This window comes from Pongo abelii, chromosome 16, assembly GCF_028885655.2.
Source record: "Pongo abelii isolate AG06213 chromosome 16, NHGRI_mPonAbe1-v2.0_pri, whole genome shotgun sequence".
NCBI lineage: Eukaryota > Metazoa > Chordata > Mammalia > Primates > Hominidae > Pongo > Pongo abelii.
The window spans coordinates 58,534,607-58,822,964 of NC_072001.2; the positions used below are offsets into that span (position 1 = coordinate 58,534,607).

General features: G+C 40.1%; 2 protein-coding genes and 1 long non-coding RNA gene across 10 annotated transcripts; 1 reads left to right on the forward strand and 2 right to left on the reverse strand.

Moving 5' to 3' along the window:
• Positions 1–32,161: 32,161 nt before the first annotated feature.
• On the reverse strand, positions 32,162–76,731 carry PYGO1 (pygopus family PHD finger 1). 4 transcript variants are annotated; one of them, XM_054531530.2, is made up of 4 exons: positions 76,230–76,731; positions 36,831–36,916; positions 33,967–35,109; positions 32,162–33,179 (listed from the first exon to the last, which is right to left on the reverse strand). In XM_054531530.2, the coding sequence occupies exons 1-3, from the start codon at positions 76,276–76,278 to the stop codon at positions 33,985–33,987; spliced, it is 1,260 nt and encodes a 419-aa protein (XP_054387505.2). In that variant the 5' UTR covers positions 76,279–76,731; the 3' UTR covers positions 32,162–33,179; positions 33,967–33,984. The 4 variants fall into 4 exon arrangements, with proteins under 4 accessions (XP_054387505.2, XP_009248135.1, XP_054387506.1 ...); XM_009249860.4 differs by lacking the exon at positions 76,230–76,731 and adding an exon at positions 75,272–75,947; XM_054531531.2 differs by having other exon boundaries at positions 32,162–35,109.
• Positions 76,029–79,589, forward strand: LOC129050119 (uncharacterized). The gene is made up of 2 exons (XR_008513603.2): positions 76,029–76,245; positions 76,710–79,589. It is a non-coding gene; the product is annotated as an uncharacterized LOC129050119 (long non-coding RNA).
• Positions 79,590–83,494: 3,905 nt separating this feature from the next.
• On the reverse strand, positions 83,495–230,300 carry PRTG (protogenin). Of its 5 annotated transcripts, XM_002825480.6 has the most exons (22): positions 230,065–230,253; positions 227,613–227,915; positions 170,680–170,824; positions 169,272–169,405; positions 167,386–167,523; positions 166,942–167,100; positions 166,170–166,329; positions 164,684–164,931; positions 162,406–162,570; positions 160,230–160,535; positions 159,298–159,486; positions 128,611–128,706; positions 127,119–127,305; positions 126,032–126,159; positions 124,654–124,824; positions 116,306–116,488; positions 114,509–114,629; positions 111,831–111,996; positions 108,171–108,275; positions 98,534–107,775; positions 92,874–92,984; positions 83,495–91,784 (listed from the first exon to the last, which is right to left on the reverse strand). In XM_002825480.6, the coding sequence occupies exons 1-20, from the start codon at positions 230,156–230,158 to the stop codon at positions 107,521–107,523; spliced, it is 3,453 nt and encodes a 1,150-aa protein (XP_002825526.4). In that variant the 5' UTR covers positions 230,159–230,253; the 3' UTR covers positions 83,495–91,784; positions 92,874–92,984; positions 98,534–107,520. The 5 variants fall into 5 exon arrangements, with proteins under 5 accessions (XP_002825526.4, XP_063572732.1, XP_063572731.1 ...); XM_063716662.1 differs by having other exon boundaries at positions 83,495–91,749; positions 92,874–107,775; XM_063716661.1 differs by having other exon boundaries at positions 92,874–107,775.
• Between the last annotated feature and the right edge of the window lie 58,058 nt (positions 230,301–288,358).

Here is a 288,358-nt window from a genome sequence, read left to right on the forward strand (position 1 = left end):
ATCCCATCACAGTTCCCCCACATACATAACATGAAGTGACATTGAGAAACTGGGCTACATGCTTGGCTAATTGCAGAAACAAACTTCTTGTTTTTCCTGGAATTTCTGGTACTGGCACATTTAGTCCATCTTAGAAAGTTTGAAACACTGGCTGAGCAGAGCGTTTGTAAACTTCTCCTCGAACTAAGATATTTACTCAAGGATCCAGTCCTGCCCCATCAATTCCTAAGGTCACATGCTCCCCTCTTTTCCAGCGAGGATCAAGGGGATTGGTTATTACTAGCTCTAAGGGGTTACATTGTCCCTTAGTACAGGAAGGGCCACTTTTTCCTTTCTGAAGGTGGACTGGATCCTTTTCATTTTTTTATCCAAGTGGCCCAAATGACACAAGACCAGTATCCACATTCATTTCCACACAGTCCTAATTCATGACAAATGTACTTATTTTCAGTCATATCGCCTTTTTCCCAAAAGAGCCACATCCCCTTCCTAATTTATTGCCACTAATGACAGCACAGGCATCAAATTTCGAAATTATGTGTTTGGGCACCCCTTTTTCTTCTGTTCTCGCTAATACTTTACTTGTATCATTTACGCGTCCCCACCAGTCTTCAGCCCTTAATCTTATTTCAAAAACTGTCAGCGACAAACGCCAGCCTATTATCTAAGCCAATTCATAAGGGCAGTCCAAACCTAGGAATAAGGTCTCAGGGAAGCACACGGGTTACTTCGCAGGCCTCTTCAGTTCGTGTTGGATAAGCTCAGAGGGGTCATAACACACATCTGGCCAGTCGTTTCCTAGGCTACATACCTTGTACTGAGTGTCAGTATATAAACATGTTCCTTTTAAAGTTCCTAGGCATTCACAGTAACTATAGAACAGAAAGATTGTTTTAAATTGTTGCCTTACCTCAGTAACCTGATGTATACACTGAGAGCAGTCCTCCATGTGGGGAAGCTCAGTGGAAGTTTTTACTATACAAGTCCAAATTATAAGGAAAATGAGTCCCACGATGATTCTCCTCATGCTTCGACCGTGCGTAGACCAGTCAGCTTCCGGGTGTGACTGGAGCAGGGTTTGTCGTCCTCCTCAGAGTCACTTTGCAGGTGTTGTCCGGGCTCGGTTTTGCCTCCCAGGTTTCAGCGGCTGCCGGTTTCACATGGCTGTGGTGGATCCAGGCTGGGATTTCTTCTACCTTTACAGCTGTGGGGGTGGTCAGGATGACGGTCTGAGGTCCTTTCCACCGTGGCTGCAAAGGGGCTACGTTCCAGTCCTTGATCCACACACGATCAACTGGAGAGAAAGGATGAACTGGGGAGAACAAGCTGACGGGACACCTCTCGTTTACCCAAGTTGAGATTGTCTGTGTAATTTTTCCCAAAGCCTGTAGCTGTCGCTGTAACTCAATTTCACTTAACTCTCGGGGAGTGCCTGGAAGTCCCTGTAGTATAGGAGGAGGCCTATGATACAGTATTTCATAAGGGGAGTATCCTGTTTTCTTAGAAGGGGTGCATCTAATTTTAAACAATACCATAGGAAGGGCCTGTATCCATTTTAATCCTGTTTCCCGACGTGCTTTCCCTAAACTATTTTTGGATAGTCCAATTCATTCGCTCCACCTTTCCGAAACTCTGAGGTCGGTAGGCGGCATGTAGCTTCCAAGTGATTCCTAATGCCTTTGCTGTCTACTGTACCAAGTCAGCCACAAACGCCGGCCCATTATCTGAGCTGATTCATAAGGGCAGTCCAAACCTAGGAATAAGGTCTCGGAGAAGCACACGGGTTACTTCATAGGCCTTTTCGGTTCATGTTGGAGAAGCCTCCACCCACCCAGAGTAAGTACACACAAGAACCAGCAAATACTTGTTACCTCCACATTTTGGCATTTCTGTGAAATCCACCTGAAGATCCTCAAAAGGAGCTACTCCATAAGCTTGTATGCCAGGCAGAACAATGGGGCCTTGCCTTGCGTTGTGCTGTCGGCAAGTAATGCACCGTTGTGCTACTGCTTTGGCAAGCAATGGCAAGTGTAGAAGTACCGGCCTAACAACTTTTCAAGTGACTCTTGACCTAGATGAGTGGTTTCATGCATGGCCAGTATGATTGTCGCTCCCAGCAACTGCGGTACAGCTTCCCTCCCATCTGGCAGTCTGATCCATCCTTCTTTTATTACTTGCCCCCTTCTGTGTTGAAAAATTCTTTTTCTTCCTTAGAATAGGTAGGTACCAGGTCAGGTGTTTGAGGGAGTAAGGGGGCTGCTACCGATGCCCAGTAAGGGGTAGATGCTGCTTTTCGAGCTTCTGAGTCAGCTCGGGAGTTTCCTAAGGCCACTGAGGTGGAGGTTCACTGGTGTCCCCTGCAGTGCAGCATGACTGCCACTTTCTGAGTTTTCCACACTGCCTCTAATAATTGTAGAATTTCTTGTTGATATTTCATGTCCTTTCCCCCAGAGTTTAACAGGCCCTTTTCCTTATATAATGCTCCACGCACTTGGAGGGTTAGAAAGGCATATCGAGAGTCAGTGTAGATGTTTACAGTCTTACCTTCACTGAGTTCTAGAGTCCAAACTAAAGCAATGAGCTCAGCCTTCTGGGCTGAAGTGCCCTGTGGCAACAGTTTAGCTTCAATGACAGCATCCAAAGTTACCACCACATATCCTGCATGTCTTTCTCCTTGTGGGTTGATGAAGCTGCCCCCATCCACGTGTAACTCCCAGTCTACTGATGCCCATGGCTGGTCCTGAAGGTCAGGTCTGCTAGAATAAACTGAGTCCAGCACTTCTACACAGTTATGCTCAACCAGGCTTTCATACTGGGAGCAGGGTGGCAGGATTTAGGATGTTACAGACTTCAATGGTTATGCGGGGATTTTCACATAGCAAGTTTGGTACTTGGTTAATCTAGCATTTGTTAGCCAATGATGTCCTTTGGTGTTCATCAAAGTTACCACAGATTGGGGGGCTTTTGTATTCAGGTTTTGCCCAAGAGTTAGTTTATCTCCTTCTTGTGCTAACAGGGATGTTGCTGCCAGGGCCCTTAGACATGGGGCCCAGGCTTTAGAAACCCCATCTAGTTGTTTTGAGAGATAGGCTACTGGCCTTGGCTAGGGTCCCACAGTCTGGGTTAAAACTCCAACTGCCATTTCATCTCTTTCTGACACATAGAGTGTAAAGGGCTTTGTCAAATCTGGTAGTCCTAGGGCTGGGGCCAACATAAGGTTTTCCTTTAACTCACGAAAGGCTTGCTGTTGTAGAGGTCCCCATTCAAAACGCTCCCGGCCGCCCCCCTTTGTAACCCTATACAAAGACTTGACTAGTACAGCAAAGTTTGGAATCCATAATCTGCAAAACCCCACAGCTCCCAGGAATTCCCTTACTTGCCTTCTGGTTTCAGATTCCGGTAGGCTGCAGATGACCTGCTTTCTTTCTGACCCCAGGCTGCGCTCTCCTTTCGGAATAGTGAATCCCAGGTAATGTACCTGCTGTCTGCAGATCTGAGCTTTCTTCTTGGACACCTTATACCCACAGTTCTCCAGGTGCTGAAGCAGGGCATCCGTCCCTTTCACACACCCGACTGCCGTGGCATGTTCCAGCAGAAGGTTGTCCATGTGCAGGAGCAAGACGCAGCCTAGGGCATAAGACAATATGAGGGGTGGTCTCCTCCCTTATACATATGAATAAAATGTTACACGGTAGTTATAAATTAAGCTAAGAAAGTATTTAATAAAATATACTCTATTTCCTTACATAGTCTGAATATACATTCATAATGACCTGGAAGGCCAAATTTACATTTGGAATTCTCAGTCCAAATGTAATTGGGGTTTCATGCAGGAACATAGCAGAGGTAACAGCCTGTCATTGGACATAGAGATGTACACTCAAGACTCACAGGCCACCCTCAGAAGGACTAGCCAGAGAAAAGTCTCCTGGGAAGTAGCCTGGGGCTGTTGGGCAGGGATTCGAGGTAGCCAAACCATGATGTAGAAGGGTGAGCAGGTTCCAGGTGAACAGCTTCCTTACACTTGGAGAAAGTGCAACTGGAAGCAGTTCAGAGAGGGGGCCTTTAAACCAGGAGGCTCAAGATCTAAGGTAAGGAATGTTGGGAATGTTAACATCTTTCCAGGGTAAAATCCTATTTTTTTTAAATTCCTTGGCATCAAAATTTGGTCCTCTAACCAAGTGTTTGTAACTGGACAAATTGGGTTAGTATGCCTAGTCTACTTTTCTTTTCTTTTTTTTTTAAATTATCTTTTTTTTTTTTTTTTTTTTTTAGAGACAGGGTCCCACTCTGTCACCCAGGCAGGAATCCAGTGGCACTGTCATCATAGCTCACTGCAACCTCGAACTCCTGGGCAGAAGTCTTCCTCCCACCTCAGCCTCCCAAAGTGCTGGAATTTCAGGCATGCACCACTACACTCAGCCAACGCTACTTTTATTAGCTGTACGACCCTGAGTAAGGTTCCCCCCCCGAGCCTCAGTTTCTTTATCTGTAAAATGCAAGCAATAATATCTAGATGTAGGGTATTGAAAGGATTAATTATGATTTTGTGTAAAGCCCTCATATTATCAATACTTTATTCAGACATTTGAGCAGATCCTTCGTTTTCTTCTTGGACTTTACCAGAAGAGTTTTTTTTTTTTTAACTTTTCTGTAGAGACAGGGTCTTTATATTTTGCCCAGGCTGGTTTTGAACTCTTGGCCTCAGGCAATCTTCCCACTTCAGCCTCTCAAATTGTCAGAATTACAATCATGAGCCACCATGCTCAGCCACAATCATTTTTCTGATTCACATCCTGACAGACATGAAATGGTATTTTCTATCTGAGTGAGAACAAAACTGAAGCTTTTAATATTCACAAACTGAATGCTTTTGAATTTGATAATTATACCTATGATAGTGTGTTCGGTCATTTTTGCATGCTAAAAATACAAATGGATAATTTATAAAGAAAACATGTTTAATTGGCTAACGGTTCTGCAGGCTTTATAAGAAGCATAGTGTTGCCATCTGCTTCTGGTGAGGCCTCAGAAAGCTTACAATCACGGTGGAAGGCAACAGAAAGCTAGCATGTCCCATAGTGAGAGTGGGAGCAAGACAGACAGAAGGAGGTGCCACAAACTTTTAAACAACCAGATCTTGGGTGAACTCAGAGCAAGAACTCGCTCATCAACAAAGGGATGGTGCTAAGCTATTCACAAGGGATCCTCCCCCCATGATCCAAACACTTCCCACCAGGCCCTAATTCCAACACTAAGGATTACATTTCAACATGAGATTTGGAGGGGACAACACCCAAATCATATCAGATAGGTGCCACAAATCCAATCAACCTCAGAGTCCTAAATATCTCTCAGATCCATCCACTTTTCACTGCTTCTGTCTTAATTTCTTGACGTATCAATAGCTGAGGATACCAATTCTATAATCTTCTGCAATGCCCTAAGTGTTTCCTCCTTAGATTAAGAAGCAATCTTTCTTTCTTTGTTTTTTTCTTTTCCTTCCTCTTCTTTCTTTCTTTGTTTTTTTCTTTTCCTTTCTCTTCTTTCTTTCTTTTTCTTTCTTTCTTTCTTTTCTTTCTTTTTCTTTCTCTTTCTTTCTTTCTTTCCTTCCTTCCTTCTTTCTTTCTTTTCCTTCCTTCCTTCCTTTCTTTCTTTCTTCTTTCTTTTTTTCTTTCTGAGAGATGGGATCTCGCTATGTTGACCAGGCTGGTCCTGAACTCCTGGCCTCAAGTGATCCTCTCATCTTGGCCTCCCAAAGTGCTGGGAGCCACTGTGCCCAGCCAAGACCCTTTCTAACCTACAGCTTATAGCAAAGGTTTCAGGTGAGCATGAGGGAAAAGCAGAAATAACCTGCCGATGATAATACTGAATGGATGACGCTAAATGAAAATGGAGAAGAGAAAAACTCTCTACTGGTATACAATATATCACTGTTTAATAAGGATTTGGTCAATATTTTCCCCAAAGGAAAGAACATACTATGGATAGTGAAGGCACTGAAAAATTATGCTAAGTGTATAATCTCTGAAACACGTTTATATTGGTACTATTTACCTAAAAATTGAACTAGAAATGGTTGAACTTTACTTTAAATTTCACAGCTCTTCCCATGAAATATATCAGGCAATTTCAATTATTTTTACCATTCCTTTTTTAGTAAAGAATAAATCTAGTGGCGAGATCACGCCATTGCACTCTGGCCTGGCAATGGAGCGAGGCTCTATCTCAAAAAAAAAAAAAAAAAAAAAAAAAAAAAAAGAATAAGTCTTCATGATTTTTAGGGGCCTCTTGGGAAAACTCAAACACGGTTAGGTCTAAAAGACATCTTGAATTTTTGAAAATATAATTTAGGGTTTGATCTTGGAAAAGCATAATCAAAAAGTTATCATAGGAGAATTTGTCACTTGGTTAAGAAAAAATCATAGAAATCTGAGAACAATGAATTATTTTAACTTGACTACCTATAAATCAAGGTTGCCACAGGAGGTGACACTGGATCTCATGGTGCCTAGAGAAAAGAAAAATATAGGGTGAAAAAAATCCTAAAAGATAACACAATTGTAAGGAACTTCAGCTTTTTCAGCATGAGTACTTTGTTTTTTGTTTTTGTTTTTAAGTACTGTAATCAAGGCCATGACAAAATCAGAAAACTTTTCTGGTGAGATATAAAATTTCAGGCTGGGCACAGTGGCTCACACCTATAACCCTAGCACTTTGGGAAACTGAGGTGGGCAGAGCACTTGATGCTTGAGCTCAGTAGTTTGAAACCAGCCTGAGCAACATAGTGAGATAATGTCTCTAAAAAAAAAAAAATTACTCAGGCATCGTGGCTCACACCTGTAGTCCCAGCTACTCAGGAGGCTTAGGTGGGAGGATTGCTTGAGTACAGGAATTGAAGGCTGCAATGATCCATGTTGGCATCACTGCACTCCAGCCTGGGTGACAGAGCAAGACCCTGTCTCAAAAAAATAAAATTTCATTATCTGAGTAGATTAAATTGAAGGTAAAAAAAATAACCTGCCTGTGGTTAACAACAGACTGAAGGCTCTGAAACCAATTTATCATTTTAACATAAGAGAAAAAGTAAATTATAATTTTGTATTAACCTAAACTTTAGGCAGTTAAAAACTTTACATTTTTACTTTATCTTAAATTTCTACTCGTAAAACTCATAAAAACTGGGCAAAACTTACTAACAGTTGTAATAAATTTTATTGCTTCTTTTCAGGCTCATTATCTGTAGTTATGATAAATCAAGGCAAATAAAGTTCACTATTTGCATGACTTTAATTTTCCTCACCATCCAAGTTTCATCCTTTACTATCTTCTTTAACATTCTACATGGAACACTTTGCTTTAAATAATACTGTTCTCTTCACACTTCTCTGTCACACTGCACCTGCAATAATCTCTAACACTTGTATTATTTAGAACTGTAATCAAAAAAGCTACTTTTACTTCATGGAAACTACTAGGAAGTGGCAATTGAGAACTATTTGTTATACATAACAAGCATTTAGTAGTCCAGAAAAGCTCGTAAGTTCACATAATGCAACCTCATATGTCCACACACATCCCTTTCACACATTAAAGTGGAAAAAATTTAACACGTTCATTAATAAGACCCAAAGAACCACTCTATAACTTATAAAAATAAAACCCAAAAGCATGTGTATGAAATAACAACTGAGATTGGTCTGGGGATTCTATATTACTTAGAAATTATCAAAGCAGGCCGGGCACGGTGGCTCACACCTGTAATCCCAGAACTTTGGGAGGCCGAGGCAGGCGGATCACGAGGTCAGAAGATTGAGACCATCCTGGCTAACACGGTGAAACCCCATCTCTACTAAAAATACAAAAAAATTGGCCGGGCGTGGTGGCGGGTGCCTGTAGTCCCAGCTACTCGGGAGGCTGAGGCAGGAGAATGGCATGAACCCGGGAGGCAGAGCTTGCAGTGAGCCGAGATTGTGCCACTGCACTCCAGCCTGGGGGACAGAGCGACACTCTGTCTCAAAAAAAAAAAAAAGAAAGAAAGAAAGAAATTATCAAAGCATTCAAAGATTATTCATGACTTAATTGAATATAGTTCAGAATCTTAAAGTGAATGTTTGGCTCCCACTTATCAGTAAGAACATGTGGTATTTGGTTTTCTGTACCTGTGTTAACTCGCTTAGGACAATGGCTTCCAACTCCACCCATGTTGCTAAAAAGGACATGATCTTGTCCTTTTTTATGGCTGCATAGTATTCCATGGTATATATGGATCACTTTTTCTTTATCCAGTCTACCATTGATGGGCATTTAGGTTGATTCCATGTCTTTGCTATTGTGAATAGTTCTGCAATGAACATATGCATGCATGTGTCTTTATGGCAGAATAATTTATATTCCTCTGAGTATATACCCAGTAATGGGATTGCTGGGTCAAATGGTAGTTCTATTTTAAGTTCCTTAAGACATCTCCAGACTGCTTTCCACAGTGGCTGAACTAATTTACATTCCCACCAACAGTGTATAAGCATTTGCTTTTCTCCACAACCTCACCAGCATCCGTTATTTTTTGACTTTTTATTAGTAGCCATTCTGACTGGTGTGAGATGGTTATCTCATTGTGGTTTTGATTTGCATTTCTCTAATCATTAGTGATATTGAGCATTTATTCATATGCTTATTGGTGTGTATGTCTTCCTTTGAGAAGTATCTGTTCATGTCCTTTGCCTGTTTTTTACTAGGGTCATTTGATTTTTGCTTGTTGATCTAAGTTCTTTATAGATGCTGAATATTAGACTTTTGTCAGATGCACAGTTTGCAAAGATCTTCTTCCATTCTGTAGGTTGCCTGTTAACTCTGTTGATAGTTTCTTTTGCTGTGTAGAAGCTCTTTAGTTTAATTAGGTCCCTCTTGTCAGTCTTTGTTTTTGTTGCAATTGCTTTTGGAATCTTCATCATGAAGTCTTTGTCAGGGCTGATGCCCAGAATAGGATTGACAGTTTCTTTTGCTGTGCAGAAGCTCTTTAGTTTAATCAGGTCCCACTTGTCAGTTTTTGGGTTTTGTTGCAATTGCTTTTGGAATTCTCATCATGAAGTCTTTGTCAGGGCTGATGTCCAGAATAGTATTTCCTAGGTTTTCTTCTAGGGTTTTTATAGTTTTAGGTTTTACAATTCAGTCTTTAATCCCTCTTGAGTTCATTTTTGTACATGATGAAACATAGGGTTCCAGTTTCAACATTCTGTGTATGGCTAGCCAGTTATCCTAGCACCATTTATTGACTAATGAGTTCTTTTCCCACTGCTTGTTAGCATCAGCGTTGCTGAAGATCATATGGTTGCAGATGTGTGACTTTATTTCTGGGTCCTCTAACTTGTTCTGTTGCTCTATATGTCTGTTTTTGTACTAGTACCATGCTGTTTTTGTTACGGAAGCCTTGTAGTATAGTTTGAAGTCAGGTAGTGTGATGTCTCTGGCTTTGTTCTTTTTGCTTAGGATTGCTTTGGCTATTCAGGCTCTTTTTTGGTTCCAAATGAATCTTAAAATAGTTTTTTTCTAATTCTGTGGAAAATTTCAGGAGTTTGATAGGAACAGCATCAAATCTGTAAATTGCTTTGATCAGTATGACCATTTTAACAATATTGATTCTTCCTATTCATGAGCATGGGATGTTTTTCCGTTTGTTTGTTTTGTCTCTGATTTCTTTCAGCACTGTTTTGTAATTGCCATTATAGAAATCTTTCACTTCCCTGGTTAGATGTATTGATATGGTTTGGCTGTGTCCCTGCTCAAATCTCATCTTGAATTCCCACGTGTTATGGGAGGGACCCAGAGGGAGGTAATTGAATCATGGGGGCAGGTATTTCCCATGCTGTTCTCATGATAGTGAATAAGTCTCAAGAGATCTGATGGTTATAAAAACAGGAATTTCCTGCACAAGTGTCCTCTCTTTGCCTGCCACCATCCATGTAAGATGTGACTTGCTTCTCCTTGCCGTCTACCATGATTGTGAGGTTTCCCTCGCCACATGGAACTCTAAGTCCAATTAAACCTCTTTCTTTTGCAAATTGCCCAGTCTCAGGTATGTCTTTGTCAGCAGCATGAAAATGGACAAATACATGTATTCCTAAGTGTTTTATTCTTTTTGTGGCTATTGTGAATGAGATTTTTTTTTTTAATTTGGCTCTCAGCTTGGACATTATTGGTGCGTAGAAATGCTACTGAATTTTGTACATTGACTTTTGTATCCTGAAACTTTGCTGAAGTTGTTTATCAGATGTAGGCGACCTTGAGGTTGTTTATCAGATTAGGAGACTTTAGGCAGAGACTATAGGGTTTTCTAGGTATAGAATCATATTGTCGTGAAGAGAGATAATTTAACTTCCTCTCTTCTTATTTTGATGTCTTTTATTTCTTTCTCTTGAGTGATTGCTCTGGCTAGGAGCTCCAGTACTGTACTGAATAGGAGTGATAAGAGTAGGCATCCTTGTCTTGTTCCAGTTCTCAAGGGGAATACTTACAGCTTTTGCCCATTCAATATGATGTTGACTGTGGGTTTGTGATAGATGGCTCTTATTATTTTGAGGTATGTACCTTCAACGCCTGGTTTGTTGAAGGTTTTTAACATGAAGGAGTGTTGAGTTTTACTGAATGCCTTTTCTTCTTTATTGAGGTGGTCATTTAGTTTTGTTTTTAGTTCTGTTTATGTGATAAATCACATTTATTAATTTACCTACGTTGAACCAACCTTGCATCCCAGGGAAAAAGCCTACTTGGTTGTGGTGGATTCGCTTTTTGATATGCTACCAGACTTGATTTGTTAGTATTTTGTAGAGGATTTTCACACCTATCTTTACCAGAGATATTGACCTGAAGTTTTCTTTTTTTGTTGTGTCTCTGCCAGGTTTTTGTATCAGAATGATGCTGGCCTCATAGAATGAGTTAGGAAGGAGTCCCACCTCCTCAATTTTTTGGAATAGTTTCAGTAGGATTGGTACCAGCTCTGCTTTATACATTTGGTAGAATGCAGTTGTGAATCCATGTGGTCTAGGGATTTTTCGGTGGGTAAGATTTTCATTACTGATTCAATTTCAGAACTCATTATTGATCTGTTTGGGGTTTCAATTTCTTTCTGGTTTAATCTTTGGAGGTTGTATGTTTCCTGGAATTTACCCATTTGTTGTAGGTTTTCCAGCTTGTGTGCATAGAGATGTTCATAATAGTCTCTGATGGTTTTTGTATTTCTATGGGGTCGGTGTTCATACCCTCTTTGTCATTTCTGATTGTGTTTATTTGGATCTTCTCTCTTTTTTTATTAGTCTAGCTAACAGTCTATCAATCTTATTCTTTCAAAAAACCAGCTTTTGGTTTTGTTGATCTTTTGTATGGCTTTTCTCATCTCCTTTTTGTTTGGTTCAGCTCTGATTTTGGTTATTTATTTTCTTCTGCTAGCTTTGGGGCTGGCTTTATGTTTTTCTTCTAGTTTCTCTAGGAGTAAAGTTAGGTTGTTAATTTGAGATCTTTCTCACTTATTTAATTTTTATTTTTATTTTTATTTTTTTTGAGATGGAGTCTCACTCTGTCACCCAGGCTGGAGTGCAGTGGCACACTCTTGGCTCACTGCAACCTCTGCCTCCTGGATTCATGCCATTCTCCAGCCTCAGCCTCCTGAGCAGCTGGGACTACAGATGAGCAGCACCACGCCTGGCTAATTTTTTTTTTTTTTTCTTGAGACAGAGTCTCACTCTGTCACCAGGCTGGAGTGCAGTGGCGCAATTTCGGCTCACTGCAACCTCCACCTCCCAGGTTCAAGTGATTCTCCTGCCTCAGCCTCCCAAGTAGCTGGGATTACAGGCGCCTGCCACCATGCCCAGCTAATTTTTGTATTTTTAGTAGAGATGGGGTTTCACCATGTTGGCCAGGATGGTCTTGATCTCCTGACCTCGTGGTCTGCCAACCTTGGCCTCCCAACGTGCTGGGATTACAGGCGTGAGCCACCACACCTGGCCTGAGATCTTTCTAATTTTCGATATGGGTGTTTAGTGCTATAATCTTTCCTTTTTTTTTTTTTTCCCTACTGTCTCTGTCTGTCACCAGGCTGGAGTGCAGTGGCACGATCTCGGCTCACTGCAAGCTCCGCCTCCTGGGTTCAAGTGATTCTCCTGCCTCAGCCTCCCTAGTAGTTGGGACTACAGGTGTGCACTACCATGCCCAGCTAATTTTTGTATTTTTAGTAGAGATGGGTTTCACGTTGTTGGCCAGGATGGTCTCAATCTCTTGACCTTGTGATTCGCCTGCTTTGGCCTCCCAAAGTGCTGGGATCACAGGTGTGAGCCACTGCGCCTAGCCTAAACTTTCCTCTTAACATTGCTTTAGCTATGTCCTGGAGATTCTGGTATTTTGTATCTTCATTTTCATTCATTTAAAATAATTTCTTAGTTTCTGCCTTAATTTTATTGTTTACCCAAAAGTCATTCCAGAGCAGATTATTTAATTTCCATTTAATTGTATGGTTTTGAGAGATCTTCTTGGTAATAAATAATAACAGAAATAAAATAATAGAAATTAAAATTTCTATTTTTATTGCACGGTGGTCTGAGAATGTGCTTGGTATGGTTTTTTTTTAATTTAATTGAGAATTGCTTCATAGCTGAGAATGTGGTCAATTTCAGAGTATATGCCATGTGCAGATGAGAATAAAGTATATTCTGCTTTTGTTGGGTGAAGTGTTCTGTAGATGTCTGTTAGGTCTATTTGGTCAAGTGTCAAGTTTAGATCCCAAATATCTTTGTTAGTTATTCTGCCTCAATGATCTGTCCAATACTGTCAGTGGGGCATTGAAGTCTCTCACCATTATTGTGTGGTTATCTAAGTCTGTTTGTAAGTCTGTAAGAAATTGTCTTATGAGTCTAGTGCTCCAGTGTTTGGTTAACATATATTTAGTCTAGTTAAATCTTCTTGTTGAACTGAGCTCTTTATCATTGTGTAATGCCTTCTTTGTCCTTTTTGATCATTCTTCATTTAAAGTCTGTTTTGCCTGAAATAAGAATTGCAACTCCTACTCTTTTGTTTTGTTTTCTGTTTACTTGATAGATCTTTCCCCATCCCTAACTTTGAGCCTGTGGGTGTCTTTGCATGTGAGATGGGTCTCCTAATGATAGCGTACCATTGGGTCTTGCTTCTTTATCCAGCTTGCCACTCCATGCCCTTTAAGTGGGATTTTTATCCCCATTACATTCAAAGTTAGTATTGATGTGTGCTGATTTGATCACATCATTGTATTGTTAGCTGGTTGTTAAGTAGACTTGAAGACTTGATTGCATATTTGCTTTAGTTTCAATGGTCAATATGCTTGAGTGTCTTTTTGTGGTGGTCAATAATGGCCTTTCATTTCCCTGTTTACCACTCCCTTAAAAACCTCTCCTAAGGCAAGTCTGGTGGTAATGAATTCCCTTAGTATTTGCTTGTCTGAAAAGGACTTTATTTCTCCTTCACTTATGAAGCTTCTTTTGGCTGGATATGAAATTCTTTGTTGGAATTTCTTTTCTTTAAGGATGCTGACTATTAGCCCCAAGTTTTTCTGGCTTGTAGATTTTCTGTTGAAAGGTCCATTGTTAGCCTGATGGGGTTCCCTTTGTAGGTGACTTGCCCCTTCTCTCTAGCTGCCTTTAATATTTTTTCTTTCATGTTGACCTAATGCCTTCAGGATGATAGCCTTGAATAGTATCTTGCAGAGCTTCTCTAAATTTCCTGAATTTGAATGTCAACCTTTCTAGTAAGGTTGGGGAAATTTTCATGGTCAATATTCCCAAATACATTTTCCAACCTGCTTTCTCTCTCTCCTTCTCTTTCAGGGATGTCAGTGGGTCATTTATTTGGTCTCTTTACATAATCCCATATTACTCAGAGGTTTTGCTTATTCAAAAAAATTCTTTATTTTTGTCTGATTGAATAATTTGAAAAACTGATTGTCAAGCTCTGAGATTGTTTCTTCAGCTTGGTTTATTATACTGTTAATACTTCTGATTGTATTATAAGATTCTTGTAGTGAGTTTTTCAGCTCTATCAGCTCAGTTTGGTTCTTTATATGGCTATTTCATCTTCATCTCTTGAATCATTTTACTGGATTTCTTAGATTCCTTGGAATGGATTTCAACTCTCTACTGAATCTCAATGATCTTCATTGCCATCCAGATTCTGAATTCTATGTCTGTCATTTCAGCCATTTCATTCTGGTTAAGAACCATTGCTGGGGAGCTAGTGCAGTCATTTGGAGGTAAGGAAACACTACGGCTTTTAGAGTTGCCTGAGTTCTTGTACTGGTTCTTTCTCATCTGTGTGCTGATGTTCCTTTAATTGTGGTGTAATTTCAGTATAGCCAGTTGGATTTGTTTCTGGATGTTTTCAGAGGGCAGAGGCTTGGTGCAGGGTGTTTATGTGGGGCTGGATTTTTGTCCTTGGTTTCATGGGTATACTGACAAAGTATTTTTGATGTTGAAGTTTGGGCTGCGATCCAGTAGATGGCGCTAACCATAGAGCCGGTAGCTCTTAGCCACATGGCTCCTCTTTCATTTCCTCACATATGCAGCCATGCTCCCTGTCAGTGCTCTCTGAATGTGGGCTCCTCTCCCACTTGAGTGCTGGCCACAGATCTCAGCTTGGCACTCCCGGCCTGCACAACACAGCTTTGTGGCAAGCTCAGGCTTTTTGTTCCCTCCCCAGCTTGGGGGTAGCAGGGGCAGGGACCTTGGCAGTGGCAATGGCAGAGGGCCTTTCACTCGTCTCTTGGGGCTCTGCCCCAGAGAAACGCAGGGCTACTGCCAATCAGAACAATCAGCCCAAGGTGGGGAGGCTGCACTGTGGGCTCAAGTCTGGCATCGCTGCTTGGTGAAGAGCAGGGGGATGGAGGGCCCATGGGGAAGAGTCTGACTTCTTCTCTGCAGGGCGGCTATGGCGTGCTGGAGGTGTCAGTAAAGCACTCAGGCTATTTTTTCCTTCCCGAGCCTGATGGCAGCCAGGGCAGCTACTGCTACAGTGACAGAGGGGCTGTCAGTTGCCTGCAGAAGCTCCACCCTAGAGAAACACAAACCTACTGCAGGCTGTGCTACAGGCCCAAGCTGGGGGCCCTACCTGGTGAAAAGCAGTGGGTTGAGGGATTATAGGAAAGAGAGACTGGGCTCCTCCACATATGGGAGCTGCCAGCAAAGCAATTAGGCTCTTTGTTCCTTCCCCAGCCAGAGGGCAGCAAAGGTGGGTACCACTGCAGTGGCAATGGCAGACAGACTGTGGATGGTCTCTGGGATTTCCTCCTCAGAGAAATGCAGAGCTGCAACCGATTGAAGTGATCAGGCAGGGTCAGGGAAGGTGTGCTGGGGGCCCAGGTCTGGAGGCCCCTAATGTACTGTTGATATTAAAAACTTTGTCAGAGGCCAGGAGCAGTGGCTCATGCCTGTAATTCCAGCACTTTGGGAGGGTAAGGCCAGATAATTGCTTGGGGTCAGGAGTTTGAGACCAGCATGGGCATCAAAGTGAGACCCCCGTCTTTACAAAAAATAAAAAATAAATTAGCCAGACATGGTGGCATGGACCTATAGTCCTAGCTGCTCAGGAGGCTGAGGTAGGATGATCACTTACACCCAGGAGTTTGAGGTTACGGCGAGCTATGATAGCACCACTGCGCTCCAGCCTGGGCAACAGAGCGAGACCTGTCTCTAAGAAGAAAACAAACCAAAACAAACAAATAACAAAAAAAAGTTTGTCAGAATTATAAACCAATCCACTTAAACAAAATTATTCACTGTTCCTCATCCTAAATATTATGTAGGAATAATATTAGCTTATCAGATTAAATCTATATAAGAAATGTCAGAAATTCAAAGTAGCAATTCTCTTCGAAGTGCAAATCAAACCCACAATGAGATAACATCTCACACCAGTAAGAATGGCTATTATTAAAAAGTCAAAAAATAATAGATGCTGGCAAGGTTGCAGAGAAAAGGGAACACTTATACACTGTCGGTGGGAATGTAACTTATTTCAGCCACTGTGGAAAGCAGTTTGGTGATTTCTCAAAGAACACAAAGCAGAATCACCATTCAACCCAGCAATACCATTAATGTGTATATACCCAAAGGAATATAAATCATTCTACCATAATGACACATGGACACGTATGTTCATCACAGCACTATTCACAATAGCAAAGACATGGAATCAACCTAGATGCTCATGAATGGTGAACTGGATAAAGAAAATGTAGCACATATACACCATGGATTACTATGCAGCCATAAAAAAGAACAAGATCACGTTTTTTGCAGCAACATGGATGGAGCTGAAGGCCATTATTCTAAGTGAACTAACACAGGAACAGAAAACCAAATACTGCATGTTCTCACTTACAAGTGGGAGCTAAACATTGAGTACATATAGACACAATGAAGGAAACAACAGACACTAGGGCCTGCTTAAGAGTGAAGGGCGGAAGGAGGGTGAGGATCAACAAACTACCCACCTGGCACTATGCTTATTACCTGAGTGATAAAATAATCTGTATACCAAATCTCCATGACACACAATTTACCTATATAGCAAACCTGCCCATGTATTCCTGAACCTGAAATAAAAGTTAAAAGAAACAAAAACAAAATTACCTTTATGAATAAATAATCTGTATTTTTAAAAAGAATAAAATTAGTATACTTGTATTTTTTCTTCACACTGATATAATCAGAAAAATATACGACTTTTTTGGTGTTTTTTTTGTTTGTTTTTGTTTTTTTTTCTGGAAACAGTCTCACTCTGTCTCTCAGGCTGGAGTGCAGTGGCGCAATCTTGGCTCACTGCAAACTCTGTCTCCTGGGTTCAATCATTTCTCATGCTTCAGCCTCCCTAGTAGTAGCTGGAATTAAAGGCATGTGCCACTACACCCAGCTAATTTTTTTTTTAGTAGAGACAGGGTTTCACCATGCTGGCCAGGCTGGTCTTGAACTCCTGGCCTCAAGAGACCCACCCAACTCAGTCCCCGAAACGCTGAGATCACAGGCATGAGGCACTACACACGGCCTGATACAGTTATTTTTTAAGCCCAAATTATCAAATAAGTCTATTTTAATTGCATGAACTTGATTTCTTGTTTGTTTGTTTTTTAAGTGCTTTTTTTTAAGTGCTTTTGAGCTAGCAGCTTCTGTGAGAAGGACTTTTTTTTTTAAGCAGGCTATCACATTTAAAGCATTAGACATTCAATTTATGTTGAGGAAATGTTGAGAATATTAGATTTATATAAGGGCTTTTCAGTTTCTCTAAAACGATTGTCATTTTAAGCCAGATAATTGTTTTGTCATGCAGGGCAGTCCTGAGCATTGTGAGCTGTTTGACAGCACACCAAACCTCCACCCATTAGATGCCAAAAGCACTCCCAAATTGTAACAGCCAAAAATGTCTCCAGACATTGCCAAACATCCCTGAGGGGAGAGTGGTGACACTGCTCCAAAACAATCATAATGGTACTCTTTAAAGAGTCTTCTAATTTATTTTACTTATACCCTCCCCCTCCACCCCCCCCCCCAACCGAGGTAGGAACATATCTCAAACTCACACAACCAGAGGGAAAGACTTCTCACTAGATACTAAAAAACACAAAGCTCTTGCAGCTTCAGCTTAGCAAGTTAGCAACAGATCCTAAGCAATCAAAGGACACAGACTCACCTGTCTGTTATCCTTTTCAGTGGACCCAAGATTGGTTTGTGAACAGAGTTAAACCTGTGAAACTGTAAGTCCAATTAAACCTCTTTTTCTTCCCAGTCTCGGGTATGTCTTTATCAGCAGCGTGAAAATGGACTAATACAGTTATCAAGTCTCTTCAGTTTTCTCCAATCTCAAAAAGCTCCTTAGTCTTTGAAAGAGTACAGGCCTTACCTTTTGTAGGATGATCCTTGAGCTGGATGTTTCCTTATGATCACACTCAGGTCATGCATTCATGGCAGGAATATCATGGAAATGAAACTATGCCCTTGTAAGAGTATCAGCCATAGTACGGACATATGCTGTTGACTGTTCCCACCTCTGGTAACATTGGTCATCACCTGTCATATTGGTGTCTGCCAAGTTTCTTCACTGTAAAGTCATAATTTTCCTCTTTGTAATTGATTAGTGTTTTGTGGGAGACAGATAATCTGCAATCACACCAACATCCTATTTCTTAATCTTCCTGCAACTAGTCTTAGCCTCCATTGACATAAAGCTACTTATAGCATTTTCTACTTTATCTAAGATAATCATGTTTTTATTCCTAATATTGCTTGCTTGTATAATCTCTTTCTGTCCCATCTCTCTTATTACATGTTTATTAGTTTTTTGAAAGACTAGTAAAAATAACCTATTTTTGTTGATCTTCTCCCATTTTTCTTTTATTTCATTAACTTCTGCTCTTACATTTGTTTCCATTCTTCTACTTGTTATTCTTCAAACTCTTGAGTTAAATCATAATTCATTTTTTTAAAAGCTCCTTGGTTTTTATAGGTTCATTTAAGACTGTAAATTGGCCTTCCAAATATTGTGAGAGCAGTATCTTAGAATTTTAAAGTTAGGTTTACTGAGGTACAATTTACATGCAGTAAAATCCACTCGTTTGAGATATATTGTTCTATGAGTTTTGATCAATATATACAGCTATGTAACCTCAACCACAACCAAGATATAAAATATTTCCATCTCACCAAAGTTTTCTCGTATTTCTTTGCAGTCAATTTCCTCCTCCTGTAACTTGACTCTAGTTCAACTGCTCACTGTTAGAAGTCAAAGTATGAGAAATGAGGTGTGACAAAAGGGAAACAGCTTTTATTCAAACGCTAGCAGATGGGGAATGTCCAGGCTCATGCCCTTAACAGACTATTTCAAACTTTAGGCTGTGGACAGGGGTTTAAAGAGGGGAACTTGGAATGGAAGGCATGCAGGAATGGTGCTGGGTACGAGGTCTGTGTGTCTTGTTCCACTGGTTATCCTGAGTCATGGTCCACTTGGAGTGCAGGCTGGCATCATCTCAACAATGGTGAGGCTGTTGACTAACTGCTCTGAGGTAATCTCTGGAATTTCACACCTGGGTTTCCATGCCTGGTTTGTCTCAAGATTAGCCCCTGCAACTTCTAGGCACATAATTAGATAAACTACCAGTGCACAAGAGTATCTGGTGGGAAGGCAGGGAAACAGAGTATTAAGGTATGTTTCAAGGCTAAAAGGAAGAAAAGGAAAAAGAAAAGTCTCAAAATGCGTTTTGAACCTAAGCTACTCAGTTACATCCTGCCAGCCCCCATCCCTGGCAACCACTGAACTGAATTCTTTTCTTATTGTTTTGTCTTTTTCAGAATGTTATATAAAGAAATCATGTAGTATGAACCCTTTTGTTTTCTTCTTATTTAGCTCAATGCTTTGGAGATCCGTCTGTGCTGTTGTGTTTCATGCATTCTTTTTTCACTAAGTATTATACATGTACAAAGACTTGTTTGTCCATTCTATAGTTGGCAGACATTTTGGTTGTTTCCAGTTTTTGGTAATTGTAAATAAAACTGCTATAAGCATTCAGGAGTAAATACTTAAAAATATAATTGCTGGGCCATATGATAGGTTTAAGTTTACTAATTTTATAAGAAACTTCTAAACTACTTCAAAAGTACAAATTTTGCACTTCTACCAGCAATGTATAAAAGTTTCCATTACTCTGCCTATTCACCAGCACTGGGTATCAATAGTTTTGTGGGCTTTTAAAACATTTTATCAAATCTAATAGTTGTCTATTTGTACTTCACTACAGTTTTAATTTGCATTTCTCTGGTGACTAGTGATGTTATCATCTTTTCATGTGCTTATTTGTTTCACTCTTCGGTGATATGTATGTTACAAGTGTTTTATGTATTCTGGATACAAGAATCCTTTATGAGATATACGCTTTTCAATTATTTTATTTCATTGTATGGTTTGTCTTTTCATCCTCCACAATGTCTTAAATAATAGAAGTTTTGTGATAAAGCTTAATTTAACAACTTTTAAAATATTTGTTCAAGTCTTAACTAAGAAATAGTTTTCTAACCCAATACACAAAGTTGTTTTGATTTTCTTCTAGAAATGTTATAGTTTTAGGACTTAAAGGTAGATCTGTGTTTCATTTTGAGTTAAATTTTTATATGATACCATGTATAGGTCCAGTCTCATTTTTTCACATATGGTTGTCCAATTGTCTCATATCATGTGTTTAAAAAGAGTACCCTTTCTCCATTGAATTATCTTGGCAATGTTTTCAGAAATCAATAGACTATACATATATATAATATATGTATACTATACACCTATATATATGTATACTATACCTATATATGTATATATGTATACTATATACATATATACTATATACATATACATATATGTATACTATACATATATATGTATAGTCTATTGACTATATATAGTCTATTGACATATATATATAGTCTATTGACATATATATAACATATATATGACATATATTATATATAGGTCAAAACAATTACAAACAAGAAGAAATACTTTTTATATTTACCTTCATTTTTACTTCTTCCAACACTATTCATATTTTGGTGTGGATACAAGTTTCTCTGCAATATAATCCTTCTGCCTGAAGAACATCCTTTTATTTCAGACTTCTCAAAAGAAGAATTATTTATTATTTTTTTCCTCTGTGTGTGTGTGTGTGTGTGTGTATTTTATTTCCATAGGTTTTTGGGGAACAGGTGGTATTTGGTTACATGAGTAAGTTCTTTAGTGGTGATTTGTGAGATTTTGGTGCGCCCATCACCCAAGCAGTATACACTGAATCCAATTTGTAGTCTTTTATCCCTCGCCACCCCCCACCCTTTCCCCGAGTCCCCAAAGTCCATGTGTCATTATTATGCCTTCGCATCCTCATAGCTTAGCTCCCACTTATGAGAACATACGACGTGAAGAACATCCTTTAATCTTTCTGGTAGCACAGGTCTGCTTGCAACAAATTCTCAGCTTTTGTTTGCCTTGGCTGAGCTGGGTTTGGGTTTTGTTTTTGGTAGAGCTGTCTTTACTGCAACACAAACTTCAGATTCCTCTACGGGTGTGCTACTAAGGTTTTGTGCTTAGGGAAGAGGCACAGGACCAGTGTCTCGGTAGTGGGACTTCCTCATTATTATTTCCCTTCGTCTCATGGCCACCAACTCTGCCTTATCTTTGTGATTGGTCTTGGGACACAGTTTCCTACCCCTTTCCAGGACTTTCTCTCATGATCTGCTTGATATCAATGAAGCATCCCTTGCCCAAGAAATTCCCTGTCCCTCCTACAGTGGCAGAGAGTTTTTTCTTTTACCCTTCCTCCAGTAGCAATGGATCTTCGCCTTTGTTCTGGTATTGGGATAGTTTCCTATCTGTTACCAAGAAGCAAACAAGCTTTTCTTCTGGCCCTCCTCTAAAAACAATAATTCTTTGCCTGTGTTCAGGGATAAAAGAGTTCGATGATCCTCCCCAATGTTTTAAGACTTTTGATTTGTAGGAGAGAAGAGGTTAGAAAATTGCGCTTTATGCCTGTCACCAAGAATCTACTAATCACATGAACACTTGAACCACTGCTGTGGGTGGTGGGTGAGGGGGATTTCTTCAGTCTTCTCTCCTGCCCCCAGTCATTTTCTTGAGCATCCAGTGAAAGCCTACAAGTGAGTGCAAATTCACTTGGTGTCTGAGGCCCCCACCTATGACAAATTGACACACTAACCCATATATGGCCTTTAAAAAATTTAGTTGATATCTTCTTTCCCGTTGATATGATGGTCACCTTTCTCTTCCACTTTGCTAAATGTGAAATAGTTAATGTGCTTTCTCTCCTTGGAGAATCTTGTTTCTCTCTGCTATTCAGATTACTTGATTGCCTTTAAAATTAGCTCTATGATGGTTTTAGAAAAAGTCATGGTTTTGTAGATTATCCAGCTTTTTCTCATGGTTAAAGTGGAAATGAGTTTTCTATATCCTAAACCTACCCCTTTAGTTTTGATGTGTAGTATTTAAGTTGTCTTTAAGGTATAAATGTTACATAACTTTCCTTCTGATGAATTAATTACTAAACAGTTTACTTTTTTTTTTTTTTTGATGGAGTCTCGCTCTGTCACCAGGCTGGAGTGCAATGGCATGATCTTGGCTCACTGCAACCTCTGCCTCCTAGATTCAAGTGGTTCTCCTGCCTCAGCCTCCCGGGTAGCTGGGACTATAGGCGCCCACCACCACACCCGGCTAACTTTTATATTTTTAGTAGAGACGGGGTTTCACCATGTTTGCCAGGATGGTCTCAATCCGAGGTGGGCGGAACACGAGGTCAAGAGTTTACTTTCATTTTCTAAACATACATAGTTTTTTTCATTATCTTTTGGTCGGACAACATAGTCTGCATACTACCCAGTCAATAGTATTCTGTTATAGCAGCCTAACTGGACAAAAATATATATTAAAAATAATTTTTAAAAATTTGATGCTTGGACTATCATTTTCTGAAAGAAATTTGTTTTAAAATCTTAAGCAATTGCTGCTTATTTCTCCCTATAATTCTCTGTGATTGTATCTTCTGCTTTACATATATCGAGGCTCTGTTGCAATCATACATGTCCATGATTGTTTTATCATTTTGGCGGGGTTTTAAAAATATTTATAAAATGTTCTCTTGGGTGAAAATGGGGGCAAGATGGCCAACTAGATGCAACCAGATGGAACAGCTGCCACTGAGGGACTGAGATGACTGTTATACTCCTAACAGATCTTCAGACGGAAAGCACCAGAATGAACAAAGGGAAGACACAGAAGCTAGGCCGAAGCGGGAGGAAGCTGGGAGCCCTGCATGGGGCTACTATGCACCAGGACTCATTCCTGGCCCTCAGAGACTCTGAGGGAACAGGTAAGTTGAACTGGTAAGGAGCAACCCACTCTCGCTGCGTGCCTCTGGAATCCTGGCAGGAGACCCCCTGACCACCAAGGACCCTTGAGTTGGCAGGGATAGCTGCTCAGAGAAGTGGTAGGGGCAGCACGTCTGCTGAAGAGGAGCCCAGAGGGTTTGGTGTGGGAGCATCTGTAGCAAAGCATGGCCAGGAGAGCCCATCTCTCTAGGCTCAACTTGCTCCCATAGGAGACTTTAGCCCTAGAGGAAGTGTTGGACCTGAACTCTGCTAGGTGGTCTTGCCCATCAGACAGGCCGGTCTGACATGAGCATCCCTTGGTCTGCTGGCCCCTCCTGGGGCCCAGGCCTGATTGAGCCTGCTTGCCAGACAGCCTTCAGTGTCCTGGGGGCCCACATCATAGTTGCTGTGCTGGTGGACCATGCCTGACCATCAAGAGAACTACAGCAGGACAGCCCCTACAGCCACACACCAGGCCACCCACTCCCTCCCTACACGCTGCTTTGCCTGGCCCACAGCAACCCCCACATTGCTTTGCTGGCATGCCCTTGCATCAACACTGCCATGGGAATGAAATTAGGCACAGAGAACAGCAGAACCTCCCCCGATTTGAGTGACCACCCCTGTCTGCGGTGCACAGAGAACACATACAGACTGCGCCTGCCTGCACCCCATTCTAACATTACCACCAGCCAATCGCACACATAGTCACCAGCAGGGGCCCCTGGAAGCTGTACTCCTTCGCCACTGTGGTGAATGCCTGCACCTGCTACACCCTGCTGCAGCCGATGGGTGTGCCCCCACCATGCTGCCACTATGCCACTACTGCTGCTGCTGCTGGCTCATGTGAACAAGGTGCCTGGCCTGCTATATTTCTTTGATTAGTATTTTTCTGGTATACTTTTTCCTGTCTTTTTTTTTTTTTTTTTTTTTTGAGATGGAGTCTTGCTCTGTTGCCCAGGCTGGAGTGCAGTAGCAAGATCTCGGCTCACGGCAACCTCTGCATCCCGGGTTCAAGCGATTCTCCTGCCTCAGCCTCCCAAGTAGTTACGATTACAGGCGCATGCCACCACGCCCAGCTAATTTTTGTATTTTTAGTAGAGACGGGGTTTCACCATGTTGTTCAGGCTGGTCTCAAACCCTTGACCTCAGGTGATCCGTCCACCTTGGCCTCCCAAAGTGCTAGGATTACAGGCGTGAGCCACCGCACCCGGCCTACTATATTTCTTTGATTAGTATTTTTCTTTTTCCTATCATTTTCCTATTACAGGTGTGAGCCAGTGCACCTAGCCCCTTCATTTCTTAATTGCACTTACCCTTTTACTGTCTGTCATTAGAATAAAAACCTCATGAATAGTGATTTTTGTCTGATTTACTGCTATAGTTCTAGCATCTAGAAGAGCGCCTGAACATATTAGACAGTAAAATATTGAATGGATTAATGTCTACTTATTTGGGTTTCATCATTTCTATTTTAATGTTTAGCTTACTTTTCAGAGTCCTAAGCAATCTTAAAGTTTCAGTTTATTCCATTATTTTCATCTTGAGAGGACTGAAATTTCAAAAGGTATCGATTAGCTGGTTTTCCTGTCTTCAGATCTCATGTGTTCAGAAATTTTGATTCACAGTGTCTTTTTTGTTCCCTTCATTTATCTTTCTTTCCTCTGGGTTCATCCTTTTCTTTCTAGCAATTTTGGGTTGCCTCCAACTTGTGTCTTAGGGACCCCAATTCAGCGAGGTGTTATATGCTAATTCACTGCTTCAATCTTTCCTTCATATTGTAAACCAGTTACCAACTCTGTACATTTTTAAAACTGCGTATTTCTACCCCCTTAGCCCTGCATCTTCCTATAAATTAGAGCCCCAGGTATCAGTTGAAGGTAGGTTTCGGTTTTTAGCTTCCTTTCACAAGTGGTACAGCAGCGGAGAGAAATCCCAGCTCAGCCCCGGCTTAAAGCAGTGCTATGCTTGCCTCCATTTCCATTCCTGATATTTCTGCCTACTATTTAAAAAAAAAAAAATCAGTTTTGGCTGGGCACAGTGGCTCATGCCTGTAATCCCAGCACTTTGGGAGGCTGAGACAGGCAGATCACTTGAGGTCAGGAGTTCAAGACCAGCCTAGCCAACATGGTGAAACCCCGTCTTTACTAAAAATACAAAAATTAGCCAGGTATGGTGGCATGCGCCTGTAATCCCAGCTACTCCGGAGGCTGAGGCACGAGAATTGCTTGACCCTGGGAGGTGGAGGTTGCAATGAGCCAAGATCGTGCCACTGCACTCTAGCCTGGGTGACAGAGCAAGTTTCCATCTCAAAAAAAAAAAAAAAAAAATCAGTCTTGTCAGAGGCTCAGTTTTTTTTTTTTTAAAGAAGGTCTTGTTCTCTTGCTCGGACTGAAGTGCAGCAGCATGATCAAGGCCCACTGCAGCCTCAACTCCTGGGCTCAAGCAATACTCTCACCTCAGCCTCCTGAGTAGCTGAGACCACAGGTGTGTACCACCACACTTAGCTAATTAAAAAAAATTTTTGTATAGACAGAGTCTCCCTATGTTGCCCAGGTTGATCTTGAACTCCCGGGCTTAAGTGATCCTCCCACCTTGGCCTCCCAAAGTGTGAAATTACAGGCATGAGCCACCGCTCTGGGCCTCATCTTTATTGTTTAAATAACCTATTTATTGTCTTATTATTCCTTCTAGTGTTTTCCTATTTTATTATTTCCTTCCTTCTTCTTTCAAGTTTTTTGTTGTTGTTCTTATTCTCTTGAGATCAATACTTAGCTCATCATACTTTGGGCTTAAAAATAATCTAAAGCTATATATTTCCCTTTTAGCACTGTTATTGCATCTCATGTTTTAAGATGTTTAGACCTCATTACCTTGTCATATTAGAATTTCTGACTGCAAGTTTCTGCTTGTGAACTCAGACTCAGGCAGGCTACTGCTTCACCATGACTCATGCTTTCTTTCTGTACAATATTACTTGTCCTTGGATTTAGCATGGTTTTGAGTTCAATTTTATCTTTTCATATTTATCACTGCTATATGTTTAAAACAGGAGTCACTTAGAGCATCAATTAATGTTATTTGATAAAAATTCTCTCTATATATCTTTCTTCTCTCTCCTCCAGCAAGATACACATTTTTATTTTTTCCTATTAAATTTGAAATGTCACGCATTCAAATTTTATCTTGAGATAATTTCATCTTATCACTTCTTACCTATAATGTCAAGCTTTCATCAGTTGACACATTATTTTATTCAGCCTCTTTTTATGTAACAGACTCAAGGCAACTGATGATTGTTTCAAGCAAACTTTAGAGGTCTTATCATTCAAGAAACTTTGTTCTTTTTTTTTTTTTTTTTTTTGAGACAGAGTCTCGCGAGTCTTGCTCTGTCGCCCAGGCTGAAGTGCAGTGGCACAATCTCAGCTCACTGTCACTGCAACCTCTGCGCCTCCTGGATTCAAGTGATTCTCGTGCCGCAGCCTCCCGAGTAGCTGGAATTACAGGCGTGAGCCACTGCGCCCAGCCACAAGTTTGTTCTTAATATTTGCTACAATGGTGTCTCTGCCCCAGGGGTCATTAAGCTGCTGAAGTTGTAAAACTCTTCTCCAAATAATTTTTACTAACAGAACTGAAGTCCCAAACTGTTAAAATCAAAGTAGATATGTCATGCTCACAATTTCTTAAGGAAATCCAGGACTCAGTTTTCTGAATAGAATTCACATAAAAAATATATATACAGCAAGGCCTGACTAAAAATACTGGTTCTCTCCTCAGTATAAAATTACACTGATAAATTGTAGGCTATTCCCTGCTTGATGTTATGCTGGACATCTCCCACCCAAAGCCAAGATTCTCACACCTACTTGTCCTGATGAAAGTCAAACGCTTTAAAAAGTTATTTTTCTCTTTAAAAACTAGCTTTATTTAAAAGAATCTGAAGCATAATAACACTATAGGAAACAAACTTACAATACATATTACTCAAGAAAGCCTGCCATACATCATTTCTACTAATGGTAGGTCTATATACTGATAAACAACATTCCTTATACAATGCACAAATGACATTAAGCATTATCCCTGAAAAGAATGGCCAACAATAACATGGACTGTCTTGACAGCAGAACGTCTACTTGTCTTATTACTTATCTACAGAATAAAAAAACTAAAATGTAGATGACAAATTAAACTCTTCCAATTTTAAATTCTAGCATGGTTTTTGGGGAAGAAGGGAATGGGATCAGAAGACGCAAATTGTGTTAAATACGTCAAAAAGAAAAAGGAGAATTGGCTTACCATTATTTAAGTAGTTACTATGAAGTAATTCAGAATTGAGAATGTATTTGTCTAACACTTGGAAGCCCTTAAAGAGTCAAACTTTCCATTATCTACTATATTCAATCAGTTTTTAAGCCAATTTTATTTGTCTGAAAATTGTAACCTGGTCATTAACCAAAAAAAAAAAATTAACAATTTGGGGTAATCTAGTCATTTCATACTTTATTTAAATTTTTCCCCAAAGCAGTTCATGAATTAATAATACTTCCTTAGACTTCTATGATCTAAATAGAAACAGACTCAGTTCTAAAAGAACGTATGTGAAAATAGCAGACAAAAATAAATCCCTAACATGTAATACTAAATTTTTAACATAAAATATAGAACTACCAAAATTTTGGGCATTCACGTCAAATATAATAGGATTATGATACAGTATGGTATCTAGCATTTTAAAAAATATTAAGACTGAATCAGATTTATTGCTATATCAATCCTATCAATAGTCCACAATCGAAAGTACAAAATATACCATAACCATGCTGAATATGATGCAGTATAGAGATATCGTTAACATAACATAGGTAGACATTTTGTAATATACATCACTGGCATAGTAAAACCTTATTCAGCATAATTTAAACTGATATGTCTAAAATTTGAATTTTTAAAAAGATATGCAGTTCAAGCACTCACAAGCATTCATTTTTTTCTTTCAAGTGTATAATTTCAAATATAGAAATTTGCATTGGCCAAGTATTACTTATTACAATTCTTTTGGGTACTTGTCTTAATGACAAAATAAGAATGCTTTTAAATTACTATTCTTAAGTAAACACCTCTAAATAAAAAGCTTAAAAATTTGCCTTCAAGATGAAACATTTTTCTTTAAAATCTTGATTATAACCTTTATTACCAAATCCTTTCATCAGGTAGTACAAAGTAAACAGCATTCAAGTCCTTGAATCAATGGTTAAAAATTCCAGGTAAATTAGAGGAGTCTTACGGTATCTTAATCATGTCTAAATAAATGAAGATAAATATTACAGTACTACTTATTTTGGTTATGATGAAGTGAATGATGTCTTTTTTGGTTGGGAAATGTCAGCATAAGTTCAAAGTTACTATATAATTTTAGTAGTATGGGCTAAAAAATCCTAATATGCACTGCCATTTAAGGTAATTATTTAGTAAATTATACCTGTTAGTGGAAAATAAAAATTTTAAGATTTATTGTATTACAAGTGTCATGAGTTGGTAACACTAAAATTTACTCCTCTCCCATTTGAAAGACATCAGGCCATCTATTAATCCATAAATATTGATGTTTCACATACTTCATAGAGTAGCTTAAAACATACCAGCATAAGAAATAATTAGTATTACATAGTAATTTCCTTTGCCATAGGAATAAATGTTGGACAAAGTCTGGAAACTTTTTTTTTTCCAATTTGAATTACAGTAATTTTGCCACAGACCACAGCACTAGTGCATGTGTTACTTTAGACATGCTCTAAGAACAAAACAAAAAGTTACTGCAAAAATACATGTCACCAATGTGGAACACACTCAGATTTGTATAAAAGTACTGAACTAATATCCCAAAAAGAGGTATATGTAAACAGTACATAAGGAAGAAATAGTTTTAATATGAAACAATCATTTAAGTCACATACATCATGATAAGAAGCAGGACTTTCTTTTATAAAAGATAATATTTTGACAAACAAGCAACATCATCTACACATCTACAGAACAAGAAAGGTACAGGTATTTAGAATAAGTTTTAATATAATTGCAAGTAATGTATTATTGACAAAATATGACAAAGATGCTTATCCATTGAGTTTCATCAAAAGTTTTAAATTAAATACAGGCAGCCTCTGATGTATTAATGCCTGGCATATACATGGCCACAGTCTTTCCTTCATTTCCCCTACACCACATGTCTTGGGAGACGTTAATGCTATCCCTAGCCTCTTTGCTCCAGGGGTGCTTCCAAATTCCCATCACTGTACCACAAGTTGGAAGATGCAGATGTGACTTTTATAATGGTCTACTGGATAGAGCAATAAGTTACTAAAAATTAGAAATGAGAAGAAAATCTCTAAGTTCAGAATTAGAGGAGAGGAAGCTGTGAAAAGTCACAACAACCTAAAGGAAACTGGAAGTACCCTCAGACAGTACCAGCTAATTCACTAAACGTACTGCTTCCCATGGTATCTGAAATACGGTCATATTGTTTGAAATGTTAGATATTAAAGATTCATTCTTAATAAACATCCTTTTTTAAAAAAGAAATTTAATGACACTTTTCCCACTATCTTCATTCATACCTTAGTAGAAAATGCTTTTCTCTTAAAGTCTAGCCAACTACTACTGCCACACAAAGACACAGGACTTCTGATGGGAGGAAAGATATAAAATGTTGAAGCACAGAGCATCCAGGAGAGGAAAAGCCAAGGCTGCTTATACATTCCACCAGAGTTTAGCATGGTAAGGGGGCAAATGCAAAGAAACCCACACCAAAGAACTTAACCTCCTAATCACATCAGGAAAAAGACAAGACCTCTGCTTCTTTCTCCCTCCTACATTGATTGATTGGTTTCCTAAAGAAAACTGAGAGCTCAGCATGATACTATTAACTAGATTATGGTCTAAATGAGCCTTTAGGAGCTTCCCTATTGTGTAGAGTTCCAAGCCACTATTTACAAATGAACTTTGGGAGCCTGGATGCTTTAAAATTTTTTTTTAATTGAAAAAGATATAAAACAGCACAAATGTCCATGCATAAGAAAACTCTATACACGGCAGAAAGAAATCCAAAACTCTTGAGAACTCCCTTTTAAAAAATCATTGCTTATATATTTTCTTACTATTAAATACAATTACTATAGTACATTGAACAATAAGTGCTAAAACTCTAATTTGTTCAAGACAAACAAGTTTGAAAGAATATTGAATAAAGACTCTTGATACTTATTTGGATTAAAGTTGGCAGATTTTATGATGATCCATACTATTAAGAGGTTTTTCTGCCACTAGGCAGAGTTGGGAGTCTAAAATCACCAAAAAACTAGATTTCTTTACACTGTGTTTATGAAGAATAAGCACTAGTAGAAGAAAATCTTTAGTTTTATGTATATAACCTTTTAATTTGAATAACAATAATAGCAGTACTCTAAAGTATTTCACACAAAAGGAGAACACTGATCACAAATCTAATTCTAAGCACTCTGTCTGAAGAACAATTTATCTTTCACAAGCTAAGCTGTTTCAGTATTAGTGAGTCGAGTAACACCTAGAAGCAGGTGGACCAGAAATTCTCTAGTGCATGAGCAAGTCAAGTTCTGAGAAAGGAACTGATGCTTTTTAAAATTTTCTCTCTGGCCGGGCGTGGTGGCTTACGCCTGTAATCCCAGCACTTTGGGAGGCTGAGGCGGGCAGATCACTTGAGGTCAGGAGTTTGACACCAGCCTGACCAACATGGTGAACCCATCTCTACTAAAAATACAAAAATTAGCCGGGTGTGATGGTGGGCAACTGTAATCCCAGCTACTCAGGAGGCTGAGGCAGGAGAATCACTTGAACCAGGGAGGCAGACATTGCAGTGAGCTGAGATCTCATCACTGCACTCCAGCCTGGGCGACAGAGCAAGACTGGCAAAAAAAACAAAAAACAAAACAAACAAAACAAACAAAAAAACCCCACCTTTCTGTCAATAACCTAGCTTTGGTGAGTAAACCTAGATGCTCATAGTTAGCCAGGTTGAATTTAAGCAGAACTCAAGGATGTTGAAGGAACTGTGTGTGTGTGTGTGTGCGTGTGTGCGTGCGTGCGTGCGTGTAAGATGAGGACTTTCAGTGAAGGAAAGGGATTATACCAAAAAGGGTACAATTCCACCTGTGTTTTTTTCCATCACTGCATATTTTTAAAGTTGAAGGCAGCTTATCATTTATCCTAAGAAGCCATTTCAGTTTGTAAAATAGCCTTCTTCAGACAAATTATCATCTGGCTATTCTTACAGTTCATCACTTTTTCCATCCAAAAGCATCTATATAACTTTTGACTTAGCATTATGTAGAGACAAATGTAGAACTAGTAAGAAAATTAATTCAAACATATGAACACTATTCATCAGCTATGATTATAGTTTGGCTATGATTCACTATCAGAATGAACCATGAGTTTTTCTTTTGAATATTTACAGATTCTTATTTAAGTAAGGTGCTTTGAAGACCTAAACACCTGAATAAAAATTCACCTGTTTGTAGGTTTTTAAAAACAACTATGTGGAAATAGAAAATGAATTATATTGCATAACACATACCTTTAGACTAGCTTGGGAGAGGTTATTTCATTTTCACAAAAACAGCTAACTACTGAAACTTAAAGAGATAAAGAGTTTAAGAAACTGCATAATTGATTTTAGTAATGATCACAACTCAAGTACTACCATGTAAGGTGTTAACTCCTGAGAACACTGGAAAGTTCTACTCAAAATATCTATCATCTAGCTCTATTCAGGGTAATAATAAATCATGATCTGATATTACAACTAGGCATATAGCATACAGTGCATCATTTATTAAAAATCAGCACTCATTAAACTTTCAGGAGCAACATAACTAGGTCCTTAAACATTTAGAGAAATACGTATAACAAAAACTCCAAGTAAAATGAGATCTTCAAGTACACTACTGAACACCATCAAATATCTGTCAGCCCAAAATACTGCGTTTTAACCTGCTTCAACTGGTAAAGTTTTCACACAAAGGAGTACCTAGAAGTATAGTTTATATCATTTTGTTTCCTAAAATTGTAAAGATAAATATTTTACAACTACTGAAAATATTTTGTACTCACCTCTAACTAGTCAAGGGTAAATGGAGAAAACCTTATATTACCTTGTACCATATGAAATTGCTGTTTTTGTAGGTCAAAATTAAAACACTGTATTTAAAAAAATAAGTTTTATTCAATCAAAATATGCATCAGGAGCATGAATAGTTTTCTTCCAACAGAATATTAAAGGTCTAACTTTTATAAAATTCATCATTTGTTAGGCTGTATAAATTGTTCACATCTTCCAGTTACTTCATCTCCATTGGGGAATGCATTGTTTCTTAGAAAAAGCTCCAAATGATAGACAGTAGTCCATGGAATAAAGGTCCAGTGACTAAAATGGACATGACAAAATTTCATAGCCCAAATCACTTAACTTTGCTTTAGTAGCTTGTGACATGTGAGGTCAAGTCCTTGTCTGTAAAAGTGTAGGTTCTTGTGTGTTACCCAAAGGACATTGTTTTTAAATCACATTTTCATGCATAATTTAAATTTCTTGATAATATGCTGCTGCCATCATTGTTTCACTTGGGTTTAAATAACAGTAATTGTTTATCTCCTTCGTAGATCACCACACAATCTTCAGAATTTTTTTGGTTGCAATGATAATGGTGGCAACATATTAGGGAGCTTTACCAGCCTCCAACGATTGTATAAATTGCCATTAGTTGTCAAACAGTACACATTTTTTTTTTTTTTTGGCCACAGGTTATAATCTGCTCCAAAAATGGATTTCTGCTGTTTTGAATCTTAATGAGCACACCTCCAACTGTCTCCATTCTTGATCATCCTTCAAGAGGGTACTCTCAGGTCCATTTTTATACTTTTCCCCAGTCAGAGCGGGAACTCCTTAAGTCTGCTGCAAGGCTTCAAACTGTTGTTTGCAAGTTAGATTTCACTTTGGCTCTTAATTGATCTTTGTTTAAAATGGATTTTGATCTCCCCTAGGGTTCATTTTTGAAATTCAGATCCCCAGAACAAGATTTTTCAAACCACCACTGAGTAGTTCTTTTACTAGCAGAGCCCTCTAAGGCCAAATGGATGTTTCTACCTTCCTCATCTGCAATATGTCCCAGTTCAAAATTATACAAAAAGTATTCACAATTCTTCTGTGGATACTACAGTATTTCTCTGGAAAACAATAAACAATAACAAAACAACTCAATATCAAAGAAAAGTAGGAGCATAATACTATCATAATTCTAAATAGCACAACTGGGAAGATACGTTACACCAACTTTACTAATTGCAGTCAATTTTCAACTGATCTAATATTAGCAATTTCATGTGGTACCATCCACAAGTTAATCAACAATACTTACTGAGAATTTACTATATGCTAAGATCTGTCTTGTATCTGTACAAACAGATATCCTGAAAACTCACTTGAAATATGAAATTCATTAATTCCAAAGACCCTAGTGGAGGAGGAATCTGGTGTCATACTATTATTTTTTTAATCCATAAAAATGTATGCTTTCCCCCATGTTACAGTTACATATATTATGTTGTGAAGACGTGTTAAGTGGATCCTTGATAAACTTTTTGAGCTAAATCTTTAATATGGTACAACCAAAGTTCAGCACTGAAATACACGTTTTACAATGATTCTAACTTTTAAAAGTTAAAACTTGCCTATATTTGTTATATATTATTTTGAAGTTTCAAGAGGCTTTTATGTTTGTGATAAATAACAACAACTAACATTTATTTATAAATGTTTCTAAAGCACCCCCATATACATTATTCTCATTTAAGACAGCAAGCAAAGACAATAAAAAATTTGCTCTAGTGATGAAGTGAATTATTAATAAAAACTAAGTAAATAATGTTTTTGTGTACGCATTTAAAAAAATAATGTAAAACATTAAAATCCAGTGTCAATGAACTTCTGCAATGCACAGGAAAATAAACCCACTTTAGTTAATGCCTTTGATTAGGCATCACTGCCTACTGCAGATGGACCAAAAGTTTCTCTAGTACGCATTAACTGGACATCTTTGTCAGCCATACAGGTATCACAGCCCCATACTGCAGATGCTTCTGCAGTTAAGAGGCCATAAGCTGTTTCAGTCATTCCAGTACAGATCCGATGAAACCATTTCTGACAAGAGGCCTCACATAAGATGGCATCCTGATCATCGTTCACCTCGTTTGTACAAATTCCACAAGGATACACTGGGTCAGAAGATGAATGGCCATGACGGTTTGGGTGAAGAGAAGATTTATTGCTTTTTTCAGTGGTGCAGGCATCTGCTGCACCTCTTGGTTGTCGTGGCTTATTCTGCGTCCCATTTGCATGGTTATTGTTTGTGGCTTCAGTGCTACTTGAACGGCTGTTCTCCTGATTTACTGCATTATTTCGATTAACATTTTTTAATTCAATATTACTCTGATTCACTGTGTCATCCATATTCAAGTGAGGTGGATGAGCAGAGGAATTTTGATTAGTGTTTTTGGTTGCTCCTTGAGTAAAGTCTTGTTTTGGGGGTGGTGCTTTTGCTTGACCAAAAGTGTTTGGGGGAGGAATAAAAGAATGATTAGATTCTAATGGAGAAGTAAAATTTGAATTATTTCCAGGAACAAAATTAGATGCCAAATCGGGGTTAGAAACTTGGCTAGCATTCTGTGGAGGAATTTGACTGAAATTTTCAGCAGGATTTTGTCTAAAATGTTGATTAGGCATGTTGACATTCTGACTTAGTGCATTATTATAAGATGGATTACCGAAACTTGAATTATCATGTGGCCCAAAGTTAAAAGCATGAGGTCGATTAAAACCTATGCCCAGAGGATTCTGAGGAAATGGGTGTGGCTGGTTCCTGAGTGAGTAAGGACCGCAGTATGGGGAAGACATTCTTGGGGGAACGTGAGGGGGCATTCTGAATGTACTATAGCCTCCAAAGCCAGGATAACCAGGGCCAAGATATGGATTTGATGAAGGTAGTGGTTTATAGGAAATAGTATTATAGTTGTCATCAAATGGATTAGCAGCCACTAGATGGTCAGAGTTTGGATTCGGTGGTGGAGCATACTCAGACAATGGTGGAAAAGAAGGTCCCTGAAATGAGAATGTAAAGTAAAATACATGTTTTTGATCAAATACATTATTAAAATTGTCCTGTTACCTTAATACCTGTGAACCTAGTATTAGTCAAATTTCTCTTGCAGTGTTACAAACATTTATTATCTTCACTTGACCTTTCAATTTTGACTGTTTATATTTAATTATACTTGCTGATAAAAATATTTAGGTTTATTTCATTTACAAAAGAAAATAAGGTATGATTTTCTGATCTCAAATCCATTGTAACTTCAAACCCTAAAAGTATTTAACTTTCAAAAGAAGCTTCATTATCCTAATTTTCATTTAGTATGCTTACCTATAACTCTAGAATCTTTCACTTAAATACTAAAGCAGTCTAACCTAAAATACCTTTCATACACCAAACAGTCATAAAGTTAAATAACAACAATCAGAATCTAAGTTCTTCCCCTAGCTTAACTTCAGGGAGATACAATTAAAGTATTCCCAAAACATTAAGTTCTAGGCCTCAGACTGAAAAAATAAACTGCCAGTTTTAGTCACACTGCAAGTTTAACAGATGGTGGTCAAAATGATAAAAAGATCAGTAATCTGTACACATATACTTACTAGTAGCCTTTATTATAAAAAGAGTGCTTCAGATTTATAAAGAATAAAACAATGAGAGCCTGTTTGTATAATTGCTTGTTATAACCACAAGTTATAACAAAAAAAGGCCTCCATCATGATTGCTTCGTGATATGCACATAATACTAAATCACTATTATAGGTGAACAATTATTTCAGGTTAAAATTGTTATTATACATCTTTAAATCTTTTAATAGAACTGCAGGCATTCATGCCCTTTAAAAACCTTTAAATTAGATTTAAGAATAAGCATTTTAACTTTAATTTTTTTTTGAGACAGAGTCTCGCGCTGTCACCAAGGCTGGAGTGCAGTGGCGTGATCTCAGCTCGTTGCAACCTCTACCTTCCAGGTTCAAGCAATTCTCATGCCTCAGCCTCCCGAATAGCTGGGATTACAGGAGTGTGCCACCATACCCGGCTAATTTTTATATTTTTAGTAGAGAGGGGCTTTCCCCATGTTGGCCAGTCTGGTCTTGAACTCCTGGCCTCAAGTAATCCACCCACCTTGGCTTCCCAAAGGGCTGGGATTATAGGCGTGAGCCACCATGCCCAGCCTAAGAACAAGCATTTTAATTTGCCCACACTTCCTTTTCGCAGTATCTACTCTATGCCTATAGTCCGACAATAGCCACTAGTTACAGACTTAAACAAAAAAAAATACAGCCAGGCATGGTGGCTCACACCCGTAATCCTAGCACTTTGGGAGGCCGAGGCGGGCGGATCACGAGGTCAAGAGATTGAGACCATCCTGCCAACATGGTGAAAGCCCGTCTCTACTAAAAATACAAAAATTAGCTGGGCATGGTGGTACATGCCTGTAATCCCAGCTACTTGGGAGGCTGAGGCAGGAGAATCGCTTCAACCTGGGAGGTGGAGGTTGCAGTGAGCCGAGATCACCCCACTGCACTCCAGCCTGGCAACAGAGCAAGAATCCACCTAAAAAAAAAAGAAAGTACCATCACTTGAACGATTGATTGAAAGTACAATGAATGATTGAAAGTACAATCACTTGAACAGAAAACAGAACTTATGACCAAGTTTAAATTTACCTCATCAGCCTGATCATACTAGCAAAGAAAAACTGTTATTAAAGAAAACGTCAGTTTACCTGTGTATTTGCCTTGCGTTTTTTCTTATCTGGGCTTCCTAGTTGTACACCTGGTCCTCCTAACCCATCCAGTCCACTATCACCGCCTAAAAAAAAAAAATTCAGATAATATTTCCCACTTGTAAGTGAAGTTATTTTATATCTTATAGTAATATCTATTATATTTACCTGTTAATGTTTTCTATTTTTGTTAGACAAGAGCAATACCTTTATTATCATTATTTTTCAAAAAAGTCTTCCCCATAGTTTCAGCCAGAAATAGCCATTCATCCCTGCTCCCATTTTTATTATTCTTTCAGTGAAAAAGCAAGTCTCTCTCTCTCACTCTAAAACCTTTAGTAACTGGTTCCCTGTCTCAGAGGCCACCACTATTACTAGTTTCTGGTCTACCTTTCCAAAGATAATCTAGATATATTAAAGTATATTATTTTTTTTTTTTGGCGGGAAGGACACAAATGAGACAAGGCACACACAGTACATACAGTGTACCTTGCTTTCTTACTTGGAGATCATTCCGTATCACTCTATTTAGAACTTCTTTATTCTCTAATAGCTGAGTAGTATTCTACAATGTGACTACATCATGATTCATTAAACTAGTCCCCTCCATATTGATGAATGTTTAAGTTGTTTCCAAGCCTCTGCTGTTGCTGCAATAAAAATCCATGTATAAATGCCTTTAAAGAGATTTACAAGTAGTTCCTAGAACCAGAATTATGGCATCAAAGGTATGTACCTTTTAATTCTTAAAGATATTGTTAAAAATGCAACAATGTTTCCAAATATTGCTTTCTCAACAGTATATGATCAAGGAAAGCAAAAGCTTGACTATCAATCTAAGAGGTTAAAAAGAGTTTATGAAAGGAATTTTTCCAGCTAACAAACATTTTATTATGGAGAATTCTGAACATATACAACATACAGAGAAGAATAAAATTAATCCCACATGCCTATCACCCAGCCCTAATAACCATCATGTCCCATCTTGTGCTTTCAACACCACCTTCACCTCTCTCCATCCAGGACATCATTTTATTGATAAGTATTTCAGAATGTATTTCTAAAAACTAGGAACTTAAAAAAAATACAATGCCATTCTAGCCACTACAGAAATTAACAATAATCCTTCATATAATTTCATACCCAATTCAATTATCTCATAATATCTGTATGGTTTGTTTAGATTGGGATCCAAATATGTTCCATAGATTACAATTGGTTTGACATGTCTTTTAATTGATACACTTCCCTCCATCCTGTTTTTTCCTTGCAGTGTATTAACTGAAAGAACCAGGTTGATTATTGTTCCAATTATTAGGCTACCATCTTTTAGCTCCAACCCCTCTTAGTGACACTGGGACTGGGACTTTGCAAACTACATTTTTCTTTTGCTAGGGTCTTCCAACGGGAGCTCTAGAGGGATACTTGAAGGCCAAGGGAGGTGATTGGGAATTTCTGCTCCTCCTGTCTGCTTACTCTTCTTATCTCTATCATCCCAACAGGCCTTCTCTCTGGCACTGGTAGTCCATCCCACTCCCTAAAACAGCTTCAACATGTTTTCTCAGAGGTATTAATACCAGCTGGGCAGCACCTCAATCTCCAAGTCTGAATCCAAGCTCTATGGCGTCTCTCTTCCAATCCTCTAGGTTCTCATAACCCCAACTTCTTTTCTTTGTTCACTAAGTCCCAGATGTGGAAGTTCCTTCCTGCAGTTACTGTCCATGCTACCTCACTTTTTGCTTTTTTGGTTTTTTAACACCTTTTTAATTCCTTACATAAAATTATATTACAAATTATATTACAGTAAATTGCAAGTGTGATTTATATTTTCTAGCCTGGAATGTTTGATATATCTTGATTTTGCTGATTATATTTGCTGATTGACATAGTTTAACATGTTCCTTATTTCCTATAAATTGATATTGAGTCTAGACCCGTGATCCCCAACCTTTTTGACACCAGGGACCAGTGGTGGGGGATGGGAGGTGGCGATGGTTGTTGAATGAAACTGTTCCACCTCAGATCATCAAGCATTAGATTCCCATAAGAAATGCACAACCTAGATCCCTCACATGCACAGTTCACAATAGGGTTCACCCTCCTATGAGAATCTAATGCTGCTGCTGCTGATCTGTCAGGAGGCGGAGCTCAGGCAGTAATGCTCGCTCACCCGCCGCTCACCTCCTGCTGTGTGGCCTGGCTCCTAACAGGGCATGGACTAGTACCAGTCCGTGGCCCAGGGGTTGGGGATCCCTATTCTAGACTATAGGCTTGATCAGATTCAGATTTCTGTTTTTTTGCAAGGCTGCTCCGTAAGTGATGGTCTGTTCTTCCATTAGAAGGCACCTAATTTCTGGTTTTCTTTAGCAGTTGTATTAATTTTCTATTGTTGTATAACAAATTACCACATACCTGGTTTGCCACTTAAAACAATGTCCACTTAAATAGAAGCAGAGAGAACGCTTCCTAACTCATTCTATTGGGCCAATATTACCTTGATACCAAAGCCAGACAATGACATCACAAGGGGAAAAAACCAAAAAACTACAGACCAACACCTCTTAAGAATACAGATGTGGCCGAGTGTGGTGGCCCATGTCTACAATCTCAACACTTTAAGAGGCTGAGGAGGGGGATTGCTCTAGCCCAAGAGTTTGAGACCAGCCTGAAAAACACAGTGAGATCCCACCTCTACATTAAAATTAAAATAAAAAAAATTAGCCAGGTATGGTGGCACACGCCTGTGGTCCCAGCTACTCAGGAGGCTGAGGTATGAGGATCTCTTGAGCTCAGGAGTTGGAGGCTGCAGTGAGCTGTGAAGATGCCAGTGCACTCCAGCCTGGGCAACAGAGCAAGACCCCATATAAAAAAAGAACACAGATGCAAAAATTCTCAACGAAATACTAGCAAAACAAATGCAGCAGAATATTCAAAGGATAATACATCATGACAAAGTGGGATTTTTCCCAGAAATGGAAGGTTGATTCAGCATATTAAAATAAATCAATTTAATATGCCGTATTAATAGAATAAAGAGAAATATACATGATCATTTCAATAGATGCATAAAAGCATTTGACAAAAATCTAATACTAAGGAGGGGTCAAGATGGCTGATTAGAAGCAGCTGTGGGCCAGGCACAGTGGCTCACACAGGTAATCCCAACACTTTGGGAGGCCGAGGCGGGCAGATCACTTGAGGTCAGGAGTTTAAGACCAGCCTGGCAAACATGGCAAAACCCTGTCTCTACTAAAAATATAAAAATTAGCCAGGTATAATGGCAGGCACCTGTAATCCCAGCTACTTGGTAGGCTAAGGCAGGGAGAATTGCTTGAGTCTGGGATGCAGAGGTTCCAGTGAGCTGAGATCGCGCCACTGCACTCCAGCCTGGGCAACAGAGCGAGACTCTGTCTCAAAAGAAAAAAAAAAGGTAGGGGGAGCTGTGGTCCATGGCTCTCAGGAAGAAGAATGAAAATGGTGTGTGAATTAAGCACCTTCAACTGAAATACCCAGATTCTCATACTGGGACTGACCAAGTGAACAACTTGACCCACGGAGAATGAAGAAAAATGGGGTAGGGCAATCGCCCAACCAGGAGCGGCACTTGCCAAGGGAAGCAGTGAGTGATTGTGTGACCCCATCCAGGAAACCACGCTTCTCCCACGGATCTTTGCAACCCATGGATCAGGGGATCCCCTCGTGAGCCCATGCCACCAGGGCCTTGGGTCCGATATACAGAGCTGTGTATGCAGAGTCTCAGCAGAGCAGCCACTCAGGCACACACACAGACCCAGGAGTTTTACATACTCCGGCCCCAGAAATCTCTGCAAAGATGAAAAAGAATCCTGCAAGGCAAGAGATCCACCCATACATTCCCTAGGAAGGGGGCTGAATCCAGGGAGCCAAGCAGCATTGTTCTGTGGGCCCCACTTCCACGGCACCTCCCAAGTTAAGATCCACTGACTTGGAATCCCAGCCAGCCAGCATCAACAGACTGGAGACTGGCTGAGACACAGCAAGTTCCTGGGGGAGGGGTGGCCGCCATCTCTGCAGTTGACTCAGCTGTTCTAGCCTGCTGGCTCTGGAGAGTCCAGGCAGTCTGGACGAAGGGGAGTCCTCTACAATGAAGCACAGCTGCTGTGCCAGATCATGGCCAGACTACTTCCTTAAGTGGGATCCTGATCCATCACTTCTCACAGAGCAGGGCCTCCCTGTGGGAATTTCCAGGCAGGGTTATACAAGCAGAACTCTGATCTCTCCCCAGGATGGAGCCCCTGAGGAAAGGGGCAGCCACCGTCTCTGCAGTTCAGTAGACTCAGTCTTTCCTGCCTGCTGGCTCTGAAGAGTCTAGGCAGTCTGGACAAAGAAGGACTCCCCCTGGTGCAGTACAACTGCTCTATCAAAAAGCAGCCAGACTGCTTCCTTTTTTTTTTTTTTTTTTTTTTTTTTTTTTTTTTTTAGGAAGGAGTTTTGCTCTGTTGCCAGGCTGGAGTGCAGTGGCGTAGACTTGGCTCACTGCAACCTCTGCCTCCTGGGCTCAAGCGATCCTCCTGCCTCAGCCTCTTGATTGGCTGGAATTACAGGCACTTGCCACCACCACCACTTGCCACCACCACTAACTTTTTTTGTATTTTTAGTACAGATGGGGTTTCACCATGTTGGCCAGGCTGGTCTCAAACTCCTGACCTCAAGTGATCCACCCACCTCAGCCTCCCAAAGTGCTGGGATTACAGGTGTGAGCCAATGCGCCCAGCCTCTAGACAGTGGTGAAACCTCTGAACAGGGGTCTCCAGATACCTCCTATAAGAGCACTCAAGCCAGCAATAGGTCAGGACCGCCCTGGGATGGAGCTCACAGAGGAAGGAGCAGGCTGCCACCTTTGCTGTTACACAGCCTTCACTGGTAATATCTCCAGGTACAGGAAAAACTGAGGCAACTAGGGTCAGGAACAGACCCCCAGCAAACTGCAGCAGCCCTACAGAAGAGTGGCCTGAATGTTAAAAGAAAAACAAACAAACAGAAGCAATGTCAACAACAATATCAACAAAAAAGACCCCACAAAAACCCCATCCAAAGGTCAGCAACCTCAAAGATCAAAGGTAGATAAGCCCAAAAAGATGAGAAAGAATCAACACAAAAATGCTTAAAACTCAAAAAAACAGAGTGCCTCTTCTCCTCCTAATGATCACAACACTTCTCCAGCAAGGGCACTGAACTGGGCTGAGGCAGCCAGGCACAGTGGTTCACGCCTGTAATCCCAGCACTTTGGGAGGCCAAGGTGGGCAGATCATGAGGTCAGGAGATCGAGACCATCCTGGCTAACATGGTGAAACCCCATCTCTACTAAAAACATATTTTAAAAAATTATTCAGCGTGGTGGTGGGCACCTGTAGTCCCAGCTACTCGGGAGGCTGAGGTGGGAGAATGGTGTGAACATGGGAGGTGGAGCTTGCAGCAAGCTGATATTGAACCACTGCACTCCAGTCTGGGTGACAGAGCAAGACTCTGTCTCCAAAAAAAAAAAAAAAAGAAAGAACTGGGCTGAGGCTGAGATTAGCTGAATTGACAGAAGTAGGCACCAGAAGGTCAGTAATAATGAATTTCACTTAGCTAAAGGAGCATGCTGTAACCCAATGCAAAGAAGCTAAGAATCATGATAAAACAATACAGGTGCTGATAACCAGAATAGCCAGTTTAAAGAGGAATATAGCTGACCTGATGGAGTTGAAAAACACAACATGAGAACCTCATGATGTAATCACAAGTGTCAACAGCAGAACAGACCAAGCAAAGGAAAGAATCTCAGAACTTGAAGATAATCATTCTGAAATAAGAAAGGCAGACAAGAATAGAGAAAAAGGAATGAACTAAACCTCCAAGGAATACGGAATTATGTAGAGAATAAATCTACAACTCATTGGTGTCCCTGAAAAAGGGGGAGAATGGAACCAAGTTGGAAAACATACTTCAGGATATCATCCAGGAGAACATCCCCAACCTAGCAAGACAGGCCAATATTCAAATTCAGGAAACCCAGAGAACCCCAGTAAAATAATGGACAAGAGATCAACCCCAAGATACATAATCATCAGATTCTCTGAGGTCAAAATGAAAAAAAAAATGTTATGGGCTGCCAGAGAGAAAGGCCAGGTCACCTACAAAGGGAAACCAATCAGACTAACAGTAGACCTCTCAGCAGAAACCCTACAAGCCACAAGGGATTGGGAGCCAATGTTCAATATTTTTAAAGAAAAAATTTCCAAACAAGAATTTCATATCTGACCAAACTAAGCTTTATAAGCAAAGGAGGAATAAGATCGTTTTCAGATAAGCAAACCCTGAGGGAATTCGTCACCACTGAGCCTGCCTTGCAAGAGCTCCTGAAGGAAGCACTAAATATGGAAAGGAAAAACTGTTACCAGCCAGTACAAAAACACTGAGGTACACGACCAAGGACACTATGAAGCAACCACATAAACAAGCCTGCAAATTAACCAGCTAACATCATGATGACAGGATCAAATTCACATATAACAATATTAACCTTAAATGTAAATGGAGTAAATGCCCCAATTAAAAGACACAGAATGGCAAGCTGGATAAAGAGTTAAGTCTCATTGTTATGCTGTCTCTGAGAGACGCATCTCACGTGCAAAGACACACATAGGCTCAAAATAAAAGGAGGGAGGAAAATTTATCAAGCAAATGAAAAACAGAAAAAAGCAGGGGTTGCAATACTAGTTTGTGACAAAACAGAGATCAAAAAAGGGCATTACATAATGGTAAAAAGTTCAATTCAACAAGAAGAGCTAACTATCCTAAATATATTTGCATCCAAAACAGGAGCACCCAGATTCATACAGCAAGTTCTTAGAGACCTACAAAGAGACTCAGACTCCCACAAAATAATACTGGGAGACTTTAACACCCCACTGACAATATTAGACAGATTATCGAGACAGAAAATTAACAAAAATATTCAGGACCTGCACTCAGCTCTGGGTCAAGAGGACCTGACAGATATATACACAATTTTCCACCCAAAAACAACAGAATTTACATTCTTTTCATCACCACATGGCACTTCCTCTAAAATTGATCACAATCGGAAGTAAAACACTCCTTAGCAAATGCAAAAGAACTGAAATCATAACAGTCTCTCAGACCACAGCGCAATCAAATTAGAACTCAAAACTAAGAAATTCACTGAAAACCACACAACTACATGAAAACTGAACAACCTGCTCCTGAATGACTCCAGTGTAAATAATGAAATTAACACAGAAATCAAGAAGTTCTTTGAAACTAATGAGAACAAAGAGACAATGTACCAGAATCTCTGGGACACAGCTAACACAGTGTTAAGAGGGACATTTATAGCACTAAATGCCCACATCAAAAAGCTAGAAAGATCTCAAATTAACAAGCTAACATCACAACTAAAAGAACTAGAGAACCAAGGGCAAACAAACCCCAAAGCTAGCAGAAGAAAAGAAATAAGCAAAATCAGAGCAGAACTGAAGGAGACAGAGACACAAAAAACCCTTCAAAAAAATCAATAAATCCAGGTTGGTATTTTGAAAAAATTAATAAAAGAGACTGCTAGCTAGACTAATAAAGAAAAAAGAATCAAATAGACACAATCGGAAATGAAAAGGGGGATATCACCACTGACCTCACAGAAATACAATACAGAAATACAATCACCAGAGAATATTATAAGCACCTCTATGCACATACACTAAAAAAACTGGAATAAATAAATTCCTAGGCACATACATCCTCCCAAGACTGAACCAGGAAGAAATTGAATTAATGAATAGTAACGAGTTCTGAAATTGAGGCAGTAATAAATAGCCTACCAACCCAAAGAAGCCCAGGACCAGATAGATTTACAGCCGAATTCTACCAGAGGTACAACTGAAACTGTTCCAAAGAAATGAAAAGGAGGATGACTAATAAAGAAGGGAGAAAAATCAAATAGATGCAATAAAAAATGATAAAGGGGATATCACCACTGATCCCACAGAAATATAAACTACCATCAGAGAATACTATAAACACCTCTATGCAAATAAACTAGAAAACCTAGAAGAAATGGATAAATTCTTGGACACATACACCCTCCCAAGACTAAACCAGGAAGAAGTTGAATCCCTGAATAGACCAATAACAGGCTCTGAAATTGAGGCAATCATTAATAGCCTACCAACCAAAAAAAGTCCAGGACCAGACGGATTCACAGCCAAATTCTACCAGAGGTACAAGGAGGAGCTGGTACTATTCCTTCTGAAACTATTCCAATCAATAGAAAAACAGGGAATCCTCCCCAACTCATTTTATGAGGCCAGCATCATCCTGATACCAAAGCCTGGCAGAGACACAACAAAAAAAGAGAATTTTAGACCAATATCCCTGATGAACACTGATGCAAAAATCCTCAATAAAATACTGGCAAACCGAATCCAGCAGCACATCAAAAAGCTTATCCACCATGATCAAGTGGGCTTCATCCTTGGGATGCAAGGCTGGTTCAACATACGCAAATCAATAAACGTAATCCATCATATAAACAGAACCAAAGACAAAAACTGCATAATTATCTCAACAGATGCAGAAAAGGCCTTTGACAAAATTCAACAGCCCTTCATGCTAAAAACTCTCAATAAATTAGGTATTGATGGGACATATCTCAAAATAATAAGAGCTACTTATGACGAACCCATAGCCAATATCATACTGAATGGGCAAAAACTGGAAGCATTCCCTTTGAAAACTGGCACAAGACAGGGATGCCCTCTCTCACCACTCCTATTCAACACAGCATAGTGTTGGAAGTTCTGGCTAGGGCCATCAGGCAGGAGAAAGAAATAAAGGGTATTCAATTAGGAAAAGAGGAAGTCAAATTGTCCCTGTTTGCAGAAGACATGATTGTATATTTAGAAAACTCCATCATCTCAGCCAAAAATCTCCTTAAGCTGATAAGCAACTTCAGCAAAGTCTCAGGATACAAAATCAATGTGCAAAAATCACAAGCATTCTTATACACCAATAACAGACAGAGAGCTAAATCATGAGTGAACTCTCACTCACAATTGCTTCAAAGAGAATAAAATACCTAGGAATCCAACTTATAAGGGATGTGAAGGACCTCTTCAAGGAGAACTACAAACCACTGCTCAACGAAATAAAAGAGGACACAAACATATGGAAGAACATTCCATGCTCATGGATAGGAAGAATCAATATCGTGAAAATGGCCATACTGCCCAAGGTCATTTATAGATTCAATGCCATCCCCATCAAGCTACCAATGACTTTCTTCACAGAATTGGAAAAAAACTACTTTAAAGTTCATATGGAACCAAAAAAGAACCCACATTGCCAAGACAATCCTAAGCCAAAAGAACAAAGCTGGAGGCATCACACTACCTGACTTCAAACTATACTACAAGGCTACAGTAACCAAAACAGCATGGTACTGGTACCAAAACAGAGATATAGACCAATGGAACAGAACAGAGCCCACACATCTACAACCATCTGATCTTTGACAAACCTGACAAAAGCAAGCAATGGGGAAAGGATTCCCTATTTCATAAATGGTGTTGGGAAAACTGGCTAGCCATATGTAGAAAGCTGAAACTGGATCCCCTCCTTGCACCTTATACAAAAATTAATTCAAGATGGACTAAACACTTACATGTTAGACCTAAAACCATAAAAACCCTAGAACAAAACCTAGGCAATACCATTCAGGACATAGGCATGGGCAAGGACTTCATGTCTAGAACACCAAAAGCAATGGCAACAAAAGCCAAAATTGACAAATGGGATCTAATTAAACTAAAGAGCTTCTGCACAGCAAAAGAAACTACCATCAGAGTGAACAGGAACCTACAGAATGGGAGAAAATTTTTGCAATCTACTCATCTGACAAAGGGCTAATATCCAGAATCTACAAAGAAATCAAACAAACTTACAAGAAAAAAACAAACAACCCCATCGAAACGTGGGTGAAGGATATGAACAGACACTTCTCAAAAGAAGACACTTATGTGGCCAACAGACACATGAAAAAATGCTCATCATCACTGGCCATCAGAGAAATGCAAATCAAAACCACAGTGAGATACCATCTCACACCAGTTAGAATGGCAATCATTAAAAAGTCAGGAAACAACAGGTGCTGGAGAGGATGTGGAGAAACAGGAACACTTTTACACTGTCGGTGGGACTGTAAACTGGTTCAACCATTGTGGAAGACAGTGTGGCGATTCCTCAAGGATCTAGACCTAGAAATAGCATTTGACCCAGCCATCCCATTACTGGGTATATACCCAAAGGATTATAAATCATGCTGCTAAAAAGACACATGCACACGTATGTTTATTGCAGCACTATTCACAATAGCAAAGACTTGGGACCAACCCAAATGTCCATCAATGATAGACTGGATTAAGAAAATGTGGCACATATACACGACGGAATACTATGCAGCCAGAAATGAAAAGGAGGGACTCCTCCCAAACTCGTTTTATGAGGCTAGCATCATCCTGGTAACAAAACCTGGCAGAGATACAACAAAAAGAGAAAACTTCAGGCCAATATTCCTGATGAACATTGATGCAAAAACCCTCAATAAAATACTGGTAAACCAAATCCAGCAGCACATCAAAAAGTTTACGCACCATGATCAATTTGGTTTAATCTCTGAGAATGCAAGCTTGATTCAACAGATGAAAATCAATAAATATAATTCATAAACAGAACTAAGACAAAAAACACATGATTATCTCAGTAGATGCAGAACAGGCCTTCGATAAAATTTAACACCCTTCGCGTTGAAAACTCAATAAACTAGGTATTGAACATACTTCAAAATAATAATAACCATATATGACAAGCCCACAGCTGATTATCATACTGAATGGGCAAAAGCTGGAAGCATTCCCCTTGAAAACTGGCAAAAGACAAGGATGCTCTCTCTCACCACTCCTATTAAATATAGTATTGAAAGTTCTGGTCAGGGCAATCAGGCAAGAGAAAGAAATAAAGTGTATTCAAATAGGATGAGAATAAGTCAAATTATCTTTGTAGATGACATGATATATCTAGAAAACCCCATTGTCTCAGCTCAAAAGCTTCTTAAGCTGATAAGCAACTTCAGCAAAGTCTCAGGATATAAAAGCAGTGTACAAAAATTGCAAGCATTACTATACACCAACAACAACCAAGCAGAGAACAAATCATGAATGAACTCCCATTCACAATTGCTACAGAAAGAATATATTACCTAGGAATACAGCTAACGAGGGACGTAAAGGACCTCTTCAAGGAGAACTACAAACTACTGCTCAAGGAAATAAGAGAGGACACAAACAAATGGAAAAACATTCCATCCTCATGGATAGGAAGAATCAATATTGTGAAAATGGCCAAATTACTGCCCAAAGTAATTTATAGACTTGATGCTATTCTCATCAAACTACCATTGACATTCTTCACAGAATTAGAAAACTCTACTAGCTGGGCACGGTGGCTCACACCTATAATCCTAGCACTTTGGGAGGCTGAGGTGGGCAGATCACAAGGTCAGGAGTTTGAGACCAGCCTGGCCAACACGGTGAAACCCTGTCTCTACTAAAAAATACAAAAATTAGCCAGGCATGGTGGCACACACCTGCAGTCTCAGCTACTCGGGAGGCTGAGGCAGGAGAATTGCTTTAACCTGTGTTGCAGTGAGCCAAGATCATGCCACTGCACTCCAGCCTGGGTGACAGAGCAAGACTCTATCTCAAAAACAAACAAACAAACAAACAATTAAACCCCACTACTTTAAAGTTCATATGGAACCAGAAAAGAGCCCAAATAGCCAAGACAATCCCAAGCAAAAAGAGAAAAAGGTGGAGGCATCACACTACCTAGCTTCAAACTATACTACAAGGCTACAGTAACCAAAACAGCATGGTACTTATACAAAAACAGACACACAGAACAATGAAACAGAAGAGAGAACTCAGAAATAAGACCACACACCTACAACCATCTGATCTTTGACAAACCTGACAAAAATTTGCAATGGGGAATAGATTCTCTATTTAATAAATGGTGATGGTAGAACTGGCTAGCCATATGCAGAAAACTGAAACTGGACCCCTTCTGTATTAGTCCCTTCTCACAGTGCTATAAAGAATTTCCCTGAGATGGTAATTTATAAAGGAAACAGGTTTAATTGACTCACATTTCCACATGGCCATGGAGGCCTCAGGAAACTTACAATTATGGCAGAAGGGGAAGCAGGCACCTTCTTCACAAAGTGGCAGGAGAAAGAAGAGTGAGAGCAAAGGAGGAACTTGCCAAACACTTATAAAACCATCAGATCTCCTGAGAACTCACTCGTATCACAAGAATAGCATGGGGGAAACCACCCCCATAATCCAATCGCTTCCCACCAGGTTCCTCCCTTAATACCTGGGGCTTACAATTCAAGATGAGATTTGCATAGGGACACAAAGCTAAACCATATCACCTTCCTTACACCTTGTACAAAAATTAACTCAGGATGGATTAAGACTTAAATGTAAAACCCAAAACAATAAAAACCCTAAAAGAAAATCTAGGCAATACCATTCAGGATATAGGCACGGGGAAAGATTTCACGGTGAAAACTCCAAAAGCAATTGCAACAAATGCAAAAACTGACAAATGGGATCTAAACTAAAGAGCTTCTGCACAGCAAAAGAAACTATCATCAGAGTGAACAGACAACCTACAGAATAAGAGAAAATTTTTGCCTTCTGACAAAGGTCTAATATCCAGAGTCTACAACGAACTTAAACAAATTTACAAGAAACAACCAACCAACCCCATTAAAAAGTGGGCAAAGGACATGAACAGACACTTCTCAAAAAAAGACATTTATGCAGCCAACAAACATGAAAAAAAGCTCAACATCACTGATCATTAGAGAAATGCAAATCAAAACCACAACGAGATACCATCTCACATCAGTCAGAATGGCGATTATAAAAGTCAAGAAACAACAGACGCTGGCAAGGTTGCAGAGAAAAAGGAACACTTTTACACTGTTGGTGGGAGAATAAACTAGTTCAACCACTGTGGAAGAAAGTGTGGTGATTCCTCAAAGATCTAGAGGCAGAAATACCACTGGACCCAGCAATCCCTTTTTCTGGATATAGACCCAAAGGTTTATAAATCATTCTGCTATAAAAATACATGCACAACGGCTGAGCGTGGTGGCTCATGCCTGTAATCCCAGCACTTTGGGAGGCTGAGGTGGGCGGATCACCTGAGGTGGGGAGTTCAAGACCAACCTGGCCAACATGGTGAAACCCTGTCTTTACAAAAATACAAAAATTAACTGGGCACGATGGTGGGTGCCTGTAATCCCAGCTACTCAGGAGGCTGAGGCAGAAGAATCACTTGAACCTGGGAGGCGGAGGTTGCAGTAAGCTGAGATCGTGCTATGACACTCCAGCCTGGGTGACAGAGCAAGACTCCATCTCAAAAAAAAAAAAAATCCACACATATGTTCAGTGCAGCACTATTCACAACAACAAAGACATGGAATCAATCCAAATGCTCATCAATGATAAAGAAAATGTGGTACATATACACCATGGAATACTATACAGCCAAAAGAAAGGAATGAGAACATGTCCTTGGCAGAGACATGGATGGAGCTAGAAGCTGTTACCCTCAGCAAACTAATGCAAGAAAAGAAAACCAAAAACAAAACACCACATGTTCTCACTTACAAGTGGGAGCTGAACATTGAGAACACATGGACACATTGCAGGGAACAACACACACTGGGGCCTGTCAGAGGGGGAGCGGGATGGAGAGCATCATGACCTTGGATTAGCCAAGTTTCTTAATTATAACACCAAAGCACAAGAAACAAAAGAAAAAAACATAAATTGCACTTCATCAAAATTAATAACTTTTGATGAAAGTTTTTCATCAAAGAACACTATCACAAAAGTGAAAAGACAACCCACACAATGGGAGAAAATATTTGCAAATAATAAGACTCTGATAAGAATCTAGTATCCAGAATATATAAATAATTCTTACAACTCAAAGAAAACAACCTAACTGAAAAACAGCCAAAGGTTTATTTTTCTTCCCCCCCGCAAATGTATCTTTTATTTCAATGTGTTTTTAGGGAGGAGGTGGTGTTTGGTTACATGAACAAATTCTTTTTTTTTTTTTTGAGACGGAGTCTCGCTCTGTCGCCCAGGCCAGAGTGCAGTGGCGCAATCTCGGCTCACTGCAACCTCCGCCTCCTGCGTTCACGTGATTCTCCTGCCTTAGCCTCGTGAATAGCGCGCCACCAAGCCCAGCTAATTTTTATATTTTTAGTAGAAATGGGGTTTCACCACATGGGTCAGGCTGGTCTCGAACTCCTGACCTCGTGATCCGCCTGCCTTGGCCTCCCAAAGTGTTGCGATTACAGGCGTGAGCCACTGTGTCCAGCCACGAATAAATTCTTTAGTGGAGGTTTCTGAGATTTTGGTGCACCTATCACCCGAGCAGTGTGCACTGTACCCAACGTGTAGTCTTTTATATCTCACCCAGCCAAAGGTTTTGAACACACATTTCTCTAAATGAAATACACAAATGGCCAAGAAACACATGAAAAGACGCTCAGCACCAGTAGTCATTATAAAAAGTGCAAATTAAAACCGCAATGAAATAACACTGGGATGGCTGTAATCAAAAAGACAAATAATAACAAGCATTGGCAAAGATATGGAGAAACTGGAACCCTCATACTTTGCAGGTAGGAACGTAAAATGGTACAGTCACCGTGGAAAACAGTTTGGCAGTTCCTCAAAAAGTAAAACATAAAGTTATCATATGATCCAGCAATTCCTCTCCTAGGTATTTATCCAAGACAACTGAAAATTTCTTTGCACAAAAACTTGTACAACGTTTTTAGCAGTATTATTTGTAATAGCCAAAAAAGTAGAAACAACCCAAATGTCCATCAACGAGTGAATGGATATACAAAACGGTATATCTATACAATGAAACATTACTCAGCCATAAAAAAGAATGAAGTATTGATACATGCTACAACATTGATGAACCTTGAAAATGTTATACGTAAAAGAAGCCAGACACAAAAAGCCACATGTTGCATGATTCCATTTACAGGAAATGTCCACAATGGGAAAATCTTTAGAGACAAAAAACAGATTAGTAGTTGCCAGACCACTAGGAAAGGGAGGAAATTGGGAGTTATATGGTATCTTTTTGAGGTAATGGAAAGTAATATAGAATTAGAAAGTAGAGGGTAAAGTCCTCTAAAGCTTTGCCTGATCAGAGGTCCTCTGCTCCTAGCGGCCAGAACAGAGAGGTGGAGCAGATCTGCAGCCCAGGGGTTCTGGTGGCCATGCCTGTCCCAGGGCCATGCAAGGCACAGGTGTCGCAAAAGAGAGAAAGAAAGTAGTGACTTTTTAGCACAGTACTAAAAACCACTGAAATGTATACTCTAAGATAGTTTAAATGGTGAATTTTACATCATGTAAATTTTATCTGAATTAAAAATAAATTTTAAAACCATTGATAATCTCTCAGTCTGTAGTTCAAAAATCAGAAATTGGGCTGGGTTCTCTGCTCAGGATATCAAGGTATCAGTAGGGTGAGTTCTTGTCTTGAGGCTCTGAGGGAAATCTGCTTCCAAGCTCATCATTCTTGTCTGTAGCCAAATTCAGTTCCCTGTGGTTGCAGGATTAACATCCTACTTTCTTTGCTGGCTGTCAGCTCTTATCTCCTAGAGACCACCCACATTCCTTGATTCATGACTCTTTCTGCTTTCAATGTGTATCAAATCCTTGTGCTTCAAGTCTCTGATTTCTTCTTCTTGAACCAGCCATAAAGAAGCCTTTGCTCTTAGAAGGTTCATGTAATTAGATCAGGTCCACCCAGTTAATCTCCCTATCTCAAGGTGAACTGTGCCATATGATATAGCCCAATCAAGGGATTAACATCCATGAAATTCACAGTACTGAGCATTACACAGGGAGGTACACTAGCAGGGTGGGACATCTTGGTGGTCATCTTAGAATTCTGCCCCTACATAAACCACCACTGATAATCAAAGCCTAGGCCCACTGATTCACCAGAGGATGCAAAATGGTCATATTTTCATCCGTTTTCATTTATATTACCATGTATAAACTTTCATTTCTCTATAATGTATACTTAAAAATCATATGTATTTTGGCCAGGCGCGGTGGCTCATGCCTGTAATCCTAGCACTTTGGGAGGCAGAGGTGGGCAGATCACCTAAGGTCAGGAGTTCAAGACCAGCCTGACCAATATGGTGAAACCCCGTCTCTACTAAAAATAAAAATTAAAAAAAAAAAAATTAGCCAGGCTGGTGGTGGGCACCTGTAGTCTCAGCTACTCAGGAGGGTGAGGCATGAGAATAGCTTGAACCCAGGAGGCGGTGCTTGCAGTGAGCCGAGATTGCACCACTGCGCCCCAGCCTGGTGACAGAGTGAGACTCCGTCTCCCAAAAAAAAAACAAAAACAAACAAACAAACAAAGTATTTATTTCCTTTTCCATGTATGTCTTTTGCCATTTTTTCTTTTCTTTTCTTGAGACAGTCTCGCTCTGTCGCCAGGCTGGAGTGCAGTGGCACCTCTTGGCTCACTGCAACCTCCAACTTCTTAGTTCAAGAGATTCTCCTGCCTCAGCCTACCGAGTAGCTGGGATTATAGGCACGTGCCACCACACTCAGCTAATTTTTGTATTTTTAGTAGAGACGGGGTTCTACCATGTTGGCCAAGCTGGTCTCGAACTCCTGACCTCGTGATCAGCCTGCCTCGGCCTCCCAAAGTGCTGGGATTACAGGCGTGAGCCACCGTGTCTGGCTTTTATTTTCAACTTTTATTTTAGATTTGGGGAGTACATGGGCAGGTATGTTACCTGGGTATATTGTATGACGCTGAGGTTTGGGGTGTGAAATGATCCTGTCGCCCAGGTGCTGAGCATAGTTTTTCAAACCCTGCCCCTAATTGCACTGCCCCTCAGTAGTCCCCAGGGTCTATTGTTGCCATCTTTATGTCCATGAGTAACCAATGTCTAGCTCCCACTTACAAGTGAGAACATGCAGCATTTGATTTTCTCTTTCTATGTTAATTTGCTTAGGATAACGGCCTCCAGTTGCATTCATATTGCTACAAAAAAAGATTTCATTCTTTTTTTATGGTTGTTTATATTCCATGGTGTATATGTACCACATAGTCTTTATCCAATCCACCAATGATGGGCACCTAGGTTGATTCCACGTTGTTGTGATTGTGAATAGTGGTGCCATGTACATGCGATTATGTGCCTTTTTAGTAGAACAATTTGTTTTCTTTGGGGTATATATCCAGTAATGGGATAGCTGGGTTGAACAGTAGTTCTGTTTTAATTTATTTGAGAAATCTCCAAACTGCTTTCCACAGTGACTAATTTATATTCTCATCAACAGTCTATGTGCATTCCCTTTTCTCCACGGGCCTTATCAACACCTGGTTTTGAGACAAGGTCTCACTCTATTGCCCAGGCTGGAGTGCAGTGGCATGATCACAGCTCACTACAGCCTTGCCCTCCTGGGGTAAGGTGATCCTCCCACCTCATCCTACCAGGTAGCTGAGACTACAGGTGTGAGCTGCCATGTCCAGCTAATATTTTGTATTTTGAGTAGAGACAGGGTTTTGCCATGCTGTCCAGACTGATCTCGAACTCCTGGGCTCAAGCAATCCACCTACCTCAGCCTCCCAAAGTGCTGGGATTACAGGCATGAGCTACCCATGCTAAGCCGTTTTTTGACTTTTTAAAAATAGCCATTCTGACTGATGTGAGATGGTATCTTATTGTGGTTTTGATTTGCGTTTCTGTGATGATTAGTGATGATAAACATTGCTTCATGTTTCTCGGCCACTTGTATGGCTTCTTTTGAGAAATATCTGTTCCTGTCTTTTGCCCACCTTTTTTCTTTTTCTTTTTTTCTTTTTTTTTTTTTTTTGAGAGAGGGTCTGGCTCTATCACTCAGGCTGGGCGCAGTGGTGTGAAGACAGCTAACTGCAGCCTCAAACTCCCGGGCTCAAGAGATTCTCCTACCTCAGCTGCCCACATATCTGGGACCACAAGCATCTGCCACCATACCTGGCTAATTTCTTTATTTTTTGTATAGACAGGGTCTCTCTTTGTTGCCCAAACTGGTCTCAAACTCCTTTTGCCCATTTCTAATGGGGTTATTTGTTTTTGGCTTGTTCAATGGTTTAAATTCCTTATAAATTCTGGATATTAGACCTTTGTCAAATGCACAGTTTGCGAATATATTCTCCCATTCCGTAGGTTGTCTGTTTACTCTGTTGTTTCTTTTGCTATGCAGACGCTCTCTAGTTTAATTAGATCCTACTTGTCAATTTTTGTTTTTGTTGCAATTACTTTCAAGACTTAGTCATATATTCTTTTTCAAGACTGTCGTCCAGAATGATGTTTCCTAGGTCGTCCAGAATAATGTTTCCTAGGTATTCTAGGATTCTTATAGTTTGAGGCCTTAGATTTAAATCTATAATCCATCTCAACTTTTGTACATGGTGATACGTATGGGTCCATTTTCATTCTTCTACATATGGCTAGCCAGCTATCCCAGCGCCATTTACTGGGCCTTTCACCATTGCTTGTTTTTTTCAATTTTGTCAAAGATCAGATGGCTACAAGTATGTGGCTTTATTTCTAGGTTCTCTATTCTGTTCTATTGGTCTAAATTGTTTTCATACCAGTACCATGCTGTTTTTGATACTGCTGCCTTATATTTGAAGTAAAGTAATGTGATGCCTCCAACTTTGTTCTTTTTGCTTAGGATTGATTTGGTTATTTGGGCTCTTTTTCAGTTCCATATGAATTTTAACACAGTTTTTTCCAATTCTGTGAAAAATTCCATTGTAGTTTGATAGAAATAGTGTTGAATGTGCAGACTTCTTTGAGCAGTGTGGCTATTTTAATGATATTGATTCCTTCAATTCATGAGCATAGAATGTTTTTCCATTTCTTTGTGTCATCTATGATTTATTTTATCAGTGTTTTTTAGTTCTCCTTGTAGAGATGTTTCACCTCAATGGTTAGATGTATTTCCTAGGTATTGTGTGTGTGTGTGTGTGTCTGTAAATGGGATTGCTTTCTTGATGTGGCTCTCAGCTTGTATATTACTGGTATATTGAAATGGTACCAGTTTTTGAACGTTGATTTTGTATCCTGAAACCTTGCTAAAATTTTTAATAAATTCTAATAGCCTTTTGGTGGAGTCCTTAGGGTGTTGTTAAGTATAGAATCATATTGTCAGCAAAGAGAAATAGTTTGTCTTCTTTTCTTATTTGGATGCCTTTTATTTCTTTCTCTCGCCTGAATGCTCTAACACTTCCGGTACTGTGTTGAATAGGAGTCATGAGAGTAGGTATGCTTGTCTTGTTCCAGTTCTCAGGGGAATGCATCCAGTTTCTGCCTATTCAGTATGATGCTGGCTGTGGGTTTGTCATAGAGGGCTCTTATTATTTGGAGGTATGTTCATTCGATGCCTAGTTTGCTGAGGGTTTTTATCGTGATAGGATGTTGGGTTTTATCAAAAGCTTTTTTCATGTTTATTAAGAAGATTATATGATTTTTATGTTTAGTTCTCTTTATGTGGTGAATCACACTTATTGATTTGCTTATGTTGAACCAACCTTGCAGCCCAGGACTGAAACCTACTTAATCATGGTGACTTAACTTTTTGATGTGCTGTTGAATTTGGTTTGCTAGTATTTTGTTAAGTATGTTTGCATCTATGTTCATCAGGGATACTGGTCTATAGTTTTCTTTTTTTCATTGTGTCCTTGCCAGGTTTTGGTATTGGGATGATGGGACTCATTCTGCTTTATAGAATGAGTAAGGAAGCAGTTCCTCCTCCTCAATTTTTTAGAATAGTAGAATTGGTACCAGCTCTTCTCTTTTTGAATTTCTGGTAGAATTCAGCTATAAATTCATTTGATCCTAGGGTGCTTGTTTGTTTCATTGATACTTTGTATGGATTTTGGTGTCTCAATTTGTTATATTCAGCTCTGATTTAGTTATTTCATTTCTTCTGCTAGCCTTGAGGTTAGTTTGTTCTTGTTTTTCTAGTTCTTCTAGGTGTGATGTTAGATCATTAATTTGAGATCTTTCTAACTTTTTGAGGTGGTGTTCAGTGCTACATATGTTCCTTTTAATACTGTTGCCACTGCATCCCAGATATTTTGGTATGTTGTGCCTCTGTTTCCATTTATTTCAAAGAATTTTTTAAATTTCTGCCTTGATTTCATTACCCAAATGTCATTTCATTACCCAAAAGTCATTCAAGAGCAAGTTGTTTAATTTCCATGCAATCGTGTGATTTTTGAGAGATCTTCTTGGTACTTCTATGTTTATTCCACCATGGTCCAAGAGTATGGTTGGTATGATTTCGATTTTTTTGAATTTATTGAGACTTGCTTTATAGCCAAGCATGTGGTCAATCTTAGAGTATGTTCATGTGCAGATGAGAAGAATGTACATTCTGTGGTTGACAGATGGTGGCTGTGCCTGCCATTGGGGTCCTGTAGACATACCTACCACTCCACAGCAGGCACTCCAATCTCTAGCCTGAGACTAAAATGCCTATATAGCCGCATTGCCAGGTCACCAAGGAATTCCTGATTTTGTACACAACCAGATTTAAAATGGCATCCTGCTCTCAGGGTCTTGGAAAATATCTGCAGCTTTTCCCAGTGTCTTTCCCTCACAGTGTCTCCAAGATTTTCCCCAAGTTAGCTCCAGGGCTTGGGAGAAACAAAGTGCTTTCCCTCTACCTGGGTTGCTCAGATCCCCAACGGAAAGGTGAGTCAGAGAGAGGGGCTGTCTACCTCTTTCACATACTTAGGCCTCACTCACTTTTATCAACCGGATACCATCATGGGGGCTGTCTGCCAGTGTTCTCCTCTCTGGGATTGAGGGTGTCCTTCACAATTCCATTGAATACTCATTTTCCTTTTTGAATTAAAGCTCACAGAGTTGATCTTTATGTACTATCTTGCTATTTCCAGGTGGCCGAGACATGCCAAAAGCCTCTAATCTGCCATCTTGGGGAAAAAGAAGCCTGCTTTTGTTTTTAAGAAAAATTTTTTTCAAATTTTACTCTGATTTATCAAAAATATCTAAACTATTTTTGATAAACTATAGCCAATCTTGGCTGCATGTTGGAATCACTTGGGAGCTAATATTCCTTGCCATTTTTCTACTGAGTGTTTCATCCTTTTCTTAGTGATTTATAGAAGCTTTTCATATACTAAAAAAAAAAAAACAACATATTTAAACTGTAAATACTTTCGTCAGGTTATCATGTTTTGATTTCTTGTTATAAAATTTTAAATACATTTTAAATTTTAGATTTTTACATTTATAAAAATGTGAAGATAGTAAAGAGAATTTGCACATAGCCTGTACCCAGTTTCCTCTATAATGCTATCCAGAATTTTAAAAAATAATTTTATGTAATAAAATGCATCAATATTTTATTTTTTAATTCTGGGCTTTGTCTTATGCTTAGAAGAGCAATCCCCATTTTTAGAAAATAAAACATAATTCTCTCAGGTTTTTTCCCTAATATTTTTATAGCTTAATTTTTTAATTTTAATTTTTAATTGTAGTAAAACACATATATAATTTACCATCTTAAAGTATACAGTTCAGTGGTATTAAGTATATTCACATTACTGCACAACCAACCTCCAGAATGTTTTCATCTTGTAAAACTGAAACTATATCCATCGAGCAACAACTCCTCATTTTCCCCTTCTCCATCCCCTATGATTCCCATCAACTTCCCCATCCCCTGGGATCCCCATCTACTTTTAGCTTTTATGAATTTGACTACTCTAGATATTTTACACAAGTGGAATCATCCAGTACTTGTCTTTCTGTGACTGACTTATTTCATTAAGCATAATGTCTTCAAGGTTCTATAGCATGTGTCAGAATTTCCTTCCTTTTTGTGGCTGAAAAATATTCCATGTATACTATATACATACTACATTCTGTTTATTCATTTATCTGTAGGTGGATACCTCGGTTGTTTCTACCTTTTAGCTACTGTGACTAATGCTGCTAAGAACATACATGTTATAATACCTCTTTGAGACTATTCTCAACTCTTTCGGATTTATACACAGAAGTGAAATTGTTGGAGAGTTTATCATATGATATTGTGTGGTTGTGTCCCTACCCAAATCTCATCTTGAATTCCCATGTGTTGTGGGAGGGATCTGGTAGAAGGTAACTGAATCATGGGGGCAGGTCCTTCCTATGCTGGTTTTATGACAGTGAATAAGTCTCACGAGATCTGATGGTTTTAAAAACAGGGGTTTCCCTGCACACGCTCTCTTTGCCTGCCACCATCCACGTAAGATATGACTTGCTCCTCCTTGCTTTCCACCATGATTGTGAGGCCTCTCCAGCCACGTGGAACTGTATAAGTCCATTAAACCTCTTTTTATTTATAAATCATCCAGTCTTGGGTATGTCTTTATCAGCAGCATGAAAATCATCCAGTATTTGTCTTTCTGTGATTGGACTAATACATCCTATTTTCGATTTTCTGAGGAACCATCAAGCTATTTTTTCGTAATATGGCCACATTTTTATGTTATATCTTTACTCCATTTGGAATTTGTTTTGGGACAATGTGAGGTAAAAAACAATGTTATTTTGTTCCAGATGGCTAGCCACAACAGGGAATACTATTCCATTTATTAGAAGTCCTCCTCTGTGTCCCTCAATAGGGTTTTTAGAGAGTTTTTATCTATAGATTCAATATAATCTCCATCAAAATTCCAAGGGCATCTTCCACAGAAAAAGAAAAAAAATCCTAAAATTCATATGTAACCACAAAAGATTCTGAATAGCCTAAGCAATCTTGAGAAACAAGTGAACAAAAAATCACTTCCTGATTTCATACTATATGACAAAGCTACAGTAATACTGGCATAAAAACACACATTCACCATGGAACACAATCAAGAGCCCAGAAATAAACCAACAAATACATGATTAATATTTGGCAAGGGTACCAAGAGTACAAAATGGGGAAAGGATAGTCTAGTCTCTCCAACAAATGGTGCTGGAAAAACTGAATAGCCACATGCAGATGAATGAAACTGGACACCTATAACTACTCACAAAAATTAACTGGAAATGGACTAAAGATTTAAATGTAAGACCTGAAATTGTAAAACTCCTGGAAGAAAACAGAGGAAAAAACTTCCTTGACATTGGTCTTGGCAATGATTTTTGGGATATGACCAAAAGCACAAGCAACAAAAGCAGAAATAAACAAGTGGAAATACCTCAAACTAAAAAGCTTCTGCACAGAAAAGGAAACAAAATGAAAAGACAGCCTACAAAAATGGGAGAAAATATTTGCAAATCATATATCTCCTAAGAAGTTAATACCCAAAATATATAGGTACTCATCCAAAAGCAAAAACAATGCTTAATCAATGGAGAAAGGACCTAAGTATACATTTTTCCAAAGAATACATAAAAATGGCCAATAGGTACCTGAAAAAGTGCTCAACATCACTACTCATCAGGGAAATCAAATCAAAACCACAATGAGAAATAACCTTACATTTGTTAGGATGTATTATCAAAAAGACAACAACAAAAAAAAAGCCAGGTGTGGTAGCTAATGTCTGTAATCCCAGCACGTTGGGAGGCCAAGGTAGGAGGATCACTTGAGGTCAGGAGTTCAAGATCAGCCAAGGTCAACACAGTGAGACCCTGTCTTTAAAAAAAAAAAAAAAAAAAAAAAAGGCTGGGCACAGTGGCTCATGTCTGTAATCCCGGCACTTTGGGAGGCCGAGGCGGGTGGATCACGAGGTCAGGAGTTCGAGACCAGCCTGGCCAACATGGTGAAACCCTGTCTCTACTAAAAATACAAAAAATTAGCCAGGCATGGTGGCAGGCACCTGTAATCCCAGCTACTCAGGAGGCTGGGGCAGGAGAATCGCTTAAGCCTGGGAGGCAGAGGTTGCAAGGAGCCAAGACTGTGCCACTGCACTCTAGCCTGGGCAACAGAACAAGACTCCATCTCAAAAAAGAAAAAGAAAAAAAAGAGACAAGAGATAGTAAATCTTGGTGAGGATGTGGAGGAAAGGGAAGCCTCATCCACTGCTGGTGGGAATGTAAGTTGGTACAGCCATTAAAGAGAAGCTTGGAAGTTCCTCAAGAAATTAAAAATAGAACTACTTTATGATCCAGTAATCCAACTTCTGGATATACATCCAAAGGAAATGAAATCAGTATCTCAGAGAGTTATGTGCACTCCCATGTTTGTTACATTATTCACAAGAGCCAAGACATGGAAACAACATAAGCATTTGTCAACAATGGATGGATATAGTTGATCCTTGAACTATATACATTGTGATATAGTTGATTCTTGAACAATGCAGGTGTTAGAAGCTCTGATCCTCTGTACAGTCAAAAGTCCATGCATAACTTTTGATTACCCTAAAACTTAACTACTAAAATAGGCTACTGTTGACTGGAAGCCTTAACAGATAACATAAAGAGTTGATTAACAAATACATTTTATGTTATATGTTGTATTACATACTGTGTTCTTAGAATAAAGTAGGCTAGAGAAAAGAAGATATAATTAAGAAATCATAAGAAAGAGAAAATACATTTATAGTACTATATTTATCATACTATATGTTTTCATTGTCTATTTACAAGATGAATCATCTGTCTGAAATGGCGGGCAACCAAGGTTGAAGACCTCAATCTACGGTACATATCAAGCAATTCAGCTTTTTCTGGTAATGTCATGGCTTTTCTGTTTCTTGGGAGCACTTCTAGCATCACTAGTGGCACTTTGTATGGGTCCCATGATGTTATTTAAGGTTTATGGTCCAGCACTAAAGATGATGAAAAATATGTGAGAACCAAAAGATACTATTTTTTACTGTGATGTGCAATTTACTGGAGAAATGAACTGCTTTCATAGAGATGATTAGCACCATGTGGTATTTTAAGCAGATACTTGCAACATTTGACCACACCACAATAGCAACAGGAGGTGGCTATGAAATTACAGTAGTACAGTAAGTATAGTTAATTTTATGCAGTTATGATTTAATACTGCATCATTGTTTACATTTCTCTCTACTGCAAATGGTGCCCCGTAGGGTCTGCAAATGCTTGTGTGTGTAAGTTTTGACAAATTTTAACTTTTTATAATAGATTTGTGTACGTTTTACAGTAGTAAATGATAAAGTAGACTAGTGTCTACATATATTTTATGCACTCATGACAGACTTAACTTTTTCTTAATTTGTTGGTATTTCTAGGTTACAGGGTTCATCTGTTGAGTTTTTTCAATTTGTTGCAATTCTTCAAAAAATTTCAGGTTCAAACCCATGTTGTTCAAAGGTATACTGTATATATGTGTGTGTGTCTGTGTGTATATGATACGTAAAGATATCTTCAAAGATATATGATATATAAAGATATCTTTATGAGGACAGCTAATGTCATTTATTTTTTATCTACCCACAGTATATGGCCATATCCATAGGCAATAAATGTTTGCTGAATTAAATTGAGTCCAAGTGTCTTTGTTTTTGTTCGTTCCTTCATTTGCTATAGTATATTTCAACAGTTAATTAACAATTAAAAGACAAAAACTAAGACAATTTCCACAATACCAGATTGTTACAAAATTGAAGGGAAGAGGATTACCATTTGATAATACTAATTCAGTGAATGTTTACTGTGTCAGATACTGGGATAAACACTTTATATACATTATTTCATCTGATCCTCAAAGAATTCTATGGCTATACCCATTTTATAGATGAGAAAACAGAGGCTCAGATTTAACTAACTTGCCCAAGGTCACAGAGTTGTGTCTTTCTGACTCGAAAGCCTATATATGAAGTTTTAAACTATGTATCAGCGGTTCTCAAACTTCAGTATGCATAAAGATTACCCCAAAAGTGTGTTGAAATGTAGATTCCTGAGTCCTACTCCCAAAGATTCTGACTGAGTAGTTCTGGGATAAAGCCCATGAACTTGGATTTCTAACAATCCCCCTCAGGTAATATAGATACTGGTGGTCCATCAACCACACACTGAGTAGCAATGTACAATTCTCTCCCCTAGGCTACACTACTTTGCTTTTCAAGCTTTATGACAAATACTGTAGTCAGTACTTTTAAAAAAATCACTATGTTTTTGCAGGAAATAGACATGCTCATTATAAAGAAGTATAAGCAATGCATACAAATACAAAGAAAAAAATCAATCACCCTGTTCACATCATTCTATACTCTCTGCTTGATCTCTATTAGGCTATGCCAATAAGGTGTGCCAGAGGGAGACTGGAAGGCTGGAGGAGAAAAATGAATACGCTCCTTCTGTTCCTCTCCATGGCACCCCTGGCCTGATGTCTACTCTCCTGCATTGGCAGTTTGTTTCAGTCATAGCAGTTGCGGTAAATCTAGTTTGCAGTATTTCCAACACTTGCAGAAACAGATTTCTGCGCTCCTCAGAGACAGCTGCACCAGGTGTCTGGGTCCCAGGCCTACAGGGCTGCTCTTCCAAGCCCAGAGGTATTAATACCAGCTTAAACAGTATTCCTTTCTCCGAGATCTGAGTTTACACTCCACAGGGCCCCTCCTCTGAGTTTGTACAATTTAATAATTTCAGCCTCATTCCTTTGTTTCACAGCCTTAGGAATGGCAGCTAGTTCTCACAGTTGCTATCTCTGTGAAAACTTTAGCATCTTATTTTTGTTACTTAAATCTCTGTTAACAATACTTTATATTAAATTCTTTGTTAAAAATAACTGATGTGGTTTCTGTTTCCTGACCAAATCCTAGTTGATTTACATTTCAAGTCCCATCAGCCAGAAACTATCATTACTATTAACATCAATAAAGCTGTTGAAGTTTGTTAATTTAAAAAAGAGAGAGGCCGGGCATGGTGGCTCATGCCTGTAATCCCAGAACTTTGGGAGGCCAAGGCGGGCAGATCACCTGAGGTCAGGAGTTTGAGACCAGCCTGGCCTACATGGTGAAACCCTGTCTCTACTAAAAATACAAAAATTAGCTGGGCGTGGTGGTGGGTGCCTGTAATCTCAGCTACTTGGGAGGCTGAGACAGGAGAATTGCTTGAACCCGGGAGGCGGAGGTTGCAGTGAGCCGCCGAGATTGTGCCACTGCACTCCAGCCTGGGCGACAGAGCAAGACTCCTTCTCAAAAAAAAAAAAAAAAAAAAAAAGAGAAGTGGGGGAAAAGATTCTGTAAAGTAGCCTTGTTCCATCATCTTAACTTAGAAGTCTGTTGGATACAACATCCATGTTCTTTTCCTTAATCTTCATAAACCTATGAGGTAGGTGTGAAAGTAAAATAAATCTTGGAACTCCAAAATCACTAAGCCAAGGGAAAGGTCAAGCTGAGAACTACGTAGCTAGGCAAACCTGCCTCCCATTCTATTCCTAAATAAGATAGCAACAAAGATTTAAAAAAACTACATACCTCCCTCACGATTTGCTCACAAGGAAGAGTTCTGTTGAATTTCACCCTGCCAATGTAAACTGATAGCTTATCTTCAAAGATGTGGGACAGAAAGTCATCCCTCTGCTCATCTGAGACAAATGCATATCTGATCGGTTTCTCTGCCCTGTTGTTTATGTAAAAATGGAGATTCACTGAGCCAGACTAAATTATGTATTCAGTGAAAGGCTGATCAAGGATTCAAAAGAATGCAAACTTTTGTCTCTTATCTGCCTATGACCTGGATGCCTGCCTACCTCTCACCCCGCCGCTTCTTTTGGACCAAGCCAATGTTCAATATTAGTTGATGTCTCATGTCTACCTAAAATGTATAAAAGCAAGCTGTATCCCCACCACCTTGGGCTCGGGAACCCCTGAGGCTGTGTCATGGGTGCATCCTTAACCTTGGCAAAATAAACTTTCTAAATTGATTGAAATCTGTCTCAGATACTTTTGAGTTCACAAAGCAAGTCATTCCCAATTTTTTAAAAGTTAAGAAAAATAAATGTAAAGCAGTCACACCATTGGTCAAAAGAAGCAATGAAATCTAAAACTAGGTTTTTGTTTTAAGTGTATAGTCGGTGATTTTTATTCACCTGGTTATATAACCATCATTACCATCTAATTCCTGAACATTATCATCATCCCCAAAAGAAACCCTATCCCATCAACAGTCACTCCTCATTCCCCCACCCCCTACTACTAATCTACTTTTTTTTTTTTTAAACAGTCTCGCTCCATCACCCAGGCAGGAGTGCAGTGGCACAATCTTGGCTCACTACAACCTCCTCTAACTCCCAGGTTCAGGTTCAAGCAATTTCCCTGCCTCAGCCTCCCCAGCAGCTGGGATTACAGGTGGCTGCCACCACGCTTGGCGAATTTTTGTATTTGTAGTAGAGACCTGGTTTCACCATGTTGGCCAGGCTGGTCTCCAACACCTGACTTCAAGTGATCCACCCACTTCAACCTTAATCTACTTTCTATGATATGCCTATTCTGGACATTTCATATAAATGGAATCATACAATATGTAGCTTTTTGTATATGGCTTCTTTCATTTAACATAACATTTTCAAGGTTCATCCATGTTGTAGCATGTATCAGTATTTCACTTCATTTTACGGCTGATTAACATTCCAATATATAAATATACCACATTTTGTTTATTCATTCACTAGCTGATGGACATTTCGGTTACTTCCACTTTTAGGGCTATTATGAATAACACTTCTATAAATATTCTTGTACAAGCTTTTTTTGTTTTTCAAGTTTTTGTATGAGCATGTTTTCAATCCTCTTGAGTATCTATCTAGAGGTGGAATCACTGGGTCATATAGCAATTTTATGTTTAACTCTGAGAAACTGCCAAACTGTTTTCCACAGCGGCTGCATCATTTTATATTTTCATCTGCAAGGTATGAGGGTTACAATCCACATCCTCACCAACATTTTTCTGTTTTTGTTTTAATATAGCCTCCTAGTGAATGAATATAAAGTGATATCTCATTGTGGTTTTGATTTGCATTTCCATAATGACTAATGATGCCAAGCATCTTTTTATGTACTTATGGACCATTTATATCTTTTCTTTGGAGAAATGTCTATTCAATCCTTTGGCCATTCATTTCTTAGGTTGTATTTTGTTGTGAATTATAAAAATTCTTTATATATTCTGGATACTAAACTTTTAGCTACAAGATTTGCAAACATTTTCTTCTATCGTGCAGGTTGTCTATTTTTACTGACAGTATCCCTTGACACTCACAATTTTAAAATTTTGATGAAATCCAATTTATCTATTTCTTCTTTGGTTAATTGAGTAAAACTAAGCTTATCTACCTCTAAGATACTAGTTGCCTCCCTAAAATCTTATCCATACACTAAGTCTTCCTCAGTGACTCAGAGAAGGCAGAAATGGAAACTTCTGGTTCAAATTAAAAGAACTTCTATATTTTAATTTTAATTTGCTGTTATAATCCCACTTGGGAAGATGGTAAATAAAGAATTGACAGTAAGAGCCAGTGCTCTCCTCAAGGTCATTTTTTTTTCAAATTTGATGGTTTAAATAAACCTATTATCAATTTATAATTATTCAGTAGTCCATATAAAATGAACTGATGATTGCAGATTAATAATTTGCATGCAGTTTTTCTGTAACACCATATACCCACATATTGAACAGAGAAATGTGATGTCCTTGAATGTGAATACCTTGAGATGGTGATGAGTCTGACATGGAAAAAGAATTAGCAATGGTCTTAGAAGTCAAATAATAAAGTGGTTATATAAATAAACGAAGGCGCCAAACTTCAAAGTCCTATCTTCCCTAACATGTCATGAGTATTTCATTTTAACAAAAGTATAAATAGAAAAAGGTAATTCTTAAAAATAAAACAACTATTAATAAATTAATCTCCAATCTCTAATCTAGGACATCTAAATTATTACTCATAGCATTCTTTTTTATTTTATAAGCAACTGGGTCTTGCTCTGTCACCCAGGCTGGAGTGCAGTGGCACCATCACAACTCATTGCAGCCTTGAATTCCTGGGTTCAAGCAATCTTACTACTTCAGCCTCTCAAAGCGCTGAGATTACAGGCATAAACCACCACATCCAGCCCACAGCATTCTTAAGACTACTGAAGAACCATAATTTTACAATTAAAATGCTGTAATTTATAAATGGAAAAAATGTACTCTTAACGGTATCTATCATCTTTGCTCACTTTTCAAGAATCAAATAATTGCTTATACTTACTATACAGCAAAATTCTGATGCTTGAAATCATTGAAATAACTTTTTCATTTTCAAGCAATCTGTGAGCAAAACCACCTAAAATTCTTTTTTGAACATTGAGTTTTATGGTATTAATTTTATATTTAAGAATCTAACATTTCCCTCTGTAAAACAAATCTTCACATTTCCACTGGTCTCCCACTTATCTCTTTGTGTTACTGAGGTCCATGGGGTTTAAGGTTGCTTAGAAAGGTAAAGCTTAGGAGAGTAGGTGGATGGTATTCACATGTGAAGATAACTATACAATAATACCTCTGATAATGAACTTCTTTCATGAACGAAGTCAGGCAAATTTTTAGCCAAAAAAACTCAGAAATCATGGGGAATAAAATTGCAGATATTCATAAATATTATTCAATAAACAGCTTCTATTTGTCTTCCAACAAAACGGTGAAACCTCAGAGTTTCCTGCTTAAAATTTTTTTTGTGTTCATTGTTTTCTTTCTGTAGGAAGAAAACCATTTCTGTTCTCTTCACACCCACTCCTAATCAAAATAAGAATCTGCTGTAGGTTATTTACATTTATTGATTGATTAAATATACCTAAAAGGGAATGTTGATCACATTACTTAAACGGAATATGTATTTTAGACCTATTTCTGATGTTAATAGCAAACAGATAACTTAGAAGGCAGAAGACAATGTTCTAAGTGGTTTATACATATTAACCAATTTAATCCTTCAAACAACTCCATGAGATAAGTACCATTATTATTCTCATTTTGCAGCTGAGGAAACTGACGCAGAGATGTTAAGTAACTTGCCAAGGACCATACAGCTAATAAATGGCAGAGCTGGGATAAAAACCTTGGCAGTCAGGCTCACAGTTACAATGCTGTACTGTTTCTCATTATTGCAGTTAACACATCTACAGAGATTAGGAATAAAAAAGGAGATCTGAAATCATTCTTGACCATACTTTAAGGCTAATTTTGATGTTAAAGATGACTTAGACCTCTCGGGTTGCCTAAAACAAGAATGTCAGAAGACAGAACTGTACATCTTCCCAGGAGGTAACTTCTCTACACATCTGGGAAAAGCAAACCAGGAAGACTAATACCTTGAAGTTACTGAAACCTCTTCATTAATGTTCATCAAATTGGATTTCAGAAACATTTGTTGAGCTTGTGGAAGTATAAAATAAATAAAAGTAATAATTCCTCCCTGTAAGGATCTTATAACCTATAGGAAACAATATTTTTCTTTTGAAACTCTTAAGTTTAATGTGATAAACACTATGATAGAGATGAGCACAGGATACTGAGGGAATAAGGAACTCCCACCTAATCTTTGCTGAGTGGGGAGCTCAGGAAAACATCCTGGGAGATTTCAACTGAGATGAAACTTTGAGGATGAGTATCGCCCAAAGGTGGGAGAAAAAGAGGGCATGTTTAGCAGAAGGGATAGAATATGCAAAGGAAGTTTTAAAGGCAGGAGAGACCACGACAACATTTAGAGAGGAAGTGTGAATACTGTAGGACTGGAGCATAAGAAATAGGGAAAGCACTTCATGGAGTGTGAAGAATAGAGGACTAAGTGGTAGACCTGGGCCAAATCAAAAAGAGCCAACATAAGAAAGTTTGATTTTTACTCTAAATAGGAAACCACTGAATAATTTTACAAAACAGAGTAACGTGACTCAATTGTGTTTGGGGACCACTATGGCAATGCAGCATAGTAGCTAAGATCTTGGGCCCTAGATTTTGAGTTCTGGCTTTGCTGCTTACTCACTGGGTAAACTTATATATGTTACTTAAGCACATACTACTTAACCTCTCTGAACATCAATTCCTCAACTGTAAACCAACAATAATAATATCTAATTCACAGATTTACTGAGAGGATTAAGCAAGAAGATCCATTTAAAACACTCAGCAAAGTACTTGGTAAGCTATTCATCACTATCGGTAGCAATGTGGAAATGGATTAAGAGGGACTAAGGGGGAAGCCATGAAACCAATGAGAGGGTTACTGAAATAATCAAACGGATAAGCAAAACCTAAAATAAAGAAGCAGCTATGGAAAGGTCAAGAAAGTCAATGGGTTCAAAACATTAAGGGAGGCCAGGCGCAGTGGCTCACGCCTGTAATCCCAGCACTTTGGGAGGCCAAAGTGGGCGGATCACCTGAGGTCAGGAGTTCGAGACCAGCCTGGCCAACATGGTGAAATTCCCCCTCTACTAAAAATACAAAAATTAGCCAGGCGTGGTGGCATGTGCCTATAATCCCAGCTACTCTGGAGGCTGAGGCAGGAGAATCGCTTGAACCTGGGAACCTGGGAGGCAGAGGTTGCAGTGAGCCAAGATCATGCCACTGCACTCCAGCCTGGGAGACAGAGCAAGGCTCCATCTACAAAAAAAAAAAAAAAAAAAAAAAAAAAAAAAAAAAAATTAAGGAGAGAGAAATTCTAGGACTTTGGGACAGTGTTGCATAGGAGTAGGGGATGGATAAAGATGGCCATGTTCCCCAAGAGAGGGAAAATGGGAGAGAAAGCATCACGAACATCTCATGGATAGAAACATTTTATTCCACACATTAAAAATAAAATTCATTTATCTACCCCTCATAAGTCCATTCTTCCTTCATTAGCTATAACACCACTCTCTCATGGGTTTTCTCCTACCTCTCTAACTACTCCTTCACATTCTGCTTTTCAGCGTCTTTTCCCCCCCTTGTCTCCCAAATGTTAGTGTTTCCAAAGTTGGTATTCTCAATGCTTTTCTTTCTTTACTTCTCTCTCTCTCTTGCGTGACCTCATACACTCCCAAGGCATTAATTAGTATTCACCTGTTTACTGATGACTTCCAGATCTCTACTTCTGGGTGTGACTACTTAACCCAGTTCCAAACCATATACATCCATTGTATACACTGGAATATCCCAGGAGGATACTCATTCAATGTGTCTAAAACCAAACTCACTTTCCTGATAATCTGCCTAGCTCTTACATGGACCAATTTTAAAAACAAAAACAAAAAATCCTTTCCTTCAGACTTTCGCTCACAGGCTCTTCCCCAACCCCCAATTTGTGACTGCATAAATTATGCTCCTTCTCCAATCTTAATCCAAATCCTCTATATTCATCCCATCGAGACAGTCTATATTTTCTTGTAAAGTCCATTTTTAGTAACTTTTATGACATTTCTGTACTACTCCATTCTAAAATACATCCTTATCCCTTCCATGTTATTTCTAACTCTGGTTAAAAGCACTGAAATAAATGCCCTCTACTTCCTTCTTCATCTCTAAATTTCTTTCTTTCTCCATTCTCTTTTTCTCCAAGACTAAACTTCCATGTGTATACCTGATGCTAACCTTGTTCCCTTCGCTGCAAAGACCTGATTTATGAGAACAGAAACCTTGTCTGTCTCATCTTCAGCTACTGGAATGATTGTATAGCACATGGTCTATATTTTTTAAACATGTATTGAATGCTTTATTAATTAATGAATTATCCTCTCTTTCTGGTGTCTTTCCAGTTTTTCCCCTCTCCTTCTACATTGGGTTCTTCTGTAAATCTACAAATATGTTTAAGTCTTTTTCCAATGAAGAAAAAAAAGGACTCATATTTTCTCTTGACTCTCTTTTTAAGATATTTGCTATGTCTTTCTGTCTACCATCAAGCTTCTTTTAAGTTTTAAGCCACATCTTCATCACTTAATCTTTCACCACATTTTTGTTTGTTTGTTTTTGTTTTGTTTTGTTTTGAGACAGGGTCTTGCTCTGTTACCTAGGCTGGAGTGCATTGGTGTGAACATGGCCCATTGCAGCCTCGACCTCCTGGACTCAAGGGATCCTCCTACCTCAGCCTCCTGAGTAGCTGGGACTACAGATGCACACCACCACTAATTTTTACACTTTGTAGAGATGGGTTCTCCGTATGTTGCCCAGGCTGGTGTCAAACTCCTGGGCTGAAGCGATGCTCTCGCCTGAGCCTCCCAAAGTGGTGGGATTACAGGCATGAACCACCACACCTGGTCCCACGTTAATGTTCAACACTTTGAAATGTGGTTTCCTCCTAAAACTGCCTTCTCAAAATCACAAGAGACCTCCTAGACCCTTTCTCACATTTTTATCTCCTCTGATGCTTTCTGTACATCACTTAAGACAAAATAACTCACTGCTTCTTAGAAATCTTCTCCTTCCTTGATTCCCAAAAACATGTGTTCCTTTATTTCCTATAATCACAGCCCTTACCATGCTATTTGTAGCTATTTATTTGTCACTGTCCTGTACTAGACTTAAGAATTTCTTGAAGACAGGTGTCGTACCTTTTTTTTTTTTTTCGTGATAGGGTCTCACTCCAATTGCCCAGGTGGGAGTGGAATGGGGTGATCTCAGCTCACTGCAGCCTCAACCTCCCTGGGCTCAGGTGATTCTCCCACCTCAGCCTCCCAAGTAGCTAAGACCACAGGCACATGCCACCATGCCCAGCTAATTTTTTGTGCTTTTAGTAGAGACAGGTTGTTGACCAGGCTGTTCTTGAACTCCTGGAGTCAAGTAATCCACCTGCCTCAGCCTTCCAAGGTGCTGGGATTACAAGCGTGAGCCACCGCACCCAGCCAGGTGTCATATCTTAATCAGTGTATTCCCACTATATGGCACTGTGATTGCCCAATAAATATTTGTTGAATAAATGAATGAATATTGCCATCAGATCAATGCCTAAAAGAGTTCTAGGAAAACTGGAGAATGGGAGTGTTGGTTAAAATAACGATGACAGTTGACATTCTAAGGGAAAAGGGCAAGTAAAAGTAGTATGAGGGGCAATGGACTATCAGAAAGCAGCATAATTCATATAGTCACTCATTCATTCATTTGACATTTACTATGGGCAAGGCAAATAAGATAATCAAGACATAGTACCTGTCCTCACAGATCTGTCTTATAATCAAAAGCTGAAGGTTTGGGGGTGGAGTGTTAAGAACTGGTAGAAAATAGGAGTAAGATACTGTGTCACTGAAGATTAATTCTAAATCTAATGTTAAAATATAAGGACAGTTTGGAAGACCACAGCCAGCCCAGCTGCTTCTGGTCTACTCACACCTTTGTAATCTAGGTCTATTAGTAGCATTTCTCAAACTTCAGTATGCATAAGGAGCACCTGGGGATCTTGTTAAAGATGCAGAAGTCCTGACTCTCTGGATCCCAGAAGTCCTGATTCCGTAGATCCATGAATCTATATTTTAATAAGCATCACAAGTGATTATGATGCTTTTGATCTGCAGAGCATGCTACTGTAAAGTCCTCAGTCATTCATGTTTTAATTTTGCCATATCTGAGTTCTACCTATATTACTTTCTTAATAATTCATGTAATTGCTATATGTGTGTTAATAATTCATTTAAATTGCTATATGTGTGTATTTATACACATATGTATCTTAGCCTTATTCTAAGCAACGTATTTGGTGACTTTTTTAATACATATAAAATAAATACACAACCATTAAAAAGGTCTGTCTCTACTACATCAGCAGATGGGAAACAGTTTGAAAAGCAGTGCTCCAGAGTTTATGCCCTATAAACACCACATCCTGCATGCAGTCTGATGATATAAATTATATTAAATAACAAAAAGTTCCAGGGCAATAAAGTTCAGCAGAATTGTGCTTCAGAAGAGCTAATCATAAAATAATCCAAAAAAATTTTTAATGAATGTTCTAATTATTACAAAATGACATTAAGAAAATTCTCCCCATAACATAAAAATATTGACTTTTTATTTTAAAAAGTGTTTTGTCTTTTATTCTGGTACTTAACTCTCAGAATATTCTTGAGCTGACACCGGAGCCAACCCCAATAGCTAAGCCATAGAACTTAACAGCAGTTGGAACAAAATGAAGATATATCTGTGTTCTTGACCCACAATAAAACACTCATCCATTTTATTTAGAATTAAATTTGATTAGGACTGATAATTCAGTTCAAAGGTATAAACTTCATAGCTCTTTCTTTTCCTTTAACCCCAAAACAATTTATAATAGTAGGCAAAATTACACAGCAAAAATATCAGGGGAATAACTGTATCTCAGGAAGGTCTATTCCTTAAAGGCTTTGGCAACTCACAACCACAAACAGAAAAAGACAATTAAAATATTTCACCAAATTAAAGGTTGTGCTGATATTAAGCCTTTAAAAACAATATTCTCTAAATTATGTTTTCTCTTAAATGGCTAAGAAAATCATTTTCTACCAAAATACTCGAGTGGATGTCTTTTGGATTGTGTGTCACAAGCCAGTTCTATACATGTTTAATTTCTAGTCACACTGAACAAAAACAAAAATGAACGACTGTGGTCCTTCATCTCTACATCACTTAAGTCAGCAGGAAATTTACCTTCCTACTTACTGATTTATAAAGCACTTTACCCTGTTTACCCTGTTTGGATGACTACTGCAATCGTCTCCCTACTAGTCTCCCCTGCTTCAGCCTTTTCTCCACAGTCTATTCTCCGCACAGCAGCTTAAGATGCCCTGTTTAAAACGTCAGATCACTCACTCTTATGCTCAAAACTCTGCAGACCTTTTCTCAGAGTAAAAGCCAAAGTCTTTTAAATGGCACACCAGGCCCTCTAATACACAATCATCCTATAGTCGACAGCATTAAGACTACTGAACGACTGTAATTTTACAATTAAAATGCTATAATTTAAAAATGGACAAAATGTACTCTTAATGGTATCTATCATCTTTGCTCACTTTTCAAGAATCAAATAATTCTTGATCCTACCCCTTAGCCCCTGTCACAGGACTCTTTCCTTGTTCACTTTGCTGCAGTTACAATAGCTTCTTTGCTGTTGATTGCATACACTGGGCATATTCCAGACACAGGGGCTTTGCATTTGCTGTTGCTTTTCAGAGACTGCTCTTCCCACGTGAATTCATATGGCCCTGACTCTATCATTTCCTTTAGGTCTTTGCTCAAACATTATCTCCCAGGTGAGCCCTTTCATGATCACCTTACATACAATCCATACTTCCCACCCCCACACATACTTCCTCTCCTCTATTCCTGTTTTGTTGTCCACCATACCACCTACGATTTGACATTCTGTATCTACTGTTTATCATTTGTTTATCCGACAAGAGGGTGAACTCCTGCCAGATGAAGATCGTCTATCTGCTTTGTTCACTGCTGTATCCCAGTAACAAGAACAGTGACTAGCACATAGTAGATGTTCAATAAATATTTGCTTAATAAACAGTGAGTATTACTCCAACTCTAGAACTTTCAGTCTTAACCTTATTAAGAGCTAAAAGCCATCCCCCAATTTCCGGGTGGCATTTGACTTTTGTGAACTTATATGCAGTATCTTTTGTTTGACACATGGTTCCCTCTGGTTTTTCTTAGATGGTAGTAAGACGACCGGAAAATTCCTAACCAGGGTGCAAGAAAGAAGAAAATCAATCATGCATAACACTGATTTTAGATAATATCTTATCCATAAACCAACAGAGAAAATGCCTTCTGAATTTGTAGCTTCTCCTCTTAAACCTAAGGAAAATAAACTGAATATCTGTTGCCTTTGCCGGGGTAGGGGGGCGAGAAGGGGGCCAGGAGAGCCGTGAAAGCCCAGGAGCCCTTCTTCAACAGCATCAACTCTTGTGTACTCCAACTTACTTTTTTTGAGGGGGTGGGCATCGTTCGAGGTCTCTGCCAGGAGGTGTCTGTTTTTCACCCTTTGAGGTGCCTATTGTGCTGTGTTTTGAGAACGAGGAGAGGTGGGCGAGGAGGGGGTAAGAAGGGATGCTGCTTGCGGCTCCAACTGCCTCCAAACACAAAGTCGGGAGGCGAGGGATCCGCGCGGATGTCTCGGGGGCCAGCGGGCGCCCGGGCCGCGCGCTCGGATCGCAGCCTCGGCCCCGAGGCGCGGGCGGGACGCGGGCTGCGCGGAGTTAGGCCCGGACAGAACCCCATGGCCTCCCGGCGGCCGGGCACGGGGCCCCGCGCACCTCACTCACCCCGGTTCCCCCAATCCGGCACCCTTCTCGGTTACCTCGAACTCTCTTCAGCGAAATGGGATCCTTCTCCTGTTCTGCTGACATTACAGACCGCAAAGCATGACTCCCCCCCAGGCCGCGGGAATTCGGTCTCTTTGATGCTGCGGCGGCGGCTCCTCCTCCTCGCGGGGCCGCTGCGGCTGCGAGGCGAGCCTCGGAGCCGAGGCACGGCCGAGGGCAGTGGGGACGCGGGCCGACTTTGCAAAGTTTGGGAGGAGGACGAGGCCTCGGGGCGGCGGGGCGGCGTGCGGGCACTGGCGGGGCTCAGCGGCGGTGGCCGGGAGCGCGGCCTGGGGGCGACCCCCCACCCGGGGCCGGCATGTGCTGAGGGCGAGTGCGCCGCCGCCGCCGCCTCCTCCCACTCCTTCTTCTTCGCCGCCGCCTCAGGAGCCGCTGACAGGGGAGGCAGGAGGCTGGCGGCCCGGCCCTGGCGGCACACTCACAGCGCCCTCTGAGGAGGAGGTCTGCTCTCTCGCCGCTCCCGAGTCGCAGACACAAAAGCCCCCAGACTGGAGCCGCCTGTAAAACCCGCTCTGGGGCGGGCGAGGGACGTGGCGCGGCAACGCGGCTTCCCCGCCCTGAGCTCCCCAGCCCCGCGCGGGGAAGGGCTTCGGGGGGCGGGGGCCGCTGCCTCGTCCCGCGGCGCCTCCCGCCACCGCCGCCGCCTCGCGCTCCGCCTCGGCCCAGCCCCCACGGCCCGCGCGCGCCTCTTGCTCCGCGCCGGGGCTCGCGGGCCCGCGGCTCTTGCAGCCCGGGTGGGCAGCGCGCGCCTAGGAGCCGCCCCGCCCCGCGCCCGGCGCTCCCTCGCCGACCGCCAGGCCCGAGGACGCCCGACCCCGCGGCCGACGCTACCGGGCCCAGCTTTCGCAAGGAAAGGGCATCTCCGAACTTCGTCGGAGGCCACAGCAGCAGGCATCTCGGCCTCGCAGCTAGGGATCGGAAAGATGAACGTACCATGCGAGGAAACTTTGTAAGCGGGAGCTGGAGAGTTCTCGGCGGGCATGTGGGGATCCAGCTTCCCCGACTCCGTGTCCGCGTGGCCGTGGTGTGGACACCTGTTTGTGGAATGCCTCCACTTGGTATTTTAACGACTTGACTCTTCAAGAAAGAGCGACGTAGAATAAATGCCAGAAAGGACGGTGGGGGGGGGGGCGTGGGTAGAAGCGGTGACGCGGCTGGATCTCATTTAGACGTTAAATTTTAGGAGGAACATCCCCAGTGTGATGGTAAATTAGATGTGATCACCGGTCCATATTCTTCAGTTGGGCTGTGTGACCGGAGGCGACTTAGGTAACCTCTCTGGGTCTCAGTTTTCTTGTCTATAAAAGGCAGTGGGGCTACATCTCGAAGGTCTCTTCTAGCTCTGACATTGTTTAACGTACTTCTACGAAATTGTTTTCCGTGTTTTTTTTTTTTTTTTTTTTTTTCTGCTAGGTTTTCTGGTTATCCACTGGGCTTATTTTGATGTAAGAATCACCGAAAAGCACTCATGAAGCGGGGGAGGACACAGAACTAGTTACAGACAGGAGTCTCGTCCTTCCGGAGACAGACACCCAACTCATTCAGCTGCAAAGTGTCACAGAGAACAGATGTAAACATGAAGCCAATGTACAGCCTCAACAGCTGCATACCAGACAATCGCCACAGCGGCTGATCGTCGTTAAGACATAGCGTGGCCCGAGGCAAATGTTACCCTTTATCTAATAAGGGTGGTCTGGAATGATGGAATTCCTGATTAGAAGAGTGAGATTAGGACAGGCTAAGGAAAATATTCTTACAGGAAGCACTCTGAGGAGAAGGTTCCTTCTAACTAGAATGTAAGCGCCGTGCAGGCAGGAATTTTGACTGGTTCACTGCTGTATCCTCTGGTACCTAATAATGACTAACACATAGTAAGTGTTCGAGAAAATATTCATTGATGTATGAATAAACAGACTTGAAGTGGCCCTGGGACGACTGGGGTGGCAAGGCTTTGGTAAGGGTAATAAAGCCGAAGCAAATGGTAATATAATAAAGCAGATTGGGGGCCGGGCGCAGTGGCTCACGCCTGTAATCCCATTGCTTTGGGAGGCCGAGGCGGGCGGATCATGAAGTCAGGAGATAAAGACCATCCTGGCTAACACGGTGAAACCCCGTCTCTACTAAAAATACAAAAAAAAATTAGCCGGGCGTGGTGGCGGGCTCCTGCAGTCCCAGCTACTCCGGAGGCTGAGGCAGGAGAATGGCGTGAACCCGAGAGGTGGAACTTGCAGTGAGCCGAGATCGCGCCAATGCACTCCAGTCTGGGTGACAGAGCGAGACAGTGTCTCAAAAAAAAAAATTAAAATAAAGCAGATTGAATCTAATAGTCTATCTTATAGGGTGGCTGGAGGAAAATTTGAAAGCACTTTGGTAAGTCAACAAAGAAATGAAGGCCAGGTGTGGTGGCTCACGCCTGTAAATCCCAACACTTTGGGAGGTTGAGGCGGGAGGATCACTTTAGCCCAGGAATTTGAGACCAGCCTGGGCAACAAAGCTAGACCCTTCTCTACAAAATAATTTTTAAAAATTAGCCAGGCGTGGTGACACGGGCCTATAGTCCCAACTACTCAGGAAGCTGAGGCAAGAAGATCCCTTAAGCCCAGGAGTTCAAGGTTGCAGTGAGCGATGATTACACCACTACACTTCATCCTGGGTAACAGCAAGCAAGACCCTGTCCCCCCTCCAAAAAAATATGGAAATGACATGTTTTCATTTTATAACTCTTAGTGGAAGGAGAATGGTTCAGAAAAATCATTGCTAAGATATTTTGAGTTCTTTGTTGTAATTCCCTAAAGCTAGAGACTCAGAAATAGTATGAAAATCAAGAGAAATGAATTGGCTTCTTTTTAATGATTCATCAAGAATAAAAAGACCATCTTACTTGGGCATAGTCTTTTAGATCTATTTTACTTCCAAATCTTGATGGCTTGCTTGCACATAATCAGAATTAGCTGGAGAGCATTCCAAAATTTCAGATTCCTAAGTCCCTCCCCAGATTTACTAGAGTCAGAATCCCTAGACGTCTGTTTTTAAAGCCTCTCTAGGTGATTCAAAAGCAATGAGCAGATTTGATACTTGCATTTATCAGCCATTTGGTATAAAACATTGTCACCCAAAGATATACAGAGATTGAGACAATGGTTCCTGTCCTTAAGAAGTTCACAGTTTAGGGGAGGAAGTAGAGGTTTAAGGTAACATGAACAATGCAAAATGCCAAGCACTGCAATAGACTACCGTGTCAGCAGAGGAGAGAAACCCTCAACTCAGCTTGGGAGGCAGGTAGCTGATGATGTTTTTAGGAGAGCCCTAAAAAGAACATATAGGAGGCCAGGCACAGTACCTCACGCCTGTAATCCCAGCACTTTGGGAGGCCGAGGTGAGTGGATCACGAGGTCAGGAGTTCAAGACCAGCCTGGCCAAGACGGTGAAACCCCGTCTCTACTAAAAACACACCAAAAAGCCAGGCATGGTGGCGGGTGCCTGTAATCCTAGCTACTCGGGAGGCTGAGGCAGAGAATTGCTTGAACCCAGGAGGCAGAGGTTGCAGTGAGCCAAGATTGTGCCACTGCATTCCAGCCTGGACGACAGGGAGAGACTCTGTCTCAAAAAAAAAAAAAAAAAAGAACATATAGGAGTTGTTACCAGGGGTTGAGGGTAAAGGTTAGGTAATGAGGAGTTACTGTTTAATGAGTACAGTATTTCAGTTTGGGATATTGAAAATTTTCTGAAGATGGACAGTGGTAATAGTTACACAACAATGTGAATGTAATTAATGCCACTAAATTGTACTTGATGGCTAAAATGGTAAATTTTATGTTATATGTATTTTACCATGAAATGGTTGAGGTGAGAACATGTAGAAAATAAAACAGATTGCAAGGGCAAATGGAGTCTTGTAATCAGAGGGAACAGAGTTTCCAAAGGACAAGAAGGGTGAAAACGTATGAATCTTTTGGAGACTGTAAGTAGTTAGGACTGGCTGGAGCATAAGGTACCTTTTGAGAAGTGGCAGGAGCTGATTTTGAGGAAGTAGACAAGAGGCCAGACCTCTGAAGGGCATTGCATGCCACACCAAGAATTTTTTATTTTATCCTGAAAGCAATGGAGAAACACTGAAGAGTTTAAGCAGGTGAGTGGCATGTTTAGGTCTGAATTTTAGAAAGATCATTCTGGCTACTAGGTGAAAGATGGATTAGAAAGGCACAAAACATTAGTATCTTAGTCTATTTGTGCTGCTATAACAGAACACCACAGACTGGGTAATTTTTAAAGAACAGAAATGTATTCCTCACAGTTCTGGAGGGTAAGAACTCTTAAGATTAAGGTGCTGGCATCTGGTGAGGGCTGCTCTCTGCTTCCAAGATGGTGCTTTGAACACTATGTCCTCCGGAAGGAAGGAACACTGTGTCCTTACAAGGCAGAAGCTAGAAGGGCAAAAAAGAGCACATTCCCTTTATCAAGCCCCTTTAGAAGGGCACCTAATCCCATTCATGAGGGAGGAATCCACATGGTCTAACCACCTCTTAAAAGCAACACCTCCCGGCCAGGCGCGGTGGCTCACGCATGTAATCGCAGCACTTTGGGAGGCCAAGGCCGGCAAATCACGAGGTCAGGAGATCGAGACCATCCTGGCTACCACGGTGAAACCCCGTCTCTACTAAAAATACAAAAAATTAGCCAGGCGTGGTGGCGGGTGCCTGTAGTCCCAGCTACTCAGGAGGCTGAGGCAGGAGAATGGCATGAACCTGGGAGGCGGAGCTTGCAGTGAGCCGAGATTGCACAACTGCACTTCAGCCTGGGTGACAAAGCAAGACTCCGTCTCAAAAAGAAAAAACAAAAAAAAAAAGCAACACCTCCTAACACTATCATATTGTCAACACCTGAATTTTGGAGCAGATACATTCAAATCAGACCAATTAGAAATTATAATATAGCCAACAAGCATATGAAAAAAAGCTCAACATCACTGATCACTAGAGAAATGAAAACCAAAACCACAATGAGATACCATCTCATACCAGTCAGAACAGCTATTATTAAAAAGTCAAATTTATATTCCCACCAACAGTGTATAAGCATTCCTTTTTCTCTGCAACCCCAGAACTACCATTTGACCCAGCAATCTCTTTACTGGGTATATACCCAAAGGAATATAAATCATTCTGTCATACAGACATATGCGCACATATGTTCATTGCAGCACTATTCACAATAGCAAAGACATGGAATCGACCTAAATGCCCATCAATGATAGACCAGATAAAGAAAATGTGGTACATATACACCATGGAATACTACGCAGCCATAAAAAGAACGAGATCATGTCCTTTGCAGGAACATAGACGGAGCGTAGGCCATTATCCTTAGCAAACTAACACAGGAACAGAAAACCAGACACCACATGTTCTCATTAATGAGTGGGAGCTAAATGATGAGAACACATAGATACATAGAGGGGAATAAGAGACACTGGGGCCTACCAGATGGTGGAGGGTGGGAGGAGGGAGAGGATCAGAAATAATAACTGTTGGGTACTAGGCTTAATACCTGGGTGATGAAATAATCTGTACAACAAACCCCCATGACACAGGTTTACCTAAATAACAAAACTGCACATGTACCCCTGAACTTAAAAGTTAAAAAAATTTAAAAAGGAAATTATACAGAAAATGAGGTAAGAGATGGATGAGGGCCTTATACATTGAAGTGGGGTAGTGGAGAGGAAGCATAAGGAATGGTGGTAAAAACTGGCAACATGGTAATTGTTTAGATGTGAAAGGTGAAGGACAAATCAGGAATTTGCTCCCAGGCTTGTTTTAGGTGACACGGAATACAGGGAGACATTTGATGGTGGTAATAGTTGGTGAAGTGGGATGATGATGAGCTTAGTTTTGGACACCAGGGTCTCTGATGTCTCTACTAAAAATACAAAAAATTAGCCGGGCATGATGGCGGGCACCTGTAGTCCCAGCTACTCGGGAGGCTGAGGCAGGAGAAGGGTGTGAATCCTGTAGGCGGAGCTTGCAGTGAGCCAAGATCGCGCCACTGCACTCCAGCCTAGGCGACAGAGCAAGATTCCAAAAAAAAAACAAAAAACAAAAAAAAAAACCGAACAGGCAATGAGCTGGATTTGGCCCACACATGGTAGTTAGCTCACCCCTGTGCTAGAACATGGACTATATAAAGGACTCTGGAGCTCAGATGACAGGCCTAGGCTGCAGATACATATGAAGGAGACATTACCTAAGAATGGATAAACTCATCAAGGACCAAAGAGAAATAAGAGCCAAGAACAGAATGCAAGGAAATGGTGACAGTTTAAAAGGTTAACAAAGATAGAGGAGGCTGTAAAGGAAATCATGAAAGAATGACAAAGAAAACAGGAATGTTAGGGCAATCAAGAAAAGGAAGAAACAGTATCACATGCTGCGGAAAGAAGTACTCATTTCTATCATCAGTCATCCTTGGCCTGGCATCTACTGAACTTTTTTTTTTTTTATATTTTAAAGTATTGATTTTATAGTCTGCTTTTAATATTTTTCATCTCAAATTTTGCATGTTTTTATTGTGGATGGTTGCGTGATGGAATGTTTAAGCACTCAGCCTCTAATCTAAGTTGGTTTCGATTAACATGTACACTTTTTTTAAAAAGAAAATATTTCTGTAAGTTCTATTTTAAAACATTTGAAATCACAGATTTGTATTACATTGAATGGAAATAAAAATCAAATCCAATCTAGATGTTTGGAAGTTTTGCAAATTGGTTTGAATCCTTTCATGTTGTAATTGAAACTGCAGGCAGTTTAGCAACCTCTAGCCATCGGCCAATCATATCCGGGAGCCTTTCGTTGACAAATATAGTGCTATCAAAAGCTCAAAGTTGAGGGCAATAACAACAGCAAACTTTGGAAGATGGTTTGTATGAATCAGGATTCAATCAGGACACAAGGGGCACACAGTTTGAATGGAGAAAGTTTAATATAAAGGATTATTAACTATAGCAAGGGACTGAAGTAGTAAGGGATTAGTATGAAGTGAAGTGAGGGACAGTATGAAGTAAAGAGAATGCTAAAGTATTTGAGAAAAACAGATATAAGGAGCAGGCACTATCCTTAAAACTAAGATAAAGCACCTAAAGAAGAGGTCCCCTTCCTCTCCAGGCTAAGATCCTGACCTTACTGGAGAGCGCACAGCTGCAGCTCACTGGATGCCAGAGAAGCTGCTGTGGTGCTACCTTCTGAGGGGAGTGCCAAAGGAAGATGCTCTGGGTGCTGCCGGCATTGCAGAGCCTGGCACTAATGTTGCCAGCACTGCAGGACCTGGAAGGAGGCTATGAATGCTGCAGAAACCCGTTCAGAGGAACAACTGAAACAGGAAGGAAAGCAAAAGCCCCTTACTCTTATAATGTCTCTCCAGCACCCTCTACTGACAAAGTTTAACATCATGCCAGCTGGCAAAGGCAAAATATTAATATTTAGAGTCCAGCTCCATTTTTGCAGAGCAGGTAAGGAAGGATAAATTTGGAGTTGAGAGGCAATAAATTTACTATTGACATAATGATGGTGTGTACTTTAGCCTAGCAAAGCTCTGTAAGGGACCTCATATCAATAAGCACCTTTGGTTCTGGAATATACTACGTCATAAAATGGTGCCTCCCAAATATTTGCTGTCATGCCCTAAATACATGTTTATTTTCTATATTATGAAATATGGGACAAAGTTTTACTTCAAAATACTTTTGATCTTATTCTCTTTAGCTTTTCTTTTTTTGAAACTAGAGTTTCACTCTTGTCGCCCAGGTTGGAATGCAATGGCATGATCTTGGCTCACTGCAACCTCCGCCTCCCAGGTTCAATTGGTTCTCCTGCCTCAGCATCCCGAGTAGCTGGGATTACAGGTGCCCACCACCACACCCAGCTAATTTTTGTATTTTTAGTAGAGATGGGATTTCGCCATAATGGCCAGGCTGGTCTTGAACTCCTGACCTCATGTGATCCAACCGCCTTGGCCTGCTGGGATTACAAGTGTGAGCCACCAAGCCTTGCCCTCTTTAGCCTTTTATATCCCATCCATCATCAGATTCCGCAAATGTTACCACCTATATATTCTCAGATGTGTCCATTCTTCTCTATCCCCACTACCACCATCCAAATCTAGTCAAAATCATTTATTTCTTTTCTGGACTTATGCAATAATCACCCAAGTTTTTTCCACATTTTTTGTCCTCTGTTCAATTCATTTTCCACTTAGTAGCCAGACTGCTGTTTTTTTTTTTAACTTTTTATTTTGAAATAATTATGGCTTCAAAGGAGGTTATAAAGAAATGTACAGGGAAGCCCTGTGCATCCTTCCCCCAGTTTACCCCAATTTTTTTTTTCTGGAGACAGAATCTTGCTCTGTCACCCAGACTGGAGTGCACTGGCATGATCTTGGCTCACTGAAACCTCCACCTCCTGAGTTCCAGCAATTCTCCTGCCCCAGCCTCCTGAGTAGCTGAGACTACAGGCACACACTGCCACGCCTGGGCAATTTTTCATATTTTAGTAAAGATCGGGTTTCACCGTGTTGCCCCAGCTGCTCTCAAACTCCTGAGCTCAGGGAATCCACCCACCTTGGCCTCCCAAAGTGCTAGGATTATAGGCATGAGCCACTGCCCCCAGCCACCTGATTTTAACATCATACAAAACTATAGCACAGTATCAAAACCAAGAAATGCACATTGGTGCAATTCATAGAGCCTATTCAAATTTCACTAGTTTTACACGCACTTGTGTGTGTCTATGTAGCACATAATCAAGATACTTAGCTGTATCAGCACCACAAGACTCTAATGGCAAGACTACCTTGTTAGCCCTTTATAGCCACACTCATCCACTCCCCCATCCTTAATTCCTAGCAACCCCTAATCAGTTCTGCATTTTTATAATTATTTTATTTCATGAATGTTATACAAATGAAATCAGGAATATGTATTTTTGAGATTGGCTTTTTTTACACACAATGCAATTTCCTTGAGTTTCATCAAGGTTGTATGTGTCAAAATTTTATTCCTTTTTACTACTTCATAATATTCCATGTATGGAGGTATCACAGTTTAACACTTCTCTCGTTGAAGGACATTTGGGTAGTTTGTACTTTTTGGCTATTATAAACAGAGTTGTTATAAACATTCACATACAAGTTCTTGTGTGAAAATAAGTCTGCATATTTCTTTCTTTCCCTTTCTTTCTTTTTCTTTCTTTTTTTTTTTTTTTTGAGACAGGGCCTCCTTGTTGCTTAGGCCAGAGTGCAGGGGCACCCAGGCTGGACTGCAGTGGTGTGAACACAGTTCACTGCAGCCCTGACCTCCTTGGCTCAAGGGCTCCTCTCACCCTAGCTTCCTGAGTAGCTGGGACTACAGGTGTGCACCACCATGCCCTGCTGATTAAAAAAAAAAAATTCGTAGAGACAGAGTCTCACCATGTTTCCCAGGGGGGTCTCAAACTCCTGGGCTCAACCAATCTTCCTGCCTTGGCCTCCCAAAGTTGGGATTACAGGTGTGAGCCACTGCGCCCAGCCCAAGTCTTCATTTTTCTAGGATAAATGACCAATAATACAATTGCTGGCTCATATGATAAGTCCATTTTTAGTTTTGAAAGGAACTTCCAAACTATTTTCTGGAGTGGAGAGTGCTTTTTTTAAATACACAAATCTCATCATGTCATTATTTTACATAAAACTCTTCAATGCCTTTCCACTGTGGTATAATTAAGGCTTGATTTTTATTATTTCATTTTATTTTATTTCATTTTTTGAGACAGAGTTTCGCTCTTGTTGCTCAGGCTGGAGTGTAATGGCACGATCTCGGCTCACTGCCACCTCTGCCTCCCGGGTTCAAGTGATTCTCCTGCCTCCCGAGTAGCTGGGATTACAGGCATGCGCCCCATGCCCAGCTAATTTGTTTTTTTTTTTTTTTGTATTTTTATTAGAGGCAGGGCTTCTCCATGTTGGTCAGGCTGGTCTCGAACTCCTGACCTCAGGTGATCCACCCGCCTCGGCCTCCCAAAGTGTTGGGATTACATGCGCGAGCCACCGCGCCCGGCCAAGGCTTGATTTTTAAAAATACATACTGCAAGACTTTAATATAATTTCCACTGATTTCTCCAACCTCATTCTGTACCATTTCCCTTGCTCTTTATGCTCTCTGGCCTTTTAAACTTGTCCTCAATTCATCATTAGTCTCCTGCCACGGCGGCTTTGCTAATGCTGTTTCGTTTTCCTGGGATGCTCTTCTCCCTGCTCTTAGTCTAATTGACTCAAACTCTACCTTTCATTCTTAACTCAAGCATTATTTCCTCAGGGAAACCTCTCTAGTCTAAGTCAGGTTCCTTTTTTCATCTTTCTTTCATCACATCTCTCAGTTTGAAATTATATAGTAATTTCTGTGAATATCTGATTAAATCCTGTCTTCATCTCCAGATTAAAATTCATGTAAACAAGAATTGTGTTAATTTTTGCTCGTTAATGCCTGGCATGTAGCAGGTGCTCAAAAATATTTTTTGAGTGAATGAATGAATGAATTGTACACTGGCAAATATTTCAGTGCCAAAGCATTCACATTCTATAATTTTATTTATCCATTATTCATTTAATATATATTAACCAGTAATCATGTTCCTGGTAGTTTGCTAAGCAATAGGTTACTATAGACAAATTTCAGATTCACACAAAATTTATATTAATGCATCCTGAAATACATGTTATTTCAGACAAAGACTTTCCAAATAGTTCTATTGGATAAATATTGAAAAATAAAAAAATTAATAGGATATTTGTAATTCTCTTAAAATATTAAGGAAGTTTCGCCTGGGCAACATGGTGAGACCCTGTCACTACAAAAAACAAAAATTTATTTTATTTATTTATTTTTGGAGGCAGAGCCTCACTCTGTCACTCAGGCTGGAGAGAAGTGGTGCCATCTCGCCTCACTGCAACCTCCGCCTCCCGGGTTCAAGCAATTCTCCTGCCTCAACATCCCCAGCAGCTGGGACTACAGGTGCCCGCCACCACGCCCGGCTAATTTTTTGTAGTTTTAGTAGATACGGGGTTTCGCCATGTTCCCCAGGCTGGTCTCGAATTCCTGAGCTCAGGCAATCTGCCCAACTTGGCCTCCCAAAGTGCCGGGATTACAGGCATGAGCCGCTGAACCCGGCCTAAAAAAATTTTTTAAAAATTAGCCGCACGTGGCGGTGTGCACCTTTAGTCCCAGCTGCTTGGGAGACTGGGGTGGAAGGACTGCTTGAACTCAGGAAGTCAAGTCTGCAGTGAGCTATGATTGTGCCTCTGCACTCCAGCCTGGGTAACAGAGTGAGAGACCTTGTCTCAGTAAAATAAAATATAAATCAATAAAAATAAAATAAAAATTGAGAAAGTTTACAAGTCAAGAAAGGGACAAACTTAGCTCTCCATCTTGATCACTGTTTGTCACATGGACTTGACATAACCCTCTGCAACCAATAACCAAAGACTTGAGTTTAATATTACCATCATAAGAAGGTCCCTGGTATTTTTTCCTGGGCAGCATGGTTTAAAATATTCATGGTTGCAACATCATATTATAAGGGACATACCTCTAGTGATGCATCTGTCTGTAATCTTTGATCCTAAAGGCTTAGTGAGTCATGTACTTCTTATGTGATAGCTGATGAAGCCAATATGGCAAAGTCATGTGGGATTTTTGCCTTGTTTTGCTCTGTTTTTTACAGCAATGCGAAAAAAAGGCAGATTTTTTTCGGGATATGAATACTGCCAACATAGGCAGACTGCAACACTGTGGGTTGCCTGAGAAATTTTTTAAGAACGTGGGAATGAGCAAGATGTGTGCATATTTGTGAATGAAACACAGCAAGGCAGGACTACCTAAGAAACATGACAAGTCTTGGTGTTAAAACAACAAACTGTAAATATAGAACAACTGGCATTTTATAAAATCTCTATTTTTTTTTCTTTTTTTTTGAGACAGAGTCTCGCTCTTGTCGCCTAGGCTGGAGTGCAGTGGTGCAATCTCAGCTCACTGCAACCCCCGCCTCCCGGGTTTAAGCGATTCTCCTGCTTCAGCCTCCTGAGTAGCTGGGATTACAGGTGTCCGCCACCACGCCTGGCTATTTTTGTACTTTTAGTAGAGAGCGGTTTCGCCATGTTGGTCAGGCTGGTCTCGAACTTCTGACCTCAGGTGATGCGTCCACCTCAGCCTCCCAAAGTGCTGGGATTACAAGCATGAGCCACCGTGCCCAGCCTATAAAATCTCTTTTGAGAGACAGAAAATGTGCCAATTTTAAGCCTTTTTGGTTTGTATGTGTGTTTGGAGGGAAAGAGTGGGAACAAGAAGGCAAAACGATGACAACTTTGTACTGTAATATTCCTTTAAGTCTTTCATTTTTTTGTACACTTGTGTATTTTATAAAGATATTTTCATACCACAAAATTCACCATTTTAATGTGTATCATTTTATATCTAGTATTTTCACTTTTTAGTATATTTTTGTATATTCACAGAGTTGTATAAACATTACCATTAGCTAATTCCAAACCATCTTAATCACCCCAGAAAGAAACCCTATACTAGTTAGCAGTCACTCCCTCTCTTTATTTCCTAGGCCCTGACAACTACTACTCTCCGTCTCTATGAATTTGCCTATTTTGGACTTTTCATTTAATAATAAATGAAATCACATATAGCCTTTTGCGACTGGCTACTTTCACTTAGAATAATGTTTTCAAGATTCCTCCATGTTCTTTTTTTTTTGAGATGGAGTCTCGCTGTGTCACCCAGGTTGGAGTGCAGTGGCGCGATCTCGGCTCACTGCAAGCTCTGCCTCCTGGGTTCACGCCATTCTCCTGCCTCAGCCTCCCAAGTAACTGGGACTACAGGTGCCTGCCACCACGCCTGGCTAATTTTTTGTATTTTTAGTAGAGACGGGGTTTCACCGTGCTAGCCAGGATGGTCTCGATCTCCTGACCTTGTGATCCGCCCGCCTCGGCCTCCCAAAGTGCTGGGATTACAGGCGTGAGCTACCGCGCCCGGCCTCCATGTTCTATATGTATTAGTACTTCATTTCTTTTACGGGTCAATAATATTCCGTTGGATAGATATACCAGTACATTAACTTCTTAAATTTTTAAATTTTATTTTCAAACTGACAGAAGAGGTACAAGAAAAATAAAAAGAACTTAAGTATATTCTTCACTTGGATAAATAAATAAACATTTTGCTTCAATTACTTATTTGTTTGCCTTCTTTGTTTTCCTCCCTGTTTACACACTCACACTTTATTATTATTATTGCCATTGTTATTATAATTTTTCTGAACCTTCATGCCTACTTCTAATAATTCAGTGTATATTTCCTAAGAACAAAATAGTGTCTTACACAGTCATAGAACAATAATCAAATTAAGGAAATTTAACACAAGTTAAAATATTTTTGTCTAACGTGCTGACCATATCTAAATTCATCAATAGTTTGAGTAATGTCCTTGGATGTCAGTTTTTTTCTCCCCGATCAAAGATCCACATTGTATTTAACTGTCATGTTCTTTCTTTCATCTGGAATAGTCCCTCCATCTTCTCTTGTCATTCATGACACTGACATTTTTAGAATACAGGCCTATCGTTATTATAGGGTGACACTCAGCTTGGATTTTTCTGATGTTTTCTCATGATTAGATTAAGGTTGATGCGTTCTAGGCAGGAATAATGCATAATAATGAAGCTTTGTCCTACTCAGCGCACCACATCAGGAGGCACATGATATCCATGTGTTTTATTATTGGTGATGTTAACTTTGATCACTTGGTTAATGTGATGTCCTCTATGTTTCTCTACTGTAAAGTTATCATCACTACAAAATTAATAAGTGCTCTCTGGGAAAAGACTTTGAAACTATGATATATCCCATTCTGCATTAAACTTTCATCCACTATTTTCTTGCATCCTTTGATGATTCCTACCTGAATTAGTTATCAATATTATAGCTGCAAAATGGTCATTTCTAACTCTAGCATTCCTTTTACGTTTCTTATTTGGCATTCTACTTTCTCTTTTTCTCTCTCTATCAGAATGGACGTATGCATTCATTATTTTATTCAGTGGGTTATAATTTATTACTTGTTATTCATTCTGATAATCAGCTTGTTCCAGAATTGGCTAGAAGGAGCCCCTTCAGCTGACGTTGGTGATCTTTTGAACATGTACCATAGTTTCTTGAGCTCTTCCTTACTTTCTGACACAACAAAATGTTCCAGGTTCCAATACTTTTCTCTGTTCCAGCCCTGGAATTAGCAATTTCCCCTAAGGAGTCCTGAGGACTAATATTTAGAACACAAATTCTGGGTGCTTAGTGGGCTCATTACCACTGCAGCGTCACTAATTATAGGCTTTTTCTGGGAAAAATGATAATTTCATATGGTTCAACTATATATATATTTATTTATTTACATGTATTTACATGCATATATAATGAATTCATATTATTCAATACATATGAATGCCTCTAATTCCAAATCAGTTTCACATGGTTCTTCCTTACCTTTCAGCCTTCCACATTTTTATCTTTCTCCTCCCACAGGGAGAACTCTGGTTCCCAGAGTTCTCATTTTTAGTATGGCTTTTGTTATAAACAAAATGTGAAAGGATGTGTTTCATTTCTAATTTCAAAATTATATTAACATTATATGTAAATTATAAGCATGTGTATACATGCACAGACAATTTGAGAGTATACGGTTATCCATTTAAATGAATTCTGATATTTTTAGAATATCAGAATATCAATATGCTTACACAACTCTGTGAATATACTAGTTAGGCGCCTTACACAAAAATATCATCCTCATCCCCTGTCATTCCACAATTGTGGCCTCATTCTTTTGGATTGTAAAATTGCTTTGGTGTTTAACAGTTATCTATTAAAATATAAATTACCTAGCTCTAACAGCTTAATAATCAGTTAATATTGAAAGGAATTAGTAGATAGCTTTGTGAGACTGAGCTGGAGGGTACTGAAGGTGAAGAAGGTTGACACAGAGAGAGGTGAGGATTGAAGGAAGTTAGGGAGGGTTGACTAGTACAAATGTTAACTTTTCATAGTTATAAATTTTCTTTTATGCATAAATTGATCATAATACAGGTTGAACATCCCTAATCCAAAAATCTGAAATCCAAAATGCTCAAAAATCTGATACTTGTTGGGTGCTGACACCACAAGTGGAAAATTTCACACCTCAACTCATGTGATGGGTTGTAGTCAAAATTCAGGTACATAACGCAGTTTATTTCTGTAGATAATGTGTTGGCCAGACCAGCCTGGCCAACATGGTGAAACCTCATCTCTACTAAAATACAAAAATTAGCTGGGCATGGTGGTGCGCACCTGTAATCCCAGCTACTCAGGAGACTGAGTCAGGAGAATCACTTGAACCCAGGAGGCGGAGGTTGCAGTGAGCAGAGATTGTGCCACTGCCCTCCAGCCTGGAGGACAGAGCAAGACTCCATCTCAAAACAAAACAAAAAACTCTATACAATTATTGTAGGTCCCATCTCTAAGATCTCTCATTATGTATATGCAAACATTCTAAAAATAAAAAAAAAAAATCCCAAATTTGAAACACTTCTGGTCCCAAGCATTTTGGATAGCAGATACTTAACCTGTACGAATAGATATGTCAACACGGGCTATCTCCCTCTTTAAATAGTTCTTCAAATATATCCTTTGATAAAATTTTATATTTTCTCCATAAAAGCCTTGCATATTTGGTGTGATATATTCTTAATTGTTGTTGGTATGGTAAATTATATATATTTGATTGTTTGTTGCTGATATATAGTAACTCTGTTACACTTTGTATTTTGATCTTATACCCAACTATCTTTCTTAACTCCTCTATTTGGAATGATAGTTTATCTATTCCTTGGATTTCTGATGTAGACAATCACACTATATGCATGTAATGACAATTTTGTTTCTTCCCTTGTAATTATACCCACAGACCCATATGATGCCGTCTAGCTTATCCAGTATATTGTTGAATAGGAGCGCAACAGCAAGCATCTTAGACTTTACCCTAACTTAAGTATGTTTGCTATAGGTATCTGGTGGATATTGTATCAGGTTAAAATATGTGCTTAGTTTGCCCAGAGATTTTTCTTTTTTAAAATAACGAATACTGGCCAGGTGCAGTGATTCAAGACTATAATCCCAGTATTTTGGGAGGCCACGGTGGGGTGATGGCTTGAGCCCAGAGACCAGACTGGGCAACAAAGTGAGACCCCGTCCCTACAAAAAAATTTAAAAATTACCTGGACATGGTGGTGTGGGCCTGTAGCCCCAACTATCTGGGAGGCTGACGTGAGAGGATCACTTGAGTCTGGGAGGCAGAGGTTGCAGTGAGCCATCGTTGTGCCATTGTACTCCAGTCTGGGCAACAAAGCGAGGTCTTGTTGCACTCCAGTCTGGGCAACAAAGAAAGACTTTGTCTAATAATAATAATAATAGATACTAGTACAATTTTATCAAATTATTTCCTATTTCTATTTATTTATTTGAGACAGAGTCTTGTGTTACCCAGGCTGGAGTGCAATGGCACAATTTCGGCTCACTGCAACCTCTGTCTCCCAGGTTCAAGCCATTCTCCTGCCTCAGCCTCCCAAGTAGCTGGGATTACAGGGTTCCGTCTCCATGCTCAGCTAATTTTTTGTATTTTTAGTAGACACGGCATTTCGCCATGTTGGTCAGGCTGGTCTCGAACTCCTGACCTCAAGTGATCCAGCCTCCCAAAGTGCTGGGATTATAGGCATGAGTCACCGTGCCCAGCCCCTACTTCTTTTTAAACATTCATATTCTTTTTATTTATTGGATTACATTAATGAAATTTCTGATGTCAAAACACCCTTTTATTTCCTGGGATAAATAATACTTTCCTTGGGATAAGTAATACTTTATTTCCACATGCTAATATTATATTTAGGACTAATATTGTATTTATGATCATAAGTGAAATTAGTCTATAATTTATCTTTACTGTTTTTTGTCCATTGTTGGTATTAACTGTACCATCTTAAAACAATTTGTTGAGATTTTCTTTTTTCTATTTTTTGTAACAGTTTATATAAAAGAAAGAATATTTGTGTTTTAAAGATTTGTGATTTGTTAGAAATTGCTGTTAAATGGCCAGGTGCTGTGGCTCATGCTTATAATCCCAGCACTCAGGGAGGCTGAGGTGGGAGGATCGCTTGAGGCCAGGAGCTCAAGACTAGCCTGGGCTAGTCTCTTCTTAAAAGAATAAGATCTTAACAATAACAAGTTTTGAAATTGAGACAGTAATAAATAGCCTACCAACCAAAAAAAGCCCAAGACCAGGTGGCTTCACAGCCGAATTCTACCAGAGGTACAAAGAGGAGCTGGTACCATTCCTTCTTAAACTATTCCAAACTATTGAAAAGGAGGGACTCCTCCCTAACTCATTTTATGAAGCCAGTTTCATCCTGAAGCCAAAACCTGGCAGAGACACAACAAAAAAAGAAAACTTCAGGCCAATATACCTGATGAACATCGATGAAAATCCTCAATAAAATACTGGCAAACCAAATTCAGCAGCACATCAAAAAGTTTATCCACCATGATCAAGTCGGCTTCATTCCTGGGATGCAAGTCTGGTTGAACATACGCAAATCAAAAAACGTAATCCATCACATAAACAGAACCAACGACAAAAAACACATGATTATCTCAATAGATGCAGAAAAGGCCTTCGATAAAATTCAACATCACTTCATGTTAAAAACTCTCAATAAAACTAGGTATTGATGGAACGTATCTCAAAATAAGAAGAGCTATTTATGACAAACCCACAGCCAATACCGACTGCAATACCTATTGACTTTTTTTTTTTTTTGAGACCACTCTGTCGCCCAGGCTGGAGTGCAGTGGCATGATCTCGGCTCACTGCAAGCTCCGCCTCCTGGGCTCATGCCATTCTCCTGCCTCAGCCTCTGGAGTAGCTGGGACTACAGGTGCCCACCACCACATCCGGCTAATGTTTTGTATTTTTAATAGGTAGTTTTTGTATTTTTAGTAGATAGTTTTGTATTTTTAGTAGATAGTTTCACCATCTTGGCCAGGCTGGTCTTGATCTCCTGACCTTGTGATCCACTTGCATCAGCCTCCCAAAGTGCTGGGATTACAGGCATAAGCCACCACACCTGGCCTCAATTAGGATAATATTTTTGAGGTCATACATGTTGCAGCATGTATCAGAACTTCATTTCTTTTTATGGCTGAATAATATTCCATTGTATGGGTATACCACATTTTGTTTATCCATTAATCTATTGATAAATACCCGAGTTGCTTCTGCCTTTTGGTTATTTGTGTATATACCCAAGAGTTGAATTGCTGGGTCATATGGTAAGTATTTATTTACATTTTTGATGAACCCAAACTGTTTTCCACTGTGGTACACCATCTTACATTTCCATAAGCAATGTACATTGGCATATTCTTACCAACACACTTATTTTTCTTTTCTTTTTTTTTTGTTGAGACGGAGTCTTGCTGTCACCCAGGTTGGAGTGCAGTGACGCGATCTCTGCTCACTGCAGGCTCCACCCCCCAGGGTTCACGCCATTCTCCTGCCTCTGCCTCCCAAGTAGCTGGGACTACAGGCGCCCGCCACCTTGCCCGGCTAATTTTTTTGTATTTTTAGTAGAGACGGGGTTTCACCGTGTTAGCCAGGATAGCCTTTATCTCCTGACCTCGTGACCCGCCCACCTCGGCCTCCCAAAGTGCTGCGATTACAGCTGTGAGCCACTGTGCCCGGCCTTTCTTTTCTTTTTTAAAAATTATAGCCCTCCTAGTGAATGTGAAGTGGTATTTCATTATAGTTTTGTATTTCCCTAATAATTAAGCATGTTGAGCATCTTTTCATGTGTTTATTGGCCATTTGTATATCTTCTTTGAAAAAACTTTAATTCATCTTCTTTGCCCTTTTTTCAGTTGTGTTGTTGGTGTTTTTGTTGTTGAGTTTTAGAAGTTCTTTATATACTTAAGATATTAAACGATTATCCTATATGATTTGCTATTTCTCCCATTTTGTAGATTGTCTTCTTATTTTCTTGATGGTATCATTTGATGCGTGTAAGTTTTTAATTTTGATTAAGTCCAATTTATCTTTCTTACTTTGGTTGCTTGTCCTTTTGGTGTCAGATCTTAGAAACCATTGCCACATCTAAGATCATGAAGATTTATCCCTATATTTTCTTCTAAGAGTTTTATGGTTTTAGCTTTTACATTTAGGTGTTGATCCATTTGAGTTAATTTTAGTACATGGTGTGAGGTAGTGGGTCTAACTTCATTCTTTTTTATTTTTTTGATAGAGACAGGGTCTCACTCTGTTGCCCAGGCTGGAGTGCAGTTGTGCAATCATAGCATATTGTAACCTCAAACTCCTGGGCTCAAACAATCCTCCCACCTCAGCCTTCCAAGTAGCTAGGACTACAGGTATGTGTCAGCACATCTGGTCAGTTTTGTAAAATGTTTTTGTAGAGAAAGGGGTCTTGCTATGTTGCCCAGGCTAGTCTTGAACTCCTGGCCTCAAGTGATCCTCCCACCTCAATTAATTTTATTCTTTTGCATGTGAAAATCCAGTTGTCTGGCACCATTTATTGAAGAAACTGTTATTTCCCCTTTGAATAGACTTTACACTCTTGTCAAAAATCAATTGACCATAGATATATGGGTTCATTTCTGGTCTCTGAATTCTATTCCATTGGTCTATAGGTCTATCCTGATGCCACTACCACACTGTTTTGATCACTTTAGCTCTACAGTAAGTTTTCAAGTTGGGAAGCGTGAGTTCTCTGACTTTGTTCTTTTTCAAGATTGTTTAGGCTATTTGGGGTCCCTTCCAATTCCATATCAATTTGAGGATTGGCTTTTCTATCCCCATTAAAAAAAAAAAAAGCTGTCGGAATTTTGATAGAGATTGAAATGAAATCTCTTTTTTTTGAGATGCAGTCTCACTCTGTTACCCAGGCTGGAGTGCAGTGGCTCAATCTCGGCTCACTGCAAGCTCCACCTTCTGGGTTCATGTTATTCTCCTGCCTCAGCCTCCCAAGTAGCTGGGACTACGGGCGCCCGCCACCACGCCTGGCTAAATTTTTATATTTTTAGTAGAGTCGGGGTTTCACCATGTTAGCCAGGATGGTCTTGATCTCCTGGCCTTGTGATCCGCCTGCCTCGGCCTCCCAAAGTGCTGGGATTACAGGCGTGAGCCACCGTGTCCGGCAATGAAATCTCAATACTCTTATGTTTTCCTATACATTAACATAGTATATCTTTCCATTTATTTAAGTCTTTAATTTCTGCCAGCAATGTTTTGTAGTCTATAGCGTGCAATTTAACCAAGTCACTTCCTTGGTTAAATTTATGCTTAGGTATTTAATTCTCTTAGATGCTATTGTAAATGAGATTGCTTTCTTAATTTCCTGTTCAGATTGTTCATTCCAAGTTTATAGAAATGGGACTGAGTTTTGTGTGTTGATCTTGTTCCCTGCAACTTTGTTCAATTCCTGGTCATTATGTTTTAAGTGTATGTATTGTAAACAACCTATAGCGAGATTTTTTTTAATCCAATCTTTAAAGTGGCAGTATTTTACTTTTTTGTAACTACAGATATTAATTGTACTTTTCCTACCATATTACTCTTTCCTTTTTTGTCGGGATTATTTTTGCTTCTTTAACTTCTTTCCTGTCTTCTAATTTTTTTTTTTCCACTTTTGAGGCAGAGTCTCACCCTATCATCACCCAGGCTGGAGTGCCATGGTGCAATCTTGGCTCACTGCAACCTCCACCTCTCAGGTTTAAGCAATTCTCCTGCCTCAGCCTCCCAAGTAACTGGAATTACAGGTGCTCACCATTATGCCTGGCTAATTTTTGTATTTTTAGTAGAAACGGGGTTTCACCATGTTGGCCAGGCTGATCTCGAACTCCTGAGCTCAAGTGATGTGCCTGCCTCAGCCTCTCAAAGTGCTGGGATTACAGGCATGAGCCACCATGCCCGTCCCTGCCTTCTTTTTTTTTTTTTCTTTTGATACACAGTCCCACTCTGTCGCCCAGGCTGGCGAGCAGTGGCGCAATCTCGGCTCACTGCAACCTCAGCCTCCTGAGTTTAAGTGATTCTCCTGCCTCAGCCTCCCGAGTAGCTGGGACTATAGGTGCGCATCACCACACCCTGCTAATTTCTGTATTTTTAGCAGAGATGCAGTTTTGCCATGTTGGCCAGGCTGGTCTTGAACTCCTGACCTCAGGTGATAAGCCCACCTTAGCCTCCCAAAGTGCTGGGATTACAGGTGTGAGCCACCTCGCCCAACCTGGACATTTCTTTTAAATGAAATAATACAATGTGTGGTCTTTATTGACTGAGTTCTTTCACTTAGCATAATGTTTTGAAGATTTATCCATGTCATAGCATATATCGGTACTTTATTCATTTTTATGGCTGAATAATATTTCATTGAATGGATATACCACACATCATTTGTCCATTTATCAGTCAGTAAGTATTTGGATTGTTCTCATTATTTCAATACTATGCATAATGCTTCTGTGAACTTATGGACAAGTTTTTGTGTGAATATGTTTTCATTTTGCTTGAGTATATATCTAGGAGTGGGACTGCTGGGTCAAATGTTAACTTTGTTTTTGAGAAACTGTTATTTTCCACAGTGGCTTCCCGATTTTTACATTCTACCAGCTATGTATTAGGGTTGTAATTTCTCTACATTCTCACCAGCAGTTACTATCTTTGCTTTTTTGTTTTGTTTTGTTTTCAAGCAAAAGTCTTGCTCTATTGCCCAGCCTGGAGTGCAGTGGTGCAATCTCAGCTCACTGCAGCCTCTGCCTCCTGAATTTAAGCAATTCTTGTGCCTCAGCCTCTCGAGTAGCTGGGATTACAGGTATATACTACCACGCCCAGCTAATTTTTGTATTTTCAGTAGACACAGAGTTTTGCTATGTTTGCCAGGCTTGTCTTAAACTCCTGTCCTCAAGTGATCCGCCCACCTAAGCCTCCCAAAATGCTGGGATTACAGGCGTGAGCCACTGCACCTGGCCTATCTTTTTGATACAGCCATCCTACTGGGTGTGGAGTAGTTATCTCATTGTTTTGTATTTTTGGCTCATCATTGCTTCTTCCTTCTCATATCTTCCTTGTGGATTCTATTTCATTCTTCCTAATGTGCATCTTTAATCGTTCACGTACAAGGATGTATTATAGTGGTAAATTCTCTTGATCTTTATCCAGAATTATTTTTTTAACACTAACACTTAAATAATAATTTATGTTGATACAGAATTCCATATAGCAGCTTTTTTCCCTTGTGATGTTTTTAAGATATTATCACACCATTTTCTTGTTTTTTTTTTTGTTTTTTTTTTTGAGACAGAGTCTTGCTCTGTTGCCCAGGCTGGAGTGCAGTGGCTTGACCTCGGCTCATTGCAAGCTCTGCCTCCCAAATTCAAGCAATTCTCCTGCCTCAGCCTCCCAAGTAGCTGGGACTACAGGAGTATGCCACCATGCCCAGCTAATTTTTGTGTTTTCAGTAGAGATGGGGTTTCACCGTGTTGGCCAGGTTGGTCTTGAACTCCTGACTTCATGATCTGCCCGCCTCAGCCTCCCAAAGTGCTGGGATTAGAGGTGTGAGCCACCGCGCCCGGCCCGCTTTCTTGCTTCTTTTATTGCCAATAAGAAATTTTCTTAGTGCAATCTATATAATCTTTTTTTTTTTTTTTTTTTTTTTTTTTGTCTAGCTACCTTTAAGTTCTTACCTTGTCTTGCTTGTTCTACAGTTTCACTATAATGTGGCTTGGTATAGACTTACTTTCATATTTCTACATTGAGGTTTGTGCTTCCTGAATCTGAGGAGGTATGGCTTTCATCATGTAGTAATTTTCCCTTTGAATATGACTTGTTCTTCATTCTCTTTAGTCTTTCATTTTAAAACAGCTGTCTTAAATCTTTTTATCTGTTTTATATTCTCCAGGTTTCTCTCTGTGTGCTGCATTCTAGCTAATTTCCTCATAGCTATCTTTCAGTTTTAGAATATTCTTTGGCTGTCTGATAAATTATTTAACAGAGTTTCAAAAATTCAAAAATTGTTATTTTTTTTTATTTCTGGAAATTCCATTCATTTTTCTAACTTACTTGTTTTTTATGTAGTTTTTCCCTTCTCATGTTTCATTTCCTTCTCTGATGCTCTCCGCAGTCATCAGAATATCATTTCAAAATGTTACTGCTCTGTTTTTCAGTCCCCATTTCATTCTCAATCCTAGAGATTAAAAAAAAAAAAAAAAGAATTGAACTATGTTAGAAAGAAACTTTTTTGGGTTGTATTTTACCTGTTATTTCTAGATGGTTTCGGTGGGAAGATTTTCAGGATTTTCTTACCATTTAAAAATTTTAATACTAAAAAAAAATTTATCATGATTTGGAACTGTGACTATCTGGGCAAGTCCATATCTTTTGGGCTACCTACTATTTAACCCCTGAGGTGAGCAACCATCTACTGGGATGGGAACGTTGTTATTTCCTTGTTGTTATTAAATAGTAAATGTCAGATGAAAGCAATTCTTAGATACCTTAAATAGGTTGGTTCTATTCCTACCTTCTTGGAGTGGATTTTATAGTCATCCCAACCCATGATGTGAAAGCCATCCTCCTATAAATGGAAAGTTTTCATTCTCTATTCCCCCAAAAGAAAACTGAAGAATAAAAGAAAACATGGGTTTATCTTTTTTAACTAAGGAAAACTTTTATTTAAATTGTGCAATCAATCAGTATTTAGACAGCAGTTTCATAAACATTTTGGCATTTAAACTTTTATTCATTTTTGGCATGACCTATAGGGTAGTATATAAACTACCCAGTGGGGTGGGGGAAGCACTAAGCAATATTTACTATGATACTAGAAAAAAAAAAATCTACATTATTAAACAAATATGTTTTAAGAAGACACTAAAAAGATACATTCAAAATCAAGGCAAACATTTGCTTTCTTCGTGCAATGGCATTCACAGAACTGATCCCCTGAGTCAAGTATAAAATTAATATAGCTCAGCTCTATAGTCCATTAGCAAGTCTACAAATGCTGCCCTTACAAGAAAATGGTATACGGAGTGAAAGGATCCAGAACACCCATAACACAAAATAATTTAACTGGCTCCCACACTTTCATTTAATTCACATCTCTGAAGAAAATAGAAAAAAAATCATACACACAGATATAAAATTTTGTCCAACAACAGCAACAAGCAGACACATTTTCTTAACATATGTCCTCTACTCTACTGATAGGCTAAGGCAATGTGTGTGTATTCAGGCTTTGCAATTTCCTATTAACAGGCTCAAGTTGCTAATCATCAGCAATAATTTTCATTTGCAAACAAAATAGATATCCAGAATGTGATAACAGGAAAGAGAATATTTTAAGGTCAAGATTTGTAATACTTTTCTTGTTTTTAAACACAGTTCCATAGAAAAAATAAACTTCTGTAACATAAATTTTTTTTAAGTTGTAAGTCAAGACTATGTCTATATACCATGAACTACTTACAAGCTATGAACTTAAGGAAATCTGCAAAGCTGTTCACAATTGTTTACGGATAAGAAAAAAGGGAAAATATTTCCTCTAAAAAAAGAAGCCAATCATATAATGCTTCCCAACAAACCCTACATATGAACTAGAATAAACCAGAATCAGGTGCCAGTATGTGTTGCCCTATATAAAATTCATTCATTTGGAATAGTTTGCAGAAATATTAAAATATTCCATAATCTTGAAAAAGATCTTTTAGAGAAAAATCCTAAATATGTACTTTTCTCCTCACCCATCTATCCTGCTGCACAGATCAGATTCTCTCTTTAACTCTTTAAAAGCCAACATATATAAAAAAAACAAAAAACTTAAATTGGAGTAAGATGACTTCAAATTTAGTACTTCAAAAGTACAGTCAATTCCCATTTTCTCTTATGAACTTATCCACCTAACATATGAGTGTTTCAATTTCAGCTATATCTTTTACCAACCACTTTCTTCTATTGGTTTTTTGTATGTGTACAGGAGATGCAAACATTTTTCATTTCAACAAAGGCAAAATATAATTGCAAAGGCTGACTTGTAAAGAAAGAGTCTGTAAGATCTTTCACAGCCTCATACAAATGAGTTTCAGATTATGATTATTTACACTTGAATTTTCTCTTAAATTTTCAAAGTACTGTTGTTTCATTTTGCACAAAAAAATTATCCTCATTTCATGGATGGAGAAGGAACAGAAACAGGTTAAGAATTTTTGTACCAAACGATTCTCAAAATTGTCAAGATTAGAACTTAGGTGCTCCAAAGCCTGACTTATACTTGTTCTGTTTTATGACTCTCCGTTAACTTTGCTCTCTCCTACATTAATGCAAATAATAAATTAGTTTATATTCATAAAAAATCAGGGACTCTTCAGACCTAACAAGAAAGGATTACTGTTTACACATCTGGCTTTTTCAAGTCAATGAATTCCTGTTTGGAAGATGGGAGCTACAGAAAATTACAAAAGATAAAATGCAATTCTGAAGACATTGTCGAGTAAGGAAACGCTTGACTAGAAAAGGACTCTAGAAACCATGCCTACCTTATTTCTAATGTAACTCTAAGCACAAACAGCCTTCAGACACAATTTTAGCTGAGATAAATGGAAGGTTTTGGAGGAGAGAAATTAGGAGATGGTAAGGGAGGAGTTACAGCTGCCTAAATCCCTCCCGTGAATAAGTGGATTTAAATAAGGTAGTCTTCTCCTTTTTGATTGGTTATTACTCTGTAGAAAGGTTGTTCTGACACAACCTGGCCTTTGTGGATACAAGGAAAAAAAGGTTGTATCTGATCATACTATGGAAGGCACTATGACCCTGGGTGATTAAATATCTTTTTTTTTTTTTTTTTTTTTTTTTTTAGCTGAGAAAATGTATCATAGTCCTATACACTTTTGAGAGTAAGGATTAACTAACTAGGGTTTGTATCTTGCCTAAATCACTCACTAGCTGTGACTTTTGGCAAGAGATCAGGAACCTGTTTCCTAATCCCTAAAGTGGGGATAATACTTGCTTTGCAGAATGTAGCAGCAGTTTGCAGAGATGAACCATGTGCTTGCTACACTGTAGATGCTCAACAAATGGTATCATACTACTTCCTAGAGTCGGGAGAAGTTGTAAAATGACCAGCTTTCTTATGCTTACTCGGAGTATTATTCTCGCCTTTCTCATAATGGAGACAGCTTTATCGATTTAGTTGAAGAAATGCTGAAAATTGGGGTGGAATTAGACATTATCTTTTAAAGTTCAAAGAGGGCCAGACTTGCGATGATCCAGAAATTAGAAGAAACTAGAGCTTTGAGAACCAGGAAAAGGCCAATTGGAACCAAAAAAGAATGACAAGAAAGATCAAATTTCCTAGGAAATGTATATACATGCTGATGGCATAAGGAGAGACTCTTGCTGAGAAGGATGGGGAATGTGAGGGTTAATAAAACTGAAAAGCAATCAGTGGCTTGGTGAAGCTGAAGAGAGGAACCAGATTTAAAGGCAGAAAGTTGTGAATGTTGTGAATACGTTATTAAAAGAAAACAAAGAATAAACTTGAGCATGGTCCTGTTCATCATTCTGAGTTCCTGTGTTTTGAGGTCGTCCCCCAACTCTTCCCCAGCAACATAACTACTGAAGAGAAAAGGAGAAAGGGTAACTATAAGAAGAGTTTTCAATTTTTTTTCTGAATAAATTCCATAAAGTGAGAGGCAAATATTTAGGATACTTGCTGATAAACATGAGATGTTATTTTATGAAGCACATATTCAGAAAGTTTAAAAATAAATTGTTTCACAATTATTTTGGAGAGAAAGTTTAGTGTATACTTTTGGTAGGTTACAAGTCAAAGTTTTCATGCTTTTAATCTTTAAAGATCCCCAAGGAGCACATGACTTCAGATTTCCAATCTCTTTAATGCTACAGACATTTTACAGGGATCAGAATTCCACAGAAAGAATGTACATGCTGTGGGCAAAATACTGGCCACCTACAGAAGTCCATGCCCAAATCCCTGGAACCAGTGAATATGTTACCAGACATAGCAAAAGGAACTTTGCAGATGTGATTAAGTTGAGGAACTTCAGTTGGGGAGATTATCCTGGATTATTTAGGTGGGCTCAATGTCATCACTGGAATCCTTAAACCTAGAGAACCTGTATCACCTGGGGTTGGACAAAGAGAAATGATAATGGAAGGAGCTTCAGAGAGATGCTACATGGCTGGCTTTGAAGATGGAAGGAGGGGTTCCCAGCCTTAAAAAACTAGAAAAGGAAATAGATTTTTCCCTAAAGCCTCAAAAAGAAACAGCCCTGCAAGCGCCTTGATTTTATCCCAGGGAGACCTGTGTTAAACTTCTGATCTGCAGAACTTAAGAAAAATTTGTGTTATTTTAAGTCACCACCTTCAGGGTAATGTGTTACAGCAGCAATAGGAAAAATAATACAGTATCTGTTAAAAATACAAGACTGTCATGTTAATCTTAAACACCATCAATGGCTTAAAAAGGGAAATTGAGAAGATTAAAGCCTGAAACATACACATTGCATTAGCTTGTGATCTTATGTCCTGAGCATAAATCAACTTAACACAGAATTCTATGGTTACATTCTTCTAAACATCAATAAAAAAATCACAATTAGACAACTGGTTGTGTATGGTGGTCTCCAGAACCTGCTACTCAGTGCTCACAAACTGCAAAGGTTATTTTGACTATTAAACCAACAGAATTTTATCAGAGACCCATGTGGCAAATGGTCAGGAAGAAAGCCTGCAAAACACGTGTAGTCTTAGTGACTGTTTCAATGTAACTGGAGCTTTTTTTTTTTTTTTACATTCAGTATTCAAAATTTACATTCAATAAAACAGAAATGTATATAAGTGAACCACTATAGCTACTGCTGAAGTGAAACCACATCTGGGTATTCTTGCATTAAAAAATAAATGATACTTTCAATTCCAACTTCTTGCGACACGATCTGAATTGTTTTCAAAGGTGTCTGCATAAGAACTTGAACAACGATCCTGGGTTGTCAACCATGAGCACATTTCTGGCAGAAGTCCTTAACAAAGCCAAGACAAACTGATGCAAACCTTTGTCATTGTTCCCAATGCTGGCATTGCTCGTTTCAAGCACAGACAAAAGTATAGCATTTGACACTAAGAATCTAATTTCTTTGGTATGGCAAAACTGATTTTTGAAAGTCACTTAATGGATAAAGCTGTATTTTTACTTTTAGGCTAATCAAAATATAAAACCCCAGTTTTCATTAAAAATTTTTTCCCTTCACCCAAGGTTCCACTAAAGTTTGAAAACTGAGCTCCTTTGGTGCAATGCAAACATTTCAATTTTACAACTCTAAATTCCAATCTCACAACTTTAAAGAGCACATCTATCAAAGCATAGCCCACTTAAAGAATGACATGATTTGTTTGCCTCTTACATCCTTAGAGATGAAAAGCATCCCTATTATTAAGGGACTGCCTCAAGCCGTCTAAGCTAACCAGGTAATGCTTAAAGCAGGAAGAGAACTATACAGGCTAATTCATAGGTACCATAATACTCTGCAACATAGAAGCTTGCTGATATTTCTGTTGACATTTCACACTCAAGGTGCTTTGGAAAGTATCACATCATTTGGCAAAAACATCATGTGGCTGAATCAGCAGATTAAATGGAAAGTCCCCATGCATGTTATTTGTATACAGACTGGGTTCCGAAGAGACATGTTTGGTTTAACATAAAAACAAGAAACAACAGTTTAATGTACAACTAAATTTGCCTATATGCGGAGGTAACCTTAAATATCTTTGGTTTTTTTCTTTTTAATCTGCTGATAAAAAGTACTTGAATAAAAACACTGATAAATACCAATATAATTGTATTGCTTTTAATTATGTAAACTTAGCCCTTTGATATCTTTTGCTACCAAAGCTAGATTCTCTATTGGCCTCTAAATAAATTTATTTCAAATCTGCTCATCTTTACTTACTTATAGGCTAATCTATACATCTTAATGGTCTTTGGTATGAAATATTTGGGATAAAAATGACATGCAGGTATCAGTACTTACAGCAAATACATCTTTGGAAAAGAAAATAGTTACCATTTGCATATTAGCCCCTTTGAAGTAAAATACCATGAAATAATACCACTATGAAAAATGAGTGAAAATCTTCACATTTTAATTACAATTTCATACTTAAGACTTCAAAGAAGCTTCCTTTGGTCAAGTAAAAAGAAGTCTTTGCTATATTACTAAATATCTTATTCAATGAGACCAAAGTATTTATTTTTGGTAAAAAAAAAAAATTTTCTCTCCAACAAGTAGTTTCAACAATATAAAAATACTTTAATACTGTATAGTTGAAGATTTACTCGCTGAAGAAAAAATTATACCTGAAATTCTTTGGAACGATCTGCTGGTAAAGTATTACAACTTATTTTAAATGCTCTGGTAACAATAAGGTAGTTAACATTACTAATCTATTTAACTACAACAATCAATATAAACCCTATTGTTTTGGGTTAGTAACTACTTGTGTAAGTTTCATATCTATAAATGCTTCTAGTTAATTCAATTTGGGGGGAATTATAATCAAAATTTTATTTTCTACTGAAAATTCTTTGGTAACAGGATTATTATGAAAAAGTCCGTATAAGAACAAAATGAAAAGGTAAAAAATGTACTGGTAAATAATTATCAAATACTTATAGCCTAAAGTTCTATTATAACTATAAGTCTATTCATCAAAAACCAAACAAACAAAATACTTTCCTCAAGGACTTTAGCTCGACTTTTTAGCCATTTAAAACCATTAGAATTCATGTAGTCCTAGACACATCTTCCATAACCATGATGGATGATGTTTCAGCTTTAGATTTTGTTTGCCTTTTAATGAAAGCTTAAAAATAAAATGATCTCACCGTACTTAATTTTAGATACTGATAAAAGTTGGCCCTATATACTTCTACTTACGAACCACAAAGCGCTATACCCTGTCAATCTGCCCATGCTTCCATGAGGCAGCTCAAAAGTAACAAAATGTTCCCTGAGTACAGGAAAAAAAATAACACTAGAATAACTTTAAAAGGAGGTAGTATAAAACAGGAGCTATAAAGGCAGGAGCAGCATTTTTCCTTGCTGCAGACTGTTCACCTAAAGCTCTGCTTTTTTGTTTGTTTTGTGATGAATTCCATACTTAGATAATTAACTGGGGGACTTTGAGTTTAGTTCAGAAATGGTTGCTGGCATTGAACTTTAGTCTTAATCACATCCAGTTTGGCACAAAATTACAGATTTAAAAAAATTAAAAATGTTATATCTATAGTCATTAGACTAGCAGATGATGCTGGGACTATTATCCGCTAATATTCCTTTGATTTTAGAACGTCAGTGAACATGACCCTGCCTCCTCTAGGAACAAAGCATTTCAAGGATTCCTTTTAAAATGATAATCAAAAGTCACTTCCAGAAAATTTGAAAAAATACTTTTAAAAGGATATGGGACCCCTTCTCTACACGTTTAGTTCTTTATCCTCTCTCACTGCTCGGCACCTAGGTAACTGTCTCATGACGGAGAAAAGGCCTATGTTATGTAGCTGAGTAAACAATTTGCTGATTTCAAACCAGCAAGAGGATTAACTCACTCCTGGAGTTAGCATTCCTCATTCACAGCATTGACACTGAAGGAAGATTAAGTAGATACCATGTTCTCTTAAGAATTCAAGAAAACACAAGTAGGGTGGTAGAACTCTGAATATTTATCCCTAAACAAAACTTGCACTTAAAAAAATGCCTTGGTAAGATACTATACATCAAAATAGTTATTGATAAAATCCAAGAAACTCTTAAGGCAACTTTTTGTACTCCTGTTCCTAAACAATTTCATGAATATTAAAAAGGTATAAGGCAAAGAATTTCATTATACTGAAAGGCACTGTTACCATAATAACTTCAAGTTCATTTTACTGTCTACTGTTGCATTTATCTTCATTCTTAATAGTTCATGAAATTTCTTCACTCCTTTAAGCCAAACTGGGATTTAAAAAAAGAAAAAAAAACCACCTTAACCCATTTTCTTTAAAAATCCATATTCTGCATGGGGTTTTGCAACTAATACTGGCAAAGTTGAGGATGCTTTGCAAACTAGACAGTGCAGCCTTTGGCCAACTGTCAGGCAAAGGGGAAGGTAGAAAAGGCACAGTTCTGGGCAGCTTGAGGTTGGGGATACAGGAGATAAAGCACTCAGACTCTAATGCCCAAAACATAAAGGCCTTTTAAGCAACATGATCCCTACCTGGTATTGAATAGTTCTGTTCTCAAAAGAAATATACTTTCTTGTTTTGGTCATTCGTTAGAAGAAATAGCCCCACTTTTCCTCTTCTCAGTGGTTTAACGGTCCTCACAGCCAGAGGTATGAACTTATCCAAACCATGCAGATGTCATAGTTTCTTTTTTTAAAAAAAATCAGAGCTTCAGATAAACATTCTTACTCATCTACCTATATGACTCCATTGATCACACACATTACACATACAGCAATGAAAACACAATACTACTAGGAAGTATCATTGGTTATATAGCTGAGATAAACTATAACAACAAATGAGGTAACAAAGTTGTCTTCAGAGTTTGCCAGGAGGCAAACTGAGGTAGATAGTCAGCAAAGGGGCTTTCAAAAGTCTTCCCTTTGCTCCAGTGATATATTTTATAATCCAGTCAAACATCTCGACTGTTCTTTCACATTGCTGACAATGAAACATTCAAATTACACAAGTTTAAAAATAAAAAACAAAACACATTCAAAAAAAGATAAAATACCCCATAAAGATATCAAGACTTTCCCAAAAGGCTTTGGCTCCCTGTTCATTGTCCTTCGAACAGACTTATTGGTGAGAATACCTGAGCATGGCCATCTAGATTGGAAAATCATTTTTATCAAAGCATAGCATGGCAGATGGCGGCTGCAGAACTGAGGAGGAAGTCTGCTCAGTAACGGATGATGTGGCAGGGTCTTCACACTTCCTCACTGAGGAATCTCCACCTGAATCACTGCCAGTGAAAGAATCAGAGGTTGGGGGGTGTGGTACTTATAACTGAGGACCGATGTATCTCATCGTTGGATTCATGAGAGAACCGCCCAGAATCCCCAGTCTCATGGCTGCCTTCACTATTTGCTGAATGTTCTGTATCAGCTGCAACACCAAAGGGTCTTGAGAAGCTGGCTGTCTGACCTGGGGAGCTAGGGGAGTCTTCATCACTGATTAATACAGTGGTGCCTGGCTGGTAAAAGCAGACAGCTGGAGTAAATCTTCTTTGAGGCTAGGCAAAAAAAGATAAGACGGCAATGAGATACCAGACCGATCAAATCCACGAGCAAAAGCTCATCAGGTCCCCCACAGACGGGTGGGAGCACATCAGAATTACCCATGGCAAGCGAAGTGTCAAAAGCTTCTTCAGTGCTTCTGATGCACGCTTCTGCTCCTATCCCTTTCCCCACTGACCCCACTCCCCACTGAAAACCACAGCTCTGATGACTATTCCAACTTCTGTTATCATTCACCTCACTCTCCACAGAGCCATGCCCCAAATTAATAAAATCACAGCCATGAAGAACACAGAAAATTAAAATAAAGCATGAATTCACATTTTCCTTTTTAAATCATCATTTCATATATCACGCATTGCCAAAAATTTTTCTCATTTAGATAGGTTACCTGCTCAACTTGTATCTTCTTTGAGTCTTGGGAAAAAAACCATTTTTTCTTAGAGCTGTTTTTAATTATAGGACCATAGCTATTAATTATCAGGTCAGTTCCTCCCTGAGGAAATAAAGAGGGGAAATGTAAAATATCCTGGTATCATAGATTTCACTTTATCACAAGTAGTGCATACTTTAACTTTTACTACATGCTTCACATTTCCCTTTTCCTTTTTATTTTATTTTAGATTCAGGGAGTACACGTGCATGTTTGTTACATGAGTGGGGTACATATTGTGTGGTAGTGGGGACTGGGCTTCTAATGTACTCATTACCCAAATAGTAAGCATTAGTACACAAAATGCTTAAATGTTAACAAAAATGATCATAGATGTCATCATTTCTTCTTTAAAACAGGCAGTACGGCTGGGCACAGGGGCTCATGCCTGTAACCCCAGCACTTTGGGAGGCCAAGGTGGGTGGATCATGAGGTCAGGAATTCAAGGCCAGCCTGGCCAAGACGGTGAAACTCCGTCTCTACTAAAAATACAAAAATTAGCCAGGCGTGGTGGCAGGCGCCTGTAATCCCAGCTCCTCAGGAGGCTGAGGCAGAGAATTGCTTGAACCCAGGAGGGAGAGGTTGCAGTGAGCTGAGATCAAGCCACTGCACTCCAGCCTGGGCAACGGAGAAAGGCTCCGTCTCAAAAAAAAACAAAACAAAATAGGCCGGGCGCGGTGGCTCATGCCTGTAATCCCAGTACTTTGGGAGGCTGAGGTGGGCGGATCATGAGGTCAGGAGATCTAGACCATCCTGGCTAACACAGTGAAATCCCGTCTCTACTAAAAATACAAAAAAAATTAGCTGGGCATGGCAGCGTGCGCCTGTAGTTCCAGCTGCTGGGGAGGCTGAGGCAGGAGAATGGCGTGAACCTGGGGCCGAGATCACGCCACTGCACCCCAGCCTGGGTAACACAGCAAGACTCTGTCTCAAAAAAACAAAACAAAACAAAACAAACAAACACAAAACAGGTAGTACAACATAGTCAAGGTATTTGTTAGTGGTCAAAACAATATAATAGGTTTATTTTTAAGATTATACATAAAATATATATCCCAAAACACATTAAGATACATATATATGTGCTATATATTCCAAAACTTATTTTCAAATGGTATAGCAAGCAAAAAGTATATAAAGATACAAAATTATGATATTAACAATTATTAATTTGTATATTCAGTACATTATTCTCTCAACCTTTCTGTATGTTTGAAAATTTTAAAAAGCAGATGGGGATAAAAAAAACCATAATGAACCCACATATGATCAACAAAATGACATTAGGTGGAGTATCAACTCTAGGGCTAACCCAAGGGAATTAAGAGAGATACTCTCCAAATGTGTGTCTCTCCTTCACTTCAGGCCTCTACCTCTCTGCTCCTTTCATTTTAGTTTCTTTTTTTCCCTACATCATCCTCCCCACTCTGCTTCTCTCCTAACCTCTCTCATATCTACTTCCAAACTAGTAATAATACAATCACAGTTATATATTAGTACTTGTTTTTTTTTTTTTTTTTTTGAGACAGAGTCTCGCTCTTGTTGCCCAGGCTGAAGAATATGGCGCGATCTCGGCTCATTGCAACCTCTGCCACCTGGGTTCAAGCAACTCTCCTGCCTCAGCCTCCCGAGTAGCTGGGATTACAGGCATGCGTCATCACACCCAGCTAATTTTTTTTTTTTTTTTTTTTTTGAGACAGTCTGGCTCTGTCACCCAGGTTGGATTGTAGTGGCGCAATCTCAGCTCACTGCAAGCTCCGCCTCCCGGGTTCACACCATTCTTCTGCCTCAGTCTCCCGAGTAGTTGGGACTACAGGCACCTGCCACCATGTCCGGCTAATTTTTTTTTTTTTTTAATTTTTAGTAGAGATGGGGTTTCACCATGTTAGCCAGGATGGTCTCAATCTCCTGACCCCGCGATCCGCCCGCCTTGGTCTCCCAAAGTGCTGGGATTATAGGCATGAGCCACCGCGCCCGGCCACACCTGGCTAATTTTTGTATTTTTAGTAGAGCTGGGGTTTCTCCATATTGGTCAGGCTGGTCTCGAACTCCCGACCTCAGGTGATACGCCCACCTTGGCTTCCCAAAGTGCTGGAATTACAGGCGTCAACCATCGCACTTGGACTATATTAGTACTTTTTAAGCTCGTGTAAAAGTTTTAGGTTCTAATGTTTTAGATTAATTTGAAATAAGTTGAGTGGCTTAATTTGTATTGAAAAGTAAAAACTAAATTAGGCTGCAAACAAAAAGAAAAGAGAAAGAGCAAATATTCATTTATTCATATTTACCTATAATATGTATTGTATACAATGCTGTACTAGATACAAGTAAATTACATCTGTTGAATATAATTCATAAAATTTAGTATCAAAACTGCCTGAAACTTTGTTATACTTCTTTTATTCTAAATTTTAGGAAAGGATAAAGGAAAAATAATTTATAACAGGGTTTGGCAAACTTTTTCTGTAGAGGGCCAGATCATAACTATTTTAGGCTTTGCAGGCCACATATGGCCTATGTCCCATCATCATCTTCTTGGATTTTTTTTTGTAAACAAACTTTACAAATGTAAAAAACAGCTGGGCACAGTGGCTCACACCTGTAATCCCAGCACTTTGGGAGGCCAAGGCGGGCAGATCATCTGAAGTCAGGAGTTCGAGACCAGCCTGACCAACATGGTGAAACCCCGTCTCTACTAAAAATACAAAATTAGTCAGGCATGGTGGTGCACGCCTGTAATCCCAGCTACTCGGGAGGCTGAGGCAGGAGAATCGTTTGAACCGGGAGGTGGAGGTTGCAGTGAGCCGAGATCGTGCCACTGCACTCCAGCCTGGGCAACAAGACTGAAACTCCATCTCAAAAAAAAAAAAAAAAAAAAGTAAAAAACAGTCTTAGCTCAGAAGATAGCCACACAAAAACAGGCCCCAGTCTAGCCTGGGTGGGACTGTTTGCTGACAACTGATTTATAGCACATTGGTTGTGGGAGCTATTCCAATAACGTACAATATCTAAAGTTGTAATGTGACTAAAAATAATTTTTAAAGTTATTGTTCACAATGCTTACAACAGCACTATTATTATATATACTTGAAAGGACATGAAGTAACTTCTTCCAGTGGTGTTTCTCTACAGCTTTCTTCAGCCATAAAATGAAGGATCTTGAGGCACCTATTTAGATGCTCCATATTTTTAAAAATGGCATTCATACTTGGGATGTTCTGATAAGCAATTAAGTTCAACAATCAGCCAAACTAAGTCAAATGGATTAACAAAAAGGTGACCACCCAGTAAATACAGGTCAGTCCAAATTATAGTAAATATAGACTAATGACCATGGTGTCCTTGGTTAAGACAACTTCACTTCATATAATCTCATCTAACTGAGTTTTTGTTACCTCCTCACTTTTTTCTATAACTCTTTCTCACCTTTTATCTATCCTCACCTTTTTCCCCCTAAATAGTTTATGTAAGGAATGATCTGGGTAAAATTTCAATATTTCATTAATAAGAGTATTGGTATAGTACATTCAACATACAATTTTGGGGGAAGTACATTTTACAGACACAGGGAGGATGAATGGAAGAACGGCTTATGCAGCAAATTCCGCAGCTCAGTACCTTTGCATCAATGAAGCTGTTTGGCATGATCATTGGCATTAAAGATTCTTCATTTCCTACAGCTCCTTCCAGGTTCTTTCCTACCTCATTTCTACTAGCTAAGGAGGCACTGGTATGAGGTAACTGTTGAGTTCCATTCTGTGTCGTCTTGGAAGCAGATGATTTCCTAAAACATTGGCAAGAAGAGGAAGTCTTCTAATTTCATAGAAGATGCAGGCAAATGAACCACCTGGCCTATCAACAAAACTTTGTAAGCAATGAAGTTCTTTAATACACATTTCTCAAATATTTTTAGAATCGAGTGTTAGATTTTAACTTACTGCTGCAAACTTTTATTATTTGAAGAGGCATCTTTATTTCTTTTTGCCTCGATGTCTACTTCATCTAAAATTACTCTCTACAATTTTTGTTGCTTATTCATAATTTGTGCAGAAATTACAATTTTTAACTTATATTTTCCCCTTAAGGTCTGAGGATTATTACACTAGCATAACAATTCACTTTCCAATTAATGATGGTAAATTTAGAGTAGTACTTCAAGATTTAGGCAGTACTAAATGTGCATAAATGTGCACAAATATTTTATTAAAAAATTCTTAAAGTGAGAAATTTGGACAATAAAACTAAGGCAGTTCAATATACACAAAAATGTTAGAACTATTTCATTGACATAATGTTTTGAGTAGTATGTTTCTATGTAGAAATACAAAACATATAAACTGAAAAATCTGTGCTAATGGAGGGAGTCTAATGACAGGGATTACCTAAAACGTGTATTTGACGTTGATTTTTTTTAATTCAAAAAAATAGCCTTAATAAATGAAAACAAAACCCAAAATATAAAAGCTTAAAAATAGACAAGTTCACTGAATGCAAGTTACTGCTAAAAATTTAGCCAAAGTCAATCCATAGATGAGATTGCCTGATAGAGTTTATAGACACTCAATCCATGTTTATTACATTTGTTTTAACCCTTGTCTAGAGAATCCCACCATATGTCCTGTGGTGTTCTCAGCGACTCAGGCATTTCAGGTACTGTTACTGAAACAGAAAATATTCTAGATAGTAAGAAAAAGCAATCTTCTTGTAAACATGATTAATTGTGTTTTCTTTTTTTTTTTTTTTTTTTTTTTTTTTTAGACAGGATCTCTCACTCTGCTGCCCAGGCTGGAGTGCAGTGCTACGATCATAGCTCACTGTAACCTCAAACTCCTGAGCTCAAATGATCTTCCTACCTGAACCTCCTAAGTAGCTAGGACTACAGTCACATGCCCACTATGCTCAGCTAATTTTAACTTTTTTTTTTTTTTTTTTTTTTTGAGATGGAGTATTGCTCTGTCACCCAGGCTGGAGTGCAGTGGCACGATCTCGGCTCACTGCAAGCTCCCCCTCCCAGGTTCATGCCATTCTCCTGCCTCAGCCTCCCGAGTAGCTGGGATTACAGGCGCCTGCCACCACGCCCGGCTAATTGTGTATTTTTGGTAGAGACGGGATTTCTCCATGTTGGTCAGGCTGGTCATGAACTCCCGACCTCAGGTGATCCGCTCACCTTGGCCTCCCAAAGTGCTGGGATTACAGGCGTGAACCATTGCACCTGGCCTAACATTTTTTGTAGAGATAAGATCTCACTATGTTGCTTAGGCTGGTCTGAAACTCCTGGCCTCAAGGGATCCTCCCACCTTGATCTCCCAAAGCTCTGGGATTACCAAGGTGTGATTACCACCATGCCTGCACAAGTGTGCAATTATTATTATTTTTAAACCAAAGGATATTCTTTCTGTTTCTCAAAATACTAAGAAAATGAGGATACTAGGCCAGGCACAGTGGCTCACACCTTAATTCCAGTACTTTGGGAGGCCAAGGTGGGCAGATCATTTGAGGTCAGGAGTTTGAGACCAGCCTGGCCAACATGGTGAAATCTACTAAAAATACAAAAATTAGCCAGGCGTGGTGGCAGGCGCTTGTAATGCCAGCTACTTGGGAGGCTGTGGCAGGAGAATGGCTTGAACCCAAAGGTGAAGGTTGCAGTGAGCTGAGATTGTGCTACTGCACTCCAGCCTGGGCGACAGAATGAGACTTTGTCTCAAAAAAAAAAAAAAAAAAGGACACTAGTCCTCATTTAAGAATATTGGCATTGGCCGGGAGCAGTGGCTGACGCCTGTAATCTCAGCACTTTGGGAGGACAAGGCAGGCAGATCACAGATCACGAGGTCAGGAGATCGAGACCATCCTGGCTAACATGGTGAAACCCCATCTCTACTAAAAATACAAAAAAAAAAATTAGCCGGGTGTGGTGGCGGGCGCCTGTAGTCCCAGCTACTTGGGAGACTGAGGCAGGAGAACGGCATGAACCTAAGAGGCAGTGCTTGCAGTGAGCCGAGACTGCGCCACGCACTCCAGCCTGGGCGACAGTGTGAGACTCCGTCTCAAAAAAATAAAAGAAAAGAAAAAAGAAAAAAAAAGAATATTGGCATAATGTTTTCAAACAGCAAGAAAATAATCTCCCTCTAAAATGAGCACATTTCTGTAGCTGTAAGAACTCAGGGAACAATACTGCACATTTATTTTAAAGTGGGAAATCCCAGTTACTCTAAAAGGCACTTGACTTTCATTTGTTTCCTGTGGCTACTGTAATTTAAGTGTTTTTTACCTCAGCACCTCTAGCAATGGAAACACACCTGGCTTTACTTCGGTATATCAAGATGAGAACACAGATGAGGATGCAGGTCAAGGCTATGCCAACACCTACAGCAATGCCAGTCATTGATTTTTGGTCCAGATGGTAATACCCTGAATAAACTAGAGGGGAAAACACATTTACTCATAATCAATCAGAAAAATATTCAATTTATAATTCTCAGGTACTTGCTTTTCCAAAATTTTTCTTTATCTCATAGGAAAAGTTTTGACATTGTCAACATCAAAGCAGAAAGGACTCACAGTAATCTTTAATCAGTGATTTCAGAGACACATTTATCTTCCAATATTAAAGATTTTTTTTTTTTTTTTTTTGAGATGGAGTCTCACTCTGTCGCCCAGGCTAGAGGGCAGTGGCGCAATCTCAGCTCACTGGAAGCTCCACCACCCAGGTTCACGCCATTCTCCTGCCTCAGCCTCCCTGGTAGCTGGGACTACAGGCGCCCACCACCAACGCCTGGTTAATTTTTTTTTTTTTTTTGTATTTTTAGTAGAGTCGGGGTTTCACCGTGTTAGCCAGGATGGTCTCGATCTCCTGACCTCATGATCCGCCCGCCTCGGCCTCCCAAAGTGCTGGGATTACAGGCATGAGCCACCATGCCCGGCCCAATATTAAAGATTTTAAATGAGTTTTAGATATATTATTATAGCAATCATGAACATCAATTCATAATTTATAAAACAGGTACAAAACATAGATGTTCCTTGATAGACCCAAGAACAGATTTTATATCATGCCTTAAAAGCAGATCTGCATGTTGAAGATTAGTTTTCCATTTACATACACTAAAGCAGGGCTTCTCAAACTTTCATGTGCCTGTGAGTCACTAGGGATTATGTGGAAATGCCAACTCTGACTCACTAAGTCTGGGGTGGGGCCTGTGATTCTGCAAGTCTATGGAGCTCTCAGGTGATGTCATGCTGCTGGGCTCTAGACTACTTTGAGTGGCAAGGTATTTGAGAAGCCAATATGAGCCTTGCTTTCCATTTCCCCTGATAATATAGTAGCTACGATGGCTACCTCCTTCCTGTTCTTAAATCTGACTGCCCTGTCCTGCTCTTTTCCTCTCTCATTCTAACACACACATATCCCTGGCACCGAATGACCATTCTCTGTGAAGCTAAGAGCCCTTAATCCTGCCCTGAGTTCAGCTGGCATTTCCTCCATTTAGAGCAGCCCCTCTTCTCCACAAGCCTACTCCCCCAGAGAGGAGGCAAAGGCAGTGTCCAGTCCTGTGCTACAGGGGGCACCGGCTTTCTTGGGAACACATGGACAGCTGTGATGAGTAGTGTAACAGTAGCTCTTTAAAGATATTTTCTCCAATTGCTTTTCTGAAGACAGAGAGGGGGAAAAAAAAAATTTTCTCTCCAGAAAGGCTGTTTCTCTGTGGTGAAAACTCTTAATGAAAACCATGCTCTCTTCTTAACTTGAACACCACAACCAGCACTGCTGTTTATTTCTGTGAAACCTCCCAGGAAGCCCACTCCCACCAGTTCACGGCTGATGTGGCTCCTCTGTCCTGGTGAATCACAGCTGGGAGAAGAAGTAACTGGAAACAGTAATTTCAAAACTGCAGTTGATTCTGAGATAATTTTGCCTCCTTCTAGGAGTACGAGGAAAAGCCATGCAGCTCTGTAACATCAGAACCTCATCAGCAACAACTTAAGGAACTGAGAGCCAGTTTAGGGATATGGCAATTGTAGGAGCAGAAATAAAGTGTAAGGGAGAATACTTTTTTTCTTAAGAAAAATCACAGTGACTATGGCAGTATACAGACCTTTGGCATCAGCAGAATCTAAACGCTTGGGCCTCTGATTTGATTCAGAGGTTTCCTTTGGAAGTACTGCCAGCTCCACAGAATTTGAAAAGGGTCCTTCTCCCACCTCATTGGATGCAGATATCTTGACAATGTACACATTTCCTGCTACCAAGTTTTCTAGCAAAGCCATAGTTATTGCCCCTATAAATACATCAATTACAAATTAAGTGAACATTTATCTTTTATTCTTTCACTCATAGTATACAAACATGGTCCTTTATTTTTAAAAATATTTTTCTGATTATCAAGATGACACATTGTAGAACATTTAGAAAATAAAAAGAAATATAAATAAAATTGCAATCTTTCATTGTTAACATTTTAGTATATTTTGTGTGTGCATACGTGAATATTTGTGAATATATATTTACTGCATGAATTTTTACATATTAGAGTTTTCACTTAACATTGTAGTATGTACATTTCCCCAATATAATCCTTTTCTGTAATTCTATTTTAGGAGTTCTTAAAAACAGTACACATTTTTGTTTGGCTTTGTATATATATGTGTGTGTGTGTGTCTGTGTGTCTGTGTGTCTGTGTGTGTGTGTGTGTGTGTGTAATGTTTTACTCTTTACATAGATATGAATACAAACAGAATTTAGGACATTTTATTATGGAACATTTGAAACATGCACACAAAAATAATGGTATAATGAACCCAGATTCAATAATTATACTCTTATTTTTTAGAGACAGGGTCTTGCTACATGGCCCAGACTGGACTGGAACTCCTGGGCTCCCCAGTATTTGGGACTACGGGCACACTCCACTGTGCCAAGCTTTCAATGATTATAATTGGATTTTTAAAAATCCAATGTAAGAATCTTTTTTTAATTTTGAGTGTTTATGGTAATAGCTGTGACAGGTAATCCTGTTCTTCCTTCCTAAATTAAAACAACATGATTATTTTTGAAAGCATGAATATATTTTTACTGGGCTAATTCTTTTTTTTTTTTTGAGATGGAGTCTTGCTCTGTGGCCCAGGCTGGAGTGCAGTGGCATGATCATGGCTCACTACAACCTCCACCTCCTGGGTTCAAGCAATTCTCCTGCCTCACCTTCCTGAGTAGCTGGGACTACAGGCACCCACCACCACACCAGGTTAATTTTTTTTTTTTTTTTTGAGACAGAGTCTCACTCTGTCGCCCAGGCTAGAGTGCAGTGGCATGATCTTGGCTCACTGCCAGCTCTGCCGCCCAGGTTTACGTCATTCTCCCGCCTCAGCTTCCTGAGTAGCCGGGACTACAGGTGCCCGCCACCACCCCTGGCTAATTTTTTATATTTTTAGTAGAGACGGGGTTTCACTGTGTTAGCCAGGATGGTCTCGATCTCCTGACCTTGTGATCTGCCCGCCTTGGCCTCTCAAAGTGATGGGATTACAGGCGTGAGCCACCGCGCCCAGCCAATTTTTTTGTATTTTTAATAGAGACGGGATTTCACCATGTTGGCCAGGCTTGTTTTGAACTCCTGACCTCAAGTAATCCGCCCACCTCGGCCTCCAAAAGTACGAGGATTACAGGTGTGAGTCACCGCACCCAGCCTGGCCTAATTATTATCACAAATTCAAGATAAACAGGGAAGAAAATGCACACTTATGCAGGAACCTCACAGTACTGAAGACAGGTCTCAGATTAAACTATAAAAATCACCACCAGCAATCTGTGTAAGATCTACTTCTTTTCATAGGCAATTATCATTTGAATTTATATATGATATTTGATATCTAAAGGTATTTTCTCTGTTGCATGACTGATAAGAAAGATTCCTATTTGGACACTGCCATTTCTTGAGGTGTCTTTCTGCCCTTGTTCTGCCACTGCACCAAAGTATTTGTCTTACAAAAAAATTCCTACCCTAGGAATTAATTCTAGTGCTAAAAGTGTAATAGAAATTCAACCAGAAAGTTGTTTCAGCACTATGTTTGTGGGTGGATATGCACAGGGAAATCTAGCTTTCCAGTGCTGATTTCATCTCATTTTTTCCTGACTCAGGGCAACCTTAAAATAGCTTCAAAGAGTTTACAATAGTTTGTGACAGTTGCCTCCTGGCCAAAGGTACCTACTCCAGTGCACTTGCTGGAATATATTTCATTAGGCAAATGAAACACGGGGTGATCATAAAGCTGAGGTCATGAGATGGAGGCCACCTCTGCAGGTCACACGGTGTGAGGCAGCCAAACCTCCAGCAGCAATGCCAGGAGCCAGAACACAACTTGTTTTCATGTTCTCTGGTTTCAGCTTGGCCTGAAGAGAGTGTGAGCTACCTGAGTACACAACTGTTCAATAAACAAAGTGACCCCTATTTAGAATCAGGAAGAGTCTTTCCACTGTTGCTATGTTTTTAGGCAGAGGAATTAAAAAAACAAAGATTTATTGTGACATGTTACACTTAGCTGAAAGGAAGAACATTTCCATGTCTTCACAAACAGAGATATAAATAAATTGAGTTTTCGTTTTATGGTAAAATGCATTTAATTTAAAAAAAGTACTTGGCAAAAACTAATCACTACCAGAAACTAAGTCTTTTCACTTAATTTGTTTTATACACAGACCAGCAGTACATGTGTGCACGCACTCTCCTTTTCCCCCAAAAAGTATCTTCATTTAGAAAAAAGGGAAACTATAACATTCTGGTTCCCCTATGAGGACACTCAAAGCATTTCACAAATACTAAAGTGATCTGAGTGATCTGTCTATACTCTCTCAACAGACTTCTCAATCTTAATTAGTGTGATTATTTCCGTCTCCTGCCTTTTATATGTGTCTGAATCTTCAGTCAGACTAGGAATCTTACAAGCAAGACAGTGTAACAGGCTAATTCACATCAGTGCTGGTCAAATCTCGTCATGTAACCAAGCGAGCAATTTCTAACTTGGGGCATGTTACTGAACTGTACTTTCCTCATGGAGACAATAGTTCCCACCTTATATAATTATTATAAGGATTAAATAAACTATTATTGGCAAGTATCTGACACAAGTGTAAATAAAAGTAAGTTTTTTTCCTTTACCTCCGACTCCTCTTCTTCCTCTTTTGGAAGACAGAAAACTTTTTTTCATATTTGGACCATAGTGTCCATTCAAATTATAAAAGCAAAAGATTTTGGGGTTGGAGAAGTGCCCCAGGATACAATCTCAGATTTTTCTCTCTTCTGTCCACATGCTTATGTGATTATTTTTCCAGATCCACAGCCTTAAACATCACCTATACATTGATAACTACATATATCTATAGTCCAAAACTCTCCCATAAACTTAATCAGCCTCTGCTTAATCAGTCTCTCTGCATGGACATCTAAGACACATCTCAAATTCTACACTTTCAAAACCAAACCCTTGATTTCTCCCACTGATTTGGCTTCTGTTTTTTCTTATGCCCTACATCAATCTACAAGCATATCTGACTGGCTTTTTTCTACTTATGTTCCAACAGCTTATTACTTTCACCATTACCACTCCTGTCCAAGCCCTCATCCATTCTCACATGGACACCTGCCTCTGAAATGGTCTCCTAGCTTCCACTCTTACCTCCTTACAATCTACTTCTCGGGTGGCTGCCAGAGCAATCCTTTCACAACGTAAACCTAATCAAAGGTCTCCAATACCTTCCTCTCTCTTAGAATAAAATCTGTGGCTCATGAAATCTGGTCTAAATCTGCCCTTCGTTACCTCCCTACTTCATTTCCTACCGCCTGCTCTTCCCCTCACTCCAATCTCCCTGGCCTTCTTGCTGTTCCTCTAACATGCCAATGCACACTTCTGCCTCAGGGCCTTTGCACCTCCCCCAGATATCCACAGGGTTATGTTTGAATGTCATTACTTCCGCAGGAACTCTTTTACTATTTCCATCACTTTGTCTCTTTTCCCTATTGTAACTGTCTTTATAGCATTTATGACACTACTTGAAAATGTATATATTTGCTGGTTTGTTACCTGTGATACAAGCTCCAATGGAGGTAGGGACTTTGTTTTGTACACTGCGGTACTGCCAGTGCCTAGAATAGAGCCTGGCACATAGTCATCACTCAGTAAGAATTAGTTTAATAAAAGAAAATGTTCCTACTATTGGTGGTCCAATTCATTTGGCAAATGTTGAGTTAAATGGATTCCTTTATTACAGGATTGCTAATTTCCAGTGTGAGTCTCTAACAAGAGGAAAGGTATATGGTATTCCTCAAACTTATTTAATCATGACAAAAATTTTTTGAAAGAGGGGCATCTTTATGATATCAGGAAACTCATAAAGGACAGAATTCATGAATTGCTGAGATAGAACATAATTTCCTCCAGTGCTTTTTGGATTTAAAAAGAATTGAGTAGTTTGTGCTGATTTACTGCATACGAGGAGGATAAAGGCCTGTAATCTTTTTTTTTTTTTTTTTTTTTAAGACTGAGTGCAGTGGCGTGATCTCGGCTCACTGCAACCTCTGCCTCCTGAGTTCAAGCGATTCTCCTGCCTCAGCCTCCCGAGTAGCTGAGACTACAGGTGCATGCCACCATGGCCTATAATTTTTGATCTACTTTAAATTACATACAAGCATAATTTCATATAATGTTTCTGCTCAACCATTGTACTACCATGTACCATTTTAGCCACAAGTATTATATGCTCACCAGAAACATTTTTAAATGTTTTGATTCCCAAAAAATACCTTGTTCCATTTGTATTAAAATATGTGAATTAAATGTATACGTAAATATGTATAAACCTAATGAGAAACTGACACTCTCCCTATTCTTTTTTCCTTCATCTTTTTCTATACCATAGATTTTCCAAAAGCTGCCATAATTATACATAAAAGACATTTTAATTTTTCTTTAAATGCCGTGTTATATTCCTTGCTTTTTGTTTAAATGTGAGTCAAACTTTTTCTCTCTCAGAAAAGTAAACTCAGTTGCTTTTTACTGATTTATTTGTTCTCTATGAATCATTGGCCTTAGCTACGAAAAGTTCTCTACATTTAACAAATGACAAAAGCTTTTCACAAATGTTTCTTAAAACCACAACAACTAAGAGAATATTTTTCCTGTGCACTATTATATAGCTAGAAAGGCTTACACAGATGTAAAAATCTGTAACTGTAATCGCTTTCACTACTGAGGCATCAATGAGACAAAATACTATTTTCTGAGCTCTGTTCCAAAACTACAAATGAATACATTTAAAAGGAGCCAGAACAACATATATATTGCTTTTTTTTTTTTTTTTTTTTTTTTTTTTTGAGACGGAGTTTCACTCTTGTTGCCCAGGCTGAAGTGCAATGGCATGATCTCGGCTCACCGCAACCTCTGTCTCCTGGGTTCAAGTGATTCTCCTGACTCAGCCTACCTAGTAGCTGGGATTACAGGCGCCTGCCACCATGCCTGGCTAATTTTTTATATTTTTAGTAGAGACGAGGTTTCACTATGTTGGCCAGGCTGGTCTCAAACTCCTGACCTCAGGGGAACCACTCGCTTCAGCCTCCAAAGTGCTGGGATTTTAGGTGTGAGCCACCGCACCCGGCTCTATACTGCTTCTTTTTAGGCAGGTGCAAATGAAGAACTAAAAGAAGTATGTGTTCACATTATCAAAATTCTTTATTAATACTTATAACAACTCATTAAATCAGGTTAGTTATTTAGTTAAGTGCTGTGTCAATAAATCATTTTGGACTTGAATGACTGAGACTAAATTATACATTTTAAGAAAACTGTGAGGCCAGGCATGGTGGCTCATGCCTGTAATCCTAGCACTTCAGGAGGCTGAGGTGGGCAGATTGCCTGAGCTCAAGAGTTCGAGACCAGCCTGGGCAACACAGTGAAACACCCGTCTCTACTAAAATACAAAAAATTAGCCAGGCATGATGGCGTGTACCTGTAGTCCCAGCTACTCGGGAGGATGAGGCAGGAGGAGAATGACTTGAACCCAGGAGGCAGAGGTTGCAGTGAGCCAAGATCCACTGTACTCCAGCCTGGGCGACAGAGCGAGACTCTGTCTCCAAAAAAAAAAAAAAAAAAAAAAAAGAATACTGTGGTAGACTGTAATAATGAGGGCCCCAGTGAATTACACCCCCCGTCGATTCACCCCCTTGTAGCCCTCCCGACACTGGTTCCAGGCTTGGCCATATAGCTTACTCTGCCCAATCAGACATTAGCGAATGTGAAGTAAGCAGAGGCTTGTGAAAGCTTTGTATGTGGGGCTTCCTCTTTTCTCTTCCTGACTGGGGAGCCCGCTCTTGTCGGTTTTTGGTGGGGTTTTTTTTGTTTGTTTTTTTTGAGACAGAGTCTCACTCTATCACCCAGGCTGAAGTGCGGTGGCACAATCTCAGCTCACTGCAACCTCTGCCTCCCGGGTTCAAGCGATTCTCCTGTCTCAGCCTCCCAAGTAGCTGGGCCTACAGGCATGAGCCACCATGCCTGCCTAAGTTTTGTATTTTTAGTAGAGACAGGGTTTCACCATATTGGTCAGGCTGGTCTTGAACTCCTGACCTCGTGATCCGTCTGCCTCGGCCTCCCAAAGTGCTGGGATTACAGGCATGAGCCACTGCGCCCAGCCTCTGTCTTGCCGTTTTTAGACTACTCAGAGCCTATCAAAACTGTAATATGGCTGCAGCCTCGTGAGAGACCAATAGAACTGCCAAGCTGATTTCAGTCCAAATTGTTGACTCAAAGAATTGTGAGAAAACAAAATGGTTATTTTAAGTTGTAAATTAGTTTGTTAGGCAGCAATAGATAACCGATATAAACATAAAATCATACTGCTGCCAAACACTTAGTACTTTCAAGTCTCTTCAGTGACCATGAAATCATTATTTAGTGGGGCTTCCGCTTAATGAAAAATATGAACATGCAATGATCAAAACTCCAGGTAAAGTCATCATCTGCTTATTTTAAAACTCATAGAGTTTTATATTACACGCACATAAATATCTTTTAAATTTATCTTAATTGGATAAATATTCCTCTTGAAAAGTACAATGTATGTGGGAGTGCCTAGTACTGTAGAGTGTATAGAATATAGTGCATAGGTGGCCACTACATTTCCTGCCTGAAATTCTTCTTCAGCTTTTTATTGGTTGGCAAACTACTCTCTTCTCAGAATGTATGTCTAAATTAAGGAAGTGCCAAAATAATGAAGTTTTACTATTTATGTGATGGCCCAGCTAAAATCTGGCAAATGGGACTTGTCCAACTTCAAGATTCAAGATCTAGGCTGGGCGTGGTGGTGTGCGTGCCTATAATCCCAGCTACTCAGGAGGCTGAGATTCTGTCTTAAAAAAAAAAATGCAAGATTTAGAAAAGGATATAATAAAAGTATGCAGTAAGAAACCTAAAAACTTTGTAATTCAGTTTTTCTCAACTAAAAAAAATTACTCTTTAAAAAATTAAATTCAGTGTTCTTAAGCCCTAATCAGCTTTTCCCTGTATTTAAGAGGACTCTAATATTCATACAGGTCAATTCTTTTTTCATATGTGGACCATTTTAGTCCCTTTAGCACTACTAAGGTCTTCTCTCTTCAATCATATCTCCTTCCAGTGTTTCCTTCTCCTTGCAAGACACACTATCAGAAACCTAAGACTCATCCATAACAAATCTCCCTTCCTTAATCTTCTCTCCTTCCTATCATCCAAGCTATCAAGTTCTATCAATTTTAACTCCTAAATATCGGCCAACCATCCTATCCTTTCCATCTTAATCCTCACTATCCTAGTCCAGGACTATCACCTCTCTCCTGGATGGCTACAGTAATTTCCTAACTAGTCCCTTTGCATTACTCTAATCTCCAGTTGGCCTCAACCAAACCTCTTTTTCTCCCCACTGAGACAGAGTCTTGTTCTTGTTGCCCAGGCTGGAGTGCAATGGTGCGATCTTGGCTCAATGCAACTCCACCTCCCGGGTTCAAGCCAATTTCCTGCCTCAGCCTCCCAGTTAGCTTGGATTACAGGCGCCTGCCATCACACCTAGCTAATTTTTGTATTTTTAGTAGAGATGGGGTTTCACCATGTTGGTCAGGCTGCTCTCGAACTCCGGACTTCAGGTAATCTATCCACCTCGGCCTCACAAAGTGCTGAGATTACAGGCATGAGCCACTGTGCCCGGCTATATCTGTTCTATTAGCAAAAGTAACAGTAACCTTTTTGAAACACAAACTATTCTTAAAATTGGTGGATGGCTTCCCAATGCCCTTTGAACAAAGCCAAAATCTTTTATTACTTCATACGTAAAAATGTAAATTCAAAATAAACTCTAGATTCCCCTTTCCTTTTGTTTCTTTAATATTAATAATCGTACTTTTCATCCTTCATGGCAATTTATGATATTTACCTTCACGGTGTAAGACCTGCCACTCTCCTGCAATCCAGGCCTTCCTAGATGCATATAAGATAGTATAGCGGGTCACAACTGTTTCTGGGCCATCAGGGGGTTTCCAAGAAACCAGGGCGGTGTCATCCTCTATCAATGTCACTTTTACTCCAACTGGTGGGCCTGCTGGTGCTGTGCACACACAACAAAATATTGTATTAATAGAGTAAAATGGTTCATAAATACTCAAATACCTGGCTTATAGGCTTAGAAAAAAGTTCAAAAAATTAGAAACCTCCATAAAAAGTCACAGCTTTCAAAGATCATTAGTGATAATAGTAAAGTACTACTTTTCTTCTTGTATTTTCATAATATTTAAACATTAAAAAACATAAGATAGATTCCTAGATGGAGAATCTAAGTTAAAGGGATAGCATTTTTAAGGTTCCTGAAACATTTTGCTAAATTGCTAACTAGAAATGTCTACTTCCACCAACAGCACCTGTCCATTAGATATTGGGTTTCACCCCATTAGTACTGATAATTCTCACTAACATGTATAGAACATCAACTTAACCTGATCTAGGAGGCCAGTGAAGAAAATGCTCCTGACATTAAAACATAGTTATTCCTGGAAAAATTGTGAATCAGTGAATTTACAGGGCAGACTTACATCTAATAATATATCTGTGAAAAACAGTAAAATCTAGGAATTTAAGTTGACTCCATGTTTAATATCAAAGTGTGAAGAGCCGGTTTTTAACACATCTCATATGGAATATTGCCAAAACCATAGCAACAAAGTCCTATGTTCACTGTCATAAATGTCCCTTACTTTCTCTCTGTATAATTAAAATAGAGCAGAAATGATGCTTATATAATAGATTATCTAGTCCTTCGTCCTCATTCTAGAGATAAGAAAATGTTGGTCTAGAGACATAAAATATCTTAGCTAGAGCCACAGGTAAGCTACAGAATTGGTGCTCAATCCGATATATAAATTGCACTGTGCACACTATCAAGCTGCTATTCATACAGAAATAACTTTATTATAATGTGGGCTCCTAAGATCATTAACAAACATATTATTCACTTACCGCCATTTAAAATTTTTTGGCTGCAGATTTGAACAGCACACCTGATCTTTTTTTAAGGTTTCTAAAAGGACACTAAATTTAAGCCTACTTGCTTGTACAATACACACACTGAGAAAAAAAAATTTAAATATAATAAGGAAAAAGAAATTTCAAAAGCCAAAAAATGAAACAAAACAAATATATACATCAAGTGGTAGGTGGCAACTAGGGTAGTATCCTACACAGAGTGACATACATATTTTTTAAACATTTCCTTAATTTTTTTTTTAAAGATAAAATCTATAGGGAGCTGTTTTCTTTACCTTCTGGAAGAGTAGAATGGTAGACTACAGGGCTCCAAGGACTGGAAAGCTGATCCACATGTAATCGAACAGCAAATTCATATTTGGTGTTTGGTTCTAGACCTTGAACCAACATGTGAGTTTCTGATCTATAATAATGAGTGATGAAGTTGTTAATGCTGGTAGTATATTATTGTTTCTAAAAGAATGTCAGCATTTCCAAATAGGTAAGGGCATAATGTTATTTTTTATTACCTCCTTATTTTATATGAAAAAATGTTTAGACTAAAGAACAATTTAATTGGACTTCTAAATTAGAATACTACATTTGGTATTGTCCTGTAGAAATAAGCCTACTAGTTGCCTCTCTTTGACAGCAAACTCGAAATGTCCCAATACAAAGGGATTTCCTCTGAAATATTGGAAGTCAAATCATTCATTCATTCATTCATTCATGACGAGGCCTTGCTCTGTTGTTCAGGCTAGAGTGTAGCAGTGGGATCATAGCTCACTGCAGGCTTCATCTCCTGAGCACAAGCAATTCTCCTGCATTAGCTTCCCAAGTAGCTAGGACTACAGGCATGCACCACTATACCTGGCTGATATAAAAACAAATTTTTGGAGAGATGGGATCTGGCTATGTTGCCCAGGCTGATCTTAAACTTCTGACTTAAGCAATCCTCCCACCTCAGCCTCCCCAAAATCATTCTTTTAGAGCACTGTGATGGGCATCTTTCTTAACTCTAACCTAGAAACAGAAAGACAACTGGCCCTACTTTTTGACTGCCAGCATGAAAATAGTCTCCTTTCTTTCTTTAAACATGCTCAGTTTAATCACTTGAGAGTAATAATAGCTTCTTGCCTAATCTTGTTGCATGAGGCAAGGAAAATTTTAAAATCACTTATATAAATTAAATGTCAAAAAGTATGGTTTTCAGAATACAGTAAGGATGCAAAACTCCTAGCCACTTTATAAATAACTTAAGTCCTGAAACAAATGCTTACAGGTGAAGCCTGAGCTGGGCCCAAGATGGTAAGAAGTAGAAGTTGGAGTGGGGGGGCGTGGTGAGGTAAGCAAAGAAAATAACCATTAATAGGAGCTACATACGTTTGAAGGTACAGAACCAAAGAAGCATTCTGCAGGCCAACAGGATTACAGCGGATGGTGTAGTTAATGATTTGTGCAGCGGTGAATGCAGGCCTCCTCCAGTGCAGGAAGATGGAAGATGAGGTGTTAGCCTTCGCGTAGAGATGGTGGGGTGGTGGTGGAGGAGGGACCATGCGATCACGAACAGCTATTGAGAAAAACAATGTTAATTTATGATACGATATAACATTTAACATAGAAAGTGGTAAAATGGTAAAATAATAATATCCCACCCTATAAGTTGATTTTAGGTCTTTCTTCCACCAGAGATTCATAGTGATCTAGAGATATATCATCCAAACCTAAACAGCTCTTCCGTGAGTTATATAAGAAGTCAAAAACAGTCATGCATCATTGAACAACAGGGATACATTCTAAGAAATGTGTTAGGTTTTTCATCAGGTGATTTCATCATTGTGTGGACGTTAGAGAGTGCACTTACACAAACGTAGATGGTATAGCCTACTGCACACCTGGGCTTTATGGTATAGCCTATCACCCATAGGCTATAAAACTGTATAGCATGATATTGTACTAAATACTGTGGGCAACTGTAACACAATGGTATTTGTGTACCCAAACATATCCAAACAGAGAAATGGTAACAGGTTGCTCTATGAGATTGTAACTGCAATGTCATAGGTGATAGGAATTTTTCACCTCCATTATAATTTTATGGGACCACTGTCACATATGTGGTCCATTGTTGACAGAAATGTCATTCTGCTGTGCGTGACTACATTACTGATACTTAACAGATTGGAAAGCAGAAGCACAGAGAAGTCAGGCTACTAGCCAAAAACACTGAGAAAACCAGTGGGGGACTTAAGACTAGAACATCCTTCTTAGGAGCAGTACAAGTGAACAGCAATTGGAGAGAAACAGCCTCGAGGGAAAAGCAGACTTTAAAAAATTTGGTATGTAGATATTCAGTGGTTATTTTCCTCAGTTAAATGTCTAATGGTCTTTTGTATGCAAAATGAAAATAGGACTTATAATTCAATATATCTTACTTAAATATTTACTGAGCACCTATTTGTTTAAGATACTTCGGCCAGGCGCGGTGGCTCACATCTGTAATCCCAGCACTTTGGGAGGCCAAGGCGGGTGGATCACTTGAGGTCAGGAGTTCAAGACCAGCCTGGCCAACATGGTGAAACCCGGTCTCTACTAAAAATACAAAAAAAAAAAAAAAAAAAAAAAAAAAAAAATTAGCCGGGTGTGGTGGTGGTGCCTGTAGTCCCAGCTACTCAAGAGGCTGAGGCAGGAGAATCGCTTGAACTGGGAGGCAACAAACAAACAAACAAAACAAAAAAACTATGCTACGCAGCACAGAGGATATAAATTAAGCCACCAAAGCTTCCAAGTAGTAGTGAGACTGTAACTTAAAGGAGGAGGAGGAGAAAGAACAGTGTGAGTCATAGTAAAACAAACTGCCATGGCTTTCACTTACACACGCATCCAGGAGTGCTGACAGTCTGATCTGCCTGATAGCCATCTTCTATGTTGTTGTAAGCCAGGAGTCTCACATGATATTTTCTTCTGGGGTCTATAAAGAAACCAACAGGAAATAATTAGGACCAGGTCTCTAGATGTGAGCAAAGGTTCTGAATGAAGCCTTTATAGATTTTGGTTTAAAAACCTTCTGAATGCATAAAAGTTCTCAGTAATATAAAATTACTGCCCAATGACTCAGCAATCCACCTTCATATGACACTGCTATTGTGACTATCTACCAATAATTTACAATTTTACTTTACTTAATCTAATTTCAAACAATAATACTACCACAACCACTCCTTCTCCTTTCTCTCCTTTTCCTTATCCTCTTCCTTAACTGGCAGATAGATTCTTGATTTTAAAAGCCTTTGGTTTGCTTAATGAATCATTTGCAAGAGGTTACACTTTGTAGAAGTTTTGCGTTTAAGCAGTTATATTTGAGGGCCGTTTACTTCAAAGTATGGAAATCAAACTAAGATTCTTTTATTCCAACAAGTTAAAGAAAATTACAATTGTCATTCTTTAGTACCTTTGAAAATTTATATAACCATGTTTTGTTTAAGTTTTAAGTTTAAATGCGTCCTTTCTACAAACCTACATTCTCAAGTGCGAACTTCACCAAGAAAGATGAGTTGGAGCTCCCTCTACTGGTGTTTATTAACTATCAGAATTCTAAAACTAAAGTCCATCCAATACACATTAAAACAATTTTTTTCAGGGCTTTGAAAAAATAGTTATACATTTTAACTTACATAATTTAAGAAATAATCAAGAAGTTTAATAATAAAAATACATTTAAGTTAACTGCTTATGATGACATTTAAATACAGAATAATTGCTCAGGGCAAAAATATACAACTCAGGCTGGGCACAGTGGCTCATGCCTGCAATCCCAGCACTTTGGGAGGCCGAGGCGGGTGGGTCACCTGAGGTCGGGAGTTTGAGATGAGCCTTGCCAACATGGTGAAACCCCATCTCTACTAAAAATACAAAAATTAGCCGGACATGATGGCACATGCTTGTAATCCCAGCTACTTGAGGAGACTAAGACAGGAGAATCACTTGCGGTGAGCCAATATTGTACCACTGCACTCCAGCCTGGGTAACAGAGCAAAACTCCGTCTCAAAAAAAAAAAAAAAAAAGGATACAACTCAAAAATAATATATTTCTCTATTATACTTCTCTAAATAATAAAAAACACAAATAAATTAAACATTTCATAAGGGAAAACAGTAATCCTTAATAGATACAACCAATCTGGAAAACAACGTGAAATTAAAGGTTAAAAATAATTCTAGAGTGAATCCAAACATTTAAAAATCTAAAAATAGAGGCTGGGTGCAGTAACTCACACCTGTAACCCCAGTACTTTGGGAAGTCGAGGACAGGAGTTTAAGACTAGCCTGGGCAATACAGCAAGATCACATCTCTATAAAAAATAAAATAAAAATTAGCTTGGTGTGGTGGTGCATGCCATAGTCCCAGCTGCTCAGGAGGCTAAAGCAGGAGGACCAGTTGAGCGCAGGAGTTGGAGACTGTGGTGAGTTATGACTGTGCTACCGTACTCCAGCCTGGGCAACAGAACAATGCCCCATCTCTCAAATAAACCAACTAAATAAAATTCCAGAATAAAATATAAAGTTTATAAAACTCTCCAAAGTAGTATGTTTATATAAATATTTTAGAAACTGATATTTTCTGATATTTCATATTAAAATTCATTGAAAGAATGTTCTAAAATATTTTCATTTCCATTTGTCTTTTCAAAAAACCACAAGATGAAAAATTTCTGAGACTTAGAAAACTTCTAACCTTTCTAGATAGAAAGGTAAGAAGACTAATCTAGCATTTGACTATCCCATAGAAAATGTCTTTTGGATACATCATCTTATTTGACTATCAGAAAACACCATAAGGTAGATGTTATATCCATTTTATGTGTAAGCTGTGATACCAATGTTTCTTTTGTTTGTTTTCTGAGAGAGGGTCTTACTCTGTTGCCCAGGCTGGAGTGCAGTGGTGCAATTACAGCTCACTGCAGCCTCAAACTCCTGAGCTCAGATGATCTTCCCACCTCAGCCTCTCGAGTAGCTGAGACTACAGGTGCACACCACCACACCTGGCATTTTTTGTAGAGACGAGGACTCAACATATTGCCCAGGCTGGTCTCCAACTCCTGCACTCAAGCGATCTGCCCACCTTGGCCTCCCGAAGTGCTGGAATTACAGGAATGAGCCACTGCAGCAGGCCTTCAAAGGTGTTAAGGAGAACGTGCAATATACATGAAGCTGAACCAAGAACTTGTTATTTCCGTGACAAAGTACAGGACCTCTAAATTTACACAAATACATGTGCCTCTGTCAAAAGAAGTTTGTCTCCTAATAATAATGATTTTTTTTTTCTTTTTGGACACTGGGTCTCACTCTGGTGCCCAGGCTGGACAACAGTGGTGCGATCATGGCTCATTGCAGCCTTCACTTCCCTGGGCTCTGGTAATCCTCCTACCTTAGCCCCCCAAGTAGCTGGGACTACAGGCACACACCACCACACCTGGCTAATTTCTCCATGTTGGTCAGGCTAGTTTTGAACTCCTAGCCTCAAGCAATCCACCTACCTTGGCCTCACAAAGTGCTAGGATTATAGGTGTGAGCCAGCACGCCCAGCTGAAAAATACTTCTTTATTCTGTCTCTAGTTAATTAGAAGAGGGTCTTTAGGAAAGCCTCCAGAATATAAAGGTATTGTGCCAGAATACAGGAGATACAGAAAAGGAAGGATAGGATAGATGTATCCTCAAAGTAGAGCATGTTCTCCACAGGGGGCCAGATATGAATACAGCTATTTCACAGAGAAAGCTCATTTTGATGAGGGTTATGAGTATAGGTGGAAAGATTAATCTTTTTTCTACCATGCAAACAACTTCAATCAATACTGCATGAATACATTTCTGGAATGGTTCCATTTGTTAGGCCTAAAATTGATTCTTCAAGTTTTCCCTTCTTCCTTTTTAAAAAAATAAACTTCTTATACTAAATTTTAAACCCAGAATTAAACTTTTTTGTTGGTCAGACAGGAACAGCTTATGTGTCCCAAAGAGATCAGAGAACCGAGTTGCTCCTTTAATGCCCCAAGCACTTGGCTACTGCCCACTCGGGACAGACTCACATAAGCCCCATGGAAGGAAGAGCAGTTCCCCATCTCCTATGTGGAAATCATCAGGGAGTAACTGTCTCAAGGACCAGGTTCCTTCCCATGTTATATCGGGCGTACAAGATCCTTTCTATCCAAATAGAAAAGTTTAAAATACACACACACCCCCAGAATAAATTCTGGAAATTATTTTACTAGAAAAAAATTATAGGACATAGGACATACTATACGGAAAAAATAATTTAAAGGAGTGAGAAACCCCACTTACATTTTTCATAAGTGATCTACTCTTTATGTCGTCCTGTGAACCATTTTTAAAACTATAAAGTACCAGGTTAGGGGCAAAGCTGAGCAGTGGACAATGTGGATTTACCACACCTTCCTCTTTAGCTTTAAGAAATTTGCCTTCAATCTCAAAATCTAGTCATAATATTATTTTGGTTTATTAATCCAGAGACCCTGGAATATCCTGGTTCATTCTTGTTCATTAATTTTTCAGAAATTTGACTTCATGTTTGTAAATTTAAGAGTGGAAGTAGGGACCAGAGCCCTCAAATAGTGTGAAGATAAGCATCACCAGGCAGTAAGAGTGATCAGCTAAAAAAGAAAACACAGAACCGCTACAGAATTAACAGAACTAAGGATATAGGGTAAAAAAAAACCAGAGTTTAGGACTAACATGTTAAATACACGTAAATACACAAAGAATGAACTTCAGCATAAGTAGCAAAAGTCAAGTCCTAAAACTTCATAGTTCTGCAAAGACCCTCCGATGCCTATGGGACAAAGCAGAGACTAGGGCCAACACTGTAAAATGCCACAGGGAACCAGTCCCAAGGCCTGTTTCAGCCCTTCTTGTGTTAAGCACTGCCACGTATGTGGTGCTTGGTTACATGAGACTCAGCAGACTTAGGCTACGTGGTTTTTGGGGGAAAACAGCAGAGTTAGAAAGAACAGCCACAAACAGGGCAGGCCTCCTCAAAGCCCAGCAAGGGAAGGAGGAGAAAGGGAAGACAGGGAGAAATTGGTTCTAGTTTTTTCAAAACTCAACACAAGGAGCATAAAAATCACTCCTCAATTTATTTATTTTTATTTTTTTTGAGACAGAGTCTTGCTCTGTTGCCAGGCTGGAGTGCAGTGGCGCTATCCCAGCTCACTGCAATCTCCTCCTCCCACGTTTGAGCAATTCCCCTGCCCTAGCCTCCTAAGTAGCTGGGAGTACAGGCATGCACCACCACGGCCGGCTAATTTTTTTAATTTTAGTAGAGACGGGGTTTCACCATGTTGGCCAGGATGGTCTCAATCTTCTGACCTTGTGATTCACCCGCCTTGGCCTCCCAAAGTGCCCGGATTACAGGCATGAGCCACTGTGCCCGGCCTCACTCCTCAATTCTTTTTTTTTTTTTTTTAGGACGGAGTCTTGCTCTGTCGCCCAGGCTGGAGTGCAGTGGCGCGATCTTGGCTCACTGCAAGCTCCGCCTACAGGGTTCACGCCATTCTCCTGCCTCAGCCTCCCAAGTAGCTGGGACTACAGGCGCCCGCCACCATGCCCGGCCAATTTTTCGTATTTTTAGTAGAGACGGGGTTTCACCGTGTTAACAAGGATGGTCTCGATCTCCTGACCTTGTGATCCACCCGCCTCGGCCTCCCAAAGTGCTGGGATTACAGGCGTGAGCCACTGCGCCCGGCTGTCACTCCTCAATTCTTAATGGTTCTGGGGTGATGGCTCAAATGGGTAATATTTGAATTTAGGGTTAAACTTGCTTAAAGATTTAGCAATATATAAAGATGAAAGGTTAGGAAAGAAAGCTCAAATTAATCTAACACAAATTTGATTCATAACAGTACAGCTCTGGACTGTCAGCTTACATTTACATTTTGTCCCTAGCCAAATGTACTTTTCTTTTATTAGGGAGTCACCCTTTGGCCCAAAAATGATCATCTTCCTGACACATTGCTATGGCTGTACTCTCCATCTTTTCCCTGCTGTCTCTAGGACTGGTCTAACCCTCCTTCCAACCTGATTCATTCTCACCACCAGCTCTTCTACTTGGATTATTAGTCACATAAAGAAGAGTCAGGCTGGACGTGGTGGCTCATGCCTATAATCCCAGCACTTTGGGAGGCTGAGGCAGGTGGATCACTTGAGACCAGCTTGGCCAACATGGGGAAACCCCATCTCCACTAAAAAAACAAGGAATAGCCGGGCGTGGTGGCGGGCACCTGTAATCCTAGCTACTCGGGAAGCTGAGGCAGAAGAATCGCTTGAACCCAGGAGGCAGCTGTTGCATGAGCCGAGATCATGCCATTACACTCCAGTCTAGATGACAAGAGTGAAACTCCGTCTCAAAATAAAAAAGGAAGAGTCACAGCCAGAAGTCTGGCTGGCTAAGAAAGAGTTCACAGGTATCAATAAACATTTATCAAGAGCCCACCAAAAGTCAGGCACTGCATGAGAGACTCGAAGACTAGAAAGACGCAAATTTCACTTTAAATTTCAATCTACCAAACAGGCTGATAAATGGATATTCTATCTGTAGGTATTATTTACCCCTAACAGTTGTTAGACTTGAGCAAGTTTCTTACTTTCCTAAGCCTCATTTATTTTGATTTGGAAGATGGAAATGTAACAGGACCTCTCTGATAGGGATTTTAAGAATAGTAAATGAAATCATGCCTATGAAGTACTTTGTAGAGTTCTTATAATTAATAAACACAAAATACTATATTGTTGCCATGTGAGTAAAGGTGCCTGGGAGAAACGGCAGTATCAAAAATATGGCTAACTTAACACACTTTGGAATCAACTTTGTGAAAGCTTATGAATATCAAAGATCTCTGTTCGTTCATACAAACAAGATCTAGAGAACAGAATATCGGCAAATTAGCAATTGGCAAATACTGAAGCTCAGTTTAACCACTCTCTGTTCTCCCTAATATTCTCTGGTGTATAGAGCAGGCAGGCAAAGGTTCCAAAGTGTGTGTTGGCTTGTATATACTATTGAAACAACTGTGTTTTGTGTTTGTGGCCACTAAGAATTCTTGCTGCTTTGGCAACCATGTCACATGGTATATATTCCTCCCAGTGGTATATCTACCTTTACCCACATCTTCCATATTGATCTAATAATCTCTCATCTGCCAACAAAGAAATGGCCCTAATGATGATAAACGCTTTGGAAAACAACTTAATAAATTCCTTTCCTAGTGGAAGAACAGTAAGTCATTTCATTAAAGGGAAATCTGGAAGAGTTTGAGGGCAAGTATTAGAAACAGCAAGCATATGGACCCAAAAATTAATTCAATCTGTTATTAATAATTATATCCCATTTTTACAATGAGGTGTTTCTTATCCTCAATGACCAGACTCAACAAGACAAAGGCCTATAAAATGAGACTTTCTAATGCCAAAATCTTTTAAAGTCGTACTCGTCAACAACTTGCTTAATTCCATTCTAACTGCATATGAGCTAACAATAATAATGCATTAACTGTATCTCTGTGCAACACCTTAAGTAACCTACACTGAAACATGTTTCTAAACACCACACAACAAAAAACCCCATGCCTTCATCCAGCATTTTACTTGAAAAACTTGCATTTCTGTTCTCTATCACTAGATGGCATCTGTGTACCTGTTAGGAGAGTGATGACCCACCATCCAGGTGTTGAGGTGGGAGACATTCAGAAAACAGCTGAAATCTAGTATCTGAGTATCTGATGAATGAGCAAATCAAAACAGTTATGCAGGAACTATGGCAATTGCTTAAGTTTCACCAAATGAAAGGCCTGATGAAATAGCAGTAAAAAGAAGGGCTATCTTGGATAAATATTTGCCATACCTATGAATATTTCATATAAACTTCAAAAACCTCTGTATTGGCCGGGCGCGGTGGCTCACACCTGTAATCCTAGCACTTTGGGAGGCCAAGGCGGGCGGATTATGATGTCAGGAGTTTGAGACCAGGCTGGCCAATATGGTGAAACCCCGTCTCTACTAAAAATACAAAAATTAGCCGGGCATGGTGGTACGTGCCTACAGTCCCAGCTACTCGGGAGGCCGAGGCAGAAGAATCACTTGAACCCGAGAGGCAGAGGTTGCAGAGACCCGAGATCACGCCACTGCACTCCAGACTGAGCAAGACTCCGTCTCAAAAAAAAAGAAAAAGAAAAAAAAAAAACCCTCTGTATCAGTTTTGCTTCCATGTCCTCTACAGTGAGTGGTGGATGCTGAGCCAAATAGAAGACAACATTCCTAATGACTCAGTGCCACTAAGAAGCTAAGAGACAGCCTAGCATAGTGGTTAAGAGCTGGGATATTAAACCCAGGCTGACTGGAATTCCAACACTAGCTTGGTCATTACTATGAAACTTGGAGAAGTTATTTTTTCTCTCTGTACCTTGGTTACAATCACCTGTAAAATGGGTATTACAATGATAATAGCATCCATCTCATGAAGATGTTGGGGAGGGAAAATAATTTAATTCACATGAAGTGCTTTAAAAGAGGACTTGAGTATAACAACAACAATAATATACTAATAAAAATATCAATAGTGGTGAGGCACGGTGGCTCACACCTGTAATCCTAGCACTTTGGGGGGCCAAGGTGGGTGGATCATTTGAGGCCATGAGTTAGAGACCAGCCTAGCTAACATGGTGAAACTCCGACTCTACTAAAAATACAAAAATTAGCCAGGTGTGGTGGTGAGCACATAAAGAAAGTAATTCCAGCTACTCGGGTGGCTGAGGCACAAGAATCGCTTGAAACTGGGAGGTGGAAGTTGAAGTAAGCTGAGATTGCGTCACTGCACTCCGGCCAGGGAGACAGAGCGAGACTCAGTCTCAATAAATAAATAAATAAATAAATAAATAAATAAATAAATAGTAATAATATAATTGCTATTAGCATCCTATGATTCCTAATCCCTGCTCCCTCTCATGTACAAGGGCAGGGTGGTGTAGTAATCGAACAACAGGCTCTATAACCACACTACTTGGGTTTTGGGTTTGAATCAAGTTTCGTCATCTATAAAATGTGGATTAAATGAGTTTATATTTGTAAAATGTTTAGAAAAACATCAGTTACTTTATAGATGTCTTTTAGTGCTGAATGACTAAATTGAGGGGAGAAAGCTGGTTTGGGAATTTGGAGATTTGGATATAAATCTTAGATTAACACGCTGTGTGGCTATGAAAGTTGCTCAGTCTGGTGGAGTTCAGTTTTCTCATCTGTACGATTAGAAAGCTGACACGTTTGTCAGTGTTCTCAAATTTATTTAGATAACTACCTATTAGGGGAGCTAAGACAAAACAAGTAAATATAAGTACCATGCAAGATAGGAATAACTGCTGCAAAAGAGATGTGTTAAACTCGAAGGGCATTCACAAGAGAGAACGATTACCACTTACTTGGAGAGTGGGCAGGGCTTCACAGAGGAGGCGGCATTTGAGCAGAACTTGACTCTACAAGAAGCATAGGGAAGAAGAGATCTAGGCCAGGGGAAGAAGAGATCTAGGCCAAGGGAAGAGTATAAGCAAAGGTGTGGAGACAGGAGCACATTCTCCCTGAGAGAAGTCACAGGGAGGAATTCAGATTTGCAGCAGTAAAGGGTATTTTATGGGGGAGGGTCACACAGAAAAGTGAGGCTGAGGACAGATCACACAGAGCTTTGAGAGCCATTGTGGATTTTATTAAATATACATGGAAGGCAGGTGACTAAATGGAACTGTTGGGAGAAGAGACTAAGGAGTAAGAAAGTACCAAGTGGCTGAGCTTGGTGGCTCATGCCTGTAATCCCAGCACTTTGGGAGGCCAAGGGTGGCAGATGGCTTGAGCTCAGGAGTTCAAGACCAGGCCGGGCAACACAGCAAAGCCCCCGTCCCTACAAAAAATACAGAAATTAGCTAGGCGTGATAGTGCATTCCTATAGTCCCAGCTACTTGGTACGCTTAGGTGGGAGGATTGCTTGAGCCCACGAGGCAGAGGTTGTAGTGAGCCGTGATCCCGCCACTGCACTCCAGCCTGGGTGACAGAGTAAGACTCGGTCTCAAAAACAAGAAAGGAAAAGAACATGTCAAAGTTTCCAGCTCAGGTCAACCAACAGAAATGGAAGAGGACATGCTTGGCAGAGGGTTGTCCTTCAGTTCCAAGTCTGTGCTTTTGGGCCTACTTTGTAAAACAGGGGCCCTATATCACTAATGTTTGAGAAATCAGATAGCAAATAGTAAGAGTATGTGTAAAAGAGTACCTTCCAAAGAATGGCATCCACTCCTACAAAGTGGCTTGAAACCTTCCCCCCGCCCCCCCAACTTCTTGGTTAAGTTATCTCTGAAACAGGCCCTGAATAAATGGGAGATATGAATACATACATTCAACCTACTCAAACGTCCAGTAGAACAAAAGCAGAATAATCAGATATATAAACATTAGGTAGTAAATTAATTTTACTTTAAGGAGAACACATTCAAGAATTCCAATCCTGCTGGCTTTTGATCATTGCTTTATTCTTACACTTCTTTAAGACCCAAGGCAAAAGCTAAAAAGCTCACTGAGTAGGAAGCTTCTACACCATACCTTCCCCCCAATACCATGAAGAGTAAGTACTGCCTGATTGAAGATGAACTAAGACAGTAAAACCGATGGACATCAAATTCAAACTTTATGGACTCTTTGTTGTAATACTAACAGGTTTGTTCCCTGGAAAATGCATAAGAAAAAACAATCATTTCAAAGTACTGGGCTGTGGATTGACAATAAGAGATAATATTTGGGTCATGAAAACTACGTCTTTGTTGCTTTCAGGTGATGTTTGTTTGTGAGGCTCCAGAAGCCTTGAAAAGAGCCAGGTCAGAGCAAGCAGGTCAGGGTTAGATAAAATTAAGAGAAAACCTGAGGTCAAGAACATGAGAAAACTTTTCCCCCAAAGGAGTGACTCCACCTCCAACACTATTTCTAAAATTCAGCTCTGGTGAAGACTTAGAGAGTTTTATTTCCCATCCTTCTATGGAAATTCTCAAGTAGGGGGAAAAAATCCTCCTATGACCAAAGGAAGATAAAGCAATCACATCTACTTTAGGATTGCCCTCTGCCACTTTTCAATTTACACACAGGAACATGCTGGGGTGGCCTAATAAAATGCGTGAAGAAAATTAAAAAAGCATTATTTGAAAATGACTATGTATAACTTTAAATTTACTTAAAATGCTGCTATAGAAAAGCCTTGCTATAGTAGCAACAAAGTGTCACAATTAACACAGCTTCAAAGCATTAAAAATCGTCGAATTAGAATATATATGCAAAAGTAGGTAGCAATCAGAAAATATGCTGATATAACGTCAGGATATGCAAAGTCTCAAGATGTTTAGGTAGGAAATGATCAGAATAAGTAAGAAAGGTGAACGTCTGAAGGATGAAACCTAGTGCCTAGCCAAATGTCCATTTTTAATTTAATCTTTTGTGCTACAAGGTTTTGCGTGAGCCTTTTCAGGCCCATTGTTCCCCTGCAGTCCAACTGGAGAGCTCCTTGGTCTGGCTAGCCAGGGTGACTGCACTGCCCCCAAGCCTGTCCCTTCAACACAATACCCCCCATATAATTATTCAGAGAAGAGGCCAGCAGTACAGACTGCTCTGACACCTGGGTCATGGCCTCTGACATAGAATCTGGGGCCAGCTCAAGTCTGGCCCAGCAGCAGAGGAGCAGGAAAAACGCTAAGGGGGATGGGTGGGAAAGGGAAGCCGAGTGAAACACTACGCTAAAATGCTATGTGTAAGCACAGTAACAAAAACACAAATCACATTTGCACAATGAGATCTGCCTTCAAGCTTTCCAAATGGAAGACTACAGTGTTTCTCCACTTGAAATCACACCGAGATGAGGGGAGCAGATCTCTAAGAGAGAATTCTTTGTCTCATATCATCAAACTTGTGTTAGAATGGAAAACGTTAATTCATGATGATTAAAATAATATCTTACATGGATGTACTAGTATGCTGATTTAAAAACAGGTTTTTAGCTAAAAGAATGTAAACTTTAAGCCTAGATTAAAAATTCATTCTCCGTTTATAAAGTGAATTTCTAAAAGGGATTGTTAATCAGAAACATTTTTCACTTTGTTTGTTATAAATTTAAAGGAATTCTCTTTAATGATGACTACGTCAAAATGTTATAAATTTGTTGTATGATAATATATAGAAGATTTGAGTATAAAATAGAACAGCAGATGGAGTGGTCAGTCCTTCACTTCTCAAACTTACCCTGTGTATTCTATATATAGCTTTCATGGAAGCTGACCGGTAGAGTATTTGTCTAAACCTGAAATGATACACTCTTTTGTTTTGCTCCCACCCCCTGAAGGGTCTTAAGACAAATAACACCTCTCACTGCAGGAAAAACATCTCCTCTCCTACTGAGTTTAGAATAATTTAGAAGAAAGTTCTTTGTACGTGTCATTTGAAAATCAGTTTCCTACCAAAATAAGTATATCCTATTGATCATCTCTATTTTTTTTTTTTTCCTGAGATGGAGTTTCACTCTTTGTTGCCCAGGCTGGAGTGCAATGGTGCGATCTCGGCTGACTGCAACCTCTGCCTCCTGGGTTCAAGTGATTCTCCTGCCTCAGCCTCCTGAGTAGCTGGGATTACAGGTATGTCCCACCACGCCCAGCTAATTTTTGTACTTTTAGTAGAGATGGGGTTTTGCCCTGTTAGCCAGGCTGGTCTCAAACTCCTGACCTCAGGTGATCTGCCCGCCTCGGCCTCCCAAAGTGCTGGGATTATAGGCGTCAGCCACTGCGCCCGGCCAGATAATTTCTATGTTTAAAACCTCCCCCAAATGACTGGGATTGTTTTGTAAACTTCAGAAGCACAAGGCTTTCCTTTCCCAGTTATGTTGTGTTCACTAATGTTTTGATCCTGTTATTTCTTTTTTGATCATATAATTTAATTTTTAATTGTCCATCAGGCTTTTAAGAATTCTTTTAAAAACATTTTTTTTTTGACAAATATATTACCTTAGGATGTCTAGATAAGAAATATTTAGAGTTGAAGATTTCTACTTGAACTCTGCTATAAGTGAATCTGATTTACATTCAAACACTGAAAAACTAATACGAAAGTGAGATTGGAAGATCCCACAAACATGGTTTTTGATCTTCTATGTACTTCTGTAATGGAAGGCTTTTCCTTTTGTGAATCACTGTGGAAGAAAGGAACCTCACTGGTCCAATTTTGTAAGATGAGTCTCTCCCACTGCACTACCAATTAATGGAAATACGGTGAGGGTTGATACCTCCTTTGGTTAGGGAAGAGAAACAGAAAAGAACACTTCAAAAGGACAGTGGCTTAACTGTCCCAGAATTTATAGTAGTTGTATATGAACCATATTATTAAGGCTATGTCCACATATACATACCCAAATAATTTAAAAGTGAGTAAAATGGAATGATCATTGATTATAAGTACAAAATTTATAATTCTAAAACAAAGTGTGTTAGAATAGCGGTGTGTGTGCCGTATCCTGGGATAATTAAGGTATAAAATTTACAAAGGAAGTTTAAAGTTGTTACATCAGAAAATGAAATAAATTTCTTTGATTATGTTGACATTTCTATCAAAAACAATCATTACCCTAAAAGCATCCGAAGTAGAACACTTGACTCATGCTACTGTACTTGGCTTAGCATTTGTTTAAGTAGCTGCTCTGTCTGCCAACACACATACACGGTCTGTCTCACATACATCATTGCCTTACAAACAATATTTTTATAGACTGACAGAGAGAGCCTATTCATGACAACCAAACTTCCCCTGAAGCTATGAAATAAATTTCCTCCCAGGACTAATATTTTTCCGTTTCACTGTCGTGGGCTTGCCATGCCATTTTGACCCTTTTGTGAAGCAACATGAAAATATCATCTATCATCTCCTGAACCACAGTGACTTGGTCAGAAGTGCACAGTTTCATTGCAAAAACATCTGTAGTTTGATAACCATCCCTTCAAATCTCAACCCTCGGCAGTGAAAAGCATGCTTACAAAATGAGAAAGATGCAGATAGCTTGAAATCAATCTTAAATTTCTTCTCAAGTGGGAAATGCAAGCTGGTAAAATAACAGCTTCATCAATCACAGTGATAAAACCATGATTGTTTATTTATTTATGCCTCCTTTAAAACTCACAAGAAACAGTATGTTACAACAACTTATGTAAACTGCAATAGATTTTAATGTTAGCAAATAAAAGAATTCTGGGAGTTCTTAGATCCAAGCAGCTGCATATTATTAATGTGTTAACTGGCTATAAAGAGTCTCTTCAACCCGAAATTTTTTAGGTATTAAAGGACACTGAAGATGCTTAGGGGTACTGAAAGGTATTCAACATATCTTAAAATGGTTTTCAACACATATGACAGAGAACCTCAAACAATTTAAGCATATAGAATTAAACCAAAAATATTTTCTGATAAAACATTCAACAGATCTAGGTTTCTTATATTCAATCTGAAACATATTATTATACATATCAGTTTACAAACATTTCATGAATGAGGTATTCAGTTGTTTAAGGAAATAATTTCAGTTCAGAGTATTTTTGTATTATCCACTCAGTTACAGAAACAGCCTTTAGTTCCTCAAGTGGGCTTTGGACAGTATGAATAAGACAGTAAGAACTTTGGACAGTATGAACTTTAGACAGTATAAACTTTGGACAGTGTGAACAGGCAGGCTCTGGACAAAATGAATAAGAAACTGATTTTCTGTGCCTTAATTTCTTAAGAGGCAAACTTATAGTATATACTGACTGATACAACTTTTAAATATCCCCACATTCCTAGAGAATTTTTTTTATAAGCAATTACTTCAGAAGTGCTGTTGTTTTAACCTTTCAGTGCCTAATCATTGTAAAACCATTATCTAATTTGGAGATACTACAGACTAAAAATTGTCAGTACAAGAGTACAGGGCATTTTTAAACCTTTAAAATTAGTTATAGACATTTTAATGTATTTGCTTTATTTCTTATTCTTTTATTTTTGTGTGTATACTTATACACATCTTTTCTTTTATTGAATCACGACACTTCACATCACATCTAAATACTGTGACATTTTCCCCCTAAAAAGGGATGTTCTCCAACACAATATTATTATACCCAACAAATTTAACAATGGCAGCATTTATCTAATATATAGTCTGTATTTAAATTTCCAAAACTGTCCAATAATGTTCTTTATAACTGCTTTTCCCCACAAGAATCCAGGATTACACGCTCCACATCATGTCTCCATCTAGAACTGTCTCCTGCTCTTTTCCTGTCTTCTCCAAGGATGGCATTTCCAGTTGAGCTGTTTTGTGGAATGTCTCACAATCTGGACTTATCTGATGGTTTCATTATTAGATTCGGGCTAAACATTTTTGACAATACTACTACAAAGGTTAAATTATGACTTTAATCTAGGGTATTTTATAAAGGAAAATAAAAAATCTATAATCTATAATCTGTTAGGTTGCTTGTTGAAGAGAAACATGACTTCAAAAGCTTTCCTAACCCAGAGCAGTATAATTTTTTCTTTTTTGAGACGGAGTCTCACTCTGTTGCCCAGGCTGGAGTGCAGTGGTGTGATCTCGGCTCACCGCAAGCTCTGCCTCCCAGGTTCATGCCATTCTCCTGCCTCAGCCTCCCAAGTAGCTGGGACTACAGGCTCCCACCACCACGCCCGGCTAATATTTTTGTATTTTTAGCAGAGACGGGGTTTCACCCTGTTAGCCAGGATGGTCTCGATCTCCTGACCTCGTGATCTGCCCATCTCGGCTTCCCAAAGTGCTGGGATTACAGGCATGAGTCTGGCCAGAGCAGTATAATTTTCTTAGTGGCCAATTTTATCTCTTTTTATCTATATCAAGTTATATCCATCTATCTATATACAAATGTTTATACTGATCACTTGTTTGACACTGAGGACAATAAAAAGGAGAGATACCAGCATGCTGTCACACTTCTAGTAAGATTTCTAGAACTATCTGGGACTTTGAATATAAAGTATGCAAATGCAGATTTCTTTTTGAATTCCCAATGAGTCATACTAGAATGCCAATTTGTAAAATGTACACAGCACTGGAATACAGTATACCAAGAATGAGGCCATATAAGTACACAATTGAGCCCTCTTGGGACACAGAATTACTATAATTACAATACTCACTGTAATTTCTCAGAATAGAGATACGCACAGAAAAATAGGCCTTTTAAAAGTGTGTCTCCTTACTTCTCAAGATTTTTTGAGGCTTTAAACATAGTTTCTATTGTTTTGTGGGGTCAGAATTGAGGCCCATTGCCATGATTTTTCTTCTGAGACTAAAGGTCATTTTATAAAAAGAGTGGACGTGTAGCTATTCAAGAAAGGGGAACACACTAAAAATCATCATACTTGGCCATTCAGATGGAGAAAGGTGAAGGTTAAGAAAAAATTTTTTGTTTCCTCCACTAATATCTCTAGGTCAACCAAAACTTTGTAACTTGTTAAGTGATCCTAGATACAACAGGAATCACCTTTCCTTGTTATATTATCAAGCATAAGTTAAAACGATTTCAATACATGATTCATAGAGATTCTTCCACTATTTCAACATACAGCGTTTTTCCGGAGGTAAGGTATCTGGGATTTTAATTAGTATACTACGAACTTCTTCTGATAATTAAAATGTCCTGTGTCCCATAGCTAACTGTAGTTTGTTATGACTGCAAGGAAGTTTTTAACTCAATTTATAGGCCATTTCTAGCAATAGTAGAAGACCATATGGCATGCAATAAAGAACATAATCCTAGTTTCATTGATTTTCCAGTCTTTATTTATCTTTGTCCCAATCTCTTCATCTAGGTATATTCAATTTAAAATTACTTTTTAAAAAATTATGATCAAACACAGTTGTTATGAAAAATTTATAAAATTCAGACAGGCCAAAAAAAGGAAATAAAAATAAAAGGTTCTTAATACCATCACACGGAGATAAACACTGTGAACATTCGGTTGCTATTTTCTTTTCATTCCCTTTACCATCCACACACACACATATTCAATATTTATGTATTTTATAACCTGCTTTTAAAATTTAATACGCTGTGAAAGATTTCTGTCATTTCTCTTTTAAAACATTCAATGTCCATATTTATTCAGATGACATCAGGAGCATTCAGGATGGTATGGCTGTAGACTATATTCAAATTGTATGAATGTACCACAGCTTGTTAAACCTCAGTAGCTAAATATATAGGATTTCTCCAGCTTTTCCAATTATAAGTGACCCTGTATATTACAGTAAACACTCTTACAGTTAAATGTTTGTGCATGCGCATTATTATTTTTATTATTATTTTTTGAGATGAAGTCTTGCTCTGTTGCCTAAGCTGGAGTGTAGCGGCATGATCTTGGCTCATGGCAACCTCTGCCTCCCAGGTTCAAGCGATTCTCTGGCCTCAGCCTCCGGAGTAGCTGGGACTGCAGGTGTATGCACCACCATGCCTGGCTAATTTTTGTATTTTTAGTAGAGATGGGGTTTCACTATGTTGGCCAGGCTGGTCTCGAACTTCTGACCTCATGATCTGCCCACCTCAGCTTCCCAAAGTGCTGGGATTACAGGCGTGAGCCACCATGCCCGGCCTGCGTTATTATTTTCTTATGATAGGTCTCTATTAATGGAATTTCTGGTAAAAGAGTATGCATATTATAAGTCCCCTCCCATTTTTGGTATTGCCCAATTACCCCTAGAAAAGCTGTATATTAATTTACATTCTCGCTTTTAGTATGGGTGTGTTTAACCCTAAATTCCTAACACTGGGCCTTGTCTCATTTATTTGTTTTTTTACTTTAAGTTTTGTGTTTCTGTTTTGAGTCACTTCAAATCTTTCTTAGAAGGAAATGGGAGACATATAAATTTGAAATAATGACCCCAGTTAGATGTATTTACACAACCTACCAAGGAAAAGATGAATCAATTGTGATAATCAGGCAAAATGTGCTGCCTACTGTGTGTACAGGTTTCATAAGTTATTAACATCCTGGCAGGCTGGGAAAGCTAAGATGTCACTGTAACACTCAGCTGAGGCAGCTGCTCTGGTTTCTATGATAAATCAAGATAAAGGTCAATGGAGTCAGCTATCAAGGCTAATTCAAAGGGCCGCCTCTTACAGCAGCCCACATTTGCTGGGATTTCAAGTCTTTCAAGCTTCTAAACATCTCAAAATGGAATAGGAAAATATGTACAGTTTCAATAAACTATGTCAGGATGATGTTAGAGAACCCTTGTGGTATCACACTAGCTTATTAAAAGCAACTGATAAATCAGGTTGTTTAGACAGAAATAAGTACTCGTATTTAGCCTGCTTTGATGATCATTCTATCGCTTTAGTTTACACCATCCCGTCTTTCACTATCCCATCAGGATCCTTTGCCTAGTTAACTCCTATTATCTTTCAGATCTCAAATTCAGTACCAGCTTCTCAGGAAAACCTACCCGGACCCCCACCCTCAAACTATAGTGTCCACTATTACACAGCCCCTTCGCTCCAAATGCTTTTACCTCATAACACTAAAATTGGTAATTATAAATTATGTGGTGATTTTATTAATGTCTATTTCCTTCTCTAGACTATAAAGCTTCCTAATGGGTACTCACTTAACCTGATTAGGCCAGGCGCGGTGGTTCACGCCTGTAATCCTAGCACTTTGGGAAGCGGAGGCGGACGGACTGCCTGAGCTCAGGAGACCAGCCTGGGTAACACAGTGAAACCCCAACTCTACTAAAAACACAAAATGAGCTGGGCGTAGTGGTGCACGCCTGAAGTCCCAGCTACTTGGGAGGCTGAGGCAGGAAATCACTTGAACCCAGAAAACGGAGGTTGCAGTGAGCCGAGATCATGCCATTGCACTCCAGCCTGGGCAATAGAGAGAGACTTCAAAAAAAAGTCTCAAAAACAAAACAAAACAAAACAAAACAAAACACCTGATTCAATATTTTAGAACAGTGGTTTCCAAATTTTTAAGTTTCACTATCCATAAGTAATTTTTTCTAGCACACATACTAATTATCTATATCTTCATTTATTTATAACATACATATGTGTGACTGCCCTAATATATTATGTATGTTATAAAATAAACATACAAAATATTTTTAAAGACTAAGATAAAATATTTTCCTCCAGGAAGCGTTGTCTTGCAGCTCCCCTCCAGTCCATGGAGTGCATAATTAGTACAAGGCTTAAAATTTCATGTGCGTTAAGTTTTTTTAAGAAGAAAGTTTAAACCAAAAACAAAACAAAAACCACAAGTGTAATTACTGCTATGCAGCAAATGTTTTTTTCTATCCACCCTGAAGTTTCTTTCATGTGCTAATGGTTTTTTTTAAAAAACCCCCCTCTCGTTTAACTTAGATCTTTAAGGACCTCACACATCTAAAGATTCTTTACATTCACCAGAAACTTCCAGAGTGGTCTGAGGGCTGACGTGCAGTATGATTAATGGACAGTATTGATTTAATTTTCTACAAGAGTTCTTCCTTCTCTAAGGAGATGCTCTTTGCAATTCCCGTCAAGCATTTTACCATGCTTACAGACTCTTAAAAATAGGAGAATGAAAAGTTTACTGAAGCTTTTTCTTCATTTGTAAAAATACCACTTGAAAGTTTGGGCCTACAAGACAATCAACAGCCTGTCTATAACTAGGTGCATCTTCCTAAGACCAAGGAAACTTTTATTTGAGGTTTCATTAGCACATATAAAAAGGAAATGAAAAATAAAGCAGTAAAATAAATTTAGTAGGTAAACCTCAAGATATAAATACAAAGTGCTATAAAAATATTGACTTATTTTAAAAGAGATACATAGTCAGTAGAAAGCTATTAAGTATTAAATAGATCTGAGGATCTGAGTATCGTTATGTAATAAATTATGAAAATTTCTTCAAAGGTCTCAATTTGATGTGCCATTTGGAGCAGACTTAAACCAATTTTTCTGGAGACAACGGGGAACTAATTTTGTTCTCGTGTTTTTTATGTTTTAAATCTGAAGAAAAATTTAATTTCTTAACACATAAAGTGATAGGGGATTCCACTTTCCCCTATCTTTTGATCATGCCCATTTCTTAAAAACAAACAAACAAAAAAAAGGTTTTGTCTTGCTTTCCCTAAAACAAACAAATAAACAACCATCCAGATATTTCAAATGTGAATTTAATTTGAGGGAGCCAGCAGGAGGGGATATTCCCTGAGTACAAGAGAGACAGAAAAGGACACTATGCCCAGGGTAACCTCGACTCCAACTCTTCCAAAATCAGAGCACAAACTTAACTGACATCGGAACCCCTAAACTGGAAATGCATCCCAACTGGTATTTCACCTTATAAACTGATTAAAACAACAACAGCAGCAACACAGCCACATGAAATAATGGAACTTCCTCATATCCTGCTTATTTTCTCCATCTCCACAGGGGCCTTACTTTATTTAGGGTTTTCAGTCAGGCATGTGGAGTGAGGCTCCACAAGTACTGTAAATCTTTACCCAGTGCCAAAGGTCAAAGGGTTATCTGTGCTATGTAGTTTCAGGGTAGACAATTTTCTTTACTCTTTCTTTCTTTTCTTTTTTAAGCAGGAAGACAAAACGCATGCATATGAATCACAGCAAGCTAATTTAGGTACTAAAAAAAGTTACTCCTCTCCACATGAACTGCTTTCTCAAGACCACCACTAAATATCAACTTTTCACTCATTCTACAAAGAGAAACCAGATGCAACTGATCCCGCCTCCCCACCACCATTGTCTGCTAGAAAACTTGCCACACAGCTGCTAAAGCAGTAAAACAACTTCAAACCTACAAAAGTGATGACCATTTAGGCAAACGCACCAGTTTTATTCTCGGAAGAAAAAGAAACCTTGCTTAATACTTAAAGAAAAAAAAAAAAAAAAGAAGAGTAGCTGTGTATCATTTTGTTCACATTTTCACCTCAATAACAAGACAGATGTTTTTCACAGAGCCCTCCATGTTTTAGAGCATTTCGAAAGGTGATGACTATTCAAGGCTAAGGATATAAAGGTCCAGGAAAAAAAAATCAAAATTCTGTTCCCAATTATTTGTGTTTGAAATTTTTTGGAAAGTTGAACTTTCTTAAAGATGGTGAAAAAAATGTTTAAGAAGTATAGGCATATATTGCTGTCTTTCTTCTTTCTCCAAAATGATTTAAGTATGAAATAAAGTGATCTATAACATCCCATAGGGTGGCATTAATACAACTCCGATACAGTGCTATACACAGCACGCAAGTAAAAGGTATTTCTTCTCTCCGGCAGCACTGTTATTTTAATATTGTTTGCAATCCTCTGAATTTAAGAGGCAGAAATGCAAATCATGATAGTTTGTGCTACTGCATTCAACTGGGTTACAAAAAAAAGTTTAAAAAAGGTTTTCAAATATTGAAGAAAGCAAAATATCTTCTGTAACTTGCTAGGAGGTTCCATTTGGAATGTCATCTATATTCTTCCCATAATATGGCAGCCTGATCTCCTTTGCTTCTTTCTTATTAAAAATTCCTCCATCTTTCGTGGCAAGTAAGAGAGACTGATAGATGTTTAGAATTTCATCAAACTAAGATCAAATATAAATATGACCTTATCTATATTGAAAGATTTCAGTTTCTGAAAGTCTTTGAAGATTTTTTTTTAAAAGGGACTCCACTGAGAGATACATCTCAGAAAAATGAGAAAGTTTGAAGTTTCACATAGTAAGGGAAATTTCAATGAGATTTGCTGGATGTGCCTCTCTTTCCTAAAAGTGACCTAACTTCCTTTGTTTTACAATTATGCTGACTAGTTTCTTCTGATGAAGTCTGATAATTTCTTTCAAAGTAGCTAAGCCAGAGAGACGCTGGCCCACAGCCTTAACTTCCAACCGCACAACAATAATTTGCCATCTCAGTTCTTCTGAAATCTAAACCCATATATTAAGCTGCTATAGACATCTCCACTGGGACACTAACCTTTCCAACCCAATATGATAAAAAGTGAACTCAATATCTCCTACTTCCCCAATCCTGGTCTTACTTCTGAAAGCCCTACTCCAGAGTAAAAGTACCATCCCTTAGAACACTTGAGCATCATTCTAATTTCTTCCTCTCCTTAATCATATTTACAGATAACAGTTATTGAGCACTTACTATGTACCAACCCGCTGTCCTGTGGGTTCCACATTAAATCCTGAGCAATCTAAATGTCTAGGGGAAACTAAGGTTCATGGAGGTCAAGTGACTTTACCAATATCACACTCTTAGCGGGCTGGAGAGCTGGGATCAAACCCTGGTCATCTGATCTCAAAACCCTCAGTCTTCTGATTTAATTTAAAAATTAACATATACTGAAACTTATTTTTTTTGTTGTTGTATGGTCCTATTTAACGCATGTATAGATTTGTGCAACCACCACAACCAGAAAAAGAACAATTTCATCACATCCAGAAGCTCCCAATGCTGCCTTCGTGTAGTCAAGTCTTGCCCCCATCTCTAATCATGGCAATCACTGATCTGTTTTCCATCCATATGGTTTTCACTTTTCTTTTCTTTTTTTTTTTGGTGGGGAGACAAAGTTTCGCTCTCATTTCCCTGCCTGGAGTGCAATGGCGCTATCTCAGCTCACTGTAACCTCTGCCTCCCGGGTTCAAGTGATTCTCCCGCCTCAGCCTCCTGAGCAGCTGGGATTACAGGTGCCAGCCACCACGTCTGGCTAATTTTTGTATTTTTAGTAGACACAGGGTTTCACCATGTTGGCCTGACTGGTCTTGATCTCCTGACCTCAGGGGATCCACCCACCTCGGCCTCCCAAAGTGCTGGGATTACAGGCGTGAGCCATGACGCTTGGCCCCAGTTTTCACTTTTCAAGAGTGTCTTATGAATGAAGTCATACAGAATGTAACCTTTTAAGACTGGCCTCTTTCACTCAGCATAATGACATTGATATTCATCCATGAATTGTTGCAAGCAGCAATATAGTTTGCTGCTTTTTACTGCTGAGGAGTATTCCAACTGTACAGATGTACTGCAGTTTATCTGTTCACCTGATGAAGGACATTCAGGTTGTTTTCAGGTTTTGGCAACTGTGAAGAGAGCTATACATTTGTGTACAGTTTTTTTGTTTTGTTTTGTTTTGTTTTGGCGGGGGGGAGGTGTTTTTGTTTTTTGAGACAGAGTTTCGCTCTTGTTACCCAGGCTGGAGTGCAATGGCGCAATCTCGGCTTACTGCAACCTCCGCCACCCGGGTTCAAGCGATTCTCCTGCCCCAGCCTTCCGGACAGCTGGGATTACAGGCATCTGCCACAACGCCTAGCTAATTTTTGTTATTTTTAGTAGAGATGGGGTTTCACCATGTTGGCCAGGCTGGTCTTGAACTCCTGACCTCAGGTGATCCACCCGCCTCGACCTCCCAAAGTGCTGGGATTACACGTGTGAGCCACTGCGCCTGACCAAGATGAATAAACTTTAATATAAAAATTTATAAAACAAGATATGGTAATTAAATTGGTACAGATAACAACCTTATGTTTTTAAACTAAGTAGCTTTATATAGTTATATATATGTATGTAAAGTTCTAATCTAAATTTAGAAATAATTTTTGTTGTTGTTGTTTTGAGACAGAGTCTCACAGGCCCTACCTCACCATGGCTGGAGGGCAGTGATGCAAACGGCTCACTGCTACCTCGACCTCCTGGACTCAACTGATTCTCCCGCCTCAGCCTCCTGTGTAGCTGCGATCATAGGCATGTACCACCATGCCCAGCTAACTTTTTGATTTTTTGTAGAGATGGAGTCTCACCATCTTGCCCAGGCTGGTCTCAAACTTCTTGATTCAGGCAATTCTCCTGCCTCAGCCTCTCAAAGTGCTGGGATTATAGGTGTGAGCCACTGCACCTAGCAGAAGTTTTGCATTTCTAACTGACACTATCTCCTAGACAATGTCTTCATGAGGAGTTACGTGAGGTATCACAGAAGTTAAAATTGCAGGTTGGCCGGGTACAGTGGCTCACGCCTGTAATCCCAGCACTTTGGGAGGCCCAGGCAGGCGGATCACGAAGTCAGGAGATCGAGACCATCCTGGCTAACATGGTGAAACCCCGTCTGTACTAAAAAAATACAAAAAAATTAGCCGGGCATGGTGGCGGATGCCTGTAGTCCCAGCTACTTGGGAGGCTGAGGCAGGAGAATGGCGTGAACCCAGGAGGTGGAGCTTGCAGTGAGCTGAGAATGCGCCCCTGCACTCCAGCCTGGGCTACAGAGCAAGACTCCGTCTCAAAAAAAAAAAAAAAAAAAAAGAAGAAGAAAGGCATAAACCTAATGTCAAAATTCCTTACCCTTACGTGTTAACACAATAGGTAGAGGGGAGGCCTGAAATTCAGCATTTCAATAAACTCCCAGATTATGCTGCTGGTCCTGGGACTGCACTTTGAGAAGCAAGAACTATACACAGTCTATATCTAGAACTTCCAAATTCTAGTAATGTGGCCTGGTGCCCTTGATATAACTGTCAGCTAAAAATGTTGTGTGTTTTTTTTTTTAATTTTTCAGTACTTAAAAAAAATTTTCTTTTTTCTTTTTGAGACAAAGTCTTGCTCTGTCACCCAGGCTGGAGTACAGCGGTGGAATCTTGGTTCACTGGCTTCCAGGTTGAATCTGGCTTCCAGGTTGAAGCAATTCTCCTGCTTCAGCCTTCTGACTAGCTGGGATTACAGGCATGCACCATCACCCCCAGCTAATTTTTGTAATTTTAGTAGAGACAGGGTTATGCCATGTTGGCCAGGCTGGCCAGGCTGTTCTCGAACTCCTGACTTCATGTGATCCACCCACATCGGCCTCCCAGAGTGCTGGGATTACAGACATGAGATTATATTTCACTATACCCAGCCTGAACAAAATGTTTTAAAGAATACTATTTTGTGACACGTCAAAATTATATGAAATTCATACTTCAGTGTCCACAAATGAAGTTTTACTGGAGCATAACCACACACATGCATTTATGTATTTTCCAAGGCTGCTTCTGTGCTGCAGTAGCAGAGCTGAATACTTGTGAAAGAGACTATATGGCCCACTGTAACAGTCTTGCTCAGGCTGTCATAACAAAATGCCACAGACTGAGTGGTTTAAACAATTGAAATTTGTTTTCTCTCAGTTCTAGAGGCTGGGAAGTCCAACATCACGCTCTGGAAGGATTCAGTTTTTGGTGAGGGCTTTCTTCCTGGCTCACAGGTAACCGGGCTTTTGCTACATCCTCACATGGTAGAGAGCAGGCTCTGGCATTTCTTCTTCTTATAAGGGCATCAGCCTTACTGGATTAGAACCTCACTCTTATGACCTCATTTAACCTTCATCATCTATCTTTTCACAGGCTCTATCTCCAAACAGAGTCACATTTAGGGTGAAGGCTTTAACATATACATTTTGGGAAGACACAAACATTGGGTCCATAACACCCATAAAGCCTAAAATATTTATGGTCTGTCCCATTACAGAAAAAGTTTGCTTACTCCTGGTCTAGATCTTTACTTCTCAAAGTGGGCAGAAATGCAAAAATTTCAGGCCCCACCCAAACCTACTGAATATTAGAATCTGTGTTTTAACAAGATCTGTGGGTAATCCATATACATTTTAAGGCTCAAGACACATTAGCTTTCAAATCTAGTGATCACGGTAAATTACTTGAAAAAATATTTTTAAAACATACAGACACTATTTTTAAATACAGGCTCAATTTCTAAATACATTGCTCTCCTGGAAGGATAACAATTTTAACAACAAAAACAACTAACATTTGTTGAGAACTTATAATGCAATTTTCCCAGGCACTATGCTAACTTTTATGTGCATTATTTCATTTAATCTCCCTAACATTCTAAAATCAATACCATTATCCCTACCTAAAAGATTAGGTGAACAGCTCGGATTTAATTTGTTAATAAGTTGTGAAATTTGAAGTCAAATCCAGGCAACAGACAAAAAACTTATTTGACTGATGTTTTTCTTTTACCATCAGTGCCATGTGATTTCTATAATAGAACATTGTAAATGATGTACCATGGAATGACTGACACCATTTAGAGTCACAAGAGGTTTCCCAGAAGAGTTGAGACTTAAAATCTGGGCAATATTTTTCCAAATGTAAAGAGGAGATATACCTCTAATTCATCCAGAGAACACCCAAAGTATTTTACAATGGCAGGAGACCTTTCATTTAAGACAGATAATTTAAGGAAAAAAAACAGATAATGCACTGTAATTCTTACATCACTCTTACAGTTTCATCAATCTGTAAACACTTTATTTTTAATTAGAGGTAGCTGCAAATTGGCAAATGAAAAATCTTTTGTTTTTTACTATCTTAATGTAATAGTATTTTTTTAGTAGCAGAATTTTTTTTAGAAGTAAATGCTTCATTTCTTTTGAAGTATTGGTTTCTAAATTTTTCAAATATCAAGTTCTAAAATTTGAGTTGAGTATCAATCATATTTGGCATTTTAAGATACTGCAGAGAATAAAACATTCAAAAATTTCTGATCTATTGGCAAATTAACAAAAAAGTCTATGTTGGTTTCAACATATTTTGGAATAATAACATATTAAACATAACAAAAGAAAGAGTAACTTAAAAATATTTAATAGTGAAGAAAGTGAAATACGATAGTTTTTAAATATTCTCTTCTGTTATAATTTGTACTCACACTTTCGTCAGTTAGTTTTCTAGCCTACAAGGCAAGTAGTTTCCAAAAGTATTTCTTTAAAGAAGTTTACTGAGTTCAATTAAATGAATTTATTTTGTGACTGTTTGACAGAATGAATCAGGCTGGGCATGGTGGCTCACGCCTATCATCCTGGCACTTTGGGAGGCTGAGGTAGGTGGATGGCTTGAGTCCAGGAGTTCAAGACCAGCTTGGGCAACAGAATGAAACCCCATCTCTACCAAAAATACCAAAAATTAGCCCGGCGTAGTGGCGCACGCCTGTGGTCCCAGCCACTCAGGACCTGGCTGAGGTGGGAGGATTGCCTGAGCCTGGGAGGCAGAGGTTGCAGTGAGCCGAGATGGCACCACTGCACTCCAGGCTGGGTGACAATGAGACTACGTCTCAAATAAATAAATAAAATGCTGTAGTGTAGAGTTTATTATTTTAATTATTCATTTATAATTGGTGTAAAATCTCATGCTCACACTAATCATGCTTACTGTAAAATTAAATAAAATAATTAACAAGCTCAAGTTCTTTGGCAAAATAAAAGCTAAAGATGATCTAACATCAGTGTCCTAAATGTTAAACTAACAACAGTACTACATAAAAATCTGCCCCTTTTCATTCTTTCAAATAAAGGCTTAATAATTCAGACCAGTTTTTGACAGCTTGTGAAAACAGTTCCTTTGTAATTATTAGCTAACTTCAGAATTTAAAGCCAATTTCTGAAACAAACATGAAAAAAGAGGAACATATCATTTCAATCAATCATCAGGGAACACAAGTATGTTACTAATTTTGCTTCAGTTTATTGTGAGATGAATATAACAAGTATTTAAAAATCCTACTTACAACTGAGCTAAACATTGAAAGTACCTAGGGGAAAAAATCGAAGTGAAATTAATCACCACAAAGATACAAAGTCTCAAATCACCACTTAGAACAAATCACACATATGTATTAAATCACAAGTCTAATGCTTTTTTCCAGCCCCACCACCGAAGTAAACCAGTTTTAATTAAAATCAAACTATATTTTAAAGTCATTAAAATCAAACAAGCTAACATCAAAATATTTCCATCACTCTGCCAATATTTATACTACGAAAGACACAATAATCTTTTTAGCTACTTTAAAAAAACTGTACATCTAGGGAACTGAGCTTTGAGGTTTTAGAGTAAAAAGTTCTAAAATAACTTTCATTACTAAGTATAATTAAATGTAGTTCATTAAAAATTTGTGCAGATATTGGAAAAATCGTCAATTTAATGTCTTTTGTTCAATATTTCTTGTTTTAAGCAGAGATTACATGTTACACCTTTTTATGTAGTACTATGTCTCAGAAAAATATTTGAAAATGCTTGTTAAATGAATTGAAATACATAAGTTCATTCATCTTTTTCTTTCTTCCAGAAACAAAGAACTGTGTGTATTACCAAGGAGAGTATGTCCCAATAATATACTTTTTAAATTAAAAACTTAAGTATCAGAAGTAAAAATAAAAAGATGTGTATAAAGGCATCAGAAAGGGGATTAGTATGAAAATGAAATTTTGAGACACTAGTTTGTTACTCCAATTGACATTGAATCAGCAAACAGAAGCATTTAAATTTTATTTCCAAGCCTACTTAGCAAATCTAGCTCCAGTTAAAGTATCTTTAATGTGCAAAACTCAGTGAAAGCAAGTATTCACCATGCAAGACACAGATAGGATTCCCTTAACCTACTGCCCTCCAGACACATCACTCTCTGTTAAACAGGCAGCTACTGCCAGATGCTCTCACTAAAAATGGTCACAGATGGTCAGTTGTCCAGTTAACAGAACATACTCCCCTCCCAATATTCAAAAGTAAGAAGGAAAGGATAGCTGCTAACACTTGCCTGCTTAGTGAGTTAAACGTATTTGACTGCTGTAAGTCTGGCAAGGCCCCAACACTGACCTTCTAGGAAAGTAAGACTAGACCATAGGGGTCTCAAGATTAAAAGGCACCTGAAAGGTGATCCAGTCAACAGCTGCACAATACTTGAATCCACACAACTGCATCTCTGCTAGTCAGTCATTCCAGCCGTGACTTGGTAGCTCCAGGGGTGCGAAACCTGCTGTCTAACAAGAAAGTCTCTACAGCTACAAGAGGTCTCTGTTATCCTGAACTGCAATCAGTCCAATCACTCAATATAATTCCACAGTCAGGAAACATACAGCTATTTTAATAGACGTAGTATATTGACAAAATAATTTCCCAGTTTATGCATTAGAAGTGATTTTAAATGGATTTACCTCAAATAGCATACACAGTGGATTTTACAACATAAAAACAAGGGCAGTAATATATGATTTTTTAAAACACAGGAGAAAATAAAGGTTTATAGTTTTAAAAGTTGACTACAGTTCAGAGATGATTTAAAAAGTTCAACAAAGATCAATGGGTCTCCCTCTTTATAAATAAATAAATACATACATGCGTGTGTATATATATATATGTATACATGTATCTGTAGAAAATTTTGAAGAATTGCTTTTAATTGCCAAAGTTTTAATAAAATGTCTCTCTAAACTTTTCACAACCCAAGTTTTTTTCTAATAAATTAGTCACCTATTTAGAATAAGCTCCCTGTGATGTATAAGAAGAGCATGCTAATAATGTATTTTTTGTATCTTCTATATATTCATATTTTCTTTAACAGTGAGAAAATTAGAAGTAGTAAGCTTGATCTATGATTCTTCATCAACAATTGTCCCAAATCATGTTTCTTACATAATAACTAAGCAAAATTTTCTCGAATCAGTAATATGTAGGGAAAGGGACAGAATACTGAGAAGCCACGACTAGGAATAAATGTTGCTGGCTTCAGTGGCAGTAGGTTGGGCTAATGTCATCTCAGTATCAATGGCTTAAGGAAGGTGGAACATATGTAATTTCTCGTCTTCATTTATAAAACTATGTGACAGGCTGGGCACGGTGGCTCACACCTGTAATCCCAACACTTTGGGAGGCTGAGATGGGTGGATCACCTGAGGTTGGGAGTTCAAGACCAGCCTGACCAACATGGAGAAACCCAGTCTCTACTAAAAATTCAAAATTAGCTGGGCGTGGTGGTGCATGCCTATAATCCCAGCTACTCGGGAGGCTGAGGCAGGAGAATCGCTTGAACCTGGAGGCAGAGGTTGCGGTGAGCTGAGATTGCGCCATTACACTCCAGCCTGGGCAACAAGAGTAAAACTCCATCTCACACACACACACACACTTTGTGTGTGTGCACACAAAGAAGAGAAAAGAAAAAACTGTGTGACAGAGATCAATAATGAAACTTATTTAACTGAATGCAGATTAAATTAAAAACCAACGTAATGAGATTATAAGCAAAATACCATCTGGAAAACTGCATAGAACCACAGGATGAAGTTCTGTGTCCCTGCATCTGAAAACAGTCTCCCACCACTGCTTCTTACTGTGCAGAGACTCAAATCTAATGCTGCTCTCACAGCCTGTGCTACCGTGAGGCCAGGGAAGGACATGGAGAAGCCCATGGCTGTACAGCTGAGCCTTTTACCTCCCCTCACCTTCACAGGGCAGTCTGTGAAAGGAAAAGCCAGAGTGCTTTGCAAAATCCTAGTATGTCCAGAAGGTGTAACAATTCAGTAGGTATTTAGCAGGTTGGTCATCATAATCAAAGGGACTGCTTTGTACTTAAGGGTAAAAATCTACTTGTGAGCAACAAATAGCTAAGTGTACATTTTATACCTTGATGAGTTTATATCAGTTTATATCCATGTATTTTTTTTTCTTTTTTTTGAGACAGAGTCTCGCACTGTCGCCCAGGCTGGAGTGTAGTGGTGCGATCTTCCTTGGCTCATTGCAACCTCCACCTCCCAGGTTCAAGCTATTTTCCCGCCTCAACCTCCCAAGTAGCTAGGATTACAGGATTACAGGAGCGTGCCACCACGCTCAGCTAATTTTTGTATTTTTTTAGTAGAGACGGGGTTTCACCATGTTGGCCAGGCTGGTCTTGAATCCCGACCTCAAGAGATCCACCCACATTGGCCTCCCAAAGTGCTGGGATTACAGGCATGAGCCACCACGCCTGGCCCATGTATTCATTTTAGATATACATTACTTTCTACTAAACATGTTTACGTCATGAAATTCCTTTCACTCTACAAAGACAGGAAGACTAGGGAATAAAACAGTGTCTTTCAGAGAACACTGATGAACTCAAATACAAAGTTTAGTGCTTTTTCTCCAGTGTTCCTGGGTTAGAGCTACATAAATATTCACAGTTACATGGGTCATATGTAAGGCCATTATTTATACCTAATTCGTAATTATATAGCAATTATACAGTACTCTCAGGCACATTTTAAGTGAAACTTAACCACTGAGTATGATTTGGTGATATCCCTATTCTAATTGCTATTCTACATCCGCCGCACACTCACAATAATTGATCAGGAATTCAATCTACCAGAAGTGAACTCCACAAAGAAAAGCAGATTCACAGAGCTGGACGAAGATAGAAAGATACAATGGCTGCCTGATATTTTGCCACTGGACTCACAATGGTAAGTCAAAGACCAATCACTGACTTCAGCAGTAGCATATACACACTGACATAGTAAAATTAAATCTTTTCTTTGTAGCATTAAGTCAGTTCTCCTGCTTTATATCCAATAACTTTCTTCCCAGTTTGTCAGAGAGGAAGGAAAAAGGGAAAAACACAGTACAAATTCACTCACCTAAGCCACTGAGAGTATAGAGTAGTTCCTTGGTATCCAAGAAAATAGGCCCATTCTCCTGCTGCCCTTCTTCCTTGTAGTACAGCTTGTAGCCCTGAATAGCAGCTGTGTCCTCTACATCTTGCTGCCACCTCACAGAAATGGTGGTACAGTTCAGAGGCTCCAAATGCAACTCTGGAGACTTAGGGGCTAGCAAAATTCATCAGAAAATGTATGTATAAACAACCCAATATCCACATAAAGACACAGAATAGGGTAGTCCTCTCAGTTTTAAGCAAACAATTACCAAAAGGTTCAATCCAAAAATTATACTGCAACCTAACGTCCCAAATTTCATAATAATATTAAACTTTGAGATCAAAATTTAAAATATATAAAATACTATCTTAAAAAGACCCAGATATATAAATAATAATATCTGGATATTTAATTTTTTTTCAAAGAGGCAATAAATACTTTCTAATTTTGGCCACACTCCTCTGTGATATAGAGAACAGGCACTATTGTCAGTCAATTAACAAGAAAACCAGTCATGTTACATTCCACGTTAGTGAAACAGAAGGGTCTAGAATTTTGCAGTCCTATAGTCTTCCTATTGAACTAAGCATTTTAAAAATATATGGCAATAATATTAATTAGGCCTCTATGAATATCTTACTTTGGAAACTCAGTTTGATTTGGACTGATCTGTCCATGAGGGATTTGCTAAGCAAACTAATAGCACAACCAAAAAGTTTACACACAAATAAACTCTATGCAAAAGTGACTACTTAATAAAAAGCTTAATTTTTTTCAATTAAGTCCATCACCTATGGAATATTTTTATTTGTAAAACAAAATTTAAAAATATAAACATAACTTAAGAGAAGAAAAGCTTGATTCAAAAGTAAAAATACTGTATTATCTTTTCTTAACAGTCTTCAGAAATTCACCTTTCACGCTTGTAGCTTTGGGCGTCCTATGTGAAGTCCATACTGATGACTCTCCCAGCCCCACTCTGGTGGCAGCAGTAATCCGAACCAGGTAGACGCTGTCAGGTTTCAGGCCTTCCAAAAGGTACTCATGCGTGGTCCCCGGGAGCTCCAGAACTTGGATGGAATTCTCAGTACTTAGGCGGAAAGATAAGCGATACAGCACCACTTGGCCCCGCCGATATTTGGCTGGGATTGGCAGCCAGGAGATGAGAATATCAGTGGGACTTCGACTTGTCAAACTAATTTCAGGAGGTCTCAGGGGAACTAGTCATAGAAGAAAACAGGTTGTTTATAAATATTTAGAATCGAATTGCCACTTAGCACACCAGTAACTGAATTCTCTTAATTAGCAACATGTAATAAAGAAGAGATACTTTCAGCCCTAGCAGAGGTTTTCAGTGAAACAGAGTACAAACCAGAAAAAAGAAAAAAAAATAACGAGGGAGGGCTAAGTGTGTGGAAACAAAGAATATAAGATATCCTTCACTGTGGCTGTGACTGTTTTGTTGTTTGGAACGAATATGAGAATATTTGATATTCATACAAAATATGAGAATACTTCTCAAACAATTCCACCAAAGTGGCTTTGAAACAAGGGAGAGTCAATTATACAAGGGTGGGGAAGCCTAGGATTCTACAGTTATAACCAAGCAAATAATATTTTGAAGTGTAAGAGTTGCATCTTAAAAATTAATGTGAATTTTGTATTCCTAATTACAACATATGTTGTTTAATATAGAAACAGTTTTTCCTCCAAACATTTTAATAAAACTGGCATTTCAGGAAAACGAGTCAAATACAGTGACAGGCGGTCTAATACTAAGAGTTCAGACGGGTTCTAGAGTTAGCTTCTCTGTGTCTGAATCCTTGTTCTATCACGTACGACTCTGTGATCCTGGCCAAATTAACCTCTCTGTATCTAGGTTTCTTCAGACACAAAATGAAGAAAATAATAATAGCTCCTTCTACACTGTTTCCCTGCTATGCTAAGACTCACTTTCTTCAAGGATATAGAGGGAGAACAGACCTCACACACACAAAAAAAACAAAACAACTATCTTTATTAGCCTGCTTTTCACCTTAGACATGCATAACAGAGGTTGTTAACAGCAACGAGATAACTAGAGATATCATATATACTGTAGTTCACTCTAAAGTGGAACAGGCTCTTAAATGAAAACTAAAATTTGGAATTCATTATCCACATAAGTGAACCTTTTTTCATTTATTCTAAGTCTGATTTTATAAACACCTAAATAAGTGACATTATAAAGATATAATAAGAGATCTGGGACTAAATGGAAAAAAAAGGAGATTTGGAGATTATATAAAAACATTTTAAAAACTAAGAGCAGACCATTGCTTGAGGATAAAACATTTGCTAAGCGAGAACAGTATTGATTAAGCATGTATTAAATCATTCCCTTTCACATTGCAGGGTACTAAAAAAGGTCTTCTAGAGACTCTGGAAAGACAGATCCCTCCTTTTACAATATGATATGAAGACTCAGAGGAGGATAATCAGTTCTCTAGGGCTATCTTAATATGGATGAAATTTCCCACCATTATAAGAATAATATGAATATCTGACCTTCCCTAAAAGAACCACAACTCAATTTTCAACCTATGGTTAGGAAACAAATTGAACAAGTAATATTTTCCCCCTTAAGGAGTATAAGCATATTGTATTTAATCAACAGGTACTAAGTGCTAAGAATTTTTTGACAGGTGATAAATCATATAAAGTCCAAGTTTCAGAAGTCCAGTACCTCTGGCCCTGGTCACTACATACACTCAATATGTGGCAGTCATTACAGTTATTCATGCCTAGAAAAACTCACATTTTGTTCTATTCAGTACAAAAAAGTTTGCAACATATTTACAATTTAAACTAGTAACCTCTGAAGAAATACAATGGGAATATAAGAATTTTATTACTAAATTTTATATTCTGAAAGTGCTCTTTATCCTTATGTTACTGGCAAAAAGCAAGAGTGAGATTTTGAACGGCAAATTTAACATACCTGTTTTTTAACCAAAAAGAGGATATTTTCTTTAAAACACATTTATTCATTGAAATTGACAAAACATATGAATGTTCATACTGAAATGATCTAGAATCATGTTTTCTTACCATCCTCTAGAGTATTCTGTGTCACATGGTCAGACATCTGGCTGGCTCCCATTGGCATATATGCTACAATGTAGAAAGTATAATTGCTGGCAGGCTCTAAGTCATCAATAATATAATGAGTTGTGTCATTTCCGATGACTACTTGATACTCTTCATTATTTAAACCTAAATTAAAGAATCCATGTTTTAAAATGACACATATTCAAAATAAAATTAACAAGACCATTTTCCTGTACTGTGAAACACTGGTCCTTGGGTCTAATCTCAATCTCTTATCTTCTGTGCCCCTTTACAAAATGTGAACAGGAAGGTCTTTATTTTCTAAAAGTAACCATATTTTGCTACAAATTATTAGAGGACATTTTTCCTGAATAAATCAAACTGAAAAGAATTCATCTTCTCTAAACTTCATTTACCATCTAGTCAAAACCCACAGCAGAGACAATGTACAGTAGTAACCTAACAGAGCTTAACACAACAGAATATTGTAATTCATAACAGTGTAAACTTTACTTGCTTCAACTCATGGGGTTCTTTTTCTTTTAAACATAAATGGAGAGACAGTAGGGAATGTAATGGCTCCACTCTTTAGAAAAACAAACCAAACCAGAAGTTGTCCTGCAAAAGATCTCATTTTGCCCCTAGAGATTCTATTAAATTTGACTGACATAAGTTGTTCTTTTATTTATAATACTGAGGGCAAAAAAACTGGGAGTCACAGAATGTGCCTCAAAATGCTTTGTCCCACAGTGAGTTTTTCTTTTTAAAAGAAAAAAATTCTCAGCAACTCTTAATCAAATATGCATGACAAGGTATAGAAGAGGATTTGTCTTTGTAGGATTTAATTCCTACAGAGCAAACCTGTAAAGTGGAACAAGAGCACTGGCAGCCACTGTGCTTTGCTAACAATTCACAGTAAACGCATGTCAACTTAATCAAATCTCTCTAAGGACAGAGTCCCTTCTCCCCACACTGGATTTATAAACAAAACAGAAGGCAAATTCCAGTATTAAGTTTTCCCACATTTCTGAATTAACTTGATAGCATTTTAATTAGACAAGATTACAGGCATTTCACAACAGACTGGCTAATGGCTTGTTAATTAGGAGCTGCATAGTACGATTTCTGACCTACCAAACAAGGTCCTTGAGTTCAAATTAAAAAGCCTTGTTCCATTCCTGAATAGACCACTGAGCCACATGTGGAGGCTCTAATGAAACAACCATAATAGGGAACAAGAGTGGTCCCCACCAAAACCAGCATTCCTTTTACCTTCATAAATCACTAAAAAGGGAATTAACATACTCCAGCATGCTCAGTTATCAGACTTTCATTCTTCTTGCTTCCATGACCCCTGATTTACATTCAAAATATTCCTTTTCAAAACCCTACTTCAAAGTACAAAAAACAAATAGCAGCAGCAACAACAAACCACCTGTTTCTATGGCTAATTTTATTATATCCCCATCCTTAGGTGTTTGAATTTGTTTTTAACGTATATTCCATAAAAGCTAGGCTGTTTAAGTATAGAACTGAAATTTCTAAGCCTCTACCATGGTTTCTATGAAAAATCAATAGAGAAATTTCTAGGATTTATCAGTAGCTTCTCTTTTTCCTCTAAGATATTTGCTAAAAGTAAAATATAAGAAAAAATTTTAAATCTCCAAAACAGAATCAATAATTCTGAATAAAAACTTGAAAACACATTTGATTTCTACTTTTATATGATGAGATAGCAGTAAAGAATGTCCTGTTCAATTTTCAGAGGGTTCTATATGATTTCAGAAAACATTCAAAATATACAAAATATTTAAAATATACAAAATCAAAAACATGGGGAATTTGACAATGTTTACTTTCTCCCTTAAAAATAATAAATATACATAGTTTATTATTTTACAAAACAGTCACACCACTGTTCTAATGTAACTGCATACTTAAATTGGTATATTAGGTCTCAGTTAAGGAATTTATACCTTGTCTGGAATGAAATTCGTAAGTACACCACTTTGCAATTTCTAAGCAGGCAGTGATGCTTTGCATTAGCTGGTAACTGTTTCTAAACAGAAAAATCTTAAACTATACTTACATATACAAAGTATACAACATGAAATTTAGAAAACAATAGATACATAGGTGATAGATTATTTTATTAAAGAAGATAAATGCCACAGAATTTCAAAAATATTTTATGGATTATGTAAGGCATTATTCGTACTGAAAACAAATTCTTGATAGCAAGGAGTACTTAAAAATAAGCACTCCTAAAATTGCTTACCTTCTGCTTTCATGTAGTGTACAGAATAGGCAATGACTTTGTCTGAATTATAAAGTGGCCTCTCCCAGGCTAAAAGAATGGCTGAGCTTGACATGGTTTCAGCATGTACATTATAGGGAGCACTGGGTCTGTCTTCTGACATCACTACAGTCAGTCTGGCTCTAGATAAAATAGATCCTTGGCTATTCTCAGCCATGCACTGATAAATAGCATCATCTTCAGGAATAATCTGGTTAATTACCAATTTACTAGGGAAAGAAAAAAAATTATTTCCATGAAAAATTCTAAGAATGAATTCAAAATAAAGTTTAGCTATTGCTAAATATACTCTCATTTTATTTTATTTTAAAATTCAAATTAAAATCAAGCATTTGTAGAACCCTGCAGCAACTATGTGGAATCCTGAAGATTTTTTGGTGTGTTTTTGTTGTTGTCATTTTCTTTTTGTTGTTGTTGTTTTAAAGAGACGGGGTCTCACTCTGTAACCCAGGCTGAAGTGCAGTGTCACAATCACAGCTCACTGCAGCCTCAAACTCCTGGGCTCAAATAATCCTCTCGCCCTCTTGCCTCATCCTCCTGAGTAGCCGGGACTCCAGGCATGTGTAATTTTTAAATTTTTTGTAATTTTTTGTAGAAACAAGGTCTCACTGTGCTGCCCAGGTTGGTCTTAAATTCCTAGGCTGAAGTGATCTTCCCACCTTGGCCTCCCAAAGCACTGGGATTACTGGCAAGAGCCACCATGTCTGGCTTATAGTCTCATTTTAGATAATAAAAGTTACTGAGAACAAAAAAAAAAACTATGTAATCTGTCCTAGTGAAAAATATTCTACATTGATCACTTAAAATTACTCATTTTTGAGTCTGCATTAGAATTTGTGATATTCAAATGCTCTCTGCTTTAGGTAACAACTTATTTTTTTAAATTTGGCTCATTAAGAATTTATATGACTTGAATAGCATCTAATTTACAGAATATTATAATGTGTACATAGAATTCAGGTCAACAAAAATTTTTAAGTTTTGTTCAACGCAAATGAGAATGTTACAATAATTTGTATTTATGCTAATAAATATGAATTCTTAAAATCATTAACTATAGAGAAATTATTAGAGAATTATTTCTTCTAATTTCCTCATCTTGTGGAAGAAGGAACTAAGACCCCAAGGAGCTAATATGCTTTTTTGTGGTAACTTAACTCTAGTGGTGGCTTAATAGCACTAGAACCCTGGAGTTTGGGGAACTGTGTAACATGCATTTTATTATCATCTACCACTTTCTTGACCCATGTATAAAATACCAATGAGTATTTAGCATAGCACATGTATGACATGATAATGTTATAAGTCTTAATTTCTTAGTTTAGTTTCATTTTGTTAATAACTATCAAGATAATTTAAGTATTTGATATTATTATAACCATTTCACATAAAAATTACTAAAGCCATTATATCATATATAAAATGGTAGCAAAGTGACACAGCCTACCTGTTGTACATTTTAATTCTACCGTTCGAATGTATCTTCCTTCCATTTTTCAACCATGACATCTTGGGAGAGGGGATTCCTTCTGCCTGACACACAAATCGAGCAGTGCCAGCTCGAGGCCTTGTTAAACTTTCTGGCCATTCAACAAATGAAGGAGGAGCTATTTTTAAAGAAAAAAATGAAATATTTCTGTGATCCTAATAGGAATGATGTAAAGGGTCAAGGAAGAAAACAGCAAATGAAACAAGCCCCATTCCTGAAGATGCCTGACATGCTGAGCTCCTGTCTACATCTCCACACATCTCTCCAGGTGCCTTTTCTTGGCACTGCTCAGTGTTCACTTCCTGCATGATTTCCCTATTCAGAGCATCTACATAGACACACTTAAAATATATGTACCTACCATCCTTCTTAACTAAGAACAATATATAGCCACTTGTGAATGCAGTGCAAGTGGCAATAATCAAGAGATTAAATTTTTAAATTGGCAAATAGGTACACGGATATGTGTGTAGGTGTGATGGAGATAGAAGGGAAGCCTAAATAAGAAGGAACATAATGGTAGGCACGTAAACAGAATGGTGACCTCAGAATGATTCTTCAGTTATATTTTAACATAAATATTTGTTTTTTCCTGAAATTCATCATTTGATTACAATACTTCATATCAATGCTACAAAGCTCAAGAAAGATAGAAGTAAGCTATGAATGAGATAAAACAGCAAATGTTAAAATGTAAGATTCCCCTGATTGCAGAATGAAAGGAACATACCTAATACAGTTAAAGTTGCCATAGCAACTGTAAAGTTGCGTGTGCCAGGGGTAGTGGCCCGACAAACATATACTCCAGCATGTTGTAGCCTGACATCAGATATCATAAGATTACCATTTCCAAGTACCCGAGTATTAAAGACATCAATGGATTTGTGATCTATTTCAAAGAGAATACTTCAGTTAAAACAATGTAACAGATAATCTGAAATTATGTCAAAAGACCACTATCCAAGCAATCAATCATGAGAAGTATAAAATTAAGTATAAAATTCTCCATGTTAAGACCTTTTCTCTACACACTGAAATGCCAAAAAATTAAGACATTCAATAGCCAAACCTGTGTTTTTGTATATAAAATAAACATTTTATAAATTTCATTAGAATGAACAAAATTTAAGGAAAAGACTTTTTTTGTTTGTTTGTTTTTCCTGAGAAGACTTACCAAGGCGGCTCCAAGAAATGATTGGTTTGGGATTTCCTGTGGCCATGCATTCCAAAACTACAGTCTGATGAAGAGACGTTGTTATGTTCTGTGGACCTGCTATAATTGTTGGTGTGTGGAAGGATTTAGACTCCTTAGCTTTGGGGAGGAAAAGACAGAATATAAAAATGACTTATAAATAAGATATAATAAGTGAAATTAGTAAGACATTTATTCTTATCACTCACTTTTCTTTTTTTAAAACAACTTTATTGAGATATAACTCACATACCATACAATTCACCCATCTGAAGTATATAATTCAGTGGTTTTTAGAGTTTTCAGAGTTGTACAACTATTACTACAATTAATTTTAGAACATTTTTATCACTCTCCAAAACAATCCTAAACCCATTAGCAGTCACTCCCAATCTCTTCTTCTCTCCACAGCCTAGTAACCACTAATCTACTTTCAGTCTCTCTGGATTTGCCTATTCTAGACATTTCATATAAATGGAACCATATATTATGTGGTCTTTTGTGAATGGCTTCTTTTCAGTTAGCATAATGTTTTCAAGGTTCACCCATGTTGTTACATGTATAAGTACTTCATTCCTTTATATTGAGCAATATATATCATTGTATAGATAGAACACATTTTATTTATCCATTCATCAGTTGATGGACATTCAGGTTATTTTCTGTATCATTACTTTTAATTGAGGTTCAAGCATTCATTTATTTATATAATTTAATTATCTATAATTTATTTAATTTACCTAAAATTAAAGCATAGCATTAAATACATAACTTCAGCCTCTTAATGTTTTTCAAAATTTCTTCTTTTTTCAGCCTTAAAGGATCTGTTAGAAACCAGTATCTCTTGTGAAAAATAAACATTTATGTGAAGTTCAACAATGTCTTCAGTCCAGGTTTTCTTCCACTACATTTAAACAAACTTAAGCTTTAAAATAAAAACTATCATCTATTGCATTTTAATGAAATATCTATTTCTTTATATGCACCTCTCTAGTTTCCCTTCTACCTATATTAATGTATGGCAAAATATATAAAATTATGCTTGCTTAATATTAACAATGATAATTTTTGCATTGAGACTGAGGATATTTTTTAACTTTTATTTTTGTGTTTTAAAAAATTGTTTAATATAGAAGCTTTATGTTTTCTATTTTCATAAACATTACTTTTTATAAAATGCATATATCATTTTTACAAATGCAAATCATGGTATTTCTTTAAACGACAAGCAAAAGAATATGACTAGAAACAAACATATCTTTTTCCACAATAGACAATTCTGGTAGAAATGGATGACTGTTATTCTCTTTTCTGTGCTTTCTGTATTTTACACTTTTAAAAACAAAAGTGAAATATAGCCAGCCCTCTGTATCTGCGAGTTTCACATCTGTAAATTCAACCAACTGCAGGTTGAAAACACTTTTTTAAAAAATAAAAAATAAAAATACACAAATTTTAAAATACAGTATAATGATGATTTATACAGAATTTACATTATTAGGTATTATAAGTAATCTAGAGATGATTTAAAGTATACAGGAGGGTGTGCATAGGTGAATGAAAATAACATGCCATTTTCTATAAGGGACCTGAGCATCAGTGAATTTTGGTATTGAATAGAATACCAAAGACTGAATATTTGTTAATCTTTCTTAAGACTGAATATTTCTTAAAGACGTTGACATAACATAGAAAACTGGCCTATGAAAGAAGAGTTGCTTAATAACTAAAAATGACCATTTTCCAAATAGATTATAATAATTTAAATGAAATTCTACTTTATGGCACATTATTACAGCAGAGGAGAAAAAGTAACAACTGTGCCAATAAAATGTCATAAAAATGGAAAAAGCCACTCTGCGTGGTACCTGGAATCACAGTTAGCGAGGCCTCCATACTTTTACGTCGGTGGGCTACAGTGGCAGCAATACAACGATAATTTCCAGAATCCCTTTGGCTGACATCATAGATCTGCAATACTCCTGTTGGTAGGGCAGTTATCCTATTATGAGAGAAAGATAACTAAACTTTTTGTAGTAGATTTCATATTTTATTTATTTATTTATTTATTTTTGAGATGGAGTTTTGCTCTTGTTGCCCTGGCTGGAGTGCAATGGCATGATCTCAGCTCACTGGAACATCTGTCTCCAGGATTCAAGCGATTCTCCTGCCTCAGCCTACCAAATAGCTGGGATTACAGGTGCGCCACCATGCCCGGCTGATTTCTGTATTTTTAGTAGAGACAGGGTTTCACCATGATGACCAGGCTGGTCTTGAATTTCTGACCTCAAGTGATCTGCCCGCCTCGGCCTCCCAAAGTGCTGGAATTACAGGCGTGAGCTACCGTGCCGGGCTTAGATTTTATATTTTATTTAACATATTCTGTGATAGGAATACACTCTATCTTTTTACAGTGCTAGAAGCAATACTTTAAAGACCTTTTAAAATATTAGCTTGATTCTATTTTTTTCATTTGGGTCACTAAAGCTCTCTAAAACATAAACAATCCAGCATAATATGGTTTGTGCAATCTATCAGTCGAATTTTACAGAGTCTCATTTGACATTCTAGCATAGATTTAGCTAACTGGTGGCCCAGAGTTTAGTATAATTTTTTTCAAATTCCTGATTTTTTACCTATTAATATCCATATATTGTCCAAGACATATGCAGATATGCTTTTTTTTTAAATAAAGCACTTGCATGAATAACTTATTCCATCTTAGTACTTTACCATGTTGGCAAATGTCTGCCAACTCAGGAGCAGGGCAGGAATCAAACTTTTTGGAGTTGCTATCAAGTTCTTGATTTTTAAATCCCAACCACCCGCAGAACACTAGATGTGTGCATGTGTGCTCGTGTGTGCATTTGTAGTAAAGAGGGGGTTGAGAAGTGGAAGGCAGAGACAGGAGTGGGCAGCTATCAGGGCATACATGAAAGACCCTTACACCAACACTGCCCTTCCTAGCAATGAGAGTATAATTTGGTTTCCTAAAACCCTGGGCTGCAGTCCAGATAGTCATGGTTAGAACAGATGATTGAGGAAAGGATCAAGGCAGTAGGATAATCTATTTAAATTCTGATCTAAACCAGGAACCATGCCCCATGTGCCAGAGACTGATAATCTAATTCTTTGGCTAAGTTTGAAATGTCTTAAGCAATCAGTTATTACTGCCCTAAATAAAAATGAGGCCTATAATGGTGTTTCTCCCTATATAATCTCATATGAAGTCTTCATTACTCCCATATCATCTCCAAAGACAAAATCTACATCTACCTGTCCATAGTCATAGGTAGAGTTGTCCGATTGAACTCCCATGTTATGACTGCAGGAGGGTAGGATGAAATCTTGCATGCAAATCGAGCAACTCCACCTTCGTGGACCTCAGTGGAAATTGGCTGAACTTCAAACGCAGAAATAGCTATAAGATAAAGTTTGAGAAATTCAGAATAAGTGCATGAAAATAACACTTAGAAGTAACATTACACTAGATATTACTTATTGGACTTGAACCCTTGCTTGGATATAAGACCAACCTAACTTAACCAGCATGAAGATAATTTAGTGAATAATTCTGGAGAAAACACTGGGCAGTTGCCCAATTTACGGAGTCTGGTCTTTCCCAGAATTAAATTCTAAATAGGTTCGCAAGAAACTTATCATCTATTTGGAGATAAAAAGTTAACATATGAAACAAAAATAAACAATGGTATATAATTACATAGTAAACTGTGTGGTACAAACTTCAAATACTATTGTATATCAGAGGAGAGGGAAACAAATTCAAACTAATCAGGTAAAAACCATTTACAGGAACTGGTTTTGAATTAGCTTTTGAAGAATCCACTGGATTTAGATGGGGGTGGTGGTGGTGGGAAAGAACAGAACATTTCAAGTGAAAAGAATAACATGAAGACAAGCACAGAGGTAAGAAATGCAAAGCTTGCATTCATAGGATTGTGAGGAAACAGCCAGAACTACTGCAAAATATTTCAGATTAAGAGTTTATGGGAAAGCTGAAGGAGAATACAGGTAAAACAGATTTATATCATGGTACAAATTAAGGCATCACTGAAGATTTCTGAGCAAAGGCATGTCCTGATATTAGCAATGTGTGGGGAAAACTAATCAGGATGGACAGAAAAAAGGAGTCTCAAGTAAAAAGTCCAACAGGCTATTAAATAGGGATTACAGAACTGGGTGGTGGCAGTGGGAATGGGGAGAGACTAGCGATATCTTAAAGAAAACAAAAACTTGGCTCTTATGCCACAGACATATCACTCTGTATCTGGAATCAGATGAAGCTGGTATTGATGGAGCAGGATGAGAAAGGAAAGAGAGAAGCCCAAGGGTGCATCTGAAACAAAAGGTAGAGAAACTCAAGAGACAATTTTTAGGCTCATCTATTTCCAAAGCAGAGATCAATCTTGAAGTGTTGGTATTTTCTAGAGATAATTACTCTTTGCAACTCTAGGCAGGCCTCCAGGAAGTGGTCTTCAGTGTCCACGATCACATTTTGAAGGAGTGTAAATTCCAGGTTTCCCTTTCCTCTACTAAGTCTTCCAAGATACAAAGAAAGATCCACAACTACAGTCTTACTCCTCCCCTCCCCAGATTCCAGTTCAAAGAAAAATTTGTTTGAACTTCATTATTTACAAATAAAATGAGAAGTTATGAAGAAGAATAGAGTTAATAGGGCTACATGAACTTATGCTTCATTAGGCTGAAAAGGGTAAAAGGTCATAGAAGGCCAGCAAATAATGGTGAAAATATTCTTAGGAGGATGGACTTCCCAAAAGGGTGGAGTGGGGGTAAATACCTTATTTGTGTATGAAACAAAAATCTGTTTCAAACTGCTGTTGTTGGTGGATCCTCAAAGTCAGAATCATTTGCATAATAACTTTCACTCTCTTTCCTCTTGAATACACAGTGTTTTCCAGGAGTTATGTAATGCATGGTATTGCAACAGACCAAATGTTGAGGCAGACACATATGAGAACCCAGCTTTCTATTAAGCTAACTAAAGAGATATGCACAAATGTAAAGCAATTCTGCTCCTCTGGCTAATTTTTTCCTCTGGAAAATAGTTATATTAATATGTGGTGTATAAATGTTTTCATTCTAAAATGAATTAATGAATATTTTTCTCAGTTTTAATTTCTAATAGTGTCAATAGATGTAAGCTACATAAATAAAAGTTATTTGAGTTTTAAGAGTATAAAGAGTGAGACTTTTCAGTTGGAGAACCACTCTTAGAATATCAAACTCTAAAAATCGATACCATGAATCTACGTTGCTGATCAATTAATTAGTCCCTGTAAAACTCAAGCCCCATATTCAACCACTTACAATGGTGTTTCACTAACATTGAGCTACTTTTCATTGCTTCTGTAATCACTTGCTAGGATGTTTATCTGCAAACATTTTAATTTTGGATCTAAACCTATGGACCATCCCCTGCTGTTTATCTACTAAAGAATTAGGAAACAGATGGCTAGATTCACCTTTAAAATATCAGCTTCACATTCAGGCAGAACAACCTGATTTCTCAATAATCAGGTAAGCTTGTCTTTTTATAATTAACTTAAACTATGTTGAATACATTTATCTTGCGGGGAATTAGGACCTACATTTCCATAAATATAATGCTTGCTTTATGAAATACAAAGCACTCTTGTCAATCCCATATTTACCTTTTCCATGTGTGAGGGGTGACCATTAGTTCTAGTTGTCATTGATAATCCAGTCCATATTCAATTGACAGACTTCAAAATGGGAATTTTATGTTATTATTTCTCAGCCTCTACTTCTCCAGACCGAAATACCTTATTTAGTTTTTTGTTTTGTTTTTTTGTTTTTTTGTTTTTTTTTTATAAAACAGAAGCTCCCCCAGGCCTGCCCACTTTAACAATTTCTTCTTCCATGACCCCACAATGAGTTAAGTATTCAATTCAAGATGTTTTATCTCATTTATTCCTCTCTCATATCTGACTTCTCTTCATCCCTAACAGTCCTCTGTTCAATTCAGGCCCTTATCATATCCTGTCTAGATGTCTTGCTGGAGCCTCTTAGCTGGTATCTCCCCTGCCAGCAACATCACCCTCCAAAGTGATTATCATAAACCATGAATCTGTGTTACTGATGAATTAATTATTCCCTGTAAAACTCTAGCCTCATATTCAACCACTTACAATGATGTTTCACTAACACTGAGCTACTTATAATTCACGAAATACACCATGATATTTCACACTTCTAAGGTTTATGTGAACATTTCCTTCTCTTGCTAATAACATTGGTCCCTTTGTCCACCTGATGAAATCCTGTCATTCTTTAAAGCCTGGTTCACTTATCCCATCCTTTGTGAAGTGGTTTCCGACCTTTTTCTCTGCTACCTCTGCACACTGCAGACCTTCACTGCTGCCTTTATCTCACATTATAATCACTTATTTACAAGTCTTCTTCCCCTTCTACATTATAAGCTCACTGAGGGGCAGCAGTGGGTCATGTTCTTTGCAGGATACTGTAAGACAGTAAATGGTGCAGATTTGGCACTAAAAAAAAATCGACTTTCTGAATTGAACTAGTATTATTTTGAATTTTCTCCAATTCTATTAGGTCTTTAAGCACAATAACTAGAATTGTAAGGAGTTTCTTGGGTACAAATACCAAGACGGGGTGAGAAGAAAATAGTGCTTTTTATTATTTTTGTGTTTGCTACAATTCCAAACAATGCCCAATATTTTACTGGCATTTTTTTTAGAGACAAAAATCTATCCCTCCCATACCAAAGGATTTTTATAAAGATTAAACAAGCCAATAGAGTGAAAACTTCTTATAAATGTGATTATTGAGAATAAAAATGATCACTCTGCTGCCTTGAATTATTTCCTGCCAGCCACATAGGCAACTGAGTGTTGTTTTTTCACTCTGAATCTAACCAATCAAACAATATGCCTGGGCACCATTGCCTTTTCTTTAAGCAGTTCCCCTTTTTTTCTCAAATGGATAAATCTATGAAATCCCTAAGATTTTTTTATTATAACAATTGAGCTAACCTTGTACTTTAGGCCTAATGGGCTGGAACTCTGGAGTCATAAAATTCTGAGAACTGAAACATAAATAGGTTTACCCTTGAGAACTCTGGTTTTCAGCAAGGTTTGAACGCAAGTATAAAGGTACATATTTTTTAATCCTCACAAACACCTTTATATTTAAAATATCTAACTTTTTGATATCTTTTGAAAATTCAATCCACTGGCAAAATAGTTTCGTGGAGAAAATACCAAGCCAGATACTGCTTAGGACTTTCATCGGTTACCTCTGAGACTGAAAGAAAGAGGCAACCATGAATCAACAATGAAAGTAAATTCCCTCCTTTCTGTTTGTAATCCCTCCATCTGGACACCAATCCCAATCTCTTCCCTCCGCTCTGGGATCTCTCTCTCCCCTGCATATTCAAACTCTTCTCCCAGCTCCTTTCCCTCCACAAATAAAAGTGTTCTACTCTCTCCCAACCTCAAAAAACAAAAGGAAGAAAACTCTAAACATGTCTTTACATCACGTTACATATCCATCTAGCAGCTATCTGTTCTCCTCCCCATGGGATCGAAACTTCTCTAAAGAGTATTATACTGGCTGTCTCCCCTTCTTCCTTTCTGACTCCATGCCTCAAACATCTAATCTGCCTTCTTCCCTATTATTTTATGGAAACAGGGTCTATGTTACTACATGCTCCTTGTTCTCCTTTTATTTCTCTGGCTCCTCCTTCTTGTCGCCCTTTTCAAGGGCTCGCTCTCCCTCCTCTTCTGCCCTTCCTTCCAGAGAGTCTCTGTTCTTTTCTCTCTCCATGGTCTTCTTTGGTGATTATATCCTCTTTCAGTTTTCAACCACAGCCAGCTGTTTGTGCTGATTCCCCTAAATACCTCTTCCAGCTTAGATCACCATCCTCAGACCTTCGTACTCATGGCTCTAACTGTGCACTGGACATCTTCGCCTGGAGTTTATGAAAGGCACTCCAGGCCGCCGCAGTGGCTCATGCCTGTAATCCCAGCACTTTGGGAGGCCAAGGCAGGCAGATCACAAAGTCAAGAGATCCAGACCATCCTGGCCAACATGGTGAAACCGTGTCTCTACTAAAAATACAAAAATTAGCTGGGCGTTGTGGTGCGTGCCTGTAGTCCCAGCTACTAGGGAGGCTGAGGCAGGAGAATCACTTGAACCCGAGAGGCAGAGGTTGCAGTGAGCTGAGATCGTGCCACTGCACTCCTGCCTGGTGACAGGGCGAGACTCCATCTCAAAAAAAGAAACAAAACAAAACAAAACAAAGGCACTCCAAACTCATTGTGTCCAAAATGAAGTGATCTTCCTTCTTCCAAGGCTGTATCTCTCCTTCATCTTTGTCACACCACTGTCAAATTACTCACCTAAGCTAGAGACTGCTTACTCTTTCTGTATTCTCAATCACCTGTTCCCACTGATTTTAACTCCTAAACACGTGTCAAATCCATTCCCTTCTGTTCCAGTCCCAACATCTCTCACCTGAACCACTATCAGCCTCTTGTCTCTGCTTTCATTCTTCCCTTCCCCTCTTCAAAACACTCCAGACAAACACCAGTGTTTGATAAGATGCATTAGACTCAAGCAGCTTTCATCTATCCATTCAAAGGCTTCTATAGGTTAATCCACTACTTCTAAAACCAACAAAGAAATAATCTCACAAAAATGTGATTCTAATTGTAAATGCTGTCAAAAAGCATCATGTCTTAGCATCTATCCTTCTAAATATTTAAACTGCTTAGCCTAATTACTGGAAAAAAATGAATGCATATCTCCTTGCCATAGCAAAAGAAAAAAAAATCTTCCTTTATGCCAAATATATATTTTAACTCTTTTTAACTGGGTGTAGTCCCAACAAACAGACTTGCTAGTGAGCTTTTGCAAAAAAAAGAAAAAGGGGAGGGGGTCTGGGGGAGGGATAGCATTAGGAGAAATACCTAACGTAAATTACGAGTTGATGGGTGCAGCAAAACCAACATAGGCACATGTATACCTATGTAACAAACCTACATGTTGTGCACATGTACACTAGAACTTAAATTAAAAAAAAAAAAAAAGGCCAGGCGCGGTGGCTCACATCTGTAATCCCAGCACTTTGGGAGGCCAAGGCTGGTGGATCACGAGGTCAGGAGATCGAGACCATCCTGGCTAACACGGTGAAACCCCATCTCTACTAAAAATACGTAAATTACGAGTTGATGGGTGCAGCAAAACCAACATAGGCACATGTATACCTATGTAACAAACCTACATGTTGTGCACATGTACACTAGAACTTAAATTAAAAAAAAAAAAAAAGGCCAGGCGCGGTGGCTCACATCTGTAATCTCAGCACTTTGGGAGGCCAAGGCTGGTGGATCACGAGGTCAGGAGATCGAGACCATCCGGGCTAACACGGTGAAACCCCATCTCTATTAAAAATACAAAAAAATTAGCCAGGCATGGCGTGCACCTGTAGTCCCAGCTGCTGGGAAGGCTGAGGCAGGAGAATGGGTGTGAACTCAGGAGGTGGAGCTTGCAGTGAGCCGAGATCAAACCACTACACTCCAGCGTGGGTGACAGAGCGAGACTCCGTCTCAAAAAGAAAAAAAAAAAGAGAAGTAGTCAGGCATCAATTATTTCAAAACCAAACTTTTTATGGCAACATGCAATAGTATTTAAACAACCAATCTTAAATAGTTATATAAAAACAATATCTCTGCTATTAAAGATATACAGTATAACTGACACAGAGTTAATTTCCATGAATCACATATTAATATCGATCCCATTGTTCTTACAATAACACCATTCATTTAGTTTGTGGTTAACCATGCTGATAGGCTCTGAGTCATAAAATTCTTTATAAAATAATGGACCAGATTTTCTTCCCAATTTAGAAAACAATTTCAATCACTTTTAGGAAACTTTTAAAGTAATCTCTTCTAAATTTATTAATTCATTCAGTGAATATATATTCAGTGTCTAGTATATTCTAGGCGCCAAGGATCTAATGATGAACAAAACTAACAGAGGTTTTATTCTCAGGGAACTTTGTTAATGGTGGAGAAAAGCATTTAATTAAATTACTATCCAAGTGTAATAAATTCAAACTGTCATAAATGCTATGAAGAAAAAGGACAGAGCACCCCCAAAAGCTGAGCATCGCAGAAGTACAGAGAATCCCAAATTCAAAAATCCAAAATGCTCCAAATCTGGAACTTTTTTAGCACTGACATGATGCTCAAAGGAAATACTCATTGGAACATTTCAGACTTTTGGATTTGGGATGCTCAACTGGCGTAATGCAAATATTACACAATTTAAAAAAAATGTGAAATCTGAAACACTTCTGGTTCCAAGCATTTCAGACAAGGAATAATCAACCTAAATTATAAAAGCAAATAACAGAGGTTTGAAGCAATTTAATAAAGACAGAAATAACAATAGCTTAACATACATTTTATTGCCAGGTGCTGCACTGAGTACATTACATATTCTAGCTTATTTAGTTCTCAAAACTATTACTCACCCAATTTTCAGTTAAGGAAACTGGACAGGGAAATTAAGCAACTTTCCCAAAGTTTTGCAGCTAGTAAGTGGTGATATTGGGATCTGAATCCAGGTAGTCAACTTCCAAGACCCTTATGAGTAAAAGTCTGAGTTCCCCAAACTTTCTGTAGAAGATACAAATTACAGGTTCTAGGCCGGGCGCGGTGGCTCACACCTGTAATCCCTGCACTTCGGGAGGTCGAGGCGGGTGGATCACCTGAGGTCAGGAGTTCGAGACCAACCTGGCCAACGTGATGAAACCTCATCTCTACTAAAAATACAAAAAATTAGCTGGGTGTGGTGGCAGGTGCCTGTAATCCCAGCTACTCAGGAGGCTGAGGCAGGAGAATTGCTTGAACCTGGGAGGCGGAGGGTGCAGTGAGCCGAGATCGCACCACTGTACTCCAGCCTGGGAAACAAGAGTAAAACTCTGTCTCAAAAAAAAAAAAAAAAAAAAAAAGTATAGGTTCTACTCCTAAGCAATTCTGCTGCTCAGTATAAGGTGAAATGCATTGGCTTTCTAGCTGGGTAAGAATATGTGCTAAGGCTGGGCACGGTGGCTCACGCCTGCAATGCTAGCACTTTGGGAGGCCAAGGAGGGTGGATCACAAGGTCAGGAAATCAAAACCATCCTGACCAACATGGTGAAACCCTGTCTCTACTAAAAACACAAAAATTAGCCGGGCATCATGGCATACGCCTGTAGTCCCAGCTACTCAGGAGGCTGAGGCAGAAGAATCACCTGAACCCGGGAGGTGGAGGTTGCAGTGAGCCGAGATCGTGCCACTGTACTCTAGCCTGGGCAACAGAGCAAGACTCCATCTCAAAAAAAAAAAGAATATGTGTTAAATTTCTACATTTCCAAAACAGAAAAACACCTTTAAAACTCTGTGTACTGGAATTTTAAAACTATGGCTCTCATCTCAAAAGTATGTCTACTTCTAGGAGCCTATTAAAGATAGGAAAGTGACCAGCCTGGGCAATAGGGCGAGACCCAGTCTCTACAAAAAAAAGTTTTAAAAATTAGCCTAGTGTGGTGGTGCGAGCCTGCAGTCCCAGCTACTCAGGCAGCTGAGGTGGGAGAATTGCTTGAGCCCAGGAGGTTGAGTCTGCAGTGAGCCACGATCACACCACTGCACTCCAGCCTGGGCAACAGAATGAGACCTTGCCTCAAAAAAAATAAAAAATAAAAATAAGAAAAAGATAGGAAAGTACGTAAACTGAGTTATACTACCTCAGGCTAAAATTTAGTAGTCAAACATTTTTTAAAAAACAAATCTCTTTTTTAAAAACAGTTTACCTAACAGGAATATCAGTTTTTCCTTTGTTGTTATTTTCCTGGTTCTAAGCCCACAAACATGTTGACCATCAAAAAGCCAAGTACTTAGAGGGAGAGAGTTTAGAGGTAGAGAGACTAATTAGTTAAGAGACTATCAGAACAGCAGAAGAGAGATCTGCTATGGGTTTGAATGATGGCAGAAGTAACAGGAACAAAGAGAGGGCACACAAAAGAGACACTGTACACCAAACATCATTTGGCTCAGAGGTGTTCAAGGGAGACCAAGGAAAGGATCCATATAGTTCTGAGGTTTCTGGCCTGTAAAGGTTGGGGGATACAATGTTGCCTGAATCAGAACGTAGGAAGAGAGATCAGATGGTCTGGTGAATAACCATTCCAAACTCTCATTTGATCAGAATGAGAAGACACTAGACATGTTAAGGCAAACTGGGAAACTGTAAAATTAGGCCATGGACTAATAACAGAAACAACTTAAAATATCTATTCATCTTGATTTAAGTGTTTTTTTTTTAATTTTTGATTTACAGCTGTTCTACAATAAGTCTTGATTTTTTGACTAATGGCTCATACGTAAGGCTATCATTAAGATTTATAGAAAGACATCTTTGAGTTTCTATAATAGCAGCCTAAAAAAACAGTGTTTACTGTTTTTCCAATTTTAATACAATCTCTTTTTTTATTTTGAGATGGAGGCTCACTTTGTTGCCCAGGCTGGAGTGCAGTGGTATGATCTCAGCTCACTGCAACCTCTGCTTCCCAGGTTCAAGCAATTCTCCTGCTTCAGCCTCCCCAGTAGCTGGAACTACAGGCAGATGCCACCACGGCCAGCTAATTTTTTTTTTTTGTATTTTCAGTAGAGACGGGGTTTCACCATGTTGACCAGGCTGGTCTTGAACGCCTGGCTTCAAGTGATCCACTGCCTTGGCCTCCCAAAGTGCTGGGATTACAGGCGTGAGCCACCACGCCCAGCCAAGGATATTTTTTTAAAAGACTAAGTGGCATGGTGCGGTGGCTCACGCCTATAATCCCAACACTTTGGGAGGCCGAGGTGTGCAAGATCACCTGAGATTGGGTGGTCGGGACTGGCCTGACCAACAAGGAGAAACCCTGCCTCTATTAAAAACACAAAATTAGCCGGGCATGGCAGCGCATGCCTGCAATCCCAGCTACTTGGGAGGCTGAGGCAGGAGAATTGCTTGAACCCAGAAGGCAGAGGTTGCAGTGAGCTGAGATCGCACCATTGCTCTCCAGCCTGGGCAACAAGAGTGAAACTCCGCCTCAGAAAAAAAAAAAAAGACTAAGGGAAATTTCGGCCTTAGCTGGTATAAAGAAAACCAGGAATAAAAGCCAGTACAGACCAGCATAATTTATGTGTATATAGGGAGGTGGTACACCGGCATAGCCTTGCAGGTAAGAGCACAGATATTAAAATCCATACATCTGAGTTAGAATCAGTTTTGCATTAATGAGCTGTGTGTCCTGGAGATGTTACTCAATCTCAAGCCTCAGTATCCCTCAGTAAAAGGGGATATTAAAAATACTTTCTAAGCACATTGTAAGAATAACATTAAATTATATATACATATACATATGTGTACCCAGGCACTGCTTGTTACCTAGTAAACTCCTAGCAGTGGTGCAGGCTCGGGAATAGTGATAGAACGCCTTACTATGAATACACTGGTTTTACTTTCAGAAGAATGACTCAAAGAATGTCAAACAAAGGATGCCAGTGATCCTTACACGCAATAAAAATAAGCTTTAAAGCCTGAATAAAGGCAAAGGTATTCTAAAATTTATTTTTTTTCTGTTATTTTCTACTAAGCCAAACTTAGGTAGCTTTTGCATAAAGGTATATAAACTACAGAGAAACAAAAGTAATTTTTCCATTTTGAATGTGCAGAGATAAATTATTTGAAGGAGATAAAATCCACTACTTCAATGATGAAATAATGGGAGATAAATTAAAAAGAGATAGGTAACTAAGTTCAGATCTCCAGTGGTAGGATTATGTATGGTGATTTTTATTTTATTTTTTACTTTACTTACATTTTTTCCTATAAAAGTATTTAATTAGGAAAATTAGTGTTCTTTTTATAAAGTATATATGCTGCGATGGGGCACAGATTGCAGTGAAAGTATGAATGCATAAATTTTCTACTGTTACTCCACTGCTTGATAAAATCCCTTACTCTTAATTTTTATCTGCCTTTTTAGTTCTTTTAACTTTTCACTCTTTCAGTAAACATCACTTATGATCAATGGATGCTTGATTCTCTTGCTAACCAGTGCCCTAAACCTGGAAATTACAAGAAAAAACTTGAATAAAACCTCTGTGCAATTAAAAAAACAAATTATATATTTTATATCAAAACTTAGAAACTTTAGAAAAGCATGCAAATATAAAACATCTATATCATGATAGTTTTAAATGTTGTTTCCTAGCAAGTATTTGCTTTTTCAATTTCGACTTTTTTAAGTGAGGCATTAAACTGAGTAAATGACTATGTCTTTCACAATATATGTTAGAGCCTTTTAAAACTTTAGTCTGTAAACTATTTTCAGTATTATCAAAATATTTTGCATGTATTTAAATGGCAAAACACCTCATGTCCTATGCAAATCTCAGCTTACTTCCTTCCACAGACTTTGTTTCTGCCAGTTAGGTATGATTTTACAAGTCTACAGCTTCCTTGTGAAACCTGACCTCTCTCTTCCCTCCACAGTCAGTGCTAACATAAACCAAGAGCCCCACAAGAAGTCATTAAAGCTGTGCTGTTAAGAGGCCAGAGCTCTATAAAATAGGCAAGAAACAAGGTCTTGAGAAACATGCGCTGTCCTCAAAAACAACCTTGCAAACACAATAAATGTAAGTGTCTATTTTATTTGCAACTTCCTCCTCTTCACCTGTCTATTTAATCATTTGCTTCTATGATTTATAGTCAGAAAAAAAAAACATTAAAAATGCCAAGATGAAAATGTTTTCCAAACTTTTATTTGACTAGAAAGCAACACTTACATGACTCTACACTGGAAATGTATGACTACTAATTTAATAAATATTTAAGTAACATGCTATGCATGCTTCTAAAAGGTTGCAGTGAATAAAATGCTTAATACATGATTTTAAAACCAAATAAAAATGATGAATGCAGTCTGAAATTACATACCATCTAACAATTTAAAATACGTCCACTATAATTTCCTAATGTAAGAAAAACATCACATTCTTTTTAAAACTGCAGAGAAAATACTATTTAAACATAAAATAATGAGGTCAGAATCCTAACGCAGGGTTTTAAACGGTGGTCCTAACACTGCAGTTCAGCCAGGGGATCCCAAGGCCTCATCGACTGCACCAGTCACTGCTGCCACACTCCCTCCTTGGGGAATCCTAAATGGCAGGGCAACGTGGGCAGAAGCACGTTCCAGAGGCCTCAGTGCTGTTTCCACATCTCTAAGTCACCAATTAGTAGCTCTGGGAAATCTATAAGTAGCTCATCAAGAACACAGGGAGGGCTGGGCGCAGCGGCTCATGCCTATAATCCCAGCACTTTGAGAGGATGAGACAGGCAGATCACTTGAGCTCAGGAGTTGCCTAGGCAACACAGTGAAACCTTTTTCTACCAAAAATACAAAAAATTAGCCAGGCATGGTGGTTCATACCTGTAGTCTCAGCTACTCTGGAGGCTGAGGCAGGAGGATCACTTAAGCCTGGGAGGCAGAGGTTGCAGTGAGCCGAGATTGCACCACTGCACTCCAACCTTGGTGACAGTGTGAGACCCCATCTCAAAACAAAACACAACACAGGGAGGCTGGACACGGTGGTTCACACCTGTAATCCCTACGCTTTTGGGGGCTGAGGTGGGAAGTTCATTTGAGGAGTTTGAGACCAGCCTGGGGAACACAGGGAGATCCCACTTCTACAAAAAAAATGAGTTGGGTGTGGTGGCCTGTGTCTGTGGTCCTAGCTATTTGGGAGGCTGAGGTGAGAGGATCACTTGAGCCTGGGAGGTAGAAGCTGCACTGAGCTATTATCATGCCACTGCACTCCAGCCTGGGTGAGACGAGATCCTGTTTCTTAAAAAAAGAACACGGGGAAATTTCTAACACAACTCTCAAGCGCCCACAATTTCAGAGTTCAGTATTGAGTTTGATATATATTAACGTAAAGCTTATTTTTATGACACTGGTCTTTCAAATCAACCATGCGTTTGTATACTTTAGGCTTTACTAATCAAAACATAGTGGTAACTTCTTGCCTTATCAAGTCTGATTCACTTTGAGGCTTCCTACTTGAAGAATGACATGCAACTGAACATTAAGTGAAACTAAGAGATCTGGTCCCATCATTTCATGCTATCAATAAGTGAAAGTTAACCAAAGAACAGGTTTCAAACAGAAGGAAAACTTATATCCTTAAGACTAGGCAAGAAGCTATTTGTTACCTTAAATTATTTAACAGGAAAAAATCATCTGCTTAATAAAAATAATGTAACAACAAGACAAATGTGATCACTACATCTTGGGTGTCAACTCCTCTGTACAACTGTACTAAATATACAACAGCCATTCTATAAGTGGTTTATTACCTAATTTCTAGTGAACATGTTATCCTGCTTGAATCTGACAACTCTGACAACCCGGTGCCATGAAATACATTTTGCTTTTGAAAGAAAATATTTAGATCAAAATATGGGACTAAATAAGTATAAATAAAACGAAGGCTAGAAACTTTGTAACAAAGTTGGGAACCAGGGACTCTAAGAAATGTGCCCTACATGCAAAGTTTCTACAGACTATTTTCCAGTATATTCCTATAGTGCATTCATATTTTAAAACACACCTTTAATAATACCTGAGAATTTGTTGCTTCTTTAATATTTCATCCGCTTTGCTCTCTGCCAAATGCTAGATCTGGGACTCCCCATGTTCAATTTATTTGGCCAGAAAGAGGGTAACACAAAACTGTTCAAGTCCCTCCTGACCACTGGGCCACTCACTGCTTTTCAGGAACTCTCTTATTAATCTCATTAGTAACTGGTTTAAACCGTTCCCTACAATTATTCAGGTCCCCAATCACTTTTACCACAGATTGTAAATTCCTTGAGTTCAGAGAACATGTCTTACTAGTCTGTGTTACTAACAGCCAGAACAGTGCCCTGCATACAACAGGCATTCAATAAAGGTTTACTTGAATGAACTCAACAAACCACATCACCACCTCCCTCCTACTCACATTAGAAAACTTTGCCTCTTATCTCCCTCAGAAAAGTAACAGAAGGGATTTTGGCTGTTATCACTCTACCGTACAGCCCTAAGCAAACTTCTTTTTCTGTTTGTTTGTTTGTTTGTCTGAGATGGAGTCTTGCCCTATCGCCAGGCTGGAATGCAGTGGTGCAACCTGTGTCTGGGTTCAAGCGATTCTCATGCCTCGGCCTCCCAAGTAGCTGGATTACAGGTGCTACACCACACCCAGCCACTTTGTATTTTTAGAAGACACAGCGTTTCACCATGTTGGCCAAGCTGGTCTCGAACTCCTGACCTCAGGTGATCTGCTCACCTCGGCCTCCCAAAGTACAGGGATTACAGGCGTGAGCCACTGCGCCCAGCCTCGAATTTCTTACTTTTCCTAAACATGTTTTGTTCTGTAAAGTAAGGGACTTAAAAGGGTTATTATGGATTACATAAGGTAATGCATGTAAAGTACTTAATATATTTCCTGTAATATTAAAGCACTCAATAAATTTTAGCTATTTCTATTATCTTGCTGGACATAAACACCATTGATTCTTCTCCTTACCACCTCAAAATCTCTCCCTATTCACCTAGCTTCTCTTCCTTCACTTCCGGTTCTGAGGAAGAAGAAGTAACCATTCCAACTTGCATCAAGGTTAACCTTCTCCTGATGCTCTTAATCCCATCCCTCCTACCAGCTCTGCGCCCTTATTCCATTTATTATTCCCATTATTTTGCATCACTCTCTCATTACTAGTTTCCTCATCAGTGCTTGAAAACATACACTTATCTTCCCTGTCCTAAAAAGTAGCATCTAGATCTCAGGCCAAGCTAATATCCAGTCAGGGTCTCTTCTGTCACTTTAGTTTTCCTTGAATGACTCCACCCACTCCATTCTTAGGGTCTCTCTCTGTCACCCAGGCTGGAGTGCAGTGGTGTGATCTTGGCTCACTGCAGCCTCAACTTCCCGGGCTGCAGCAATCCTCCCGTCTCAGCCTTTCCAGTAGCTGGGACCACAGACACACACCACCACACCCGGCTAATTTTTGTGTTTTTGGTAGAGTCAGGGTTTTACCATATTGCCCAGGCTGGTCTCCAACTTGTGAGATCATGCAATCCTCCTGCCTCAGCCTCCCAAAGTGCTGGGATTACAGGCATGAGCTGCCGCGCCCAGCCCCATTCATTACTTCTTCTGGGGTAGGGCAGGATGGAGAGGAGAAAGGAAGAGCCACAGGTGTATTTATATGCAGGATTCAGGAGCCTCCTGGGAATGGATTTTACCTTTAGAGAAGAAATGATGCTCATAAGTTTCATTTAAAAACAATGTGGCAGTTTAGGTGTGGAACAGTGTCAGAATTTGTGACTGCCTGACTCTCAAATTAGGGCAGTCATCAGGACTTGTGAATCATGCTCATAGAAAAAAAGGAGCAGTACAGAGAGGGATGGGGAGAGGGGAGAGAGTGCTGGGGTGGGGGAGATTCATTTGGGCATTGGCTAAAACTTAGTTCTGCTCTTCCCCTCCTTCTCACAACTGTGCATGACTAGTCTAGAAAACAAAACAAAACAAAACAAATGGTAGTGCTCTTCTCAGCAACTGCTGCCATTCCTTCCAGTTCTAAGGAGCCTTCCCAGAATCACAGTTCAGTGTACCCCAATCCACCTCCTAACTTTATATTATAGGATTTTTGGAGCTAATAGATATTATTTCTCTAGTTACAGCCATTGCAGCCATTTAAAAAATGACCCAACTTGGATGATCTTAATACTCAATGATATGTTCAAACTATTCATAAAATAATTTTCAATGGCAAGTTTTCTAAAGCCTGGGCTTAACTGTTGAACTGTTAACTGTTAATGGCTTTGTTTTTGGTATTTTCCCCCACCTTTCCACCTTCTGGCACCCCTTCCAATGAATACTCAACAAAAGAACAAGTTTCATGAACTTAGTATCTGTCTCCTAAAGCCCAAGAGTAAGAAATTAGCAGTGATTTCAATGAACCTAAAAGTCATAGTGCTTTATACATAACTGCTTATCATTAAATGTCCACCAAAATAAAACTAACTCAATTGGTTATGATGGCAATTTGCTTAATGGGAAACGAAGATTTAGAATAAGACAACGAATAACTTAAAATCAGTCCAAATTTTCTTATATTAAGTATTTTCAGCATCATTATTTTGTACGTTTCAGTTCTAGCACATAAGGAGGTAATGACATATTTATATCTGTACATAAATATATGTATCATAAAGCACAGAAATGTGTTGGGACTTAGAGACTAGATTAGCCAGCAGACACAATGCCTATGACAAAGGATAAGGACAGCTGTATTTTCATTGATCTAAAGGGCCTTGGACAAATCTAAAGCAGAGAACCCTTCATCCAGGAATTAGCATGATTATATTAAGTATTCACCAGATATAAAAAGGCTGGACACAAAATATATGGAAACAAGAAGTGGTAGAAAACTAAAGACAGGCAATTTTTCCCAGGCCAGCCCTGTCCTTACATGCATAATAAAAACCTACTCTAAAGTTTTTATGAAAAGGCAAAGGACCTAGAATAGCCAAAACAATTTTGAAAAAGATGAAACAAAATTGAAGGGCTCACACTGTCTGATTTCAAGAATTACAATGATTTCAAAAATTATTGATAAAGGAAGTATGATAATGGCAAACGGTTAGATATATACTCTCTGTATATGTCTGTATATGTACAGAAGAGTACAGAAATTAACCAATACAAATATGTCAACTGATTTTTATAAAGTTGCAGAAGGAATAGAGAAGGGATAGTCTGTTCAACAAACTGTACTTGAACAAGCAAACATCCATATTTGAAAAAATTCATCTTTAAAAAATTAATCTTGACTTATACTTTATACCTTATGCAAAAAAATTAATTAAATTGGGTCATAGACCTAAATGTGAAATGTAAAAGTATAAAACATTTAGAAGAAAACAGAAAAATCTTTGTGTCCTGGGGTTAGGCAAACACTTTTTATATATGACTTATAAAAAGCACAATCCATAAAAGATTGATAAACTGGACTTCATCAAAATTAAGGAAAAAATAACCTTCTGGCTGGCAATGGTGGCTCATGCCTGTAATTCCAGCACTTTGGGAGGCAGAGGTGGGAGGATCACTTGAACCTAAGAGTTGGAGACCAGCCTGGCCAACACAGGGAGACCCCATCTCAACAAAAAATAAACAATTAGCTGGGTGTGGCAGTGTGTGCCTGTGCTCCCAGATACTTGGGAGGCTGGAGTAGAAGGATCACTGAAGCCTGGGAGGTCGAGGCTGTACTGAACCCGGATCGCACCACTGTTATCCAGCCTAGGCAACAGAAACTCTGTCTCTAAAAATAAATAAAATAAACCCCTCATCTTGGAAAAATACTGTTAAGAGAATGAAAGAACAGACTCTCCCACAGACTGGGAGAGAAAATTTTAAAATCACATATCTGACAAAAGTTCTGTATCTAGAATGTATACACAATACTCAAAACTTAATAATTAGAAAATGATTCAATAAAAAGTGGACAAATGAGTTGAACAGATACTTTAACAAGGAAGATACATGAATGGCAACTCAACACAAAAGGATATCCTACCTCATACTTATAGAGAAATGCAAATTAAAACCACAATGAGATGTCACTACACACCTGTTAGAATGACTCAAATCCAAAACACTGCCAATACCAAGTTCTCGAGAGGATATGGAGTACCTGGAACTCTGATACATTGTTGGTGGGATGCAAACTAGTACCATCACTTTGGAAAATAACGTGGCAGTTTTTCACAAACACATACTTGCCATAAGACCCTGCATTCTCGGCCGGGTGTGGTGGCTCACGCCTGTAATCCCAGCACTTTGGGAGGCTGAAGCGGGTGGATCACGAGGTCAGGAATTCAAGACCAGCCAGGCCAAGATGGTAAAATTCCATCTCTACTAAAAATACAAAAATTAGCTGGACATGGTGGCAGGCGCCTGTAATCCCAACTACTTGGGAGGCTGAGACAGGAGAATCGCTTGAATCCGGAGGCAGAGGTTGCAGTGAGCCGAGATCACGCCACTGCACTCCAGCCTGGATGACAGAGTGAGACTCCATCTCAAAAACAAAACAAAACAAAACAAAAAAGCCCCTGCATTCTCATCTGTAAATATTTACCCAATAGAAATAAAAACTTACATTCACACGCAAGTCTGTATGAGACAGTTTAGGAAAGCTTTATTCATAATCATCCAAAACTGGAAACAACCTAAATGTCCTTCAAAGGTAATGAATGAATAAACTGTGTTAAATTCATACAGTGAAGTACTACTCAGCAACAAAAAGCAGCAAACTACTGATAAAACAAAATATGTACGTCTTAACAATATAGATCAATAAATCTCAAATGCATTATGCTGAGTAAAAGAAGCAAGACACAGAAGGTTACATAATATATAATTCTACTATTTATATGGTATTCCAGAAAATGCAAAATATATGGGCTGCTAGGAGTCAGGGGAGAGAGAGGGTTATGACTATATAGTACAGCCTGAGAGACTGTTTTGGGATGATGAAACTATTCTGTATCCTGATGGTAGTGATGGTTACACAACTCTACACATATGTTAAAATTCATAGAACTATAGATTTGAAAGACAGAATTTACCATATGTAAACTTTAAAAATAAATTTCAAGAAGGCTATACTTCTTTAAAAAACAGAAAAAATTCTATTTAATTTTCTAGCCAGTGTTAAAGAAGAAAACTTATAAATTAAGCAGGAAGACAGCACACAGAGATTTAAAAAGCTGACTCCTAGAGACTATCTTCACCTCTTTATAAAGTTAGTCCTGATTTTCCCAAGTAGAACTAGAGACCCCTTTAATATTCCCAGAAGCTTAGGGTATCTTGTTTGCTTCACTGTTTGTTTCATCAGTTTTACTTTCTGCTCTCATCCACAGAAGAGTCTTTTATCTTTTTATTTCTGGCACAGTACCACAGATACAAAAGGCAGTCAACAGACATCTGATAAACACACAAATAAAATTTGTCCTAGAGTATGTATGGATTCAATTCAGTCGTCACCTCCTTCATCTAGAGCATATAGTATAATGCGTACATAGTAATAATCTGAAGAACCATAAGATGCTGAAACTAAGTTTAAATTACCTTTATAACACTATATATGAAAAGTGCACACAAAAATATTTATCCTAATAACTAGAAATGGATCTATGTTCCAGTTCTAACTATTAGAGGAACAGGAGGAGCCAGAAAACTAGAGCCCTCCTATGCCTATTCTTCTACCTATGGAAATGGTCAAAGAGCAGTCATACCTCTGCTGAGAAGCTAGGAGAGTTGGTATCAGTAAGCATTACACACACATGTGCAAACACACACATATATACACACACACACACACCTGAAAAGCCCAGCCTAACCCTCTGCCTCTTGATGCCAGTGGCACACACAGGATTGCAATTCAGGGACAGACCTTTTACAGGCTGCTGATCCAGCATATCCTGCAGACACATGTCGGTTCCAGGGTCCCCTGACATTCTAAACCTATCTTGGGAATTCTCATAATATTCAACGTAGCACAGAATCCACTAGGCCAGACTTGAAATTATTCAGAATTTGGTCCTAGAACCAGTTGGTCTGCTCCTAGGAATCTCAAGGGAGAAATGGATTTTCTAGAGTGGCTGCAGGTTCTTGGAATTCATATGTGACCAAGACTGCTGAACATTTGAGTACTTCTTCAGGATTAAACTACAAAAATACAAATATTTTTACCACTATTGAGTGCTAAAATAAAAGCATACTCTTTTGTACATGCATCTATGCCACATTGATATTTCTACTCTTCTAAAGCAGAGGAGAAAATAGTTACAGTAAATGATTTACAATATTGAATTCACAATCACTTCTCCTAATGTCCTCATTTGTGGCTGAAGTACAGCGCTCTTCAGCTACCCCTTGGCTCATGTTCTGCTGGACTGATGGAGCCCACCCTAACGAGATCAGAAGTAACTAGGGCTTGACAGGCAACTAGGGTGGGTTCCCAGGACCAGATTATGAAGAACACCAGAAGTAGATGTAGAAATGTGATAAGAGGAAGAGTCTGTGTTGGCAGGAATTTAAGGAAGAGGTTAAAAACAAGGAAAATCATACACCTCAGCAAAATAAATAGGAACAGGTTGTCAATAAGAAAAGTCCAGGGAAGTAAGTTTTCGATAATCATTAAATTGTCAAAAAATTACCACCAACATTCTTTGTCTTTATCTCTACAGCTGATAAAATGAAGATAAATCACTATTCACTTTGCCTATTACATCTTTCTCAACTTCTCAATTGAAACGACTTAAATTTTTAAAAACTATTCCGTCTCCATATGGCACTCTCATAATCTAGACAGACTTGTGTTAGTTTAGGAGTAAAATCTGATCTCACTTTGAAAGACATCCCCAACTGGGACTTTCTTCTTCTCAAATTATCTGTCTTCCCAGCAACAGTGTGTGGTCACAGAAGTGTATGCGACATGCTAATGCATTTATCAAGTGATTATTCTTGGCCCCTCTGCTGGCAAAAACAAGCAGGAAACGGTACAGAAAAAACATGCATAGTAAGCCACATTAACCAGCTTCAAAGCTGTTCAACTTGTGTGGCTCCTATGAATTCAAGGGGGAAAAAAAGTGTCACTGCTTTGTCTTTACCAAGACCACTTTCCCTTCAGCCTTTTGCCAAGTGATTGCCTTATATTGCCTAATCCAAGAGATGCCTTTCTTATGCCTTGTTGTCATTCCATAAAGAATTAGTTCTGCTTAATAGCTCAACTGTGCAGGAAGAACATTCCATGCAATTTTACACTTTGCATTGGTCACAGAAACAGAGAATCAATAAAGCATTAAGAAGAGTGAGGTTTTTGTGACAAAATTCATGTCACTTAGCAACTTCATCTGTGCAGAAATTTATAATGAGAAAAATCACCAAATCCATCAAGATCACAGCAGAAATATTTCTACTAGGATTACTTTTGCTTTACAAATGGTTATTTCAAGGACATTTAAAACCAATTCAAGAGCTGCAGTATATTAAATTATTTGTTGATAAACATTATAGCATTGTTCTTCACCATTTTATATATATATTGCTTTATCGAATTATAAAATCCTTGGTTCTCCTTTCTCTTCCACATAATAACCACTCAGTGGTATTTATACTCCTTTCTCCTTCACATAATAACCACTCAATATTTACTAAATGCCTGTTATGCAACGCAATTCATTAAAATTTATACAATCATAATTTATAACATCAGTCTACTTATGACATTCAGTCACAAACTGGGAATCAATCACTATGAAATGCCTATCTCTTTCATCTTCTCATAGCTGTTAAAAAGCAAGCCAATTTAATTGATAACAGGATATATATAGACAGACAGTTATCAGATGATCTGTTAAAGTGAATTCATAAAGTAGACATTGACTTCTGAACTATCTGTTCACAACATAATGATCTTTTAATATTGTAACTTTTTTAAAATTAGGCTTGACAACACAGCCCTAAAGAAGAGAAGAGAGAATTAACCTACTATATATCGTATGTACATTAACTGGTTTAATACTCTGAAAAACCTTAGCAGGTAAATAATATTACTTTTATTTATAATTAGGGAAATATGTTCCATTTGCTCAGGGCCACAGAATTAGTAAATAATGGAGCTAGACGTCAAATGGTGCTTTCAAAAACTTAGCTTCAAGCTGCAGCCCTAGAGACAAAACATCCACTCAAGGAGTCCATCATAGCACCTCACAGTAGTAATGCTCATCTAGGCCTTGTGAGTCTATTCTCCCAGTAGGACACATACATTCACGCAAAAAGAACAGGTAATTTCCTTTTCTCCAATTTTCTCTCCTTTAAACTTTCCTAGAAGTAGCAGCAAAAATATTTCCCTGACCTTCCACTTGATTGAATATTATATCACTCCCAAAATTTGTAGTAAGGGCTTTAGGATCTCCTGTCAACTATTTTCTCTTCCCCTTTCTACTTATTCTTTTTGTGAGACAGGGTCTCGCTCTGTCGCTGGAGTGCAGTGGCGCGATCTCAGCTCACTACAGCTTCCACTTCCCAGGTTCAAGCGATTCTCCTGCCTCAGCCTCCTGAGTAGCTGCAATTACAGGTGCACCGCACCACACCCAGCTAATTTTTGTATTTTTTTTAGTAGAGTTGGGGTTTCACCATGTTGCCCAGGCTGGTCTCAAACTCCTGACCTCAAGTGATCCTCCCACTTCAGCCTCCCAGAGTGCTAGGATTACAGGCATAAGCCACTGTGCTCAGTCTCCTACCTATTTCTGATCAACATCAATTTAATTGTACTGTTGTTTATCCAACATTCCACACCACTCTCCAATATGGACTTCATTATTTAGCCCAAATAAATCTACTTGCTATTCTTTTTTTTCTTTTGAGAAGGAGTCTCACTCTGTCACCAGTGCAGTGGCACGGTCTCGGCTCACTGCAACCTCTGCCTCCTGGGTTCAAGCGATTCTTCTGCCTCAGCCTCCTGAGTAGCTGGGATTACAGGCGCATGCCACCACGCCCAGCTAATTTTTTTTTTTTTTTTTTTTTGTATTTTTAGTACAGACGGGGTTTCACCATGTTAGCCAGGCTGGTCTCGATCTCCTGACCTCGTGATCTGCACACTTTGGCCTCCCAAAGTGTTGGGATTACTGGCGTGAGCCACTGCACCTGGCCTCTACTTACTATTCTTTACAAAAACACTTTGAAGGAAAGAATACTACACTGTTAAGTCTCTCCATAAAAGTAGAACCCACAGAATGCTACAACTGCTGGCCATCAAAACAAAACTGAGAGTTGGGGATGGCGTCAAGAAGACAGTGACACGTGATGAAAGGTGGAAGGATATCAAGGGATTATCAAGAGTAGTCCAGGCAGAAGATGGAACATGGGTAAAGACACAGAGCAATAAGAATACACAACACATTCAGAGAACTGGAACTCCATCTGGTGGGAATTTGGGGTACGGGCAGAAATCAGAGGGTGGCCGGGCACAGTGGCTCATGACCAATACTTTGGGAGGCAGAGGTGGGAGTATCATTCAAGGCCAGGAGTTTGAGACCTGCCTGGGCAACAGAGTGAGACCCTGTCTCTACAAAAAAAAAAAAAAAAAAAAAAAAGTTGTTTTAATTAGTTGGACACGGTGGCTCATATCTGTATTCCTAGCTATTTAGGAGGTTGAGGTGTAAGGATGACTTGAGCCCAGGAGTTCGACGTTACAGTGAACCATGCACATGCCACTGAGCTCCAGCATGGGTGACAGAGTGAAAACCTTGTCTCTTAAAAAAAAGAGAGAGAGAGGAGAGGGAGAGCGAGGCAGGGTAGAGACACAGAGAGACAGGGTGGCAAAAGATGCAACTGCAGGGCAGAGATGATGGAGAGCTTTGCCTACTTACATTTTAATGCTTTGCTACTCTAAGTGCCATCCTTGGATCAATCTTAGAACTTGTTTGAAATGCAGACTATCAGGACCCACCCCAGAACTACCAAATGCCAATCAGCATTTTTAAAAGACGCCCAGGTGACTTGCATGGACTTTACTTTAAAATTTGAGAAGCACTACTCTAAGCATTTGGGTAGTATTCCGAAGGCAGTGGGGAGCCACTGAAATATTTTAAGTAAAAGATATACATGATCAGAGTTAAGGGTGATGTGGAATATCAAACCAAATGTGAGTTTTTTAATGATTCACTTGCTATTGGATTCTTATGATTGAGAATTATGTTTTACAAAAGTACTTCCCTGCCTATACAAAGCCTCCTAAGGTTAAGAACATTTAAGGTTATCTCAAACACCAAGAATGTACCTTCTATAGGACAAAATCATGTCTAAACTATATCCAACTAGTGATTTAAATAAAATTTATAAAATCAGATTCCCTAAAGGGTTTCAACAACCCAAAGCTGCTGCATAAATGGCTTACTCTTATGACATACTCTATGCCTGTTAAAGGTCTTTGAATTGCTTCAGTAGGAAATAGGCTATATTAGCTGCACACAAACTATTTATTAAATGCGGAATGCATACTTCCTTTTAGAAATTTTTACCAAATTATATGCAACCTTTCACTCAAAAGAATAAAAGAACAGAATTCTGGACAACAGCCATATAGAAATCCTCCATAATGCGATCAATAAGCCAAATCAAAACAATGCATAGTTTATAGGAGCAGAGTAAAAGAAACTTGCAGCTCATATTTCATCGGCTGTCAAGCGTCATATTCATTCAAGCACAGAGAGGTTAACTGATAGAATCTGCTCTTTAATGCCTGTTTTTGGTAGTGGAGAGCCAAACGATCTTACTTTTCCTTTGATGGTTTATAACAAATGTCACAGAAAAGATGAATAAAACTGCATTCAGCACCAACTGTAAAGCTAGATTTCCCAACTTTGTGCAGAGTTCTATTCACCACCTTATGCAAATTTTCCACATGGCTTAATAGAGACCCTGAGTTTCTTTCAAGGAAATGATCACCAGTGGGATCTGTTAATTTGAAAAATATTTGGAAATACACCAATGCTCAGAAGCCACTAAGACAGTGTTTTTCAACCGTCTCTTCTGTGATGGACACTCCTTTACATGATTGAAGTCTTATTTCCCACAATCAGCATTTGCTGACAGACAGGACAGTCTGTGCACGCCTGTGGAAAGGTGGAGTAAGCTGGTTAAAAAAAAAAAAAAAAAAAAAAAACAGAGGCAGAAGAGTTAGTGAGAAAGGGGGGAAAAAGAAAAAAATGGAATGGAACAGATAAAGGGAAAAATATCACGAGAAGAAATGAAGCAAGTGAAAACACACAAGACAACAGATCAGGAATGAATGGTGCAAATAAAGTGAAACCAGGCCAGGCGCAGTGACTCATGCCTGTAATCCCAGTACTTTGGGAGGCCGAGGCGGGTGGATCATGACGTCAGGAGTTCGAGACCAGCCTGGCCAAGATGGTGAAACCCCATCTCTACTAAAAAATACAAAAATTAGCTGGGTGTGGTGGCGGGCACCTGTAATCCCAGCTACTCGGGAGGCTGAGGCAGGAGAATCGCTTGAACCCGGGAGGCAGAGTCTGCAGCAAGCTGAGATCATGCCACTGCACGCTAGCCTGGGCGACAGAGCAAGACTCCATCTCAAAAAATAAAATAAAAATAAATAAATAAATAAATAAAGTGAAACCAAACTGAATAACAAAGGAACAAATCACTGCTGTACTAATCATTGCTAACTGTTAAGACAATTAGCTTCTAGTACATTTTAATTTGGTGACAGAGTAGTGAAGGTGACTATACTACTAAACAGGCTTAGCCAAGGTTATTTCAAAGTGATTCCTGCTGAGGCTGTGACATGCTTTTTTTTAAGTCCTTAGTTATCTGGGAAAACAAATACTTAATAGAATTAGAGAGGTTTTTGAGGCCAGGTGCAGTGACTCATGCCTGTAATCTCAGCACTTTGGGAGGCCGAGGCAGGCAGATCAGGTGAGGTCAGGAGTTCAAGGCCAGCCTGGTCAACATGGTGAAAAGCCATCTCTATTAAAAATACAAAACATTAGCTGGGTGTGGTGGTGCGTGCATGTAGTCCCGGCTATTAGGGAGGCTGAGGTAGGAGAATCGCTTGAACCCAGGAGGCAGAGGTTGCGGTGAGCCATAATTGCGCCACTGCACTCCAGCCTGGGTGACAGGGTGGAAGTCTGTCTCAAAAAAAAAGAATCACAGACGTTTTTTAAAGCCCTATGGGACCTTTTAAAATAGTTTAGTTAAATTTCTTTATGGCTGTAATTATGAATGAAAGGACATGATAATGACCCACCAGTACTTTTCGGAGTCCCATAACAAAAAGAAAGTGCTGATAAGTTAAAAAAAAAAAGTTTATATATATATTATATATAAATATATATATATAATATATTATATATAGAGAGAGAGAGAGAGAGCACGAGAGAGTATGTTCAGTCCATTTAATGGGATTGCAACTACTCTAGAAACAGTTTGGCAGTTTCCTAAAAAGTTAAATGGTTAAATATATATTTACTATCCAAACCAGCCATTTCAACTCTTAGGTATCTACCCAAGAGAAATTAGTTCACAGTTTACACAATGACTTATACATGAATATTCCTAACAGGTTTATTTGTAATGGCCTCAAACTGTTTGGAAACAGCCCTAATGTAAATTAACAAGTGAGTGAATAAACAAACTGTGGTATATCCATTCAGTGGAATGCTACTCAACAACCAAAAATGAACCAACATGAATGAATCTCAAAACATTTATGCTGAATGAGAGAATCCATACAAACAAAAGAGTACATATTATTTGAACATTCTAAAAAGGCAAACTAATCTATAGTGACAGAAAGCAGATCAGTGGTTGCCTGGGGATGGGGAGGAGGGATGGACTCCAAAAACCATTAAGAAACTTTCAGGAGAGATGAGTATGTTCTCATTGTGGTGATGGTTTCATTGATACACATATAGGTCAAATTCACCAAATTGTGCACTTCAAATATGTGCAGTTTACTGTGCATCAATTATGCCTCAATAATATTTTTTAAAACTGAAAAAAACCTGGCATATGTGGGCATATATGTGTTTGTAAATGCACAGAAAAAAGCCCCCGAAGAATAAACACAACCATTAACAATGACTACAGGAACTCAGCACTTAACATTTTCTCTATTACTGCAATATTTATGGCAACTATTTTACTTCTATAATTTCAAAAATAAAAATAAAAATAAAAATCAGTTAATTTCAAAAGCCTTTAAAAGTTCTGGAAAGCCCTATTGAAAATCACAATATTTTCATCAGTTTCTTCATCCTCAAATATTAAAATACTATTCATTTTTACAGAAATCTACTTACAGCAATGTTGTTCTACATTTTTCATTATACACATACAATTTATTGGCTACTATGTGAATTAAATAGGTCTATTTGCAAACTGTTATTTGTAGCACTTTCTTCCCCCCAGGGAAAAGTGTTCTCTTAATCCCCAACCACTAAATTACTCACATTCAGTTTATGGCTTTCTCTTAAATGCCTGAAAGATGTGGATCTGGAGTTGTTTTTAAAAGCCTCATTTTCTGAAATTTTAGGCTGTGAGTACCTTATAATATCCCAGAATCTAATGTTTTCTTGGTCTAGGATATTCACTACAGGAATGTTTATATACTTTTGTCTTTAAGTCATTCTTCTATTTTTGATACCTCTAAAAGTCTTCTCTATAAACAGTTATGTTTCTTTTATTGCATTCACTTGATTCCTGATCAACTTATATAGAATAATATAATTAAAATTATCAATAAAAAATACACAAACTCCCCAAATTTTAACCAAGACATGGTGAGAGATAAAAGGAAAAGTGAAATCTTGTACCTGCCCTGAGAGGGCTTGCCTCTCTTCCTCTAAAAGGCTTTATAGCAGATGTGGTTTTTTGATTTTTTTTTTGTTTTTTTGAGACAGAGTTTTGCTCTTGTCACCCAGGCTGGAGTATAATGGCACGATCTCAGCTCACTGCAAACTCCACCTCCTGGGTTCCAGTGATTCTCCTGCCTCAGCTTCACGAGTAGCTGGGATTACAGGCGCCTGCCACCACACCCAGCTAATTTTTGTATTTTTATTTTTTTTTAGCAGAGATGAGGTTTCACCATGTTAGTCAGGCTGGTCTCGAACTCCTGACCTCAAGTGATCCGCCTGCTTCGGCCTCCCAAAGTGTTGAGATTACAGGCGTGAGCCACTGCGCCCGGCCTAAAGGATTTAATCTTATTTATCCTTTCCTATTCCTCTGTAATCTTGATTTAGTAATTATAACCTCTGTCTTCCAAATCTTATCACTGGGTACCACAGCTTACAAATATGTTCTTCTCCATCTTACACAGCTGATCCTTGACCTTGCCTCTGTCTCAAGCTGCTGTCCTCAAGGGTAAAGATCATTGGAAAACCAATGTAATTTTGCAGTTTCTCCCCACTTCTGGAATCTGGGCAGACCTTGACCTTGCCAACAGAATGAGATGGAAGATCATGCTAATTCCATGCCAAGTTCTTGAGAAGCCTTGTGTGATGCCACCCACTCTCCTGGAACTTGCCAAAGACATGTGAACAAACTCAGGACAGCCTGCTGGACGGGGAAAGACATGGTCCAATCTTTCCTTTCACCCCAACCAACAACCAACTATGTGAGTGAGATCATCCAGCCAACATTCTCCTTCACCAGCAAGCCTATCAGCTGATTGTATACACACGAGTAAGTGCAACTGAGATCAGCCAATCCTGGCCCTTATGAGCAGAACCACCCATCTGATCCACAGGCTTGTAGACAATAATATATACTTACAGTTTTAGGCCGCCATGTTTAGAAATAATTTGTTACACAGTTGTAGCTAACTAACACAGTTTCTCTTCTGTTCTCAGGATATTGCCCCAATTTTAAAAAATTGCTCAATGAATGTGGATGTAAATAAAAAAAAGTTATACAAGTAGATGACAACCCTCAGGTGACTGTTACACAAGTGAGGTTCCAAGAAGGAAACAATCAAGGAATGAACTGAAATGGTTAAGCAGAAGCCAAATGATTCTGGATCTAGTGCTTGAATTGGGTCAAATTAAAATGAAGCAATGAAGGAATCCCCAGGCCTCAAAGTAACCTCTTCAATCACAGAACTGCATCCTAGCCTTTTAAATAAAGTGAATAAGCTCACATAGAATCTTTTTTTCCTACACTGATTCTTATGTCTTTGACATAAGAATGTGAACTCTAGAGGGTTAATGAATCAATTGCCAGCACTTTGGTCAAGATGGTGAAATGAAATGCTTGGTCAGAGTTCACTGACCACTGGTCAAAGACAGACAAAGACCCCTGTCTCAAATAATAGCTTTAGTCTGTGGAGAGAGGGGCTTGTTTTCTGTGCCAGTAAAGGTTTTCCAGAAAGCTGTTTCGCCTATGTGTTTCAACCAAACCCACAAATCTCAGGTGGATTTGATTTCTTTGGTTATTACTATAGCAAACTGAAAAGCAGCTGATTCAGTCCCTAATTGTTCATCCAATTTGATCACTAAGACAACCAAAATAATGGTGCATGATCTGGTTATTATAATTGTGCTGCCTCCCAAATTGAATTAACCATGTGGTAATCTGATTGATAACTCAAAGGCCATGAGGAATCAACTTAAAACAATTTAGTGCCAAGTACAGATATAGCTCTAATTTTTCAACATATGCCCAGGAAAATGTTATTTCAGATTATTAGTATCCTTTTTGATCTACAACTTCATGCAAATTCGTTATTTTCAAGATTTGGAAGAAAACTAGTAAAAAGCCAGTTAAGATAAAATTTAAAGCTGTCAAATAACTCAAGCAAACAAAAAAATTACAATGTACCAGATATTTAATTTCAGAAGGCCACTAATAACACATTTTATGTCTGACAAAATAGGGAAATGTATTTTAGACCACTCATGTAAAAATTGTTTAACCAAACTATTTCAAACATGCAGAAGAATGAGTAGTATAACACTTATGTATATTCCACCCACCTTTATCAAATAATAAATAGCACTTTGCAATATTTGTTCCAGAATTTTCAAAAAAGAATATAAATCACTATAGAGATTTGGTTAAAATCCCTTGTATACCTCTCTCTGATCTGATCTTCTTTCCCTCTCCAGAAATAACCACTATTTTGAACTTGGTGTTTATAATTATAAGGACTATTTTGTACTTTTAGTAATACCTATGTATTCACAAACAAAATACTGTTCTGCATAGTTTCTATCTATATACAAATGGTATCATACTCTATTTGCTCTGTAAAATGCTCAACACTTTTTACCACTTATCCACACTATATATAAATCTAGTTAATCATTTTAATTAGTTCATTTAACTATATGTAGCATCCCACGATTTATTAGCCATTTTCTTACTGAGAGACATGTAAGTTGTTTCCAACTTCCCTTTATTGCAAAAGATGCTTCAAGGAGCATTCTTATATGCATCTGCTTATGTGCATGGGCAAGAGTTTTCATATACTATATGCCTAGACATGAAAAGGTTACACATATTTTCAATTTTTCCCAACATTGCCAAATTACCCTCTAAAATAGTTCTACCAGTTTAGATTTCCATCAGCTTTCTTTGCCATCATTTGGATATCACAGGTGTTATAATTTTTGTCAATCTACTGGATGTAAAAACAGGATCTTCTTTAAAAATTTCATTTCCCTAATTACAAGTGAACTAAGCATAGTTTCATGTTTATAAGCTTTTTACATTTTCCCTTCTTTGAACTGCTATTTTTTTACTAGGATGTTTGCTTCTTTTTTATTGATTTGTGTGAGTTCTTTCATCTTTTGGTTACTAATCCTTTGTCATTTAGATTTGCTGCATGTCTATTACCCCAGCTTGTCTTGTTGCTACATTACTGGTTTACACTGTCTTTCTGAAATTCAGAAGTTTAAAAATTTGTTTTAACTTAATAAAATTTATTAATTTTTTTCTTCATGGCTTAGGCTTTCTGTAAAATATTTTAAAATCTTTCCCCATCCAGAAGTAGGGCTAGGTCTAAAACTTCAGGTACTTAACCCTGTACATTTCTGTTCTGGTCCTCATAGATATTTCTCTCGTTTTCAAGCTAGGTTTAGCTTTCTGTTTTAATATTTTACCTATCATTGCAACGTATTGGGAACAGATTATATAAAAGCATGAACTCACTGCAACACCCTGAGAAGTAGTCATCTTTTTATTTTCTTTCTATCTATCTGTCTCTCTCTCTCTCTCTCTCTCCCTCTCTATCTCTCAATCTTTCTATGACAGGGTCTTGCTCTGTTGCCCAGGCTGGAGTGCAGTGGTGATACCATAGCTCAACTGCAGCCTGGAACCCCTGGAGTTAAGTGATTCTCTCATCTCAGTCTCCCAGGTAGCTGGGACTACAGATGTGCACCCCCACCCCCTGCTAGTTTTTAAAACATTTTTTGTAGAGAGGAGGTGTCACTATGTTGTTCAGGCTGATCTTAAACTCCTGGCCTCAAGGGATCCTTCGGCCTCAGCCTCCCAAAGTGTTGGGATTACAAGTGTGAGCCACCAAGCCCGGCATCCTTATCCCCTTTTTTTTTTTTTTTAATAGAGAAAGAGCTTCAGATGAGGTTAAGTTTCTAAGTGAACACTATTTCCCCTCTTTATGCATCAAATAAGCTCAAAGTACTTTTAATTATTTCAGGTGTCATAATCTAGTCCAGATTGTGCCTACTCAACTCTCTTAACCACTTACACTTAAAAAATAAACATATACAAAATAGCCGTAAGAGATAATTTTTTCTACCTAAAAATGCTATTTTTGCATCAAAATTGAGCAGCTTCTTAAAGAAATAAACATAGTTTGATGTTGCTAAAGTTAAAATTTGAGAACAATCCTTAAAAACCTCTGTGTTTAATGAAGTCAAATGGTAATCCCACAAGGAGGACTTCAGAGAGTTCTTTAACGTCTTAGCAGAGTTTTATATACAGCTCTTTACAGAGCTTTACACATATACAGATAAAATACTCTAATAATGATACTGAATACAATCAGAAAATATAATAAATTACTTCTTTATTCAAACAAAAATATTTTTCATACTCTCTAACACCAAAATCATTTAATAAAATATCAACTGTCATATATTCATATTATTCAAAAAGGAACTGTTAAAAGTAATGTATCTATTGTTTAATTAAGGCTACAATGACAGTCTATAGACTGAAACAAAATATTATCATCCAAAGACCTCAGTGCCAAAGCCTTCTCATTTGCGTCCTTGCCTAATGAATTAGTTTCCACCATATCTATGACAAAACCCTTAAAAAGTAAATCTAAATTTTCAGGTTAATCAGGATATTTTCCACTTGCCTCCAAGGATATAAATACTCTTTAGATAATCCCAACTGTGTTTTTCATTTGATTGATTCATTGATTCTATAAACAGAGGTATTAGACTATTAGGAATTCTCTTAATGAAGAATCAGGAATCCTTATCCCTAAAAGCAGGAGCGTGAAGCCCTGAGCAGACGTGGGGCCTTGAGAGTATGTGAAGCATTTGTAAAAGTGACCTCAGGGCAACTCCAAGCCCTAACGGATACTTTAGTGTTTGCAAAAGCAGCAGGAAGTTCCTAATCCCCTTTTCCTTAAAAGAAGAGATAAATGTCTTTGATTTGGGATCACAACATCCGAGGTCCCCTGGAATTACATATCCAAAAAACCCTGAGTACTGGAAGTCCAAACTAGAGTTCCGTAAGGAAAATAATATACCACTTTTAAGATCCAAAAAGGTTAACCTTTGAGCTAAAAAGGCAGTAAAAGAAACTAAAAAAGGAATACAACTCCTTTTGACTTGACTTGGTCTCTCAGCAAACATGAACTCCAAGTGAGAGAAATCTAAGAGGGAAACTTTGTGATAAGACATTTGGATAAACAATTCATTCCCTTCTGAATTGGCACCAGTTGGAGAAAGGGGCAAAGGTAGACTATTCAATGAGTGTAAAACTATTAAAACGCCCAACACTTGTCTACATTAGCTCATTTTTACAGATACCATCCAAAAGCTATCATATAGACACAGTATATAGTATTCTCCTTGAAAAGAAAAGTTACTTGCCAACAAATTACAAATGAATTTGTGTTAACAATCATCTGTTAGCTGAGTGTGGTGGCATGCGCCTGTAGTGCCAGCTACTCAGGAGGCTGAGACAGGAGAATCGCTTGAACCCTAGAGGCGGAAGTTGCAGTGAGCCAAGATCGTGGCACTGCACTCTAGCCTGGGTGAGAGTGAAACTCTGTCTCAAAAACAGAAAAAAAACAAACAACGAAAAAAAACAATCAACTGGTTCTCTAAATAAAATTATATATCAATCACAATAATTTCACTTTTTATTTTAACCAAGATTGAGCTTTTTTCAGGATAAACAATCCATGGGCTGAAGAATGATGGGAGTTCCTCTGCCCACAAAAGAACCACTTCCTTACCTCCCTAATCCATGTGACTGAACTCTTGGTTAGCCCTTATTTGTATGGGAGGGAAGAAGTCATTGGAAAGGTTTTGGACTATGAAGAGGATTTCAACAGGAAGCTGCAACATCTCCATAATATGAAAAACATCTTAAAGTCAAGTTCTGGGAGGATCCAACCTTCAAGAACACAGTATTTTCCTTTTTTTCCCCCTAAGTCACCAGACCATTAGAAGAAAAAAATTACTTCTCTACCTTTTCATAACCATCTTATCAAAACATACATTTTAAAAATATGACGAATTTTTAAGATTTTAACTGAGTTCACCACTCAGCAGTTATCTTAACACCACTGCTAAGATTTTAACAGCAAAGTGGAAAAAGCTACTTTACAGCAATATATACACAACAAAACTATGTATCACACATACATGTGTATGTACATATATATATATATTTACACATGTACATATCTTCACCAAGCTTGATAATGCCTAAAATTCAAAACGCCATTACAAAATTAAAAGAGTTTTTCATTCTAAAATGGAATTCATGTCTAGGAACATCATCAGGTACAAAATGGAGTAGCTATGGTAAAAGCAGTGGCTTTACTCAATATGAAACCATTTGAGTCACTAATACAAAGCCTTAGGTTACATGACATAGCTGAGTAATAGAAACTTCCAAATCCCTAACTCTTTACTGTTCCATCCTGATATTATAAGAGATTTAGCTTTTATTGGAGAATAGAACATGTACATATTTAACACAGGTGAAATATTCTAACTTATTTCAAACAGAATGCTTTAACTAAAAATGTAAGTGAAATTTCACATAAAATAGTAGACACAGGGAAGCATGTTACAATGAACCATTTCCTACTAAAATATTTCAAAATCTGGGAAAAACAATACTATCTGTAGAGGAATTCTGTTAGTTGTCAATGATTTTAAGAAGCCTCAGGAGGAAAAGGCTTTCTCTTGATGATTTATGAGATGTTTCTTTCAACCATGCCTCTCCAGTAATTCTACGCAAGAGAAAAAAAGCAAAAGCCACAGTGAAGGTTTCTGGGATTTACCATCTGAAAGCTTTTATTCTTCCAAAGAAAGAAAGTTATGACCTTTGACATTGTGCTATGGTGCTGAAGAAACTGCTCATAAATGTATGTCACTAATGAAGCAGAAATCAATAATTTCATTTAATCTAGTGAACTATTATGTAGTGGGACACAACACATTTGAAAAGCCAAATGTCCTTCTATTACTTAATGACATCTACGTTGCTTTCTCATTAAAAGTTTTGTTTTACTTGCTTTATGTATTTTTAATCATCATAATTTCACTATCATACATAAAAAGTGTCCAGCATTTTAAAGTTAACTTTAAATTTTTCTTTAAAAAAACACACTTTGCAGGCTGACTCTCTTTTGGGACTCAGCCCGCCTGCACCCAGGTGAAATAAACAGCCCTGTTGCTCACACAAAGTCTGTTTGGTGGTCTCTTCACATGGACGCGTGTGAAAAGTTGGTGCCGTGACTTGGATCGGGGGACCTCCCTTTGGAGATCAATCCCCTGTCCTCCTGCTCTTTGCTCTGTGACAAAGATCCACCTACGACCTCTGGTCCTCAGACTAACCAGCCCAAGGAACACCTCACTAATTTTAAATTCAGTAAGTGGCCTTTTTTTTACTCTCTTCTCCAACCTCTCTCACTATTCCTCAACCTCTTTCAACTCACACCTGACCTAAAACCTAAATGCCTTATTTTCTTCTGCAATGCCGCTTGACCCCAATACAAACTCGACAGTGGTTCCAAATAGCCAGAAAACGGCACTTTCAATTTTTCCATCCTACAAGATCTAAATAATTCTTGTCGTAAAATGGGCAAATTGGTCTGAGGTGCCTGACGTCCAGGCATTCTTTTACACGTCGGTCCCTCCCTAGTCTCTGTTCCCAAGGCAACTCGTCCCAAATCTTCTTTCTTTCCCTCCCGCCTGTCCCCTCAGTCCCAACCCCAAGCATTGCTGAGTCTTTCTAATCTTCCTTTTCTACATCTTGTGACCCCCACCCCTGCCAGCCAGAGAACAACACCCCCCTTTGACTGTAATTTTCCTTTACCTACCCAAATCTTATAAAACGGCCCCACCCCTATCTCCCTTCGCTGACTCTCTTTTAGGACTCAGCCTGCCTGCACCCAGGTGAAATAAACAGCCTTGTTGCTCACAAAACAAACAAACAAACAAAAAACCACTTTGTAAAAATCATGCAAGTTTTTAAATACAATATCTTCACTTGAGTTTCTCCAGTATTATGGATGTCACGTTTATAATGATAGGCCTCTTGAGGTTCAAATCACTTTTTTTTTTTTGGAGACAGAGTCTTTCTCTGTCACCCAGGCTGGAGTACAGTGGTGCAATCTTGGCTCACTGCAACCTCCACCTCCTGGGTTCAAGCGATTTTCCTGCCTCAGCCTCTCGAGTAGCAGTGACTACAGGTGCACACCGTCATGCTCGGCTAATTTTTTTGTATTTTTAGTAGAGACGGGGTTTCACTGTGTTGCCCAGACTGGTTTCAAACTCCTGACCTCAGGCACTCTGCCCACCTCGGCCTCCCAAAGTGTTAGGATTACAGGCGTGAGCCACCGCACCCAGCCTCAAATTACTTTTTGAAAAGAATTTCATACACATATATAACTGGTTTTATAAACATACATACTTTTAAACCACTATCTTACTTGGATTATTAAAATTGAATAACTGAATTGCTTAGAAAAGCCCTAGTACCAAAAACTGAAGTTGGGAAATTGACTGTTTTCATTGTCCTAATTGATTTTACTAAAATATTTCTGATATTTACAAGTTAATGAGAAATTGTTGCATATGGTATATCATGTCAACATACTGGCAAAGTTGATATTAGAAGACAAAACAAAAAACAGTGTGTTTGTTTTAAATCAAGCTTGCCTTCTCAAGTTGAAAATCTGAAAGGTTAAAATTCTAGAAGAGTATATTTTGAGGGAATATCAATTTAACAAAAACTTGGAAAACTTTAATGAGAAAAGAATGAATGTCTAATAATGACTTCATATACTCAATGAATGTTAAAGAACATGTGCTCCAAAGCAGAAATATGCACAGCAGTTATTGCAGATAAAATACAATTGCAATTTAACCAATTACTAAGTTAAACAACTAAGTTTTCTGACAATAACCAGGACATTGTTCAAAGTTTCAGGAAAATGTAAAAAGGTATTATTTTACTAAATCATAACATAGTAGTATTATTTCTAGTTTAAAAATTAGAAATATTTGGACAATATTAAAACAATGAGAAATTGTCTCACTTAAGTTTTAGGCAAAATTCCTGTCTTAAAAACTGTGGGTTTGGCCCAGCGCACTGACTCATGCCTATAAACCCAGCACTTTGGGAGGTCGAGGTGGGCAGATCACCTGAGGTCAGGAGTTCAAGACCAGCCTGGCCAACATGGTGAAACCCCACCTCCACTAAAAATACAAAAAAAATTAGCCAGGCATGGTGGTGGGCGCCTGGTCCCACCTACTCAGGAGGCTGAGGCAAGAGAACTGCTTGAACTGGGAGGTAGAGGTTGCAGTGAGCCAAGATTGTGCCATTGCACTCCAGCCTGGGCAACGAGAGTGAAACTTCATCTCAAAAAGAAAAGAAAAGAAAAAACTGTGAGCCAGGCACGGTGGCTCACACCTGTAATCCAAGCACTTTGGGAGGCCGAGGCAGGCGGATCACCTGAGGTCAGAAGTTTGAGACCAGCCAGGCCAACATGGTGAAACCTCGTTTCTACTAAAAATACAAAGATTAAGCCAGGCGTGGTGGCAGGTGCCTGTAATCCCAGCTACTTGGGAGGCTGGGGCAGGGAGAATTGCTTGAACCACCTGGAAGGCGGAGGTTACAGTGAGTTGAGATAGCGCCACTGCACTCCAGCCTGGGCAATGGGGCGACACTCTATCTCCAAAAAACAAAACAAAACAAAACAAACAAAAAACAAAACTATGGCTGTTTTCTTTCTAAGGAAACTGCTTTAAGACTCGACTGATCTGGTTCAAAGGGTATTTTTCACATCCTATTGGAATTCTTTCTTGCTTCTGATGTTTCATATGTGAAACTTTGACATTTCTCCTTTGGCTTCTGTGATTTTGTACTCATGTGGTCGTCCATCTATCTTCCTGACAATTGTTTGTGTTTCTGTTGGTTGTCCTAGGAGTTGATTCTTGGCCCCCATACTGCTTGCTCTGTATGCTCATCCTGCTCCATCCACCTCCACCTAAGGTGATGCTCAGCTGAGTATCTGGGCCACACAGGAAGAATAATTGCCATGGGTCACACATAAACACAGTAACACTAATGATACGTGATGAGCTAAAAAGAAAAAATCTCATAATGTTTTAAGAACATTTATGAATTTGTGTTGGGCTGCATTCAAGGCTGTCCTGGGCTGCATGCAGGTCGGACAAGCTTGCTTTAGGTCATGCCTCTCCTGACTCCCAACTGGTTTCTTGGACCACCTGCTAGATGGTTCCACCTAGACATCCCACAGACATCGAAAACTACATTTTTCCCAGCCAAATTCATTACCTTGTTCCCTATATTTGCTCCTCCTCCTGAATTTTCTATTTCAGTTGGTGGCACCACCATTTACCAAGTCACCCAAACGAAATACTGGCATCATCCTGAACTTTTCCCTCTCCCTGATTCCCCACATCTAACAAGTACTGCCATTGTAAAATCGTAATTATAACCAAAAATCTGTCTTCCATTTATCCCCTTGCCAGTGCTCCAGTCCAGGCCCTTATGAGTTCTCACTGCTGTCCCAGCCTCCACTGTGCCTACAGCCCTGTTCACCTGACTTCTGCTCTGCTCACAGACACTAATGGGATCAATCTGAAACACAAATCTGACGGAGCCAATCCCTTGCAGTTAATCACTTTCAAGTTAAATTCCAGGTTCCTTAACACGGTACGTAGTGTATAATGAGTCTTTCCTTGAGTGGATCCTGTCTACATCTCCAATTCCATGTCGGGGTGCCATTTCTTTGAAATTTATTCTCCAACAACATCAAATAGTTTACTATTCCACAGGTACCATGTTGTTTCTTACTACTATGCTTTCAACTATTCATTTCCTTCACCTAACTAAAATCTAGTTTTCCTTTAAAATTTAGCTTACACATCAGCTCCATCAGGATCTCTCCCTATATTACTCCGTTCTCACACTACTATAAGGACATACCCAAGACTGGGTAATTTATAAGAGAAAGAGGTTGAATTGAATCACAGTTAAGGATGGCTGGGGAGGCCTCAGGAAACTTACAATCATGGGCGAAGGGGAAGCAAACATGTCCTTCACAGGGTGGCAGGAAGGAAAAGAACAAGAGCCGAGCAAATGGGGAAGCCCTTATAAAACCATCAGATCTCCTGAGAACTTACTCATTATCACGAGAATAGCATGGGGGAAACCACCCCCATGATTCAATTACCTCCCACCAGGTCCCTCCCACCACACATGGAGATTATGGGAACTACAATTCAAGATGAGATTTGGGTGAGAACACAGCCAAACCATACCACTCCCTAACTGCCCCTTCCCCCAGACTTGGAGATGCATGGAGAAGTATTTAGAGGTGAAGTGTCTGCAACTTACTTTTTTCAAGAAAAAGAGAGAGATGAAGTCAACGTGGCAAAAAGTTAGTTAACAGCTGGGAATCTAGGTGAAAAGTATGTAAGTGTTCATTATATTCCTTATACTATTCTGTAGATTTGAAAATTTTCAAAATTAAAAGTTGGAAGAAATAACACCACATAAGCAACTCCACCAGGAATAAACTTTATTGATGCACAACTATACTGTTTTAATAATTATTTATGTACTCCTTTCCTATCACTGAGGTCAGGTACTATATTTTATTAGTCATGTCATTCTCAAGATCTAGCAAGAGTAGGCTTTCAATAAATACTTGTTGGGGAAATGAATAACTATGACAGTAAAAGTAAGCCTAAACACAGAATTCTCAATCAGCCAGTAAGAATTTTAGTGTCTACAATGTGCAAAGCATTTTCCTACATGTTCTAGAACCAAAAGGGGATATCAGCCAAGGGCCCTGAAAAATCTCATGCTGAAAACTAAAACGAAGAAAGTCAGAAATAAACAGAGAGGTGAAGTTGAGAACTCAGTCCTTAAGATTAGGCTTGTAGTTTCCAGAGTAGGAAGAGATTCTTAAAGACGCCTTATTTCCTTATTTCCATTCCCGGAAAATCGTAGACTGAATAAACACAGATGCTCCTTCCCACTAAAAACACACAGAAATGCCACACAGAACATACTTAAAACACCACCACTAACAAAATTTGGACAAGGTCAGAGAAGCAAATTTTGGCTTGAAGCCATGGTGGTCCAGAGCAAATATAGGAATTAAAAGCCTCCAGGAAGAAGCAGTGATTTTGTTCCATAACAACATAGTTAACTGAGACCTGAAGCTAGGACCCTGGAATACGTGGAGAAAAAGTCAATAGAAAAATTCAGCCCACCAGCAAGATTAACAACAGGAGGCTTTCTTTTTGATGAGAAAAAAAAGTTTCCCCTGACAAACAAAAGCCCCTGGCCTACACCACACACTTGTAAGGATGCTACATTTTAGTAGCAATGTGGTGCAGCCAACAATTAACCCCAAAGCTGGTCCATGACCAGGGAAACCTTGCAGCATGCCACAGAAGCATAACTTCCATGATACAGAATGTGATGTTTCACCACAGACAAGGTTATAATAAAAAATTACAAATCACATATGCAAACAATCTGCCACAACAGAAAATGTAAATGGAAAAGGGGAGGTTAGCACATCAATAACTTAAGATAATAGTACAACTAATGGACACTGTAAGATAAAAATTTTAAATGTTTTAAAACATGAAACAAAAGACACAAACAGAAACCATAAGGGAAGACTATAATGATCTAAAAAAAAAAAAAAAGGGTGAATAGATTCTAAGAGACATGTGGGGCACCATCAAGCAGACCAACATACACATTATGGGAAGCCCAGAAGGGAAAAAGAAAGAGAAAGAGGCAGAAAGAGTGAAAAAATAATGGCTGAAAATTTTCTGAATTTGATGAAATAAATAAATCTATACACCTACAAAACTTGATAGATTCCAAGTAGGACAAATTAAAAGAGATCCACACAGAAATACATTTATAATCAAACAGCTGAGAGACAAAAAGAGAAAATCTTGAAGGCGGCAAAAGAGAAAAGTTTCATCATATATTTATTCTTCCTCAAAAAGATTAACAGCCAGTTTCTTTTTTTCTTTTTTTTTTTTTTTTTTGAGTTGGAGTCTCGCTCTGTGGCCCAGGCTGGAGTGCAGTGGCGCAATCTCAGCTCACTGCAACCTCCACCTCCCAGGTTCAAGCGATTCTCCTGCCTCAGCCTCCTGAGTAGCTGGAATTACAGGCGCCTGCCACCACACCTAGCTAATTGTTTGTATTTTTAGCAGAGGTGGGGTTTCGCCATGTTGGCCAGGCTGGGCTCGAACTCCTGACCTCGTGATCCGCCTGCCTCGGCCTCCCAAAGTGCTAGATTACATACATGAGCCACCATGCCCGGCTGATTTTAATCTTTTAAAATGTATTGAGACTTGTTTTGTGGCCCAACATATGTTCTATTCTGGAGAACGTTTTATGTTCACTAGAGGACAATGTGTATTCTTTTGTTAGGCGGAATGCTTTTATATGTCTGCTAGATCTAGTTATTGCCTATATGTCTGTTAGATCTGTTATTTCACTATTGATCTTTTGCATAGATGTTCTAGCCATTTTTTGAGTGTAGCTGTGTTGAGGTCTCCAGCTTTTATTGTAAAACTATTTCTCCCTTCAATCAATGTCAGTGTTTGCTTCATATATTTTGGTACTCTGCTCTTTGGGTGAATATAATGTATATATTATGTTTTTTGATTAACAGCCAATTTCTCGTCAGAAATCACAGGGATTGGAAGACAGCAAGATAACAAATGTAAAGTATGAAAAAGGCTGGGTGCTATAGCTCACATGTGTAACCCAAGCATTTTGGGAGGCCAACATGGGCATATCTCTTGAGGCCAGGAGTTTGAGACCAACCTGGCCAACATAGCAAAACCCTGTCTCTACTTAAAAAAAAAAATACAAAAATTAGCCGGGTGTGGTGGTGCATGCCTGTAATCCTAGCTACTCAGTAGCTGAGGCATGAGAATCACTTGAACCCAGAAGGCAGAGGTTGCGGTGAGCCAAGATCACACCATGGCACTCCAGCCTAGGCAACAGAGCAAGACGCACTCTCAAAAAAAATAAAAAAGAAAAAGAAAACCAACTATAAAGCAAGAATTATATATCTAGTAAAACTGTCCTTCAGAAATGAGGCAGAAATTAAGACATTCGCAGAAAAACAGCTGAGGCAACTCATTACCATTGACCTACTCTAAAACAGATGCTAAAGAGTGCTAGAGGCTGAAATGAAAGGACATTGAACAGTTGCTCGAAGCCATAGGAAGAAATAAAGACCACTGGTAAATGTCACTATGTAGGCAACTAGAAAAGCCAGCAGTATTGTATTTTTGGTTTGTACCTCCACTTTTTATTGCCTACATAATTTAAAAGACAAATGCATAAAAAGCCTATACATCTATATCACCATCTATACAAAACATACGAAGATGTAATGTGTGACAATAATATAAAAGGGGAGTGAAGCTGTATAGATGCAAAAATTTGCATACTACTGCAAATTCAAACTAGATTGTTACAAATTTAGGATGTTAAGTATAATTCCTATGGTAACAACACACAAAATATAAACTAAAAAATATGCACAAAAGGAAATGAAAAGGAAGTCAAAACGGTTCACTACAAAAGCAACTAAACACAAAAGAACTTAGGAATGTTGAAAATGAGAGACAAAAAAAGGTATAAGGTAAGCCTAGGCAACAAAATAAGACCTTATCTCTATAAAAAATACGAAAAAATCAGCCGGGCATGGTAGCATGTGCCTGTAGCCCAGCTACTTGGGAGATAGAGATGAGAGGATCACCTGAGCCTGGGGAGGTTGAGGATGCAGTGAGCCGTGATCATGCTACTGCCCGCCTGTCTGGGTGAGACAGTGACTATGTCTCAAAAAAAAAAAAAAAAAAAAGGTGAAAGACATACAGAAAACAAAAAGCAAAATGACAGAAGTCCTTCCTTATCAGTAATTACAATAAATGCAAGTGGATTAAACTCTCCATCAAAAAGAAAAGGTTGACAAAATGGATTTTTAAAAACTCATGATTGAACTGTAAGCTGTCTACAAGAGACTAACTTTATTTATCTTTTTGAGACAGAGTCTCACTCTGTCACATAGGCTGGAGCGCAGTGGTGCCATCGCAGCTTACTGCAGCCTCTGCTTCCCAGGTTCAAGCAATTATCCTGCCTCAGCCTCCAGAGTAGCTGAGATTACAGGGACCCACCACCACACTCAGCTAATTTTAGGTTTTTTGTTTTGTTTTTGAGACAAAGTCTCACTCTGTTGCCAGGCTGGAGTGCAGTGGCATGATCTCAGCTCACTGCAACTTCTGCCTCCCAGGTTCAAGCAATTCTCCTGTCTCAGCCTCCCAAATAGCAGGATTATAGGCACGTGCCACCATGCCCAGCTAATTTTTGTATTTTTAGTCAAGACGGGGTTTCACCATGTGGGCCAAGATGGTTTCAATCTTTTGACCTCGTGATCCAACTGCCCAGCCTCCCAATGTGCTGAGATTACAGGTGTGAGCCAGTGTACCCAGCCCTAATTTTTCTATTTTTCGTAGAGATGGGGTTTCACCTTGTGGGCCAGGCTGGTCTCGAACTCTTGACCTCAGGTGATCCACTTGCCTCGGCCTCCCAAAGTGCTGGGATTACAAGCATGAGCTACCGTGCCCAGCCAAGAGACTAACTTTAGATCCAAAGATGCAAATAGATAGAATGGAAAAAGGTATTCCATGCAAATGGTAACCAAGAGAGCTGGGGAGGCTGTACTAACATCAGAAAATATAGACTTTAAGCAAAAACTGTCATGAGAGACAAAGGAGCTACCAAGGCAGGACAATCGCTTGAACCCGGGAGGTGGAAGTTACAGTGAGCCGAGGTTGTGCCATGCACTCCAGCCTGGGTAACAAGTGTTAACAAGAGCGAATCTTCGTCTCCAAAAAAAAAAAAGATTAAAATTATAAAAAGTATTTTCTCCAAACACAATGGAATAAAACTTAAACCAGAAGTAAAACTGGAAAACTCACACATATATGAAAATTAAACAACATATTCCTAACAAATGGGTCAAGGAAGAAAATGCAAAGAAAATTAGAAAATACTTTGGAACAAATGAAAATGAAAATATACAGGAGGCTAAGGCAGGAGGACTGCTTGAGTGTGGGCAAGCAGAGTTTGCAGTGAGCCGAGATCACGCCACTGCACTCCAGCCCAGGCAACAACAGAGTAAGAGTCCGTCTCAAAAAAAAAAAAAAGAAAAAGAAAAACTGTAACACACCAAAACTTATGGGATGCAGTGGAAGCAGTGCTCAGAGGGAAATTGGTGGCTATAAATATATTTAAAAAGAAGAATAATCTCAAATCAATAATCTAACTTTACACCTTGAAGAACCAGAAAAAGAAGTGAAAACTAAACCCAAAGTTAGCAGAGGGAAGGAAATAATTAAGATTAGAGTGGTGATAAATGAAATAAAAAAACAAAGAAATAATAGAATCAGGAAAATGAAACATTTGTTCATTTTTGAATAGATGAACAAAACTGACAAAACTTTAGCTAGACTGACCAAGAAAAAAAAGAGAGATGATATAAATAACTAAAATCAGACATGAAATTTTTACTACTGACTTAAAAAAATAAAAAAGATGATAATAAAATACTGTGAACTGACAAATCAGATAGCCTAGATGAAATGGACAAATTCCAAGGAAAACACAAATTACCTAAACTCACTGAAGAAGAAATATAAAATTACAACAGGCTTATAACAAGTGAAGAGATTGAATCAAAAATCTCCCAACAATAGGCCGGACATGGTGGCTCACGCCTGTAATCCCAGCACTTTCGGAGGCTGAGGTGGGAGGACTGCCTGAGGTTAGGAATTCGAGACCAGCCTAGCTAACATGGTGAAACCCCGTCTCTACTAAAAATACAAAAATTAGCAGGGCGTGGTGGCATACATCTGTAGTCTCAGCTACTCGTGAGGCTGAGGCAGGAGAATCACTTGAACCCAGTGGGCAGTGGTTGCAGTGAGCCAAGATGGCGCCAGTGCACTCCAGCCTTGGCGACAGAGTGAGACTCTAACTCAAAAAAAAAAAAAAAAAAAACCAACAATGAAAAATCCAGAACCAGGTGACTTCACAAGTGAATTCCACAAAATTTGTTTATCTATTTAGAGACAGAGTCTCTGTCACCCAGGCTGGAGTGAAGTGGCGTGATCTTGGCTCACTATAACTTCCGCCTCCCAGGTTCAAACGATCCTCATGTCTCAGCCTCCTGAGTAGCTGGGACTATAGGTGTGTCCCACCATGCCCAGCTAATTTTTTGTGTTTTTAGTAGAGACGGGGTCTCACCATGTTGCCCAGGCTGGTCTCAAATTTCTGAGCTCAGGCAATCCGCCCACCTCAGCCTCCCAAAGTGCTAGAATTACAGGCATGACCCACTGTGCCCGGCCTCCACAAAAAATGTAAAAAAGAATTAATACCAATTCTTCTCAAACTCTTCCAAAAAAATACAGTATTTTTATAGGGAATATAATATAGGGAATATTTCCTAACATATTCTATGACACCTACTCCACTATCAAAGCCAGACAGATAATCACAAGAAAAGAAAATTATCTTCTATGAATATGGATGCAAAATCTCAGCAAACTGTTAGCAAACCAAGTCCAAAAATATATTAAAAGAATTACACTGACCAAATAGGATTTATCTCACTTTTATCCCAGGAATGTAAAAGTTGTTCAACATAAGAAAATTAATCAAATAATTGATAGAACAAAAAAAAAAGATGATTAGCAGAGTTGATACGAAAAAGGCATTTGAAAAAATCCAATACACTTTCATAATATAAATACTTAGAAAACTAAGAAGAGAAGGAAAATTTCTCAATATGATAAAGGGCATTTATTTAAAAAGCCTCACAATATCATACTCAAAGGTGAAAGACTGAAAGCTTTTCTCCTCTCATCAAGAAAAAGACAATGATCTCTGCTATCACCACTGTGATTTAACATTGTACTAAAAATTCTAGACAGAGCAATTAGTCTAAAAGAAACAAAAGGCATCCAGATTGGAGAGAGAGAAATAAAGCTATATCACTCACAGATTATATGATCCTATTTACAGAAAATCGCAAGGAATCCCCATGAAAGCTACTAGAGCTAATAAATGAATTCGGAAGAGTTTTAGAGTATGAGATCCATATGCATAAAGCAGTTAAAATGAAAAGGCAAATGTTCACTACAGATGAAAACAATTCAAGTGTCCAACAGATGAACGGATAAACAAAAACACAGTCTATCCACACAATGTAATCTTATTTGGCCACAAAAAGGAATGAAGTACTGATACACGCCACAACGTGGATAAACCTTGAAAACATGCTAAGTCAAGGAAGACAATCACAAAGACCACATATTATATGATTTCATTGATATGACATACCACATATAGGCACATCCACTGAGACAGGAAGTAAATTCGTGGCTGCTAGAGGAAGGGGGAAATAGGGAGTGACTGCTATCGAACACAGCTTTCTTTCTGGGGCGATGAAAATTTTCTGGAATTAGACAGTGGTGAGACAGACGCACAAAACCCACTAAACTGTATACTTTATAAGGGTGTTCCAGGTGCACTGGCACACACCTATAATCCCAGCTACTCAGCAGACTGAGGCGGGAGGACTGGAGTTCCAGACCAGCCTGGGCATAGCAAGATTCTGCAGGGAAAAAAAATAAAATAAAAAAAAAAATAAATATATATATATGTATATATCTAAAAGGGTGAACTTTATATCTTAATAAAACTTATTTTTTTAATTCCATGATAGACAGAGGCTGTCACTATGTCCTGTTTCCATGCAATAATAATGACATGTACTTAACCATTTATTTAAAACTCAATCTTCTGACTATAAAAGAGTCTCACTCCATTGGTGGTTCTTCAAAGACATGTTGAAAATCACTGCTTTAGATCAAACTTCCATTTGGACAGATGTATCAACAAATGCCAAATCCTTAAAAGGACTGGAGCTCAACCTCCATGCAGGGAGGATATACACAAGAAAAGAAATTCCATGAAGGGTTACAGGACAGCTGAAAATAGAAATGCATTAGCAATTTATTTTAAAAATCACCTCATACAACAAGAAACCTTATACAAGTATAGTAGTAATGGGTGAGTTGCACAAAAATGAAAGTCACTTTTTTAATTAAGAAACTAAGGAATGTCTTTAATTTCAGCGTTGTTACTTTTTTTTTTTTTTTTTTGAGATGGGGTTTCTCTCCGTTGCCCACACTGGAGTGCAGTAGCATGATCTCAGCTCACTGCAGCCTCTGCCTCCCAGGTTCAAGAGATTCTCCTGCCTCAGCCTACTGAGTAGCTGGCATTACAGGTACTTACCACCACGCCCAGCTAATTTTTGTATTTTTAGTAGAGTAGGTTTCACCACGTTGGCCAGGCTGGTCTTGAACTGCTGACCGAAAGTGATTCTCCCACCTCGGCCTCCCAAAGTGCTGGGATTACAGGCATGTGCCACAGCACCTGGCCGTTACCATTCTTTTTTATATTCTGGATTTGATTATATATATTTGAATATAGAAAGATACATCTCCACACAACTCACAAGGAAAAGCTTTATTTAAGCACTGCAAAGTCGTGACTATAGGCCAGACGCAGTGGCTGAAGCCTGTAATCCCAGCACTTTGGGAGGCCCAGGCAGGCGGCATCACATGGTCAGGATATCAAGACCGTCCTGGCTAACACAGTGAAACCCCATCTCTACTAAAAATACAAAAAATTAGCCAGGCATGGTGGTGGGTGCCTGTAGTCCCAGCTACTTGGGAGGCTGAGGCAGGAGAATGGCGTGAACCTGGGAGGCGGAGCTTGCAGTGAGCCGAAATCGCGCCACTGCACTCCAACCTGGGCAACAGAGAGCAAGACTGTCTCAAAAAAAAAAAAAAAAAAAAAGGTCGTGACTATAACAACAAAACCTGAGCTCTGGTGCTAGATAGTAGCTGTGCCCTTGAGAAAGGCCCTTACCCCCTCCCAGCTTCCTATTCCTTATCTGCAAAATAAGTTTCTAAGACTACAGAAGTTGTGATCTTTACTTAAGGAAGAGGAAGGCATAACGATACTGCAAGTGAAAGTATGTAAGGATTCTCTATTGACTACAGAATAAGTTTTAAGGAATCTTAAATTTCTCTCCTCAAAATATTCACTGCCAGTATCTTAATAAGTCTAAACACTGGGAGATCAGTGGAAAATAATGATGTACTTTCTTTGTCTCTCTTTTATTTCATTATGTGTCCAATTTCATCCCTTCTGAAAGCTGCCTAACAGGGAAAAACTTCTAACTGTTAGCTTCTTTAATTCCAGTATGTTAAGCTGGTTACATCTCTTCCTATTGTAAGTCCACTTTGGGGTCAATATTTTAATCTGAGTTACTTTAAATCCAATCAGGGGACTCCACAGGACTCAAGTTATTTCAATCTGAAAGCTGAGGGAGGAGAAGAAATTACACCTTATCATTCTTTTTTTTTTGTTTTTTGTTTTGAGATGCAGTCTTGTTCTGTCGCCCAGGCTGGAGTACAACGGCATGATCTCGGCTCACTGCAACCTCTGCCTCTCAGGTTCAAGGGATTCTCCTGCCTCAGCCTCCCGCGTAGCTGGGATTACAGGCACGTGCCACCACACCCAGATAATGTTTGTATTTTTAGTAGAGATGGGGTTTCACCATGTTGGTCAGGCTGGTCTTGAACTCCTAACCTCATGATCCGCCCGCCTCGGCCTCCCAAAGTGCTGGGATTACAGGCGTGAGCCACCATGCCCAGCCACACCTTATCATTCTTAATAGCAATCAGTGGGGGTGGGGAACCAGTATAATCAACTGATATTAAAATACTAATACATTAGCAAAACTCTCTCAAGATAAAGTCACAACTGTTTTTTTTTAAATACTGAGTTAACAAACACTGGAATACACTACTAATTATTAGCAAAACCAGACATATACAGTCTTGCATTACTTAACGACAGAGATACGTTCTGAGAAACACATCGTTAGGTGATTCTGTCATGTGAACATCATAGAGCAGACTTACACAAACCTAGATGGTATAGCCTACTACACACCTCAGCTATATTGCTCCTAGGCTACAAACCTGTGCAGCATGTAATGGTACTGAAAAGGGCAGCAATTGTAACACAATGGGAAGTATTTGTGTATCTAAACACATCTAAGCACAGAAAAGGCACTGTAAAAATATGGTATTATCATCTTATAGAACAGAACCACTGTCATAATATGTGGTCCATTGACCGGAATGTTGTTACACTGCACAGGACTGTATTTGTTTTTGTTTTTTGAGACAGAGTCTTACTCTGTCGCCCAGGCTAGAGTGCACTGACACGATCTGGGCTCACTGCCACCTCCGCCTCCTGGGTTCAAATCTCCTGCCTCACCCTCCCGAGTAGCTGGAATTACAGGTGTGTGCCACCACGCCCAGCTAATTTTTGTATTTTTAGTAGAGATGGTGTTTCACCATGTTGGCCAGGCTGGTCTCGAACTCCTGACCTCAACTGATCTACCCGTCTCAGGCTTCCAGAGTGCTGGGATTACAGGTATGAGCAACTGTGCCTGGCCAGGGTAAACTTTTTTTTTTTTTTTTTGAGACGGAGTTTCGCTCTTGCTGCCCAGGCTGGAGCGCAATGGCACAATCTCAGCTTACTGCAACCTCCGCCTCCTGGCTTCAAGCGATTCTCCTGCCTCAGCCTCCCAAGTAGCTAGGATTAAAGGCATGCACCACCACACCCGGCTAATTTTGTATTTTCAGTAGAGAGGGGATTTCTCCATGTCGGTCAGGCTGGTCTCGAACTCCCAACCTCAGGTGATCCGCCTGCCCTGGCCTCTCAAAGTGCTGGAATTACAGGCGTGAGCCACCATGCCTGGCCAGTAAACCCTTAACAGCAGTTTTCAATGTATCATGTGTGTGAAAAAGAGATTGGAAAAGCACTGTCACTCCAATTTAGGCAGTAGGCCAAACACATTTTTAAAAAATATACACAACACTTAAAAATAGTAAATGGTGGCTGGACGCAGTGGCTCACGCCTGTAATCTCAGCACTTTGGGAGGCTGAGGCCGGCAGATCACGACGTCAAGAGATCGAGACCATTCTGGTCACACGGGGAAACCCCATCTCTACCAAAAGTACAAAAATTAGCCAGGTGTGGTGGCACGTGCCCATAGTCCCAGCTACTCAGGAGGCTGAGGCAGGAGAATCGCTTGAACCCAGGAGGCAGAGGTTGCAGTGAGCCAAGATCGTGCCACTGCACTCTAGCCTGGCAACAGAGCAAGACTCTGTCTCAAAAAATAGTAAATGGAAGCCAGGCGTGGTGGCTCACACCTGTAATCCCAGCACTTTGGGAGGCTGAGGTGGTCAGGTCACCTGAGCTCGCAAGTTCGAGACCAGCCTGACCAACATGGAGAAACCCTGTCTCTACTAAAAATACAAAATTAGCCAGACATGGTGGCGCATGCCTGTAATCCCAGCTACCTGGGAGGCTGAGGCAGGAGAATCGCTTGAAACCCACAGGCGGAGGTTGTAGTGAGCCAAGATCACACCATTGCACTCCAGCCTGGGCAACAAGAGTGAAACTCTGTCTCAAAAAACAAACAAACAAAAGTAAATGGAGCCCAAGCACAATGGTTCATGCCTATAATCCCAGCACTCTGGGAAACTGAGGTGGGAGGAATACTTGAGCCCAGGAGTTCAAGGTCAGCCTGGGCAACATAGCAAGATCCTCTCTCTACAAAAAATTTAAAAATTAGCTGTGCATGGTGGCACATGCCTGTAGCTCCAGCTACTCGGTAGACTGAAGTGGGAAAATCACTTGAGCCCAGGAGGTCCAGGCTGCAGGACGCCGTGATTGCTCCACTGTATTCCAGCCTGGATGACAGAGCAAGACTCTGACTCAACAACAACAACAAAAAAAAGCAAAACAAAACAGCAAATTGTTCTCCAAGGAATACATTTAGCACTGCTACCACCAAAACAAGTAGAATATCAAGGATAAGATAGAAACAGTTAAAGTAACAAATGGTCCAACATCACTGGAAAGTGTTCCACTACTTTCGGAAACATCAGGGGTTCTCAATCAGGAGTTATTTTGCCCACGGTAGAACTTTCTTGGTTGTCACAACTGGAAGAGAGTCTATTGGTATTGGGCGGGTAGAGGCCAGGGATGCCGCTAACACTGCATACGACCCACAGGACAGCACCACAACAGAAAACAATCTGGCCCAAAATGTCAATTGTGCCAAGGCTGAGATACCTAACTACCACACGCAGAAATATCTTTTTTTTTTTGGTAAATATCAGTAGAATGGAAGATAGCCACTGAGTCAATCACATTCTGAGTAGTTTTAAAAGACTACAAAACTTTAAAAGGGTGACTTTGGAGGATTATTCCGAAAGAATATGATTTATTTAAAGTAGTCTGCATAAAACAGCAACATTAAGGGGAAAAAAAAAAGCTGTCACACTGTTCTAGCTAAACTCCTAGGGATTTAATATTGCTTCAAGAAGTAAGCTTTAAAAAGAAAATTTTCTTTCTGTAAGTTTTAAGGACTAAACCCAATAAGGACACAAATTTGAAACCAGAGACCTGAACAATGATCACATTCTTTAACAGTTATTCATAATCTAGCCACTATAAATGCTAAAGCTATTTTATATATATATGTATTTTATATATATGTATTATAAACATGAAAAAAGGGCAAATCCTCTGGAAACTGAAAAAACAAACATTTTTTAATTCATGCCTTCTGCTCAGTCTATAAGATTTTGCTTTTTAAACGCTCATCAAAAGTAGTTTCTGAGAACCAGAGGTTAAAAAAAACACACAAGGAATGTAAAAGTCAGGAAAGTATTTGTCAGATTAGTGTCAGAGACCTTTGTGAGGATGACGCCTTTATCCTCTGCATACATATTCTTACAGCAGTTCACTTGGCTTCAGAATTAGAGCTGGTGAACATAATTTGGTATGTTTTCTACCTTTTTTGTACACTGCAATTATCAATTATTTACTGTGAGCTTGCTCTGCTCTGTGCAGCATACCATTTTAGGGCAACTGCAAATATTACTTAAATGATTACAACAGCATCTTCCTTTTCCTTTCTTATTTACCAAGATTAAAATGATGATTTTTTAAAAGATTTAATGACGTGTCTGGGCACTGTAAACACTCAAAAGTATTAAAATAGTCTTGACTGACAATGAAAACTTAATTTGGGAGAATTTTTGTGATTTCTCTTAAAACATCTCAATAATCATAGCTGTTTTTTAAATCCAAGTAGGATCCTCAACAAAATGCCTGACTTAACATTGTTTCATATAAATGGTACTTATCAGTTTAAATGCTTTAAATAATCAATTCTAATTGAGCAACCTTGTTCATGAGAGATAAAAATCATCTCTCAAAACTGTAGTCAAGAATATCGTGGTTTTCAAAAAGGTAACCTCAAATGTATTTTATTTATTAATTAAAATACTCCCTTAGCCTAAAACCCTGCTTAAAAGATTTGTTGCTTCCTATTTTTTTAAATTGCTCTGGACTTCATCAATAGACCCAGCTGTTAAATGTGGGAGCAATGACAACAAATCCTAGGGCAAACGACCGCTGAGAGTGAGATCCCTTCTTTAGAATAATCAGAGATAGTTGACAAAAAGGAGCCATACCAAATATCCTTTCAAAATTCCATTAAAAATCTGGACATAAATAAAACAAAATAAGTACATTTTTATACATCTCAAAGAAAATTCTAATTCTACCCCTCACTGGACCACGCTTTGCTAAAAAAAAAAAAAAAAAAAAAAAATCCACCAACTTTGAAAAGAAGTGAGATAATGTTACAGGTTTCTGAAAATGAGAAATGATCCTCACTAATCCAGTGCAAAGTGAGAAAAACTGGTTCCATTACCCAGAGATTATCAGGCACCTGATAAACAGATTTTAAGTAGACAGACTTTAAGAATCAAGTGTCATTCTAAAAAAGCCTGTAGAACTATCTATGCAATTTCTACTTCCTTCGCTTGACTTATGTAATATTAAGAGAGCCAATTTTAAGTTAAACATAACGTCTGAACCACACCTCCTCTTTTTAAAGGCGAATTTTTTTGGATCCCAGAAAACATCAACTGAACCTATCTACAGTGTTGGCAGATTGGTTTCTCTAAATACCTCAGTTCTGTCGGTCTGAGTTTTCCAAAATCAAATGACTTTAACTCATGTTTTAGCATTCTTGAATTAGGCCAGGTAACTTCTCACAGCTTGACTTCCAGTGAACAGGCACGCACGTTAAGAGACTCAGTCCTTTCCAGTGCCTACAGCTCTCAATAAAACAGTGACAATGTAGCAAAGTCTTGCCTATTTCGGGTCCAGGATCATTAATAAAATCCAAAATCTAGCATATAGTCTTTTAGTTCTTAAGTTCTCTTTTCAACATATCACTTCCCCCTCTTTTTTTTTTAACATGACTCTTAAATGTTTTTAATATATTTTTAACTTCACATTTCAAAGACTTGGTATTGTAATTTATGCATTACTTTTTAATACGCAAGCCTCACCCAAAGAACAGTTTTTCATTAATCCCACATAAACCCTCAAATTTCATCTTAACTTAAATTGATAAATGTTTTTATTAATAAAAAACCTACATCCTTTTAATGGAAACAACTACTACTACTTAAAAAGTTATAGAAATGCATCCCCAAACAACCTTACCAATGGCAAAATCAACCTCAAAATTTTGGTTAAAAAATCATAAAGTTACAATAATTCCTGTGCTCTTCCAGCTACAAAGGGTCACATAAAAAATTATTTTTTACCCAAGTGAACAGTCCTGGAAAATCAAAGAAACATAAGCTAGCTTTATGTTCTTTTCCCCTCTATCTTAAGACTTCAATTTCCACCTTTTATGGAAAGGAAATAAACAACTAGCTTCCTGTTCAATCACTAGCTTACAGCCAGTCTTTTACACATCACAGAACACAACCCGCCTCCTCCTTTACTTCTCTCAAATGTCTCTTATCTTAATTTAAACTTGTTGAAACATGAGACCATTTTACCACACTAATGCTTTCCTATGAAATTTATCTTATTTCAACATTAAGAATACAAGAAAAGTCAAGATAACCATAGATTATTTCTTATTCCTAAAATATTTAAATTTAGATAACAAAGACTTAGTACCCATGAAAGTGAAAACTTGATTTGCTAAATTTAAAAATACTGGAAGTTATAGGAAATGGTTTAATCTTCTGTTCTTGCTATTGTACACAACTAGAAAAAGGGCATCCCATGTCACTCCTCTTTCTATTCCAATTACATGAAAATGTAAGGCAGCTAACACGGCTATTAATAAAAAGGATTATCTTTTTTTAAAGCTAAATATTACTTTAACCCTATACTTTCTTTTAAAAATGGGATGCCTTAGCAAAACTAAGTTAGATGAATTCTTTTGTGCTTGAATGAACAACAGGAAAGCAAAGCCTCCAGGCCTTTGGGGAGGAACCTTGTCCCTGCAGCCCCGCTCTGATGTGCTTGGGAGATAAGGGTCCATAGTGACACTTGAGGAAAGGCCTGTTCACATTTGAATTTCTGCATTCCTCAAGAACAATTCATGGCAATAACTAACTTTGCTGAAGAGCTACATGAAAGCTTTGGCCAATGAATGAGGGTCATCTGCTCTTTATCACAAGGGTAAACCTCATCCTGGCCAGTTTCTAACCTTTTAACCCTGTGAATTCCTAATTTACACATGAATAATGGAATTCTTGCCTAGAGTGCAACTTTCAGCTTCTAGTTCCTAAGTTTAGAGACCAAGACTTGATTGCCTGTGTGTTAAAAATCTAAAACTTGCACAGATTGAAGTTTTAGATTTCCAGGTGCTGTACTATTGTGCTTCTGTACAACCAAAAACATATGCTTACTGACAAAATTCTTGACTAAGAAAAAGAACACACTTGTACCCTGCTATCAATACCTAAAAGAGAACTAGCTTTAAAAACAAGGGGGAAAAGAAAACCAGAATGTCCACTTAATGCCTATTCTCTTCATATATCTATATATATACACACACATATATATACACATATACACACATATACACATATATACACATATACATACACATATGTACATATACACACATATGTACATATATACACATATATACATATATACACATATATACATATACACATATACACACTATATATACACATATACACACTATATATACATATATACACACATATATACATATACACACATATATACATATATACACACATATATACATATATACACATATATACATATATACACATATATACATATATACACACATATATATACACATATATACTCTTCCTGTTAAAATATATATATAAAAATATATATATATTTACTCTGAACACAGGATAAAGGGATTTGAGCCTCCATCATCTAAACTTATTGCTTAGATATCAGAACTTTAATTTAAAAAATACATAAAATATAAAAACTTCACAATTGTCTGCAAAATCATTCACATGTAATTATTTATTAGTGATAATTTCTATAAAGATACAAAAATCTAAAGATATTTAAAAAGCCAGTTCTGACATTTGTTTGTTACACCTATCACACACCATTCACATTTTATTTATGAAGTTAGAAAGCTCTGTGTTTTTCCAAAAGTGTTTCTGGAAGCCCTAGAATTCTGTCAGGCTCCTCAGGAGGTCCTGGAAACAATGTGTGGTCATGACAAATGCTTCATCTTCTCATGGCCTGTCTGGCCACCTCCACTATGTACTCCCTATCCCTGAAAGATAAGATAAGTTACAGTTCCTGAAGATGAAAACACAAGACTCTACAAACCCCAAAAGGTGGGAAAATTACAACTCCATAGAACAAGTTTACATTCGATAAAAATGGAATGAACAGAATATAAGCATAAAAAGCACACTATCTTTAAAACAGTACTATACAGAAAAACCATTACTCCATGAAAAAAATAATTATTGGCCAATGATTACAGGAGGAAGGAAGGAAGGAAGGAAGGCGGGCAGGCCTAAGGAAGGCGGGCAGGCAGAGGGAGGGAAGGGACAGGAAGAAGAGAGGGAGGGAGAGGGAGGAAGGTAGGGAGGAAGGAAGGAAGGAAGGGAGAGAAGCAAGGAGGGAGAATGGTAGGCAGAGGAGGGGAGGGAAGGAAGGGACAGGAGGAAAGACAGAGGAAGGAAGGGGGGAGGGAGAAAGGAAGGAAGGAAGTACGAAGGGAGGGAGAGGGAGGGGAGAGAGAGGAAGGAAGAAATGAAAAATCAGAAATCCTCTCAGGTTTATGCTGGTCTTTGGCAGGGGTAGGCGTGTGGCTAGAACTACAAACCTCTGATTTTCTGATGCATCAACATAGAAATATCTTTGCTTGCAATTTATTTTCTACAATTAATCCTTATTGCAGAATAAAATAAATTAGTTAATATAAGGATGGCATAAATGGACCATGAACAGTAAAGTCACCTAGGAAATTCCTGCCAATAGCTTCCTAAATTTCAATTGTATAGAACTTGAAACTACTATTTCCTAAATATTATGGTGGTTTTGTATTTTTTTTTTCGTTAAAGAGATGGAGTCTCACTATTTCCCAGGCTGGACTCAAACTCCAGGGCTCAAGGAATCTTCCTGCTTCAGCCTCCTCAATAGCTGGGATTACAGGCTAGCCACCAGCCCAGCTAAGATTATACCTTTATCTCAAGAACGCCATCTACTTATTGCTCAACTTGTAAATGATCAATTTGTAGGTATAGTGCAAAATCTATGTTTTGTGGATTAACAAAAGCATGCAGGTCAAACGCCTTAAAACTTTTAAGGTTCAATTTTGGTTTTCGAGATTTAGTCTGTTAATCTTGAGAGCTGCGTGTTTCATCACCTGAAAAAGATGTAAAGCCTCAGTGGGCACAAGGAGTTCAGTACTTGTCCTAGGCCTATCTTTACACTCAACAGTTACAGGTTAACCACCAAGCAATGGATCACTCGGACAAATGGTTGATCTGATGGGGATGTTAATACAAAAGAAATCATTAGATAGCACACTTTATGACAAAAGGGGAAAAGTGAGCAGATATGGGTTTAAGTCCATTAGGCATAATATGGAAATGGCCTTAATCTCTTTCCCTCCCAGCAGGAAAAGACTAGGAATACTTCAAAGGCTTAAGAGTGACTGACCAATGCCCTCTCGTACAATTAAAAGGCAACATGGGTGATCTAAAAGCAGTCAGAGAAATGGAAGGTTGTGCTATAAGAAAGATTTAGCACTCAAGAACCATCTGCAAAGCAGAAAAATTTGCTTGTGATTGTTTTCGTTAATTACTAATTTCCACAAGATTAAATTTTAGAACAACTTTTGTTGCGTTGGCTAAACTTCTACATCCAACTCTTCATACTTCGTGAAATGCTTAAAATTTTTATAAAGCCACCTCTACGGGTTTCGTTTTACTTGGTGTTCTAAACCTAATTTGACTTCTGTTCTCAATTACTCATTTGAATTTATATATGTTATTTTTTTCAGATTTCTCTATATGCCTCAGTTAGCATCAACTATTATCTCCAGTAAAATTCTTAATGCATGCACGATTTGGGGGATTATTATATTAATAAAGCAAGAAATCATCAAAATGTAGCAATGAAAAATGTCAACAACCAAAAACTTAAACACTTACTTGATAAGGCAAGATGAGCTTTTTGACTAAGAATGGCTCCATATTTGTTCATTGCCAAGCACTGATAAAATCCTTCATCGGACTGCTCTCCTCGCCTGCCTTCCACCTCACTGATGTATAAAGAGCCGTTAGAAAGAACCTCGATCCGTTTATTTTCAGACACTTTTGCTCCATTTTTCAACCATGTGACCTTAATAGGAACTTCTCCGTGAGCCTGGCAATCTAAAACGACTGGGTCCTTTCTTGTGACAGTTACATCCTGTGGTTCTTTTACAAAAGACAGTTCGCTAAAGCACCACACTCCTATAAGGAAAAAAAGGAGAACGGCACATCCAGAAATACAGGCATAAACTGATTCCTTAACACACAACTGTAAAGCACATATTCAGGGTATAAGATGACAAAGTTTAACAAATTTTATTAGTTAACTTACAAACACCTTAATGAACCAATCTAAATTTCAGCAAACTCTTCCAACAAGTCAAAGAAATCACTTTTTACATCTTCACTAAAAGCACAGGGAAGATTTCAATAACTTCTATGCCTTGTATGAATTCTGCTCTCAAGTTCCTTGCTAGAGTTTCAAAATCATCAGGAAAACTCATGAGCACAAGCTGTTTGCTTTTACAAGCTTGTCAAAAAGATCTTGAACAGAGTAAGTCGTAAAAGTCTAATTTTACAAGAAATCATTAGCAAAACTCCAACTCTGTGAACAAGCAAGTTTATTTCCTTGTCCCTTGAAGTGTTTTTGGAACCCTTGGCACCTACTCCTTTGGGAACTGCGTTTATCTTTTGTGACAAATTACAAGTTTGCATTTTTCTATCTGCCCTTTTACAGCAGGGACTCTATCTCCTCTCCTTGAAAGAAATCCATTTACTTAATTTCTGCAGAGCAGGCTAGGTATTTAAAAGACAAACAATAGACTTTGAAAAGTTGGTAACTCTTGCTGCTTGTACTCAGTGGGTGATCGGATTAGGAAACTTTTATTTCACTTTTTTAGAACTACCAACTGTTGGAAAAAATGCGTGACTAATTGGTCCTTACTGTCTAATAGCGATAGGAGATTGCTTAATCAACCAATACACATTTTTATCAGAGCAGAGGAAAGGCTTTATCCTAAGCATATACACATCGCCCCTGGCCCTCGCCAGGATAAAGCATTCGATGACCATATAATACTCTGTCACCTCCTGCATTTAGTGCACAGGCCGTCTTAAAGTCTCGCGTATTGATTGGGGGTGAATGGAGAATGGGGGTGTGTGGGGGAAGCGTTGCTTCATCTTCCTCCTGATCGTTGTGGATCCTTGATTACAAACCCCCAGAAATGATTTGTTTCTCCTTAAGGCAGGTCCTCGGAATACTCACATTTCAAGGCTCCCTGCTTCCCGTAATGTATGCCCAGGGCGACGCGAGCCACCCTAACAGCCCAGCGCTGTGCGCGGACCACTCCGGAAGGCGCCCATTGTGTTTCTGAGCCACATCTGACTTTGATCCTCTTTTTAAGCCTAACAGAAACTAACCACTCCAGAAAAAGTCTGGCGTCTGTAACCTGCAAATAAATGAAATAACCCATTCTCCTGAACACCTCTCCTACCGTCACCCCATTCACTTTACACTTTTCTCTCTTCTAGGAAACCAATACGGACGCAAGGTAGAAAAATGAGTTCATCCAAGTCTGTGCAAGGCAAATCTAGAATTTGGAAGAATTTTCAGAGCCGTACACACTTCAGGCCCTGCCCCCAAATACCTAGCTGTAGGAGATAAATCCTATTTAGCTACCTTCCTTTCCAGCTTCGGGGACTTTTCCCCCCTCCTCTCCGGGGCACAAATCGGCCACTTCACTTCCAACCCTGCCAATTCCACCCTCCCATCTCCTCCTGGCTGGATCCAGATCCGGCAAGCTGGTGCCGATTGGGGCTATGAGTTCACCTATTCCCTCTCGCAGCCCTAAAAAGTGGGGGAACTCCCACTGCAGACACGGGAAGCCGCGCGGAACCGCGGCGCCCCCCGCAAGGCGAGGCTGCCACTAAAGAAACAATATAAATAAAGCCACGTGCAGCCGCGGCGGCCCCAGCGGGCTGGCTGCCCGGAGTCCGGCTGGTCGCGGAGGCGCGGACGCGGCCGGAGCCGGGACAATGGCGTGAGAACGAAGAGACCAGAGTGGACAGCGGCCGCCAGAACTCCGCAGCCCCGGGCGCGCGGCGCGGAGGGGCGTGCGCCCGGAAAGGCTCCCGCAGCCCCGCCCAAGCAGCGTAGAGGCCGCGGGCAACTCGTGTCTGCAGCTGGCGGTTCCGGACAGGCCGCAGGGCAAGAGCGGGGGCCGGCGGTCAGCGCCACCACCGACGACCCCGCCGCACGCTCCCCACGCCCCATCGTTTCCTCTTTCCCCATCCCACTCGCGCCCGCTCCCGCCCCACAGCTGTAAGAGAAAGCAGAAGAAAGCGCGCCCACCTGGCAAAGGACTGAGCAGCAGCAGGAGCAGGAGCGCGCGGAGCAGCATCCCCGGCGGTCGCAGCCGGGCGAGGGGTCGCAGAGGAGGCGCCATTCAGCGTAGCCGCGCGGGCATGCTCCCCGGCCGCCCACAGCCCCTGTCCGCCTGCCGCCCCCGCCCCGGGCTCTCTCTGCTCTGCGGCTGGACGCACGCAGCCTGGCTCCCCGCTCCGGCTCCGGCACCGGCGTGGCGAGTGTTTCTGCGGCGGCGAGGCTGGTGCTCGGACGGCCGCTCGCGAGAAGCTGGGGGCCTGAGAGTCCGGCTGGGGGCGGAGTGAGGCGGCGGCTGCAGAGGGCGGGGGCGGCGGAGTGGACAGCGCCGCGGCCGCGGGCCTGGGACTACTTTCTACATCTGGCCCCTGGTCTGGGACAGGGAGGTCGGCGCGGCCGGCGGAGGGAGACGCTGGGAGGGGGCCAAAGGCGGCCGGGTCGGTGCTCTGGGGGGAGGGTACGGGCCCCGCCGGACAATGCACCTGGGGGTCAAGCCCCGGCTGAGGGTCTCCGGTCCGCGTCCCCGCCCCCTCTGCCTCCGCGCCACCGTCGGGGACAGAGCCACAAAGGCCGAGCCTCCCGGCCCAGCCAGCCTCCGAGGCCCCCCTCCCGCGGCTAGTTGAGGATTGGGGAAGGGGGAGGCGGCCGAGGAGGGCTGGTGTTGAGAGACGGGGAAAGGCCGGAGCCTTCTCCCTTGATGGCCCCCGCCCACCCCCTCTTACACCCTCTTACCCTCACACGCAGAGGCCCGGTGCAGGGAAATCTCACTCTTTCCACTTCAGAGATTTGTCAGCTCCACTGGAGGTAGCTCCGGATGATAAGCCTCCGGAGATGCCCCTGTGCATTTGGGCACGGCTCTTCTTCTCCCTGCCCCCATTAGATGCAGCGCGGGCTTAAAAATATCTCCGCAGAGTGGTCTCAAATGAACAGTCGCCTTTAAGGGGAGAGGGTTTATTATCTCTTCTTCAAGTTAGTCAAGTTCTTTAATTTGTGAGAACTGTGCACACAAAAGGCTCTGTCCTGAGAGCAGAGGCGAAATCAAGGGATTTCTAGATTCTGTGGGCTTGCTATGGGGGAGCAGGCTTTGATAGATTACTTAGTTATAAATTAAACTAAGACACAAATGTGAATTTGTTCACATCTAAATTTAATTAAGGATAACAGGAATTAAAACGTACATTTAGAGGCGTGAGCCACCGTGTCTGGCACCCATCTATACTATTCTTATTCCCATTAAATGAATTAGGTCTGAGTGCACGAGTGACTTGTCTATATAACACAAAAATTTGAATGCTAGTCTGTTAGATACCAAAAACCAGACTTTTAACTACCTCAGTGTTACACACTATATGCAAGCTACTGTGCTGGGTGGAAATTGTGGGGCAGCCCAGAACTACATAACAAGTCCTTAAATAGCTTATGTAGCCTAGTACATGATATAAGACAAGTATTATACATGAGAGAAAATGTAAGTGTCCAAGCAGACATGTACTGTGTTATTCAGGAAATATGAGCACTTGGGATCGACTAAAAGGGAACAGGGAGAAAGGGAAGAGGGAGAATGTGATACAATGAAAAAAAAATTCTAATGGCAAAGAGGAATATCATTTTGTATAAATTTGAATTATCAGAAATTTAAAACGTACTTGCAAATGTTTCGTTTTATTACCTCTCAACGTTTTCCCTCCCACATACCTTTATTCTGATGCTTAGAAATAGTCCAAATTCATTTAAGTTTCAAATACAGTTTTGGAAGCAATATACCAAGGATATTACTGTTTTACATGCAGTTAAGTTGAAATTGCTAAATAGGCTGTTCCTTACTATAATGAGCTTAAGGGGGAAGGTAGTGGTATCCTAATGTTCTAAACTATTTTTTTTCACTACTTCTTCATCAGGAGGGTTTATTTACTCATTTATTGGAAACCGGCTGGAGTGCAGTGGCCTGATCATAGCTCACCCCAGCCTCGACTTCTGGTCTCAGGTGATCCTCCCACCCCAGCCTCCCAAGTAGCTGGGACTACCGGAGCGGCTAAGTTTTGGGGGTACGGGGGGTCAGTGGTGGGTAGAGACGGGGGGGTGGGTGGTCTCCCTATGTTGCCCAGGCTGGTCCCGAACTCCTGACCTCAAGTGATCCGCCCGCCCCGGCCTCCCAAAGTACTGGGATTACAAATATGAGCCACCGCACCGTCCCAGGAGGATTTCTGGAACGTGCTAAAGGCAGTTAGTGTGTTGATGTCTTGGTAACCAAAGCTAGATTTCCATCAGCAGCTTTCATGAAGGCTAGCTTTTAGCCTGTGCCCTCATCGTGTGCCACAGATTTACATTTGGATTAGCAAATGTTAATCCACATGTAAACGCTATGATCCACACGCTTAGCAATCTGATTACATTCTCCCTGTTCCCTTTTAGTAGATCCCAAGTGCTCCTATTTCCTGAATAACACAGTACATGTCTGCTTGGACACTTACATTTTCTCTCATGTATAATACTTGTCTTATATCATGTACTAGGCTACATAAGCTATTTAAGGACTTGTTATGTAGTTCTGGGATGCCCCACAATTTCCACCCAGCACAGTAGCTTGCATATAGTGTGTAACACTGAGGTAGTTAAAAGTCTGGTTTTTGGTATCTAACAGACTAGCATTCAAATTTTTGTGTTATATAGACAAGTCACTCGTGCACTCAGACCTAATTCATTTAATGAGAATAAGAATAGTATAGATGGGTGTCAGGCACGGTGGCTCACGCCTCTAATCCCACCACCTTGGGGCCAAGGTGAGTGGATCACCTGAGGTCAAGAGTTCCGGACCAGCCTGGCCAACGTGGTGAAACCCGTCCATACTAAAAATACAAAAGTTAATTGGTGGTGGCACGCGCCTGTAGTCCCAGCTACTCGGGAAGTTGAGGCAGGGGAATTGCTTGAACCCGGGAGGCAAAGGCTGCAGTGAGCCAAAATTGTGCCACTGTACTCCAGCCTGGGCGACAGAGCAAGACTTCGTCTCAAACAAAAAAAGAAGAATACTGATGGGCTGCTGTGATATAAAATGATGCATGCATGGAAAATACCTGGTGCATAGCTCTATAAATAATTGCCATTTTTATATTTAGTAAATAAATATTCCCAATAGTGGCAAATCTTTGTCCTTTCAGAGTGGGCTTGATATTGAAAAGTTTTTAGGAGTCAAAGCTGATTAATTTGTTTGGTGATTATGCTGATGGTGACTCTCGTGACTTCTTTCAGTAGTTTCTAAGCTGGTCCTGAAAGAGGTTAGAAGTGCCTGGTTGTCTAACTTCCCAAAGCTACCCATTTGGAGGATAAATATTGAGATAACAAATGTTGAGATAAACAACTACCTAAGCCCTATTTTGCTTTCATATTCTAAAACAATTATTTTTAGACCAGGAAGAGTAGAGTCTATATAGTTAAAGAGAACTGAAATCTGAGGGTAGGTTTAAAATAAATATACAGAATTATTTCTTTAACAAATTCAAGTCTTATGTCCCAACTCTGAGGGGAAAAAAATCACATAATTTCACCCATCAAATTATAGAGCTGTAGCAAATATCTTCAAGCCCTTTGACCTCTCAACATTATCTGGTTCTATGAAATCACAAGGCCATTTGCAGAAGTTTATGAATCACAGTGGCAAAAGACAGCAAAAGTCTAGTGAGTTGTTCAATTTTTCATTTAACAAATAATTATTGAGCTCCTACTATGATGATTAGAAGACCAAGCCCTGATGAGGATTACCTGCCACTATATTCACATTTCAGTAATCACTCCTGATGAGCTTAATATTTGTCATCAGAAATATTTTGAAATTGGTCATTTTAAAAGTGAGGCTGGGTGCAGTGGCTCACGCCTGTAATCCCAGCCCTTTGGGAGGCCAAGGCGGGTGGATCACGAGGTCAGAAGATCGAGATCATGGTGAAACTCAGTCTCTACTAAAAATACAAAAAATTAGCAGGGCACATTGGCGGGCGCCTGTAGTCCCAGCTACTCGGGAGGCTGAGGCAGGAAAATGGCATGAACCCGGGAGGCAGAGCTTGCAGTGAGCCGAGATCGCGCCACTGCACTCCAGCCTGGGCAACAGAGAGCAATACTTCGTCTCAAAAAAAAAAAAAAAAAAAAAAAAAAAGAAGCTTCTGGGGCTGACCAGGCTGAGGCCCGAAGGTCTAAGACCAAGGAAGCACGCAAGCGCCATAAAGAGCGCCTCCAAGCCAAGAAGGAGAAGATCACCAAGACTTTGTCCAAGGAGGAAGAGACCAAGAAATAAAAGCTCCCCCTTTGTCTGTACATACTAGCCTCTGTGATTACATAGTTCAGCCATTAAAATAAAACAAGCCTTTATCTACAAAGAAAAGAAAAATATAAATAAAAACAAAAGTGAGTTGTAACTGTTGGGATTGTAAAATGGTGCAACTGCTATGGAAAACAGTATGGAGTTACTTTAAAAAAAAAAAGTTAAAAATAGGCCGGGCACGGTGGCTCACACCTGTAATCCCAGCACTTTGGTAGTCTGAGACAGGTGCATCACGCGAGGTCAGGAGTTCGAGACCAGCCTGACCAACATGATGAAACCCCGTCTCTACTAAAAATACAAAAACAATTAGGCAGGCATGGTGGCAAATGCCTGTAGTCTCAGCTACTCAAGAGGCTGAGTCATGAGAATTGCTGGAACCCAGGAGGCAGAGGTTGCAGTGAGCTGAGATCGTGCCACTGCCCTCCAACCTGGGTGACAAAGCGAGACCCCATCTCAAAAAATAAAAATAAAAATAAAAATTAAGAGGGGCTGGGTGCAGTGGCATGTGCTTGTAGTCGCAGCTACTGAGGAGGCTGAAGAAGGAGGATCACTTGAGGCCAAGAGTTTGAGGCTGGCCTGGACAATACGGTGAGGCCCTGTCTCTAAAATGAACAAATAAATAAAATAAAAATTATTGATAGTAAATTTATGTTATGTATTTGTTACCACAATAAAAATAATTGCACATAAATGCATAGGAAATGCAGTGATGGAGGCCATGCATGGTGGGTCACGCCTGTAATCCCAGCACTTTGGGAGGCCAAGGCGGGCAGATTGCCTGAGGTCAGGAGTTCAAGACCAGCCTGACCAACAGTGAAACCCCGTCTGTACTAAAAATACAAAAATTGCCGGGCACGGTGGCTCATGCCTGTAATCCCAGCACTTTGGGAGGCCGAGGTGTGGGGATCGCGAGGTCAGGAGATCGAGACCATCCTGGCTAACACAGTGAAACCCTGTCTCTACTAAAAAATACAAAAAATTAGCCAGGCGTGGTGGCGGGCGCCTGTAGTCCCAGCTACTCTGGAGGCTGAGGCAGGAGAATGCGTGAACCGGGAGGCGGAGCTTGCAGTGAGCCAAGATCAAGCCACTGCACTCCAGCCTGGGCGACAGAGCGAGACACCATCTCAAATAATAATAATAAAAAATAATAATACAAATAAAAATACAAAAATTAGCCGGGTGTGGTGGCATGCACCTGTAGTCCTAGCTACTTGGGAGGCTCAGGGAGGAGAATCACTTGAACTGGGAGGCGGAGATTGCAGTGAGTCGAGACCACACCATTGCACCCCAGCCTGGGTGACAGAATGAGATTCCGTCTCAAAAAAAAAAAAAAAAATTATCTAGGTGTGGTGGCACCTGCCTGTAATCCCACCCACTCAGGAGGCTGAGACAAGAGAATCGCTTGAACTCAGGAGGCAGAGGTTGCAGTGAACCCAGATTGTGTCATTGCACTCCAGCTGGGCAACAGGAGCAAAACTCCGTCAAAAAAAAAAAAAGAAAAAGAAAAGAAAATGGAAAAGCAAAACATTTTTATTTCAACAAGACATTTGACCACTCATATCTCATGATATTCTTAAGCATTAGATGAATAAATGTTGATTGAGTACTAAAGGGATTATGCAAGATAACATTGGATGGAAGCTCCTATTCGCTCCCACTCAAAAACTCTCTGTTGCCAAGTACCTCTCTGGAACCTTTTAAAAAGCTACTCTCCATTAAGTTTCTCTCGCTGCTACCCATGTTTCAGCTCTCAGTGCCTCTCGTCTGAGTCTGAGCCATTGCATTAGAATGAGCTCTCAATAGACTTCCAACCAACCGTCCAATCTTTTCATATGCCTATCCATGTTTATAGTCGCTACCAGGTGAATTTTCTTGTGATACAGTGTTTCTGCTGATCAAAATCTTTCATTACCTGTAAAATGTTCTCTTTGCCTATAAAATGACAAAGTGTTCATTACAAACTTCTTAATTCTAAGGGCCCTCTGATCTGCTCCCAAACTACCATTACAACTGTACAGTCAATTTTTCCCTATATGTATTAAACACTCAGGCCAGGGTGAGCTATCTGGTGTTTTCCTAACAGCACTTGAATTGTCCTGACTCTGAGCCTTTGCAGGGTCTCTTCCCTAAACTTAAATACTCCCCTTACCCTTCACACCCATACTGAGATTGAGACCTTTCCAAATCTTAATATATTTTCAGGGACAGTGCAGATGTGATTTTATCTGAAATCTTACAGTACTTTTGTGGCACATAACTTGTATGTGTTTTATCGCAAGCCAGTAAGAATCTTGAGGTCACAAATCATACCTAATCCACCTTTGTGTTATTCACAATGTGAAGGACATTGCCTTGCAATTATTAAGAATTGAATAGATCTTCGTTGACTAAAGGAATAATGAATTACTGTACCATAATGCTGATTAAATAGATGGAGAGCAATTGGGAGAAAGCTTTCTGGGAGAGGATTACAAAGTCCTGTATTGGGGTTTTCTTTGTCTAGTCTACATTTATTATCATCAGCTTAAGGACATGTTTATCTGATTTTGCATTTAACACAATGTGTAATTAATATGTTACATGGGCTGGGCGTGATGGCTCACACCTGTAATCCCAGCACTTTGGGAGGCCGAGGCAGGTGGATCACCTGAGGTCAGGAGTTTGAGACCAGCCCGGCCAGCATGGTAAAACCTCATCTCTACTGAAAATAGAAAAATTAGCTGGGTGTGGTGGTAAATGCCTGTACTCCCAGCTACTCGGAAGGCTGAGGCAGGAGAATCACTTGAACCCAGGAGGCAGAGGTTGCAGTGAGTTGAGATTGTGTCACTGCACTCCAGCCTGGGCAACAGAGCGAGACTCCATCTCAAAAAAAGTTACATAGAATAAGAGTTTTCTCCACTCCTGGTAGTTGTCTAGGAAGTTGGAGACTAAGAAAAGAGGTCCTGAGGGACTCCACAAGTGAAGATGAGGACTACAACAATTTCCAACACAGAGGAAGAGAGGAGGAAACAGAAGCCAGAAGTAATTCAGGCACCAGAAATGAAGGGGCAGGAAAAGAGAAGTGATGAAGGGTGTGCAGCAGAGGGGAGCATAGGAGATTTAGAACTAAGGCCAAGGGCACTGGGCATCCCTGTGGACATATGCCAGCAATGGGAAGAGTCTTAGAGGAACAGCTGAGGGCTGGCCACAGTCACTCATTCAACAAAGTTCTGAGCATAAAATGTGTTCCAGGCATGGATAGATGTTAGAAATACAGCTATAAGAAAATTATATAAATACTGACTGGGTGTAGTGGCTCACGTCTGTAATCCTAGCACTTTGGGAGGCCGAGGCGGGTGGATTACCTGAGGTCAAGAGTTCAAGACCAGCCTGGCCAACAGGGTGAAACCTTGTCTCTACTAAAAATACAAAAAATTAGCCAGATGCAGTGGCACATGCCTGTAATCCTGGCTACTCAGGAGGCTGAGACAGGAGAATCATGTGAACCCAGGAGGCGGAGGTTGCGGTGAGCCGAGATCGTGTCACTGCACTCCAGCCTAGGCAACAGAGCAAGACTTCATCTCAAAAAAAAAAAAAAAAAAGAAAGAAAGAAAATTATATAGATACTGAATATTATGATGAAGCCTGTAATGTTCAGGATAATATAAGAACAGAGTTTAAGGAGCAATTTATATTCCTCTGGTGGAATGAGATGGGAAAGGAGAGAGCATGCTACCAAAAAATGTGAGGAGTCTCAAATTTTATCTTGCTTGCAAACCAACAGGTTAGCCTGCCACTGTTTCATGGATGCAGTGTCAGAGATGAAGGACATTATTTTGTTGATGGCAATAGTAATAATCAGAGTATCAGCAATTTTGCATCAATCCCCAGGTCTCAAATCCCACAGAGCAACACAAAGGGAGCCAGCAATGGGAAGAGTCTTAGAGGACTCTTATCCTGTACATGCAGTGGATTGTGTTAGAAAACTTAGAGAACCCAAATTTTTTATAATGGGCCGTAAGCATGCCTGCCTTGCTTTGGAGGGAGACACTATCTTTGTCTTCCAAGGCTGTTCACTATACAAACACTCTTGAAGATATAGTTCACATCAAAGTGCATTCAGTGTTTTTCTTGCAAGTTGTGCAAGAGACTCATGGAGAAATATCACCTAACATGTGCTGCGCAGGGGAGCTTGTATCTGTGGTGAATCTGGAGGGTGAGTTGAAGTTTTCTAGTTGGACTGGATTGGCCTTCCAGAGAGAACAATAGGAATAAGGCATTGAAATATGAAACATCGAGGCATATTCAGGAAACTACAGGTAGTTTAGTACAGCTAGAGTGCAGGCCACATTGGAGAGAAAAGAGGCATGCCATGCAAAGGAGCTTGAACCTTTTTATTTTTTTTGAGACAGTCTCGCTCTGTTGGCCAGGCTGGAGTGCAGTGGCAAGATCTCGGCTCACTGCAAGCTCCGCCTCCCAGGTTTGTGCCATTCTCCTGCCTCTTCCCGACTAGCTGGGTCTACAGGCACCCACCACCACACCCAGCTAATTTTTTGTATTTTTAGTAGAGATGGGGTTTCACTGTGTTAGCCAGGATGGTCTTGATCTCCTGACCTCATGATCTGCCCGCCTCGGCCTCCTAAAGTGCTGGGATTACAGGCGTGAGCCACCATGCCCAGCCAGGAGCTTGAACCTTGTCCTGGAGGCCTTGATTTCCCAAAGGCCACCCTTTGCAATAGTTGCCACGTTTCAGCTCTCAGTACCTCTCATCTGAGCCATAGCGTTAGAATGGGCTCTCAACAGTCTTCCAACAAACCTTCTAACATTTTCATATGCCTATCCATTTTTATAGCTACTACTAGGTGAATAGATGCCCTGTTCCAGGTGCTTTAGCACTTTTATCTCACTCAATCCTCATAACTAGATAAGTTTGGTAAAACTATTCTCATTTTACAGATGAGCAGAAGCTCAGAGAGGTTAAGTCGCTTAGTCTAGATTACACAGCAGATAGATGACAAAGGCATGATTTTCTCCCAAGTCTACCTGACTCAGAGTTTTTGTCCTTAGAATTCTGAGTATACTGTGAAAAGTAGAAGAGATAGAGGAGTGATAGCCAGATGCAGACAGATGGAACTACTGACAGACTCTAACAAGGTAATTTTTATTATCTGAGAGTTGATTCTCTATTTCCTGTGCTCTGAAATGACACTTCTCACTGGTTCTTTCTGTCACACTCCCCATTCTCCTCGCAATCTACCTGAGACTACCACCTTTTTTCTGCTTTGCATGGACTAGTAAACCACAGACAACATGTAGATAGGGGATGTGAAACATCTCCCTTGCTTTTCATGTAACGTGGAATTTCACTGAGATAAACATAAACTCCTACTCTTTGGTTAATTCAGTTGCATTGATGGATGAGAGTCAGGTTTGGGCATGGGGAAACCTGACTATTGGTGCAGTTGGTGAGAAGACCTGCAGGTACTGATTACAATTGAACCAACAATGTGTGTGATTGTCAGTCTCACTAACGCAAACCTGTGCTGTGCTCATTGATGTGTATTGTCCAGGACAAGGAAAGCTTAGTTTCATATACACCACTTTGGTCATACTAGGTCTGGCATATTATAGTCATCTCTGAATTCTACATTTTAAGAGGCAAAGACAGCCGAGAATGCAAGCAGAGAACAACTAAGAAGGTAAGATGTTTGGAAACCAAAATACAGAAGGTCTCCAACTTACAATGGATTGACTAACAATTTTTTAACATTACAATAGTGCAAAGACGATACACATTCAGTAGAAACTGTACTTTGGATTTTGAATTTTGATATTTTCCCAGGGTAGTGAAATGCGATGTGATGCTCTCTCACGATGCTGGGCAGCCTTAATGGACCACAGTTCCCAGTCAGCCACATGATCAGGAGGGTAAACAACCATGAGATAGTCAGCACTTTGTTATAAAATAGGCTATATGTTAGATGATTTTGCCCAACTGTGGGCGAATGTAAGTGTTCTGAGCACGTTTAAGGTAGGCTAGGTTAAGCTGTGATGTTTGGTAGGTTAGGTGTATTAAATGCATTTCTTTTTATTCCTTTTTGAGATGGAGTCTCACTCTGTCGCCCGGGCTGTAGCGTAGTGGTGCAATATCGGCTCACTTCAACCTCCACCTTCTGGGTTCAAGCGATTCTCCTGTCTCAGCCTCCTGAGTAGCTAGAATTAACAGGCCTGCATCACCACATCTGGTTAATTTTTATATTTTTAGTACAGACGGGGTTTCACCATGTTGGCTAGGCTGGTCCTGAACTCCTAGCCTCAAGTGATGCGCCCACCTTGGCCTCCCAAAGTGCTGGGGTTACAGGTGTGAGCCACCGCACCCGGCCAAAATGCATTTTTGACTTACAATATTTTCAATATACGATGGGTTTATGGGAGTTACAACCACATTGTAAGTTGAAGAGCATTTGTGATACTAACATCAGCAACAGCAATAGCTAATCCATTTTACAGAGGAGGACACAGGTTTGGAGGGGTTAAGAAATGTTCCCAGCCGAGGGAGAGGAGCCAAGATGGCCGAATAGGAACAGCTCCGGTCTACAGCTCCCAGTGTGAGCGACGCAGAAGACGGGTGATTTCTGCATTTCCATCTGAGGTACCGTGTTCATCTCACTAGGGAGTGCCAGACAGTGGGCGCAGGTCAGTGGGTGAGCGCACCGTGTGCCAGCCGAAGCAGGGGCGAGGCATTGCCTCACTCGGGAAGCGCAAGGGGTCAGGGAGTTCCCTTTCCGGGGTGACAGACGGCACCTGGAAAATCGGGCCACTCCCACCCGAATACTGTGCTTTTCTGACGGGCTTAGGAAATGGTGCACCAGGAGATTATAGCCTGCACCTGGCTCAGAGGGTCCTACCCATGGAGTCTCACTGATTGCTAGCACAGCAGTCTGAGATCAAACAGCAAGGCGGCAGGGAGGCTGGGGGAGGGGCGCCCGCCATTGCCCAGGCTCGCTTAGGTAAACAAAGCAGCCAGGAAGCTTGAAATGGGTGGAGCCCACCACAGCTCAAGGAGGCCTGCCTGCCTCTGTAGGCTCCACCTCTGGGGGCAGGGCACAGACAAACAAAAAGACAGCAGTAACCTCTGCAGACTTAAATGTCCCTGTCTGACAGCATTGAGGAGAGCAGTGGTTCTCCCAGCACGCAGCTGGAGATCTGAGAACAGGCAGACTGCCTCCTCAAGTGGGTCCCTGACCCCTGACCCCCGAGCAGCCTAACTGGGAGGCACCCCCCAGCAGGGGCAGACTGACACCCCACACGGCCGGCCGGGTACGCCAACAGACCTGCAGCTGAGGGTCCTGTCTGTTAGAAGGAAAACTAACAGAAAGGACATCCACACCAAAAACCCATCTGTACATCACCATCATCAAAGACCAAAAGTAGATAAAACCACAAAGATGGGGAAAAAACAGAGCAGAAAAACTGGAAACTCTAAAAAGCAGAGTGCCTCTCCTCCTCCAAAGGAACACAGTTCCTCACCAGCAACGGAACAAAGCTGGACAGAGAATGACTTTGACGAGCTGAGAGAAGAAGGCTTCAGACGATCAAATTACTCCTAGCTACGGGAGGATATTCAAACCAAAGGCAAAGAAGTTGAAAACTTTGAAAAAAATTTAGAGGAATGTGTAACTAGAATAACCAATACGAGAAGTGCTTAAAGGAGCTGACGGAGCTGAAAACCAAGGCTCGAGAACTACGTGAAGAGTGCAGAAGCCTCAGGAACCAATGCGATCAAATGGAAGAAAGGGTATCAGCCCTGGAAGATGAAATGAATGAAATGAAGCGAGAAAGGAAGTTTAGAGAAAAAAGAATAAAAAGAAACGAGCAAAGCCTCCAAGAAATGTGGGACTATGTGAAAAGACCAAATCTACGTCTGATTGGTGTACCTGAAAGTGACAGGGAGAATGGAACCAAGCTGGAAAACACTCTGCAGGATATTATCCAGGAGAACTTCCCCAATCTGGCAAGGCAGGCCAACATTCAAATTCAGGAAATACAGGGAATGCCACAAAGATACTCCTTGAGAAGAGCAACTCCAAGACACATAATTGTCAGATTCACCAAAGTTGAAATGAAGGAAAAAATATTAAGGGCAGCCAGAGAGAAAGGTCGGGTCACCCTCAAAGGGAAGCCCATCAGACTAACAGCGGATCTCTTGGCAGAAACTCTACAAGCCAGAAGAGAGTGGGGGCCAATATTCAACATTCTTAAAGAAAAGAATTTTCAACCCAGAATTTCATATCCAGCCAAACTAAGCTTCATAAGTGAAGGAGAAATAAAATACTTTACAGACAAGCAAATGCTGAGAGATTTTGTCACCACCAGGCCTGCCCTAAAAGAGCTCCTGAAGGAAGCGCTAAACATAGAAAGGCACGACCGGTACCAGCCACTGCAAAATCATGCCAAAATGTAAAGACCATCGAGACTAGGAAGAGACTGCATCAACTAACGAGCAAAATAACCAGCTAACATCATAATGACAGGATCAAATTCACACATAACAATATTAACTTTAAATGTAAATGGACTAAATGCTCCAATTAAAAGACACAGACTGGCAAATTGGATAAAGACTCAAGACCCATCAGTGTGCCGTATTCAGGAAACCCATCTCACGTGCAGAGACACACATAGGCTCAAAATAAAAGGATGGAGGAAGATCTACCAAGCAAATGGAAAACAAAAAAAGGCAGGGGTTGCAATCCTAGTCTCTGATAAAACAGACTTTAAACCAACAAAGATCAAAAGAGACAAAGAAGGCCATTACATAATGGCAAAGGCATTAATTCAACAAGAAGAGCTAACTATCCTAAATATATATGCACCCAATACAGGAGCACCCAGATTCATAAAGCAAGTCCTGAGTGACCTACAAAGAGACTCAGACTCCCACACATTAATAATGGGAGACTTTAACACCCCACTGTCAACATTAGACAGATCAACGAGACAGAAAGTCAACAAGGATACCCAGGAATTGAACTCAGCTCTGCACCAAGCGGACCTAATAGACATCTACAGAACTCTCCACCCCAAATCAACAGAATATACATTTTCTTCAGCACCACACCACACCTATTCCAAAATTGACCACATACTTGAAAGTAAAGCTCTCCTCAGTAAATGTAAAAGAACAGAAATTATAACAAACTATCTCTCAGATCACAGTGCAATCAAGCTAGAACTCAGGATTAAGAATCTCACTCAAAACCGCTCAACTACATGGAAACTGAACAACCTGCTCCTGAATGACTACTGGGTACATAACGAAATGAAGGCAGAAATAAAAATGTTCTTTGAAACCAACGAGAACAAAGACACAACATACCAGAATCTCTGGGATGCATTCAAAGCAGTGTGTAGAGGGAAATTTATAGCACTAAATGCCCATAAGAGAAAGCAGGAAAGATCCAAAATTGACACCCTAACATCACAATTAAAAGAACTAGAAAAGCAAGAGCAAACACATTCAAAAGCGAGCAGAAAGCAAGAAATAACTAAAATCAGAGCAGAACTGAAGGAAATAGAGACACAAAAAACCCTTCAAAAAATTAATGAATCCAGGAGCTGGTTTTTTGAAAGGATCAACAAAATTGATAGACCGCTAGCAAGATTAATAAAGAAAAAAAGAGAGAAGAATCAAATAGATGCAATAAAAAATGATAAAGGGGATATCACCACCGATCCCACAGAAATACAAACTACCATCAGAGAATACTACAAACACCTCTACGCAAATAAACTAGAAAATCTAGAAGAAACGGATAAATTCCTCAACACATACACCCTCCCAGGACTAAGCCAGGAAGAAGTTGAATCTCTGAATAGACCAATAACAGGAGCTGAAATTGTGGCAATAATCAATAGCTTACCAACCAAAAAAAGTCCAGGACCAGACGGGTTCACAGCCGAATTCTACCAGAGGTACAAGGAGGAACTGGTACCATTCCTTCTGAAACTATTCCAATCAATAGAAAAAGAGGGAATCCTCCCTAACTCATTTTATGAGGCCAGCATCATCCTGATACCAAAGCCGGGCAGAGACACAACCAAAAAAGAGAATTTTAGACCAATATCCTTGATGAACATTGATGCAAAAATCCTCAATAAAATACTGGCAAACAGAATCCAGCAGCACATCAAAAAGCTTATCCACCATGATCAAGTGGGCTTCATCTCTGGGATGCAAGGCTGGTTCAATATACGCAAATCAATAAATGTAATCCAGCATATAAACAGAACCAAAGACAAAAACCACATGATTATCTCAATAGATGCAGAAAAGGCCTTTGACAAAATTCAACAATGCTTCATGCTAAAAACTCTCAATAAATTAGGTATTGATGGGATGTATCTCAAAATAATAAGAGCTATCTATGACAAACCCACAGCCAATATCATACTGAATGGGCAAAAACTGGGAGCATTCCCTTTGAAAACTGGCACAAGACAGGGATGCCCTCTCTCACCACTTCTATTCAACATAGTGTTGGAAGTTCTGGCCAGGGCAATTAGGCAGGAGAAGGAAATCAAGGGTATTCAATTAGGAAAAGAGGAAGTCAAATTGTCCTGTTTGCAGACGACATGATTGTATATCTAGAAAACCCCATCGTCTCAGCCCAAAATCTCCTTAAGCTGATAAGCAACTTCAGCAAAGTCTCAGGATACAAAATCAATGTACGAAAATCACAAGCATTCTTATACACCAATAACAGACAAACAGAGAGCCAAATCATGAGTGAACTCCCATTCACAATTGCTTCAAAGAGAATAAAATACCTAGGAATCCAACTTACAAGGGATGTGAAGGACCTCTTCAAGGATAACTACAAACCACTGCTCAAGGAAATAAAAGAGGATACAAACAAATGGAAGAACATTCCATGCTCCTGGGTAGGAAGAATCAATATCGTGAAAATGGCCATACTGCCCAAGGTAATTTACAGATTCAATGCCATCCCCATCAAGCTACCAATGACTTTCTTCACAGAATTGGAAAAAACTACTTTAAAGTTCATATGGAACCAAAAAAGAGCCCGCATCGCCAAGTCAATCCTAAGCCAAAAGAACAAAGCTGGAGGCATCATGCTACCTGACTTCAAACTATACTACAAGGCTACAGTAACCAAAACAGCATGGTACTGGTACCAAAACAGAGATATAGATCAATGGAACAGAACAGAGCCATCAGAAATAACGCCACATATCTACAACTATCTGATCTTTGACAAACCTGAGAAAAACAAGCAATGGGGAAAGGATTCCCTATTTCATAAATGGTGCTGGGAAAACTGGCTAGCCATATGGAGAAAGCTGAAACTGGATCCCTTCCTTACATCTTATGCAAAAATCAATTCAAGATGGATTAAAGACTTAAACGTTAGACCTAAAACCATAAAAACCCTGGAAGAAAACCTAGGCATTACCATTCAGGACATAGGCATGGGCAAGGACTTCATGTCTAAAACACCAAAAGCAATGGCAACAAAAGCCAAAATTGACAAATGGGATCTAATTAAACTAAAGAGCTTCTGCACAGCAAAAGAAACTACCATCAGAGTGAACAGGCAGCCTACAAAATGGGAGAAAATTTTCACAACCTACTCATCTGACAAAGGGCTAATATCCAGAATCTACAATGAACTCCAACAAATTCACAAGAAAAAAACAAACAACCCCATCAAAAAGTGGGCAAAGGACATGAACAGACACTTCTCAAAAGAAGACATTTATGCAGCCAAAAAACACATGAAAAAATGCTCACCATCACTGGCCATCAGAGAAATGCAAATCAAAACCACAATGAGATACCATCTCACACCAGTTAGAATGGCAATCATTAAAAAGTCAGGAAACAACAGGTGCTGGAGAGGATGTGGAGAAATAGGAACACTTTTACACTGTTGGTGGGACTGTAAACTAGTTCAACCATTGTGGAAGTCAGTGTGGCGATTCCTCAGGGATCTAGAACTAGAAATTCCATTTGACCCAGCCATCCCATTACTGGGTATATACCCAAAGGACTATAAATCATGCTGCTGTAAAGACACATGCACACGTATGTTTATTGCGGCACTATTCACAATAGCAAAGACTTGGAACCAACCCAAATGTCCAACAATGATAGACTGGATTAAGAAAATGTGGCACACATACACCATGGAATACTATGCAGATTTTTACTATCATAAAAAATGATGAGTTCATGTCATTTGTAGGGACATGGATGAAATTGGAAATCATCATTCTCAGTAAACTATCGCAAGAACAAAAAACCAAACACCGCATATTCTCACTCATAGGTGGGAATTGAACAATGAAAACATATGGACACAGGAAGGGGAACATCACATTCTGGGGACTGTTGTGGGGTGGGGGGAGGGGGGAGGGATAGCATTGGGAGATATACCTAATGCTAGATGACGAGTTAGTGGGTGCAGCGCACCAGCATGGCACATGTATACATATGTAACTAACCTGCACATTGCACACATGTACCATAAAACCTAAAGTATAATAATAATAAAAAAAAAAAAAAAAAGAAAGAAATTTTCCCAGCCGAGTGCGGCGGCCCATGCCTGTAATCCCAGCACTTTGGGAAGCTGAGGCGAGTGGACCACCTGAGGTCAGGAGTTCAAGACAAGCCTGGCCAACATGGTGAAACCCAGTCTCTACAAAAATACAAAAAAAAATTAGCCGGGCATGATGGCAGGTGACTGTAATCCCAGCTACTCAGGTGGCTGAGGCATGAGAATCATTTGAACCTGGGAGGTGGAGGTTGCAGTGAGCCAAGATCGTGCCATTGTACTCCAGCCTGGGCAACAGAGCAAGACTGTCTCAGAAGAAAAAAAAAAAAGAAAAAATTCCCAAGGTCATACAACCAGTAAGTGATAATGGAGAGAATTCAAATTTGGGCTTCTCTGATCCATACTTTATTGCTTCATGTATATTCTTTCCATAACAACGCCAAAAGTGGCTTTATCCCTGGGCCCCTATTTGTGTAGGGTTCACAGGTCGATAGTAGACAGGATTTAATATCAATTAAATTCTTATTTTAGGGATTCAACCACAATGCAAATGACAAGCAGAATACACACATGCATGAAAATATGGGGTGCCTGAATATAACTTCTAGGATCTAAAAGGGAATCATCCCCTCCTCTTCAGCAATGGTCTTATCTTCCTGTAAGAGCTCTATTTCCAGCTGTTTTATATAACTTAAGGAGAAGAAAGAAAAAAATTAGGAAATGAAAAAGTTGAGGAGGCTGAAGAAAAGAGTGATAATGAGAAGAGGTGGAAAAAAATGTATAAAGAAGTAAAAGTTGTGGGAAAAAAATCATAACAACATCAAAATAGCTGTGGGTTTTAAAAAGTCTCCATCTGGGCTGGGTGCTGTGGCTCACACCTGTAATCCCAGGACTAGTGAGGCCGAGAAAGGTGGATCACTTGAGGTCAGGAATTTGAGACCAGCCTGGCCAACATGGTGAAACCCCATCTCTACTAAAAATACAAAAAATTAGCTGGGCATGATGGTGGGCGCCTATAATCCCAGCTACTCGGGAGGCTGAGGCAGGAGAATCGCTTGAACCCGAGAGGCAGGGGTTGCAGTGAGCCGAGATGGCGCCACTGTACTTCAGCCTGGGCAACAAAAGTGAAACTCTGTCTCAAAAACAAAAAACAAAAAGAAAGTCTCCATCTGCCCACCCACCCTGCTGCAGATCTCCTGACCATTGAAGAGGTGCAGGTTCCTACTTGTGCTCTGTTTGGCGGATGAGAGAAGAAAAAAGTGGTGATGAGGGGAGAAAATGCTGTGGACTAAGATACTGGCCCCAACACCTTCATGCTTCATTAGAGGCACTCCGGGGGTTTAAAGGGACTTCGGCACTCCATTTCCAGACACACCCTTGCTAAGCTTTTACTTAGTACTTTCATAAATCTTTTATGACCGTCTTCAAATAGTGCACCATGCCTCAGCGCCTTTACCTAGCACCTAGCAAAGTGCTTTGCACACAGCAGAGGAGGGGGTCCCCAAATTTTTGAGGGGAGGAATAAATTGTTTTTCACTTTGTTTCCTGTTGTGTGGAGAGGTACTGATAGTCTACAGTCCATGGTTGGTACGTGTGTGGTGGGGTGATGTGGCAGTAGGGAAAGGAAAGATAGTTCACAATTAGAGGCCTCTGAACTGTGTCCTCCCCACCCCCAACTCACCTGGCCGGTATCTCAAGTGCCAAGCTTCAAGGAACACCACACTCTCTCTACTTTCTGCCATGGGAAATCGTGATGATGCATGTGGAGAGAGATACCATGGCAACTTCTAGCCCGTACTTTACTGAGGTCAATTTTATGAACCAATCGTTTTCCTGATCAGCTCCTCAAGGACTTCTACAAATTGTTAAGTATTTAATGTCTCATTGAAAATGGGTTTTATATCATTGGAAGATTTCAAGCTTGTCACTCTGTATTGGTCTACTGTTATTCCTGCTCCTATCTACTGTGAACCATAGCATTAGTGGTATTTAGTAGTTGCTGTTTACTGTCTGCTGGGTGACTGTATCCACACTGACAACCATTTAGGAACCCAGAAACCTGTAGATTCTTGACACTAAGCACACATGCTTCCAGCTAACAAACATGTATATGTATTTCTCTAGTTTGCAGGTTGATAGCTATCATTGGCAAGGGATACTATGTGCAGGAGGTTTGGGGAGAATAGTTGTAATAATTATAATGAGAGACGTAGACTTTTTTAAAGGTCGTATAAGATCTCCAAAGATTTTTAGACCAGTGCAAGGTATTTTCTAGATCTCTCAACTATGAGAGTTAGAAAAGACAAATGAAAAGGTAATAAACGTAGGGGCATATGTAACTGTTAAATTATAATCCTATTACTCAGGCTTTGGGATTTTTCAGAAAACTCATATTCGGTAAGTTTACATTTTTTGTTAAAATAAAGACATGACTAAAAGGTTGGTAATTGCCCTATATTTGTTTTAAAAAATACTGTCTACCAATAAATACTCATTTTTAAATACTCACAAGATAAAGCAGCTGTCTTTTGTAGCATTTTTAGTGTTAACATAAGAACTGTGAACAAAGACTGAGTATTTTGTTATGTTTTCATTTTTCTGAGATAATAATGTATGCCTATATATTTGGGGGGTTAGTAAGTATGAGTTATCACAAGTACCAACAAAAATTAATCCTTTTTGATTATGTATGTTTAAAAAATTAGAGGAGAAATTTTTTTTTTTTTTTTTTTTTTGAGACAGGGTCTTCGCTCTGTCGCCCAGGCTGGAGTGCAGTGGCACGATCTTGGCTCACTGCAAGCTCTGCTTCCCGGGTTCATACCATTCTCCTGCCTCAGCCTCTCAAGTAGCTGGGACTACAGGCGCCTACCACCACACCCGGCTAATTTTTTGTATTTTTCAGTAGAGACGGGGTTTCACCGTGTTAGCCAGGACGGTGTCAATCTCCTGACCTCGTGATCCACCCGCCTGGTCCTCCCAAAGTGCTGGGACTACAGGCATGAGCCACCACGCCCACCCCCTTTTTTTTTTTTTTAAACACAGAATCTCACTCTGTCGCCCAGGCTGGAGTGCAATGGTGAGATCTCGGCTCATTGCAACCTCTGCCTCCCGGGTTCAAGCAGTTCTGCCTCAGCCTCCCAAGTAGCTGGGACTACAGGCACCTGCCACCATGCCCGGCTAATTTTTTGTATTTTTGGTAGAGACGGGGTTTCACCATGTTGGCCATGCTGGTCTCAAATTCCTGACCTCAGGTTATCCACCTGCCTCGGCCTCCCAAAGTACAGGCATGAGCCACCGTGCCCAGCTGGAGATCTGAATTTTAAAGCTCAATTCTTAAAAGTTTTCCTTTAGGTTTGATGTTGACAGAGTAATCATATTGCCGTTTATAACAACCAAATCCCATTTATCACTGAATGGCAACTAACATGGAATGGTACCCTGGGTCCTCGCTTTTAGTTCAAAGCCCTTGTACTGGTGAAGAAAGTGTTGATTTCTTCAAAGTCTTCACAGAAGCTCCTTTTCAGCCTTTGAGAATGCAGGGACTCCTTTTCTGAGTCCCATAGAAATTGTTTTGCTTTATCACCTTAAATATAGGGAAGGAGGGAGGAGTTGCTCTCTCTTCTTTCTCCTCTACTTGAGGAATCTTACTTAGCTCAAGGATGTTCTGACTGAAATTTTGCTGTGTGTTTTTTTAGGGCTGCCCTGTTTTCTAATAGGGTGGAGGGAAGCAGAGGAAGAACAGGGAGGAAGGGAGGTAAGACCTTCCCTGGCCATCTAAGGTACCACCCCATTCCTCCCCGCTGACATTCCCTCTCCTTACCCTGCGCTCTTTCCTTTCCCAGCACAGCATTCCTGCATGTATTTATTTGTGATCGACCTATTTCCTCTCCCTCCCACTACAGGACTTTTTCTGGCTTGCAGCAAACACAAGAGTTTCTGGACCAGAGTGAACTCTCGGTATCTGTTAAATGAATGAAAAAATATATATATATAATTTTTATTTATTTATTTATTTATTTTTTAGATGGAGTTTCGCTCTTGTTGCCCAGGCTGGAGTGCAACGGCGAGATCTCAGCTCACTGCAACCTCTGCCTCCCCGGTTCAAGCAATTCTCCTGCCTCAGCCTCCTGAGCAGCTGGGATTACAGGCATGCCACCATGCCCGGCTAATATTTTATATTTTTAGTAGAGACAGGGACTTCCCCATGTTGCCCAGTCTGGTCTCAAACTACTAACCTCAGGTGATCTACCCACCTCAGCCTCCCTAAGTGCTGGGATTACCGATGTGAGCCACCGCACCCGGCCTAATACATTTTTTCTTTTAGAAATAATCATTTCCCGGCCAGGCACCGTGGCTCACGCCTGTAAATCCCAGCACTTTGGGAGGCCAAGGAGGGCGGATCACAAGGTCAGGAGATCGAGACCATCCTGGCTAACACAGTGAAACCCCATCTCTACTAAAAATACAAAAAAAAAAATTAGCCAGGCGTGGTGGCAGGCGCCTGTAGTCCCAGCTGCTTGGGAGGCTGAGGCAGGAGAAGGGCATGAAACCCGGGAGGCGGAGTTTGCAGTGAGCTGAGATCGCACCACTGCACTCCAGCCTGGGCGACAGAGTGAGACTCCGTCTCAAAAAAAATAAATAAAATAAATAAATAAATAAAAAATAAAAATAAAAAAATTAGCTGGGCCTGGTGGCCGACACCTGTAACCCCAGCTACTTGGGAGGCTGAGACAGGAGAATCGCTTGAACCCGGGAGGCAGAGGTTACAGTGAGCTGAGACCGCACCACTGCACTCCAGCCTGGGCAACAGAGCGAGACTCCCTCTCAAAGAAATAAATAAATAAAAGGCCAGGCACGGTGGCTCACGGCTGTAATCCCAACACTTTGGGAGGCTGAGGTGGGGGGATCACAAGGTCAGGAGATCAAGACCATCCTGGCTAACACGGTGAAACCCTGTCTATACTAAAAATACAAAAAAATTAGCCGGGCTTGGTGGGGTGCACCTGTAGTCCCAGCTACTTGGGAGGCTGAGGCAGGAGAATGGCGTGAACCCGGGAGACAGAGCTTGCAGTGAGCTGAGATCACACCAGTGCACTCCAGCCTGGGCGACACAGCGACACTCCGTCTCCAAAAAAAAAAAAAAAAAAAAATTCTCCCCTTCTCCCCAGGGGCCTGAAAGCTTGAAGGGCCTAGTAACTCCTCCCTTCTCAGGCCCAGTCCCGAGGTGCAAGGCCACTTGCGCCAACAACATGTCAGCAAGATAGCAGAAGCAGGAAAAGAGCCGGCCGGAAGACACCTACCCTGGTCGGAAGACCCGTACCCCATGAAGATCAGGAGGGAAGCCGTCCGGGTACCGCCTAGCAGTTATATCAGACTGAGACACTTCCTGTTTACAGGAGACTATAAAGCCCCTGCCCCGTCGTCATTTGGTCCTGACACCATTTTAGGTCTCAGCCCGCAGGCACCAGGCGCTCATTAAAACAGCATGTTGCTCCACTCCGCCTCATGCTGTCTGTTGGTGCGCTGTCAGGGTTGGAACCGATACAAGAACATTTTACTGTCCACTGAGGCTCTCTGCTGGATGCTGAGAAAATCAAGATGAATTGCATGGCCCCAGCACCCCCTTTTTTTTTTTTTTTTTGACACAGAGTCTCACTCTGTCGCCAGGCTGGAGTGCAGTGGCACGATCTCGACTCACTGCAAACTCCAAAAAGTCATGATGAAACTGGGAAGTTCAAGCAATTCTCCTGCCTCAGCCTCCTGAGTAGCTGGGAGTAAAGGCGTGCGCCACCACGCCCAGCTAATTTTTGTATTTGTAGCAGAGATGGGGTTTCATCATGTTGGCCAGGATGGTCTTGATCTCCTGACCTCAAGTGATTTACTCGCCTTGGTCACCCAAAATGCTGGGATTACAGGTGTGAGCCACCGCACCTGGCCGGGCGCCAGCCCTCTTAAAGCTCACATCCTAACTGTGGAGACAAACAAATGCTGATGAGGCCCTGTAATGCATGCTGCAACAGCTGTATGTACACAGTACAGGGGGGACTTGCTTGGGTAGGAATGCATCTAGGAGGTGGTGAGGACAATTCAAGACAGGATATAACTGTAAATATTAATGTAAATGTTACTAAAGTAACACATGTGTATGGAGCAAAAAGTAATGATGAAACTGGGAAGTTCTGTACACTTCCTTGCCTCCTGGCCAGAGGCATCCATCTCCCTGCTGCAGCCTGGGCTGGTTACTTTACTGACCTGTAGTAGCTGTTTTCCTGGGACTACCCTTTCCGGGTCTCCAGAATCGCAGCCATGTTTCCTGGATTCCATGTCTACTTCTTTCTTGCTTATTTCTGTATTTTGCTAAAGCATATCCTTGCAGTATGTCTCAAGAAATGGTGCCTGGGATGTATCATTTGAGTAATTATATATCTAAAAATGTTTTTGTTCCACTATCATGCTTGATTGATAGTATAGCAAGATATAGAATTCTAAATTGAAAGTCATCATCCTTCAAAATGTTAAAGGCATCCACTGTCTTCTGGCATCAGTTTGCATTGAGGAGTCCAATATACTGTTCTGACACCTAACTCTTTGAATGTGGATTGTTTTTTCTCTCTGGTTGTTTTTAGGATTATCCCTTCAGTCAAGGTGTTCCGAAAATTCACCATCACATGTTTGGATGTGGGTTATTTTTCATTCATTGTTCCACAAACATGGGCTCGTTCTGAGTGATTTTTTTTTTAAGAGACAGGGTCTTGCTTTGTTGCCCAGGCTGAAGTGCAGTGGCACAATCATAGCTAACTGCAGACTCAAACTCCTGGGCTCAATCGATCTTTCTGCCTCAGTGTCCCAACTAACTGGAACTACAAATATGGGCCACCAGGCCTGGCTATCTTTTTTTTCATTTTTCTTAGAGACAGAGTCTCACTATGTTGCCCAGCCTGGTCTCAAAATCCTGGCCTCAAGCAATCCTCCCACCTCCAAGTCTTTGGGATTACAGGTATGAGCCACCACCCCCAGAGCTTGAGTTACTTTACTGACTTTTATCAGTGTCTTCCATGGTTCCTTGTGAGATTGTGTACTCATGACTTTAGAAAAATTGGAGAACAAATTTTTGTATTTTGAATAGTTATTTTCAGTTGTTTTCCTTAGTCCAACTTTAAATATTCATTATATGAAAGAAATTCCAAAAACAGAATTCTTTTCCACAAAATAAAACATATATCATAGATTAATGTCTTCCATTTATATAATTTTTATAGTTTAGTGTTTTCAAAAACTTGATCCGATACAATATCTTACCAGCTATGTTGTAATATTTTAAAGAAGATAAATCACAACAACTTACAAATCAATAAAAACTTACAGGCTGGGCACGGTGGCTCACGCCTGTAATCCCAGCACTTTGGGAGGCCGAGGCGGGCAGATCACGAGGTCAGGAGATCGAGACCATCCTGGCTAACATGGTGAAACCCCGTCTCTACTAAAAATACAAAAAATTAGCCGGGCGTGGTAGTGGATGACTGTGGTCCCAGCTACTCGGGAGGCTGAGGCAGGAGAATGGCATGAACCTGGGAGATAGAGTTTGCAGTGAGCTGAGGTCGCGCCACTGCACTCCAGCCTGGGCAACAGAAACAGAGCGAGACTCCATCTCAAAAAACAAACAAAAAAAAAAACAAAAAAAAAAAACCTACTTGACATTTTCTTTTTTCTTTTTTTTTTTTTTGAGACAGAGTTTCGCTCTTGTTGCCCAGGCTGCAGTGCAATGCAATGGTGCGATCTTGGCTCACTGTAGCCTCCACCTTCTGGGTTCAAGTGATTCTCCTGCCTCAGCCTCCTGAGTAGTTGGGATTTCAGGCACCCATCACCACACCTAGCTAATTTTTGTATTTTTAGTAGAGACAGGGTTTCACCATGTTGGCCATGCTGGTCTCGAACTCCTGACTTCAAGTGATCCACTCACTGCGGCCTCCAAAGTGCTGGGATTATAGGCGTAAGCCACTGCACCTGGCCTCTTTTTCTATTTTTGAAAAAAATAGTAGGTATATGTGTAATTTTCTTGTATCAGGGATTTGGTTAGCATTTTCTTTGCTCTAGATAAATGAAAAGAACAGAGAAGAAAGGGCTGTGTGGTGAAGAATGTGGAAAGTAAAATGGGTAATTTGGGGGTGGAAGTTGAAAATCCAGAGAGAAAGAAAAATACATACACACACACACACACACACACACACACACACACAACTAGTAATCTGTGAGAGGAACCAGGCTAATGTCTTAGAAGACATAGACATTGAAACAAAATGTTGTACTTTATGTACTGAAGCGACAACAAGTTTTAGCTTAATGAATTTGTAGAGTCCACTTTTGCTGCCTGAACATGGGGAGAAATTCTGCGACAATTTTTTTTCTTCAGTCTTTGGTTTCACCACTAACTAAATATCGTCTGGGTTCCCATCCAGTCTGAGAACAGAAATATGTCACTCGCCTTGGTTTTAGGTTTAAAACTAGATTTCACAGTTTCTAAGTTATATGAATGCTACCAAAAGTAAAACAAAAATTCAAATTTTTATTAAGCCCATATCTCATTCAGTTATTTTTGCTTAATGTTTTTTTTCTTTTTCAGCCCAACAAAAATCAAGTCTTAGACTACCTTGGCAAAAAATCTTAAAATAATAATGCTCAGGTGGCTGGGGGTGGTGGCTTATGCCTGTAATCCCAGCACTTTGGGAGGCCGAGGCAGGCAGATCACCTGAGGTTGGGAGTTCAAGACCAGCCTGACCAATATGGAGAAACCCTGTCTCTACTAAAAATACAAAAATTAGTCGGGCTGTGGTGGCGTGTGCCTGTAACCTCAGTTACTCAGGAGGTTGAGGCGGGAGAATCACTTGAACCTGGGAGGTGTACATTGCAGTGAGCTAAGATCATGCCACTGCACTCCAGCCTGGGTGACAGAGGGAGACCCTGTCTCAAATAATAATAATAATAATTTAAAAAAGAATAATGCTCAGAAGAGTTAAAAAGAATAGTTAAAATGAAAAAGTTAACATTAAAAAATTTAAACAATACTTAAAATGATTTTAGCTATTCATTTGATTAGGAACTAATTATATGCAGTACTTGAAGGACTGTTCCCAAATTTCCTTTTTTTTTTTGAGACGGAGTCTCGCTGTGTTGCCCAGGCTGAAGTGCAGTGGCATGATCTCGGTACACTACAACCTTTGCCTCCTGGGTTCAAGCAATTCTCCTGCCTCAACCTCCCGAGTAGCCCCCCACCACGCTTGGCTCCTTTTTTGTATTTTTAGTAGAGACATGAGCCACCTTGCCCAGCCCCAAATTTCCATTTTGAAAGTCACTGTAGCTATTAAAAGCTAATGTCAGGGCTAGGAGTGGTGGCTCACACCTGTAATCCCAGCACTGTTGGGCGCCAAGGCTGGTGGATCACTTGAGGCCAGGAGTTCGAAACCAGCCTGGCCAACATGGTGAAACCCTTCCTCTACTAAAAAATACAAAAATTAGCCAGCTGTGTTGGCACATGCCTGCAATCCCAGCTACTTGGGTGGCTGAGGCACGAGAATCGCTTGAACCCAGGAGATGAAGGTTGCAGTGAGCCAAGATTGCACCACTGCACTCCAGCCTGGGTGACAGAGCAAAACTGTGTCTCAAAAAAAAAAGCTCGCTGGGCACGGTGGCTCATGCCTGTAATCCCAGCACTTTGGGAGGCTGAGGCAGGAGGATCAAGAGGTCAAGAGATTGAGGCTATCCTGGCCAACATGGTGAAACCCCATCTCTACTAAAAATACAAAAATTAGCTGGGTGTGGTGGTGTGTGCCTGTAGTCCCAGCTACTCGGGAGACTGAGGCAGAAGAATCACTTGAACCCGGGAGGCAGAAGTTGCAGTGAGCCGAGAGTGTGCCACTGCACTCCAGCCTGGGTGACAGAGAGCAAGACTCTGTCTAAAAAAAAAAAAAAAAAAAAAAAAGGCTAATCTCAGGTGTGACCACTTGGGTTCAAATCTTATTTATGTCATTTACTTAGTTTTATGATCTTAGGCAAGTTGCTTAATCTCCTGAATTTCTGTTTCCCCACCTATAATATGTGGATAGTGGCTGGGCACAGTGGTTCACGCCTGTAATCCCAGCACTTTGGGAGGCCGAGATGGGCAGATTACGAGGTCAAAAGATGGAGACCATCCTGGCCAATATGGTAAAACCCTGTCTCTACTAAAAATACAAAAATTAGCTGGGCATGGTGGTGTGCACCTGTAGTCCCAGCTACTCGGGATGCTGAGGCAGGAGAATCACTTGAACCTGGGAGGTGGAGGTTGCAGTGAGCCGAGATCGTGCCACTGCACTCCAGCGTGACGACAGAGCGAGACTACGTCTCAAAAAAAAAAAAAAAATGTGGATAGTAATAGTACCTATATAATAGAGTTGTCATAAAGATGAAATTAAATAATAGATATAAATAGTTTGGCAGAATGCCTGGCACATAATAAATACTCAACAAATGTGAACCATATTACATCTGCATAGATAATGCACAGTTGAGTTCCATGTTCAATTAAGCATTTAATACTCTGTAAATGCTCAGATTTTGTTTTCAGTTAATATAATGAGGATTCTTGGCTTATAAAAGGTCAGAAAAATAGCCGACGCATCCTTTCCTATATGTGAACTATCAGAATCAATGCACAGGTATCCAATTCCATGTCTGTTAATGACCAAGAAACTTCAAATCAATCTGTGCTATCAAACAGGATTACAAACCTACTTATAAGGTGTACTTATACACATCTTTTCCAGATAGCTATGTTATGTATAATGATCACCTTAGATTATAAGAATTTACTAGTTTAAAATAATTTTTTAGATATTTGAAGCAACTATGACCAGATATAAAGGTGCTTAGTATACGAAGGTGCTGAGAAATTTATGAAATGAATTTATCAAGTTTTGTTTCTGCATGCTGTTTTGTTAGGCCCACGTATTACTTACCATAAATAATGATAGCTGCTGAAATTCTGTGGTTTAACACAATAAAAGTATATTTCATGCTTGTGCTGTATCCAGTGTAAATATTTGTGATTGGTAGATGAAGAGCCACATGGTCATTCAGGGACCCAGAGAGTAGAGGACCATGAAGGAAGTTTTTATAGGCCAGTTCTGGAAGTGCAGTGCATTATTTCAACCCATCTTCTGTTGGCCAGAACACAACCACACGACCAACTCTTACAGCCTGGAAGCTGAGAAATGTAGTTAGATAAGTTCCAGGAATAAAAGAAATGGGCCAGGCGTGGTAGCTCGCGCCTGTAATCCCAGCACTTTGGAAGGCCAAGGTGGGCGCATCACTTGAGGCGAGGAGTTCGAGACCAGCCTAGCCAATGTGGCAGAAGCCTGTCTCTACTAAAAATGCAAAATTAGCCGGGTGTGTTGGCACATGCCTGTAATCCCAGCTACTCAGGAGACTGAGGCAGGAGAATTGCTTGAACCCGGGAGTCAGAGGTTGCAGTGAGCCAAGATCGCACCATTGCATTCCAGCGTGTGTAACAAGAGCGAAACTATTTCTCAAAAAAAAAAAAAAAAGAAAGAAAGAAAGAAAAAGAAAAATTAGCCAGATGTGGTGGCCCATGCCTGTAATCACAGCTACTAGGGAGGCTGAGGCAAGAGAATCGCTTGAACCCAGGAGGTGGAGGTTGCAGTGAGTTGAGATTGTGCCACTGCACTCCAGCCTGTGTGACAGAGTGAGACTGTCTAAAAAAAAGGAAGAAAGAAAAGAAGTGGGTTTTAGTGAACATATAGTCTCTGCCATACCCCAGCACAGAAAGAAAGCCAACAAATATTCTTAGAAGCTGTCAGAGAGCTGACAAGTCTTCAAAGTCCGGTTAGAGAAAAAGTTTTGGTATCCATGGCAAAGTGACACAGGAATAATGGTTTCTAGAAGCAGTATGCTCACCAGCTGAGTGACATTGCTAAGTTCCTTGATCTTTCTGAAGCTGAGTTGTCTTGCTCAGTAAAATAGGAATAGTATATAATAGCATCTCTCTCTTAGGGGTGTAAGTATTATATAATGTATATAAAGTCCCTAAAACATAATAAACACTTAACAAATGTTAATACACTGGACAAAGGGATGATTTATGTCCTGGTGGGGACAGAGTGGGATGGCACAAGATTTCTTTTTTTGTGTGTGATGGAGTCTTGCTCTTTCGCCCAGGCTGCAGTGCAGTGGAGCGATCTTGGCTCACTGCAACCTCCGCCTCCCGGTTTCAAGTGATTCTTACCATGTTGGCCAGGCTGGTCTCGACCTCCTGACCTCAGGTGATCCCCCTGCCTCGGCCTCCCAAAGTGCTGGGATTATGGGCGTGAGCCACTGTGCCCAGCTGGCACAAGATTTCATCATGCTATTCAGAATGGTACACAATTTAAAACTAATAAATTATTTCTGGAATTTTTTATTTTTCTTTTTTGAGACAGTCTCACTCTGTCGCCCAGGATGGAGTATAGTGGCACGATCTCGCTGACTGCAACCTCTGCCTCCCAGGTTCAAGTGATTCTTCTGCCTCAGCCTCCTGAGTAGCTGGGCTTACATGTGCCACCACCTCACCCGGCTAATTTTCATATTTTTGGTAGAGACGGGGTTTCACCTTGTTGGCCAGGCTGGTCTCCAACTCCTGACCTCAAGTGATGCACCTGCCTCGGCCTCCCAAAGTGCTGGGATTACAGGTGTGAGCCACTGCACCCGGCCAGTTTCCAGCTTCTAGAAGCTGCCCACATTCTTGTGTCACGTCCCTTTTTCCATCTTCAAGGCCAGCAGTGGCTGCTCAGGTTTTCATATCGATTTACTCTGACTGCCTCTTCTGCTTCCCTCTGTCGCATTTAAAAGGACACTTGTGATTACACTGGGCCCACCTGGATGATCCAGGCTAATCTCCCTATTTTAAGGTCTGCTGATTAGCAACCTTCATTCCACCTATTAGCTTGATTCCCCTTGCCATGCAGTGTAACACAGGTTCTGGGGATTACAACATGTGGGGAGGGGGTGCCATTCTGCCTGTCATAGTAGGTTAGAATTTCAGGAGCATCTTAACTCAGGGTTTCTCATGAGGGTGCAGTCAAGATGTCAGCTGCGTCTTCAGCCATTTGGAGGCCTGACTGGGCCTGAAGGGTGCCTTTCCCAGGGGACTTATCAAGTTGTGCTGGTTGTTGGTGGAAGGCATCAGTTTCTCCCTATATGAGGCTCTCTTCTGCTGTTTGCGTGTCCTCAAGACATGGCTATTGGCTTCCCCCAGCACAAATGATCCAAGAGAGCAAAGCAGCAGCAGCAATTTGGTCTTTTCTAATCTAGCCTCAAAAGTCACACACATTTCCACTATACTCTATAGGTCAAAGACTAAATCATACAATGTGGGAGGGGACCATCCAAAGTGTGAATACCAGAAGTTGAGACTAATGGGAGCATATTGGAGGCAGGCTACCACACAACCACACTCTTCCTGTGAAATCTGTTCTAACCACTTCCCTACCCCCACCACACTCCTGCATGCATTATCTCTGCCCTCTTCTAACTTACACTACCCTTTATTTCACTCATGTGTCTACAGGTCAGTTTCCCTTTTCCTCATTCTGAGCACATTGAGGTTAGAGATGATGCTTCATTTACTTCTGAATTCCTAACATTCAGCATAGTGTGATTGAACTGAATTGAATTAAGGAAAGAAGTCAGATGACCAGAACTTGGAAACAAACCCCAGTCTTTTACGGAAGTCTTGCTGAATGTAAATGCTCGATTACTTGAATTTGAAGACTAGCCAGAGAGAGGCTTCATCTGGTAAATCCCTTGAGAAATAAGGTATCTTTACAGTAGGTAATTCTGCCTATGGAGCAGCCATTTTGCTTACACTGTTGCCCTAATAAGCTTGCTTTCTTAAAAAAAAAAAAAAAAAAAAAAGGTATCTTTATAGTAAATATAAGGAACTTGAGGGCTGAGGACTCTGTATAATACTTCTTTTTATTACTTTCCTGCATTGAATAAAATTGAAACTTGATAACCATGCTGAATATCTGCAGTCTTTTTTTGTTTTTTTTTGAGACAGAGTTTCACTCTGTCGCCCAGGCTGGAGTTCAGTGGCGTGATCTTGGCTCACTGCAACCTCCACCTCCCTGGTTCAAGTAATTCCCCTGCCTCAGCCTCCTGAGTAGCTGAGATTACAGGCGCATGCCACCATGCCCATCTAATTTTTGTATTTGTAGTAGAGATGGGGTTTCACTATGTTCGCCAGGCTGGTTTTGAATTCCTGACCTCAGGCAATCTGCCCACCTCAGCCTCCCAAAGTGCTAGGATTACAGGTGTGAGCCACTGCACCCAGCCTTTTTTTTTTTTTTTTTTTTTTTTTTCTGGGACAGAGTTTCTCTCTTGTTGCCCGGGCTGGAGTGCAATGGTGCGATCTCGGATCTCAGCTCACTGCAACTCCCACCTCTCGGGCCAAGCAATTCACCTGCCTTAGGCCCAGGCCTTTTTGTCTATTTTTATGTGGAGGCTACTCACCATAAACAAGTCTTTTATTTTTATTTTTATTTTTTTTGAGACAGAGTCTCACTCTGTCACCCAGGCTGGAGTGCAGTGGCACTATCTCCACTCACTGCAACTTCCACCTCCTGGATTTAAACAATTCTCCTGCCTCAGCTTCCTGAGTAGCTGGGATTACAGGCATCCGCCACCATGCCTGGATAATTTTTGTAGTTTTTGTAGAGATGGGGTTTCACTATGTTGGCTAGGCTGGTCTGGAACTCCTGGCCTCAAGCAATCCACCCACCTCAGCCTCCTAAAGTGCTGAGATTACAGGCATGAACGCCCATGCCCGGTAAAGTCATTCTTGATCTTTCAAGATTTAACTGTATGATGACAACTAATAAGTGAGGATGACTTTTCTGCCTTATTTAGGCCCCTGCTCTTTCTAAGCATCTTTCCATACACCAGAGAGACTGTTGACAATTCCTCCAAAGACAGGACTTACTTGGACCCCTAAAATTTAAAGCTTCTAGCTATTCTGTGTTCTCTTCTTGGATGGCAGCATGAAAGATTCCAGGGCCATATGCTGTGTTTGCTCTGTGTGTCTCCATATGAAATGTATGCAGTTTCCCAAACAGAATATTAACCTAGACTTCCTTCCTAGAGATGTCTGTGTTAGTGAAAAGTATTGTAGCATCTTGTGTTAGTGATAATGGTTTCAAATTAGACAGCTTGAATTTCTTAATAGAAACCAAAGAAACTTTTGGGTAATACGTGGATCGAAAGGAAAGAATCTGCTAGTTTCTAGCCAAAAGGTGACCCTTTAAAAGACATATTTGTTAGTTGTGAGTGACAGAGGTTACAGAGTCAGCCAGGACCATTTCTAAAGTGTTAAACTGACCTTAGGTAACAAGGTCATGAGGTCGGTAGGGGTCAGGATTGGTCGAGGAGAACTCTTTGCCTTTTGTGGAGAGCTTTAAAAGGCTTCAACTTCCCGTCCCTCCCTCTCTTCTTTCTGGTCTCACCCTGCCTGGCTGTTTTCTAAAAGCCACCATGATTTGAAAACTGACTCATGGGCTGACCTCCCTAGCCTGAGGGCACATGGACAACCAGATGCTGTAGTTCAAACATATTCCTGTTTGGCAGGGTGGCAGGAGCCAGGAAGCCTGGAGATGGGGACTCTCCTCATCCCCCTTGCAATCTGTAAGAATTGCCTAATGAAGGCCGGGCGTGGTGGCTCATGCCTGAAATCTCAGCACTTTGGGGAGGCTGAGGCGGGCAGATCACTTGAGGTCAGGAGTTCAAGACCAGCCTGGCCAACATGGTCAAACCCTGTCTCTACTAAAAATACAAAAATTTGCCAGGTGTGGTGGCAGGCACCTGTAGTCCCAGCTACTTGTGAGGCTGAGGCAAGAGAATCGCTTGAACCCAGGAGGCAGAGGTTGCAGTGAGTCAAGATTGTGCCATTGCATTCCAGCCTGGGCAAGACAGCAAGACTCAGTCTCAAAAAAAAAAAAAAAAAAAAAAAAAAAAAAATGAGAGAGAGAATTGTTTTATGAAGATATGACCTTCAGTTCTGTTCTTACTTTGTTTTATTTTGTCTCTCTATGTTGCCAGGCTAAAGTGCCGTGGCTATTCATAAGCACAATCATCACACATTGTAGCCTTAGTCTAACTCCTGGGCTCAAGCAATCCTCCTGCCTTAGCCTCCTGAGTAGCTGGGACTACAGGATCTCCCCACCATACCTGGCTTGGTCATTAGTTGTTTATATTATTTCCCTTTGGCTTCTCTGTGTTTATAAATGTTTGAATTGGTGTCTTTGATGAAGTTGAGCAAATCATTAAACCTTTTGGGGATTAATTTTTTTCTCATCAACAAAATGAGAAAAACTGCATAAGCTATTTTTGCTTCATGTTCGTTTGAGTAGCTAAAATGTCTATACTTTTTTTGTTCTTGATTGGTAAAAATTAGAGAAGCCTCATGCTGTTTTCTATAATATCTAAATCACTCGGCTGGGCACGGTGGCTCATGCCTATAATCTCAGCACTTCGGGAGGCCAAGGCAGGCAGATCACCTGAGATCAGGAGTTCGAGACCAGCCTGGCCAACACGGTGAAACCCTGTCTCTACTAAAAATACAAAAAAATTAGCCAGGCATGGTGAACCCAGGAGGCGGAGCTTGCAGTGAGCCGAGATTGTGCCACTGCACTCCAGCCTGGGTGACAGAGCAAGACTCTGTCTCAAAAAAAAAAAAAAAAAAATTAGCCAGGCATGGTGGCAGGCACCAGTAATCCCAGCTACTTGGGAGGCAGAGGCAGGAGAATTGCTTGAGCCCAAAAGGCGGAGGTTGCAGTGGGCCAAGACGGCACCATTGCACTCCAGCATGGGCAACAAGAAACTCCGTCTCAAAAAAAAAAACAAAAAACCAACTTTATCTCTCTAGGAATGAAGACACTGTAGTACTCTTGTTCCTGCGAACAATTCTCTATATATAATTACTGGCTTTACAGAAGGTGGAGTAAGACATTTGCAACCCTGCCCAGGTACTAACCCTTTGCTTTTAGACCCAAATGACTTATGAAACTTAATAAACTCTTCTAAGCCCTTCACATGATATATGCTCAGCATATGATTGTGTTTGGTTTCTCTGGCATGTAACTTGTATATTACTTATGTAAGTTTTACCACTTTACAACAGTGCTTTGGACAATGATTTCTTATTAAAAAGACTTTGGCTTTCCCCTCACTCCTGAACATGTAAAGCACATTTGAACTGACATCTTTTAAACAGAGAAATTGTGATTTGCTCACATATAGCTTAACTGACTCGGGGATATTTCCTCCTCATTAACCTGTCCCCATCAATTTGAAGAGGAAATCAGTAAGACCTCACCATGAATCCTCTTTACCTCTGTATTTCCTTTTTTCCTCTCTTCAAAAAATCTGCTGAAATCTGGGTCTGACTTTTGAATATTTTCCAGGCTTCCAGCCATAGTGATCTCAGCTCCCTAAGACCACAGTGGTCCACAGCTTCAGGGCTCCCCATAGGAGGCTGGTCCAACGGTTGGAACTCCACAGGCTCCGCCCTGCCCACTGCCACTCTGTGGTGTTCGCCTGTCCAAGACTCAGGCAGACATAAGGGCAGTTCTGGCTGCCAGATGCTCATCCAATCATCTAGTTCCTTCCACCTCCGTTTTAGGAGAAAATAACCAGGGAAAGAAGAGGAAATGATTGTGTTAATGATCAGGGCCCCAGAAAAATCTAGTGTATATGCTGGAGGAATAGAATGTGGGAAAGGAGGGCCCTGAGCACCTGATTGAGAAACTTCAATTTCTTTCTATCTGATTCACTTTAATATTTTTATGAGTAAAATTCTGTAATGTGAACAGTGGAGATGCGTAAGACACACAAGAGGTATGTCCACATGCAGATCCACAATCTAGTGGAGGAGGAAGGAAAATACAGACAGAACTTAAATATAACCATATTAAAAACCTAGAAGCAATGCTCTGTGGGAATAGAGAAGAGGAAAAAAGTTATTTGAATTGGAAGACTCTCAGAAGGCTTTGTGTAGGAGGCAGCATTTTAGCTCAGTCTTGAAGAATGGGTATGATTTAATGAAAGGATTTTTCTGGGAGTGGAGGCAGAGGTCAGAAAGGATATTCTTGGGAGAAAGGAGAGAAAACAGCTTGAATAAAATCCCCTAGAAGAGACAGCAAATGAGGCTGGGTGCGGTGGCTCACGCCTGTAATCCCAGCACTCTGGGAGGCCCAGGTGGGCAGATCATGAGGTCAGGAGATCGAGACCATCTGACTAACACAGCGAAACCCCATCTCTACTAAAAATACAAAAAAATTGCCGGGCATGGTGGTGAGCGCCTGTAGTCCCAGCTACTTGGGAGGCTGAGGCAGGAGAATGGCGTGAACCCGGGAGGCGGAGCTTGCAGTGAGTCGAGATCGCGCCACTGCACTCCAGCCTGGGCAACAGAGTGAGACTCCGTCTCAAAAAACAACAAAAAAGAAGAGACAGCAAATGGTGAGAGACAGGCAGGTAGGAATCAGTAAGTTCTTGCACAATTAATTTTAGCTTAAAAATTATATGGCAGGCCAAGTGTGGTGGCTCATGCCTGTAATCCCAGCACTTTTGGAGACTGAGTTAAGAGAATCACTTGGCCAGGCGTGGTGGCTCACGCCTGTCATCCCAGCACTTTGGGAGGCCAAGGCAGGCAGATCACCTGAGGTTGGGAGTTCGAGACCAGCCTGATCAACATTGAGAAACCTTGTCTCTACTAAAAACACAAAATTAACCAGGCGTGGTAGTGCATGTCTGTATTCCCAGCTACTCAGGAGGCTGAGGCAGGAGAATCGCTTGAACCTGGGAGGCGGAGGTTGTGGTGAGCACAGATCGTGCCATTGCACTCCAGCCTGGGCAACAAGAGTGAAACTCTGTCTCCAAAAAAAAAAAAAAAAATCACTTGAGCCCAGGACTTTGGGACCAGCTAATACAAAAATTAGCCAGGTGTGGTAGCGTGCATCTATAGTCCCAGCTAGTTGGGAGGCTGAGGCAGAAGAATCATTTGAGCCCAGGAGGTCAAGGCTGCAGTGAGCCATGATGGTGCCACTGCAGTACAGCCCAGAGTGAGACCATGTCTCAAAAAATAAACAAACAAAAACCAAAAGTCATACTGAGGAAGAGAAATATGAAACTATAATAGCTGCATGGAGCACAGGGAAAAAATGTAAAGACTAGGAACTTTGGAGGTTTCATGTAAAATAATTTGTTAAGAAAACATGGCAGGCTGGGCACGGTGGCTCACGCCTGTAATCCCCAGCACTTTGGGAGGCCAAGGTGGGCAGATCACGAGGTCAGGAGATCGAGACCATCCTGGCTAACACGGTGAAGCTCCATCTCTTCTAAAAATACAAAAAATTAGCCCGGTGTGGTGGCGGGTGCCTGTAGTCCCAGTTACTCGGAAGGCTGAGGCAGGAGAATGGCGTGAACCTGGGAGGCAGAGCTTGCAGTGAGCCGAGATCGTGCCACTGCACTCGAGCCTGGGTGATAGAGCAAGACTCCATCTCAAAAAAAAAAAAAAAAAAAAAAAAAAAAAAAAAAAGAAAAGAAAAGAAAAGAAAACGTGGCAAAGGCACCTTGGATGATATAGAACATCTTGGGAAATGGTTATTCAGATACTATAAGGATTAGGGTAGAGGTTGGAAAAAGGAATAATACTATATGGGATAACAATTCTTATATTTAAGATTACTGTAAGGATAAAGAAGGTAATTTAGGTAAAAAGCTTAATACTAACTCGGTAGTTGCTATTGCTATTATTTTTGAATTGTTTGTTTATTGCTATTGTTATGTTTATTGCTATTGTTTATTGTTATAAACTTAAGCATAAAAAAGCAAGACTTGAAAAATGCTTGTCTATGAGAAGAGAGGGGCAGAAACTATCAAAACAAGACCCTAGAGCCAGCTCAGTGGCTCACACCTCTAATCCCAATGCTTTGAGAGGCCAAGGCAAGAAGATTGCTCACATCTAGGAGTTGGAGACCAGCCTGGGTAAGATAGCAACACTGTCTCTACAAAAATAAAAAAAAAAAAAAATTAGCCAGTCTTGGCAGGATGTACCTGTGGTCCTAGCTACTCAAGAGGCTAAGGTGGGAGGACTGCTTGCACCCAGGAGTTTAAGGCTGCAGTGAGCTACGGTTGCACCACTGCACTTGGCAGCCTGGATGACAGAATAAGACCCCTTCTCTGAAAAAAAGAAACAAAAACAAAAACACAAAACCAACACATGACCCTAAGGATTTGGAGATGGAGGTGCCAATGGATAAAGAATAAGGCTGAGAGATCTGGGACACTTTAGTCCCCTGCAGATCCTTTCCTCCAGCTTTGTGCTCTAAGCCTGCCCAGCTTTCTTCAACTGCCAGAAACCCCTTCTGTTTCCCCAGCAATTTCGTACCCATCCCTCTAAGCCCAGGTCAAATGCCACCCCCCTCCTAGAGGTTTTTTCCTCTCATCAGTCAGAATGCATGAGTGTTTCTTGCATGTTCTCAGAACATGCTACTTGTGCTTTGACAATGGAAATATTCGTGTGTCTGTCTCCCTCACCAGATTCTTTTGGGTTCCTCGTACTTAGTGAGTGCTCAAGAAGCAGTTATTGAGATAAAATGTGACACATAGTGAGTTTAAAGTTTACTATACATAAATTTTTTCCATAGATGTTAGGGTTAGCCTCAAGCCGCAGATGTGCAAAAAAGTAAATTTACTTTTCTGTAAGTCCCATTCATCTCTCTCAGGGTGACAGATAATTAGTAGTAGTTAGTTAGGGGTATCTCCTGCTTTCCCCCATGCTGCCTATAAGTGCAAGGGGGCTCACTAGAGCCCTGTCTTCAATCTACACAGCTCATGGCTGAGTTGTCCCTGTTCCTTGAGACTTCTCTATGCCTCTCAGGCTCAAAGGAACTCATTCTACTGCTCCTGTGCTGTTTGGACTCAGTTGCTCAGACACTCTCACAGACATACCTGCTCTGGGCTATGCTGTCTTTGGGGTCTACAAGAGGACAGGGGCACCCTTTTCCCTAAGCTTCCCCAAATCCATCAGTCCATCAGTGGTTTCTGTTGTCATTTCCCACCACTGCCCACCAAGGCCAAGTCAGAAAAGGCAGGCTGGGAGCGCTTTAATCCCAGCACTTTGGGAGGCCAAGTCAGGTGGATCACTTGAGGTCAGGAGTTTGAGACCAGCCTGGCTAACATGGTGAAACCCCGTCTCTACTATAAATACAAAAATTAGCCGGGTATGGTGGCAGGCGCCTGTAATCCCAGCTACTCAGGAGACCGAGGCAGGAGAATCGCTTGAACCCGGGAGGCAGAGGTTGCAGTGAGCTGAGATGGCATGACTGCACTCCAGCCTGGGTGACAGAGCAAGACTCTGTCTCAAAAAATAAATAAATAAATAAATAAAAGAAAAGGCAGACAGACCCGAGGCTTCCTTTCTCAGGGAGCTACCTGCTAATGATTTTTATCATTGTCTCCCTTCCCAGCCTGGACTTTCCTCCTCCCTTCAAAGCAGAAAACTTTCGAATTGGCCCAAGAGTGGGAAAACTTGCTCTGATGCAAACGTCAAGTTTTTTTCTGTGCCCCAGGGGTTCCTTCAAGGCCTGGACTTTTAAATGTCAAAAGCCTTTCTCCCACTTATTAAGGTACTAAATGTCCTCTAGTCTAGCTGCCCAATTAAAGGAAGAGTGGAGGGGGTAACGGGAAATACTGCAGTGGGAGAATCTTTAATATTTCCACCATGCGGGCATCTGGTGATGTGGAACTCATGGAAGAGGACTGCAAATGTAAATCTGGGAATCAAAAACTTATCCTCGCAATAACCAAAGCTAGGAATGAATCTCCATCATGTCAAAGGGGAAAAAGAAATCAATCGGGTAATTTTTTGAATTAAGCACTGTGCTAATTACCCCTAGGGGACAGACAGGAAGCGTGCAATTTAGTTATAAGAATCTTTTGCAATCTGGCCCCAGGCTCCCTCTGTAGTCTCTTTTGTCACCACTACCTTCCTTGACAGCACTCTTCTCAGCACTCTGCCTTTGCCAGCCTGTTCCCTGAGGCTAGAATGCCTTTGCTGCTCTCTCCCTTGTCTTCCCCAGCCGGCAAATTCATCCTTAAAGGAGATCAAATGTCTTCTTTTCTTGAAAGCTTTCCTGATGCCTGTGGCAGTTTTGTAGCTCTCCCTCCAGGCCCGCATTATATCAGCAACCACTGACCTGTGAAGAATCTGAGGGCGAGGACTGAATCTATCTCCAGCACCTAGTACATAGAGCTTGGTACACAGTACTCAGTAAATATTTGTTGACTGCATAAGGGAATAAAAGCTGTAAGTGACAGAGCAATGATACCTGAGCAGTCAACAATAGTAACAGTAAACATAGTAACTAGTGAACACTTTTGTTATGGTCCAGATACTGTTCCCCACCCCCACGCCGAGACGGAGTTTCGTTCTTGTCACCCAGGCTGGAGTACAGTGGTGCTATCTTGGCTGACTGCAACCTCTGCCTCCTGGATATAAGCAATTCTCCTGCCTCAGCCTCCAGAGTAGCAGGGATTACAGGCACATGCCACCACACTCAGCTATTTTTTGTATTTTTGGTAGAAACAGTGTTTCACCATGGTGGCCAGGCTGGTCTCAAACTCCTCACCTCGTCATCTGCCTGCCTCGGCCTCCCAAAGAGCTGGGATTACAGGTGTGAGCCATCATGCCCGGCCTGTTTTTTTTTGTTTGTTTGTTTGTTTGTTTTTGTTTTGAGATTGAGTCTTGCTCTGTCACCTAGGCTGGAGTGCAGTGGTGGCATCTCAGGTCACTGCAACCTCTGCCTCCCAGGTTCAAACGATTCTTCTGCCTCAGCCTCCTGAGTAGCTGGGATTACAGGTGTGTGCTGCCACCTTACCCAGCTAATTTTCATATTTTTGGGAGAGACGGGGTTTCACTATGTTGGTCAGGCTTGTCTCAAACTCCTGACCTCAAGTGATCAGCCTGCCTCAGCCTCCCAAAGTGCTGGGATTACAGGCGTGAGCCACTGCGCCCTGCCCAGATACTGTTTTACCACTTTACCTTGGTTTATTTAGTCCTGGCTACAACCCTATGAAATAAGCACAATTTTTATTTCCATTTACAGATAAAGACCACTGAGGGAGAGAGAGGTCAAGTTACCTGCTTAGAATTACTTGTCTATGTAACAATTTAGTATGGTAACTTAGTTACTAAATTAGGATTACTTAAATTTAGTAATAATTAAAGAAACAGTTGGACAACTGTTCTTAATTTTTTGAGACTAGTTTCCTCCTACCCAAAGTGAGGGGATTGGACTCTGTGATTTATAAGATCACTTTCAATTTGGAAAATCTCTTAACAGTCAAGGATGTGACTAAAATGCAATGTATGTGAACGGTGGAACATGGTTGTCAAGAGCAGGGCTTGGAGGGAAAGATATAGTCTGTGAGCCAGGTGTGGTGGTGCACACCTGTAGTTGCAGTTACTCGGAAGGCTGATGCAGGAGGATCCTTTGGGCCCAGGAGTTCAAGGCTACAGTGAGCTATGATCATGCCACTGCGCTCCAGCCTGGGCATCTGAGCGGGGGAGGGGAGAGAGGGAGAGAGGGAGGGAGGGAGGGAGGGAGAAAGAGAGAGAGAGAGTCTGAAAGCAGGTGCTGAAGTAAAGTAAAAGGTCTAACTAACTAAGGCTCATGTCCTTTCAAAGAATCAGCCCATGCCATTCCCTCTCACAAAGGAAGTGGCTGGGCTGCACTTGTTCTCACCTTCTGCATGCCCTCTACATGATTCCTTCAGAAAGGTACTGTGCAGTTTCTTTTTCTAACTCCATACTACCTGAAGCTCACTTGCACTGCCTCTCCTTGTGGAATAGTGCTGCAGAAGCATGTAGCACAGGATGATTTGCCTAGGATACATCCCCTAAGATGGTTTCAGGCCCCACATCTTCCTGGGCACAGCCCAGGCCAGCTGGTCATAGAGACTAGAGAAGTGGCGAGTATTAGGATGGAAAGAGGTCCCTCCAAGATGGCAAAGGATGGTGGATTGTCAGGGCTAGGCGGAGTGTGAGGGTGAAGAAATGGATCATTGGAGGTGCTCACTTCCTCTCTGTCTTCTTTTGCCCCCTTGTGTCCACACATCCAGTGAATACACACCACCCATTCAGCCCCTCGGAGAGTCTGTGCCTGTCTCCCCTCTTTTCCACCACCTCCATCTAGTTTGGATTTTAAGTGCTTCTTTGGCTTGCAGGAGTAACTTCCCTGACAGTCTCCCTGTTTCCAGTTCATCTTATATCAAGCTGACAGGTTTGTTTTAATCACAGCTCTGATCCTGCAACACCAGGGCCACCAGCCTTCAATCCCTTTCCATTCTCCAAACTTCATATTCTTCATGTTCCAATTCTTTGTATTCTCATATTGTCATTTCCTAGTATGTATAGGGAAACCAGATGACCAATTACTCTTCCAACATGCCCCTGCCCTCTCTCTCCACATTTGGGCTCAGGCTCTGTGTCTGTTGAAGTCCTATTAGACCCAGTTCAAATGGTATGGGTTTGAGTTTTTCCTTTTTTCTTTTCTTCTTTCTTTTCTCTCTTTATGTCTCTTTCCCCTTCCTTCCTTCCCCTCTTCCTTCCTTCCTTCTTTCTTTCTTTTTCTTTCTTTCTTTCTTTCTTTCTTTCTTTCTTTCTTTCTTTCTTTCTTTCTTTCTTTCTTTCTTTCTTTCTTTCTTTCTTCCTTCCTTCCTTCCTTCCTTCCTTCCTTCCTCTTTCTTCCTTCCTTCCTTCCTTCCTTTCTCTCTCTTTCTTTCTTTCTTTTTCTTTATTTCTTCTTTCCTTTCTTTCTTCTCTCTCTCCCTCTTTCTTCTCTTTTCTTTCTTTCTCTTGAGACAGGGTCTTACTGTGTTGCCCAGTGGCAGGATCACAGCTCACTGCAGTCTAAGCCTTCTGGGCTCAAGAGATCCTTCCACCTCAGCCTCCCAAGTAGCTGGGACTATAGGCACGAGCCACCATACCCCGCTAATTTTTAAAATCATTTTTTGTAGGGAAAGGATCTCACTTTGTTGCCCAGGCTAACCTTGAACTCCTAGGCTCAAGCGATCCTTCTGCCTTGGCCTTCCAAAGTGTTGGGATTACAGGCATGAGCCACATTGCCTGGCCTATGTTATGGTTTTTATAAAGCCTTCTGGGATATCTGCATTCAAATTTAATTTCTCATAACACCTCATGCCTCTGTTATAGCAGAAGATCATGATCAAATTTGTTTTTAGATTTACATTTGTAAATCTGTTTCTATTAGGTTGTGAGCTCTATGAAAATAGGAATTCTGTGTTTTTATATTTCTCACAGAGGCCAGTATGCAACTTTTCATTCAGTGGGCACTTGACAGTTATTGAATATGTGAAATAATGTATAAGTAAACATGCTGTGTTCATTAAGGTTGAACAACATAAACCAGCATGGTCTAGATTAAACCAAGAAAGTGAATATATAGGAGTCTATTTTGTTGAAAGCTGGATATAATGTGCTGGATAAAAGGACACACTACTAGTTCCCATAGAGTTTTCTGCCTTTGGCTTCCACTCTAGTAAGTTGTATTTCTCTGTATTTTCCTGTCCATCTCCTCGATTTTTTGGGCAATACTCTGCCCGGTAGCCTCGGGTCTCTGTTGGATCTAAGAAGAGTTATTGTTGTTCACTTTGCTCAGCATTTTTCTTGTACAGATGGGAGTGATGACTTCCAAGCCAGACCAGAAAGCAGGTCTCTGTAGGGTCTATTTTGGAGTAAGAAAGACTCAGACAACTCAGATTCAGGAAGGAATGGACCCAGAGTAGTTCTGGGCACTTGTGCAGTAGAAGTTGATCTTCTCTCTAGAGTCCTGCCATTTACATGGTTTAGCACTGACAAGGCCCAAGCTCTCCATCTCTCCCCTCCATACTTTTTACATTCTAGGGAGGGACCCAAGGAGGGATTATCTACTCCTGGATCAATCAGCTATGGCCAAAGTCACCTGGCCACAAAGTATGGATGTGCCCTTTGGGGGCCACCCCTGTGAGTTAGGGCCACTCTTCAGAGAAGGGGTCTTTGGGAGCTGTGCAGAATCACAAGAAGCATCTACCTCACCATCAGAAGTCCTTGTTTGAAAAGTTTGGCAGCAGAAGAGAGAACAGCATGGGGGAAAAATAAATTAACTTCTAGGGGAGGCAAATATTGGGTAAGAAAAAAGTTAATACTGGACGATGGGGAATTGTCCCAGCACGGTGGCTCATGCCTATAATCCCAACACTTCAGGAGGCTGAGGTAAGAGGATTGCTTGAGCCCAGGAGTTCAAGACCAGCCTGGGCAACATATCGAGACATATCTGTTTTTAAAAAAGTTACTGTTGTCCTTAATGTTTTAAAGAATGGTAAAGTGGCAGCCGGAGGGGTCAAAAGTATATATAATGAAGAAATTAATCTTAGATCTACTGCTGATTTGGACCATATATTTGAAGAATCAGCTGTTAATAGAAAGAGAAAATAGGGTGGCAATTGGAAGGAGGCCATCAATTCCAGGAATTGTTCTCTTCATGTTGGTGGAAATCTTGAGGGTGAGATTGGTTGGGTCAGTAGGATGGGAGGGTGAGGGGATGGGTCAGATAAGCAGAGGTGGGGCATAGGTAGGGAGGTGTGTCCTTGAGGGGTTAGGAGATGGCTCTAGGAGCCAAGGTAGCTTCCAAAAGCAGACCTAGCTGCTAGCAGGATTTTAAGGAGTAAAGAAGGGATCAAGTTAAATTCTCTGATGGGGAGCCAAAAAAAAAAAGAAGAAGAAGGAAGAAGTGAGGGGAAGAAGAAGAAAGAAGAAGAGAAAGAAGGAAGAAGAGGAAGGAGGAAGCAGAAGGAGGAAGAGGAAAAAGGAGGTGGAGGAGGAGGAGGAGGAAGAATAAGAAAAAGAAGAAGGAGGAGGAGGAGAAGAAAGAAGGTGGAGGAAGGAGGAGGAAGAAAGAAGAAAGGAAGATGAGAGGGGAGAGGAGAGAGGGAAGAGGAGAGAGGGGGAGAAGGATGGAGGAGGATTAAGAAGGAGGCAGGAGAAGAAGGAGGTGGGAGAAGGAAGAAGAAGAAGAAGGAGAAGGAGAAGGAGGAGAAAAAGAAGAAGAAAAGGAGGAGGAGGAGGAAGCAGAAGCAGAAGAAGAAGAAGAAGAAGAAGAAGAAGAAAGGAGGAGGGAGAAGAAGAAGGAAGAAGGACAGGAAGGAGGAGGGGAGGAAGAAAAGGAGGCACGTGATCAGAGCCAAAGCTTGGGTGGTCAAGTTATTATGTATTCCAGCAGATGAAAGACATCACTTTCTCTTTAAGACCACAGGGAAGAAAAGAGTTCAGCTGCAAAGGAAGGCAGTGTGGAGCCTAAAGGCTGTAGTGGAGCTTATTACATACAAGCAGCCCTGACACTTTAACTGGTTATTTATTCATTCATTCATTCATTCATTCATTCATTCATTTATTGAGATGGAATCTCGCTCTGTCACCCAAGCTGGAGTGCCATGGCATGATCTCAACTCACTGCAACCTCCGCCACCCGGGTTCAAGCAATTCTTCTGCCTCAGCCTCCCGAGTAGCTGGAACTACAGGTGTATGCCACCATGCCCAGCTAATTTTTGTATTTTTAGTAGAGATGGGGTTTCGCCATATCGGCCAGGCTGGTCTCAAACTCCTGACCTCGTGATCCGCCCGCCTCGGCCTCCCAAAGTATTGGGATTACAGGTGTGAGCCACCGTGCCCAGCCTACTTTATTTATTTCAAGATGGATGTTGTTCCTGTGTTAGCTTCCTAGTGTTGCTGTAACAAATTATCACAGACTGGGTGGCTTAAACTATAGAAAATTACTATCTCACAGTTCTGGAGGCTAGAAGTCCAAACTCAAAGTGCCAGCAGGGTTGGTTCCTTCTGAGGGCTGTGAGGGAGAATCTATTCCATGCCTCTCTTCTGGCTTCTGTTTACTGATAATCCTTTGCATTCCTTGGCTTGTAGGCACAGCATTCCAATGTCTGCCTTCATCTTCACATGCTGTTCCTCCTGTATCTTCACAAGGTTTTTTTTTTTGAGATGGAGTCTCGCTCTATTGCCCAGGCTGGAGTGCAGTGGCACGATCTCGGATCACTGCAAGCTCCACCTCCCGGGTTCACCATTCTCCTGCCTCAGCTTCCCGAGTAGCTGGGACTACAGGCACCCGCCACCATGCCTGGCTAATTTTTTGTATTTTTTTTTCAGTAGAGGCAGGGTTTCACTGTGTTAGCCTGGATGGTATTGATCTCCTGACCTCATGATCCGCCCACCTCGGCCTCCCAAAGTGCGGGGATTACAGGCGTGAGCCACTGCACCCGGCCCAAGACTTTCTTATAAGGATAATAGTCACATTGGATTAGGGACCCACCCTACTCTAGTGTGACCTCAGCTTAACTACATCTGCAATTACCCTACTTCCAAATAAGATCACATTCTGAGTTACTGGCGGTTAAGACTTCAAAATATCTTATTTTGGGGGGAACACAATTCAGCAAATATTAGTTCTCATTATACAAATGAGCAGACTGAGGCTCAGAGAGGTTAAATGAATTGCCCAAGGTCATCCAGCTAGTGACTATCAGAGGCAGCATTTGAATCCACATTGCTTTAAGACTGAGATGCTCTTATGTCCTCTGAACTGAGGATTGGTGAAGAGAGAAAAGGTTAGCAGCAGTCAGTGTGGGCAATGACCTTGAAATATAAATGGCCAGGCCTCTATTGAGCTGGAGGACATATAATTCTTATATCAGGTCTTCTAAATTGGATGTCAATTGATATATTTTTATGATAACTTACAATATTTCTGAACCTTAGGAAGGGAATGGCAAATCTGGGGGGAAAGCTGATGAGTACTGTCTTTAGAGCAGAAGTTCAAAGAAATAAAAACAATGGTGAGAGCAATAATCGATGCTTCTATAGTACTTAACAGTTTCTACAGGATGTTCACATTCATTATATTACTCAAGTGTCCCTGTGCAGTATTATTGCCAGCCTGAATTTACCCACAGGAAAGTGAGGCTCAGAAAGTAAAGGACTTACCCAGGACCTTCCAGCTGGTGTGGAGAGGAATGGTCAGGGTTCTAATCCTATTCTCTTTCCACTGAATCACCTTAGGCATCTTATTCAGAGAGATGACAGCTGAAGCAGTGCGAATTAGGACACATCACTGAAAGAAAGGACAGTATAGAGAAAAAAGAGCACGGGGCAAAGCCTGAGCCTCAAAGGCCGTGTTTTAAAGAGTCACGATAGGGACAATTAGAGGAACAAGTGGATGCACTCAGCAGAATCACAGAATTGAGGGAGAAATCTACAAGGGTGGGCAATATTAAATGCTTGGGGAAGGCCAAGGAGAATAAAGATGGACAACATTTCATGGGATTTGGGAATGATTAGTCCACTGATGACCTCTTTAAGGTTTTAGGAGAACAGTGGGAGGAAACTGGAGTGCAGGAGGTGGGGCTGAGGAAATGGGATGATGAGTGGCTCCATTTTTCATTCCGAAAGTTTGGCAGGGAAAAGGAAGAGAGAACAGGACCGTAGCTGGAGGGCACAGCGGGACCCAGCAAAGGTTTTTCCAAGGGGGAGGCAGGGGGACCTGTGCATGTCTGGAATACATCTGATCTCAAGGCTAGATTCTGTTTCCAGATGTGCAGTCACCAGTGATGAATACAGTAACGTCTCCATCTGTCAGCTGAGTATAGTCCTTCTCACACAAAGATGTCCATGTTTACTAGCATATGTTATTAATTTTATTTGCATTGTAGTGGACAGTATATTGCCTAACACTTGTCAGAGAAGCCCCTGCTCTAGATTTATGTCTACGTTACCATGCAGCAACATTTATTGCATAGTGATGAAGAGCTCAGTTTTTGAAGACAGAAAGACCTGGTGTGGACATTAGCTGTAATAGCCAGTGCAGCCTTGGGCCAGTTAACATCCCTTAAGCTCAGGTTCCTCATCTGGAAATCAGGAATCATACCCATCACAGAGTACTGTGAGTAGGATTAAATGACCTAAGTTACGTACAGTGCTTAACTCAATGCCTGGAATATGTAAACACTCAGTACATGGTAACTATTAGTAGTTGCGGTCTTGGGTCAAGTAGTAAAAGCAATGCTTCTATTGTTTTATCCTTAAAAATCAAAGTGGGGCACTGTTTTTATGTGTATCTCCACACTGTATGGCAATCGTTTAGTCTCCTTTTACCAGGCTTTTACTTAGATCACAGACGAAGGGTACTGAACTGGCCATACCCCACACCAGAGCAGACCCCTGCCCCACTCATTCCTCTACTATCAGGTTAGTCTGTGTGTGGGAAAAGAATCTGAGTTCTTTTCAAGCAGATCTGGGATAGGGGGAGGAGGAGGGAAGGAAGGACACCAAATGAAACTCTTTGATCTAAAAAAATGTCCTCCTCAACACACACACACACACACACACACACACACACACACACACACTTGGTTTTGCTCTGTCCAGTCTGTATCCAGGAGGCCTGTATCTTTTTTGAGGTCTCAGAGACAAAGATAAGAACATTGTTGACAGTTTCAACTTTTATAAATATTAAAAATTGCAAAATCAGACTGAACCATCATAGCTCTTCCTTGGCCCATAAATCACTACTGGATTTGGTTCTTGGAAATCTTATTGAATTATAATAAACATTTTAACTTTTAGAAAAGTGATCCATTTGAGGGGAATAGATGGGGGGTGGGGTGGAGAAATGGCAGAGCTACTGAATAGCTGTAGGCCAGACTGCCCCAGAAACCCAGACAAATATAAACAAATATCCATGCCCACTGCGATTTTCTTTCAAGTTTTCTCAGCTCTTCACAAATACCACTTCTCCTTTGATCAAAGTTTCTTCTGAAGACCTAGGGGGAAAGATGGAGCAGGCTTCCTGCTGCTCTTGCCCCATTTTATCTCATTGAGACCCACTGCTGATTAGGAGAAGGCCACTTGGTCCAGAAGCCCACACATCTCTGCTCCTGGAATGTGCTCGCTACAGTACTCTCTGCTGTCACAGGAAGAGTGATTGCCTCTCTGGAGTGTGAAGATAAACAGATTTCTCTGTCTGCAAAGCTTGTTCCCAGCACCACCTACCCACCCCTGCTCTGGAAGCACCCTCCTGGCCATCCTGTGCTTTAAAAACAACCCCAAAATATGACAGCTTTGCCCCCAGATTCTTTCTACAGTCCCATATAATTGTCATCTCAGGATCCTTGGGGAGAGGAGTGGTTAGCACAACTCAGGCTTTCAGGAAGAGGCAAGGTCAAGACAAACTGGTTCAAAAATAGGTGAACAGGCTGAGTGCGGTGGCTCATGCCTGTAATCCCAGCAGTTTGGGAGGGTGAGGTGGGCAGATCACCTGAGGTCAGGAGTTCGAGACCAGCCTGGCCAAGATGGTGAAACCCTGTCTCTACTAAAAATGCAAAAATCAGCCAGGCGTGGTGGCGCATGCCTGTAATCCCAGATACTTGGGAGGCTGAGGCAGGAGAATTGGTTGAACCCAGGAGGCAGAGGTTGCAGTGAGCTGAGATCATACCAGTGCACTCCAGCCTGGGTGACAGAGCAAGAGTCTATCTGGGGGTTGGCGGGGGTGGTGGTGGGGGAAGTGAACAAACAGCAAAATAGAGAAGAAAGGGGTATTAACACATATTGGTTCTCTGATGTTACCATTGCCACTGTTGTTCAAATTTCTTTCTGAGGATCTACAGGGATCTTGCCAAAATCTGGGAACTCGTGTCCCTGTTATCCTGGGCTGGGTACCCAGTTGATCATGGTGGCCCCATCTCCCTCCACCAGAAGAGGAGTATCTCTGAAGCCCCAGAGACATCTTCTTTTTTTTTCTTTTCTGTCTGTGATTCAGCAATGGGTGGGGGTGGGAATGGAGAGTGAATATCTGGAAAGGACTCAAATTCTCATATATTCTATATTGTTATAGTAGTTCAGGACAAGTGTGGTGGCTCATGCCTATAATCCTGGCACTTTGGGAGGCTGAGGTGGGTGGATTGCTTGAGCCCAGGAGTTCCAGACCAGCATGGGCAATGTGGCAAAACCTCATTTCTACAAAAAATACAAAATTGGCCAGGCGCGGTGGCTCATGACTGTAATCTCAGCACTCTGGGAGGCTGAGGCAGGCAGATCACGAGGTCAGGAGTTCGAGACCAGCCTGGCCAACATGGTGAAACCCTGTCTCTACTAAAAATACAAAACTTAGCCGGGCATGGTGGCGTGCATCTGTAGTCCCAGCTACTCAGGAGGTTGAGGCAGGAGAATCACTTGAACCTGGGAGGCGGAGGTTGCAGTGAGCCAAGATTGCGCCATTGCACTCGAGCTTGGGCAATGAGCAAGACTCAAAAAAAAATTAGCCGGGTGTTGTGGTGCACACCTGTGGTCCCAGTTGCTTGGGGCAGGGGAGGGGGCTGAGGCGGGAGGTTTGTTTGAACCCAGGAGGTCGAGACTGTGGTAAGCCAAGATTGCACCACTGCACTCCAGCCTGGGTGACAGAATGAGACCCTGGAGAAAAGAAGGAAGGAAGAAAGGAAGGAAGGAAGGAAGGAAGGAAATTCAGTGAAAATCTGACTTGCATTTCCATCAGTGAAAGATTATGGGAGGAGAGTGGGCTGGGAATAGTTTGGTTGCAAGAAGCCACGGGCCTGCTCTCAAAATTCTTCCTTTGCATGGCAAAAGCAATGGGCTTTGTTGTCGGGACAATGACAGTTTCCTACTGGCATGATTTGCAAGCCTGGATTTAGCTTTTCAAAGTGAAGGCCTCACAAAAATCGAAGGAATAAACATTGTCCCCTAATGGACTCACACATGCAAATATCACGTCTGGTGGTACAGCTAAAGCACGGAAGAGCACAGCCCCCAGGCCAGGTAGGAATTTTAAACTGATAACCTTCTCAGAATAGCCAATTGGGTCAATAATCCCCCAGCAGCAGGTAACAAAAGGCTGCTTGATGAGTTGCAGACAGGGCTCCCTGCCAGAGGCCCCTAATGGTCAGAAGTACATTCCCTGGTGTCTTCATGCTTTTGTTCTAGAAAAACCTCTCCAGGCTCTGTGGGTTCCCTTCTGGCGCCAGCTCTCCAGGCAGGTAAGGGAAGGGAGGGAGGGAAACAGAGAGAAGAAGGGGGCTTTCTTCTTCCCTGGCAGCAGAAAAGCCTTCTGTGGAAAGGAGGGCAGATGAGCATGGGGAAGGGGGTGTACCTGACTCTGTCTTCTGCTTCCAGTTTTGGGAGCTGGGTCCCTCACCAGTGGGCAAACTGATGACCCCAAATATGGCAGGGAAGTTTTAGTACTCCCACCTCAGCTCTCCAGGGCAGGCAGGATAGTGGGCTTGGGGGACTGGGGACTCCTCTCCTTGGGCGCCCTAAGAAAAGAGCCACGTTCCATCTGATCTTGGGCAAGAGAAGAGAGGTGAGACAAAAGTAGGAGGTATGAAAGTTCAGCTTTGGGGCTGGGTGCAGTGGCTAGGCCTGTAATCTCTGCACTTTGGGAGGTCGAGATGGGTGGATCACTTGAGGTCAGGGGTTCAAGACCAGGCCTGGCCAACATGGTGAAACTCCATCTCTACTAAAAATACAAAAATTAGTTGGGTGTGGTGGTGGGTGCCTGTAATACCAGCTACTCGGGAGACTGAGGCAGGAAAATCGCTTGAACCTGGGAGGCAGAGGTTGCAGTGAGCCGAGATTGCGCCACTGCACTCCAGCCTGGGCGACAGAGCGACTCTGTCTCAAAAAAAAGAAAAAGAAAAAAGAAAGTTCAGCTTTGGCACCCATTTTTGTCTCCTCTCCTTCCCACCAACTCTTTGACACCTGGCACTCCCACTTGTGCTCATTCTCTTGGTCTCGGCTTGAATTCGCCTCCTTTCTGAGGCCTCTAAAATGAAGTCGCTCCCCTCTCTCTCCCATCTTCTTTTTAGGTTCCCCTGACTCCTTCATAAGTGAGCTCAGTGAGATGTGGCATTTGTTTGTATAATTGTCTCCCTCTAGACCTGAGGACCCTTGAGGCTGAGATGATGTCTATCTGGCAGGCTTGGCTGGCACATAGCAGCCTCTCTCTGTGTGAATGCTGAAATAATGGAGAAATGAATAGTGGATCACTCCCATGATGCCTCTCCAAAGCATCCTTCTCCATTGTTCTAAAATGTCTTTGTCCTTTTCAGTTAACAATAGACAGTAGACACCTGGAAGGTCTCCCAGGTATCTGGCATTCTAGTGGAGGACAAAGAGAATAAAGACTAATACGTATAATGCTCACCATCTGACACGTAGCATACTAAGCACTTTACATTTCATCTACTCATCTTGACCTCACAACTCTGTGAAGTAGAATGATTCTTACAATCCCCATTATATAGATAAAGAAACTGGGTGTATGTGGCTTGCCTGAGATCACATGGCTAGTAAGAAGCAGTGGCCTGCCATGGTGGCTCATTCCTGTAATCCCAGCACTTTGGGAGGCTGAGGTGGGAGGATCACTTGAACCCAGGAGTTCGAGGCCAGCCTGGGCAAGATGGTAAGACCTTGTCTCTACAAAAACAAACTAAAATAAAATTGGCCAGGTACTATGGCTCATGCCTGTAATCTCAGCACTTTGGGAAGCCAAGGTGGGAGGATTGCTTGAGCCCAGGAGTTCAAGACCAGCTTGGGCAGCATGGCAAAACCCTGTCTCTACAAAAAATAAAAAATTAGCCAGGTGTGGTGGTGCATGCCTGTAGTCCCTGTTATGCGGGAGGCTGAGGTGGGAGGACGGCTTGAGCATGGGAGGCGGAGGTTACAGTGAGCTGAGACTGTACCACTGCACTCCAGCCTGGGCAACAAAGCAAGACCCTGTCTCTAAAAATAATAATAATAATAATAATAATAATAAAGTGACAAAGCCCATATTTATATCACACCCCACTTATCTGGCTAATCAAGCCATAGCAGCAAATGAGGTGTCCTCTATAAAGGTTGTGTTCAGAGGTTATAGAAGGGTTCTAGTAGCTGTACTACAAGACTATCAAGGAAATTTTAAGTAAAAATAAATATATGTTTGCTTGGAAGGGCTGGTTCCTACCTCTTTTTGGTTAGCTGTCCTATAATAAGTCAGAGGGGCGAATAGCTTGATTAGCCCCCTTCAAAATCCCCTTCCCTCAATCTTTAATATTGACAGAAAGGCAAGGTTTATGAGAACCCGCATTAAGGTGTAAAAATATCTTAATTTACTGTTCTAACTTTTGGAAAGGAGCTTGATGCCAAATTACCTCTGAAGAGGTAATTCAGCAGGTTGTGGGATCTCTTGCTGGGATCAGAGATGGTTTCCTGGGGCTACAGGAAGGATACTTGGAGTGGGAATGGGTGGCAGAGGGTTTCCTTTCCCAGGATCCTCAGATGATCTCACAGTTTGTTACCAAAAGGACTCAGTTCACAGATTCCCCCCTTCCAAATGGGATTCCCTAACAAGGCCTGACATTTTATACTTTCTACACAGTATTCACCTTTATTCTTCTGTGGGATCCTCACCAACAAACTGGTGATTGAACAAATATGAAGAAAAGGGACAGGAGGACGTTTTCCTTTTGAAAAGCTGTACTAACAAATGGATGGCCCAGGTGTGATCATGCACTCTTCTTGGGATGCTGGTGGGAGTGGGCATTGCATGCTGGGCAGCAGTGGGCAGCTAATAGTAGGGAGGGCTGTTGAGGTCATGATATGGAGCATTTTGGGAGGAGAGGAGTGAAGAAAGAGAAATGATGGTGATTTTTTAAAAGTGTCTAGAAAGGCCGCTGGAGCCTGATGGTGAAGGGTCTTGCCTGCCTGCAGCAGGATCTGACCCTAATCACAGCCTTTCTCTCATTGCTTTTCCAAGTCACATGAGTGCCCTCAGGATGTTATGACATGATCCAGTTTGAAGGGGTCCTATGGTTTACTAAGCTTAATCTTTAGGTTAGACAAGTTAGATAGGTTCCCCTGTCATATGATTTGGCTCTGTGTGTCCCTAACCAAATCTCATGTCAAATTGTAATCCTCAGTGTTGGAGGAGGGACCTGGTGGGAGGTGATTGGATTGTGGGGACGAATTTCCACCTGTTGTTCTTGTGGTAGTGCGTGAGTTCTCACGAGATCTGGTTTAAAAGTGTGTAGCACCCTCCCCCTCCCCCCGCCCGTTTGTTCTCTGTTTCCTGCTCTGCCATGTGAAGATGTGCCTGCTTCCCCTTCACCTTTGGCCATAATTGTAAGTTTCCTCAGGCCGCGCAGCCATGCTTCCTGTACAGCCTGCAGATCTGTGAGTCATTTAAACCTCTTTTCTTTATAAATTACCCAGTCTCCAGTAGTTCCTTATAGGAATTCAAGAACGAACTAATACTGCCCCCCCACCCTCCACCACCTGCCCCATGAATTTTCAGAGTCTAATATATTCTAAGAGGCTTTATTATTATTATTATTATTTAGCATGGAACATGCTGTTTTATTATATAGGATAAAAGCATTTTTGTATGATTCAACAAATCTTCAGCACTGTATTAGCCAGGGTTCCCCAGAGACACAAAACATGCATGCACACGCACACACACGCGTACACACACACACACAGAGAGAGAGAGAGAGAGAGAAGAGAAAGAGAGACAGATATTGAGATTTATATGAGCTAACCAGCAGGCTAGAAATTCTAGCAAGAGTTGACACAGTCTTGAGTCTGAAGACAAAGTTTGGTGGCAGCATTCCTTTCTTTTCTGGGAACCTCAGGCTTTTCTTTTAGGGCTTTCCCCTAATTGGATGAGGTCCATTCACATTATGGCGGGTAATCTTTATTACTCAAAGTTTACTGGTTTAAATCTTAATCTCATCTAAAAAAATACCTTCGCAGCGGGCCAGGCGCAGTGGCTCACGCCTGTAATCCCAGCACTTTGGGAGGCCAGGGCGGGCGGATCACGCGGTCAGGAGATCGAGACCATCCTGGCTAACACGGTGAAACCCCATCTCTACTAAAAATACAAAAAATTAGCCGGGCGAGATGGCAGGCGCCTGTAGTCCCAGCTATTTGGGAGGCTGAGGCAGGAGAATGGTGTGAACCCAGGAGGCGGAACTTGCAGTGAGCCGAGATCGCACCACTGCACTCCAGCCTGGGCGACAAAGTGAGACTCCATCTCAAAAAACAAAACAAAACAAAACAAAACAAACGAACAAACAAAAAAACCTTCACAGCAACAGCTAATTTGGTGTTCATGCAAGCAGCTGCGCACCACAGCCTGGCCAACTTGACACCTAAAATTCACCATTATGAATACCCAGAAGGCACTAAACATGGCTCTAGACACTGGATGACAGAGGAGTAAACTAAAGAGACAAGGTTCCTGCCCCCCATGGAGCTTACGTTCTTATAGATGAGTCTGAATGTCATGTCCAGGATGAGTTGGGAGTGGGAGGCCAGGCAGAGAGGGAGCAGGGGAGGTTGGAGTCTAGAATGTTAGAGACTCTTGTGTTAGCATGAAAGCCAAAAGGTCATATTAAGACTGGAGTAGGGCAGTCAGCCTGGGGTGAAATGGGCTGATAAAAGATTTGTTTTGGAAGAGGACTCAGTAATAATTAATAATAGGACAGACACCAACTCTTCATTTTATAGGGGGAAAATAAACTCATATAGGGTCTTGAGAGGTGACACAATGAGTTCAAGATCTCATGACAGGTAGTGATATTGATTTAAGGCACTAAACATGTTTGCATTGACATCCTGGAATACCCTGAATCACAGTTCTGGGCCAAATTTTAATCAACCCACATTTTAAAAATATGTATAACCAAGGATGCCTAATGTCTTAACAAAATACCACAGACTGGGTAATTTATAAAGAACAGAAATTTATTTCTTACAGTTCTGGGGGCTGGGAAGTCCCAGATTAAGGCACCAGCAGGTTTACTGTCAGGTGAGGGCCTGTTCCCCACTTCAAGGTGGTACCTTGTTGCTGTATCCCCACATGGCAGAAGAGCTGGAAGGAAACAAACCCACTCTCTCAACCCCTTTTATAAGGGCCCTAATCTCATGCAGGAGGGCTCCCCGCTCACGCTTAATCACTTCCTAAACATCCCACCTCTTAACACTCTTACATTGGTCATTAAGTTTCAACACATACATTTTTGGGGACACATTCAGACCATACCACCCTGTTTGGCCACAACTAAGCATGGCCTATTGTGAAAAACCAGACCAAGATTTGAGAGCCAAGCAATGGAATATAGAATGAAACACCCCCAACTTGAAAGTAATGGGATAACAAGTCAGATCACCTGGCCTGTTATCTGAACTTTGCCTCAGATAAATGTGGAGTGACCCAAAAGGAAATCAGATGACAAAGGAGCATAGCAATCCCAGTTTGTTTTTCTGATCACCCAGCCCCATTGCAGGAAGCAGAGGGAGTGGAGTCTTTGGGAAGAGCAGGCTGGAGAGAAGCAGCAGCACAAACCTCACCCTCAGTGGGTGATGAGTGTTTACATTAGCCGAGTGCGGCCCAGGAAGTGGCAGGTGGGGCACCCTTGCCTCCTTCCGAGCCCAGCTGTAGAGTCACACTACTGGAGAGGCTTTAACTATAATTAGCATTGGTTCTGATGACATTTTGGAAATATTTTCTGTGGTAAAGCAGCACCACGGCATTTAGACATTGAGAAAACACGAGAGAGTGGACTGAACTCATCTTACTCCAGGACGGCAGCTGTCAGACCAAAGACCACTTGTCCACAGACCACTGGCCAGCCCGACACTGCTGGGTGTCCCTCTTCCCCCTCCTGAAGCCTGGTGTGGGGTCAGACCACTACTATGGCTGTTGGGGGCAAACCCAGGCCAAGCTGAGCTTAGAGTTTGGGTTTATTTAGAAAGGAGCCCCAGTGTCCCATTCAGTCTGGGGCCAGCTGAGATCTGGCTGTCTTCCTAGTCTTTCCCAGGCAGTGCTGAGCTAGACCACCTTCTTCCTCTCTTTTCATAAGGGCTCCACTTCCCCAGGCTCACACAGGCCCAATCAAGCTGTGAGGCAATAAAATCTTAAGACAACTTGTGATTAGGCACCTATTGTGGGTATAGGGAATAGTTTCCTGACTATAGCAAAGGATGCAGTGACTGCAGTGAGGGCAGGGAAGGCATCCCAAAGTAGCTGGAAATGAAATTGAGCCTGATTAGTGAGAACTCAGCCTCATCAGATGTTTGGAATAACCATGATGACTATTTTTTGAGAAACTGCTGTGTATCAAGCACTATGCTTAGCAGTTTGCATATATCTCATTCTTCATGTTCCATGAAGGCAGTTAACATGATTGCTGTGTTCACTGCTATATCTCTAACATACAGAGCAGTTTCTTGTACATAGTAGGTGCTTAATAAATATTTGTAGAATACCTGAGAGGTAGGATTATGATTTTTCTTTTTATTTATTTATTAGGGACAGGGTCTCACTCTGTTGCCCAGGCTGGAGTGCAGTGGTGTGATCATAGTTCACTGCAACCTTGAACTCCTGAGCTCAAGCGATCCTCCTGCCTCAGTCTCTTGAATAGCTGGGATTACAGGCATGTGTCACCATGCCCAACTAATTTTTTTTTTTTTTTTTTGTATAGACAGGGTCTCATTATGTTGTCCAGGTAGGTCTCAAACTCCTGGCCTCAAGTGATCCTCCCAAAGTGTTGGGACTACGGGTGTGAGCCATCATGCCAGGCCATAATTTCTCTTTCACAGTGCTGAAATTTAGGTTTGGGGTGTGTTATAGTTTGGCTGTGTCCCCACCCAAATCTCATCTTGAATTGTAACTCCCACAATCCCCATGTGTTGTGGGAAGAACCCGGTAGAAGGTGATTGAAATATGGGGGTGGGTCTTTCCTGTGCTGTTCTTGTGATAGTGAATGGGTCTCATGAGATCTGATGGCTTGATAAGGGGAAACCCTTTTCACGTGGCTCTCTTTCTCTCTCTCACCACCATGTGAGATGTGCCTTTCACTTTCCACCATGATTGTGAGGCCTCCCCAGCCACGTGGAACTGTAAGTGCAATAAACCTCTTTCTTTTGTAAATTGCCCAGTCTCAGGTATGTCTTTATTAGCAGCATGAAAACAGACTAATACAGTAAATTGGCACCAGTAGAGTGGGGCATTGCTGAAAAGACACCCGAAAATGTGGAAGCGACTTTGGAACTGGGTAAGAGGTAGAGGTTGCAACAGTTCAGAGGCTCAGAAGAAGACAAGAAAATGTGGGAAAGTTTGGAACTTCCTAGAGACTTGTTGAATGGCTTTGACCAAAAGCCTGACAGTGATATGGACAATAAGGTCCAGGCTGAAGTGGTCTCAGATGGAGATGAGTAACTTTTTGAGAACTGGAGCAAAGGCGACTCTTGTTATGTTTCGGCAAAGAGACTGGCTAGGCCCAGGGTCCCTGTGCTGTGTGCAGTCTAGGGACTTGGTGCCCTCTGTCCCAGCTGCTCCAGCCATGGCTGAAAGGGGCCAACTTAGAGCTCGGCCTGTAGCTTCAGAGTGTGCAAGCCAAAGCCTCGGCAGCTTCCATGTGGCATTGAGTCTGCGAGTGCACAGAAGTCAAGAAATGGGGTTTGGGAACCTCTGCCTAGATTTCAGAAGATGTATGGAAATGCCTGGATGCCCAGGCAGAAGTTTGCTGCAGGGGTGGGGCTCTCATGGAGAACCTCTGCTAAGGCAATGTGGAAGGGAAATGTGGGGTCAGAGCTACCATACAGAGTCTCTACTGGGCCACTGCCTAGTGGAGCCGTGAGAAGCAGGCCACCATCCACCAGACTCCAGAATGGTAGATCCACTGACAGCTTGCACCGTGAACCTGGAAAAGCCACAGACACTCAGCGCCAGCCTGTGAAAGCAGCTGGGAGGGAGGCTGTACCCTGTAGAGCCACAGGGGTGGAGCTGCCCAAGACCATGGGAACCCACCTCTTGCATCAGGGTGATCTGCCAAAATCATAGAGATAGAGTCAGGACTCAAACCCAGGTCTTACTGACCTAGAGCAAGACTCTTAATCACTCTATTGCATTGGAAACATCTGGGCTTTAAAGAGGGCTGTGCCCAGTGCCTGCAGTCTGTAGACTGGACTTAGAGCAAGGACATACCTACCTAGTTCTCTGGCAAATTAAACCAAAGAATCAACAGTATTCAGCATACTTTTTAGCCCCTTTTTGAAACCACCCCTCATCCCTGCAACCTGAGGGATTTTCCTCTTAGCTCCTTTTAGTCCTATAATGCACTGCTGGCACATAGTTATAATATTACCTAATGAATATTAATTTGAATAGGTGTTTGTTCCTTACATGTTGCTCAT

Excerpts from the sequence above, each read along its gene's own strand:
- PRTG (XM_002825480.6), bottom strand. The coding sequence starts at position 230,158 with ATGGCGCCTCCTCTGCGACCCCTCGCCCGGCTGCGACCGCCGGGGATG. Across the intron at positions 170,825-227,612 it reads AGCTCATCTTGCCTTATCAA|CTATTTCTGCGTTTGAAGTT; the intron begins GTAAGTGTTTAA and ends TTTATCTTATAG. Across the intron at positions 107,776-108,170 it reads AGAAGATACAAGTTGAGCAG|CCTCAAAGAAGATTTACTCC; the intron begins GTAACCTATCTA and ends TTTTTTGCCTAG.
- PYGO1 (XM_054531530.2), bottom strand. The coding sequence starts at position 76,278 with ATGCCCGCCGAGAACTCTCCAGCTCCCGCTTACAAAGTTTCCTCGCAT. Across the intron at positions 36,917-76,229 it reads TTACAAAGTTTCCTCGCATG|GCGGTGATAGTGGACTGGAT; the intron begins GTACGTTCATCT and ends TTTTTTTTTTAG. Across the intron at positions 35,110-36,830 it reads AACGCAAGGCAAATACACAG|GGACCTTCTTTTCCACCATT; the intron begins GTAAACTGACGT and ends TTCTCATTTCAG.